This window comes from Magallana gigas, chromosome 5 (genome assembly GCF_963853765.1).
Source record: "Magallana gigas chromosome 5, xbMagGiga1.1, whole genome shotgun sequence".
NCBI classification, from domain to species: domain Eukaryota; kingdom Metazoa; phylum Mollusca; class Bivalvia; order Ostreida; family Ostreidae; genus Magallana; species Magallana gigas.
In genome coordinates, this window is record NC_088857.1 from 40,136 (window position 1) to 290,333 (window position 250,198).

At 34.2% G+C, this 250,198-nt stretch overlaps 11 protein-coding genes and 1 long non-coding RNA gene across 28 annotated transcripts; 5 read left to right on the forward strand and 7 right to left on the reverse strand.

Annotated features, from left to right (window-relative positions):
- Positions 1-46,489: 46,489 nt before the first annotated feature.
- Positions 46,490-55,063, forward strand: LOC105346550 (elongator complex protein 5). Of its 2 annotated transcripts, XM_034456887.2 has the most exons (3): positions 46,516-46,574; positions 52,703-52,810; positions 53,870-55,063. In XM_034456887.2, exon 3 carries the CDS (start codon positions 54,034-54,036, stop codon positions 54,931-54,933), a length of 900 nt encoding a protein of 299 aa, XP_034312778.2. In that variant the 5' UTR covers positions 46,516-46,574; positions 52,703-52,810; positions 53,870-54,033; the 3' UTR covers positions 54,934-55,063. The 2 variants fall into 2 exon arrangements, with proteins under 2 accessions (XP_065940853.1, XP_034312778.2); XM_066084781.1 differs by lacking the exon at positions 52,703-52,810 and having other exon boundaries at positions 46,490-46,574.
- Positions 55,064-82,257: 27,194 nt separating this feature from the next.
- On the reverse strand, positions 82,258-85,042 carry LOC117684472 (uncharacterized). Its single transcript, XR_010714126.1, has 3 exons — positions 84,579-85,042; positions 83,198-83,428; positions 82,258-83,076 (listed from the first exon to the last, which is right to left on the reverse strand). It is a non-coding gene; the product is annotated as an uncharacterized lncRNA (long non-coding RNA).
- A 32,415-nt stretch (positions 85,043-117,457) lies between these two features.
- Positions 117,458-122,920, forward strand: LOC105321195 (uncharacterized). Of its 3 annotated transcripts, none has more exons than XM_011419438.4 (8): positions 117,458-117,539; positions 117,953-118,928; positions 119,092-119,196; positions 119,340-119,459; positions 119,568-119,669; positions 119,863-120,072; positions 120,184-120,298; positions 120,538-122,920. In XM_011419438.4, the coding sequence occupies exons 2-8, from the start codon at positions 117,986-117,988 to the stop codon at positions 120,716-120,718; spliced, it is 1,776 nt and encodes a 591-aa protein (XP_011417740.3). In that variant the 5' UTR covers positions 117,458-117,539; positions 117,953-117,985; the 3' UTR covers positions 120,719-122,920. The 3 variants fall into 3 exon arrangements, with proteins under 3 accessions (XP_011417740.3, XP_019920026.3, XP_065941090.1); XM_020064467.3 differs by having other exon boundaries at positions 117,495-117,539; positions 117,686-118,928; XM_066085018.1 differs by lacking the exon at positions 117,458-117,539 and adding an exon at positions 117,546-117,836.
- Positions 120,892-121,881, reverse strand: LOC105321205 (uncharacterized). The gene has a single exon (XM_011419460.3). It carries the CDS (start codon positions 121,879-121,881, stop codon positions 120,892-120,894), a length of 990 nt encoding a protein of 329 aa, XP_011417762.3.
- On the reverse strand, positions 122,221-134,789 carry LOC105321194 (glycerol-3-phosphate dehydrogenase [NAD(+)], cytoplasmic). Its single transcript, XM_011419437.4, has 8 exons — positions 134,630-134,789; positions 132,188-132,368; positions 131,853-131,993; positions 129,795-130,049; positions 128,267-128,387; positions 127,583-127,692; positions 124,408-124,514; positions 122,221-123,578 (listed from the first exon to the last, which is right to left on the reverse strand). The coding sequence occupies exons 1-8, from the start codon at positions 134,728-134,730 to the stop codon at positions 123,482-123,484; spliced, it is 1,113 nt and encodes a 370-aa protein (XP_011417739.3). The 5' UTR covers positions 134,731-134,789; the 3' UTR covers positions 122,221-123,481.
- A 23-nt stretch (positions 134,790-134,812) lies between these two features.
- LOC105321193 (tax1-binding protein 1 homolog) lies at positions 134,813-147,228 on the forward strand. Of its 3 annotated transcripts, none has more exons than XM_011419435.4 (17): positions 134,813-134,922; positions 135,575-135,861; positions 136,088-136,386; positions 137,204-137,341; positions 137,930-138,073; positions 138,300-138,488; positions 139,581-139,718; positions 140,263-140,391; positions 140,505-140,678; positions 141,420-141,561; positions 141,908-141,994; positions 142,271-142,376; positions 142,849-143,005; positions 143,138-143,212; positions 144,543-144,726; positions 145,065-145,304; positions 145,676-147,228. In XM_011419435.4, exons 2-17 carry the CDS (start codon positions 135,582-135,584, stop codon positions 146,029-146,031), a joined length of 2,838 nt encoding a protein of 945 aa, XP_011417737.3. In that variant the 5' UTR covers positions 134,813-134,922; positions 135,575-135,581; the 3' UTR covers positions 146,032-147,228. The 3 variants fall into 3 exon arrangements, with proteins under 3 accessions (XP_011417737.3, XP_011417738.3, XP_034312840.2); XM_034456949.2 differs by lacking the exon at positions 134,813-134,922 and adding an exon at positions 135,151-135,170; XM_011419436.4 differs by lacking the exon at positions 143,138-143,212 and having other exon boundaries at positions 134,814-134,922.
- A 717-nt stretch (positions 147,229-147,945) lies between these two features.
- LOC105321197 (prefoldin subunit 5) lies at positions 147,946-157,180 on the reverse strand. Its single transcript, XM_011419440.4, has 5 exons — positions 157,036-157,180; positions 153,626-153,760; positions 148,982-149,056; positions 148,673-148,778; positions 147,946-148,240 (listed from the first exon to the last, which is right to left on the reverse strand). The coding sequence occupies exons 1-5, from the start codon at positions 157,117-157,119 to the stop codon at positions 148,164-148,166; spliced, it is 477 nt and encodes a 158-aa protein (XP_011417742.2). The 5' UTR covers positions 157,120-157,180; the 3' UTR covers positions 147,946-148,163.
- Positions 157,181-160,506: 3,326 nt separating this feature from the next.
- On the reverse strand, positions 160,507-181,378 carry LOC105321199 (serine/threonine-protein kinase greatwall). 2 transcript variants are annotated; one of them, XM_020064468.3, is made up of 15 exons: positions 181,244-181,378; positions 173,325-173,633; positions 172,930-172,985; positions 172,426-172,526; positions 172,000-172,091; positions 171,307-171,446; positions 169,577-169,665; positions 167,849-167,958; positions 166,173-167,606; positions 165,811-165,924; positions 164,336-164,582; positions 163,702-163,815; positions 162,561-162,665; positions 162,013-162,123; positions 160,507-161,405 (listed from the first exon to the last, which is right to left on the reverse strand). In XM_020064468.3, the coding sequence occupies exons 2-15, from the start codon at positions 173,367-173,369 to the stop codon at positions 161,359-161,361; spliced, it is 2,805 nt and encodes a 934-aa protein (XP_019920027.3). In that variant the 5' UTR covers positions 173,370-173,633; positions 181,244-181,378; the 3' UTR covers positions 160,507-161,358. The 2 variants fall into 2 exon arrangements, with proteins under 2 accessions (XP_019920027.3, XP_019920029.3); XM_020064470.3 differs by having other exon boundaries at positions 160,509-161,405; positions 167,849-167,955.
- On the forward strand, positions 181,288-203,953 carry LOC105321198 (splicing regulator ARVCF). 11 transcript variants are annotated; one of them, XM_034456998.2, is made up of 24 exons: positions 181,294-181,429; positions 182,599-182,658; positions 185,239-185,387; positions 187,491-187,520; positions 188,835-189,039; positions 189,120-189,382; positions 190,726-191,585; positions 192,252-192,380; positions 192,890-193,069; positions 194,875-195,010; positions 196,184-196,310; positions 196,398-196,514; positions 197,319-197,461; positions 197,564-197,823; positions 197,949-198,027; positions 198,233-198,392; positions 198,614-198,764; positions 198,862-198,994; positions 199,235-199,328; positions 201,258-201,355; positions 201,669-201,859; positions 202,157-202,185; positions 202,417-202,524; positions 202,618-203,953. In XM_034456998.2, the coding sequence occupies exons 1-24, from the start codon at positions 181,313-181,315 to the stop codon at positions 202,771-202,773; spliced, it is 3,975 nt and encodes a 1,324-aa protein (XP_034312889.2). In that variant the 5' UTR covers positions 181,294-181,312; the 3' UTR covers positions 202,774-203,953. The 11 variants fall into 11 exon arrangements, with proteins under 11 accessions (XP_034312913.2, XP_034312889.2, XP_034312898.2 ...); XM_034457007.2 differs by having other exon boundaries at positions 189,120-189,277; XM_011419447.4 differs by lacking the exon at positions 181,294-181,429 and adding an exon at positions 182,298-182,315.
- Positions 203,954-205,975: 2,022 nt separating this feature from the next.
- LOC105321201 (uncharacterized) lies at positions 205,976-216,720 on the reverse strand. Its single transcript, XM_011419455.3, has 6 exons — positions 216,468-216,720; positions 213,738-213,907; positions 212,909-213,050; positions 212,613-212,792; positions 208,359-208,526; positions 205,976-208,280 (listed from the first exon to the last, which is right to left on the reverse strand). Exons 1-6 carry the CDS (start codon positions 216,472-216,474, stop codon positions 207,757-207,759), a joined length of 1,191 nt encoding a protein of 396 aa, XP_011417757.3. The 5' UTR covers positions 216,475-216,720; the 3' UTR covers positions 205,976-207,756.
- A 1,315-nt stretch (positions 216,721-218,035) lies between these two features.
- Positions 218,036-223,584, reverse strand: LOC105321202 (uncharacterized). Its single transcript, XM_011419457.4, has 6 exons — positions 223,505-223,584; positions 222,656-222,730; positions 221,086-221,241; positions 219,969-220,101; positions 219,488-219,832; positions 218,036-219,337 (listed from the first exon to the last, which is right to left on the reverse strand). Exons 3-6 carry the CDS (start codon positions 221,239-221,241, stop codon positions 218,379-218,381), a joined length of 1,593 nt encoding a protein of 530 aa, XP_011417759.3. The 5' UTR covers positions 222,656-222,730; positions 223,505-223,584; the 3' UTR covers positions 218,036-218,378.
- Positions 223,585-227,100: 3,516 nt separating this feature from the next.
- Positions 227,101-240,182, forward strand: LOC105321203 (fibrillin-1). Its single transcript, XM_034457089.2, has 24 exons — positions 227,101-227,259; positions 227,628-227,828; positions 228,610-228,879; positions 229,230-229,337; positions 229,450-229,575; positions 229,995-230,129; positions 230,254-230,412; positions 230,602-230,727; positions 230,838-230,975; positions 231,918-232,052; positions 232,542-232,670; positions 233,149-233,271; positions 233,707-233,835; positions 234,124-234,249; positions 234,993-235,115; positions 235,248-235,379; positions 235,657-235,779; positions 236,262-236,393; positions 236,548-236,670; positions 236,906-237,034; positions 237,365-237,496; positions 237,670-237,795; positions 237,923-238,051; positions 238,807-240,182. Exons 2-24 carry the CDS (start codon positions 227,636-227,638, stop codon positions 240,102-240,104), a joined length of 4,344 nt encoding a protein of 1,447 aa, XP_034312980.2. The 5' UTR covers positions 227,101-227,259; positions 227,628-227,635; the 3' UTR covers positions 240,105-240,182.
- Positions 240,183-250,198: the final 10,016 nt, after the last annotated feature.

Below are 250,198 nucleotides of genomic sequence, written 5' to 3' on the forward strand. Positions count from 1 at the left end.
GTAAAAATGCCTTTACCCTACTTCAATTTAACCGAAACACTTACCCTAAACCTAACCCTAACCCTTAACCTAAACCTAACCCTAACCCCAACCCAACCCTAACCCTAAACCTAACCCCAACCCAACCCTAACCCTAACCCTACACCTGCTTTGATTAATATGTGCACCCTAAATTACCTGTTATTAAATGAATACAAGGGAAAATCAGCATTAATTAAGTGTGAGAAATCATTTTATTCAGAAATTGCAGCCCAAAAAAGAGCTCATAATTTTCAGTTCATACAGAGAAAATTAGTATAGTGAGTCACTAAGAAAAACTCCTAAATCTTTTTGAATTTATCCTGGCACCCTTTTTTAACTTTTATTACATCAATACAAGGAAATAACCAGTAAAATTTAAAAGAAAAGTGCTTTTAACTTGAATTTAAACCTCCATGAAGGAACCCATGGTCTTTGGCTTCGCGTTGAAATGTCAGTACAGTTAATCACACAGGACACCTACTTAGTCTTTTTGTGTAAATATTTGCAGCCTAACTTATCTTTTATAACATCAATACAAAGAAATAAAACAGCATTAGTTAAATGATAAATGCTTTTGTTAAAAAATTCCACCCCAATGACAGAACCCATGATTATCTGTTTCTCATTAAATTATCAGTATGGTTAATCAGCAAGGAAAACTCCTAAATCTTTTGGAATCTATCCTGGCACCTTTTTCTGTATCTTTTCAACATCAATACAAAGAAATAACCAGTAAGATTTCAAAGAAATGTGCTTTTAACTTGAATTTAAACCTCCATTAGGGAACCCATGGTTTTCGGCTTCGCGTTGAAATGTCAGTACAATTTAATCACATAGGAAACCTACTAAGTCTCTTTGTTTTAATATTTGCAGCCTAATCTATCTTTTATTACATCAATACAAAGAAATAGACAGCATAAGTTAAATGATAAATGCTTTTGTTTAAAAGTTCCACCCCAATGAATTAGCCCATGACTTTCTGTTTCTCGTTAAATTATCTGTATGGTCAATCAACAAGGAAACCTTCTAAATGTTTTGGAATATATTGCTTATATTACAGTAATCTTAATCATAGACAATCAGTTGAAATCGAAGAACCTTTTGGTAGCAAGGGACAGTTTCGGGGGGAAAAAGTACCCGTCCAATTTTTTTGGTAAGATTGAGAGTTGCTATACTTGAAGGCTTATAAGTGTTGTTAATATTCATGAAATGATTGTTAATGATTATCATTAGTTAGAGGGGGGACTCTTGTTGAAATTGATTTGCAATATGTAGGCCTAATTGATTTCTGTAAATTTTAATGCAAACCGGAACATTAAATGATTTTTATTTTCGTCTTAAAAGAGCTTCTACTGAAGTATAAGTTCAAAACTTAACCCCCATGCAGGGTTCAACATCAAGTTTATGGTTTCAGGTTTAAAGGTAAGGTAAAATGGCTGCTAAAGAAATTTAACCTAAACAACAATCACTATATATATATCAATCCACCTTTAACTCCGCCCTTCAAAGACCACGTGACAATTCGGTGACATTGACGAGTTGATACAGCAAATGATTTCGTAAAAATGCCTTTACCCTACTTCAATTTAACCGAAACACTTACCCTAAACCTAACCCTAACCCTTAACCTAAACCTAACCCTAACCCCAACCCAACCCTAACCCTAAACCTAACCCCAACCCAACCCTAACCCTAACCCTACACCTGCTTTGATTAATATGTGCACCCTAAATTACCTGTTATTAAATGAATACAAGGGAAAATCAGCATTAATTAAGTGTGAGAAATCATTTTATTCAGAAATTGCAGCCCAAAAAAGAGCTCATAATTTTCAGTTCATACAGAGAAAATTAGTATAGTGAGTCACTAAGAAAAACTCCTAAATCTTTTTGAATTTATCCTGGCACCCTTTTTTGACTTTTATTACATCAATACAAGGAAATAACCAGTAAAATTTAAAAGAAAAGTGCTTTTAACTTGAATTTAAACCTCCATGAAGGAACCCATGGTTTTTGGCTTCGCGTTGAAATGTCAGTACAGTTAATCACACAGGACACCTACTTAGTCTATTTGTGTAAATATTTGCAGCCTAACTTATCTTTTATAACATCAATACAAAGAAATAAAACAGCATTAGTTAAATGATAAATGCTTTTGTTAAAAAATTCCACCCCAATGACAGAACCCATGATTATCTGTTTCTCATTAAATTATCAGTATGGTTAATCAGCAAGGAAAACTCCTAAATCTTTTGGAATCTATCCTGGCACCTTTTTCTGTATCTTTTCGACATCAATACAAAGAAATAACCAGTAAGATTTCAAAGAAATGTGCTTTTAACTTGAATTTAAACCTCCATTAGGGAACCCATGGTTTTCGGCTTCGCGTTGAAATGTCAGTACAATTTAATCACATAGGAAACCTACTAAGTCTCTTTGTTTTAATATTTGCAGCCTAATCTATCTTTTATTACATCAATACAAAGAAATAGACAGCATAAGTTAAATGATAAATGCTTTTGTTTAAAAGTTCCACCCCAATGAATTAGCCCATGACTTTCTGTTTCTCGTTAAATTATCTGTATGGTCAATCAACAAGGAAACCTTCTAAATGTTTTGGAATATATTGCTTATATTACAGTAATCTTAATCATAGACAATCAGTTGAAATCGAAGAACCTTTTGGTAGCAAGGGACAGTTTCGGGGGGAAAAAGTACCCGTCCAATTTTTTTGGTAAGATTGAGAGTTGCTATACTTGAAGGCTTATAAGTGTTGTTAATATTCATGAAATGATTGTTAATGATTATCATTAGTTAGAGGGGGGACTCTTGTTGAAATTGATTTGCAATATGTAGGCCTAATTGATTTCTGTAAATTTTAATGCAAACCGGAACATTAAATGATTTTTATTTTCGTCTTAAAAGAGCTTCTACTGAAGTATAAGTTCAAAACTTAACCCCCATGCAGGGTTCAACATCAAGTTTATGGTTTCAGGTTTAAAGGTAAGGTAAAATGGCTGCTAAAGAAATTTAACCTAAACAACAATCACTATATATATATCAATCCACCTTTAACTCCGCCCTTCAAAGACCACGTGACAATTCGGTGACATTGACGAGTTGATACAGCAAATGATTTCGTAAAAATGCCTTTACCCTACTTCAATTTAACCGAAACACTTACCCTAAACCTAACCCTAACCCTTAACCTAAACCTAACCCTAACCCCAACCCAACCCTAACCCTAAACCTAACCCCAACCCAACCCTAACCCTAACCCTACACCTGCTTTGATTAATATGTGCACCCTAAATTACCTGTTATTAAATGAATACAAGGGAAAATCAGCATTAATTAAGTGTGAGAAATCATTTTATTCAGAAATTGCAGCCCAAAAAAGAGCTCATAATTTTCAGTTCATACAGAGAAAATTAGTATAGTGAGTCACTAAGAAAAACTCCTAAATCTTTTTGAATTTATCCTGGCACCCTTTTTTAACTTTTATTACATCAATACAAGGAAATAACCAGTAAAATTTAAAAGAAAAGTGCTTTTAACTTGAATTTAAACCTCCATGAAGGAACCCATGGTCTTTGGCTTCGCGTTGAAATGTCAGTACAGTTAATCACACAGGACACCTACTTAGTCTTTTTGTGTAAATATTTGCAGCCTAACTTATCTTTTATAACATCAATACAAAGAAATAAAACAGCATTAGTTAAATGATAAATGCTTTTGTTAAAAAATTCCACCCCAATGACAGAACCCATGATTATCTGTTTCTCATTAAATTATCAGTATGGTTAATCAGCAAGGAAAACTCCTAAATCTTTTGGAATCTATCCTGGCACCTTTTTCTGTATCTTTTCAACATCAATACAAAGAAATAACCAGTAAGATTTCAAAGAAATGTGCTTTTAACTTGAATTTAAACCTCCATTAGGGAACCCATGGTTTTCGGCTTCGCGTTGAAATGTCAGTACAATTTAATCACATAGGAAACCTACTAAGTCTCTTTGTTTTAATATTTGCAGCCTAATCTATCTTTTATTACATCAATACAAAGAAATAGACAGCATAAGTTAAATGATAAATGCTTTTGTTTAAAAGTTCCACCCCAATGAATTAGCCCATGACTTTCTGTTTCTCGTTAAATTATCTGTATGGTCAATCAACAAGGAAACCTTCTAAATGTTTTGGAATATATTGCTTATATTACAGTAATCTTAATCATAGACAATCAGTTGAAATCGAAGAACCTTTTGGTAGCAAGGGACAGTTTCGGGGGGAAAAAGTACCCGTCCAATTTTTTTGGTAAGATTGAGAGTTGCTATACTTGAAGGCTTATAAGTGTTGTTAATATTCATGAAATGATTGTTAATGATTATCATTAGTTAGAGGGGGGACTCTTGTTGAAATTGATTTGCAATATGTAGGCCTAATTGATTTCTGTAAATTTTAATGCAAACCGGAACATTAAATGATTTTTATTTTCGTCTTAAAAGAGCTTCTACTGAAGTATAAGTTCAAAACTTAACCCCCATGCAGGGTTCAACATCAAGTTTATGGTTTCAGGTTTAAAGGTAAGGTAAAATGGCTGCTAAAGAAATTTAACCTAAACAACAATCACTATATATAAATCAATCCACCTTTAACTCCGCCCTTCAAAGACCACGTGACAATTCGGTGACATTGACGAGTTGATACAGCAAATGATTTCGTAAAAATGCCTTTACCCTACTTCAATTTAACCGAAACACTTACCCTAAACCTAACCCTAACCCTTAACCTAAACCTAACCCTAACCCCAACCCAACCCTAACCCTAAACCTAACCCCAACCCAACCCTAACCCTAACCCTACACCTGCTTTGATTAATATGTGTACCCTAAATTACCTGTTATTAAATGAATACAAGGGAAAATCAGCATTAATTAAGTGTGAGAAATCATTTTATTCAGAAATTGCAGCCCAAAAAAGAGCTCATAATTTTCAGTTCATACAGAGAAAATTAGTATAGTGAGTCACTAAGAAAAACTCCTAAATCTTTTTGAATTTATCCTGGCACCCTTTTTTAACTTTTATTACATCAATACAAGGAAATAACCAGTAAAATTTAAAAGAAAAGTGCTTTTAACTTGAATTTAAACCTCCATGAAGGAACCCATGGTTTTTGGCTTCGCGTTGAAATGTCAGTACAGTTAATCACACAGGACACCTACTTAGTCTTTTTGTGTAAATATTTGCAGCCTAACTTATCTTTTATAACATCAATACAAAGAAATAAAACAGCATTAGTTAAATGATAAATGCTTTTGTTAAAAAATTCCACCCCAATGACAGAACCCATGATTATCTGTTTCTCATTAAATTATCAGTATGGTTAATCAGCAAGGAAAACTCCTAAATCTTTTGGAATCTATCCTGGCACCTTTTTCTGTATCTTTTCAACATCAATACAAAGAAATAACCAGTAAGATTTCAAAGAAATGTGCTTTTAACTTGAATTTAAACCTCCATTAGGGAACCCATGGTTTTCGGCTTCGCGTTGAAATGTCAGTACAATTTAATCACATAGGAAACCTACTAAGTCTCTTTGTTTTAATATTTGCAGCCTAATCTATCTTTTATTACATCAATACAAAGAAATAGACAGCATAAGTTAAATGATAAATGCTTTTGTTTAAAAGTTCCACCCCAATGAATTAGTCCATGACTTTCTGTTTCTCGTTAAATTATCTGTATGGTCAATCAACAAGGAAACCTTCTAAATGTTTTGGAATATATTGCTTATATTACAGTAATCTTAATCATAGACAATCAGTTGAAATCGAAGAACCTTTTGGTAGCAAGGGACAGTTTCGGGGGGAAAAAGTACCCGTCCAATTTTTTTGGTAAGATTGAGAGTTGCTATACTTGAAGGCTTATAAGTGTTGTTAATATTCATGAAATGATTGTTAATGATTATCATTAGTTAGAGGGGGGACTCTTGTTGAAATTGATTTGCAATATGTAGGCCTAATTGATTTCTGTAAATTTTAATGCAAACCGGAACATTAAATGATTTTTATTTTCGTCTTAAAAGAGCTTCTACTGAAGTATAAGTTCAAAACTTAACCCCCATGCAGGGTTCAACATCAAGTTTATGGTTTCAGGTTTAAAGGTAAGGTAAAATGGCTGCTAAAGAAATTTAACCTAAACAACAATCACTATATATATATCAATCCACCTTTAACTCCGCCCTTCAAAGACCACGTGACAATTCGGTGACATTGACGAGTTGATACAGCAAATGATTTCGTAAAAATGCCTTTACCCTACTTCAATTTAACCGAAACACTTACCCTAAACCTAACCCTAACCCTTAACCTAAACCTAACCCTAACCCCAACCCAACCCTAACCCTAAACCTAACCCCAACCCAACCCTAACCCTAACCCTACACCTGCTTTGATTAATATGTGCACCCTAAATTACCTGTTATTAAATGAATACAAGGGAAAATCAGCATTAATTAAGTGTGAGAAATCATTTTATTCAGAAATTGCAGCCCAAAAAAGAGCTCATAATTTTCAGTTCATACAGAGAAAATTAGTATAGTGAGTCACTAAGAAAAACTCCTAAATCTTTTTGAATTTATCCTGGCACCCTTTTTTAACTTTTATTACATCAATACAAGGAAATAACCAGTAAAATTTAAAAGAAAAGTGCTTTTAACTTGAATTTAAACCTCCATGAAGGAACCCATGGTTTTTGGCTTCGCGTTGAAATGTCAGTACAGTTAATCACACAGGACACCTACTTAGTCTTTTTGTGTAAATATTTGCAGCCTAACTTATCTTTTATAACATCAATACAAAGAAATAAAACAGCATTAGTTAAATGATAAATGCTTTTGTTAAAAAAATTCCACCCCAATGACAGAACCCATGATTATCTGTTTCTCATTAAATTATCAGTATGGTTAATCAGCAAGGAAAACTCCTAAATCTTTTGGAATCTATCCTGGCACCTTTTTCTGTATCTTTTCAACATCAATACAAAGAAATAACCAGTAAGATTTCAAAGAAATGTGCTTTTAACTTGAATTTAAACCTCCATTAGGGAACCCATGGTTTTCGGCTTCGCGTTGAAATGTCAGTACAATTTAATCACATAGGAAACCTACTAAGTCTCTTTGTTTTAATATTTGCAGCCTAATCTATCTTTTATTACATCAATACAAAGAAATAGACAGCATAAGTTAAATGATAAATGCTTTTGTTTAAAAGTTCCACCCCAATGAATTAGTCCATGACTTTCTGTTTCTCGTTAAATTATCTGTATGGTCAATCAACAAGGAAACCTTCTAAATGTTTTGGAATATATTGCTTATATTACAGTAATCTTAATCATAGACAATCAGTTGAAATCGAAGAACCTTTTGGTAGCAAGGGACAGTTTCGGGGGGAAAAAGTACCCGTCCAATTTTTTTGGTAAGATTGAGAGTTGCTATACTTGAAGGCTTATAAGTGTTGTTAATATTCATGAAATGATTGTTAATGATTATCATTAGTTAGAGGGGGGACTCTTGTTGAAATTGATTTGCAATATGTAGGCCTAATTGATTTCTGTAAATTTTAATGCAAACCGGAACATTAAATGATTTTTATTTTCGTCTTAAAAGAGCTTCTACTGAAGTATAAGTTCAAAACTTAACCCCCATGCAGGGTTCAACATCAAGTTTATGGTTTCAGGTTTAAAGGTAAGGTAAAATGGCTGCTAAAGAAATTTAACCTAAACAACAATCACTATATATATATCAATCCACCTTTAACTCCGCCCTTCAAAGACCACGTGACAATTCGGTGACATTGACGAGTTGATACAGCAAATGATTTCGTAAAAATGCCTTTACCCTACTTCAATTTAACCGAAACACTTACCCTAAACCTAACCCTAACCCTTAACCTAAACCTAACCCTAACCCCAACCCAACCCTAACCCTAAACCTAACCCCAACCCAACCCTAACCCTAACCCTACACCTGCTTTGATTAATATGTGCACCCTAAATTACCTGTTATTAAATGAATACAAGGGAAAATCAGCATTAATTAAGTGTGAGAAATCATTTTATTCAGAAATTGCAGCCCAAAAAAGAGCTCATAATTTTCAGTTCATACAGAGAAAATTAGTATAGTGAGTCACTAAGAAAAACTCCTAAATCTTTTTGAATTTATCCTGGCACCCTTTTTTAACTTTTATTACATCAATACAAGGAAATAACCAGTAAAATTTAAAAGAAAAGTGCTTTTAACTTGAATTTAAACCTCCATGAAGGAACCCATGGTCTTTGGCTTCGCGTTGAAATGTCAGTACAGTTAATCACACAGGACACCTACTTAGTCTTTTTGTGTAAATATTTGCAGCCTAACTTATCTTTTATAACATCAATACAAAGAAATAAAACAGCATTAGTTAAATGATAAATGCTTTTGTTAAAAAATTCCACCCCAATGACAGAACCCATGATTATCTGTTTCTCATTAAATTATCAGTATGGTTAATCAGCAAGGAAAACTCCTAAATCTTTTGGAATCTATCCTGGCACCTTTTTCTGTATCTTTTCAACATCAATACAAAGAAATAACCAGTAAGATTTCAAAGAAATGTGCTTTTAACTTGAATTTAAACCTCCATTAGGGAACCCATGGTTTTCGGCTTCGCGTTGAAATGTCAGTACAATTTAATCACATAGGAAACCTACTAAGTCTCTTTGTTTTAATATTTGCAGCCTAATCTATCTTTTATTACATCAATACAAAGAAATAGACAGCATAAGTTAAATGATAAATGCTTTTGTTTAAAAGTTCCACCCCAATGAATTAGCCCATGACTTTCTGTTTCTCGTTAAATTATCTGTATGGTCAATCAACAAGGAAACCTTCTAAATGTTTTGGAATATATTGCTTATATTACAGTAATCTTAATCATAGACAATCAGTTGAAATCGAAGAACCTTTTGGTAGCAAGGGACAGTTTCGGGGGGAAAAAGTACCCGTCCAATTTTTTTGGTAAGATTGAGAGTTGCTATACTTGAAGGCTTATAAGTGTTGTTAATATTCATGAAATGATTGTTAATGATTATCATTAGTTAGAGGGGGGACTCTTGTTGAAATTGATTTGCAATATGTAGGCCTAATTGATTTCTGTAAATTTTAATGCAAACCGGAACATTAAATGATTTTTATTTTCGTCTTAAAAGAGCTTCTACTGAAGTATAAGTTCAAAACTTAACCCCCATGCAGGGTTCAACATCAAGTTTATGGTTTCAGGTTTAAAGGTAAGGTAAAATGGCTGCTAAAGAAATTTAACCTAAACAACAATCACTATATATAAATCAATCCACCTTTAACTCCGCCCTTCAAAGACCACGTGACAATTCGGTGACATTGACGAGTTGATACAGCAAATGATTTCGTAAAAATGCCTTTACCCTACTTCAATTTAACCGAAACACTTACCCTAAACCTAACCCTAACCCTTAACCTAAACCTAACCCTAACCCCAACCCAACCCTAACCCTAAACCTAACCCCAACCCAACCCTAACCCTAACCCTACACCTGCTTTGATTAATATGTGTACCCTAAATTACCTGTTATTAAATGAATACAAGGGAAAATCAGCATTAATTAAGTGTGAGAAATCATTTTATTCAGAAATTGCAGCCCAAAAAAGAGCTCATAATTTTCAGTTCATACAGAGAAAATTAGTATAGTGAGTCACTAAGAAAAACTCCTAAATCTTTTTGAATTTATCCTGGCACCCTTTTTTAACTTTTATTACATCAATACAAGGAAATAACCAGTAAAATTTAAAAGAAAAGTGCTTTTAACTTGAATTTAAACCTCCATGAAGGAACCCATGGTTTTTGGCTTCGCGTTGAAATGTCAGTACAGTTAATCACACAGGACACCTACTTAGTCTTTTTGTGTAAATATTTGCAGCCTAACTTATCTTTTATAACATCAATACAAAGAAATAAAACAGCATTAGTTAAATGATAAATGCTTTTGTTAAAAAATTCCACCCCAATGACAGAACCCATGATTATCTGTTTCTCATTAAATTATCAGTATGGTTAATCAGCAAGGAAAACTCCTAAATCTTTTGGAATCTATCCTGGCACCTTTTTCTGTATCTTTTCAACATCAATACAAAGAAATAACCAGTAAGATTTCAAAGAAATGTGCTTTTAACTTGAATTTAAACCTCCATTAGGGAACCCATGGTTTTCGGCTTCGCGTTGAAATGTCAGTACAATTTAATCACATAGGAAACCTACTAAGTCTCTTTGTTTTAATATTTGCAGCCTAATCTATCTTTTATTACATCAATACAAAGAAATAGACAGCATAAGTTAAATGATAAATGCTTTTGTTTAAAAGTTCCACCCCAATGAATTAGTCCATGACTTTCTGTTTCTCGTTAAATTATCTGTATGGTCAATCAACAAGGAAACCTTCTAAATGTTTTGGAATATATTGCTTATATTACAGTAATCTTAATCATAGACAATCAGTTGAAATCGAAGAACCTTTTGGTAGCAAGGGACAGTTTCGGGGGGAAAAAGTACCCGTCCAATTTTTTTGGTAAGATTGAGAGTTGCTATACTTGAAGGCTTATAAGTGTTGTTAATATTCATGAAATGATTGTTAATGATTATCATTAGTTAGAGGGGGGACTCTTGTTGAAATTGATTTGCAATATGTAGGCCTAATTGATTTCTGTAAATTTTAATGCAAACCGGAACATTAAATGATTTTTATTTTCGTCTTAAAAGAGCTTCTACTGAAGTATAAGTTCAAAACTTAACCCCCATGCAGGGTTCAACATCAAGTTTATGGTTTCAGGTTTAAAGGTAAGGTAAAATGGCTGCTAAAGAAATTTAACCTAAACAACAATCACTATATATATATCAATCCACCTTTAACTCCGCCCTTCAAAGACCACGTGACAATTCGGTGACATTGACGAGTTGATACAGCAAATGATTTCGTAAAAATGCCTTTACCCTACTTCAATTTAACCGAAACACTTACCCTAAACCTAACCCTAACCCTTAACCTAAACCTAACCCTAACCCCAACCCAACCCTAACCCTAAACCTAACCCCAACCCAACCCTAACCCTAACCCTACACCTGCTTTGATTAATATGTGCACCCTAAATTACCTGTTATTAAATGAATACAAGGGAAAATCAGCATTAATTAAGTGTGAGAAATCATTTTATTCAGAAATTGCAGCCCAAAAAAGAGCTCATAATTTTCAGTTCATACAGAGAAAATTAGTATAGTGAGTCACTAAGAAAAACTCCTAAATCTTTTTGAATTTATCCTGGCACCCTTTTTTAACTTTTATTACATCAATACAAGGAAATAACCAGTAAAATTTAAAAGAAAAGTGCTTTTAACTTGAATTTAAACCTCCATGAAGGAACCCATGGTTTTTGGCTTCGCGTTGAAATGTCAGTACAGTTAATCACACAGGACACCTACTTAGTCTTTTTGTGTAAATATTTGCAGCCTAACTTATCTTTTATAACATCAATACAAAGAAATAAAACAGCATTAGTTAAATGATAAATGCTTTTGTTAAAAAAATTCCACCCCAATGACAGAACCCATGATTATCTGTTTCTCATTAAATTATCAGTATGGTTAATCAGCAAGGAAAACTCCTAAATCTTTTGGAATCTATCCTGGCACCTTTTTCTGTATCTTTTCAACATCAATACAAAGAAATAACCAGTAAGATTTCAAAGAAATGTGCTTTTAACTTGAATTTAAACCTCCATTAGGGAACCCATGGTTTTCGGCTTCGCGTTGAAATGTCAGTACAATTTAATCACATAGGAAACCTACTAAGTCTCTTTGTTTTAATATTTGCAGCCTAATCTATCTTTTATTACATCAATACAAAGAAATAGACAGCATAAGTTAAATGATAAATGCTTTTGTTTAAAAGTTCCACCCCAATGAATTAGTCCATGACTTTCTGTTTCTCGTTAAATTATCTGTATGGTCAATCAACAAGGAAACCTTCTAAATGTTTTGGAATATATTGCTTATATTACAGTAATCTTAATCATAGACAATCAGTTGAAATCGAAGAACCTTTTGGTAGCAAGGGACAGTTTCGGGGGGAAAAAGTACCCGTCCAATTTTTTTGGTAAGATTGAGAGTTGCTATACTTGAAGGCTTATAAGTGTTGTTAATATTCATGAAATGATTGTTAATGATTATCATTAGTTAGAGGGGGGACTCTTGTTGAAATTGATTTGCAATATGTAGGCCTAATTGATTTCTGTAAATTTTAATGCAAACCGGAACATTAAATGATTTTTATTTTCGTCTTAAAAGAGCTTCTACTGAAGTATAAGTTCAAAACTTAACCCCCATGCAGGGTTCAACATCAAGTTTATGGTTTCAGGTTTAAAGGTAAGGTAAAATGGCTGCTAAAGAAATTTAACCTAAACAACAATCACTATATATATATCAATCCACCTTTAACTCCGCCCTTCAAAGACCACGTGACAATTCGGTGACATTGACGAGTTGATACAGCAAATGATTTCGTAAAAATGCCTTTACCCTACTTCAATTTAACCGAAACACTTACCCTAAACCTAACCCTAACCCTTAACCTAAACCTAACCCTAACCCCAACCCAACCCTAACCCTAAACCTAACCCCAACCCAACCCTAACCCTAACCCTACACCTGCTTTGATTAATATGTGCACCCTAAATTACCTGTTATTAAATGAATACAAGGGAAAATCAGCATTAATTAAGTGTGAGAAATCATTTTATTCAGAAATTGCAGCCCAAAAAAGAGCTCATAATTTTCAGTTCATACAGAGAAAATTAGTATAGTGAGTCACTAAGAAAAACTCCTAAATCTTTTTGAATTTATCCTGGCACCCTTTTTTAACTTTTATTACATCAATACAAGGAAATAACCAGTAAAATTTAAAAGAAAAGTGCTTTTAACTTGAATTTAAACCTCCATGAAGGAACCCATGGTTTTTGGCTTCGCGTTGAAATGTCAGTACAGTTAATCACACAGGACACCTACTTAGTCTTTTTGTGTAAATATTTGCAGCCTAACTTATCTTTTATAACATCAATACAAAGAAATAAAACAGCATTAGTTAAATGATAAATGCTTTTGTTAAAAAATTCCACCCCAATGACAGAACCCATGATTATCTGTTTCTCATTAAATTATCAGTATGGTTAATCAGCAAGGAAAACTCCTAAATCTTTTGGAATCTATCCTGGCACCTTTTTCTGTATCTTTTCAACATCAATACAAAGAAATAACCAGTAAGATTTCAAAGAAATGTGCTTTTAACTTGAATTTAAACCTCCATTAGGGAACCCATGGTTTTCGGCTTCGCGTTGAAATGTCAGTACAATTTAATCACATAGGAAACCTACTAAGTCTCTTTGTTTTAATATTTGCAGCCTAATCTATCTTTTATTACATCAATACAAAGAAATAGACAGCATAAGTTAAATGATAAATGCTTTTGTTTAAAAGTTCCACCCCAATGAATTAGCCCATGACTTTCTGTTTCTCGTTAAATTATCTGTATGGTCAATCAACAAGGAAACCTTCTAAATGTTTTGGAATATATTGCTTATATTACAGTAATCTTAATCATAGACAATCAGTTGAAATCGAAGAACCTTTTGGTAGCAAGGGACAGTTTCGGGGGGAAAAAGTACCCGTCCAATTTTTTTGGTAAGATTGAGAGTTGCTATACTTGAAGGCTTATAAGTGTTGTTAATATTCATGAAATGATTGTTAATGATTATCATTAGTTAGAGGGGGGACTCTTGTTGAAATTGATTTGCAATATGTAGGCCTAATTGATTTCTGTAAATTTTAATGCAAACCGGAACATTAAATGATTTTTATTTTCGTCTTAAAAGAGCTTCTACTGAAGTATAAGTTCAAAACTTAACCCCCATGCAGGGTTCAACATCAAGTTTATGGTTTCAGGTTTAAAGGTAAGGTAAAATGGCTGCTAAAGAAATTTAACCTAAACAACAATCACTATATATATATCAATCCACCTTTAACTCCGCCCTTCAAAGACCACGTGACAATTCGGTGACATTGACGAGTTGATACAGCAAATGATTTCGTAAAAATGCCTTTACCCTACTTCAATTTAACCGAAACACTTACCCTAAACCTAACCCTAACCCTTAACCTAAACCTAACCCTAACCCCAACCCAACCCTAACCCTAAACCTAACCCCAACCCAACCCTAACCCTAACCCTACACCTGCTTTGATTAATATGTGCACCCTAATTACCTGTTATTAAATGAATACAAGGGAAAATCAGCATTAATTAAGTGTGAAAAATCATTTTATTCAGAAATTGCAGCCCAAAAAAGAGCTCATAATTTTCAGTTCATACAGAGAAAATTAGTATAGTGAGTCACTAAGAAAAACTCCTAAATCTTTTTGAATTTATCCTGGCACCCTTTTTTAACTTTTATTACATCAATACAAGGAAATAACCAGTAAAATTTAAAAGAAAAGTGCTTTTAACTTGAATTTAAACCTCCATGAAGGAACCCATGGTTTTTGGCTTCGCGTTGAAATGTCAGTACAGTATATCACAAAAGACACCTACTTAGTCTTTTTGTGTAAATATTTGCAGCCTAACTTATCTTTTATAACATCAATACAAAGAAATAAAACAGCATTAGTTAAATGATAAATGCTTTTGTTAAAAAATTCCACCCCAATGACAGAACCCATGATTATCTGTTTCTCATTAAATTATCAGTATGGTTAATCAGCAAGGAAAACTCCTAAATCTTTTGGAATCTATCCTGGCACCTTTTTCTGTATCTTTTCAACATCAATACAAAGAAATAACCAGTAAGATTTCAAAGAAATGTGCTTTTAACTTGAATTTAAACCTCCATTAGGGAACCCATGGTTTTCGGCTTCGCGTTGAAATGTCAGTACAATTTAATCACATAGGAAACCTACTAAGTCTCTTTGTTTTAATATTTGCAGCCTAATCTATCTTTTATTACATCAATACAAAGAAATAGACAGCATTAGTTAAATGATAAATGCTTTTGTTTAAAAGTTCCACCCCAATGAATTAGCCCATGACTTTCTGTTTCTCGTTAAATTATCTGTATGGTCAATCAACAAGGAAACCTTCTAAATGTTTTGGAATATATTGCTTATATTACAGTAATCTTAATCATAGACAATCAGTTGAAATCGAAGAACCTTTTGGTAGCAAGGGACAGTTTCGGGGGGAAAAAGTACCCGTCCAATTTTTTTGGTAAGATTGAGAGTTGCTATACTTGAAGGCTTATAAGTGTTGTTAATATTCATGAAATGATTGTTAATGATTATCATTAGTTAGAGGGGGGACTCTTGTTGAAATTGATTTGCAATATGTAGGCCTAATTGATTTCTGTAAATTTTAATGCAAACCGGAACATTAAATGATTTTTATTTTCGTCTTAAAAGAGCTTCTACTGAAGTATAAGTTCAAAACTTAACCCCCATGCAGAATTCAACATCAAGTTTATGGTTTCAGGTTTAAAGGTAAGGTAAAATGGCTGCTAAAGAAATTTAACCTAAACAACAATCACTATATATATATCAATCCACCTTTAACTCCGCCCTTCAAAGACCACGTGACAATTCGGTGACATTGACGAGTTGATACAGCAAATGATTTCGTAAAAATGCCTTTACCCTAACCCTAACCCTAACCCTAACCCCTAACCCTAACCCTAACCCTAACCCTAACCCCTAACCCTAACCCTAACCCTAACCCAACCCAACCCAACCCTAACCCTAACCCTAACCCTAACCCCAACCCTAACCCTAACCCTAACCCTAACCCAACCCTAACCCTAACCCTAACCCTAACCCTAACCCCGAGCTAACCCTGATTTTTAGGGTCATCCCGGGTTTATCATCTAAAATCTAATCCCAGACCTTGATATTCGGGGATAATGTTGTACAGAGGTAGGTCACATGAAATATCCACCAACCCTTCCCCAACCCGGAAGTTTAATGGCTAACCCCGAGCTAACCCTGATTTTTAGGGTCATCCCGGGTTTATCATCTAAAATCTAATCCCAGACCTTGATATTCGGGGATAATGTTGTACAGAGGTAGGTCACATGAAATATCCACCAACCCTTCCCCAACCCGGAAGTTTAAGGGCTAACCCCGAGCTAACCCTGATTTTTAGGGTCATCCCGGGTTTATCATCTAAAATCTAATCCCAGACCTTGATATTCGGGGATAATGTTGTACAGAGGTAGGTCACATGAAATATCCACCAACCCTTCCCCAACCCGGAAGTTTAATGGCTAACCCCGAGCTAACCCTGATTTTTAGGGTCATCCCGGGTTTATCATCTAAAATCTAATCCCAGACCTTGATATTCGGGGATAATGTTGTACAGAGGTAGGTCACATGAAATATCCACCAACCCTTCCCCAACCCGGAAGTTTAAGGGCTAACCCCGAGCTAACCCTGATTTTTAGGGTCATCCCGGGTTTATCATCTAAAATCTAATCCCAGACCTTGATATTCGGGGATAATGTTGTACAGAGGTAGGTCACATGAAATATCCACCAACCCTTCCCCAACCCGGAAGTTTAAGGGCTAACCCCGAGCTAACCCTGATTTTTAGGGTCATCCCGGGTTTATCATCTAAAATCTAATCCCAGACCTTGATATTCGGGGATAATGTTGTACAGAGGTAGGTCACATGAAATATCCACCAACCCTTCCCCAACCCGGAAGTTTAAGGGCTAACCCCGAGCTAACCCTGATTTTTAGGGTCATCCCGGGTTTATCATCTAAAATCTAATCCCAGACCTTGATATTCGGGGATAATGTTGTACAGAGGTAGGTCACATGAAATATCCACCAACCCTTCCCCAACCCGGAAGTTTAAGGGCTAACCCCGAGCTAACCCTGATTTTTAGGGTCATCCCGGGTTTATCATCTAAAATCTAACCCCAGACCTTGATATTCGGGGATAATGTTGTACAGATGTAGGTCACATGAAATATCCACCAACCCTTCCCCAACCCGGAAGTTTAAGGGCTAACCCCAAGCTAACCCTGATTTTTAGGGTCATCCCGGGTTTATCATCTAAAATCTAATCCCAGACCTTGATATTCGGGGATAATGTTGTACAGAGGTAGGTCACATGAAATATCCACCAACCCTTCCCCAACCCGGAAGTTTAAGGGCTAACCCCGAGCTAACCCTGATTTTTAGGGTCATCCCGGGTTTATCAATAAAATCTAATCCCAGACCTTGATATTCGGGGATAATGTTGTACAGAGGTAGGTCACATGAAATATCCACCAACCCTTCCCCAACCCGGAAGTTTAAGGGCTAACCCCGAGCTAACCCTGATTTTTAGGGTCATCCCGGGTTTATCATCTAAAATCTAATCCCAGACCTTGATATTCGGGGATAATGTTGTACAGAGGTAGGTCACATGAAATATCCACCAACCCTTCCCCAACCCGGAAGTTTAAGGGCTAACCCCGAGCTAACCCTGATTTTTAGGGTCATCCTCCGTTTATCATCTAAAAACCAATCCCAGACCTTGATATTCGGGGATAATGTTGTACAGAGGCTGTTGAAATTAAACATACATTAAACTTTCCCAAACTTTGATTTTTAAAGGGATAAAGTTTTATCCACTATGTATAACTGATGTTTCGCTGGGCGGACTGTTGAAAAACTAACCAACAAATTATTTTAAAGATCATTCGTTTATTAGTTTTCATATTCATTGTTAAAACATACTCATTGTTTACTCTTATCAAAAATGACATCAACATAGATTCGATGAAGTTACTTTCCTTACATCAACATAATGTTTGATATAGTATATAGCTTCCTGCTTCTTTTATCTTTCATAACTTTTGCAAATTTCCTTGCACTAACAAAAGGTTTACATAAAGGATAACATAAATGATAAGCAATACTTAGTGAACAGATGCTTTTCTTTTTACACAAACAATAAGCAAATTTCTATTGCAAATCATTCCCAACTAAGTTGTCTAGCTCTTGCTGGAGCTTTGTTCTTTCGTTGATTGCTCTTTTCTTCTTGACTATTTTCTTTACTTTGTCCTGTAAATAGTTGGTGAAATCCCCGCGAACGTCTGGCTTCCATCCTTCGCTCCATATGCGATCCTCCACACCATCTTTTATCAAATTTTGGATATCTACCATTTTTGCTATTTTAACAAAACAACACTTTTTGAGTTCTCATTTTATCTCAAAGCATAAGCATTACGAATAAATGAAACTGGCATTCATTCTTTTATCTTAATTTAACTATAAACGTTTCCCCGTTGCTATACATGGAGTATATTATACTTACTTGGAGAAATGGTTTCCTGCAATCCCAGCCAGTAATGAATGTACGCTAGCTGTAACTTCGAAACTTTTTCCTGTTCTTTGCGGTAGCTCCTTTCGATGCTCTTGAACACTTCTGCGACTTCTTTTCTTATGTTTTCATTTAATTCTTCCACAGCTGTCGCGATCTTAGCTTCTGTTTCCTCTTCTTCAAATTCTTCATTGTCTATCATTTTTCTCTTTTTAGGATTTACTAAAGCCATTTCTAACTCGTCTATTCTCGAGTTCACTTTACTAATTTGGAAGGAAAGTGCGTTTTCAAATTCAGGCTTCACCTCTTTATCAATTTTCTTATGAATCTGGTCCAAATCAGCTTCTAACTTGGCACATTCTGTTCCTGAGTCCAATTTTTTTTCAAGGTTTTCAAGCTTAATACCAACTTCTCTTATTTTACGACTGAACTTCCCGAGAGTCTCAAGGACAAATTCTCTTAAGGCTTCATACTTTGGATCGTTTTCATCTATCAAATATGATTCAAAAACATGCATGTAAAGTTGTAATATGCTTGCTATATTAAACAATGTTTCAATATCTATGTTATAAAATTACCTTCGGATAGCCAGTCATTCTCCATACTGCTATTTAATTCAAGACAAGCGAGGAATCTGTAATGCACAGGAACATCGTATAATAATTAAAATAAACGTATGTGACAAAATATTTTGTTTTATAAGAACAAAACCAATTGTGTTTGATTGAGTCATTTAAATCTTATCTATGGAAGTCTGTACATAATCGAAAATTGTAGCATGTTATATTATTATTTTTTTATTTGAACTTCCTTTAGACAAACAAGAAATTAATTTTGCATTCTAAACATTCTTTATCATTAGGTATACTGATTACTTTCAATTAATGAATTGCTTACCTCTCCTAAGAAAATCATCGTCTGCACTGAAGGAGTGACAAGGAAACAATGACTGTGCTTTCTGTGTTAACGTTAGCAGTCGCTCTGAGTGATGGGAAAGACTAGTTAACACGCCTTGTGTATCATCAATCCCTAAGCTCAACTTTCGTGTGTCGAGTAAGCATTTACAACTGCCGACTATTAGAGTTTACTTTGTCCTGTAATTGCAAGTTATGGTAAAAGATTATCTTGCCGTTTTAAATTATAAAACAGTTCAAAAACAAGTGAAATAGTTCATACATACTTTTTTGTGCGTGATTTATTTAGTATGCTATGTTTGCGGACAAAGATCTGTCTGCGAACTTAAACCATTAATAAATTATTCACTATGATAAAAAAAAATTCAAAACATTTTCAATTTTCTTATTCAACATAAATGGAGACTTTGTGAAATCATGACCTTGAAGAAAAAAACCCTTTCTCAGTATTTAATTGAAGTTCTTAGTTCATTAGGTTGATTCACAAGAAACTTTTAGCCATCTAAACAATTTTTTTATTCTTAAGTACTTCCATTCTCTACACAATACATTATCAAAAAATAGACTCGACGGAAACTATTGAAGAAGTTAAAAAAATGTTCTAAATTTCACAAACTCCCTGATAAATGTTTAATAAAGAAATAAAAGTCAAAGATTACTTTTTTCACATTTACTTCCAAATTAAATACTCAGGCAAAAATAAACTTAGACAAAATTTATTTGCTTTAGTGATTGCCGATGTAGAAATTCCGAAATCAACAATATCCTGCTTATAATCAAACATGAATTATAACTCACATAACTGTTAAATGTAAATGCAATTAAATTATGCTTCTTGCAGCATATATTACTTATTTGAAAGTCTTTGTAGTTTTGTTTCAAAAGCCCGAAATGTGCGGAAAGGAATATTTGATCTTAAACACTGTAATTTAAAGCGTTCGTATTTTTCACGAATGGTAACTTCTGCCAACCTTTGAGCATGCAGGAATTCCAACTCTTGGGCTGACCAGGGAGCTTTCAAGGATGTAGAAATCGGGAAGCAAGTGGAAGTTCTTCGATGTCCGATGTCTTTATCAAAAAGAATAGGGTCATCCTCAGCATTGTCATGATCGACGTATTTTGGGGGGAGTTCTTCGACTTTATTTTCATTGGTAGTAACCTCCTCTGATTGCTTTGTTTCTCCCTTCTTCGTACTTTTCTTTTCTGCTCCTGTCAACATTTCAAGTTTATGTGGGATGGTGAAGTGCAAGCGATTTAACTGCAAATTGCGAAATCTAAAGCTGGCCAATTGCAACTTTGACAATATCTCCAAGGCGATCAGTTTGTTTTTATCTACCGGTAGGTCGATCGTCAGTAAAGCTAACCTGTCATATTCGACATATTGGCCCTGCATCAAAAGTGCAATACAGCTGATATACGTCATTGTTATTACTAATTGTTCCATATCCATATTTTCTTTCTGGAGCCTTCGAAGGCACATTGTTAACCAAGGAAGAATCTTTGGGGTTTTCTTAATCTTACTTGGGTATATTAGCCCCCGTTTTTCCAATTCACCTCTTACTAAATCTGATATTGTGACAAGTGTGTTTTCTGTGATATCTGTAGAACGTTTGTCATATACAACCGTCCAGAATTTATCATTAAATGACCAAGTCAGTGTCATATTCCCATGCCTGTCATATGTTGTAACAGTTGGAAAATGTTTAAGGTCGAGTTCAAGAATACCAGTTTTTATGACTTCTGCCACTGATATATTACTTTTATCCAAGAGCAGGTACAAGCTGGGGAAAACCATTTGGGAATTTGTTCTTCTGTTTGTTGTTAACAGTTTGACCAGCGATCTAATTGTTACAGCACCGACTGTCTTAAATGTTGTCTTGCAAGATTTTATCTCTCGTAAGAAATCTTCAAAAAGAACGTAACTGGCAGCCCTGCCAGTTTCGTGCAGGTCATGTAGTAAGGCAACAACCAAATGTCGACCAATGACTCCATAGCTGCCATCCAAGTGATCGTGCAATCCCACTGACCGTTTTATCATCTTAGATATGACCTCAGATGTTGTCCATATTTCTTGTGGGGGAATGCTATATTCGTTTTGCATACAGGTTGAGTACACTTCTAAAGATAGAAATCCATAGTGGTCAGTTGAACTTCTACTGGGACCAAGAGCTCCTGGTCCTAGATTGATAGAGTAAGATGTACTCCTTCCACAAAGTGGCTTTCCCCACAAAAGTTTTTCGGAGGCTAGTTCCAACTGATAGGATTGCCAGGTGGCACGCACATTTCCTGTTTTTTTATACTCGTTCAATAATTCTTTAAGTTCCTTGCAAATCCATAAACCCAAATGTCGAATGCATGTTAGAATATGCAAAGGAAAAGGCACCAACAGAGGTACAGTTTCTAAAAGTACTTCTAGATTGGTTAAATTAATAAAATCCAGAGCATTTATATGGTCAGCAACTGAATCCTGCGAAACAACAAATTCAATCCTACATGTACTTCTCCTTAGTAATGTCCAGTTGCTTTGCAATGTAGATATATAATGATCGGCGTCGCGTAGGAATGCCTCTGCTGTCGATCGTGGGAAACACATACCTCCAACAATGCAACCCGACACTGGATGATATCGACAATTGGGTTGACGATGTGGAATGTCAGCGTAAAGTTGAACAAACTGCACCTCGTGTGAAAAACGACAAATCGTCCGCAAACAAGTTTTGATATCCATTGGTCTTCCATCTAGATTGCTCTGATAGTTGGCACAGTCTTTGAATGATAAGCATGTACAAAGTGTTCCTCTGTGGCCGATGATTTGTTGCAATCCCGCAGTAGACCAAAGAAGATCAACTTCTTCAGAGTCTGACAGTATGTTTGCAGCAACATGGATAGTTGTACGCAATGTAAATTGGGTATTAAAATCTGACAATGATAATCCACGGGTCATTTTTTCACCAAAGCGGAAGCAAAATATGATGGTCTCAAAAGTCCAGTTTGGGTCAGTTGGTTTAAAGATGCTTGCAAAGCATCGAGTATTGCATAACAATCGTCAGGTAAAATGAACATTTTTCGAACGTCATTTATGTCATTCTTTTCGAGAGTTCTTCTAGCCTCTCCACGCAAAGCAAGAGCCATTAGTGTATATTTTTAAAATTCTCTCTCAGCTGAAGAAATGTGGCGAGGGCTTGTTGTCTCACTTGCTGAATGGATAATGCAACTGAATGCATCTGGTGCATAGGAATTAAAGCTATCCAACATTCCCACCCTCTTTCATAAAATAGCTGGAACCCTAAGCTGTTTGAGAAGGTCATAAGTTCGCTTTTACTGTATTCTGTTAATCTGACGTGCTTTTTCAAAAAGCCTCTAACGTTCCGTAGACTTGCATTATCATTTGGAAACAGTGTGATATGTCTCACGGGCATTCTTATTGCGGCCAAAGATTTAAACTCCACAACGCATCCATCAATGTCAAAGGAATATCTCAACCATACTTCTCTTTCTACTTCATCGACTGTCAGACATCTTCCAAAAATCCGATCATCCCTTCTTAAAAAGAGTTGTGGTGTTTCAGATACAGAATTGTACGCCTTGGCTAGGTTAAAATTCTCCAACACCGTTTCAGAAAAAGTTTGTTCCGTATCTTCCATATCCATCTAAAATTTTTAAAAAATATGACGTGTTTAGACACTCGTAATGAGAAAAGCTTTTTTTTTTTTATAATATCTAATTGTCAACTTAGATGATGATAAGAAATAATTACCCGGCATTATATCTCAATTAATTAATTTTTTAACAAAAATATATATTAAACTCTATTCTCAAAGATCAACCTTGGGTTAAACCCGAGTATAGTCTAGGGTATATTCCGGGGTAAACCTAAATTTAACTCGGCCTTTACCATGGTTTAATCCAGGGTACACACGGGTAAAACCCAGGGTATACGCTGGGTTTAACCAAGAGTATGCCCGGGTTTAACACAGATTAAACGCGGGTTTAACCTAGAGTATACCCAGGTTTAACCCAGGGTATACCCGGGTTTAACCCAGGGTATACCCGGGTTTAACCCAGGGTATACCCGGGGTAAACCCAGGGTATACCCGGGTTAAACCCGGGATAAACTCAGGGTATACCCGGGTACACCAAGGGTATATCCGGGGTAAACCCAGGGTATACCCGGGGTAAACCCAGGGTATACCCGGGGTATACCCAAGGTAAACTCAGGGTATACCCTAGTTGATCCCAGTGTATACACGGTTTCAACACAGAGTAAAACAATGTTAGACCTTAAGTTTAATGAGCCAAAGTTTTTAACGTAATTATCTTAATTAAGTATATCAAAAAGTTTCATTAATATCAATCATTCACTACATTTGATGAATATCTTGCTACAATTGAAATTTAATTGTAAACTATAGATTAATTCAATAGTCTATCAATTACTACCAGGAATAACTACTATGTTTATAAAATTTCATATCTATTGCTACTTAACATTAGAATGCAGGATAATGAGCAATTAAATAATGATATTAAAAAATGCAGTTACCTTTAACAAGTGAAAAACCCATATAATCCAACAAAGTCACAATCAAAAGAATGATAAAACACCAAATCATCAGATATTTATAGGAAGAAATGATTGACAGTCACGTGGATTAATAGGCGGAGTCCCGCATTCCCGCACACGCATCTCGTCAAAGAGCCTATACCCTAACCCTAACCCTAACCCTAACCAACCCAACCCTAACCCTAACCCCTAACCCTAACCCTAACCCACCCTAACCCTAATCCTAACCAACCCAACCCTAACCCTAACCCTAACCCTAACCCAACCTTAACCCTAACCCTAACCCAACCCTAACCCTAACCCTAACCCCCTAACCCTAACCCTAACCCAACCCTAACCCTAACCCCCTAACCCAACCCTAACCCTAACCCTAACCAAACCCTAACCCTAACCCTTACCCTAACCCAACCCTAACCCTAACCCTAACCCTGATAAAAAACCAATCGTAAGATATTTATAGAAAGAAATGATTGACAGTCACGTGGGTTAATAGGCGGAATCCCACATTCCCGCACACGCATCTCGTCAAAGTGCCCATACCCTTACCCTAAACCTAACCCTAACCTAACCCTAACCATAACCTAAATTATACCCAGGTTGAAACAAGGATATTCCCGGGTTTAACCCAGGGTATACCCGGGTTTTACCCAGGGTATACCCAGGTTTTACCCAGGGTATACCCGGGGTAAACCCAGGGTAAACCCGGGGTAAACCCAGGGTATACCCAGGGTAAACCCGGGGTAAACTCAGGGTATACCCGGGATATACCCAGGATATACCTGTGTTTTACCCAGGGTATACCCGGGTTTAACCCAGGGTATACCCGGGGTACACCAAGGGTATACCCCGGGTAAACCCAGGGTATAATTTAGTTGAACCCAGTGTATACACGGGTTTAACTCAGAGTAAAACAATGTTAGACCTTAAGCTTAATGAGCCAAAGTTCTTAACGTAATTATCTTAATTAAGTATATCAAAAAGTTTCATTAATATCAATCATTCACTACATTTGATGAATATATTGTTACAATTGAAATTTGATTGTAAACTATAAATCAATCCAATAGTCTATCAATTACTACCAGCAATAACTACATTTTTTTTTAAATTTCATATCTATTGCTACTTAACATTAGAATGCAGGATAATGAGCAATTAAATAATGATATTAAAAGATGCAATTACCTTAAACAAGTGAAAAATCCATATAATTCAACAGAGTCACAATCAAAAGAATGATAAAAAACCAAATCATCAGATATTTATAGAAAGAAATAATTGACAGTCACGTGGGTTAATAGGCGGAGTCCCACATTCCCGCACACGCTTCTCGTCAAAGTGCCTATACCCTAACCCTAACCCTAACCTAACCCTAAGCCTAACCCTAACCCTGATAAAAAAAACCAAATCATAAGATATTTATAGAAAGAAATGATTGACAGTCAAGTGGGTTAATAGGCGGAATCCTACATTCCCGCAAACGCATCTCGTCAAAGTGCCTATACCCTAACCCTAACCCTAACCTAACCTTAACCTAACCCTAACCCTAACCATAACCTAAAGGATACCCAGGTTTAAACAAGGGTATACCCGGGTTTAACCCAGGGTATACCCGCGCGGGGGTGTTAAGGAAGCATATGGATTCTGAGTTACATGTAATTTCGTGATATCACAAATCTTAGTTATTATGTACATATTCAATTATCTAAGCAACGAAACGTAGACCAAAAGCAAATAAAAATAGCGAAGTCAATTTTTTTTCTTCAGAAATTAGTTTGTATTACGTAGATTTATACATTGATGACGTCATGACTAAAAGTTGAATGTCGTGTGAATTTGATCGGAAAGCATTGTAAACATATTCAAAATATAACTAATCTAAGAACTCTAATAAAATATTGTGGTGTGATTTATTGAGAATGGGACATAAGAATACTAGGAGAGATGTTAGTTTTATCAATCATTCGCTAAAAGGTATGTAAATTTGCTTTTATTTCTTGGTCAGGCTTTCCTCTGTCGTTGTTTACGATATAAAAATCCGACTAGAACAACACTACCCCGCATATATTGAACTTTGATTTTATATGTATCGTTAGTTTGATCAATGCTTAAAATGAAAAGTGCTGCTAGAATCCCATGTTGTGTGTTGTTTTGATGCAACTTGCCGTTTTCCGTGCAAACTTTATAAAAGTTGGGAAGGTTTTACGAGAACTGGATGAATAACTATTGAATTAAGAAAAACATAGGATTTTAGCAGCAGTTTTAATTAACTGAGATGTTTTGCCTTCACTTGGTATGTTTATTTTATTTTGGAAACCGCGGGGTAGTGTTGTTCTATCTCATTTTATGTTTAGGAATATACGTAAGCTATTTATAGTTGTCACGTGATAATGCACCAATGTGGCAGTAATGTATTACCCGATTTTATTGCACTTACATCTATTTCAAAGGATAATTTTAAGTTTTTGATCGTATTCAAAATTGTTATTTAATTTCACAATTTTGAATATACGGTCAAATTAAGACGCTAAATTGCCCATATGCTTCCTTAACACCCCCGCGCGGGTTTAACCCAGGGTATACCCGGGTTTAACCCAGGGTAACCTGGGGTAAACCCAGGGTATACCCAGGGTATACCCGGGGTAAACTCAGGGTATTCCCGGGTTAAACCCAGGATATACCCGTGTTTAACCCAGGGTATACCCGGGGAACACCAAGGGTATACCCCGGGTAAACCCAGGGTATACCTTAGTTGAACCCAGTGTATACACGGGTTAAACTCAGAGTAAAACAATGTTAGACCTTAAGCTTAATGAGCCAAAGTTCTTAACGTAATTATGTTAATTAAGTATATCAAAAAGTTTCATTAATATCAATCATTCACTACATATGATGAATATCTTGCTAGAATTGAAATTTAATTGTAAACTATAAATCAATTCAATAGTCTATCAATTACTACCAGCAATACCTATTATTTTTATAAAATTTCATATCTATTGCTACTTAACATTAGAATGCAGGATAATGAGCAATTAAATAATGATATTAAAAGATGCAATTACCTTTAGTAACTTAAGTCGGCATTCTTTTTTTTTTAATTTGAAAAGGATATAAAATCATATATTATAATATCTCAATCCTTGTTTAGCCATAATGTTTTTATTTCTAAACATACGGTATTTTTAACGTCGCAGTTAACGATCTCTCTCTTATTCATCTCTCTCTTTCTCTCTCATTCATCTTTCTCTCTCTCCTGAGAATCACTGAAAGCTATGTAAGGTCCAGTATGTACCCAATGTTTCAAACATTTCATAAAAATAATCAAAATAGTATAACCAGGAATTGTGTGAATATTAATAGTTTACAATGTTTAAGAAATCGGCGATGCAAGTTTTGAAATGATATCGGTCTTAGAAAGGAAATTAAATTAAAATATTTTGTAACTGTTTTAATAAGAATAATAGTTTTAAATCTTAGTATGTGTTTTCTAATCCGGTATAAAAAAAAATCTAGCAAAATATTGAACTTAACTGGTCAGCGATAATCTCCGTCCGTACCCATCGAAAGACATTAGGTCAATAAGGCGTATATGGAAGTTGCACGCTTATTGCACGGTACGGTACGCTTTTTTATCCGTCTGGAGGCGGGTCTTGCATAAATTATCTTGCACGCTTTTTGCACGGTACGGTTCGTTTTGTGAACGGTACGGTTCGCTTTGTGAACGGTACGTTTCGTTTTGTGAACGGTACGTTTCGTTTTCTGAACGGTACGGTTCGTTTCTTGCACGGAACGGTACGGTTCGTTTTAGAGGTGTAGTAGCACGTTTCATGGTCCGTACTGACGATCAGAGTCTTTTTCCCTCGCTGTCGTATTATTTTTGTTACTAAATAAATTTATAATATATTTATCACTTTAAACAGTCATTTGTTGATTACCGGGTATTTTTCCGTGACCTGTTTACTACAAGGTTGTGTGTAAAAAGATAAATAAAATGTAAACAGGTATGTCAACATCTGTAAATCGTCAGCTAAATCGCATGCATACAGTGAAGAGCGGACACTTGTTCAACAGAATGATAAATATCGCCATTAAATGCTATTGACTTGTGTATATCCAGTTGCGTACATATCGTAAAAAATATGTACATGTATAGTTTAACGGAAAAACAAAAACTAATAGTCATACTTAGACAATACACGCGATCTTAGTTCAGATCAGAGAAGCGATGACGGGTTACATGTACATGTAGGTATGATCTGTGTATACGCACAAGTGTAGAAATCGTAGAATCAATATTTAAATGAATAATAATTCGTGTCATTACTCACAAAACTATAAAACAGTTGATTTCAAGATTTCTTATCTGAAATTCATTGTTTATCTTTTAATTTTACATCGTTTATTCACTAAGGGAATTTGATCGGCAAAATTACCATGTACAGTAGTACGCAATAAAGAATGATCATACGAATTATGAATAAAGAAAAAGAAAGATGCTTGTAAAAAATAACAAATAGCCGAGAATCAAGACAACGATTAAGGAAAATTATGAAATATCGGAATAAAGTCGGGGCAATTTTTATAGCAATTTTAAATGAATTAGAAATATTTAATGACTTCAATTCAAGTACATGTATAGAAATAAAAACTTAGGATGCTTTGTAAAATTATCGACTAATCAAAATAAAAATTACTCCCGCTTCCCGGTTGTCACTGAGTACACGTTTCACGAAACGTATTAAAAACAGGGGAACGGATGGAAGTTCTGATTTTAAATAGATTGAAATACATTTGTAAAATATCATATAAATAAACCCAAAAATTTCATTATAATATGTCATATTTACCACCTTGCCGAAGTAGATCGGGTAAAAACTAAACCAAATTATATCGAGAAAAATCAAAGCGTTCAGGCCACGCCTACCTCATTAAGAAAGCGCACAATCCGTTCACAAAGCGTGCAGCTAATTTTAGCAAAGCGAACCGTGCAAAAAGCGAACCGTTCCGTTCACAAAGCGAACCGTACCGTTCACAAAACGAACCGTACCGTTAAAAAAGCGAACCGTACCGTTCAAAAAGCGTAACGAACCGAACCGTGCAACTGGTGTAGTAGCACGTTTCAGAGTCTGTAGTACAAAACAACAAGAACGATGGAATTAGCACTTCTGTGAGGTATTGAACATAGAAGTACCAGACAACCCTGTTGATGTTGAAGAGACAAATTAGATACGTGAGATCAACTGCGAAGAGCCATCCTTCCTAGATATCAGAAATGCAATTAGCAAAAAAAGTAAAATCACCTGGAATTGACAATATTACTGCAGAACTTTTTAAAGCAGGTGTCAAATCGAGCTCAAACAAAATCAAAGAACTCTCCAGCAACATTTGAAACAACAAGCAAATACCATCAAACTAATAAAAAAGACCCGATGATCAAATTACCAAAGAAAGGAAATCTAAAAGAATGCAAAAATTGGAGACGGATCAATTTACTACAGTAATGAGCAAGCTCCTTGGGAGGATACTGATAGATAGAATAACATAGGATATAGATGATAAACTAAGAAAAGAGAAGGCAGGTTTTAGGTCAGGCAGAGGGACAACAGAACAAATAGTTATCCTACGTAACATCATTGAACAAATGAATGAATAGCAAGCTACTATATTTATCAACATTATTGACAATTTTTTTTACATGGGTTAATCAAAGTAAAATTGATGTTTTATTATTACAAGAAACACATTTTATAGAAAAATTTAAAGAAAAATATGATACTAAATGGAATGGTAAATCGATCCACGCTTTTTCAGACTCCGCTTACAGCAGAGGTGTCTCCATACTTTTTAGAACTGAACTAGATGTTCAAATACTAAATACACATAAATCAGAAGACGTACGAAAAGTTTTAGTATATGTGAAATTAAATGACGAAATATTAAGTTTTGTAAGCATTTATGCACAAAAATAGTGATAATGCCAGAATACCCCTTTTCAATAGACTCAATATGTAATATACCACAAGAAAGTAAAGTATTTTTATGTGGAGATTTCAACTGATGCATGGAAAAGTAAAATGATAAATCTTCGAAACGTTTGTTAGAAATTTTAAATCAGCTTTATTTAAAAGATCTTTGGCATTTTAAAAATCCGCATACAGATGGACGCACGTGGTGTGATTCCGAGAATACCCCCAAAAGCAGAATTGATTATATCTTTGCTAAAAATATTAATCTAAATCAGATAAAAAACTTTTATTGTAAGGCACGTACCGGGAACGCATAATAATAACACAAGAATGAGTGACCTTAGATTTTTAAAAATACTAGTATGTGCAAATTTTAATACATTAGAACGATGCTCAGGCTACTGGAAATAAAAGATTTCTCACTTAGAGAAAGAAGATTATAAAGAAGGTATTAATTCTATCTTCAATCAGTTAGATGATACTCTAGACGCTTCTTCTAAATAGGAACTATTTAAAGTAAAAGTTCGGGATTTCTCTATGATATATGCCAAACAGTCTAAAAACAACTTAACACATAAGATCAAATCAACAGAATAAGAAATAGATAATATTGAAAACTTACCTAGTTCAGAAATAGACATGAACTTAAAAAGAAAATCGGAATCAGATTGAGATGCATTATATAATGAAATAGCTAAGGGAGAACAAGTTCGATCTAGAACAAATTGGATAAGTGAAGGTGAAAAAAAAATACAGATTTTTTTCTAGGACTATTTTTTAAAAATCTGTATCAAACTAGAGAGATTGAAGACGAAAAAATATGTGATTATTTAGAAGATTTAAACTGACCAAAATTAAAGATAAATGAAAAAGATATACTAGATTCTATACGTACACTCGCAGAATGCAAAGAAGCTATAGATAATATGAAAAATAACAAATCTCCTGGGTTAGATAGATTACCAAGTGAGTTATACAAATAATTTTGGAAAATTATCAGACTTTATTTTATGATGTGCTAATGCAAATATTTAAAAGACGAGAACTGTCATTCTCACAACGTTTAGCATTAATTACTGTTCTTTTCAAAAAAGGAGATACGCGGGTATGATAAGGCAACTCTCAGAGTAAAAATTGCTCTGATCGATATGACGTCATAATAAGCAGCATGATGTCATATTTTACTCAGAAATATGTCGATTTTAACTTTATCTCTTGTTTAAATTATAAAAACTACAGGCGTAAAATATCACTAGAAACTCTTCTAACTGAATATATCTTCGATTTCTCTGTATTACGTATAATTATCATTGATGACGTCACAAGCATGTTTAATTGAGAAGATCATGTCGGGAGACAAATCATCGGAATGCAGTGTAAACAATGCCGATATAAGACTTATTTAATACAGATAACAAAGATTTAGATGAGTGACAGTTTGGATATAATCAGGATAATACAGGCATGGGTATTTTGTTTTATCGGCGAGTTTTATAAGGTAAGCAGATCGACATTTATATGGCTTGACCAGCCTTTCCTCGGTCAGTGTGTACAAAAAAAGGCAAAAGTGTAACACTACCCCGGATATTATGAAAGACGACTTCTGTAAATATCAACAGGTTATGACCTAAACTGCTTGAAAAGTGCTGCTAGAATCCTGTGCCTTGTTGTTGTAAATGAAAAATACGTAGTATTTTCAATGCAATTAAAGAAGTTGAGAGGGTTTCCGATAAATAGTGACAATATTTATTTTATGCGATTAACAAAAGGATTCTAGCAGTAATACTAATAAACATGAACTAATTGCCGGTTTTTGATTTTTTGTTAAGGTAATAACATGCTCTATTTTTAACTGTCATGTGATACCATGGCATGGCAGCTTCAATGATCAAGTCCGAAGTAGAAAAATAATATTTTGGTAAACACATTCACTTGGTATTAATATTTAGAACTGTTTTCATAAAAATAAACAGTTTTTAAAATGATTATAATTTTGACGGTCATTAAACTCGGAGTTGCCTTAACCTACCCGCGTACTAAAAATCAAAAAAAAAATTACAGACTTCTTAGTTTGACAAACACTGACTACAAAATTATTGCGTTTTTATTAGCAAGAAGGCCGTAAAAATATTTAATAATTTAATCGGTAATGAAGACTGCATACAACAAAGGTCGTTTTATTGGCGCCAATGCAAGAACTATTTTAGATATTTGCTAGTGCTGTTTGGAGAATGATAAAAACGGATTATTATTGTTTTTAGATGTCGTAAAAGCATTTGATTCGGTAGAATGGAACTTTTTATTTAAAGTGTTTAAAAATTTTGATTTTGGAGATAATTTTAGTTCATGGGTAAAAATATTGTATACTAATCCAATTTTTAGAATAAAGACGTCTGGATTTCAAAAACATGTGACGTGGTTTAAGACAGGGGTGTCATATTTCAGCTTTATTATATTTATTTTTTGTAGAAATTTTAGCTATAAAATTTAAAACTAATGATGATATGAAGGGTATAAAAATTGCTTATATGAGTACAGCAATTAAAAATCTACAACATTCAGATGATGTTACCTTATCACTTAGAGACATGCTTTCCTTAGACAAAAGATTGAAACAGTAAAGTCTTTTTGTGATCACGCTGGACCTAAAGTTAACTTAAACAAAACACAATGTATACCTCTTTGAAAACTAAAAGATAAACATTCTAATATTGGCGAGTTTAATGTTACAGACGATGCTGTAAGATGTCTAGGTTTTTTTATTGGACATGATAAAAAACAATGTTTTGATTTAAATTGAAAAAAATAACATTTATAAGGAAAAACTTGTAATTAAAGTATATTGTCTAGCTTTTTCAAAACTGATTTACGTAGGGTCGATTTTACCTATCCCTAATCAAGATTTTTTGAAAAAGATCAAATGTAGCATTTCTAATTTTATTTGGGATAAAAGAGATAAAAAGAATAAAACGAGATGCAATAATTTGCAAAATTAAGGACAAACGTGTTGGTCTGGTAGATATAGAACTGAAACTTAAGGGTATGAAAGCATCATGGGTAAAAAGACTTAAAGATGAATCTTGCATACTTGATAATATATTTCAAGGGTATATAAAAACACGGAGATATTAATCATTTACTATCAATGCCTAAAAGAAAAGTTGAAAATTTTGGATGTTTTTTTTTAAATCTACCCACTGAGTGTAAAGAAATGCTGTGTTGTTTTATTGAATGTAAAAGGTTTACTTATATATCTGAAGTTTCAAATGTAACATTTGTACAACAACCAATGTGGGTAATACTCTGTTCAAACATGAGGGAAAATCATCATTTTTTCAAAAACTGAGTAATGAGTAAAATTGTGTATGTCAAAGATTTATTCAACACAGATGGTGAACACAAATGGTGAAAAGACTACAAGAGTTTTCAAATGATCTAAAGAAGAAAAATAATTGGTTGTGTGAATACAATATTTTAAAGAAAATAATCAAGAAAAAAGTGATAGTATTGATATGAAGTGTTGTTTTTATACAAACATACTGAAAAGAAATGTTTATAATTTTCATTTTATATTCGATAAGAAATTTTACTAGGTAAACTTGCTTCATAAAAAATTCAAACCATCTTGCTACCAATCTGCATTTAACAAATTATTTAATATTGGCAGAGAAAGTTGGAAAGATATTTATGAAAGAAAGGTAAAGACCATGTATGACAAAAGACCAATTGAATTTAATTATAGGTTGTTAACTAATATTTTGAATTGTAATTACTTTCAATACAAATGTAAATCAATCTCTTCTGTCCATGTGAAAAGGAAGATATTAAGCACCTTCTATTTGATTGTCTATCTGTACACAGATTATGGCAAAAATTGAATAGTATTTTGAATTTCGATGTATGCTGGTAACAAATCATTATAGGCTTCTATTTAGAAAAAAAATATCCAAAAGTGTATTTTTAAATACAATTATATCATATGTATCATTTTTTTTTCATAAATATCAAATGACATTTCGAATTAAAGAAAATTTTCAATCATGTAACACTCTTTTGAATTTTTTCAGAAGGTCTCTCTCTAAAGAAATGGACTTGATGTTGAATTTTTCAAAAACAAAAATAATTATATAGAGGTAAATAAGTATAATTTATTGGATTGTTATAATTTGTTTATTAGTTAACATTTAACTGGTTTTCCTGACCCGGGGCATTCGGATGTTGTAAAGGGTTGCATATTTATGATCGAAATATATCATCAAAGAAAAAAAAAATTGTTGACTTCGAAAAAGCATTCGACTCAATCCACAGAGAAAGTTTATGGAACATTCTTAAAAAGCTATGGAAGCCAACAAAAATAACTACAATATTGAAGCAATTTTTTGACGGATTCATCTGTGCTGTGATAGATATACGTGAAAGATCGGATTGGTTCGAAATAAAGACTGGAGTCAAACAGGGCTGTAACATGTCTGGATTCCTGTTCCTTGTTGCACTAGACTGGGTGATGAGAAAGACAGCAGAAGATGGAGAAAGAGGCATCAGATGGAACTTCACATCAAAGCTTGATGACTTTGATTTAGAATAAGAGCAAACCTCTAATAGAAAACGGTTAAAAATAAATGCCAACAAAAGTAAAATCATGGGAAAAAACTTAAAACAAAACCAACCAATAAAGATAAACAACATAGAATTAGAAGATGTGCACAATTTGTATACCTTGGTGCAGAGATGATAGAAAAGAATGGGAACGTTTTGTTGATGCCTTATGTGCCACAAGGCTCGAAGTGGAAAGGAAACAGGTAACATATAAATATGTAGGGAGCCCCCTGACTAAAATACCTTGGGCTAAATTTAGTTACGTAGGTAGTTACCCTATGGGGAGCCCCTCGTTTACACCATGCCAAAAGTAAACACAGTGAAATGCTCGGGAAAACATCTTATCGAATAAACCTGGTTGTAAGCCCATCTAGTGCTACCAGAGGCCTGGCTTCAGAACAAAATCAGGCAAATAAGCCCATTTTAATGCAAGCATACCTATGTCCTTGACTGGACAACAAAACCAGGTCCCCATTTAAGAGTTCTTCAAATTCAAGTGCGCCGGAACCGGGCTTATACGGATATTGTTTCTCTTATCTTATTTTGTTTTATGAAAAGTTTATTTTGATTTATTTCTTTTTGTTGAATTTTCTGTTTATTTGTGTATTTAAATTTGTTATTATATATTTTGTTAAAATTCATTTTTTGGTCATAATTTACGTTCATCAGAGTATATAACCCACACCCTCACATTGAACAATAAGGCAAATTTAGCGTATCTAATTTATACGAACTTAGCACACATTTTTGTAATGAAACATAAATAAACCAACATTAAATACAGCTATTAATAGACTGATATTTTTTAATAGCTGCTATTTTTACATTATGTATCGTTAGTTCCACTTCAAAATAGAAATGGATTTTTTCTCTAAACATGTATATCTATAATTCTACTACAGTTATTGCAGAGATTAAAGATATGCCGCGGACATTATTCTCCAATATACTACGAACGTCATCAGTAAATTATCAGATCAGAAATACCTATTTGTCTCGCACTGATCGTGAAAGTACAAATTCAAATCGTAAAAAGTTTTAAAACCATGTAAATTTTACGTGTACGTTCCAGTCAAAACGATGTGTATTGCCTCAAATGTTTATTTTTAAGAGATCAATGCGGTTGTTCCTAGGACCTCCCTAGCACATTTTCACTGCGTGTTTTTTCATTAAATATATAACGTGTATTTAGTAGTAATAATCGTATTAAATTGCCCATAAAATTTTAGGAATGTGATTAAAAGATATTTTTTAAATAAGTGAAGAGTATTAAAAATCGAAAGAAAAATTCTGTCGTCTGCATGTGATTCCTTTGATCGATAAACATATAAACATTACTTACAAAATCGTTGGGGTTACACGGAACAGCCGTCGAAATAACCTAGATAGTCTCTCTATAGAAGAAGCGATCTGTAGAAACACCCTGGGCTGTTACTAGAGAAAAAATAAAGTTCTTGTTATCATGAATGTTGCAGGATAACCTCCTCGGTCTCGAAATGTTTTTTTGAAACATAAAATCCTCGGCTAACGCCTCGGCCTTTATATTACAAAACAATATTTCTCGACCTCGAAGGCTTTTTGATAGATTTGATCACGCCGTGACCAAAATTATCACCTTGTAACACTAAAAAATGATTCTTATTACATATATGGATATAAAATTCAACAATTGTACGATTATTATCCGAGTATAACTATAGATATGCAAACCATGTTTTCGTCGCAATTATACATCATTTGAATTTATTGGACTGTAAAATAAAACAATCTGAAGCGTAGTTATCACAGGCAAATACACTGAAAAATGTATAATTTATGTAACCTAACTCTACTCATACATATTTTATTATTTACTATATTTACTATATAAGACCCCATCTTTCTTTCGAATGCAATCAGGTGAATATTGTTTAAGATGTAAGAGTTATCGTTCTTTGACTTTTTGATCTGTGAGATAGCTTTCTCAGGTTTTGAAGTCTTTATACCCGCACTTTCTAAAGAAAGTCCGGGTATATTGTTGTTACCCTGTTCCGTCTGTCCGTCCGTTCGTCCGCCTATCTGTCACGTTTTACTTTCTCAAACTGCTCTTACATCTTTTAAACTAGCAAACTGAACTCTTGGAGTTTGGTTAGGGGTGTCATGTTGTTTTGCAAAAGGTTTCCAAAATTCTCTGGTAGTCCCGGGGGTCAAATAATTGGTAAACAAGATGCCCATGGGCCACATCGCTCACCTCAGCAACAATGGGCATGATAAAATCAGCTTAATGGAGTCATAATACAAAATATCTGGACCATGTAGTATAAAACATGTAGATCCTGTATAAATAAAAATTAAATTGTTCAACTATATATTTAATTTTATAGTAATATCACATGCTGAGCATTGCAGCTTTAAAAAAGATCCTAAACAGTTGTTTATATATGGGATATAAACCTACATCAAACTCTGAACCCCTTGTGAGACCCAATCATCCAGGAATCACCCAGAAGCCAAAATGTAAACAATATTAAATAATCACCTGGCTGATTAGTTTCTGAGAAGAAGATTTTTAAAGATTTAATACACCTATGTAAAAATTCCATCCCCATTGTGGCCCCAATCTAACCCCAGGAATCATGATTTTTACAACTTTGAATCTACACTACCTAATAATGCTTCCAAACAAGTTTCAGGTTTCCTGGCTAATTAGTTTCTGAGAAAAATTTTATAGATTTACTTTATATATTCCTATGTAAAAAGTTGACCCCCCCCCCCCCATTGTGGCCCCACCCTAACCCCAGGGGTCTAGATTTTTTACAAATTTGAATCTTTACTACCTTGGAATGCTTTCACAAAAGTTTCAGCTTTCCTGGCCAAATGGTTTCTTAGAAGAATATTTTTAAAGATTTATTCTATATATTCCTACGTAAAAATTCGACTACCCCCATTGTAGCCCCACTTTACCCTCGGGAGTCATGATTTTCACAAATCTAAATCTACATTACCTTAGGAAGCTTCCACAGAAGTTAAGGCTTTTCTGGCCAAAGAGTTCTTGAGAAGAAGATTTTTAAAGATTTCCTATATATATTCCTATGTTAAAAATAGACCCTCCATTGTGACCTCACCCTATATCCCGAGGGTCATGATTTTCACAACTTTGAATTAACTCTACCTGAGGATACTTCCACATATGTTTAAGCTTTCCTGGCCAAATGGTTATTGAGATTTACTCTATATATTCCTATGTAAAAAGTCGAACCCCCATTGTGGCCACACCCTACCCCTTGCGGTCATGATTTTCACAACTCTGATTCTACACTACCTGAGGATGCTTCCACATAAGTTTCAGCTTTCCTGGATTAATGGCATTTGAGAAGACGATTTTTGAAGATTAACTCGGTATATTCTTATGTAAAAAGTCGACCCCCAATTGTGGCCCTATCCTAATTCAGTGGTCATGGTTTTCAGAATTTTGAATCTACACTATCTGAGGATGTTTCTTAAGAAGTTTCAGCTTTCCTGGCCAAATGGTTCTTGAGAGGAAGATTTTTAAAGATTTCTCGATTTTTTTTTATTAAATCCTAATCATCTCCCTTGTAAGAGGGCTTGCTCCTTAATTTTCACAATTTGAATTCTCTTAGGCTAGGGATGCTTTGTGCCAGGTTTTGTTGAAATAGGCCCATTGGTTCTTGACAAGATGTTGAAAACGTGAAAAGTTTACAGACGGACAGACAGACGGACAACAGACAAAATGTGACCAGAATAGCTGACTTGAGCTTTAATAGCGAACTACGTAGAAGCGTTTAATAGGGGTTACTCCAGAAGAGTTTCTATGTAATGTTAAATTTTGACTGACCATTGACCAGTCAGAGCGTAGCTGGGCAGAGTTAAGACATTGCCGCTCGTGACTTGAATGAGAGAGAGAGAGAGAGAAAGAGAGAGAGATCTTAAAAAATCGTTGTAAAATAGCGTATAATTCATTTAGGTATGTATATAAAAACTACATGTATATCTTATACTGGTATAGATTGTGAAAATGTCTCTGGCCGTCGACAACAGTGTCTTCATACATATACATGTATATATACATATATAAGAATGACATAGCTAACCAGCAAAACCTCCTGGCATGTAATCCGAGAATACCGGCATTAAATATATTGAAATGTGAACGAATGATCACTTATGAATTAAGATGTAGTGAAAAGGAAAGGCAACGCATGCGGATGCTTAGTGGAAAAATAAAACAAAGGCGGACAAATTCGTCTTAAGGTAAATAATGTTTCACACTGAGTAACCATAAAGAAAGTTTTTATACAAAGTAAATTTACAACATATGTTTAATTCGAGGAAGATTCAGCATACTTTGATTATAATACTAACGGTAACACTTGTAATAAAAACAGTTCCTTAAATATCCGTACGGTCTTCGATGTTTGACATTACCTCATCCCATTATCTATATATAGACATCGTTGTTCCCCGGTGCACCAGGTACTACTTCAAAGTAACATAAATTTATAAGATATTCTAGACCTTGATTTGTCACTTTATAACTATTGTTGATATATAATTCGCTCACTGCGTCAACTATAACTTACTCCATTTACTATTCTCTTTTGAGAAGTGGACAGGCATAGCCTACATCCACTTCTCTTCGCAAGCCCTCATATTTTGATTCTGGAAAACGTATAAATGTCGGAACAAAAGACGGTTTACGCTTCGACTCATGTTTCGACTCCAGTTTCCCTGAATTTTCGTAACAGACCTACTATTTCTACATTTTAAACATTATTGCATCCATATATCACCAAAAAAAATCAACACTAACCCTCTGTCAAATCATTTTCGCAACTTCTACATCCCAGGTTTAAATTTTGTGTATCACATTGTTTATCTAGGTCAGTGCAGATTAAATGTTTATGTTTCGGATAAAATTGGAAACCTATTTAAAACAGTAATGTCGAAAACGTAACTGAATCAACTTAATCTTACAATGTGCAAACAAATACTGAGTCAAATAATTACAAAGTGGTATTTCTTCCCTTTTTAACCATCTCTTATGGTAACAAATTTTGTTTTACATCTGTTTTTAACAATAAAACGAACATTGATTAATATAGCATACAAGAAAGATTAAAATAAAAGAGTTTTCATTGTTTTATGTGACAAAGTTACTTGTTTTATCGTATACATTTTGTTAATTTGTCTTAAATTGTAAAACCGTTCTATATAGCTCTGTAAATTTTAAGAAAAATACCTTTAATCTAAAGTGTACAATCGAAACACTATTTTCCGTTTTTTTCCGACTATAAATTTTCTACTTTTTAAACCACCTATAGCGAATGATCTCATAGTTTAAAACCGGAATGTAGAAGTTGAGAAAATGGTTTGAAAGCGGGTTAGTGGTGATTTGTTTGTAATATATTGATGCATTTATGTTTAAAATGTAGAAATAATAGGTCTGTTACGAAAATTCAGGGAAACTGGAGTCGAAACATGGGTCGAAGTGTAAACCGTCTTTGGTTCCGACATTTACACGTTTTCCAGAATCAAAATATGAGGGCTTGCGAAGAGAAGTGGATATAGGCTATGCCTGTCCACTTCTTAAAAGAGAATATCCATTTACCTGTAAACTCACTCTCTCTCTCTCTCTCTCTCTCTCTCTCTCTCTCTCTCTCTCTCTCTCTCTCTCTCTCTCTCAAATTATGAAGTGTGATCAGGTTTCAGAATTGGAGATTGGTGGGCAGCAAAAATGACGTTTTTCTGCAAAAAAAAAGTATGGTTCACAAAACTCCTCTTACATCTTTTAGAGTAGCTACGTCATCTCTTGGGATAAGATAGGGGCTATCCTATAGATGTGCAATAAGGTTTTAAAAATTTAAATTTCATCCAGGGAGTAAAATGATAGCAAAAAATTGACGTTTATCGCTAAAAAAAAATAGATCCCAAAGCTCCTCTTATAATTTAATGAATAGACACATCAAATATTGGGATCTGATAGGGGCTGATCTATAGATGTGCACAAAATATAATATGGGGTCTGAAAAGTTTTAGAAACTTGTAAAAATGTTTTTCTTAAAAAACATCACATTACACGTTGCATAATTGACAAATGATCTATTGAGATATGATCAAAAGTCATATTTCTACCGGGGGATCAATAACTAATATTCATGTTGATATTAATAACAATAATTGATCAAATTAAATGTTTATACTCCACATCACCCCCCCACCCACCCCTCCAAATCAAACGTGGTTGTAAAGATTCAGTCTTTTCACATTTTACATGTGTTCAGTAGCAAATTTTAAATCATTTTTTGATTGCCCTTTTTTCCCAATGCACATTAACATTTTGGAAATTGCTAAATTTAATTTTTAAGATAAACTGTTAAATGCATGTGTTCGCCTATTTGGGGCAATTGTAAAGTCTTCTAAAGAAAATAGGGTCACCATTGGGCTAGGAATTACCCACATGGGTGAAACACTCCTGGCGTGCGACCAGTTCTCGCCAAGTACATTTCTCGCCAGTGCATTGTTACGTCATTTCTCGTATATTATTATGTGTTGAAAAAATGACGTAACAATGCACTTGTTTAAGAGAAATGGTACTCGGCGAGAACTGGTCGCACACCAGTACATATGAATACGAAATAATACTTTATTATTTCCAGTTCTAGAATATCAGGGTGTCTCCAAGGGGACTTTACCTATATACCATTTGATGCACAATGACACAATTCAAAGAGCAAGAAAAAATACGGTTTAGGAATGGGGATCTCAAGAGTTATTAAAATATATAGTGTATCATCACTTCCTATTTCAGAAGGGGGATGGTTTAAAGACAACACCTGGGGGTCATGTACTTTACATCATTTGGTGCATTACAATACATTAAGAAAGAAAGACCCTTTCCTTCCTATTATATCTCATATAAACATGATAAGTCTCTACACTTACTTACATATACAAATTTAATACAAAATTGTCACAGGTTCATTATGGAGTCAACTCAATAGTGTAAGTCTGAGAAATGAAAAAAAAATAACTTTTGCAATTAAAATGACAGAAACTGTACAAATCCAATAGGATAGGTAACGATGATAGGCATGGTCACGATTTTGGTCAAATTTTATTTTTCTGTTTTTAATATCTATAATGCTTTAAAAATGCATTTCTAATGATCGAATGAAATTTGGGTGTCAGTCGATGAATTTTAAGCAAGATACAGGGCTCACAATTCTTCGTCACGTAAACAAGGCTTGTGCCCTGTTTTTGTTTACATAGGTTCAATATACCAGTAAAAAATCTTTTTCAAGCTAATTTGTTTATCTGTCTATCTTCTTATTCATTTTAAGTATAAATAAACAGTTCCGAGCGATTAACACATTCTTAATATGTCTAAAACGAGAATTTTTACTTCAACATTCAAAATGTAAACAAAAGATTTGCAAACATAGCGAAGCATCGAAAGTTTTGTAACTCGCTTATAACTCAACAAATGACACTCAAATTTTGGTTGTCTATTAAAAATGCCTAACTTAAGCATTGTAAACATTAACATAAAAAATGATTTTTTACCAAAATCGTGACCATGCCCCTTTAAATATTTAAAGGTGATGTTACAGTATGCTGGCAAAGGGAGGTCACTTATTTAATCAAAGTACTGAAGTACTGACGGGAGTTGATTTTATCGATTATCATTTATTCAAAATCAACGATATGTGATTTTGCATGGCAAGTAGTATCAGTAATCGAAATATTTCTGAGAAATTGTATGGATCCATGCAAGATTGAACTCTTGTCTTGTTCAACTAAACGCTCGGCTGTCTCCGTTTATCTCCGACAAGCAAAAGAGACTCTGTTTTGTCGGATATTAACGGAGACAGCCAAGCGTCTGGTTGAACGAGACTACATTGAACTCTAGCGTAGGAATACATAAGACTTTAAAAAATATCTAAACTGTTTGTACAATTTAAAATCTTACTATTTTCATAGTATTAATAAATAAGTTTTCGTAAAACAATGCATAGCATCGAATTTATCGATTATTTTCAAGAACTAAGTGTTGTCGGCGGTATTGATTTGTGCTAAGGTCCAAACACTGTTTCACTTTCGCTTTGCCCGGGTAAGTGCATAGGAGAGTTGATTAAAATCAACTCCCAAAAAGTGAAAGAACTACTTATGTACATATCGGTGTCTCATAATATGGTGCTACTATACATGTATTATGCTTACCTTTATAATTGGTCAACATCATAATGATAATCCAGTTAGAGCACAATATGAATCCCTTTAACTGAGCATCACAAAAGAAACGTTTATGCATGTTACCTAATCCTATTCTGAATATGGAAAACACATACTGGTATGTCCACCCGTGAAACGCATCTAACCAAAGAACTGGGTAAAACTGAACCCAATATTCGACCTGAGACATGTACATGTGTTGTGTAAGTTACTTCAGACAATTATCAGTTATTTATAACATGCATGTATTTTTATGACCTATTCTTCAAAACCCCTTGCACTATTTTATTAGGTAAATAACTATGTAAAGCACAAAGTTTAGCTTTAAGATGGTACATGACACCTGCATATTGTGATGTATACTCTCTATTAAAATAATACACTTGCTAATGTTTTCCCTTGAAAAAAACATTTCTGTGCAGTCCGATGTTATTCCTGCATAACACCAGCCTGGGTACAAGAGGTCAAGGTGGTGCAGGAATAATCTCGGTCACTCCTATTTATACGTACTCAAGTCAAAATACTTATCGGTATTTTAATTTACGATTCCCGTAAGATAATGTTTTAGATAGACATCGTAACAAAGTGCTCTTGAAAATTACAATCGCAATTTGTCAAAATAGTTAAATCAGTTATAGTCCATTTCTGACCCTTAATATAACAAGTATCGATCAAAATCGCAGAGTGAAACACGTATATCTTTAGTCCATTTCCCGGTCAAATTTAACCTCTTCTACTTCTCTCAATCCGCTTTGTTCCTTAAAAGAAATCAGATTAGCTTGCCTGTATAATGTCCGAGAAAAATCATTATGCTCTAGATTTTGATTCTGCGATAGAATTTCATCTGTAAATGCCTAAGTAGACTCTAGCTCAGCTTTCAGTTGCTTTGTTTTAAATTTCCAACCACTCTATGACTTCGGGCTTCAAGCTTTATGAAATTTGATCATGTGTTCAATCTGTATTTATTTCCCGATATACATCCGAAAATGATTACTTCTTAAATAATAACGCATTTGGGTTATCATGCAACTGATAATACAATTTAGGTGTTTCGTTTTCTGATGTCTTGTGGATATGATGTGTGAGGGACAGAGCAAAACGACGACCACGTTTCCTCTCGTTTCAACTTGTTGATTTAGAGAGTAAATTCTGTCGGTTTTGGGCAGTAACAAGCCAGTTCAGGAAATGTACAAGATGGCCGCACATCCCCCTTGGTTTGAACATATTTCATTGTACATGTATATATAATATACAAAGGGTTCGAACACAAGTTCTTGCAACTTACTAGGTTCTCACCCAATTACAAGTAATTTGCAATTTTCATAAAACATGGTACATGTATATACACATATATTGAAAAAAAAAATGGTAAAGAACAAAATAGTATACTTATGTAAATCTGCGAGAATTGATTATAAAGTTCTGCACAGCTGTGAAAATTCTAACATTAGTTTTATAATCTAGGTTGTCATTACCCCATAGTAAAGTATGCGAATCTATAATACCTAAATTTTGTATTTGGAATAGTTCATTAAATAAGGTATTCCTTGCATTAGAAAATAGTTTGCAAACAAATAAAAAATGATATACATCTTCTTTCTTTCCACAAATGCAATTTGGAGAATCAACAATATTTCTTCTGTGTCATCATAATTTAGTAAACAATTGTGTCTTAATTTTGTATGAATGATGTTAGCTACTCTTTTACCATGAAGAAAATATTTTGGAACTTTTGAATCACTGATATTATTAGAGATGCTTCTTTGAAACTGGCGGATCGATGTTGATTTTTTAATATCCGAATTTAGTGGGTTCCATTTGCCTATAGCATCTGGAATAAACGATTTTTTATAAGTATCATACTTAACTCTAGGAGGTATATAATTGTCTTCATAACGAGTATTGTAGCGAGAATTATCTTTCCTATAAATGTTAGCAATATCACTAAGATATTGTGGTACAAGATTGTAATGAATTTTGTACATAATCGTAAGTTTAGCTATTTCCCTTCTTTTAGATAGAGAGTCCCAACCCGTTTCGAAATACAATGATTCCCTTGAGGCCAAAGTTGGAAGTCCCGTGACAATTCTTGCAGCGTGTAGCTGTACTTTCTCTAACTTTTCAATTTCTGCGGAAGAACAACCATCCCATACAACAGAAGCATATTCTAATATTGGCCTTACAAAAGTTATATATAATTTTGATAGTTTGTCGTTGCCTAAAGTAAATTCAAGTTTCTTAAGTAGTCCTAATTTCACAGTCCACATCCCCCTTAAGGTGGTATGGGACATCTTTCGATATTAATGTGGATTAAAGTACTGTATAACGTGTTTACATTAACACCGAGTTTTGCGGGATCCCTTAGTTACTAAACTGAGTTTGAGATATTAATAAAGAACTTCATTACAAACTACTATGAAAAGTCTAACTAGTACGCAAACATTATAATTCCGCCTGAATATGTACAAGATCTGCGGCTCTGATCAATTATTTCTTGATTCGTTTGAGTAACAAAAATCAGAAAAAAATCACTTACAATATGAAAACTACAAATTTAAAATTCTAACTCAACTAATGAACTATTGAAATGACTAGAGCAATTTATACTCAACTAATGAGTTTCAATCAGTATTCAACAAATGGTTATATCAGCCACCACCAAGGAATGCGTACTCAACTTATGAGTAAACCATATTCAATGAGTACTTAACAAAACGATGTGAGTGCTCAACAAATGAGTACTCAGTTACTCAATCTCTGTGTAGCTAAGAAAGTGTAGTATGCTCGGCACACCCCGCGAGAGTACGACCTTAACTTCCACGTTCTCTTGTGGGAATTTACCAGGATACTAACCTTATGCAACACGTCTGTTTGCTTCTGAAGTCAGAACCACTCTGATCTTGTGTGTTGGTGATGCGAAGCTTACATATATATACCCTTTTAACGCGGACGTCCGAGAAACGACGGTCCCTTTATCAGAAGCGGGAAATTCAAATAATCAAAACTACTTATTTTAACAGTACATTATAATTGAAATACTTTCACAGGTTTAGAATTTTCAAATTTTACAATATTTAACCAAAAAAATTGATTTCAAAATTATTTGGAGAGGTAAAAATCGTAAAACCCCAGCGGGATTCAAATTTATAACCTACAGATTCGTAGTAAACCCTCTAACCCACTGCGCTACGTACCCTATTAGCTGACATTATCATGATTATGGGGAAAGAAACTACTTAGATAATTACACTTGGTTTTATTGTTTATTTCGATAAACAATAATACGTCACAACATGGAAGTGTCCCATACCACATTAATTTATGATCTTTTATTTTTTAATTTTTATATTTTTTATTAATCTATCTTTATTTAATAATAATAATATTATTATTATAATTATAATTATTTTTATTGTTGTCGTTGTATTATCAAAATTCGTCACCCCTGTTTCTACGCCCTTGAATATTGGAAAGTACGCGATATCAAACTGTTGAAAGAGTTGTCGTTCATTAAGTCGATTAAGCTACAGTGTAATCGCTGTTCGAATAAAGACTTTTGAAAATGGATAAAATTGAATATAACTAATCGTGACCAAAAAAAATCAAATTTCAACACATAAAATGGTCAGTTCTATAGATCCTTGCGTCATTTCGATAAATCGAATCATTTCAGTAATTCAGGGTATCCGTTGTTTTGGGTCCTTTCGGGTAAATCGGTGCGCTCATCCTCACATCGAGGCTACTTTCGTTTCGGGTTTTTTGTTTTTTTTTTTGGCGACTCGTGCAGCTGTGGAAAAAAGACAGACAAGTAAGTTTTCACTGAATGTGTATAATCACAGGCCTCTGAACTTCTATCAATAAGCCGGTAAATGTAGGGGAAGAAAAAGATATATACCCTATCTATATATTTGTTATAAGTATATCTTTTTTATATATTTATTATAAATATATCTTTTTCTTCCCCTACATTTACCGGCTTATTGAATTTCTATCAATAAGCCGGTAAATGTAGGGGAAGAAAAAGATATATACCCTATCTATATATAGGTAGGGTATATATCTTTTTCTTCCCCTACATTTACCGGCTTATTGATAGAAATTCCGAGGCCTGTGGTATAATATTGCTAACCATAACAAATGTTCCATCACCTCCCTGGACAATCATATATATAATCGCTTTAATTTGAGACTAAATAATCCTTCTGATAATCATTACTATCCTCCATGTCCTCCGATATTTAAACATCTTTGTATTTAGCTGCAGGTCTGTAGCTCCCAGTCTGAAAAAATTCGGATGGATGACCTGGGGGCTACAGTGCCACCCACTGAAAAAATTGTGTATTTATTGCTCGCAAAATCAAAACAAATACACTAGCCTAGGATAAGAACTACAGATTTTAAGAAATACATTAGCAGGATGATCTAACAACAGAATTAAAGCAAGTGTGACACACAAATATGACAATTTTAATTATGACAAGTGATTGAAATTGGTCCAGAAATGAATTATATCTCAAGATTCCTTGAAATTATCAGTTGAATTATCAAGTCGAGCCAAATCTCTGCTGAGATTATACTACACCCTATAAACATGTCACGGTCTCATTTAATTAGAAAACTACATAACTTTAATGATGATACCACTGACTATAACGCCTGATGGTCCTTACACGCCATACATTTCATGATCTCAGTACAACAACTTCTTGCATGAACCAAGAATGTATGTTCATTTGCCCTAAAATGTGTGTGCCCTTGACGCTGTTCATCCTAGGTCCGTTATCTCTTGACTCTGCTCTTGACTCTGTTCGCCTAAGGTATGTCCGCCTTGTTTTGATAAAGAAATATTGTATTATTTATATTTTCATATTCTGATTATTTTAAACTTTGGGCCAAAATGAAATAAGTTGAATTGTCTCCCGCCCCATTAAATAAGTGGAATTACCCTGCAGATAAAATTTTATAAGTAAATAATAAATAACTTTTTCTATATATATGAAGAATTTTTATTCTTAACCAATTTTTAGTTAGTTAAACTTCAAGTTTGAAAAAAAAAAAGATTCCCTTCCTCCTTCCTGGGTCTAGAAACTTCCAGGTGGCAATTCCAAACATTTTTTTAGGGATGGCCTTGTATGTGAAGAGATACAGGTGACAATGGATGGCTTTAACTTCGATCTCTCAAAGTTCTTGATCTCTCGAAGTGAAATCATGGTTTCAATTTTTTTCTCTATATAACTAAACAAATTTACTGTTGATCTCCTGAACTCTGATCTCTCGAAATCCTTGATCTCTTGAAGTAAAACCTGGGTCCCGATACACATATTTCATTGTTTTTCACTCTTGATTACTGGAAGTGGTTGCTGTGTACACACGCGACCGATCAAGTGTATAATTATAGCTACGTGTGGACCTTACCTGCATGGTCGAGTGAACACCTGGGGCTAACGTTTTGAATATAAACTTCTGGCTATTTTAAATTTAGAACCAAAATGACCTGATCAAAAATTTCAGGATTTTTTCAAACTTTCAATCTCTTGAACTCTTGATCTCTCACATGGTTTGAGTTAATATATATAATTATACAAAAGAGCACTATTACAGCACCTTTACATAATGCTACATAGAGTTAATACACGTATTTAGATTCTCATCCTGATTTACAAAATTTATGGGGCGAGTGGGTGAATTTCACTTTTTGTTTTTTAAAAATCATCTTTTATTTCATTAATGTTCTAGAAATAACAACTGCTCTACTTTTTAAAATGTTAATGCTAATATGATTTTTAATTCTATTGTATTTCAATGCAACTGTTAATACATTCTTTATGTTAACAAGCATGACTGGAATCAAACGGTAATCCACATGTTAAGCAGCCATTAAAATGTTTTGAATTTTTTGTATACTGAGCCCAATTTATTTTCCCGAAAATTTTTCACCTCACAATTTAAAAAAAAAAAAAAAAAAATAAAGTACATCGAGCCAGGCCACTTTTACAGGGGCAGGAGTGAAAAAGATTCTCAAAGTTCATTGTATGTGGCCTAATAATGACCTGATAACGATACAAAGACTTATTGTGAATCATTTATCTAATAATGGTTGACAGAAGCTTAAATTGATACAGTTTCATGTTTCATGTTCCATCTAAGTATTAATCTCATTTAGAGATCAAAGGATTGTGTTGAACTTGTGCTTGGGTATATAAATTCCACAAAGATAGGATTGGTGCTCATCTGCTGCTCACCTTCTGCATGTTCGAAATGGGTCAATGTCTTAATTTCTTTGATTGTTTAAAGACATCATGTGAATCATTAAACAAAACATCTATAATTTTATGGAATCAAAATCTAACAATTAGACCAGTTACATCTTTTTTTTTTTAATTAAAATCATAAATGGTATGAAAAAGTTATTGAAAGTAAACAAGTTAATACAAAAATATAATTTAATTAATCATTTAAGAAGTTAAGAATTAAAGAAATAAAGAATTTTATCTTGAAATAATGTGAATTTTGGACAAGGTTTAGGTGGAGTGTACAATGTTTAGGGCAACAATAATTAGAGGGAATGGACTCTGGGCAAACGGACTCCGGCAAACGGGTAAATAGGGTGAACAATTCCGATACCATGTACCATGGTCTACTACATGTTATAAAGATGCCATGGTTTGATTTTAACTATTTGATACATGAAACCATGGACAATAACAACCTTTATATATTTACAAATGAACAAATTTATTAAAAAAAGACAATATTTGTGACGTCATCACTACATTATGAAGTCACTGTGGTGATAACCTGTGACATTCTTATTTTCAATATGGTTTCAACTATCTTTAACCTTATTTTTAGAGCTCTTTCAAAATGCCATCAATTTTCCCACTTGTTGACAGTCTTGTTTTTGTCAGCAGCTCGCTAAATCTAGATGCCTGTCGCTTTGCCAGCATCAAAGACAAGCTGCCGAAACATCTATGCAGCACGATTACATTAGAGGCCATGGTGCTTTACTGGTTTCAAAGAAATGCTTCCATTTTAACAATTATTCTGCATGAAGACTGTTAAGTATTTATTCACATAGGTACATGCATGCATATATACATGCGTTTACTGAGAAATGTTGTTTATGTATTGATTTCCTGAACATCGTATTACATGTTTGAATCATCTCTCTCTCTCTCTCTCTCTCTCTCTCTCTCTCTCTTATTCAAGTCATGAGCAGTGAATGTCTTAACTCCGCCCACTGCAATCTGATGATGTTACAGCATAGCTTGTTCGTAGTTCACTGAACTGTATGGGGTTCAGGTGTCAACCAAGAAATATGTCAGTAGTAAATAAGTGCATTCTAATTGCACAATCGCCTTCAACTATATCAACACCAAATATTCAGCATGCTAAAAATTAAAAGAACTGAGGAACCTCACACTCATCTTCATGATCTTATGGTTTTGTGATTGCCATTGTGAAGATGTTGTTAACTTAACCAGCTTTGTTCTCTCTTTTTCTTGACATATTTGAATAAAGTCATTCTGAACATTAAAATAATTTTAGATGTCGGTTAAGAAAAATATTTGTTTTTCAACCAGCAGTACATTATTTTTTAATGCAGCTGCACTGTTCAAGCACATGCATTATTGTGGTGGTGGCTTGTCTTTGATGCTGGCGAAGCGACCAGCCATCTGAGTTTAGCAAGCTGTTGATGTAAACTTTGACTCTCACTGAATGGGAAAATCAATGGTTTTTTGAAACGCACTCTATAGCTCTTTATATAACTTTAATTAGACTTTGACCCGTGCATGCACGGGTTAACATTGCATATTATGTCAGGCATTTGTGAAATAGATACATCAAATTTGCACACCATGTTAACATTCAGAACTCTTGGAATTTTTCATATTAAACGCACTGAGTTAGAGTTATCTCCCATATTTACTTAATCTTTCATGAACAGAATATATACATGTAGCAAATTTTTAATGAAAATTTACACAAATTTGTATTATCATTTTTTAGTTTATCCATGCAAATGTGATATTGTGGAAACATAAAATAAAGAGCATCCCGTGATTTAGAGTGAATGTAATGCGCATGCGCAAGATTGTAAAATCCGAAAAATTCAGACGATTTCCCGATTTTTTAAAGGAATTTTCGTTGATTATTAATTAGCGAAGCATGAGTGAGAAAAAATAAAAAAACAAATTGGTAATCTTTAAATACCAATGATGTTAAAGATATATAAGACAAAAGACAGTACTCTTCTGATTTCTTGGTATTAAAGCTAAGAAATTCAAGTTTATTATTTTAATATAGTAGTATAGATTATGCATAATACCACATGTATTCCTAATTATGGGCATCCAAGTTGCACTTGTAGTAAGTAGGGAATTTGACTGTATTTTGAATAATGCAGATTGTGATCATTTTATTTAAACATCTAAATTGTTAGGATGATATAATAAATTTCTTATAAGCTCAATTCTTTGGTGATTTCAGCATTGTAAAATTTCTAGCATAAGCTGAATCAAATATTCTTGTACCGGTAATTGTTTATTTTTATCAGTATATCATCTGCCCACTTAATGAGGCCGGGTCTAATTTTTTCTGCCCTAGATTTTTGAATGAAATTTTTTACATGAATTTCTACTAATATAATTATTATTTTAAGATAAAAAAATAAGTCATTTACCACATCGTTTGTTTAAGGGGTCATCTCAAAGTTTGTTAATTTTTAACATAGGACCCTATGGGATTTTGATTGAAATGTATCAATTTTGCACATTTTTTACATTTTTTTAAAAATTCTGCCCTAGGGATTTCTTTTTTTGTTCTACACATTAAAGTTATTGCTAAAAGGCATCAAATGGTCAAATAAAAAAACCTTTTACCTCCTGGTTTGTTCCAGGGGTCTTATCAAAGTTGATTTTTGTATGCCCAATTTCCCAGATTTGTCAGATAATGGCTATTTTTTTATTGATAAAGGCGGAAATGGTGATCTTTATAGATTTATTAGAACATTCAGATATATTTAAGTAATAAATAAATATATAACATCACATAATAAGGGTCATTAATATAAAATACATGGTTACTGTCTTGAAATATATGAATTAAGCTATGTTTAGGTGGGTTATGAAAACGTGACAGAGGGCTAGGCTTGCAGAACCCTCTTCACGTTTTCAACCCGAGCCCAGATATAGCTTATACTTCGAGACATTTATGTTTACTCCACAATATAACATTAATTTTACGCATCAAACGAGCTATTTTCAACAAATTTCGCTGAATATCTGCAGTTGAAACTATCACGCCATGGCGTTAACCAAGCAAAAACATGACGTCACAATGCAAATGAAACGCTGCGCGAAAGCGTGCGTACTCGTTCTGTACTCGGCCTCGTTAAACCAAACTGAGACTGCATGTCATGTCATTGCAGTGTTTGTCCAATGAGGTCAAGGTCTCAATGTAATCAATAAGTAATTGATATACTTAGGCCATGTTCTTTGGAGGGGAGGGGGTGACCTTCAAATGATCTCTTGCAAATAAAATGAAAATTGTCCCAAAATAGACACATCCCCTAAAACTATATATGTTTTACCTGCTCACATCAAGATGCATTTAGTGGAAAGTTGAATACAGATGCATTGAGTGGCGGGTTGAACTAAGATGTATTAAGTGGCGAGTTGAACAAAGATGTATTAAGTGGTGGGTTGAACATAGATGCATTGAGTTGTGGGTTGAACAATTAATTACCTTTGGAGTCATTCCCGTCATCCAATTTTTATAATAGGGTAATTATCTTGGACATGGTTGAGATCCTTATCCCTAAATTATATATTTCTTTTCATATGTATTCACCAAATCCTCCTGGTTCAACCAAAACATCAAAAACGTTATTTGTACATTGATTGAAATAAAATTGGTTGTTTTTTCTTATTACAGATCATAACCTCGTCTTTTGATAATGCTTGCAAGTTGCATCATGATTAACTGCTTAACAGAGGTCCATGTTTTTTTCTAACATAAAGTATTCTGTGGAAAACAATACCAGTAAGTTGTTTGTCAATTTAAATTTAATCATTATGATAATATTAGATTTTTTATTTTAATAGAAGATTTATCTGTAATACAAATGCACTAGTAATGACACACTATTCTTTAAAGGTGATGTTTTTCAATTACATTTTGCAACATGATGCTTTAGTGATTAAACTATTAAGCTATGTATTGTCTTTATGTCTTTAATGATTTTTATGCCCCTCTTTGAAGAAGGGAAGGCATATTGATTTGCTGCTATCTGTCGGTCCACCAACAGTTTCCATTCATTTTCTTCGCAGAGGATGAACATAATTATTGAAATGAAATATGGTATACAGGTTTATCATGATAATATCTAGGTCAAGTTCGATATATTGGGTACGATCGAGCAATTTTCGACAGAGTAATGGCCCTTGGATATAGAAAAATTCCAGTTATTTGCAGTTTCCGCTCATTTTCTTCGCAAAGGATGAACATATTAAAATGAAATTTCGTATACAGGTTTATCATGATAATATCTAGGTCAAGTTCGATATTGGGTACGATCTAGCAATTTTTCGACAGAATTATGGCTCTTGGACGTAGAAAAATTCCAGTTATTTGCAGTTTCCGCTCATTTTTTTCACAAAGGATGAACATATTGAAACGAAATTTGATATACAGGTTTATCATGATAATATCTAGGTCAAGTTCGATATTGGGTACGATCGAGCAATTTTGGACAGAGTAATGGCTCTTGGACATAGAAAAAATCCAGTTATTTGCAGTTTCCACTCATTTTCTTCACAGAGGGTTCACATATTGATATGAAATTTGGTATAGAGGTTTATCTAAATAATGTCTAGGTCAAGTTTGGTTTTGGGTATGATAGAGCAATTTTCGACAGAGTTATGCCCCTTGGACTTACAAAAATTCCAAATATTTGCAGTTTAATTTCATTTTCTTTGTGGATGTTTCAAAGGGAGGGGGGCATAAGGGTTTAACAAACATCTCTTGTTATGAATAAAATGAAATAAATAAAGGATTTCTACATTTTATTTCATTCACTGAAGGTTTGAAAATATATTTCAGGTTGCAGTGTTTGGTATGACCTCACCTTGTATCCACAGCTGAGTATTATCAACAGTCAAGTGGATGGTTAATGAACAAGCCATTGCAGACCTATCCATTGAAATAAAAAAAGACTCCTAATCCATTGACTACCTCAATCAATTTTTGGTGGAGTTTGCCATTTGATGATGATTGGAGATATAGTTTCAGGCTCAGAAAATTCAAAAATTGTACTTATTGAGGATTCCATTGATGCAAATGGCCGCAATGTTCTCCTGTCGTACATTGTATCCCTGTCAAAGATTACAGAGGAAGTTCACCTTTTGTTGTTTGATGTCCGAGGCCAAGACACCCAGGAAGCATTAAAATCACTTGGAATTCAGAATGTCAAAGTACACAGAGCGTCTACAGATCTCCTACAGTGGGATCGGTCACAGGGAATAGGTCTACATACTGACATCAAGGCCTACATCAGAGAGAGACTGTCACCAGGAACAAAATCTGTATCAGTGGTCATTGACTCTCTTAGTCCTTTATTGACACATACATCTCCTTCCTTCACATGTAAAACTCTCCATGAACTCGCATATTCTGAAGCTCTAAGGTCACAGGTTCAACAGGTGGTGACTTTACTCCATGGTGATCTCCATGACGACAACAGCCTCTCTTTGACTCATCATACATGTACAACAGTTCACAAGATGGTTCCCATCACAACACCTTATGCAATGTTCTGCTGCAATACTATCCATAAAAAAGTATCTGGAAAAGTTGTAAAAATCAGAGAGAGTTTTAACATTACTGAAGAATATCAAGTTACAGAAGTAACAGAGGTAAAGCAGATGTCACAAAATCTACCTGCTGATCAAAACCAGTTGGACCCAACAGCAAATCTCACCTTCAATTTATCATTGTCTGACAAAGAAAAAGAGGCACGAAGTCAAGTCATTCTCCCCTACACTTACAATAAAGAAAGACAAGAGTGTGTCCTTGCAAAATCTGTCGGTGAGGGAAAGATATTTTATCAACCAGATGAGGCAGATGACTTCGATGAGGAGGACCCTGATGATGACCTTGACATTTGAACAAAGAAGTTAATCCAACTTTAGAAGAACTTAATTTCAAATTGCTTGATCCATATGTACACATTTTGAAGTGTTCAAATTCAATTAAAATCAAAATTAAAAAGATTAAAAAAAAAAAAAGAAGCCAGTTCATAACTATAATGAATATTAAATAACTTATGACTATCAGTTGTATGGTTTATAGCTTTTTACGGAGGACACTTTAAGACAAAAGATAGCTGTTGCACTTTGATCGAAGTTTCAAAGGGTTCATCTTTTAAATGCATCCATCTTCCGGGCAATACTAAATATATGTTTTGTAGGAGCAGTCAAAGCTTGGACTTGAAAATACTGTTTGACGATCTTTATCTTAGGATATATTAAGTGCAATAATTGATTAAATACCGGTACATAAATCTTGTATTTTCTATCAGTCCAAACTAATGTACAGTGTAATTAATCTACAAAGAGAGAGAGACAGACAGAGAGAAAGAGAAAAAATAAGTAAGATTATTTTCAAATGGGTTTTAATATTGGAAGTGATATTGATTTTCATCATGGATGGACAGTGCATTCATTTTGCTTTTAAAGGTGCATGTCTGTCTCCTATTCTATTGGGACATAGCGAAGGGAAGGGGATTGGGGTGTTTAGCACTTCTTATAACAATAGATTGTTTTGATACTTAGATTATCCTGGGGGCATAGTGTGTTGTTGACACATTTCTTATTGAAGTGCAAACTAATTGAAGTAAATTGTTTAAATGATTAAAAACTCTTAATAACAACACTCTTAATCAAAGTACTAAAGAACTGACGGGAGTTGATTTTGTCGATGTTTATTTATTTTAAAATCAATGAAATGTGTTTTGCATGACAAGTACATGTAGTTTTTAATTTGAATTACGCACATTTTTATAATATGAATTTTTGGACTTTTTCGACAAGAATGTCGAGAAACCCCCAAATGAATCATGTTAAATAATATTTAAAGATACAATTAATTCAATCAAACTATGTATTAGTAATAGAAATATTTCTTGAACATTGTATGGATCCAAGCAATATTTAACTCGTAGTCTCGTTCAACCAAACGCTCGGCTGACACCGTAAATCTTCGACAAGGATTTATGGAGACAGCCGAGCGTCGAGTTGAACGAGACTATATTGAACTCTGGCGTAGGAATACATATACGACTACAAAAAATATTTAAATTGTTCGTACCATTTAAAATCTGACTATTTTTAAGGTATTTATAAATAAGTTTCCTTGAAAACAATGCTTTAGCATACACTACATCGAATTTATCAATTATTTTCAACAACTAAGTCTTGTCAGCAGCAATTATTTGTGCTGAGGTCCAAACACTGTTTCACTTTCGGTTTGTCTGAGTAACTGCATAGGAGAGTTGATTAAAATCAACTCCCAAAAATTGATTCTAATACACCAAAAATGTGGAACAAAAGTTAGTATGCAATAAAATAGTTGAATATTTGATCCACTTTAAACCGATTAAAATTATGTTTAACTGGTATTGTTGTACTCGTTCACATTGAAATAATTTTGGTTTAACGTGGTTTTAAAACTTAAAATAAAAAAAAAATCAAATAGTGACTTTTCTAATACCATCATGTATATATATACCCACACATATTACAAAGACATCCCATGAAAGTGTTATGTGCAACTTGTTACTATGAAATGCATATTATTCACTCCATAATTGATGCCCCCTTCAAAACTCAAAACAAAAAGTTCATCACATTTTGTACAACTGGCCTCTGAGAGTTTTGAGGATATAGAAATTATCTATCATATGTATTCATGTTTATTAAAGCATATTTACATTTACGAGGTATTATTTCCTCCATTGAAAAAAAATCAATTCAAAGGTATATAAAACTAACGAGACTGACACAGCGATCAATAGAAATAATAATCGAAATTTAATTAAGGAAATGGAATTTGTGATGTATTATTTATAATAAAAATCTATTTTAACGATTGAAAGTCGTTTCACTCTTTTTCATTGAAGCTTTTTATCATAAGCTTTGGATTCATCAAAAATTCCATATAAGGTTTCTTTTTACCACATTTTTAAAGGTAGATGATGAGTCGACAGTTCTTTTGTAAATGGTTTTTATTTTTCGTAGAGGCGGTGAACCTATGCAAATGCAGGACTTTAACCTATTTGTACAGATGTACGCAGATAATATGCTTATTTTTTGGAATGTGTACATGAAGCCTAGAATCTCATAATTACATATAATTCAACATGACAGTGTTAACATATATTCAAAGTATTTATTCAAAATATTTTCCTCGTTTCACCTGCAACTTGAGCACTCGTACTCAATATATATTTCTAAATAAATATTGTAAATTTAATGTCAGAAGTATTTTTGCTAGATAGTTTATCTGCATTCATTAATACATGGAGTCCTCCAAGATACCGGTTCTCCTGAATATGTTTTAAATAATTTGTAAAAGATGGCTTGCCATTTTGTAATAGGGAGAATATTTTTTCAATATCTTACTCGGTTGATCAATATTAAAGTAAATTTCCAAAAAAAAAACCAAAACAAACAAAAAAAAAAAAACAACAACCAAAAAACGAAAACCCCGTGATACTCAGTAAAGCAGTAAAAGCTTTTCTTTTGACATACCTGTATGGCTACCTTGTAAATTACATAGTTATTAGTTAATATATATTTAGTATTTAATTACAACTTCGTTATGAAAGAAAAGTCAGAAGAAATTATATAGGTTGGACCAATGCAGTAATTCAAAATATTACATTTATTTGATAAAATTTATAGTTAAGAATGTAGTGCAATGACGTAGAAATGATGTAGAAATAATGAAATATAACTAATGAACCCGGTTAAATTGAAATAAAGAAATCAATTAACAATTCCTTTTGAGGTGTTTCCAAACTACAGAAAGGAGCCTCTATAAATATTAAACCAACTTTAAAGTTAAAAATATTGATTTTTCATGTTCATCGTACAATTTTGCTCTCAATATCTGTTTCATTAAACATTTATGTTGAACTTTGTTGACTCATATAAAGATGTCATTTGGATTTTATTCTGCAATTTTCTACTGAATGACACTTAAAGTGTGCATTTTTTTGTTACTGTTAGTATCATTAATTAATTCTGAAACTTACATACTGTCCACATTTATAATAGAACTTCTCCCACTTACATCAAACACTCCAAAAATATAGAATTACGTTTCTGTTTTCTGCCTCAAGCATACCATGATGCAAACTACTAAAACAGCATGCCGTTTGGCTAATATTCGGTTTCCTACTCTGGGTATGGAAATTTTTCTTCGTAAATAAAAAGTTCAACATTGAATGACTTTAAATAAAAGTATGCTCTGTCTTACCGGAAATATCTCGCAAGATCGAACCCGCGAAATATTTGGTAACTCATAGTTTTAAGCTCACCGGAATCGAAGGTGATAGTGAGGTAAGTTGAAATAAAAAGGCAAACTGTTTAAAAATCTACCAAAAAACTATAACGCTGCAATTTGTGAGACTATTATACAAACTATCTCAAATGATGTCGATTCTAATTTTTAACCATGGCCCCCCAGACAAACACAAGTAAAATGATCCATAGAGAGATTCAAACTCCAACATGAATATGTCCAATTGGAGACGGTTATAACGTATTCCAAGTGACCGTTGAATTTATTCGCTATAACCGTAAATCTTTATATCCGTATAACAAATACGTAATTATAAGCATAGCAAATTCGTTATATGCATGTTTTCTTCAAAACGACTACCATCTTCGTGATTGGGACATTAAATTGCTCTTTTTTAAAAATATAGTTTACAATAATCGGGTTTTTTTTTTAATTAAAAATATGTGTGAAAATGAAATCATTCTAACAATGGTGCTAATTAACATTGCTTACTATAAGCACACAAAACAATTCGTTTTAAAACATGCAAATTCCGTTATTTTTTTTTATATCTTTTATATCTCTACGGCACTCATGATCCAAAGTTGTTGAAAATATGACCAAAGGCTAAAATAGAACCCAAAGATGGATTCAACGTACAAATACATGGAGTAAAGGTTAAAAAGATTGCGCCAATGAAAAAATGGTCTTGTGTCATTTCAGACGAAATGGAGAAATACATGTAACGCCACAAACATATGGTGTTATTAATAATGTCGTTCGAAGAGTAGAGGGTATAAAACGCGATATTTTCATAACATATAGTATTTTTTTTATCTGATTGTTATTTATTCAACACGTTATTTGGGGTATCTATTTAAAATATATTGACAAACATATTCAAATTGGTTTATTCTCTCATTTTATTTTATATTTATCGGGATATGCTTGTTCAAATAATGGCTATGTTTTGAATAACTCTTGTGGAAATATTATGTTATTAATTTTAATGTACGTGTATATGTGTATGTATTTCTTTCTTTTACATCATGTCGATATTAACAGCAAAAGCTAAATAATTTAGATTACTTTAAATTGCTTGCAATTGCTTTCAAAATAAGCAAGTCGGGACCTAACACATACATGTATTATCAACCTTTAGCAATGATCGTTGATGTTATTTTTTTTTATCAGTGTACAATGTATAAACTTAAAGTTGCACATACTATACAGTCACTAAATTTTTTTTATTTAATCATTATTAGCTCACCTGAGCTGAAAGCTCAAGTGAGCTATTCTGATCACATTTTGTCAGTCGTCCGTCTGTCTGTCTGTCTGTCTGTCCGTCTGTAAACTTTTTACATTTTGAACTTCTTCTCTAAAACCGCTTATCCAATTTCAACCAAATTTGGCACAAAGCATCTTTATGGGAGGGCGAATATAAATTGCGGAAATAAATGTCCGATCTGTATTCAAAGCAGAGAAAACCTTGAAACTGTAGAAAAAAGGGGGTGCATTTTAAAAAATCTTCTTCTCAAGAACTACTGAGTCCAATTCAACGTAGTTTAGCATAAATTATCCTTATGGGAAGGAAAATATAAATTGCAAAAATTAAGTGATAATTCTGTTTCAAATCTGAGTTATTACGAAAATAATAATAAAGGAAAGGCGTGTTTCAATCAGTTTAATAGCATCGGGTTCGGCATCCGGTAAAATGGGTAGGCAAGACTTGGCCTGGGCAAAACAAAAGATTGGCAGTTATTAATCTGCCAATCTTATTAAAATTTCAGGATATTTATGGACCTGTATATTTGTATTCGATGTAAATATTGCTGCAAAATAATGCGTATTTGGAATTGACGATTGCCGATCTGCCCCGGCTTTTATTTTGCCACGGCCCGGGTTAGCATACCCATTTTACCAAGACTCGTATTCGATACTTCTAAAACGAGGTTCTTTGTTTAAAGCAGCCATGACATTATACGAAAAAGGGTCGATCTGACTATGATGAATTTGCTTGTTGTGCAGCAGTTCGCGTATGAAGGGAAATTTTTGAAACATGCAAAATATATTGGTGCCGATTGTGTGAAGTTAATTGAGGCTAAATATTTCAATGCGTTGACAGTTTTCACACATGACGTTGGTGTTGTTCTGATTTTCGTTTCATTATTTATGCTTTGTAACCTGTGAACTATCGTCTGTATTTCGTGATTTTTACGTATCAAATCAAACAGAGACTTCGGTAAATCAAACAGTTAACTGTTTACCTGCGCAAATGAAGCAAAATCTGATGTATCAAAAAAGTACTAAATACAATTCATTCTATCGGTCATTCGGCATTATCCTTTGCGTAATGGTAGATTAATGCAGTAGGTTTTGTTAAGATGCTCGGCATTTTCTCGAGTTAATTCAGTTTAAATAGAGTTTGATACCGCTGACGGAAATATGTAGGTATATATACATGTATATATATGATTCTCTATTCTTTATTTGTTATAGTGTTTAATTGTTTACAATTTCTATTTACTAACCATATTTGAGTGTTAAGCTTCGAATTATATAAGATACAGAGATTTGCTCACAATTCTATGTTTGTACACAGATCTTATAAACTAAAGATTAACAAATAGAGTCTGTTCTTCCAGAAACCAACTTTAACAACTTATTGTATTGTAAACTTAACATTTTTTCGTCATTATTACTCCTACTGTACATGTGATCCTTGACTGTCTTTGTGTACATTTGTATAAACTAATTTTGAACCTTAAATACATGTACCAGTGAACTGGTCTTGAGTGAATAAAAGAATTGAAAATCTTAGGCCATTCTTTTTTTCATTTTAAATGCTGAATAGGAAATACCAAGTTAAAAATCTTAAGCTGAATGTAATAAACTCATGTGAACAAAATATGACTCGAACCTAGGCGAACTGTGAGCTCTGTATCTTGCTTATAATTCTACGATTGACGCTGAAATTTTGGTTGAACATTAGAAATTCTATATGAATTAGAGTATGTTAAAATACTTGTACAAACAAAATAAAAGAATGATATTCTGTATATACCCCCTCTTTATACAATAAATAATGTGAAATCTACATCAATTTCGATAGTTTTTCAGACACGAGTAAATAAAAACGACATCTTTAAAACAGTTTCCATAGTTCTGACACATTTCTGTTGCGGGGATAAAGTAATTATTGCTATTCCTAAGAAAATATCACAGCGGAAAATTATCCTGGTTTGTATACGAGGTAAATAACAATCAATTAATTTATAATGGAGAAGACAAATTAAATTTTTGAATGTTTTTAATTTGAGGAATTGAGCACATTGAGGTACAATTTTCACATCTATACATGTAGGATGTTTTAAATAAAAAACAATAACTATTATATTTTTTTTGAAAATACAATAACTAATAAGTAGTTGATGAAAAAAATGTACCTATATGCTCTCATATCTTTTGATTGCATTAGAAAGTGGGGGGGGGGGGGCAGAACGAAAATATAGGGAATTGGAAGTTAACAACTTAACGTTGTACCCCTACCAAATGTTTAGTTTTATATCTTGCGTGGGATTTTCTTATTCTGGTAAAAAAAAAATAGTATTTCATGAAGGTACAATGTCAAAGATAACGTGTATGCAAAAATAAGTGTAAAATTCGAATACTTAACAATATTTATTTTTTGTTATTCTACCGAGGGACCATATTGCACAATATCTTTTGAACGTCCATTGTTGCTCAGGTGAGCGATGTGGCCCCATGGGCCTCTTGTCTTATGGATAATTAAACAATACAAGGGATTTAAAAAAGTATTACTCATGTTTCCCATTTATGAAAATAAATAATCTTTAATACAAAATATGTGCTGATTAAAACGCCGTTTGTGTAGAGATGCAATATTTGAAATTTGCTTTATTTTGAAGTTAATTACAGCAATCTCTTAATTTTAGCAGAGTGTATACATGTTGTAATAAATCTTCGCTTCAATATTTTTGCGTACTTATGATCATCGAAGCTGTCAAGGATTAGTAGTTGTAGTTTGAAGGTTTGTTATCTAATAGTTCATTAATCCGAATGTTCTAAAGTTAGTCGGTTCATTAGTTAGGTTTATTCATGTACATGTATAAGTTAAATTTACAACTTCAGAAGTCAGAAAATACAAAAAGTATAAGTTGCTAAACATGAACTTTTGAACGACACCAGTATATACTGACTACAAAGTACCATTTTTCGTTACTGCACAGTACTATATTTAGTCTCATAAACAATAACCAACATAAGAAGGTGCAAATATAGAAACCAATGGTTACACCCTGATTAAGATTTTTAGTTCACCTAATTCAAAGGCTTAAGTGAGATTTTCTGAACAAAATTTTTTTTGTCGTCGTCGTAATCATCTTCATCTTCTCCAGAACCAATTTCAATAGGCACAAAGCATCCTTGTTCAAATGAAGAGCCAATTCCCCTTAGAAGAAATATAATTTGGAAAGAGTGAAAAAAGTTGGGTGTTGTATAAATCTTATTCTCCAGGACCACTGCAGAAAACATTAGATCCATGTAACTTTTTCAAGGGGATATAATTAAAAACAAGTAAAAATACGATGACGAAATTAAATCTTTTTCTCGAGAACTAAAAAGTCATTAATAACCAATGTTACGTGTAAGCTTTCTGATATATGGTAGAATCAAATTTGTTCAAATCATGACCCAAAGGGTTCAGAAAGGGGTCCTTAACGGTTCAAAATACAACAGAAATATGTAAATATCAACATTTAAGTAATTCTTCTAAAGAAGCAATACGTTTTTTTGGGTTAAAATATATTAGAATAAAGATATAATACCTAATTCTAACTTTTTTTGGATCTTAACGAGGCGGTTGGTGTTGGGGGTTGAAATATATAGGGTTTTATATAGAAGAAATTCTTCTGATGCAACAGCTACTGGCTAAGGATGGCAGATTAGATAACACAACTTAAGGTTTTTGTAACATCTTGTGTTTTTAAAGGGAAAGAGGGTCAGATTTGATTTTTTTTATTATGTAAGTAATCCCAAATCTAAAGAAAACATGTTAAATGACAACTCTAGAATTTTTTTTAATTGCAATCTCCAAAAATACAAGAAAGACTGATTACGAGAATTTTATTGCAGTACTAGTCATCTTCATCATCTGTGGTTTATTTTGATTGATTATGATTAACACGAATTGGAACATTTAAATAAATAACTTATCAAGAAAACCCATTTCGTTTTAGTTAATGTTTCGAGAATTCTTTCATGGCTATTTTCTGCATCAATTTTGATTGAATAACTTGGAATGGTACATTATAAATGAATATTTTATGCAGAAAAACAGTTTGTTTCACTTAAAGATTCAGAGAATTCTTTCTTCGTAACTCCTTGCGTCAACTGTAACTGATTTACACGACATAGTACATTTTAAAGGAATATTTAATACAGTTTAATCCAGAAAAAAACATATTTTGTTTTGAGATTTCTTTTATTGGAATTGCCTGCATCAATTCAAATTGATTTTCACGGAATGGTACTCTATGTTATATGTGGGTGCGTCTTTTTCGCCAAATGACACCCCCCCCCCCCTCCTCCCCCACAAAGTTACAGTGACAATTTTTCACATTTAATAATTCATTATTTATATATACATTGTAGTTTATTTTCTAATATTGCTTTGTTTGATACGTTGGGGTTAAGGATAATAAGACTGGTCAGTTGGTGCATCTTCATCTGAAGAATATGATGTCTACAATAGTGGGCCTCTTTTATAGATATTGTGTTCATGTTTTTCAAATCGAGGAACATTAGAAAAGTGAACTTCACTGTAGTGACTGGTACGTTTAATCTAAAAATTAATCCTTTTATATTTGTGAATCGATCCTTATTCGGTTCATTTTATACAAAGGTTTATTTAAGTGTAGCTATTTTGTGTGGTGCATGTTTGAAATATTGAAAAACATGTTGGCATAGGCACAATTTGTAAGCACACCATTAAGAAATATTGGGTTTTGAACCAATGCATAATTGAGCAAGCGTTTCTATTTAAAATAACATCACTCTCGATTGAGGCAGTTTTTAGCACAGTGTCAACATTGTAACATGTATTTCAAATTAAGAGCAAAAATATTTGTTTGTTGTATATGTTTAGCTAGTGAAATCTGCGCTTTGGAGATTGATGATTATAAATACAAACGAGTCGAAGAACTGAACGATAAAATAGCATTGGATGCAGAAATATTTCTATACCGCACATTGTCTGCCATCCATTGTATTTCAAAATGTGCTTTAATTCCAAACTGCGAGTCGGTGTTCTACTTTCAATCATCTTGCAAAGGTTATTCTGTCGTTTATTCGCCGAGTTCTTCAAATTTGACTCTAATATCCGGAGCTCGCTATTATGTTAACGCAGAAGAGCCAACTGAAGAAACAATAACTGAAAGAAACGCTGAAGATAACACGACCGAAAGAGACGCTAAGTATACAACAACCGAAAGAAACACTGAAGATACAATAACCAAAAGAACAATTGATGATACAACAACCGAAAGAAATAGTGATGATACAACAACCGGGAGAAACACCGAAGATACGGCCAACGAAAGAAGCACACGAGATACAACATTCAATTCAGAATTCGATCAGACAACAATCTTAGGCACACAGTTTGCTACTAGTATCTTCACAACTAGAAATGCCATGTTGGGTAAGTTGTTTTTCTGTAAACAGATACTTAACCTAATTCACTTAAATTTAGAATAACTGGGATCCAAGGGTAACCGTACATGATCCGTTGATCTACGATTGTTTGCGTTTCCGAAAATAATTACTGAGTATCGGTAATTATGTGACCCACGGAAAATGAACAAGTCGATCGGTATTCGTTTTACAAGATTTATTAAAACTTAACAAACTTATTACACTATTCCGCGAGGTCAGGAGTCGGTGGAACGAGCGCCTTGACCGTCGCTCTCCAACTGCCGAATAATTGAACATGGTCAGCAATTACATATAGATAGCAAAACATTTCTTACAATAGAGAATAATAGAAAAGTAAATGTACAGAGATATTTCAATTGACGGATTACTTAAGGTGGTATGGGACATTTGTCAATATTAATGTACATTAAAGTACAATATAATTGAAATACTTTCATCGGTTTAGAATTTTCAAATTTTACAATATTTAACAAAAAAAATAGCTTTTAAAAATATTTGGAGAGGTAAAAGTTGTATAACCCCGATCGGGATTCGAACTCATGACTTACGGATTTGTAGTAAACCCTCTAACCCACTGCACTACGCTGTTAGGTGACAATATTGGGAAATAACACACTTATTCAATTACATCTCATTTTATTGTTTATTGCAATAAACAATACGTCACGTCATGGAAGTGTCCCATACCACCTTAGAGTGTCCAGATTAAAGTCACTCAACGCCAGTGACAGGGGAAAAGGTGTCATGTCCAAGGGGAACATTTCACACGGTGATAATTATTTCACATTACATAAATCGTGTAAGTGGTCTCTTCGTCCGAAGTAACAATTTAGATACTGTCCCCTTTCTTACTTTACAGGGATAAACAATCGTGAATAATTTTTCAATATGACTTTAAAGTAGTGAAATTTTGATTAGCGTAAATTTCATTTAGTGTTCTACGTTCTGATTTGCGGGAAAATTTTGACGCAGAAAAAACCTGATTAACAGTAGTTTATAGCAGATTAGCTGAACAAATCATACCTTAAAACTTTCGGTAGATCTGATGGTTAATTTGTTGACCATCCAGCCTGCTTAAGTTTTTTTCATACAAGGTATATTATAATTAAGAAAATATTACGATAAGGCTAATTTTTTTTTCTAGACGCCATATAATTTCATATTACTTTACATTCATGGACTTCATTGTATGTGGTTAAATGGACCTATGTCAAGTGATATTGACCGAAGACATGGAAAGTTATATTGACCGAGCTTGCGAAGTATATGAATAAATGTAGTCACGAACAACTGATCATAATTATATATATAAATAATTCTCATTCATTTGGTGAAAAGCTATTTTATCTATTACCCTCAACTGTCATAAAAAGTTTTGGTTTTGAAAGCAAATTATTGTCTTTGATATTATTAGGACTTAAATTTGAATATACATATAAGTACGTTATCATCTAAACCCGCTTTAACCCTCGCCAAATCATTTATGTATTAACCTCAATTTTGTTAATGCATTTACAATACAATTTTTGTGCTTATTTTCTTTTTAAAAAGTCGCACAATTTCCAATGAAGTGTGCATTACTGACTGCTTATTGATATCGAACCGTCCGGTTTTGAGATCACCTGATTTAGATTCAGAGTCACTACGACGTATTGCAAATGGTTTTCGTCCGCCGTCGTATGGTAACAATCGAACATTTTTAATTTTTTCTGATAAACTACACGACCAGTTCTTTCCAAATTTTTTGGAGGGACTAACAAGCATAAAGTGTTAATTTAATATATAATATGTTAAAGCTAAATATACCGTGTTTAACGCTGTTTTTGCATTGCGGGAAACCCGACTCAAACTATGTCAGTGTGATGATCTACACAAGTAATAATATTTCTGCAGAATGTACAATCGAAATCAAACGCTTTTTAAATAAAGAAAATAATCTTCAGTAACTATGTTTATACTATCGACCCGGGGCCCGTTTAATTACATTTAAAAATACTGAAATTTACATTTGTGATTTACCTTTAATTAATTTGACACCTTTAACCCATCAAATATGAAGTAAAAAGGGGAAAATGAAAGCCAATAAATTCAATTAGTGAGTTTAAAATTTTTAAAAAAAAATTTGCATCATGGAAGTTGGGGGGAAATGAAATGCTACAAAAAATACACGTTTGCACTACATGCACATCGTACAGGCATATTTTTCCGCATTATTATACATTACACAATCTACTAAAAAAAAAACGATAACCAAACAAGAGATTGTTTGTCAAACACTTATGCCCCCTCCCTTGGAAACATCCATATAGGAAATTAACAGAAACTGCAAATAATTGAAATTTTTCTAAGTAAAAGGGGCATAACTCTGTCTAAAATTTCTTAATTGTAACCAAAATATAACTTGACCTATAGACATTATTATAATTAATCTGTATTCCAAATTTCATTTCAATACATGCAACCTCTGCGAAGAAAATGAACGGAAACTGTCGGTGGACCAATCGATCGACCGACAGACGGGCAGCAGCAAAGTTATATGCCCCTCCTTCTTTGAAAGGGGGGGGGGGCTTTATTATTGAATACAAATTATCGAGGAAAACTATCGATTGTTTGTCTAAATATATCGTTTTAGAGGCAGGTGCAAATAAAAATACTGTGTTTAAAGCATGGTAAGAAATTTCTATGCGAGAATTGATACAACCTATCAAACTATATTTCATATGAATTTATTAAAATTTAATAAACAAATTGTACAGTTTAACATAATGGTCAGCAATGATATTCTCTGCAACAGAATTAGCAATCATTTTATATTTAGGCGAAAAGTTATGACTACCCTTGGCTAGATGTAGATTTTGGGCTCAACTTTTGTCGGGCGCAAAGTTACGCCTTTTATGGAAACAGACATTAGTCCATATATTTTATATAGTCCGAATTTACATCAGGTTTAAGATTACGCCGGGCGAACGTCTTTTAGTGAAACAGGGCCCTGATACTGAATAGACTCTACATTAAAAAGGTAAAGTGTTCTACCAAAATTCTAATTTTCATGTCCCCCAAGGCAGGGTTCTGAATCTAAGGCGGGGCAAAAACAGTCGTTTTGTGTATGTCTATGTTTATATTAAAAAATCGCCAACTTTACTTTAACTGGCACTGAAAAAAAATTGACTGCATATTTAGAGAGACTATCAAGCATGATGAAGCTTTCTACTAAGATTGTAAATATCTTGTGGCCAAAATGGTCATTTAGACTAGTGATAATGCATATAATGTTAAAAAATATTTTCCTTTTCTTCTAAAACTGAATTTTAACTGTCTGATTATTTTGATAGACTATAAACACTTTACCAAAAGTGTTACATATAATTTTATGATTCACTCCTTACTGCAAGGTGTGGCTGAAATGGTCATGTAGTGTTAATGTTTAAAATTCTTTTATTTGCTTAAAGACACGAAATAAAATCTGACTTCATAACTAGAAAGACTAGAAACTCCTTTAACAAAATTGTAAATTACATGACCCCCAAAATAGGGGATTTTAAAACGGTGCTATATGTTTAAAATGTTTCCTCTCTTTTACTGATAATAAATACTGAACGCTTATTTAGAAGACAATAACGCTGTCTTTAATGACATCTAAGGCAGGGGTTCTGGCTTAGGGGGGGGGGGGGAGTTAGCATACGTTTAAAGATAGTGTTCGTGTCTTCTGCTGTTAATTGTTATTGACATGATTACATAATAATACGCGCAATTTAAGTGAGAAAATCAGTCAGTCTACCATTTTTTATCCAAATGCCTGTGGGTGGGATTTCTGTGTGGCCCCTGGGAATGTGCGAGTTTAGGTAAAACATTACCAGCCATCTTCAGTTTATTTATAAAAACATATACACCTCAAAGCTAGTGGAAGCTTGACAGCGAACAAAAAATATTGGGAACATTTTTTCCTAACATAAGGGTCTTGCATCTTTCCAAAATCCGGTCATGCACTCTAATTATCTAAAGTTTGTTCACCAGAATTTTAGATTTCATAGTCCTCGTTGCAAACTTTCAAGTAGTGGGGGAGTTATTACATGTGGCATATTTTAGATTTTTTTCACAATGAAGTTACTTCAGGAAGAAACTTCATTAAATACTAATATGAGGTTGCTCGAAAGGTTTGTGAATGGGCTATGGTACTAAGGCGACCGTTAAGGTCTTTGAGACTTTTGTAATTACTATGCAATACTATATTTTGGATATGCTTCCCTCCCACGTGTAATATTAACCCACTGGTTCAATGTCTTTCAGATATATGCACAGCCCTAATTCCTGATGGTTACATTTGGAGTGTGTCACTTGAAATTTGCTATCATCTAAGTACCATAAAGCTTATTGCTGTGGACGCCAAGGCAAAATGTCAGGCAAAGCATCCAAACAGTCGTCTTTTGTTGATAGACTCGGATGAAATTTACAATTTTGCAGTTTCAATAATCGGTAAGAAATTGGTTGAAATGTGAAATTAAATGATAAAATTATAATCGTAATTTCGTTATTTTCATGATATTATTGTTTTCTGGTCTGAGCTGTGCCTGGATATGCGATCGTCAGAATGGTCCGAATAAAGAGAATAACCGTTTTGTAGATACCTTCAACACTGGACCGATATATCTTCAAGGAACTAAGTCAGGCCCAAACTTTGTCGACGATGATGGACAGGTTATTACGTACTTCAACTGGGATTCCGGAGAACCAGGCAATGGGAACTACCTTCGGACCGACACCAATACACGTTTACAAGAGACATCTTATGGAACAAACACTTACAAATCTATATGTCGATTGTATTGAACAGTCAAAATTGCAGTGTTGTCGCCAAGGCACAAATGCTTGTAAATACAAACGCGTCCTACCCAGTTCGTCTCGCGTTAAACCCTCGAGAGGTTTTTTTTTTACTTAGAAATATTTTAGAGTCTGATATATACATTAATTGTCTGAGGACTTTTCCGTTTTTTTCCCGAATACGACAAAGAGCACACGGCGGGTGGGACAGGTCAGCAGAGAGTGCTCACTCCTCCTAGGCACCTGATCTTACCTCTATCTTTTTAGATGTCTGTGTTGCTCTGTTTTGAATTTGTATTTCGTTTTATGGATTTTGGAGATGGTTGACAGTTTGTTATTGTCATTTTTCCATGTAAAATAAATTTGGTTTGCTAACCCAAATGGTTCTTTTTTTATAAGAAATACAGTGATGTCGCCAAACATTTTTATTAAGAATTATTTTAGACTTGTTTATCAATTAGATGCTATAATTATATAATTTAAGACCCATTTCACGTTTAGAAGACTCTTAAAATACGTCTAAATCAGTGAATTTATCACATTTAAAAAATTGATTACTTGTACTTGTAAAGAAGTAAATAATGTATTTTTCAAGTCTTATTTATCATAAAATTTAAGCTATATGCAGAACTATCATAGCAGCAGGTTTTGCAGCAAAATGAAATTCAGAATAATACTGCTCATATTGCTTTAAAAAGGCGATTGTGCCCTGAAAACAGCTGACATATAATTCCAAAACTTCTGTTTGCCCGTCTGTTATTGAAAAAAATAAGGTACGAAAATATTTAATTATTGGGAGTTGATTTTAATCAACTCTCCTATGCACTTACTCGGGCAAGGCGAAAGTGAAACAGTGTTTGGACCTAAGGGCAAATCAATACCGCTGACAACACTTAGTTCTTGAAAATAATCGATAAATTCGAAGCTATGTCTTCTGAAGCATTGTTTTTCAAGAAAACTTATTTATTAATACCATGAAAATAATAAGATTTTAAATTGTACAAACAGTTTAGATATTCTTTAAAGTCGTATGTATTCCTACGCTAGAGTTCAATGTAGTCTCGTTCAACCAGACGCTTGGCTGTCTCCGTTAATATCCGACAAAACAGAGTCTCTTTTGCTTGTCGGAGATAAACGGAGACAGTCGAGCGTTTGGTTGAACAAGACAAGAGTTCAATCTTGCCTGGATCCATACAATTTCTCAGTAATATTTCGATTACTGATACTACTTGCCATGCAAAAACACATATCGTTGATTTTGAATAAATGATAATCGGTAAAATCAACTCCCGTCAGTACTTCAGTACTTTGATTCTTTTTGTTTTAAAACAATTCGCTACTGTAATTATTGTTTGCATTATCCGAAATTAGAAGATTTTTAATGGTTTAGGTCATTAAATGTCACGCTGCGTGCATTGTCCACTGCGGTTCTGGGACAACTAATTTTGCAATTTTGTAAATTTTGTATTTCCTAAAACAACTAGACGTTGACCCATGCGTGCACGGGTTGGCATAATGATTGCATGTGCCATCGGACATTGATGAAATAGATACATGTACATCGACGCACCGTATATTGTTGACATTTGCATAACCAAGCTTTAAGCCTACAATAATGCTATTATTTTTGACTACTGTGTCTCGGTACAGGCCTTCACCACAGTTAAAATGCCTCCCATATACCCGCAATGTAGCAGCTAGAGAATTGCAGAATTGCTCCAAAAAGATTTAGGAGAAAATTAATAAAGTTGCGATGAAAATAACAGTCAAAATGTTCTTAACAATCCACTTTGAGGCTGTAAATTCCTTTCATCGAAAAGTTTAATTCTATTATAGCAGAATTCAACATTTTTTCAACAACATTTTTTACTCGCCTTAAATTTACACAACATGTTGGCATTCGAAACTCTTGGGATTTTTTTATGTCTGCTTGCCTTACCACCACCATCGATATAAAACATAACTCCTCTTTAGAGAATAGAAATGGTCATTTATTGAATGATGCAATATATGACAATGAACAAAAGGCACAATAAAAAACATGTACAAAGTAAAATAAGTTACATGTATGTACATAAATATCAAAAGAAAGGAGACAGATCATAAAAAGTCAAGTTTGTGCCTGAGAGCAACAATAAGTTGTATCGAAAGACTAGAATACAATTTCGGCATAATCGACCTAAAAAATATCTAGCCAAAATTAAATGAGTCTCAAGAATAATGCATATCTGGAGAAAAAGGGGGCGTTAACCCAACTAGAAGGCAACAATAAAACATTTATATGACTAGATACAATATGGAGGAGGGGTGGGTGGTGACAGACAGCAAGTTTTCTCCATGACTGAAGTTCAGGAAAAAGTGCGCACGCGCAGTCACAATGTATGCAAATTGCCAGATAAAAATATCACTAAATGGGGAAAAATCGAAAAATCCCCACATTACCAACTGGCAACATACATAAACCATTTATTGTACATAAATTGTTTATTTATAGTAAATGCACTGTGCCAGACTTATCTCCCGTATTTTTATTGATGAACAGAATATAAATTTCCAATGAAAATTTACACGCATTAATTTTGTATTATTATATTGAGTTTATTCATGCAAATATGATATTATTGCTAACGCTAGCAAATACGTTAGTCTTTGTCACTGGAATACGCATGCTCGACTCCATAGTAGGGGATTCTGGGAATACTGCACTACTGAAGATAAACTGTACCATTTGAATTTCGTTTTATCATTTTCAGATGAAGTTTTGAAATGAAATGTTAAAATGTGACAGTAGGTCTTATTATAAATAATGCAAAGCTATTTTCAATATATAGCTAGCTTTATCTTAACTTTCTTCAAGCCCGGAAAACAACATCGGATATTATTTCCGAGGTTGCCGGAAAGGCCCGATAAGATACGATTGCTACAAAACAGTACTAATGTTTCTTATTTTTAATTAATCGATTCAGAAATATAAACCAATGTTTTAGAAATCTGCTTCTGTGTTTTATGATGGCTACAGCGCTAGCTAACCAATCTTTTTAAAAGATAAGCTTGTGGAAACATAAACTAAAGAGCCTTCCGTGATTGAGCGTGAATGTAATGCGCATGCGCAAGATTGTAAAATCCAAACAAATCAGATGATTTCCGGATTTTTAAAAGGAATTTTCGGTGATTATTAATTAGCGAAGCTTGATTAAGAAAAAATTAAAAAATAAGTTGGTAATCTTCAAGTACCAATGATGTTTAAATTGTATTACTCTTCCGATTTATCGGTATTAAAGCCCACAAAATCGAGTCTATTATTTTAATAAGTAGTATAGATAATGAATATAGCCACATATATTGAAAAGACATTACTTTGACTGTAACTCACTGTACCTTTTACTGACTTCCACTGGACCTCAATGTGTCCTGATGTACATTTCTTTAGACCAGCACTGTACACCATTGACCTTTACTGTACCTTACTGTATAGGGAACTGACTAGCACTGACCACCTGTACATGACACTGAACAGCACTATACCATATACTAGTGTTTGAAAGATAAAATATTTCTTAATATTTTCAAACTAGAAATTCAAACTATAGTTGATATCGAAATAAAATACAAAGTGGGTAAAATACTACTCTTTTTTATCTTCTGTAATTTAGCCAAGTCAATTAGGTATTCGCTGGTAGAAATTTGTGAAAACAATGCACTGTAATGCACAATATTATTTCTTACTGTCCTCAGTACCCCGAATTAAACCAAACAGTTAAACAGCCCGACCCTATTACGAACCCGTAATAAAACAGAAAAAACCTGCCGATTAAATTTACAACACAATACTTGACACAAGTTTACAGAACCTATTTTTTTATAAGAAATGAGAAAAGTAATGATACAAGTAACGCATGATATTATTACTGACCATATACTGGCCTCATTTATTCAGTACACACTGAACTCCATAACGAACCCGAACATTAAATCAAAGTACCGAAGTCCTGCCGGGAGTTATTGATTATTATTGATTATTATTTATTTTGATAATACTGATATGTTATTTTGCTTTTACATATTTTTACATATTTTTCTTAACTCTATTTAAAAAATTAGCACATTTTTTTCTAATTAAATATGAATTCTCGGGATTATTTTCGACAAAAAACGGAAACCTCATATATAAATCTCATAAATTCAAGGATAGAATTAACACTTTCAAACTCTACGATGTTTTATATCTGACAGTAGTCAAAATATTTCTTGAAAGGTGTTTTTTTTGCAAACAATGCTAATAAAGTCTCGTCTACGTCAGTACTCGTTCTATCTTTAGATTGGTGGACTATGCTTGATTCCAAACGCCATAGCAGTAAAGAAACTCTGGCGTAGGAATACCTACGACTACAAAAAATATACAAAATGTTCGTACCATATAAAATCTGACTATTTTTATGGTATTAAAAAATAAATTTCCTTGAAAAACAATAATTCTGAATACAATACATCTAATTTATCGATTATTTTCAAGTACTAGGTTTTGTCAGCGGTGATGATTTGTGCTTAGGTCCAAACACTGTTTTACTTCCTCTTTGCCAGAGTAACTGCATAGGAGAGTTGATTAAAAATCAACTCCCAAAAATGTATGAAATTGTGTTGTTATCTTTAGTAATATAAACAATTCAAAAATGAATTTTAAAAAACCCTTTTTAATTAAACATGTACAATTAAAACATTTTTTTCTCAATTAGAATTATTTCTTTCTTCTTTAAAAATAAATTAAATCAAATTCAATTTCAACTATTAATTTATTCATCACATTTTTTAAAGGGAACATGCATAAATATGCATAGTAATGCCATGTAATGCCAGCATTACACTAGATTTTGGAAAGTAATGCATTACATTAGCATTACTTGTAATGCTAATTTTGAGGCATTACACATTACTAGCATTACTTTGAAAACATGTAATGCATTGCAATGCATTACCATTACATTAAGCATTACCCCAAGCCTGGTAAGAAGAATCTAAATTGTGAAATTTATGGCTCTACCACCCCTGTGGGGTGCCACGGGCGGGGCCAAATATGCAAAAAAAAGCCAAATTTTCAAAAATCTTCTTCTCTACTCCCACGCATGTGAGGAAAAAACTGGTTGCATGGTTATGATGTCCATGAGGCCCTCTACCAAAATTGTGAAATTTATGGCCCCTGGGTCAGGGGTTCTGGCTCTAGGGTGGGGCCTATATGGCCATATAGTAAAAATGTATTACATCTTATAAAATCTTCTTCTCCACTACCATATATATTTTAAGAAAACTAAATGCATGATTATTATGTCAATGAAGCCCTCTACAGAAATTGTGAAATTCATGACCCCTGGGCCAGTGGTTCAGGCTCTAGGGTGGGGCCCATATGGCCAAATAGTAAATATGTATTAAATCTTAGAAAATCTTCTTCTCGACTATCATATATATTTGTTAAAAACTAAATGCATGATAGTGATGTCTATGAAGCCCTCAACCTAAATTGTGAAATTCATGACCCCTCGATCAGGGGTTCAGGCTCTAGGGTGGGGCCAATATGGCCAAATAGTAAAAATGTATTAAATCTTAGAAAATCTTCTTCTCTACTATCGTATATATTTGTTAAAAACTAAATTCATGATAATGATGTCCATGAAGCCCTCAACCTAAATTGTGAAATTCATGACCCCTCGATCAGGGGTTCAGGCTCTAGGGTGGGGCCAATATGGCCATATAGTAAAAATGTATTAAATCTTAGAAATTTTTCTTCTCTACTCTCATAAATATTTGTTAAAAAATAAATGCATGATTATGATTTCCATGAGGCCCTCTATCAAAATTGTAAAATTCATGACCCATGGGTCAGGGGTTCAGGCTATAGGGTGGGGCCAATATGGCCAAATAGTAAAAATGTATTAAATCTTGGAAAATCTTCTGCTCTACTCCTAAATATATTTGTTAACAACTAAATGCATGGTTATGATGTCCATGAGGCCCTCTACTAAAATTGTGAAATTCATGACCCCTTTGATAGGTGTTCAGGCTCTAGGGTGGGGAAAATATGGCCATATAGTAAAAATGTTTTAAATCTTAACAAATCTACTTCTCTACTCTCACACATGTGGGCAAAAAACTGAATACATGGTTATGATATCCACAATCTCCTTTACCTAAATTGTAAAATTCATGGCCCCTGGGTCAGGGGTTCAGGACATGAGGGGGGGGGGGGGGGCAATATGGCAATAAAGTGTTAATGCATATAATGTTTAAAAATCTTCTTCTCTATTCCCACACATATGTATTAAAAAAACTGACTAATAATTATGTTTACCAGGAAGTCCTCTACTGAAATTTTAATTTTCATGTCCCCTGGTGTATGGATTTTGACTCTAGGGCAGGGCCAAAATGGATGTATAGATGTTAATGCATATAATGTTAAAAAATTATCTTCTTTACTCCCACACACCTGAAAGGAAAACTGAGTTCATGATTTTGTAGACCAGATCTTTTAGTTTTTCACCAAAATTATAGTTTTCACAGTTCTTTTTGAATTAAATGTTGTTGTCATTACAAATTTAAAATTTTTCTACTCCAGTATGAAACCTAATTAATTAAATGCATATATGAGACTTCATGACAAGTTTGTGTATGGGATATATGCTACTCAGGTGACCGTTAAGGCCAATTGGCCTCTTGTTTAAGCATGTAGAAGATACGCTACACACTTTATGTCATGTAATCAAATTATTACACAACTGGGTGCTTAGTCAAAGCACTACCTATTAAGAATTAAAGTATTGAGAGTACTGTGGTTTCATTAATATTCAAGATTATCAATTTTCGTAGATGAAGTGAAAATCACAGTTTCAATGATAGGTAAATTCGTGGCCAATGACCCTATCAATACCAAATGTAAATAGAAATTGCACTTCGATGAATATTTAATTTCGTGGATCAACTAAACTACGAAATCCACGAAATTTGGTATTCAACGAATATTGATTAATCCACAGTAATGAAAGCTGGGACTGTTTAATTTATGTTGTCACATTTTTTGAACAAGAATGACAAATTATCTAAACTAATATTGTAAGTTTTTTTATGATGCATCTGGACCTTCATATGGACTTTAAAGATTTGGATGCTGAATCTGGGGCATGAATTTCAGGTGCTGAAGTAGGTTAAGGTTTTTGGAGTGGGTTAAAGTTTTTGGTACAGGTGCCCTTCGATAGCAGTTTCTTAATTACTACCGGTCCTAACTTCACCAAACTTGCATGGATGGTGCATCATGTGATACTGATGCACTTGACAGGCATGAATGCTGAATCCGACCCATGAGTTTGAGATGCTGGAGGAGGTTAAGGTTTTAAGGGTTTTTTGGAGTAAGTGTCCTCTGATTATTATATCTTAGTTATGACTGGCTTTAACTTCACCAAACTTATATGGATGATGCATGTTATGATACTGATGCACCTGACAGGCTTAAATGCTGAATCTGAGCCATAGGTTACATATGTTGGTTTAGGTTTTGTTTTTTTAAGAACGGGTCACATGTTTAATAGGCAATAGTACTATCTGAAACAAGCATAGTGTATTTAACTATAATATAAAATCAATTGCAAAGGTACTTTCAGATGCAGAGCCTGATCTCCATTATCAATGATGCTTAAAAATATATTTTAGTTATAACTGGTCCTAACTTAAACAAATTTGCATGGATTGCATCTTATGATACTGATGCCCCTGACAGGCATGAATGCTGAATCTGACCCATAGGTTTAGGATGCTGATGGAGGTTATATTTTTAAGAGCTGGTTAATTTCAAGTTTTTGGAGCAGGTGCCCTCTGATGATTATATCAAAGTTATTACTGGTCCTAACTTTACCAAACTTGAACGAATGATGCATGCTATGATACTGAGGCACCTGACGGGCTTGAATGCTGAATCTGAGCCATAGGTTTCGGATGCTGGATGAGGTTTAGTTTTTTGGAGCAGGTCACGTGTTTTTTAGATAATAGCTTGCATAGTTGATTTAACTATAATATAAATGAATGGCAGAGGTAGCTTCAGATGCAGAGCCTGATACCCATTATCAAGGATGCTAAAAAAAACTCTGACACTTTAACCTGCTTGATAGACGTGTTTCTTGTTAAATGATATACGTGATTCCCATGATATTGTATTGTAAAGTACAAAGTCTTTTATGATTAGTGTAATATATATAGTACCAGTATCGGTAAGGTCTTGATTACTGGTGTTATCACTGGTGTTATAATATTTTTTTTTAGTTGAGATCAACACAAAATGTAACATTTCAAAATGTTACGAATATGAATCGGGGGATGTATTCTTATCTCTTGGAATCTAAAGCGCTTACATTTACAATATCAAAATTTAAAAATGAAATGGTCGTCATTTTTTCCGGTTCCGGTTCAATCTTTTCCGGCTCGTTATGGTTGGTGTAATTATGTTAAATGTCAATGTTAGGGATGACTAATTAGCACAGCTACGTTTGATAATCTGTAAACATCCTATATATAAAATATCAATTTATAATTTGTTCTAGTTTGTGAAAATTAATCAACATGAACCACAATCGATAAAGGATGATGATTTCAACGAACGAAGTCCATTTCATGTATATCAAAAGAATCGCAATTATTTTTGTTATAAATTTATACCTTTGTACCTTTCCCTGAAAATCATTAAAATTGTTGCAGGAGCTTGCAATTAAAACATATCTGACTTTTAAGTGAAATACAATAATTTTTTAATTAAAATATTTTTTCATAATGTACCATTCCGTGTAAATCAATCAAAATTGGTGTAGGGAATTGCAACAAGAGTTCTTTGAATTTTAAATAAGACAAAAATGTATTTTCTGTATAAAATATTCATTCAAAATGTAAAATTCCACGTAAAGCAATCAAAATTGGTGTAAGGAATTGCACAAGAGTTCTCTGAAGTTTGAGTAAAACACAGTATGGTTTTTCTGTATAAAATATTCATTTATTACGTACCATTCTATGTTGATCAATCAAAATTGATGCAGGAAATTGCAATAAAAAAATTCCCTAAACTCTATGTAAAACGTAAATGTGTTTTTTTAATGAAAAAATTATTTAAATTGTACCAGTCCGTGCAAATCAATAAAGTCATAAATGATGCAGATGGCTGTAATGAAAAAATTCTCGGAATTGTAAATTCAAAAATTAACAATCTTTCCTGTATATTGGAAGACTGTATGCGATTTAGATGAAAAAGATTTCCAGACATTGACAATTTTACATGTTTTCTTTAGATTTTGTGACTCCTTGCATAATTATGAAATTTTGATATTGATGCAATTTAAAAGCAGTGTTGCAGTTTAAAACAGCATTGACTTTACAGTATGAACGAAGTCAAATTCAATAAAGTCAATTTTATACGTCTTGAAATTGTACCAATTACTATTCATTTTCATATGATATAATATTTCAATTACAAACGTACATTTTTATGCTGAATATTCTTAAAACTTCCTAGTCTTTATCTGAATTTGTACATAACATATTACAGCATAACATATTCATAGAAGGCCTATCAACTTTGAGCTCATTGGTAGGCCTAGAAGTTTTAAAATATGTTCTCTGTGAATATGGGCAAATAATCTGAGTTTCCATATCAGGGGTTAGACATAAGCAAAAAAAAAAACAATCCACAGTATGTTCACACAAAACTATATACATGTATAGTACTGTGTAGTTACGGCGAACGATACCGTCTACATGTAGTCAGTATATTTTGGTTCAAGACTTCAGGCGTTTATGCTATAAGGATTTACTGGCTACTGAACCTTTATATATATATATATATATATATATATATATATATATATATATATATATATATATATATATATATATATATATATACCTTCAAACATATGAACCAACAAACTTTTTGATTACTGGACCATCAGGATAATAAACCTTCAGACTATAGCTGTGTATACTGGACCGTGACCGCTTCGATAACCATAATTACGCAAAAATATTAAAACTCAGGGTTATTACACCGTGTATACACACTGCTATAAAATAAATCGATTGGTTTTTAGAGTGGCGGAATTTGAAGGGGGTGCACCCCCCCCCCCTCAACACACAGCACCCTAAAAAAAATAAACAAAAGATAGGTAGGAATAGGAAGAAGAAAATCAACCATACATGTGAGAAATTTCTTAAAAACCTACATGCACATTTTACATCAATACAAAAAATTGCTGTAAATATGTTTGTGCCTCTTTGGTTGTCGATACTCATGGAGTGCGGGAGCACCAATGCAGATCCTAATTTCATGCTTTCGTTTAGACTTATTTAAGGTATCTCCAGCCCTTTGTAATTATGGGTTCAAACTTAAATTTGTCATTATATTTCACAAGTCAAACATGTAAGTGTTTCAAAAATTACCAAAAGTTGCCAGTCTTCCATACATCTGTACCAATTTGAAGATCACCACTTATATATACATATAACCCAAATGCAATTCATTCAAAATTCGAACTAGAGATTTATTACGAATATTTCATGGATAAAATCAAAAACATACGAATGCATGTATCATTTTTAAATGACAAATCATTCACATTAACACAGAAATTAATATTGTTATTATTAAACCAACTAAGATTCATTTATAAGACATTTTTATATATTGCTATGAAAAGCGGCATTAAATTTTACACAATTTTCTCAAAAAAAAGCTCTAATATTTCAAATCCATGGTTTCAATCACAGAAAAAGATTTATAACTGAGTAATGTTGAGTCTTAGGATTTAATAAATAAAAATAAAATGATATCTTTCCATAGAAATAAATTTAGTACAATCATTTTAACAACCCCATCCCCAACCAAAAAATCTCGAAATTTCATCATCTTTATCATTCATTGCATTAGATGGTAAAAAAATGTTTCCATGGTTCAGTAATCCGAATTATATACACAATGTAAATCATTTTTTTAATTCTACACCATAAACAATAAAATGCAGAGGTCAATGAGCCACATTTTTCAGCAGTGAATAAAATATTGATTGGAAAAACGTAAACAGCAAGACATGTACACTTTTATTACATGATAGTATACTAATATACTAGTCAGCCACATAAAACATATCATGCATTTAAATAGCTGGTGTTTCTAGCAGCCCAAAATCCCTCTGAAAAACCCTGCATAAAGAAACCGATTGACCACACCCGCTCGTTAAAGTTCTCTACGTGCCAAGAAGGTGCCAAAGATAGGTACTTGTACCCAGTATCAGTGGTGCAAGTGGATGACAGTCATTGCCCCTTACCCCTGGATGGGACATCAGTTTATCGCAGTTTAACGCTCATCCTAAACTTGTTCCCAATTTTAGTTGGGTGGACTGAGACAATGTACATACAGATAAGTTGCCTTTATTGTTAAAAGTAAAAAATAACAGCTAAAACATTGAATGACCACCGACCTATTTATTAGTGGCCTATAAACTAAATCCTCTTACATATCTTTAAACTGTTTTTGTTCAGGACAATATTAGAGGTTGATTACCAGTTACATATGCAGTAATCACTCATGAATTATTCACCCTGTCTTTGAAATCTTATTTGAGTTAGATAACAAACGTAATGTAAGCTTATATACTAATTATTCACGAATCAAGGCCTTCGTAATACATATCAAAAACGATGCAAAAACATTTTACCCTTAGTCAAATACTTGAAGGATATGCTTTCTCAGAATAATTAAAAAAAATTATTGGTGATAATGAAAAACCATCTTATGTACGTTATAGACCTTATTTGGTTGTAGTGTTATTTTTGAAACTAAAAAAGTAGGTCAATGACCCACTTTTTGAGTTAATGCCTTTGAATATATTTTGAAAAATTTAGAAAAATCCCTTAAAATTTTTAAACTATGATTGGGATTTTCTTAATCGTGAAAAATGTACATATAGTTATTCTTTTTTTCAAAATTGAAATACAGTTTATGATTGTTAGTGTTGTTAGTGGTACTAAGTAAAAACAGAAGATTAAGTTTTCAGTTACTCTTTTAGAAAAAAAAATATTCCGGTTCGAACTTCCTCAGTCTATAGGTTTTCAAATCCCTACCCAATTCCAATTCAATTAAACAAAAAATTGAGTGATGAAGTACAAAAAACATATATTCAATTAAATTACCAATATTGATATTATTTTGCTGGCATAAAATTTGTATGAGGTCAATGATAAAAATTATCATATATGATTTCTTTATCGTTAAAGAGCATTTTAAATATTTATTTTTTTGCATTGCGTGTCATATAGTTGTCTTAATGATTAAGTGAATAAATACCAACAAAAATAATGCAAAATTATATTGAATACATTTTTAAAGCTTATCTTTTAATAGTAAATTACTGTCAAAATGTTTAGGCAGAAGACAAAATCTGCAAAAATTTAGTCCAAATGTCCTCTCTTTTGTTATAAGTCCATTTTTGTTTGAGCCTATTCCATGATAATGTAAAAAAAAATATCGAATGGTGTGTCAAGATTAATTCATTTCTTATGGTGTTTAAAACAAATTTCATTCATGACCATTGATCTTTATAACAAATCAAATTTGACAAATGGAACCCAGAGTGAATAACATCTTTTACAGTAGCATAATTACTCAAATTATGTAGAACATTTTAGAGTTAAAATACTTTAAAATATTCAATATATGCGTACATGTATTTTCAGTAAGACCCTTGAGTTTATAAACGGAGATGATCATATCACAATATTTTATGAGTGATAGTGGTATACCACTCGTAGATGACACTGAAAATTTCGGTGTTACTGAAAATTACTCTGGTGCTAGGTTGGGTCTGATCGGTACTATAAACCCCAGTGGCATTAGAAGAGCGATCGAAACTAATATGGCGACCAAATGCTTTTATGCATTCATGTCAGCTTTAAAAAATTCACAGTTAGTTACGCAGAGAATATTTCGAGTTCGGCAATATTCAGGGAATTATCAGATCCTTGGGTCACTCTGAGTCTGACGTATTGACCAACATCCGGAGAACCGCAACAGATTTCTACCACTTGTCCACTGACGGCGGGTTCTCTAAAGAATCCAAACTGCTCGTATGTGCTAGTGTTGTTTGATATTTCGTATATGATGTCATGAAATCTCTCACCTGAATGATGAAAAACAATTTGATCAAACTTAAAAAAAAAAAAGCCTTTATGATTTATAGTTTGCTCGCTCTTGTGCGTATTAAAATAGATAATAGCTTATGCAGACATAAAATATATTACCTAATTTATCTATTCTCACGAACACACGAACAAACGATATCTTTGACATGTTCACCAAATCAACCATAATCCAGGGAGTAGGTTCCCAATGGGAATGAAATATTTGTACATCCTGTATACTGATAACTCCATCTGTTGCAAAGTCTGGACTCCAGTTTGAAGTGTTGTTGTTATACACTGATGACACTAGAGGGCGTTTGTTTAAGGCTGCGTTAGTTTTCCATTCCATCTCTACAAAAAATATAACATTTGATAATAATCTTTATATAATAAAAAAGAAACAATTCTTTATTTATATTTCAGGTGCTGCAACGAACGAAAGCCCATTGAGTCCAGATAAAAAAAATGATAATCCCAATATTTTCATTGCTTTTTAACGCAGTAGTTATTGAGATTTAACACAACCTTTTGCGATTAAACGTAGTCACGTCTCCGATTAAGGAAGGAGTCTTCTCGTTATCAAACATACTTCTTATAAAAAGAAATTCATGAAATTTTGACACAGTCAAACGGATCATATTCCGAATGATTCTATCAGTTTAATTAAATTTCACCTTTTTTGTTTTCGCAGAAAGGTCAAGTCAACGTCACTACCTTTTCCCTCAATGTAACGGATGATAAAAATAAGTGTAGCTCTTTGTTGTTCTGTAGACATTTGTTTAAGATTTGAAGATTCTATTCTTCAATGAAATGATAATATATCAAAATGTCTATCAGCTTATACACTGCTTCCAATAATAAAATAATTCTGATTTTTACGTATTATGAAGACTTTATATAATTATAAAGATATAAATTGACAGAAAAGCTAATATATTGACCGTTTCATACGAGATAAAAACTGATTTTAGTGATTTTTTCACAAAAATTAATGTATAGAATGGAAACTTTAAAAAGCTAATAAAAAAAAGTATTTGATAGGCAAATCACATTTTTGAAAACATATTCTGAAACCCAAGTACAATATTATTAGTTCACATAAGCAAATAAATCCAACATTAATGTTATTGTTTTTAAAATGCTATAACAGACTCATTAAACTGCAGTAATTCTGAATTGCAAAACGTGATATTTTCCTATGCCAATATTACGCCAAAAATATAGTCCTTGTTAGATTCAAAACATTGATTATTTTTTCTATGCCAAGTTGTATGACAGTAAAAAAAGAAAGAAAAATATACCATTTTAATGTCCTTTCATCTTGATTTAATGTACATATAATCAAATTTACGTTTGACAAGTCGAAAACCAGAAAAGACTCCTTCCTTAAATGCAAATAACATCCCGATTAAACGCAATGAAAGTATTTCGTAACAAAACGCAAGCCATGAATCTTTCTGCGACCAATTAAGCAATGTTATAAAAATATGAATTCTCAAACCGTAACACTGCCACCCTGGAATCACGGCGTCCATGTTGTACTGAAACACACAATTCAAACGACACTGCTTCTTCTGATTGTCAAAGAAAAACGTAACGTCCTTTGATTCTCGGCTCAGTGCTGTACAGTGAAGTAAACTGGACACACGCGTTTCTGTACAATTGATGATGGAGATATTCGACTTCGTGACTTGCCTATACCTTTGTGTTGTAGCACTGTTTATAAATCGAACAGACAGAAAGATAAGTAATTTTAAGAACTTCATATTTTCAATGTTGAACTCAGAATCGGGACTTGCTTATCTCCAAACAATTTGTGGTTGGTGTTGGTAACCGAACACGGGATTCATTCTGATGTAGAAAACATAATTTTACGGAACCAGTTTTGCACAATTACTGCACTCTTTAAATCCAAAGGACGAATATTAAAATTTACTGCCACCCGGTAAATTCCACATGACATTACACCGTGCCGGATAGTTCTGTCATTGCCAATGTTTATTCACCAATCAATGGCCCTCAGGGGGCATATATACATCAAATAACATCAACTGTCATAAACTGACTCTTTTAGAGCGTTGCTGAAACTGGTAGTTTGAATACAATGATGTAAATATTCAATAAACCCATTTATTTGCGAAATCGATGGGACGGAATTTGTTCGAAAACTCGTTTTTCATCTTATTTTGATCTGTTATTTTATTTAATATTGTAAATCTCGCATGAAAGCAGCACAGTAGCCGTTATAGTAATACGTTGAGTGAAAACACTATTCGATGTAACAGTTTAAGGTGGCTCTATACACCACTTTTTGATGACGCAGTACGCAAAAAATTAAATCTGGAAGCATGCAATTCCGGTACTGGCTGATTTGAACTGAGGCGTATTGTATGGGAACTGCTCTTTTGAAAAATTTGTTAAAGAATAGATTTAATTTGATAATTGGAAAATTCATTACTTACAAGTAATGTGGTATGTGACACCTTCACATTGTGTGGTATTATTTATCGAAATAAAAAATAAAATCAAGTATAATTTTTAAAGAGTTTCTTTACCATCATTGATATGTTGCACCGCATCGCAGTGGGTTAGTGGGTTCACTACAAACCAGTAGGTCATGAGTTCGATTCCCATTGAGAACAATAATTTTTTTTACTTTCCAAAAATTTTAAAACGTATTTTTTGATTTAATACCGTGAAAGAAAATTCTAAACCGGTGAAAATATTTTAATACACATTAATATCGGCACCTAACGGGGATGAGAGGGTTGCTTTGAATTTCTCTCAGGTTGGGATACATAAATCCTATTAGCCTTGTCAATGTTCCCCTTTATTTATTTGACTTATTTTTGCATTAAAGCGAATATATTCACTTATACAGGGCAAAGTCTATAATGAAATATGTATGTATTTAACATTCCAACATTATATTTATGAAATTTTCTTCAACTCAGAAATGAAAAGTCCCCAAGGTGTTTGGGCCTTGGGACTTAGAAACGATAACCCTTACCTGAGGATCTTTCATACCAAATAAAATTTAAAATATTTTTTGTGTTTATTTGCAATGGTTTTCATTCAATTTTTTACGTCACATTTATTAAAATACATTTTCTTATAACATCAACATTTATTAGATGATTTGTCAACAGAGTAAGAAAATATGAACAATTATGTTTTGGGGAAATACTAAAAAAAAGTTGCAATAACATTTTTAACATAACAATGTAAAGAAGTGTAATAATTTTTTTTTATGTTTCCGAAGGAAATATCCATCATATGACAAACAAATTTCTCTCAATAATACCTGTCTTTTTAAAAAATATTTTACAAAACACGATAAAACATTAAAAAAAAATTCTTTAAAAATACCTATAGTATCCCTATCATCATTTTAATATTTGATAAGTATATGTTTTGTGGTCTTCTATTGAGATTTGGAATAAACTGTGGGTGTATAGAGCCACCTTAAGAGGCCGAATCACAGGTAGCAGTTTATAACTAAAAGAAGTGTTTTAAATGGCCGATTTGGTACCCGCCCACTCTGACGCGGAATTTGTTATCTTCAGCTGTCAGGACAATTACATGTTTTGTGACGTTGAACTCTGTATTGGGGACTTAAAAAACTAAATCATTGTAAATTAAATAACTCTACGGATAAGAGTTCCTTATTGAAATTTTAGCACAATTAAATTTTGTTGATAGATGGAAGGATAAGCATAATGATACAGACGGTTTTACATGGTGCGATGCTACTGACACACCAAAAAGTAGAATTAATTTCATTTTTCTAAGCAAGCATTTATATTTAAAAAAAAGCAAAAAATACCTCAGTTCGAAAAAATCACCGGTACACATACTAACGAGACGAGAATGTCAGATCATACGGCTATACGATTTAATGTTAAATTACACGAAAATGAAAGAGGAACAGGTTATTGGAAACTTGATACATTTCTACTTGAAAAATCGGATTATAAGGAAAATATATATGACATTATTCAAAATATCAGCATATCACGCGATGCTTTTATGCAAAAACGAGAACACCTGAAACAGGAGGATAAACGATTTTCTATTCATTATTCAATAAAAAGTCAAAAGAGTTACAAAGATCAAATAAAAAAAACATAGAAAAAGAAATAATCGAGATATAATAGTTACCTTATTTAGAAATTAATATGAATAAAAAGCAAACTCTTGAAAGACAACGAAGCGAATTATACGATAGAAGAGAAAAGGTGCATAAATTAGATCTTGCGCAAAATGGATAAATGTAGGGGAGAAACACACAAAATTCTTTTTAGGTTTGGAAAAAAGCACCAAACACAGAAGACTATTTATGAACTGAAAAATTAAAATAATGAAAGCCTTACTACAGATGATGACATATTAGGTGAAATGTGTAGCTTTTATGAAGAACTCTACCGTAGTAAAAATATAAGTAGTTCTGATATTGAAAACTACATACAAAATAGTAATATCATGCGTTTATAAATCTGAAAATGCATGTGATCAATTTCCAAACTTAGAAGAGTGAGGAGATACCGTAATGAACATGAAACATAATAAATCACCAGGTTTAGACGGATTACCAGTAGAATTCTATCAATGTTTCTGATAAAATATCAATACTCTTTCATAATATGCTTAAAGAAATATTCAGTTTAGACGAAATGACATTTTCACAACGACTTGCCGTATTATCTTTAATTCACAAAAAAGGAGAACGGACACTGCTTACAAACTATAGACCAATTAGTCTCACTAATACTGATTGCAAAATAATAATAATTATTGCCTCTCAATTTGCTCGCCGTCTTCAGAAAGTTATTGATAACTAAATATATAGGAAATGAACAAATAGCAGATATAAAAGGAAGATATAGTGGAAGCAACGCAAGGCTTATACTTGGCATTTTCGAATATTGTGAAAATAATAATCAAAACGGTATATTACTATTTCTAGACTTTGAAAAAGCTTTAGACTCAGTTGAATGGAATTTTCTTTTTAAAACTTTTGAACCAGATTTTATAAAATGGATAAATATCCTTTATAAAAACCCCGCTTCCGTTTAAAAAACAATGGATAATGAACATGTGCAATGAATAGAGGTATAAGACAAGGGTGTCCGATTTCTGCTATATTATATTTATTTGTTGCGGAAATTTTATCAAGTAAAATAAAAGAAAATAATTTAATACATGGATTTACCTCTAAAAATGTACAAGATGAAATAAAAAACGTACAGCTTGCGGACGATATGACGGTTACATTAGGAAATATAGAATCAATGGAACATGCTATTAACACCATAGATAAATTTTGCAAATTTGCTGGATTAAAGATAAACCTATCAAAAACTAAATACATATTGTTAGGAAATTTAACAGACCGGTTCGAAAATCTAGTGGGTATTAAAGTAGCCAAACAGGCTGTAAAATGCTTAGGTATTTTTGTAGGGCACGATAAAATCGAGTGTTATTATAAAAACTGGATGAAGATTTACCACGACATTGAAATTTTGTTTGAATCATGGAAAAGAGAAAATTAACATTATTCGGTAAAATTACTGTAGTTAATTCTCTTGCCTTACCTAAACTTTTATATGTTTCCAGTATTTTAGAACTTCCCGACAAAAATTATGTAAATGATATAAATAGATTATTATACAATTTCATATCGAATAAAACAGACAGAATCTAACGAAACACGATGATAGGTGATATTATGGATGGGGGTATAGGCATTACCGACATAGACTCTAAATTAAAGGCTATAGAGGCAACGTGGATTGCCCGCCTACTTACAACCAATCATGTTGTAAAAAAAATATATAGATAGTCTCTGTAAAGCGCTGAACATCAATATAAACTATTGAATGAGCACAACTGAAATATCGACTGAAAATTATGGCATACTAAAAAACTTTCCAACATTTTATAAGCAATTTTTTACCTGCTTTAATCTTTGTAAAGATTTTAAGCAAAATAATGACAGGTCAATAAATACCGAATCGTTTTCATTACAACCAAATTGGTCGATACTTCTTTCACTTTTAAAGGTAAAACGTTACGCTTTGATGAATGGATTAAAAGCGGAATACTGTATGTTAAAGACATATGTAAAGAAAACGGTTAATTAAAAAGTGCAAGAGATATAGTAGATAGGTTAAACAAAAAAAGCAATTGGAACTGCGAATATAAAATAATACAAAAAGTGTTTAAGAAATTTGAATTCATGTATGATTTTTCTAAAATCCCCTATATCAAAACGCAACAGAGAGATAAAGAATACAAAACGAAATGTTTTTTTTTCGAAGCTTGTAAAGCTCAAATTGCATAGTCCAGTTTCACAAGGAAAGCTTAGTAGGGATTTCCAAATCTCAGATAAGGAAGTTTGGAAATCAATATATTCCAGCAAAATTAAAAATGTCAAAGATAAAAATATTTTTATAATTTAATTATAAACTTCTAAACAATTTACTAAGTAATAATCTGTTAAATAGTAATTGGAATAAAGTGGTAAATAATAAATGCAAAACCTGTAGAACCGAGATAAAAAATGCACAGCATCTAATTTTTGATTGTGTAAATGTAAAACATGTTTGGCATATGGCAAGTCAATGTTTAGATTTTACTTTTGTTTGGGAAAATGTCATTGTTGGGTTTTTGTTGATGACAACGAAACAACAAAGCTTTATAATATCTTCCTCTCATTTATTGCATTCAGAATTCACAAATATAAAATGTTTTGTAGAGTTGAAAATTTAGGAGAAACAAGTCAATCGTTGAGAATGTCTATTAAAGAGAATACTTTATAATATTGTTCAGTTCTATTTTTTTTTTTACACCAAATGAAAATAAAAACTGTTCCTAAATTTTGCATTTATGCTATGAATATGTATTTATGCTTATAACTAATGTGTATATATATATACACACTCCCACCCTCCGAGGGAGACAGTCCCTCAGTTATATACCAAGTATTTCTAACATGGACACAGACTTTGTAGTGAAACACTTTGATATGTGTGGGTAAAAAAATCACATGAATTATATTTTTTTTGTGTCTACGATGATGTACTGTAAATTATCAATGTAAGGATTTTTTTCACTTTTTCTGATAAACACATACATGTATATATGTACGTACAGTGTACATGTTGCATCATAATTTCATAAAAACTTGATATAATTCGTAAATATAAATCTTTTTTTCAATATATGTTGATTTTTTTTCTTTTTTTTATATACTCATATACATCTACATATACAGTGTACAGAATGATAATATTTGATACAGTAATATCATTAACATTTTAAGTAGCTTTTTGAGGTGTGGTTTATTGCTCTATGAACTAGTCTGTCTCCGTGATTTTTACGTCCGACACGTATAAATTTTCTGTTTTCATTCTACAACTGTATTATCTCTTATACCTAATAAACATGTGCATTACACAAAAAAGAATCAAGCCTTCGTGATGCTCAAACTCGACTACAAATATATATTTGGATTCTAGAGAGAGAAAAAAAATAAATCAGAGCAATTGCTTGCAAAGACTTTTCTCAATAATCACTCTTCTTGTTTTGTTTTGTTTTTGTTCTTGTTTTTGTGTGTGTGAGTTTTTGTTTTGTTTGTTGTTGTTTTTTTGTTTTTTTTTATTGTGCAAACCACACTTGTCCATAGATTCTACGGCACAACCTTAAAACATACATGTAATTCAGGTTACCATTAAATTTCATATTTTCTCAAAGTACTTAATCGATAAATTTAACCAATTTTAACACATGAGCTATATTTGAAGCAGCAATTTTTTAATTTGTTTAGTTATTTTATTACAAATAAACCATAGCGGATACTAAAGACAGTTTATATTATAAAAATTGCATTTTATTGAATTTCTGTCGGTCAGCACATAACATACACAGAATTTGCAATTTAGGGCCCAAAAACTCTCCAATTTTAGATTAATTAACCTCTAACACATTCAGTTTGTTAAAAAAAGCATTAAATGGAATCCGAGATGCCGATCGCGTCAAAAAAATTGAAACATTAAATACCTTAAAATTCATTAGACAATTAACTACTGATGTCGCGTTTTTTACCGCAGACTTTTTATCAAACACGCTAACCAACCTTCACGTGCAGATCGAGTCGCCATTTTACAGGTACACAAACCACACATTTGGTGATGGTGTTTCAAAGATTTTCAGAGTAACAGCGTTACCGCACACTTGCCCCAACAACGCAAACCTGACGCACGAGAATGCTGTACACTCGCGACAGAAAGGCCAGAACACCAGCAAGAAAAACCACACACTATAGCTAGTGCTCCGCCGCAATCACCACCTATACAAGCTAGGATGACCCAACACCAGTATTGATTCGACACTGAGCAGGGATGACCATACGTGTACTGATTCGACACTGAGCTGGGATGACCCCACACCTGTATTGATTCGACACTGAGCAGGGATGACCCAACACCTGTATTGATTCGACACTGAGCAGGGATGACCGCACACCTGTATTGATTAGACACTATGCAGGGATGACCGCACACCTTTATTGGTTCGACACTGAGCAGGGATTACCGCACACCTGAATTGATGCCACACCTGTAATAATTTGACACTGAGCAGAGATGACCACACACCTGTATTGATTAGACAGTGAGCAGGGATGACCCCACACCTTTATTGATAAGACACGGAGCAGGGATGACCCCACATCTGTATTGATTCAACACTGAGCAGGGATGACCCCACACATATATTGATTAGACACTGAGCAGGGATGACCGCACACCTGTATTGATTAGACACTGAGCAAGGATGATCCCACACCTGTATTGATTAGACACTGAGCAGGGATGACCCCACACCTGTATTGATTTGACACTGAGCAGGGATGACCGCACACCTTTATTAATTAGACACTGAGCAGGGATGACCGCACACCTAAATTTGTTCGACACTGAGCAAAGATGACCGCACACCTGTATTGGTTCAACACTGAGCAGAAATGACCCCACACATTTATTGATTAGACACTGAGCAGGGATGACCCCACACCTGTATTGATTAGACACGGAGCAGGGATGACCCCACACATTCATTGATTAGACACTGAGCAGGGATGACCCAACAACTGTATTGATTAGACACGGAGCAGGGATGACCCCACACACCTTTATTGATTAGACACTGAGCAGGGATGACCCCACACCTGTTTTGATTCAACACTGAGCAGGGATGACCCCACACCTTTATTGATTAGACACTGAACAGGGATGACCCAACACCTGTATTGATTCATCACTGAAATGGGATGACCCAACACATTTATTGATAAGACACGGAGCAGGGATAATCCCACATCTGTATTGATTAGACACTGAACAGGAATGACGCCACATCTGTATTGATGCCACACCTGTATTGATTTTACACTGAGCAGAGATGACCGCACACCTGTATTGATTAGACACTGAGCAGGGATGACCACACACCTTTATTGATTAGACACTTAACAGGATTGACCCCACACCTGTATTGATCCCACAACTGTATTGATTAGACACGGAGCAGGGATGACCCCACAACTTTATTGATAAGACACTGAGCAGGGATGACCCCACACCTATATTGATTCAACACTGAGCAGGGGTGACCCCACACATTTATTGATTAGACACTGAGCAGGGATGACCCCACACCTGTATTGGTCCCACACCTGTATTGATTAAGACACGGAGCAGGGATGACCCCATACCTGTAATGATTAAACACAGAGCAGGGATGATCCCACACCTGTATTGATTAGACACTAAGCAGGGATGACTGCACACCTGTATTGATTAGACACTGAGCAGGGATGACCCCATACCTGTATTGATTCGACACGGAGCAGGGATGATCCCACACCTGTATTGATTAGACACTGAGCAGGGATGACCGCATACCTGTATTGATTAGACACTGAACAAGGATGATCCCACACCTGTATTGATTCGACACTGAGCTGGGATGACCCCACACCTGTATTGATTAGACACTGAGCAGGGATGCCCCAACACCTGTATTGATTTAACTCTTAGCAGGGATGACCCAACACCTTTATTAATTAGACACTGAGCAGGGATGACCCCACAACTGTATTGATTAGACACGGAGCAGGGATGACTCCACAACTTTATTGATTAGACACTGAGCAGGGATGACCCCACACCTGTATTGATTCAACACTGAGCAGGGATGACCCCACACCTTTATTGATTAGACACTGAGCAGGGATGACCCCCACACCTGTATTGGTTCGACACTGAGCAGGGATGACCCCACACCTGTATTGATCCCACACCTGTCTTGATTAGACTCTGAGCAGGGGTGATCCAACACATTTATTGATCAGACACTGAGCAGGGATGATCGCACACCTGTATTGATCCCACGCCTGTATTGATTAGACACTGAACAGGAATGACCCCACACCTGTATTGATACAACACGGAGTAGGGATGACCCAACACCTTTATTTATTCGACAATGAACAGGGATGACTGCACACCTTTATTAATTACACACTGAGCAGGAATAACCGCACACCTGTATTGATTCAACACTTAGCAGGGATGACCGCACACCTGTATTGATTAGACACTGAGCAGGGATGACCGCACTTTTTGTGGTTAACACACAGACATTAGACAGGGCCGGAATGAACACACTATATAAAACCGTATATTACTTCTCAGAGTTTTACCCAAACAATCGCTCCTCAAGCAATATCAACACTACCCCTATGTATAAAGATGCCGGTGTGTTATTAATTACATAGTTTTTTACAGTGGCGGTTCTAGGATTTCTCGAAAGTGTGAGGTTTGAAGCGGCCGTTGGTCTGGTGGCCGCCTCGAGGCTCCCACTAGGTCCAAGTGGGGCCCGAGCGGTGGCCCATTTGGCGAAACTCACGGGAGGTCCCGAGCTTTTAAAGTGTTTAAAGACATATGAATGAGCTATTCTAATTAAACTTGACATATCATAAGAATGATAAATAACAACAACAATTGGTTTGACATTCTTTTTCCAGAGATCTTACATATATTTTCAAAATTTTGATCGAGAGAGAGAGAGAGAGAGAGAGAGAGAGAGAGAGAGAGAGAGAGAGAGAGAGAGCTGGGTACGGAACGAAGAGATTATATTTTGTTATATATCTTTTAATAAACAAGTGACGTAACAAAGCATCCCGTCAACCTGACATGTGACAAATTAACTAACAATATTCATTATTCATTTGTTTAACATCGACCAAAATTAACATGTTCTATACAAAAGGAAAATGATTTGTTTGTACTTACAAGTAAAATGATTCGAAATGCCAAATGACAATTTTCGTGGAAAATAAAGAGTATTATCTAGCAACCCTTATTGACGAGATTGAATCCACAATCATATACGCAAGAAAAGGGGTTTTCTGTGGATATTTCTTTGCATCCGTAGCTTGTAATGCCAGTATTGAAGAAGTGTTTTTCATTTTTAAGATGTTTAAGCTTGTATCCCATACTTTTGGAGTTTTTTAAACAACTGTGGCTCTATTCTATAATAGAGTACAATAAGTGTCCACAATAAAAGAATCATCTCCGACTCTTCTTTAATATAAACACCCTAAAAAAAATTCGATTTCTATAAAATTTTTGTGTACTCTAACATTACATGCAGACCTGTTATTGAAAATGACTAAGTAAAAAATTTTGCTACATTGGTAGAAAACAATATTCATTCATTAACAAAAACGTTGCCCTTTTGTTTTCCTACAATTGTGTTATGTTTTTCTTTTATTTCAAAGTAAGAACATCCATGGTAGACTGGTTGGATTATTATCCCACCTATTATTTCACCAAGAACACTGTGAAATAATTTATTAAAGAAGGGAGAAAAATAATCCTGAAATTGTATAAATCCTTCCATGTTATCCCTTTTTCAAAGTAAAAATGTTATTTATCAATAAAATTTATTCATGACGTATTGGAATAATAATAGAGTACCACCAAAAAATTCTATAATTTTCGTTGATTTGTCTTTTTTATTATGTTTATTCAATTTCATTTGAATTACTATCGCATTGTACGATTGATTGTACGAAAGCAAAACTGCTCTTAAATATAAAAAGTCATCAAAAAAGTTCAACACTGAACATGCTAAATCAGCATGTTTACGCTAGATACCTTAAGTTTATTTGGAATATGTTGACTGAAACGTAAAGTATTAACTAAAAGAAGCAACTGATTCTTCTCTTTCACACAAGATGGATTTTTTCAGCATTTAAAAGTCAAGAACTATATGGCAAATTTAGTTCTTATTTTTTATTCTTTGATCCGATGGTCCCCGATTTTGTAATTATGTTGTACATCGTATGCATACACAACATCATCATCTACATCATACTTTGCATTGTACCATTTTGGGAAAATTAATTTTTGTATCGTAAGTTTCACTTCTTGAAAACTGATACCCATTAATGTTTTACCGACTAGTAATGACATCTATGTTCCAAATGCGTTTTCATACAATTGATTTGATTTAGTTACCATCTTTTGCTTGTTCATATTGACAAGTAATTTATTTTAAAAAAATATAATTGAGAACTGATTAAAAGAGTTATAGAAGTATTTTTATTAATCGAACTAAACAACATAAAAGTTCTTGTAATTGTTTCTAAATAGTCAAATAGACATGTAAATAGTAAAAGTATGAATAGCTGGTTTAAGGTGGCATTGGAAACATTCATGTTGTGACGTACTGTTTATCGAAATAAACGCTGATGTGTGGTATAATGCTTTTTTGGTTTAAGGTAAGATGCTGTCACATTTATGGTTGTCTATAAATTCCTGCAAGAAAGATATGAGGAGTTTATGCGACGTATTTCTTTTGAACAGTGAAAAAGACTACTTTGTTTATCTATTAGAATCTGACAGTAATGGATGCTGTAAGGTGCTTAAAATAGATGACATTCTGGGCTGGGTTTTACAACAGAACTTACGACTTACGACCAAATTAATGATTGCTAATTAAAAACAAACTAATCAGTGTTACATTCTCGTGGCAATAAAATATCATCATGGACATCAGAGTAGTTGTATAAATATGGTTCTGTCTGAGTGTTCTCTAAATATTGCATGAGACTGACAATATTTGCGACTCTGTCGTAAGTGTAACACTGATTAGTTTGTTTTTAATTAGCATTCATTAATTTTGTCGTAAGTCGTAAGATGTCAGATGAAAATTTCCTGAGTGCAACCTTGCTGCGAAACAAATCTTTCAGAAATGTTGCAGATGACAGTAAACAAAATCAACCCCAGCCTATCATTAAGAAGCACAAGCATTTTTATTAAAGAACATCTCTTTGTTTGCAGACAATGATTTTGACTTAGACAGGACAGGTGTTGTCAACCACAACATCAATACTGGTGACAGTCGTCCTATCAAACATCAAAAGAGGGTACCTGATGAAAGACGGCTCAGACAAAACATAGATGACATGCTAGTGAGAGTTGCTATCAAACCATCCAATAGCCCTTGGTCCTTACCCATTATCAGGGTTAAAAAGGTAGATGGTATCGTATAGGTTTTGTATCGACTATAGCCGCCTCAATAGCTGCAGTGTTCAAGTTGCATATTCTTTCCCGAGGATCGATGAATCAAATATATCAGTTGTCTGGGTCAACTCGGTTCTTAACATTGACTTTTTTTCAGGATACTGACAAGTAGAAATAAAAAGTGTAGGAAAACCCAAAACGGCATTTGCAACAAAGCCATCTCTGTATAAGATCAATGTTGTGCTTTTTTGCCTGAATTGTGTTCCAACAAAATTTGAACGCCTCATGAAAAACGTGTTTGCAGATTTACAGTGAGACATATGTTTAGTCTTCTTGAACGTCATTATTGCCACTGGCAACACATTTGCGAATATGTTGCAAAACCTAATTGGAAACGCTCTCGAAAGACTAACAAAAGCCAAATTGAAATTAAAGGCCAAAACGTGTAACTTGTTTGCAGAAAACGTTATTTTATTGGACATGTTATTTCTTAACAAGATGTCGCCACAGATCCAAGCCAAATAGCTGCAGTGAAATAGTGGCCATTGTCATCAAATGACGCTGTGATAAGGCTTTTTTGGTTTGCCCACCATTGTACTTTAACGAAATGTCATATCTTTTCTCCCTGATTGAGAAAGGAAAGATCATTTGCGTGGACAAAGAGTTATCAAGAAGCATTTGAAACGTTGAAAATTCACTTGATAAACTCGCCTCAATAGGCTTATTCAGATTTCAATGTTCCAATTATGCTAAATACAAATGCAAGTAACCAAGCAATAGGGGTGGTTTTGTATCAAAACCTAGATGGAAAAAAAATGCGTCATAGCCTATTAGTATACAAGTAGAACACTGACCGAATGTAAGCGTAGATATTGTGTCACTCGTAAAGAGCTTTAGGCAGTAGTTCAATTCAGAAAACATTACGAGTACTATTTGTGTGGAAAAGATTTTTTGGTTCGCAGTTACCACCGTTCTTTGATAAGGCTGTTTAACTTCATAAAACCGAGCGTCAGCTTGTTAGATGGCTCAAGATAATAAATGCCCTTGTTTTTAATATTTGAGCCCCCTCCATCATCCACTCTGACAAGTAGCACAAGTATGACGGCGAGCTATTCTCTGAGGTGTGTGTTACACATAAAGAAGACAAGTTCCATCTCCTACCAAACACAAAGTGATAGAATGGTGGGATATTTTAATAAGACACTCGTGACAATGCATAGTGCCTATGTGAATGGTCACTTTTCTGACTAGAATAGGTTTTATCTTATGTCTTTATGGCATATAGATAATCTCTGTATAAGACCACATTAATCACACCAAACCCCATGATGCTGGGTAGAGGTAGAGAGATAATGGAGGAGGCTCAGAAATTATAAACACAGCTAGGCGAGACAGAAAAAATACCACGACTAGAAAATATCATGACAAACTTTCAAGCTTTATAATTATACCCGCACTTTCTAAAGAAAGTTCGGGTATATTGTTGTTACCCTGTTCCGTTCGTCCGTTCGTCCGTCCGTCCGTCCGTCTGTCACGTTTTACTTTCTCAAACTGCTCTTACATCTTATAAACCAGCAAACTGAACTCTTGGAGTTTGATTTGGGGTATCATGTTGTTTGTAAAAAGATTTCAAAAATTCTCTGTTAGTCCTGGGGGTCAAATAATTGGTAAAAAATGACGTTTTTTCTCAAAAAACCTTCTTCCTCGAACTCCTCCTACATTTTCAACAGTAGACAAATCATCTTTTGGAATATGTTTTAGGGTATCCTATAGATGCGCAATAAGGTTTCGGAATTTTCAATTTTGTCCTGGGGGTCATTTAATGGCTGAAAAATGACGTTTTTTTTACAAAAAAAACTGGTTTCAAAAACGTCATTTTTTTTTGGCAGTAGCCAAATGATCTTCTAGAATATGATTGGGGGTGTCATATTGAGGCGTGATCAGGTTCCAGAATTTTTTTTTATTAAGGGGATCAGTGGGCAACAAAAAATGACGTTTTTTTTGCAAAAAAAATATGGTTCCCAGAACTCCTCTTACAACTTTTGGAGTAGCTACGTCATCTCTTGGGATATAATTGGGGCTGTCCTATAGATGTGCAATAAGGTTTTAAAAACTTAAATTTCATCCAGAGAGTCAAATAGTAGCAGAAAATTGACGTTTATCACTAAAAAAAAACATTGATCCAAGAGCTCCTCTTATGATTTAATGGATAGACAATCATATCCTGGGATATGATAGGGACTGTTCTATAGATGTGCAGTAAGGTTTTAAAAATTTAAATTTCATCCAGGGAGTCAAAAAGTAGCAGATAATTGACGTTAATCACTTTAAAAAAAACATAGATCCTATAACTCCTTTTATGATTTAATGGATAGACACATCATATCTTAGGATATGATAGGAACTGTTCCAAAGATGTACATTACGGTTTTGAAAAATTAAATTTAACCCTGAGGCCCATTACCTACCGGTACATACCTTTTGATGCCCTTTAAGGATCAAGAATATATATGATTAAGGGGTGGGGATCTCAACCGTTTTCAAGATATTCGTGCACTTCCTGTTCAAGGGGGGTCATGACCACCCCCGGGGCCCATGACCTACATACCGTTTGATGCCCCTTGACACAAGGAACAAGAATATATATGGTTTAAGGGTGGGGATCTCAACTGTTTTGAAGATATTAAGGGACTTACTGTTTGAGGGGGTCAGGACCACCCACAGGGCCCATGACCTACATAACATTTGATGCCCCTTGACATCAGAAACATGAATATATATGGTTTAGGGGTCATGATTATAACAGTTTCTGAGATATATGGTAATTTCAAATTCCTGGGGGGTGGGGATGACCCCAGGGGTCAGATCTAATAAACCCTATATATTTCCAGTAACAGCCAATATATGATTATGAAAACCCTATATTATTATCTTTGTCCGTTTTCAAGTTACCATTTACAATACAGTCTACGATTCTTCCTACAATGTTCAATGTTAGACCCCACACCCTTTTGACACCCCCCTCCCCCCCCTCCCCCGAAAAGTGGTTGTCTAACCCAAAATGAGAAAAATCAAACCAGGGTGCACAACTAGATATGCAGGCCTATCATATCTTAGAGTTTTGTACAATTCTGTTCAGCCATCTCTGAGAAACAAGTTCATGCAGAGCAGGAAAGAATTAGAAAAAGAAGATGAAGAATAATAAAACATGAATTAATAACCGTACAAAAACAATAAGTCTCCAAATTTCATTCGGGAGACTTAATAATAAAGATTAAATAGAGATAGGATCATCAAACATCAATAATTTAAAGATAATTGAAAATTTCTGATTCTAAGGGGGTCAGGATGACCCCTTAGGGTCATGACTTACATGCCATAATGATCTGATGCGCCTGCATGACCTAAGGAGGAATGATATCTTTGGATTAAGGTGGGGATCTCAATGGTTTTTATGATATTTAATAATTTCAGGAAGAGCACTTGGGATCATGACCTACATACCATCTGAAATGCCTTGAACAAAGAAACAATAATGTAATATGTACATGATATGTGATTCAATTTAAGAACCCAGATATAGATCATCTGTTTTGTAATACTTCCTATGTATATATACATGTACATGTATTAGTTTGTGTTTTGTTCTATACTATTCATGTTCATGACTGTAGTATGGCTTATAAGTCTTATTTTAAATGACAAATGATCTATTGAGATATGATCAGAGGTCATATTTCTACCTTGGGATCAATAAGTGGTATTCATTGACAAGTTAAAATTAATAACAATAAATGATTCAAATTATAAATGTTTATACTCCACATTCACCCCCCCTACCCCCCCCCCCCCCCCCCCCCAATTTAACCTGGTTATAAAGATACAGTCTTCTTAATACATTCTTACATGTTTACAGTAGCAAATTTTAAATCATTTCTTGATTGCTTTTTCTCTCGTGATTCACATTAACATTTTGGAAATTGCTTAATTCAATTTTTAAGATTTATATCAACAAAATGTTATATGCATCACTTCCATGTGTATTCGCCTATTTTGGGAAATTTTAAAGTCTCCTTAACAAAGCACTGACATCAATAGGCTAGGAATTACCCACATGGACCAAACACTACTGTATAACATATGAATAAGATAAAATACATTATTATTTCTAGTTCTAAAATGTCAGGGTTTCTCCAAGCGGACATAATCTATATACAATTTTACGCGCAATGACACAAAGAGCAAAAATAAATTATATGGTTTAGGGATGAGGATCTCAGATCTCAGAAGTTAACAAAATATACAGTGTATCATATCATTTCCTATTTCATAAAGGTGGGGGGGGGGGGCGGTTAAAGACAACACCTGGGGGTCATTAATGTACTTTACACCATTTGATGCATCATAATGACATTAGAAGATATTCTGTATTTTCCTGTTTCGTGGGGTCAGAACAGTCCCATAAGGTCATGACCTACATTGTATTTGATGCATAATATAATACATTAAGAAAGAAATACTCCTTCCTTCCTATTATAACTCATATAAAAATGATAAGTGTCTACACCTACTTACATGTAATACACACATTTAATAAGAAATTGTTTATACAGGGTCAATATGGGGACAACTCAATAGTGCATGCAGTCTGACAAATGAAAAAAATAACTTTTGCAACTAAAATGACAGAAACTTTACAAATGCGATAGGATAGGTAACGATGATAAACTTATTTAAATATTAAAAGATGATGATACAGTATGCTGTCAAAGGCCTAGGGAGATCACATTTAGAAAGTGAAAGTAGAACTTATATATGTATGCTGGCATCTCATTATATTGTGCTACTGCTACTACATGTATTATGCTTACCTAAATTGGTCAATATCATAATGATAATCCAATTAAAACACAATAATGAATTCCTTTAGCTGATCTTAACAAATCCTTTCATGCATACGGAAAACACAGACATGTATGTATGGGTGTTGCTAAAACGCGGAACGGAAAACGGAACGGAATGGAAAATATCATCACGTTTATCGCTTAAAAAGGGTATAGACTGGCCAGAAACGATTTACTTTGTATCTTTTATTTATATCTAATGAATGATTATCAACATGTTGTTATCTTATTAATATTCATAAGTATGAATATCTATCAATTATAGCATTGTATTCATTCGGCTTTAGTTGAGTACGAAACGGACAAATCAAATGTATTCGAATTGTAAAACATTAACATGACTTTAAACGAGCAAATTAGCTATAACTTTTTACTTATTTTTCTTATATGGTATTGCTGGCATATCAGCGTAACGTATGCAGTTAGTGAAAGCGTTTTTTGTGTGTTTTGAGTAATTTTATATTTCAAATACTAGTATGATGTACATGTATATACTTACATCAAAATTGAATTTTCGGTGTTCTAGACGATCTTTTATCCTACAGACGATACAGTATCATTGAGATGGAAGAGAAAAACCCGTAGGACTGACGACATTAAAAATTAAAATACAGTAAACATTAAAATACCCGGTAATTTGTGAAACTAGTATTTTTAGCAATGCAATTTTGTTTACGTTTGCATTACTAAGCAGTTGTTTATTCCAGCATCTATATACATATGATCCGAATAGAAAGCTCTAGACGTTGCCTGGTTTGATTTTCCGATTATATATTGGGACTATAGTCTGTCGATCCCAAAATATTCATGCAGCACATTTGGACGATTTATAATGGAAAATGTTGACATCTTTTCTTCATTTGGAAGTCACTCAGAAGACCTTGCACAATTTTTCAACACTATCATCCGGGTCTGTTGAAATGCAAAACCCCGTAGACTTCTTTATTTTTAGCCGTGTATTTATGCCAGCTGATAAGCTAGAGGGGACGTTTTAAAGAAAGAATAATGAGAATGTTAAATGCTTCTAAGAGAGAATCGCTTGAACCCTGAGGTATATATAAATATACAGCAAAAAGTGAATCGAGGATATTTTGGGACAGAATATAGTGGTCAATGCATGTACTGTTAATTTTTAGGAAATAAATATTCTTACATAAATAATCTAATATTGCTAATCTTTCAAGAAAAATTAAAAAGGTACATAAAGTATATCGTTTTAGCATGATTAACAAATCTATGAGGTAAATAACATTAGATAAGATTTTATGTTTTCCCTTCCGTTCCGCTTTCCGTTCCGTTTTCCGTTCCGCAATTTATCAACAACCATGTATGTATACACGTGAACCCATCTAATCGAAGAGCTGGGTAAAAGTAGTACCCGCTAATGAGACATGCAGACCTGTGTTGTGTACGTAACTTCAGACAAAGATCATTCATTTGTAACATGCATGTATTTTTATGACCTATTCTTCAAATCCACTTGCACTATTTTATTAGGTAAACAACAGCTTTAAGGTGGTGCAGGACACCTGCATATTGTGATGTACATGTATACTTTCTATTGAGATAAACAATAAAGTATATCAAATATTGATTAAATATTTACCCCCCCCCCCCCAAATAATGTTACCTAACATTGAAGCGCAATGGGTTAGAGCGTTTACATGTCTGTAAGAGCATTAGGGTCCAAGGTGTATTTTTGGTAATTTTACAATTGATATAAATGAATTTTCATGGGGGGGGGGGGGTCCGGACCCCTCACTCCCACCCCTTCTCTAAATCTGTGCACACGATGATGTTCATGTAGGCACACAGAAGCAAATCTAAATCCGGCAACCACCACGGGGAGGGGGCATATAATTTAATTTTTAATTTTGTTTGTAATAATTATATAGACCATTATACTTTCTATGACATAAAATGTTAAGATTATTGATTAACTGAAATTTCACTGCAAACAGTTCTACCCCAAATTGCACATAAAGTGCTGCTCATGTCACGATGTGTATTATCATATGGGAAGGGATCTCATCCTTCAGTTATGAAAATTATGAATTTTAATTGTATTACCGGAGCTTGCATATAGCCTTCATTTTAATTAAACTGGTACAAAACAGTGTTATTTAGGGGCAAACACATGGTGCGGGTATTACTGTCTAATGACAGCATCTAGTTAAATCTACATTTACTTCCCCATAAGGAAAGCTGAAATATTCCCGACATTCGTCTGTTACTGGCAAAGTCAATTTACGGTCCTCATTAAATTTACAGACATAATCTACAAGGTTGATTATGGACAACGTGACAAGCCTCAGGTTATAAATGTTGACAGGTTACGACTAGAGCGCGTCCAGGTGCTACGGGAAAGGTTGTTTAGAGACTAAATTTCAGGTAGAGACAAACAAAGCTTCTACATCAACATCAAGAATGATGTTCAGAGTTTGAAAAGTCTTAAACGGATGAGAATAACAATGGCATTGATTTGGGTACTACGGGTGGTTCTAGAATTAGAAGATAACCTAAATGGTTGCAAAATTATGTTCAGTGGTAATCGGTTTTAACAATAAGATTTTTCTGTTGAAGGGAAATGGCAAAAACGAAGCTTGCCAGTGTAGAACAGTTGAAGAAATGTCTATACTGTCCCTTTAAAAGTAAAAGCCAAACGAAATGGAAGGACAATATATCCGAGTGTTATGACACTGGATACCTTTGTAGAAGATGTGATTATTCGACAGAACAGACAAGAAAGTCAATTATTAACGACATTTAAGAAGAATTCTTCCAGACCAAATAATAAAAGGTCGAGGCAACCCCGAATCTGAAAATATGTGAGATAACATATCTAGATGGAGACTCTTCAGATCAAGGGGAGTGGATGTGGAGTGGAAATTGACATTACTATTGTGATATAACGCGAAACTTTTGCGAATAAACGCGTAAAATTCGCGAATAAACTCGAAACTTTTGCAAATAAACACAAAACTTTCGCGAATAAACACGTGACTTTCGCGATATAAAGATACTTTCACGAATATACGCGAAACCTTCGCGAAAAAACGCGTTACTTTTGCGAATAAACGCAAAACTTTAATATTAAATAAATATTGTCATTTGATACATGTACAAGAACCCCACTGAAGAATAATGACTGCAAACAAACATATTAATTTTTGATAAAACAAAATAATCTTAATTTATAAAGATGTAAATGAATCAGATTAAACCATATACAGATTTATATAAATTCAAACGTAGAGAATCATTAAAATCGTAGTACTGATTTTCAAAGGACATAATGCATCGCACTTTTCACATTCTAATGGGCGCTGTATTATAGAAAATGAGGCATCAACATATTTTGATTAACAATTTTAATTCGAATTATAAGTTAAATTAAGCATCATTTTAGAATTGAAATGATATTATTGTTTTAAACGTTATAATATATGTTATATCGCCGCGACATAAATAAATGTCTAGTTTAATATCGGATAATTAAGATAGGTCCAGCTGTGAATTCAAATTTTAAATCTATTATTCAAATCTAGATGACGTTAATGAAAATCAGTCAGATTTTAAAGGTTTGCAACGATTGAATTTTATTCATTTTATAAGAAAAAAGATAATCAATAAATGCCTCTCGAACACATTGTCGGCGAACAAATGAAAAATTATGCTCTAACTTATTATCTACTTGGAACATATAACATCTAAAATTGTTAAGAAGTTTTATCAGATTTATTAATATATATATGTAAAAAAGATAACTTAATTTGTCTTCATAAATCAACGTAAGACAGATAATATAATAATAATAGATAACAAGTATTTCATGATTTAAAACTAAAATGTGTTTGTTTTCAATCATTTTTCTTCATGTGGGTTCTTGTACGAAATGACAATATTTATATAATGGTTTCGCGTTAATTCGCGAAGTTACGCGTTATATCGCGAAAGTTTCGCGTTTATTCGCGATTTTTTTGTTTACCTACGAAAATGACTCAATGTGCTTTCGTATTAAAACGCTGATATGTGGCAAAATGATTCTTGGAATATGCCAGATATCGCAATTCTAGTTTTGTAATAAAACCTGTAGATAAGATACGGAACTACGGTTTATGCGAAGTATTCCCTAGCGTAAGTGCTGAAGGAAGCATTGTTAAGCTATTAGAATATCACATTAGTCAATGCTGTTAGTGTCGGTTTTTATTAGATATTTAGTTTGTAGAAATCTAGTATTGAGGTACAATAATGAGTGTGACAAGTTGCATGCAAGTAGTCAAGTGCCTGCAATGCGTGAAAACACCACTGTTTGGGGTTAAACTTGGATAGATGCGGCTAGATTGAGTGTGAGGACATCCTTGTTCCATTTCATCTTCGTCTGATCTAACCTAAGATACTGAATGTGCGGTCATCCCTCTCTGCGTAACGTACGTTTAGAATTCCTACATAGGTGCATGCGCAGTGATTGAAGGGTTTTTTTCTTCTACAAAACAGGGGCCCGGGCTCACCCTTTTTGATCAAAATTTTAAAAATATGTGTAAGATCTATGGAAAAAGAATGACAAATCAGTTTTATTGTAATTTATCGTTCTTCTTATATGTCAAGTCTAATTAGAATATTTCATAATTGTGTCTTAAAACACCTTAAAACCTCGGAAGCTCCTTAGACTTCGCCCCCTGGGCCACCACCTGGACCCACTGGGGACATCGAGGCTGTCACAAGACCCTCGGCCGCTTCAACCCCTCCCTCACACTTTCAAAAAATCCTTGAACCGCCACTTTAAGAAACTATGTAATTAATAATTAAGCAGAATAATACATAGTGGAAGTGTTGATAATGCTCGCGGAACGATTGTTGGGGTGGAACTTTGAGAGGTTATGTACGGTTTCATAGAGTGTGTTCATCCCAGCTCTGTCTAATCTTTGTTGTTAACTAACAAAACTGAATGTGTGGTCATCCCTGCTCAGTGTCGAATCAATACAGGTGTGCGGTCATCCCTGCTTGTATTGGTGGTGGTTGAGGTAAAGCACTAGTGTGCAGTCTTCCCTGTTTGCGTTGACGTTGGTACCTATTAAGTTTCGCAGGTGTGCGGTCATACCTGTTTGCGTTACGTAGAGTCCCTATATAGGTGCAGGCACGGTGATTGTAGTCTTCACTTTTAATTATTGAAAGCAATCAAGGCTATCTGTTCTATCTCGGGCACGTGGCCGCGGGGGAACACAGGCACCCCACTTTCACGTTACAGGACATGGTCTGGAGTTTGGCTTATTTTTGTCCGTTTGTAATGTTTACAATGCTACAATTTGTGAGATTACTATGCAAGCAACCTATAAGATTCTAGATATTCAAAACTGTGATCTAGGCCAATACTTAGGCGCCAAAAGGAGTTACAATTTACCTTAGAAACATGCTTTTTGAAATAATTTATTAAGAAAAAGGTGCCTACATTTTTGGACATCATCTACATGTATACTACTATATCAAAACAATAGACTTAAATTTTTGGGCTTGAATACCGAGAAATCGGAAGAGTACTGTCTTTTGGTTTATATATTTTAAACATCATTGGTTACTTGAAGATTACCAATTTGTTTTTATTTTTTCTCAATCAACTTTCGCTAATTAATAATCGACGAAAATTCCTTTAAAAATCCGGAAATCATCTTGATTCTTTGGATATTACAATCTTACGCATGCGTATTACATTCACGCTAAATCACGGGAGGCTCTTTAGTTTATGTTTCCACAATATCGCATTTGCATGGATAAACTCAGAAACGATATGACAAATACTAAGTACGTGTAAATTTTCATTGAAAATTTGTCATATTATGTTCAGCAAAGTAATACGGGAGATAACTCTAACTCAGTGCATATAAAATGAAAAATCCCTAGAGTTTCGAATATCAACATGGTATGTTAATTCGAAAGAAGTAAAAACTGTTTGTGAAAAAGTGTTAAATTCTTCATTAATATGAACTAAATTTTTAGATGAAAGGTATTTAAAGCTTCAAAATGGTTTGTTCTGAATAATTTGACTGTCATTTACAATGCTGCTTTATTAATTTTCTCAAATTTGACTCCGATATCACATGCAATGTCAACCCGTGCACACACGGGTCAAAGTCTAGTATATCCTAAGATGTAAGATGCATCAACTGACTAATCTCATTATCCTCGTCCTAAACGTATTTAAGATAATTCAATACAAACAAAATATAAATAATTCATTAAAGCGAAAGGCGGTCTCTTTTACCTTAATACAAGGATAAGAAGATATAAAAACGAGAGGCGTTCAATAAATAATGTCATCGTTGCTACAAAAATAACACAATAAGATATTTTTGTTGCCTTTTTAAAGGTTATCTTTAAAATACTCTTTTTAACAGAAACACATAATTTCAACCGTTTTATCCAAGCTTTGAATGCATTCGTAAAAAGTGTTTTGGTATTGGTTTTCATGTACTGATAAATGGCAGAACCCAAAGTATTACTTAAAGCAGAGTTTCTTTCTGACAAGTGTTTTTTCAATTAAGAAAAAAGTCACAAGGAGAAAATTGGGTTGCATAGGAAGGAAGGCGCAAAACATGGAACTTTTTCTTTCCTTCCAAAAATGATCTCACAATCTGGGATTTATGTGCTGGTCGTAGTAATGAAGAAATCAAATGTTACAAATTCCAGACGTCGGTCTCTCCCTTTCGTAATTTATCTTACTTTTCTTCAGCACATAATTTTTGTATACATGTCCGGTGATTGATCGGCTTTTGGAACAAAGAATTGAACTACAGGGTCTTCACTATTAAAGAAAATTGTGTATAATACTTTCTTTGAACTTTAGGATCGTTTTGCTATTACAGGGCGTTTTGCCTTTTTACTTAATCACATCTTGTTATCAATTTCCTCTGAGGTTCACAAAAATGTATCCATATTTCATCACCTGTAACAATTTCTGATAAACGTCGTCCATTGCAATTTTTGTATATTTTAAGTAGTTTTATACACATTTCATCCCGCGATCGGTTTTGTTATTCTGTTAATAGACGAGGTATCCATCTTGCGCTAACCTTTCGGATGCCAAGCTGTTTCTACAGTCCCCGATGAAATGCCTTCTAAGTTTGCTATTTGTTTAATGGTTAATCGACCATCATTAGTAATGACATCGGTGATTTTTGTTTATCCTTTCGGTTTTGCCATTTTTGAATTTCCTACCAACCTATCAACTTGTCTCAATGAGATACACTTGTTTCCATACACATCACAGTTGTTTGAAAATTTCTTTCGAGTTTTTACCTAGTCTGCTTTTATGTAGCTTCTAATTTCAGCCTTATTTGATAATGACTTACTGGTCATATTTTTGTACAGTTTCTCGAGAAGGGGAAATTCAAAGGTCAATTGAATCCAGTATTTTATGGAATCTGATTAGTGACATTATTTATTGAACGCCCCTCGTATGATTGCATAGTAAAGGAACTAAACGTAGCATTGTAGTTCTTGAAAAGAAAAAAAAAATTAACATTTTTTTTATATCCTATTTTGAACTTTAATCTTACTAGACTTTGACCCGTGCGTGCACGGGTTGACATTGCATATCGGACATTTACGAAATAGGTACATCGACACACCTTATTATTGACATTTACATAACAAAGTTATTAGCCTACAATAATGCTATTAATTTCACTACACTTTCCTTAGTTAGAATAATCTAACTGTGTCTCGGGAAAGGTCCTCACCACAGATAGAATGCCTCCCTTATACCCGTAATGTAGCAGAAAATTGCAGAATCGCTCCGAAACGATTTTGGAGAAAGTTAATGAAGTTGCCTTGAAAGTAACAGTCAAATTTATCACAACAAACCTTTTTGAGACTGCAAATATCTTTTAACTTAAAATTTTAATCCATAGAATGGAAGAATTCAACATCTTTTCACCAACGTACACATATTTTCTTTGTAAAGCTGAGTCCGTAGGACATTATTCATTTTTACGATAAAATATATTCTATCTTCACTCTCCTAACAAATATAATGTAACTTTTTTGCATGTACATGTAATCAAATATTTGTTGTCATCACGAAGACAAAAGTAAGTACTTAGTTGAAATGTATATTTGTTATTTCATACTTTCTCTCATAAGAATCATTAATATTTATGAACAGAATTTATAGCAAAAGTCCAATGAAAATTTACCCGTATTTGTATTATCATTTATGAGTTTATTCATGCAGATATGATATTGTAGAAACATAAACTAAAGATCCCGTTAGCGTGAATGTATTGCGCAAGTGCAAGATAGTAAAATCCAAAAAATCAAGTGATTACCTGGATTTTTTGAGGAATTTTCGTTGATTATTAATTAGCGAAGCTTAACTGAGAAAAAATAAAACAAATTGGTAATCTTCAAGTAAATATATTTAAAACAAAAGACAGTATTCTTCCGATTTTTTGGTATTAAAGACCAAAAAGTCGAGTCTATTATTTTAATATAGTAGTAAAGATAGATATTAGTGCCTTCTTACCTTATCTTATCTTCTTATCATAATCACGTTGGGGGTGGTTTCGTGGTTGTGAACATCGTTTTTCTGCTTTAAAAAATGACACGTTTTGTGTGTATTAGATTTCATTTTATATATAATAAATATATTGTTAATTTTAACAACAGCAATTTACCAATTTTTTACAATTTTTGGATAACAATTAACAAATTTTGGAAATGGTTTTTGAATTGTAAAAAATTATCTGAAAAGAAATACTCAATACATCAAATGAATTATGGGTGTTTTGAGCCACTTCATATGCATGTCACAAAAAACCATTCCGTTTAAACAAATTAATAATTGGTTATCAAAAATAGCAATGATTATATTTTACCTTTGTTGAAATGTATTGTATTATATATAAGTTCAGAGCAAATGAATAGAACACAGTTTCTCAAAACTATTGCCGTGAATAATGTGATAAAACTTGCTTCAAATCTCAACCAGTCATTAAGTGTTAATATGCAGAATTTCAGATTTATGGCTGAAGTAATTTTACATCGATTCGATAATGCAGGGTATAGGCTATTCGGTCACAGACAGACTATTTCATGACCATCGAGGGACTACTTAATAATCCTGATAAATATTTGATGTCTTTTTAAAGGGTTTGTCCAGTAAATTTTCTCATTAAGTCTCAGAAATCAAATTAATTATGCCCCCTCACTTCGAAAAAGTTCGTAAATAGTAGGCCTTGTGCCAGAGTCACTAACCTGTAGTGAACAAACTATTCTTTTTTAAAATCTATTCTGCTACTCACTATCAGAAATGCTATTTTTACCAAGACTATGAATGTAATACTAGTTGAAACAATCAAACTAGTAAACTATATTCATCATCTCCCGTAAACATTAACAAAAAGTCGATCTATCATCAAAAAGTAATTTTTAAACGATACGATTTAGTACGTCTTTGTAGTCGAAAGATCTGGCCTCAGGATCACGAAGGAATTTCCGACTTAAGTCAAAATTTCAGTCAGCCATAAAATTATTGTTTATCATAAAATTACGATTAAATTTGTAATTAATAAATTTATATCAAGCCAATTTTAGTAGCATTTCAATTTTGTCAGTGTTTTCAATCTAGAGACATTAAGAGAGTGTACAATGTTTTACTTAGGTCTAAGATTGCTTCATGATACACTTTTTCCACATAAATAAATTTAACAATTGGATGGAAATAAATATTTTTTTTCGGATTCATTTTTAATACGTTTTCTTGTTATGTCACAAATGAGATAATTTTATTATTATGCCCCAAAAATGCTTAATCACGCCGAAAACAGTTATATTGTAAATAGCTCGGACAGCTTCTGCTGTTCAGAAGAACTTACTTTTATTGTTTAATTTGAAAAATTATCTACTTATTGAGAGCACCGATCGACAGTTTACAAAACATTGATTTGTAAGATATGAATATGCATTAATAGCTAAAATACACTTGTTTAATGGGGTCAATATGTTTTAAAACTTATTTTGATTTTTTTAATGCTATATAACATACATGTATTACATCTCTCCCCGAGCGTCAATACCAGAATATTTGTACCTCAATGACTGGAAAGTCCTGAATTGTTATGTCACCGAGGGGCAAATATGCTGGTATGTCGCCCTCGAAGCTATGCAATATATATATTGTATTGTATTAATGTAGAATTTCAACACATGATTAATTATTTTCAAGAGATTTTTTAATATATATCTCCAATATTGAGATTTAACATTGTGAATGTGAGACACCTCCAACGGGATGCAGTAACAGTAAAAGTTTTTTTTTTCAAAGCATCACAGATTGGCTATCGATCAAATACAAATTATTTTTTACCTCATCCTAAATCAAAAGAGAAATCTCTTCATTGAACATTAGAATTTTTAAAAAAAATGATACATGATTGCTCTACTCATGACGTGGTAATAAAGCTAAATCTGAATGTTTTTTTATTTATTTTTTTTGTTCGATTTCACAATCATATATGATTTCATAAACAAGGTAATACATAAGGATTATATAAGGATGTTTTGGCATTCTCACTTTCACATTCTTTCTCTCCCTTTCACACTACATTCTCTTCATAGCAAACAAAAAGGATAAAAATATAAACAAATACATAGATAAATAAATAAATAAATTAATTAATATATGAATAAATAAATCTGAAATTTAAAATTCTCAAAACTGTCAGAGCTGATTAACTTTTTGTTGAAAGCAAAAATCTTTATATTTTTTACCACATATAAAGAAATGCCATGTTTTCTGATATTTATCTCACATAGATGCCTAAAAAGTTGCATAGCTTCGCAGTTCTAAGAGCGTCGCAAATTTAACAAAAGACGTTAAGAGTTTTTCCCATATTTTTCGATGTCAAAAATCCCCTTAGCAATTCCACTCAAGCTATTGCAAAGAAAGTGTACAACTGTAGTAACATTAATTAATGTATATTCCGCCCACAAACTAAAAGATGGAGAGATAGACCTGCCTTGATCCAATGATTCTTCTGGCTACCAAGTGAGCTAAAATTTAATTAGCTTTATAAATGTCGTTGCTAGACCAACATCTCCATTTTGCCTCGGAGGAATAAGGGACAAGAATCAGGTAAGTAAGTGGCCACTGTTGTATTAACCAGACTTAGCTTGAATCTTTGTCAGCATCTTCATTTTTCGTGTTTATTTATGTAGGACTCGACCAAACAGGAAATGTTAAAACTTCTATGGATTTTGGGGCTAGTGGTTGCGTTTACAACAGACGAGGTACATTCTCTATGTACGTGTGACAAGATGTACCTGGACTGTAGGGTACACTGTTTTTCTGTGAACCAAATGTTTTATGCCAAATGCTCCAGGAGGTGTGGCAATGCTTACTTGTACTGTTTCAAAGATTGTATATAGTGCATCACTATCAAAATGAACGGAACATTAAAGTGATTTCTATATCTAATGAAATACTTGTATCATGATCACTAATGGAAGATTTTGATCGATGTTTTGAATATATAAAGTTACTGCAATGTTTTGGAAGTTGTTTTAGTTAATTAATTCTAAAATGTAAAAACTCATATCGTGCCTTAACTATATTCCCATATTGCATATTCGTTTACAGTAAGTATGAGGTGTTATTAAACCGTATAAAACCGGGTTTTCTTTTCAAGTTACTTGTGTGAAGTGTTAAGATTTTTAGAAATAATTTTATATACATTTCCATAATATGAAAAAAAAATTACTTTTATTGTAGAAAACATTTGATTTAACTGAGTAATCAAAAATATAACATATTATGCAACAAAAAAATCTTTTTTTTTTTTAAGTAGTTTACTTATATGCATACGGTATTTCATATGGTTCTAACCTTATCTCGGATATACTGTCTTTTCGAACTTTGATATTGATGAATTTCAACTTGTCACAATCCTATTGGTCATGCAATTGGTTGATTTTCATTGTGATCGGAGAGACAAGATTTACGAGGTAAATAGAAATTTAATTATTTTCAAATTTTTAAATGAAGATACACGTCGATATAAAGTGCTTCGTTTATGGTGGTTAACAATGCAAACGGACCCCACTCTACAGATTCTAAAAATGTGTAACTGATATATTGAGAGAATGAAAGAGACGTTCGTTGTTAAAAAGAACCTTACCAAATGTATTTAAAATTGTGCATTAGACTATATTTATGAGCAAAAAATAGATATGGTATGTAAACATTTATAATCATTGAATTTTAAGACCTTTGATTAGACCTTGTACTAAGCGATATCGTAATTCAAATTCGGCAAATTTTTTATAATGATAATTTCATTAAACAAGAATGTGCAATATATATCACACAGGAAATAATATCAAACATTCAAACTCAGATAATAATCAAACCGTCATGCAAACTCTTCTAAATGTAAATTTTATATATTAATCTCTATAATCCCGTTTTAATCATAGCGTACACTGTATCAACATCTATTGTGTTATTTTAAAAACAACACACAATTGAATTATTTATCCTCATGATTTATTTATAACAAAATTGAAATTTAAATTGTTACAAAATCATTATCATAAAAAATATCTTTGTTTAAAAGCTAAACAAAGATATTTTTTATGATAATATCTTTGTTTAAAAGCTAAAAAAAAAAGTATTGTTAGTAGTTTACTATGTTTCATAGAATTGTATAATCAAGATTTAAAAATAACCAAAAAAAAAAACCCCCCAAAAAAGGCTTCATTACAATGTTGCAGCAAATCAAGATACAATAAATGCAGACCTGCTGTTAATTCGAGATGACGACTGTAGAACCAGTTTTGTACATACAGCAAGTCTCGAAAAATCAACCCGACGGTCGACAGTCGACATCTCATCGGTAACGAACTCTAATCTATGGTGTCCGGATAGGGCCATTTGCGTTAGCGCGACATCGCATTCAGGTAAACGAGACATCGCGCTAACACACAACACGCCGTCGCGCTAACGCAACTTTGCATAACACGCCGTCGCGCTAACACACAACACGCCGTCGCGCTAACGCAACTTTGCACAACACGCCGTCGCGCTAACACACAACACGCCGTCGCGCTAACACAACTTTGCACAACACGCCGTCGCGCTAACGCAACTTTGCAAGTTTCACAGTCTAGTAAGAAGTCGTGTCCGGAAATATCAGACTGCGCATGCCTAAATATGTAGGCATGCACGCAAGCATGGATGAAAAATAAATAAAATGTACTTTGAAATATATATATTATTTTCATTTATTATCAATGCATATGAATAAAAATATAGTTACTAGTGTGTCACTGTATAAGGATATGAATTATTATAAAATCTACCAATTGATACATTTACCTTAAATATTTAATAAAATTCATTAAATCAGCAATAATATATTCATGACACATAGGCGTCAGAACCGGTGGGGGGGGGGGCCCTCTTTTTTTTTTTTTATAAGTTATACCTAACCATTAGGAACATAGCAGAATATAGGGTTCAGCCCCCCCCCCCCCCCCCCCACTTTTTATCGCAGGAAACATAATTGTTCCGTAACGTACGTTTGAAATATTTAGAAGTTGGAGTAAAAGGCATAACCCCCCCCCCCCCCCCCCCACCCCCACGGATTAGGATTTTCATGATTTTGGGAATTAGGTTTTTCTCTCTCAATATTTCTGAGGATCAGTCTAGCCCCCCACTTTCAATTTGCTTCCGACGCCAGTGTGACATGTTATATACCTGTAATTTTACATTTTAAAATTTCTTTGCTTTGGTAATATACAGAGCACCTAATATGAATTTGTGACATGTACATGTTATAAATATATCATTGCTAAATTAATTAATTACATCAAATATTTAAGCTAAATTTATCAATTGGTAGATTTATTAATAATTTATATGCACTCTAGCATATACTTATACAGTGACATACTAGTAACTATATTTTTATTCATATGTATTGATAATAATTGAAAATAATATATGTGCATATGTATTTCAAAGTACATTTTATTTATTTTTCATCCATCCTTGCGTGCATGCCTATATATTTAAGCATGCGCAGTCTGATATTTCCGGACACGACTTCCTACTAGACTGTGAAACTTGCAAAGTTGCGTTAGCGCGACGGCGTGTTGTGCAAAGTTGTGTTAGCGCGACGGCGTGTTGTGTGTTACCGCGACGGCGTGTTATGCAAAGATGTGTTAGCGCGACGGCGTGTTGTGTGTTAGCGCGACGGCGTGTTGTGTGTTAGCGCGACGGCGTGTTGTGCAAAGTTGCGTTAGCGCGACGGCGTGTTGTGCAAAGTTGCGTTAGCGCGACGGCGTGTTGTGCAAAGTTGTGTTAGCGCGACGGCGTGTTGTGTGTTAGCGCGACGGCGTGTTGTGCAAAGTTGCGTTAGCGCGACGGCGTGTTGTGTGTTAGCGCGACGGCGTGTTGTGCAAAGTTGCGTTAGCGCGACGGCGTGTTGTGCAAAGTTGTGTTAGCGCGACGGCGTGTTGTGTGTTAGCGCGACGGCGTGTTGTGTGTTAGCGCGACGGCGTGTTGTGCAAAGTTGCGTTAGCGCGACGGCGTGTTATGCAAAGTTGCGTTAGCGCGACGGCGTGTTGTGTGTTAGCGCGACGGCGTGTTGTGTGTTAGCGCGACGGCGTGTTGTGCAAAGTTGCGTTAGCGCGACGGCGTGTTGTGCAAAGTTGCGTTAGCGCGACGGCGTGTTGTGTGTTAGCGCGACGGCGTGTTATGCAAAGTTGCGTTAGCGCGACGGCGTGTTGTGTGTTAGCGCGATGTCTCGTTTACCTGAACGCGATGTCGCGCTAACGCAAATGGCCCTATCCGGACACCATACTAATCCACGTTATGGCGCAAACTAAAGGACATCGTCCAAAGATTGTTTGGCATCAAATATTCACAAGATGTTTTAGAATATCAGAAAGTATAATTTCAAATTAATCTTTCTCATCTTGTTGTCTACGAATATCAAGTATGATCTTTTTTTAAATAAGTCAACCTGTGAAGGCGTGTAGTGTTAGTACTTCTCTTTAGCGGGGACCACCTTGCCATTCATTATGTGTATCATGGTCAAGTAATGGAGGGAGCGTGGAACGTATGAGCTTGCTCACTTTTTATTGTATATCAAAAACAGCGCAGTCAGAGGATATAACCTAGCTGTGCTCCCATACATCTGTCTTTACATATACAGTATCAGGGAGGTGGTGTTTACAACAGAAGTCAGCCACACAGGCATGAACTTAGATTTGTTTCTACAGACAATTAAATTAAGTCGGACAAGGAACTTGGTTGTGCCCCAATATAATTCACCGCATAGACAGAGTATAGACAGAGTAAGACAGATTTACTTTGCTGTGTTGTTATTTGTTTACCTACAAAGACATAGACTTTTATAAATTAACTTTAAAAATACGTGTCCATACGTAAACTGATTCAGACAAGTTAAACTTAGTTTACTTCTATATAGTTACCCACACCAACAATAAGGTAAGAAAAGCTATTCTGGGTGTGCTCTCAAATACACGCATTCATACAGACGCAAAATGTACTTAATGTAAGGAAAAAGGTAATCTCACTGTACTCTTTTTATGTATTCAAGCAAAAACTAAATTAGATTAGGTAACTTGGCTGTAGTTTCATATAGTTATCCAAGTTAACATGACTGTGCTCCAATATGTAAATATCCTTACAGACATAATACCACGGCTGCAAAAAAATAAAAGCCAGAATTTTTTTTAAATTGATAGTAAAAATAAATATCCACAAAAATCCTAACGAAACTAGTATTCGCTTTACCTTCAAATATGAATCGAAAAGTACAAAGTTCGCAATAAGAAAATTTAGTTTTTTCGGAAACGAGGAAACACAGCACCGACTTTGAATTTAGAGCTGACAAGAAAACCGATCGATAGAAGGATGCTGTGTGTAACGCTGGACAGGTAGGATTTCTGCAATGTGTGCGAGTGTGTGTCTGTCGGTATTCTCATGTCCGATGCTGTATTAATTATTCGCTTAATTAATAACACATAGTGTGTGTTGAATTCCACTTTCCAGTATATCTTTTTTGGGGGGGTTATTTATAAAGGAATCAATACTACGCTGCAGTATGCGATAAACATGTGTCGGACCGTTCTGGAGCGTTCAACAGCGACAGTAGTTCCTACAGCATATTAGATTGGTCCGGGTCTCCATTTCTCTGTTGTGCCCATACATTCAACACTTACCTTTACGGCTGTGTAAATCATTTCTTTAAAGCGGGTTAAATGTAAAAAAAAAATTGAGATTGAGATCGCAAGACATCATTATGCAGCATTTTTATAGTTGCACAAAGATCCATATTTCTTCTGTGCAGGTAGTATGATCGATTGAATTCCATCGCATTCAAATGGATGAAATCGCTGACGAGTTGTCCCCTGATAATGAATTGCACAAGAGAATCAATCAGGAAATGTTGGCTATCCAATGCTCAGACATATTGGTCGACGCTGTTGAAAACCACATTGAATGCATATGGAAGACGATTGAAAAATTAAAGAGGCAAAAAAAGAGGCCTACGGTTATCGTCGATACGCTAGTAGATGATAACATAAAGAACCTTACAGAAAATGTACTGTGTTTGCTGTTCAAACATAAAGAAAAACTAGTAACCTTGGCTGGACCTTCATCACAAAACGTCCGGAATTTCCTGTCCATTGTGTGGGTGGGGACTGACTCATCTGCTCGGCTCTGTCACCAGTTTGTCTGCTCGTCAATCTTTGTTCAGAATACATCCCAGCTTCTAGACTTTCTGAATAATACTACCACGAGTGATGTCGTACAGTTTGTGATTAAGTTCATTCTGGGCTGTTGGCATAACTGTCTTAGACACGTGACCTCAGCTGCTGTAATTCACTTCAAGGAATTCAAACTAGCAGACATTATCCAAAATACAATTGAAAAGTTCAATGAACAACAAATGATTTTAGCCAAAGGCATCATTGTACTGTCGTATTTGCTCACAGACGATCAAAAGAATGACAAAATTCTGGAGAACAAGGTTGTTGGGTTCATAGTTCAAATCTTGAAGCAGGCCTCGATATCAGAGGACGGTTTGTCTCGTAGACATGGAATGAGTGTCCTTGAGGTTCTCCGTGGAATCCACAACCTGTCCATCAACGACAACAATAAGGAGCAAATAGTCACATCCGGGGCTCTGCCGATCTTAGTGGAAATAATGAAAAAGAGGCGAGAGACGGGAGAAGTATTAGAAACACTCATGATTATCTGGAGACTTTCTTTCCTGAATCAAATATTTTCCAAAATCATATCCGAGCCTGACTTAATAAATGGTAAGCATTTCTTGTTATTGTTTGATATCTTCCATCTTTAAAAGGTTTTTTCCCAACAATTTTGATGCAGCTTTGTCTATGAATAAACTCATTTGAAAAATATTTTGCTTTACTACTATGCAAAAGTTTGAGTATGTGTTTCAGTAATGATTTTAATCCTTAGCTATAGAAAGCCTCAAATTCGACACTGATGAAAGAATCCGACACTCGGCTACTGGTGCATTATGGGAAATAAAACAGCGCAATTCTAAGATGCCAATTCCTTTTGGTAATGCTCTTTAATGAGATTAAGTTGAAATAAATTTCCCATTTGCTGAATTAGTTTCGCGTTTTAAAGAACAAGAAAACTACTGAAAAACAAATAGTGTACCGGTTTATGTTAAACATATACATGTATGTATAATTTAAAAGGAGACTGCCAACCCCATGTGATGATAAGTTACCAATGGGATTCCCAGTCAACGATGCTAAAGGTCAAGGAATCCTTGAAAGAGGCGGGCTTTAAAGTATGGATGGACGTCGAAAACATAAGTCAGTGATCACATTTCACGGCTGGTTATGAAAACGATTTGATATATTTTTCACTTTGAGTTAAAAATTTCAAACTGCGTGATAACAATGTATTCCTTGTGTTTCTAGGTGGTTCCACGTTAGAAGCTATGTCCTTGGCCATTGAGAATGCGGCAGTGGTGCTGATTGGTATGTCCAAGAAATACAAGGAAAGTCCAAACTGTAGATCAGGTAATGGCCGCATCTTACGTTGTTTCCTCAGATATCAAAGTCGTTTAATTAATTTTCAAGATTCTAAATTATGTAAAAAAAAAAAAAAAAAGCACTCTGTGTCAACTCTCTGATTAGCTAATTATTTCTACTAATGCACCCGTTTAATCTAATGTAAATGAAACCAACACGTACCTACACTGAACCCTTTTAGAGGCAGAGTACGCCTACAAGTTGAGGAAGAGCGTAGTGCCCCTCCGTCTGGAACCTCGCTACGTGCCGGACGGTTGGCTGGGGATCATTGTCGGCACCCGCCTCTACTTCGACTTCACCTCGCCACGTGATTACGACCACGTGATGACAAACCTTCTCCGGGAGCTTGGCTCACGGGGCAGACTGTGTGACACAGTCGATAGCAGCAGAGGTAGGGTAACACGAGACGCGCTGTATTCTGGCGCTATTTCACGTCTTTTGAATCATCTCTATTGCCTCTCTTTGTACGTTGTACTTACTTAATAACATTCTTCCTCATTAGGTACAGTAAGACAAGTTACTTCCAACAAAAAAAGCGTCGACTTGGATAAGCAGTGGACGACAGAGCAGTTAAGAACTTGGTTGGACAGTTGTCACTTCACCGCAGCCAATGAAAGGCACGTATTCATCTTATCATAATATGACTATGCACGAAGCAGATTGAAGTTTTCATTTGGTATACACGTTATCAGTGTACTGAAGTTTTACTGTATGCACTGTATCATATAACATCGACATTACAACAACAACAACAGAGTTATACATTAGAAGTTCTTAGTTTTAGATAACATTAACAGCAATTCTTTGAGTGTTCTACATTTCGTAAACTTCCTGATAACCTGTCCATGTTTTGCAGTTTGTATGCACTGGACTCGGATCTTTTATCTGAACTACGCCTTCTGCAGTCAACCTCGCCGGATGCATTCTTCTCTATACTCAGATCTGACCTTCTTTTGAGAGGAATTGACATACTCAAGTTTTCAAATGCACTGCGAAAACTTAAAGATAATTTCAAAACTACCAGTCATTTTTCATAAATAAAAGTTGCATGTAAACAAGATGAACAGATTTAATGAACAGTATTACGAAACGTTTTCATTTGTCTAAATCTCAAATTATTCTAATATTGACTACGTGTATGCAATACAAATGTAATATCTGCATGTGTTGTCTGTGCAAGCAGTAGAGTTATTTTTTTAATGATATGAATTTAAAACTTGGGAAGGTTTTTAAATTCGAAAAATCCCTTTTCTTCCATTCGTTTTAAAACCCAAGGACCATATTTAACAATTGTTCCAGAATGTTCATCCTTGGATTCATTCAATACATTCACACTTATATCGGCATCAAAGCGAGGTTCCAAGAAAAACGGCACAGAAAACCTGTCCACTCCAATGTCAAGGACTCTGTGTTGAGTGGCAACAAACCGACCTCCAACCATTCGGCTTAGAACGTCACCAACATTCATAACGAGACCGTCAGCGATTGGTTGAACAGGCAGCCACGTGCCCTCTGGCGTCAGAACTTCCAGTCCGTGATATTGAAATGTTGCTAGGAGAGTCAGAAAGCAGGAATCGGTGTGTACCGGGGTTGTGACCGCCTTACCTTCGTCTAGGACAGCGTTGTCTGGCGGACTTCCTTCCCAGGGAGGATAATGTAGCAGTCTGAATGTCGAGCAAGGCTTGTCCCTAAACAGATACTCAAAACAATTTTCTTTGAACCCCAATCCTATAGAAGCTAGCTTCAAAATGTCCATGGCTATCTGATGCAGTTGGTCATAAGCCTCCAACATGGTTGCCTTGAATTTGAAGTCTCCATTTTCTGGAGGCCAGATGGACTTTTCATAAAACCAGTTTCCACTGATCATGTCGGGATCATCTGCTGGGATATCGGCGCCAATCTCGAAGCCTTCTTTTCTACTCGGTGAATTCTCCAGGACTGGAAAATATCCTCGATACACATTCCGGCTTTTACTGTTAAAAGATTTCTTCATGAGAGAAGATTTAACTTCCCAGGACTGACTGAAAAACCACTGACAACATTGTCTGAGTTTGTCCACATTAAATCCGGGGATATTGACAAGGCCCATGAACCCCGCCCCCTGCAGAGCGCTCACAACACTCTCTCCTCCGGGGCCTGGGTTCCTGAGGGCCTCCTCAAAATCAAGTACTGGTATATCAAAATATTCTAGCGATGACATTTCAAACGTTTTCCTTTGATCGAGCTCTGTGTGTGTTAGACTATATGAATAACTGATAAACTTTGTGCCGAACAGTCTGGGTCTGTATTGATAAAGCAGATCTCAAGTCATGGAGTTGTTTGGACAACGTAAACAAGACATGACAATACGATAAGATGAAGAGTTCGCTATATTACATAGAAACTTTTGGTCACTTAGATATAAGAAAAGCCTGCACACTGGAATATGTGAATAAAACTGGAAGTTCTGGGTTTTCAATAAAACATCTTGGAAATGCTGACTGACAACAATGGCGCTACATGTAATCTGGAACGTACACACTAAAACACAAAAACTGAGTTAAAAATACAATCGTTTAATAAACTTGTTCTGTGGTAAGTTGCTAACAATGATTACTTACACAACAAAAACAGAAAAAAACAACAATCCATGATAAAATATATATAGTAAAATAATAAAGACTCAAGAAATAGGATTTCAAAATGAAAAAAAAAAAATACACTGTATTTATGTAGAGCTATAAACATATTTGAAGACTATATCGAAATACATTAAAAAAAATTCTTTTTAGAATAAAACAATCACTCAAAACCATGATATATTTTGAATTTGTCTTCAAACATCAGAAGAAGGGTATAACATTTCAAACTGTTTCAAAATCAAAAGCAATCAACAGGGAAAATGATTTCTCTGCTTGACTTTCTGAGAAAAATGAATAACTGAAATTGGTGTATGGAATACCAATTAATACTTTGTTTCATACATGGTATTTTCTTTAATACACACAATGTATAAGATAATGACATTTTCAATTAGGCCACCTTTTAAAAAAAGTTTGTTAGCACTTTTTCATTTGAATAATTGAAAAATTACCAAACTCATGTTTTATGAATATTCTAGGCATCAACTTTGTTACAAAAATTAGTTTGCTGTTCCATTATTGTTATTTAGTTAGAGATGTTTGAAGACAACTGTACACTGTAAAAAGATCTGTTTACCTGACTACCCCGAGTTTACACACAGTGTCAGGGAAGACAAACATTTTTTTGGTGGCTTTTTATTAGGATATAAACAGTAAATCAGAGATCTCTTTAATTTTTCATATTATGGACAATTTATGGCAAGAAAAGTTGGGGTCTACCATTAATCAATAAAAAAACTCCCCCTTTTGTCATACATCTGCAGATAACTGTTCTTTGGATGCCCTGGTGGTTGCATGTCAGCTGATCCCAGAAATCTGCATCAGGACAACCAATCCACAAAGTTGACATCATTGATGTACAGTTTCACTTTTTCAAATTAAGATTTTTAAATCTCTTTTACATTTAACTACTTTCATGTTACAATAATCTACTTTCACTTTTATTTGCACTTCATAAGAATGCTGTAGTTGCGTTCTATGTTTTTACCTTAAAGTATATAAATTAATATGCAAAACAAATTAACAAAATATTTAAAAGATAAGCAGTAAAATGTATATAGTCATGATGTATATATATCATATCATTCTTTCAATGAATGATATTATAAAACCTTGATAAAACTAGACATCCAATATTATCACAGAGCTGTGTTTAATATATCAAGGAAGACCAGAGTACTATAGATGTTCTGGGTGGTTTCTTAGACAAGATATAAACTCTTTGGGATCCATCTCTCGTATGCAGATCTTGTGAATGGCAGTAAAGAGTGGAAATCTACAACAAGAGCAGTAATCTTCATTAGACATCAGTGTGATAAAGAGAAAAATATGGCCCCAACTGCCTTCTAGGTACAATGGAATCTTACAAAATTACAAGCAACCTTAATTTTTTATCATAGACATTATGACACAAAAAAATCATTATGCTTATGGTAATGGAGCACATTGCTCACCAGACCAATTTGAAATCTGTACAAAGCCAGTTCGTAATTAGATTTACTTTTTAAGGAATAAGGAATTATTCTGATGAGTTTTATTGGGGCATGTTAAAATCCAGCAAAAGTCTAAAGGGCTTCATGATAGATTTGATCATGCTCTGACTGAGATGATCACCTCATAAAATTCAAAGAATGATTCTTTATTACTTATTTCTATATAATTTTTAGAAATTGTGCAACTAAATATAAAAAATATTGCCATGTGATTTTCATTTCTTTCAGTTATGCAAACCTTGTAGCTTAAGCCCCGACAATACATCATTTGAATTTATTGGACGGAACAATACAAAATTGATTGTAGTGTTATCACAGACAAAGACACTGAAAAATGTAAATACCGAAATCAAATAGTATACAGTATTATAAGCCTGTATATTGACTTTGAGGACAAAACTTTCTCAAGACATAGCAACTGCTTCCTGGGTTGCATTCGTAGTCGATTTTAACAGTCAGTATGTTTCTTAAAATTTCACCATTTTGTGGCTTGAAATTATAAACTGGGACAAAATAAAGAATTAATTAATTCTGTGTCTTTACTTTACAATGTTTTCTGAGCACTAGGACTATGAAGGAGATGGTTTAAGATGAAGGAGAGAAAATGCTTACTTATCGGTCATGTTCTTCTTTTCTAACATGGTATAGATCTCCCGCGCAATCAGAGGTCCCTGGAAACTCTGGCCCTTCATCAGCTCTTTTTCTAATTGCTTGATTGTCTGAAATAAGAATTCAATACTTCACATAACATCAAACTACAAACAGATCATGCAGATGGAGAGTTTTTAAAAGGGTTTGAATCTATGGAACTTATCTATAATACACTGTATTACAGGTGTACCTTGTATTTTAAGGAATCTACATGACCTAATGACTAAATCTATTGTTATCCTATTTGAAGAAATATTCTGTAATAAGTATAACATTTTTGAATAAGTTTTTTTTTACGTAACAAATAAGATAATTTTATTACTATGCCTTGGAAACTGCTCAATCATGCCAGAAACAGTTATATTGCCCTCTTAAAAAAACAGATATATTGCCCTCTTAGAAACAGTTATATTGCCCTCTCAGAACCAGTTATATTGCCCTCTTAGAAACAGATATATTGCCCTCTTAGAAACAGTTATATTGCCCTCTTAGAAACAGATATATCGCCCTCTTAGAAACAGTTATATTGCCCTCTTAGAAACAGATATATTGCCCTCTTAGAAACAGTTATATTGCCCTCTTAGAAACAGATATATTTCAGATTTTATGACAGAATCAAGACTCATACTTTATCACATTTTATGACAGAATCGACTCATTCTGTATCACATTTAGTGACGGATTCTACACTCTTACTTTATCAGATTTAATCACCGATTCTAGACTCATACTTTATCACATTTAATCACCGATTCTAGACTCTTACTTTATAAGATTTAATCACAGATTCTAGACTCTTACTTTATCACATTTTATGACAGAATCAAGACTCATGCTTTATAACATTTTATGACAGAATCCACTCATTCTGTATCAGGCGAAAAAAAAAAATATGTGTGTTTCCGGTATCCCGACCGACCCTAATTTTACGCGCCGACCCTAGCACTTTTTATTGCAAATCCGGATTACGTACCATAATTCGTTCTAAAACTACAGTCTTCAAAACAGGCGCAGTTAAAAAGACGCTTGTAACAAATGAATAAAAAAACGTCTTTTCAAGCGTTTAAAAGATTTCACATGTGTAGATACTCGACAACATGGCGGGTATCGCAACCCCAAGTCCACCACATGTTGTCATGGGGTTTAAGTTAAAAAATGTCTGCATTCACCCGAAATTAATGCAATAAATAGTTTCCTGGGCACTGGACTGTGGGGAATTTATACGGAGAAATTCATAATTTTGAAGCAAGCAAAGCCAAAGGATCGACGTTTGAGGCATTAAATGAGTTCTATTGAGATGACGGTTCATTTCCCATCTATTATAAAATGGTTTGTTACACACAGGGCACACATGTTGGGGCTCACTATCATGTTTCTTCATATATCTCTTGAGGGAGGAGAAGAGCTTATAAGAGTTTCAGACCTCTCGATTCTCTTTAATTGGGGCCGATATTCGGCCCAATTCCCAAAGTAAAAAAGACATCTTTTTCCCAAAATTGAGTGTGTTTTTCCCAATTTGAGAATGACCAAAATAAATAATGTAACTAAAAGAAAACCATATTTATTCTAAATTTATATAACGTATATTCAGCAGTCATAAAAACACTGTGAAGATGTGCAACACTACCGCATTGTAAACTGTTTCTTGTGATCGGTAACTTATTAAATTAGGCAGAATTTCCTCAGACAGAGACAGTTTAATTAAAAAACGATGTTTATTACTTTTAATCCTGATATAACATTTGGTTGGTAAGCTGTTAATAGTTTATAATTCTGCAATAAATGTTAAAATTATTATAAAAATGTTTGTCTAAACAGATCCTCTACAAAACGGTAGTAAGTGGGTCAGAGGGTTGGACTAATACTCCAAATACACAGACTAGTACAGACTGATTTTATAAATATTGTCATTCAGCTTACACAATCAAAAAACATTTATTTGTAAAAGGTATAAATACAAAAATAAATTAAATTTTACATTAATACAAATAAGACAACTTTTTTAAAAATTCTGATAAATTTTCATTTTTTTCTTTGCCATTTGACATACATGTATATAGTAATTACACAAAGACCTTTTGGGAAATTTTACATCTTCATTAAGAAACTTGTATCAAACTCGATGAATAAACTTTTTTATCTTTTCAATGTTTTACGCACATGTCCCCAGTTTTGAAAACAATTTAAAAAAAAAATATTAATTTCTCAAAAAATCATATTAGTATATCGATATCCTAGTTTTCTGTCCAGGGGACTGTACGTGTAAAGTAAGAAAAAAAATTCCCAGTTTTTATCAAAACGTTGCATTTTTCCCAATCCATTGGCTCCGGCCCCAGTACCAAAAATGGGTGTGAGGGGCCTGCACTTTTCACATTCAGTTTACTTAAAAAAAACAGTTAAATATAATGTGAAGTTAAAATAAAAAGTTAAGTTAAAAAAAAAGTAATTGCCTACCTACCTACCCTAATTTTGGGGAACATGTTACCGGAAACACACATATTTTTTTTTTTGGCCTCACATTGAATGACAGATTCTAGACTTTTACCTTATCACATTTAATGACAGAATCGACTCATTCTGTATCAGATTTAATAGTGGATACAAGACTAATACTTTATCAGATCTGATAATGGATTCTAGACTCGCATTTTATCAGATTTAATCACCGATTCTAGACTCATACTTTATCAGATTTAATCACCGATTCTAGACTCATACTTTATCAGATTTAATCACCAATTCTAGACTCGTACTTTATCAGTTAATCACCGATTCTAGACTCGTACTTCATCAGACTTAATCACCGATTCTAGACTCATACTTTATCAGACTTAATCACCGATTCTAGACTCATACTTTATCAGACTTAATCACCGATTCTAGACTCATACTTTATCAGACTTAATCACCGATTCTAGACTCGCACTGTATCAGATTTAATCACAGATTCTAGACTCATACTTTATCAGATTTAATCACCGATTCTAGACTCGTACTTTATCAGATTTAATCACAGATTCTAGACTCATACTTTATCAGATTTAATCACAGATTCTAGACTCATACTTTATCAGATTTAATCACCGATTCTAGACTCATACTTTATCAGATTTAATCACAGATTCTAGACTCATACTTTATCAGACTTGATGACGGATTCTCCCAGCAGTCTGTTGCGTCCTCCATGGCAGGTCGTCACTAAATCAGCTATACCACAACTCTCAAAGAATGTGGTCACCTTCATTTCTAAAAATCAAAGCAAACAAGATCAGAATATCGTAAAGATAGCAGATTTGTATGTATTGAAAACATCCTTTTCAATTATGTTAAGCATTTTTTTCTTGTCCAATCATGATATGAAAAAAAAAAGAAGGAATTATTAGATTGCTTACAGATCATCAAAATCTTAAAACTATCAGTTAAATCAATTTCAGATAAAGTGAGCCTGTAAAGTCTTTGAAATTGAGATGGATACATTTATTAAAACAAGAGTTGTTTGTAAAACACTTATGCCCCCCCCCCCCTTGGAAATATCTGAAAACAAAATGAGTGGAAACTGCAAATAACTGGAATTTTTCTACATTCAAGGGTCATAACTCTGTCGAAAATTGTTCGATCGTACCCAATATCGAACTTGACCTAGACATTATCATGCTAAACCTGTATACCAAATTTCATTTCAATATGTACATCCTCTGCAAGAAAATGAACAGAAACTCTTGGTGGACCAACCGACCGACAGAAAGCAGCAAAGCAATATGCCCTCCCTTCTTCAAAGGCGGGCATAAAAATCAGTGAAAAATTTAATCTATCCTTGTACCTGGAATAAACATTTCTGTGGCCTTGATCATCTCCATAAGTCCGAGTCGTATGACGGCTGCTTTAGTGTTGTCACCATAACCCAAACCATCAACAATGCCTGCACCAATACCTACAATATTCTGTCAACAGAACAATGATATCAGTACAATCAATACATCCAACAATTTGTGAATAGAACAGTGAAAACCTGCAGTGTAATGATACCATTTGCAACAAACTGTCAGAATACTGTGACTAGTGATGCATTGTCTGGATACTGTGTCTAGTGATGCATTGTCTGGATACTTTTTATAGTGATGCATTGTCTGGATACTGTGTCAAGTGATGCATTGTCTGGATACTATGTCTAGTGATGCATTGTCTGGATACTGTGTCAAGTGATGCATTGTCTGGATACTATGTCTAGTGATGCATTGTCTGGATACTGTGTCTAGTAATGCATTGTCTGGATACTGTGTCTTGTAATGCATTGTCTGGATACTTTTTATAGTGATGCATTGTCTGGATATTTCTAATGATAGATTGACTGGATACTGTTTTAAGGACGTTGTTTACTCAGGGTTTGAGTTCTCAAATCTGGATTGTTAAAAAGTTCAATTTCATGAGTAAAATTTGTTTTAAATACAAAAAGTATTTATGAAATGAATTATTATTAATATAACAATCGATATATTTACTAAATTATGGAATTAGGCTCGGACAAAGTTTGACCTTTAGCAAAACAGAGGAAATTCGGACTAAATTTTTCAGATTTTGTTTTCCACTTAAATATTTTTGGTAGTACTATGATCTTTAAAGTTAATATTTTATTTGTTAGTCAACATAATTTTGCATATTTTCTGTTGGTTTTATCTTGCTTTTTCGTTTAGATAATCGTATGGCACACACTACAAAAATATTGAAAAATGCTTAAAAATGATGAAAGACACCATATCTCAAAATTTTGATCATTGACCTCATATAAATTTTATACCAGCAGAGAAAGGTCAATATACTTAGTTTAATACTATAAATGTTTCAGCATTATCATCATTCAATTTTTTGTTATATTGAATCAAAAAATGGGTAGTAATTTGAAAACTGATAGAGGAAATTCGGACTAGAATATATATAAAAATTGTGAATGAAAACTTAATGCTTTGTATCTATTTAATGTCACTACCATTTATAAACTGTATTTCATTTGTTAAAGAGTTAAGCAATTTGTATTATTTTCACAATTTAAAAAATCTGAATCATAGTGTAAAATTTTTATGGATTTTTCTTGAATTTCCCAAAAATATTCAATGGTCATTAACTCAAAAGTAGGTCATTGACCTACTTTTTTGATAGTGAAGAATAACACTACCATGTAAGGTCTATAACACAAAATAGTTGGTTTTTCATTATCATCAGTGGAATTTTTTTTTCATTCTGAGTAAACGTCATCCTTAAGTGATAGATTGACTGGATACTGTTTTAAGTGATAGATTGTCTGGATACTGTTTTAAGTGATAGATTGTCAAAGTGATACTGGTTCTTTTTACCTTTAGTGCACCACATGCTTCCACTGTCTGCCTGTCAGAGACCACTGCCACCCTGAAGTAAGGTGTCTCAAATAGCTCCTTCAGTAACTGTCCCATCTGGTCATCCTCACAGCCTATTGTGGATTCACAGAACTGCTCCTGAGCTACTTCTGTGGCAAGATTGGCTCCACTCAGGGCTGCACAGGGAATCCCTAGATCCTCACCAATTACCTTGGACATTGGAATTACTACTCCATCTTCATGAATCGAAAAACCCTGTAACAACAACAAAATAAAACACATCATTTCACAAATTGTTTTATCATTTCACAAATTGTTTTATCGCAAATCTAACTTGGGTGTACACACTGCAACCGATAGACTGATGCATTGAGTGATGACACTATTGGTTGTAATAGATGAACAATTTGAATCTGAGTTGCAGTTTATGAAACAAGCATTTTCATTGGCCCTCTGAGTAACTGCCCACTCTTACCTGCTTTTGTGGTATGTATTGATAATTATGCATCAACTGCCACTTGTGATGTTTAACTCTGTATTAGGCTGCAAAAACTAAACCACTGCAATAGTTGACCAAGAGTTCTCACAATGATCACTTCTTGTTTTTGTGGTGCAAACAATTATCAAAAACACAGTGTTTAAACAGGTTCCCCATTTCATTTTTCAGCATAATGCTTCATCCATAATTTGGATCATTTTTAACTCATCAATTTAAGTTGAAGCAGTATTTATTTTGTTGTAGCTTATTCCAAAGAATTCACAGAGATACTAACAATTAATATAACATAAATTGCAATTCTATTGAACTTCAACTAATCAATGACACACTTCTACAAATGTGCTCCCATGTGTTATCAAACGTACACCAAACTAAATATTTTTGGTACAAACGTGTTCAATTTTGGACTGTTCTGTGATTAACCTTATTTTGTAACTCACTCAGTCTATAAAAACATTAATTTTATTACATGTTCCTCAATATTCATCAGACAATATTTACTACTAATGTTGACGCTTTACTTGCCGCCAACTTTCTCTCAAACATGTTAATCGACCCGGATTGTAAAATTCATGCGCTGATGGAGTCACCGTTTTAGAGTTTTACATGTACATATAAACAAATCACACTTCTTCATATTACGGATCTGGCGACAATGTTTCGAAGATTTTCAGTACAGATTTATTGTAAGCAAATACCGGTAAGTGAGGACATGCTGTAAAACGTCTAATGGATTTCATGACCTCTTCACCTGAATTTTCCAGAAATTCTACATTTGGCAGCAAGCTTTTTGTGAGGAAAAACAATCTGTTCAACTCATGCAATTGCACTAAACAGTTTCTGACAAATTTTTTCACAATAAACTGAATAACATTATTCTATGAGCGAAGTACAGTCTGTGACTTTAATTTATATGCGCCAATTCGTACTTTTACCTTTTCTCTGGGTTTTTTTCACTAACATTATTTACTCATGTACCTAAACATCACCCCATTTGTTCTCAAATAACTCTGTATGTAATTTTAACTTGTGAATACAACTTTTTTACAGTTTGGTTTTCTTTCTCCAATATTTGTTTCCAAGTGTAAGCATCATGTTCTCAACATGCATTTGATAAATTTGATAAATACACCAATCAGAATCTTTGTTGCAAATAGCAATTGAAATACACACCAATTAGTAAGTGTCATCAATTAATGCAATGCTACATAAGCTGTAGCATGTACTTTCATGCTAGATTTGTGATAAAAGGAGGTTTACTCCGACAATGAAATTGCTGTGAACTAAAAATGTCAAAAAGTCAAAATCACTCTGCTTAGATTATAATGATTCACAAGTCCGCTTTTTGGGTTTCAGCACTATACATAAAAGTTTAAACTGTAAAGCATTTCATTTTATGGGGCTGAATTGAATTTTTCTTGATTTTTATTATTACTGATTCAATAGGGCCTTGTTTCAAGGATTTCATTGTTTAAGTACTAAATGAGTAATAAATACAGATTCATAAATGTGTGTCATTTTTCTTTGAGGATTTGATTTTTAAAATATTTTTTTTTTACCTTGATCAAAGAAACTGCCACTGTGCCCTGTTTGATGTTATTTTTCAGAGTACTGCAGATCTTGTGGACATATTGGTGAGGTAGAACAAAAACCAAGATATCTGCCTCTCTTGTGGCCTCTAGAAGGTCTGGAACTGCTAACTGTAATCAGGGGAGGAAAGTCAGAACAAAAAAAGTATGCCTCTCTTGTAGCCAGAATGAGAAGGGCTGATCAAACATACAAACATCAAACTCACATTTCGAATGTTATTGCTTGGATCAAATATACAGATATCAACCTCACACACTGTTTATGTCAAACATGCCGTAACAACTCCACATATTGTTCAACAAACCACATTTTCTGGGAGTTTGATGCCTGGCAGGTACTTGACGTTTTCATGCTCAGTGTTGACGATCTCCGTCAGCTTCCTGCCGTCAATCATCTCCTCGTACATGTACATCTTAACTTCTGGGTTAAATTTTTCCTTCCTCTCCACCACATTTTTTCCAAGAATTTTGGCAATCGCAGACCCCCTGACAAAAAAATTCCCTTTAACAGAATATTTTAATTTATGTAGAAAATACACATCAAACTTTAGCTTGGAGCATGTATCTCACCATCTGTTTTGTTTTACTTCACAGAAAAACAATAATAGTTGCTGACGTCTCAATTCATTACATCCTAAAATTGTATTAAAATGGTTTCTTTTGCACTTAAAAAACCCAAAGGTTTGTCTCCAGTAAATCAAAAGGTTTTCCTTTTACATGTTTTAGTTCATATGTGTTCATGTATTCTCATGTAATTTCAGTTCACATTTAAGGGTCCTTAACACCCAATGATTTATATTTATAATGACAATACACTCCAACATTTAAATTGAATTGGGAAATTGTTTATACATGTATCAACAACACTGACTAACTTTAGAGTGCAGCGGATATGGTATCAGACTACTAACCTGCAGATACAGAGTCTGAATACAGCCAAGACTTTTGTTAATTTGTATGTTAGCAATATTTATACTTTGTCCCAAGATATCCTTGGTTCCCATTTTGCTTAATTTTTCGATAATCACAAATACCTCAGGGTTCAAACAACGTGAACATTGTTGCCGTTTTTAACTATGGGATGCACTGTAGCTCTCAGGTCGTCCATTCAATTTTTTTTGTTTTGCCTCGGACTAGAATGTCGCGACGTCATTGGATGAAACGCGTCACGTGGCTGCCTTACAAATTTCTTTAAAAGGCAAGCGTCAAAATTTATAGCGCAACATGGCGGACGTAACGTTATTTGAACTGATTTTCTACACAAACGTTTGTTTACTTATCAAACTTTAGGTCCTCGACAAAACAAAACACTTATTAGGTTTGTTACTGACTGTTTAAAGAAATTTGTGGGGTCGGTAAAGTCCATAGAAGGCTCGGCTCCGCCTCGCCTTCTATGGACTTTACCGACCCCACAAATTTCTTTAAACAGTCAGTAACAAACCTAATAAGTAATATTCAGACTGGGAGCTACAGACCTGCAGCTATACACTGCTAAACATAAAAGAGTCTACAAGGTTTTGGCATTGAATAGTACCTAGATGATAAAGCTTAAAACTTGTGTGAGGTATTCTGAGTGACTTCAAATGGAGAAAATATGTCATAACATTTCACATTAATAATCTCTGTATGAAATTTGTTTTTGGTTCCTGTGATTTTTTCCAAGTGAAAAATGATAATGTAACAATGAAGATATTTGATCTTTTCCAATTTATCTATTTCAATTGTACTTTTATGTAAAATACCTATTTTAGGTCATTTTCAAATCCTCTACACATACAAGCTATTAAAGTGATACTTGACATCATAACGAAAACTGGTTGTACTTCCCCACAATAAATGGATCAGGTGGACTTGTAAGTATATCACGCAGTAAAAAATTGTGCGACATGTACCTCATATTTAACGGATAAATACTTGTACCTATCAGGTCCTGCACAATCTCCTGATTTAACTATATAGCTTTTTTTAAGCTATAAAGCTTAAAAAAGCTATTCAGAATAAATTGATTTAGCTATTTTGTCATACAATTTTCTTAAATGTGTATTTTTTTCAGCATGTTAACAAAATTGCACTTTAGTGCAGTTATAGTTTTCAACTTTAAAATGTTCTGTAAATAATGCATGCAAAGATTACTCATCAATTTCTGTCTCTTTTAGAGACTTTGCATTTTCAAGTTCTACAAGATTTGGGGCAATTGATTCATGACTTCACAGTTACTTCTTGAATGAAATGTAAAGAAGGTCAGTTATGGTACACAAGATAATTGATTTGTAATAATTCAGCACAATGAAAAGAACTCATACTTATCCACGCCTCAGTGCACATAACGTGGTGGACAGTTACCCAAACAATGGAAATATATTTTTTGCTTAAAAGTGTTCTATTAAGCTATATAGCTTTTCCAAGCTATATAGCTAAATCAGGAGGTTGTGCTGCATGAACCTGCCTATACCTTGGCTAATTTTTTTTAATTGCATAGTGAAATCGTTTGGACTGGAGTGTCAAAACCGATGATGGACATTTACATGCTATACACAACTGAACATTTTTGGAATGGTTCTTCTTTATTTGTTTAATTATCTCGTTAAAGGGTATTCCAGGAAAAGCTGGCTCATGAAATTTTGACAATTTTTTTTTGTTTCCTGAAATGCAAACTGTAAAAAAAAAAATGAAGAATACTCGAAGCACAGTGTCATCTAAAAGAAAACATGAAACAGACAAATGAAATGTCGTTCTGTTTCTCTCACCAATTTCCTGAACCTACGATGCTGACAGTTTTCCTCTCCATGTCCGTTTCGAGGTCGCTGTAACATCCGTGTGTATTTGGCGCTTTGAAATTTTCGGACATACTCTTGTGGAAGGCAATCGTAACCTCTCGGAAATGTTTCCCAAGACTCCCGGAAAGGCCCGAGAAGTTGCGATTGGATGATAAGGGAATTATTCAAGGTGTGCCGAACGAAGGATGTCGATTATTTTAACGCATGCGCAGATAACAACTAGACGTCACAACAAAAATAAACGTCGTCATAAGACGGGGAAGGTAAATTTTGTAAATATAGCTGATTTTTTATGTATTCGCCAAATGTTAGAAGATGACATTAATGTTTTTGATATTTTATCGTATTTGGCTAACGAATTCATCATTTAAAAGAGAGAGAGATTTTCTACTTTCGATATATTGGTAACAAAAGTAATGTAACGCAAAGTTTATTTTTAGAATTGATAAATGCACTTTGCTAATATTTTCCAAGGCATTACAAATTATTTCGTCAGAAGATTATTATTAGGGTAGGTGGCATTAATTCAGAACAGTGATTAAGTTTGTTGAGGTCTCTTATGAGAAGAATTATTTATTTTATAGAAGATAATATGCGAAGTCTGTTTACACTGATTATACAGACCATTAAACCCAATATAAAATGTTCCACAAGATGAAATGTTAACTAAATCAATCCAACCACTAAGTATTTGAAAAATAGAACATGTAACTTGTAAGTAATCTGGAGCTTTTTAATACAGCCGTCAAGTTTACCAGGTACAAGCAGCAAGGGTTCTGTCTTAAATCATTTGATTATTTCATCAAAACTAAGATAATTAATGTAATTCAAACCTTTCCATTTTTCCCCATTGCACTGGACTGACAACTTCTTAATATGATATAATTATAAGTCTGGGTCTCTTTGATGTTTTAGATAATAAATGGAGGAAGAAACAAAAAAAGAAATGGAAAACATTCCACAGAAGCGTCCAGAGTTTGCAGCCGTTGTCTTTCAGCGTATTCCTGAGACCTATCCAGCAGATGCTCACATTGAATGCCGATACACAATCACTCCAGATCTAATTCCAACTTCACGGGACTGGGTGGGACTCTATAAGGTCGGCTGGATGACCACCAGGGACTATTACTACTACGAGTGGGCACAAACACCAACAGGTTATGAAGCTGGAAAGGAAATTGATACAAGCATTCTTTTCCCAGGTAAATGTTATATGTATATTAAACTTTGATATATCTAAACATGAAAGAAAAAAAAAGATTTTCTCTGATTTGTTTCATTGTTAGCAGGGAAGTACATATGTATATATACATTAAAACCTAACTAAAATTTAGAGCATCCTAATGCTTACACTTGTTGTTATCTTGATAATTTAGAAAGTTCTCCATTCAGTATATGGCTACTGTATAAACTGTCACTGTATTACAGCTCATAAGCTTCCTGGGGAGGATGGGGAGTTCTACCAGTTCTGTTACGTGACGAGTGCAGGACAGATCCGCGGAGCCAGCACGCCATTCCAGTTCAAGAATCCCAGTGCCGATGATTTTGTGGAGCTTGATGATGAGGAGACAAACATGCTTGTGATTCGGTCCAAGACAATAGTCCTGGAGGAAAACATTGAGAAACTCAAGTCAGAGCAGGAAGCCCTGGTGCTTGGGAAACAGGAGCTGGAGTGTGAAAGAGACGGGCTGCTCACCCGCCTGTCAGAGACGGAGAAAGAACTGCAGGTAGGTAGATCCCATGCTAAGAGTAGAACATACAAACAGGAACAACAGTAATACAGGTACAACAGACACACATGTACAACAGTCAAACAGGTACAACAGTCAAACAGGTACAACAGACAAACAGGTACAACAGTCATATAGGTACAACAGACATACAGGTACAACTGACATACAGATACAACAGACACATACAGGTACAATAGTCATACAGGTACAACATACATACAGGTACAACAGACATACAGTAACAACAGACATACAGTAACAACAGACATACAGTAACAACAGACATACAGGTACAACATACATACAGGTACAACAGACATGCAGTAACAACAGACATACAGTAACAACAGACATACAGGTACAACAGACATACAGGTACAACAGACATGCAGTAACAACAGACATACAGTAACAACAGACATACAGGTACAACAGACATACAGGTACAACATACAAACAGGTACAACAGACAAACAGGTACAACAGACAAACAGGTACAACAGACAAACAGGTACAACAGACATACAGGTACAACAGACATACAGTAACAACAGACATACAGGAACCACAGATATTCAGGTACAACTGACATACAGGTACAATAGTCATACAGGTACATAAGTCATACAGGTACAACAGACATACAGATATACCAGTCATACAGACATACAGGTACACAGATATGCAGTAACAACAGATGTACAGGTGTAACAGACATAAAGTAAACTCTGTGATAAAGCATTCAGCTGTGTCAGTTTCTGATCAAGGGATTTTTTGGATGAGTTTAAATGTGACCATACTCTGGTTACAGAGTCTGATGGATGACAACAAGAGACTGGAGGATCAAGTGCGAGCGGGAGAGAACTACATCAAACAGCTGAACCAGGAGGCCAGGGACATGATGGTGGCCTCGGAGGCCCTACAGACCAAGCAGGAGACACTGTTCAGTGTGAGTAGTAATGCTTCACTGATCCCTCTTCATTGTTGTCCTTACAGTCGTAACCAATTTATGTCAGTTTGATGTGCACTCAACAAGATCAGATTTACTGTGGTTTTATTAATATATGTATGCATTAATTTTCATGAATTTAATGAAATTTATAGTTTCAGAGATACGTGAATTTAATCTACAAAAATTGATAATCAATGAATATTGATGAAACAGCAGTATGTTAGTTCATAAACTCTTTACAATTAGAAGTTTATGTCAGTCTTATAACATACACTATACAATTTGATGTTTACATTGGGTTTTTAAATGCTTTAAAGTTAGAATTCAACTAGAAATCAATGTCATAATCACCTTTAAGTTTAAAGAAGTCTTCATCAGCATTAAAAACAGTTAACATTTTTTCCATTAAGGATAAAGATTAATGTTTTACATGTTAATTTAAGAATGAAATATTAAGCAATTTCTTCAGATGAATGTTTGACATGTGTTTCTCAGACACCTTTTAATGTATAGATTTGGTGCCAGTGGTAATTAAGAAATAAATATATTTTATAGTACAATAAATTTGTGTTCCTTTTGATACAGGAAAAAAGTGATGTTGAAGCCAAACTGACAGAAAAAGATGAGGCTCTGAAAGGTTTGCAGGTCATTTTGATGAAAATGACAGGTGAAAAGGATGAGCTAGCAGGAGAGAACAGAACTTTGAAAGAACAAATGGAACTGTACAAGGTATGTTTCTCTGGTACATGTATCAATGGTTTAAGTTCTAAGAAAAATCAATGTTTTTAAGAAGGAATGCTTTAAAAAGATTAAATGAAATGTTCACTTTTTAACTCAATAAAAAAATAAGTAATCATCAGCACTGCCATTTGGCCTTCCACTGTTTTGGAATTTGATAATTGCATTTTAAGCATCAAGTATTTAATGACGCTGCCTGTGTGTTTGATTGATTTAGAATCACTTCACGACATCTGAGAGCTCGGCCCAGGAGTACGGTCGCCAGATTGAAGAGATGAGAGTGGAGGTCGCTAAACACGAGAGTATGGAAATGGAACTGAAGCGACAAATCCAGGAGAAGAAGGACCAGCTAGAGGAGGTCAGAAAGAGGCTGGAGAGACAGCAGGTCATGTCCAAAGAGGACAAGGTGTGTAACCTTATTTACACATACACACATTTCATGTATATATAGCTCATTTACTTGATTGTGTAGCTCAGTGTAATGTCATTTAGATGTACATGTAGCTCAGTGTAATATCATTTAGATGTACATGTAGCTCAGTGTTATGTCATTTAGATGTACATGTAGCTCAGTGTTATGTCATTTACATGTATGGGTAGCTCAGTGAAACATCAATTGCATATACAGGCAGTGTTTTTTTTTTGGGCCTGATTTGGGGCCGAAATTCGGCCCCAGTCCCAATCGAAAATTTCCAAATATTTTCCCAATTTCAGACCAAAAATTCCCAATTGTAATTTAAAAAAAATCTTTGTACGAGTTGTCAAAATTTTACATACGTCTTATCTAGCGTGTTCCGGTTACGGTAATGAATACTGGATGAACAATAGAAAAAGAAGCATTGTGCTTTAATTTGTATTTCATTTTGAATAAATTATAGTCATAGAAACCATTAAATTTCATTATTATCAATGAAAATGAATTTTCCCAATTTTCCTGTTTTGTCGCTATTTTTCCCAATTGAAAGGGCCCCAGCCCCCAGTCCCAAATTGGTGAAAAAAAACACTGACAGGTACATGTATTTCAGTGTAACATCATTTACAAGTATATGTTGCTCAGTGTAACAACATTTTACAAGTATATGTATCTCAGTGTAACGTCATTAACAAGTACATGTGGCTCAGTGTAATGTCATGATATCTGTATTAGTTATCATCACTGACTTTTGCTCAGTAATATCATGTCAAACAGCAACTGTTCATGTCGGAAGATCGTGGGATCAACCCCCTTATTTGCCGACCAAATGTTTTATAAAAATCTTTCCTTCTCCTCTATTATCCACTAAACTTAACAAGACATAGTCATGCTTTAATTCGTAAACTGTGTTGATACCATGATATTGAACTCAATTTCATACATGTACTGTTATATATAATGTGTGAAGTGCATTGATATCTAAAGGATGATAAAAGTACTGTTGAATTTAGCAGATTGATGAATGGAGAACCTCATTCATTTTTCTACAGATTTATTTGATTTTGTTGCGCTTTTCTTTTGTAGAATCAGATTGAGTCTTTGACTGAAAAGTTACGTAACACAGAAGATAAACTTGATGCTGCTGAAAAGGTCAAGTTCATTCTTCAGGAAGAAATTAAATCATACGAAGAGATCAACGGAAAAATATCTCAAGATCTTGAGGTAAGTCGGCTGACCTTTTCCTGGAAATCAGATTCATCTACAGTTGTGATCATGCTAGAAATGTATATATGCTTGTGTGATTTTTAGAAATTAATTGTGTACACATATTTTTTGCTTTAAATAAAGGTTAAATCTTTGTTTATGATATTTATATAAAACTGAGTTATATATAATGACATATCTGGTCTCATACTGTTCACCTTGCAATGATGTATGAAATGTTTACATGTAACTTAAGTGTCAAAATTTGTACACCATATACTGTAAACATATTATTTTTGGGGTGTACGATATTTTTTCGGAAATTAGTTTTTGAACAAGTTGGCGTGGATTTGAATTAGCGCATTCTTGAATGTGACTATTCTTATATATATGCATGGAATAATATATATGCATGGAATAAGTGACATACTTGATTTAGCCGCATTCTGCCATAAGCGCTAAACAGAATACTCAGCCTAATGTAGTACATTTACAGTATAGATAGCAGCATAAAAAAATGTCTAGTTGTGATGTTTTCTTTAATTCTTCTTCGTTTTTACAGAGGTCAGAAGGTCAAAATCATGCCCTGAAACAGCAGATGGCTCAGATTGAGGACCAGATGGTCAGTGAGACAGAACTATTGAGGACCGAGGTGATTTGCTCACAGAGGGACCTCAGCCAGGCTCTACAGGTAAGAGACAGAGTTATTGAGGTCTCTCTTCTGTTCTTGACATTGTCATCCAAAGTCACCCTAAATTGGCGTCTGTTTTGTGAGGTTGTGTTGAATAAGAAATGTGTTTTCAGGAGAAAAGCAAGCTACAAGAGGAGGTGGAGGAGCTGAGCAGCCAGAGTCGGGGGGATATGTCCTCGCTGTCCTCCCTCCACTGTCTGCAGCTGGCCCAGGCCAGTCTCAAGGAGCGCTACGCCAAGATGGTCCAGACCCACACAGAGCTACAGGCCGACTTCTCCAAGACCAAGGTATGATTGTGTCCCCTTCTGTGTCACCTCTTGATAATAGGCTGACAAAGCATTGTAAGGGGGGGGGGGGGGGGGGGTCACACTAAGTCTTTTCTCTCCAGCTGATAACAGGTTGACAAAGCATTGTAGGTGTGGTCCATGATTCTTAACTAAGACTGACTTCATATCCTGAACTAGAAATCCGGGAAGTTATGTTGCTGTTACAAAAGTTTGAAGAGTTAAATTTGAATTGAGTTGCTACTTCATGTACAGGTATAAACCTTTCTTAGTATTTAAGATAGAGGCATCAAAGAATTTAAAAAACTAGTGGATATTCTAAAATTCATTTAAAAAAAAAAACAAGAGATACTTGTTTGAAAACACATGCCATTGGATTTTTGGCAAGGAAGTAATAACATTATGCCTAGTTTCCTTCCTATTCCACAACAGATTCGGATTTTAAGACGTGTTGACATGTTATTGGAAATTTTAGTTTAGTGGTTGTTGTTTCCTTGATCCCTTTATAGTACATGTATCAGAATCAGCTTGGGTATTTGCCTTCTGCTGTTGTTAAAAAAAACTATTTACCGGGTATCCAACAGATGGTTCTCAAATTAGAGGGTTGTATGTAGATATATTGGTTTATATCAAACTTGTTTTAATGACATAGAAAACTCATGATTATTATTAGTGATACATGTTCTGATTTCTGTCCTTTTTGTCCTCTATCTCAGCAAAGTAAGGTGTGTTGTATGCTTGTAGAAGGAGAATTCCCAATATGTGAGGGAACTCAAGAGAGAAATTGAGGATTTGAAAGAGAGACTCAACATGGCTGCTGAGGAATATAAAGCTTTGTATGTTGAGAAAAAGAAGTATCAGAAAGCAGCGGAAAAGCTACAGAGAAGTAAGTTTTGCAGACACTTTGGAAATGTAGGAAAAGGTTCTATCTAATAGAGGAAGTAAATTTAAAGTGTTTCTAAACAAGTACTGCAGACATTGTATAACTAGGACCAAAGTCATCAAATATGTATTAATATATTTCATATCCATATTACCTACTTCCGTTTTCGTTGAAAGTAACAGAAAACAATAGGCCCACAGATCTTTATACTTTTGTATTGTACACTTGTAAGTCATCTGCCAAGTTAATACATGTAAATCTGTATGTTTCATACATTAAGAAGTGGAGTAACATGTCGGTTTACATGAACTGATTCAGTAAGTACATGGTGTACCTTGTCTTGTTCTAGGATTGGGATCAGGACCCTCCAAAACTTCTTCATACGGATCCTTGTCAGAAGTGACCAGTGTCAGTCTGAAGACTGAGCAGAATACAGGTATTATAGGCATAAAATCTCAGCATTCTTAAGACAAACTGTTGTGAGAGTTTAACCAGCCATACATGTACCGGTACTCTATGGATGTTACGTTGTTTCACCATCTGTTGAAAGAAAACATTGTCCCTATTACTCTGTAGACTCTCTGTATGTATCTGCAGAGAGAGTTTATTAACAAACATTGTTTTATAGTTGTATATATACTTTGTAAACTATGTGTGTCAGCAGAGAAAGTTTAAACATTGTTTCATCGTTGTATATGATTGTACTCTGTAGACTCTCCCTCTGGGACAGAGTTGAAGGAGGACTCTGTGTCCAAGCTTCAGACTGAACTAGATGATGTGTCCACAGAGCTTCAGAAGAGGAACGAGAAGAAAGACAAGTAAGATATCTCTCTCTGTCGTGGAGAGCTCTGTTGACCAGGCCGTACTGTCACCAAAATGTAAACATTATTCAACTCATCTCTCAACTCAAATTATTTGAAGACAAGTGCACAAGTTGTGATAAAATCCCAGGATTTAGATAAGAAAACGCAGTGAAGGCAGGGCTAGGTGGACTATCGTATTACTGTTATTGATAAAATTGTTGTATATAAAATGTAATTGCTCAATATCAAAAACCCTAATTTAGATGTGTAGCATTGTAATATCTTACAACTTAAGTAATTTAATTTACATTCAGTCATGTAACAGTGTAAACATGTAAATGTATCTCTTTCTACAAAGTTCTTTAAATTGTAATTTAGGGAAAATCTGTTATGATAAAAGCCAGGAAAGTGTGCATTAGATACTGCTGGGACTTTGGGCCTGTATGGTCAGGTGCTTACTTCTTAAGAATTCATTTTATTTAATTAGGTACAAGAAAATGTACAAAGAAGAGAAGGAGAGAATGGAAGTCCTTCGGAGACATTTTCATGATGAGCTGCGAAAGAAAGATGAGGAAATTGATCGGCTCAGGAAACGTGTACAGGAGGTCTCCATGGAAACCGATATCAAGGTCCGCTCCCTGGAGGTAACTCAATACAAACTCTCTCAAATAGACATCTGTCTAAAGCTTTTTGTTTCTACAGACTCTCCTAATGTGGCTAATGTTGGAGGGTATTATTTGATGTGACTCTCGAGACTTTTGTTCCAATACTTGCAGAACTATTTGGTGAACAAAGACAACACTATAGAGGAACTGAATCGTAAATTACGAGACAATGTAAAACTGCATGATGTAAGTTTGATATATTGAGTCATAACAGAGAAAGCTTCATTTTGATAATGTAGTTATGTGAATAAACTAGAGAGCAGTGTTCTAAATAATGGACACATCTAGTAATGCTGTTTAAACAAGAAGCCAATGCTTTTTGTCTTACCACAAAGCTACTATATGTACACAAGGCTGTCAAAGTGAATCAGTTATATTTAACTACTTTACATATCTTAATACTAAGTTTGAAACATAACTGTAAAATGAGAAAATTTGCTGCATACATATTTGAGCACAAACTCGAAGTGTCCATACGTTGGCCAGATTAATTCTAGTGCTCACACCTTCACTTCAGCCAAATTTTTCAAACTTTATTCTATGTTCACGTCAGCACTCAAAGCAATAGCTTTCATTTTTTTCACACAGTCACTTTTCTAATGATTTAGGACATGAATGCTTTTCATCAAGACAAACCACATTGAAACAATCGGAATGTGAAAGGGGATAAAGAGAATTGACATGAAGAGATTGATTGGCACTAACAATAATACAATTAAATTAATCAGCCCATGATTATTTGGCAGAGCATTCTTGATAACCCATACTCTTTACTTTTATGAATGTGTACAAAAAAATCTACATCATCCAACTAAAATTATGCCAAAATAATGGTTCCAGTGCTATAGGGGCGTTATCACTATTTTGGTCAAAAATTATTTTTTTGATTTGAGTATTTAAAATGCTTCAGTAAGGCATTTTTAATAAGCAACCAAAATTTGACTGTCATTCATTGAGGTATAAGCAAGTTACAGAGCTTACAATTCTCTGCTATGTAAAGCTTTAATTTACATTTTGAATGTTGATGTGAAAATTCCAGTTTTAGACCTAAATTGAATGTGTTAATGTAAGAAACTGTTTATCGATGATTAAACTGAATAAGAGGATAGACAAATCAGCTTTAGAAGCTTAAAAAAGGTTCGTACATTGAACATAATTATGTAAACAAAACCAAGGCACGAGCCTTGTTTACATGACAAAGAATTGTGAGCCATAATCTTGCTTATAACTCCACAACTGACTCTTAAATTTTATTGGTCAGTAGAAATGCATTCCTTAAGCACTTTAAATAATAAAAACAGAAAAATTGAATTTGACCAAAATCGAGACCATGCCCCTTTAAGAAAAAGAGACTGAAAGTGATTGTTTTAACACATACATCTACAGTACTACAAAATCTTTAAATGTCAAAAAATTAAAAGCCTATCTCATTTTGATTTTGCTTTCAGTCATACATGAATTGATAATGTTTGTAGCATGTAACACAAGAGATGTGATTGGATATTTTGTTCTTCAGAGTCCAAAAGAAAGCCATCAGAACACGGCTGTGAAGCCTCCTCATTCCGGGATCCCTTACCCACTGTACATGTACGGCAACCCCTACCACGGACCAGTCCTCTACCCTGCCCCCATAGTGTACCCCCCAATGTCCCCATGTCAGGGACCGGACGGCAAACCACTGCCCCCACTCCGATATCCAGGTACATGTATATCTCACCTGTTGTATGCATGCTGCGCTACATGTACATATAAAGTCAAACATGTATATTACATATACAGTACATGTAATATAATGTGATCAAGTCAAACATATGTTATAGGTACATGTAATACAATGTTATCAAGCAAAACGTGTACTTTGTTACATGTACATTTCATACATTGTAGTTAACTACATTGTGTATTAATTATCAATACTTTTGTGATTTTGACATGAATACATGTAATTGTCTTTTAGGTTTCACCAAGTTAATGTAACATGTATTGTCTTACATGAAGTCAAATTCTAATTTTCCTCTGGTATTTTTTGTTCACCCAGACAATGGGGGTCACTCAGCAACTGCACCCCAAACAATTAAGCCAATTGTGTACCCCGACCAAGTCATTATCAGACAGCCGCGACCAGTGAAGTCGGTCAACCCTGACCATCTGTCCGACGACCAGCAGAGTCTGACCAATGACCAGAAAGAACCCCTGAAACCACTCCCCCCACCCCTGGTTCCCGAGAGGCTGCCATCTGCCAGGCTCTCTGCTCTGAAGTCCTTTCTCATGGAGGGAGGTAATTCCTTAAATTGTATTGAATCTTCAATTCATTAGTCTGAAACCATCACAACCATATTTTGCAGAATATAAAATACACTGGTGTATAATACACAACCTCACTTTGGGCCTGAACATTTTTGAACAAGCTGTTGACTTCTAAAATCATGGTTAGGCAGGGGAAGTCTAAAATGAAACTTTAATGCGCACAAAAAATTGCACATCTTTAATTCACAAATGTGAAACCATCACTAATTCAAGGTCTAAAGACTAAATTAATCAAATTAATGTTATATTGAATAAATTTATGTGAAAAAAATTGCTTTATTGTAGCATTTGAAGAATAAATTTTTGTGAAATATAGAAATACAATAAGCTTTTTTTTTCCAGACGTCCAGGTAGGAGAGATCAGTGTGAACTACGGCAGTAATCACTTCAAGGTGGGAGATGATGAGGTGGATGCCCCCCTCCCCACAGCTCCCCTTGCCCAAGGAGAGGACACTGCCCCCCACGGCTACTATGGTCAGGGAGAGGACCGCTTCGAGGACGCCATTGGAGAGTCCATGAAGATCTGCCCGGTGTGTGGTGAGAGCTTCTCTGCGGACATTGATCAGGTTAATTTTGACGCCCACATTCTGAGTCACGTACAGAAAATCTGTCCCATCTGCCACAACCTTATAGAGGAAGTGGACGATAATGGCTTCCAGTTCCACGTCAATCAGCACCTGGACAAGGACCAGGACTAAACACACAGACAGACAATGTCAAACACAGAGCAACACAATGGATCCTGCTTGTTGGATCTTTCCTTTCTTGAATTTATTTTGATCCATGCAATTAATAACTGTAAAACTTCATTGGTGGTACTTGTATTGATTACTATATCTCAGACTTTCAGTATAAGCATGAATATATAGATTATAGATTTTTTTTTGTCATTTTCTTTCAGTGCTGTAAAGAGTCAGCTATAATTTATTTACAGCTAGTGTTTACACAGTAGTGCTGTGTTGTTTGTGATGTTTGTATAGTAACTATTTTGATTGTAATTTTACTATCTAACATTAGTTGTATATACGGTAGTGCTCCATTTGTATTGTATTGATCAAAATTCTTTGAGATAACAATCATGTTACTAAATGAGTTATAAGAACACTCTGTTCCCATGGTTTAAGGGTTAATTATTTCTTGCTTAGTGTGACTAACTAACATCACTAGTCCTGACTATTATGGCCTGTTGTTTAACTTAAAGATTTTTTATTATTTTGTGTGTGCAATGCTGACAGCTGAATCCTACATGTATCAAATTGTATATGGTGGATACTGATGACACGTATCATGATAGATGGACATATAAATCTGAGAGTGATCAGTAGAAATTTCATGTGGAATGCGGTCGAAAATCCCAGTATTTTCTTTACGAGGTCTTATCATTTGATATCAGCTTGTAATGGTGTTTAAAAGCATTGGATTTTTGTTATATTTGCTATATATTCCCATTTTTTCTTAAAACAGATTGGCTGTCTTTCATCACCTTGTACGATTGTATTGTTTTGTTGTTTTACCCGAGTGGTTTGCATATTTATTTTTATTTTATGCAATTTTTTTTTTTTTTGCCTTTACCAGAGAAAGTTAGTTTTGAAACGTGTGGTCTTCACTCTATGATGAAGTGCTTACAGAAAACTGTACAAGTTATGAATGGTTTAAAAGAGAATGGGTCAGATACCGAGAATTACACCGGTGTATCCAGACATAACGCACAACAGTCTATGTTGTCAGCTGTGTGGAAAAAGGGGTGGAGCTGCAATTAGTTTTCATTTGTAACCGCAATTTGTGAATGAATCAAGTTTCAAGTACTGTCGTTTTTCAATACAATATGTTTTTTGTATAATGTAAAAGCCTTGATTTGTGATAAGAAGATGTGATTAAAGTTTATGTATACATTACGAAGCTTGTTGTTTTAACTGAATTCTTTAAATTTTCTTGGTAATGAATTTGATTTGCCAATTTGAAAAAAAAATTATAGGACTGGGCCCTTGTAATATGTAATCGGGTTTTCCAACGGAAAAATCCGGTTATTAAAATGGTGAAAATGGCGGGTGGGCGGGCGGCTTCCAAAGGGTACCCTCATTGTACAGATAACCCCTTCTACAGTTTTCAAGATAGGAAGTTGTTCTTTTGCAGATCAATTGTACATATAATTTTATCAGAGGTGTGCATATTGCTAGAATTTTTGATTTCTGACAATTCATGAAAAAAATACCAGCTTTTGAACTTAGTCATTTTCAGGCAAAATATTGCATATGGGTATTCCATTTCACTGGATACGGTAGGTAGTGTTTATCAAGTCAGGGTTGACATGGATTATGGATACAGTTCACATAAAAGAAAACCCGGTTTGCTGTCACATTGACAGCTTTTCACTGGCTTTATTTTTAACTTAATACGTCATTTGTAACCATTGTATCTTGGTCTTCTTTCAGACAGGAGGTACATGTACCGTTATATAAACCTCCCGTTTCTATGGAGTTTGACGTGTAGGGGGAATAATCTAAAGAAACTAATGTTTACTTTAAAAATCTTCTCTACATTCTAAAGTTTATTACAAGAGCATTTCTAGACTCCAGAACTCTTGTAGTGCTGTATCTATTCATTAGGCAGAATATGAGAAGTTGATCAAGTTTTAATTGTATAATACATTAATTTGATGAGATTATGCTACAGAACATTACAGAGGTATGAACACTAATCACATGGCTCCATAGACAGTCAATAGAATTACTCCAGGCAGTGTAAAGACAAAGTTCTAGATTTCAGTGGACACCTGGCCTGCTCTACAAAGGATGCCTAGTGACTGTGTCTTGCACCCAGCTTCTGTGTCTCATGCTTTTGCTGGACCTGCCGACTGTTGAGCCTGCATCTGATTCTGAATCTTAAGTTGTAAAATCTCCACGGTAACTGAAACAAGAAATGCAGATACACGGTTAACTGTAAAGAGTACATATTGTAGATGTGGAAAACATTACAGTCATGGGGGTATTCATTCCATTATGTTCTCGATGAGACAATTTTCTGTGAACATAAAACCATCATGAAGATAATGCATTAATATTAAAAATCATTTCTCCATAGCTATACAGGGATTTAGACATTTACTTTAAAATATTCTTAACTTAAAAGAATTTTTGATTAAAAAAAATAAAGTGATCATTATTAATATGGTATTAATTGACACAATCATTGGACTATTTGATAACAGAAAAAAATGAATCTCTGTGAAATTAAAACCACCTTGAAAGATATCAACACAGCAAACCGTGAAATTTTAGGCACATGGAACATAAAAGCCCCCCACACCTCCTCCAGACAGAGTTAGTGAGGAAATCTTACCTTGTTTCATTTTGTACTTCTCAGCCAAGACTGGTTGAACCTTCTCCATTTGTTTTGTGACAAAATCAATCTTCCTTTTAAAATACTCCTTTCCTTTGGATACTTCCTGATTTAACGAACAAAAAATAAAAATTTTACAAGAGGAAACTTAGTGAAAGAGTAATTCTGCTTGTGAGAGAAATTTTACTATAAGAGAAAGTGTTATAATACAATTTCAGAGTCCAAAGACATGGCTCTAGGTTGTTGAAGAGAGGTAAATAATGGTTCTGTCTGGTCTCCATGCCTTTAACAATTAGACCTCTTTCTTACCATTTCTACATAGTAGCCGGTCCCTACATCGACTAGCACTGTGGAGACATCACTCAACTGTCCCGGCACATACATCTGTTACTGTTAAGGAGCAGTTGATACAAGTCATGCTATCAGACTACACATACAATGTAAGTGTGGATTACACATGTATTACACTCTCACGTGTTCATATATACTGGTACAATACATGTATTTACATTGATATGATCTTCTCACATCCACCCAACATGTCATATAATAAATTCTTTTAAATGTGGTATTGGAAATCTGTTGATATTAATGTGGATTAAAGTACATTAAAATTAGAATACTTTCACCGGTTTAGAATTTTCAAATTTTACACTATAACCAAAACATAGGTAATCACAGATTACAAAGCTCACGGAGACGAGACATCACCCTTATGAGACTTCACCTTTATGAGACCACCTTTATCATATTAAATGAAAATCATACTTTATGATCTTGGATATTCATGGATTCTGTTTTGACACAATATCGTATATCATCTGTTAAAAAATTGTATGATAATCGTATGTTCATATGTTAATCAATACAATAATATAAAATTAAATATTGCATCCTTTCATATTTACAACATATATACTATACATGTAATACAATAAAATACCATAATAAACAATGATGAGATATGATATTGTAACGTATGGTATGACATTGTATTGTGTTATATGTTATTGTATTTGATCACATAATACAATATCATAATATATAAAACAATATAGTATTATATTACAATATCATATTACATAATACATAATAACATTGAAACATATGATATTATATTGTATAATATTTTACAATATCATACAATACAATTTCATGTGATGTGATAATATATCATATTATAAACCAATATCATATTATACAATATCGTATGATACGATATTATATAATATTACAGTATCATATTATACAATTTCATGTGATATAATTCTATTTTACAGAAACTTATATCATATTATACATTGTTATACTTTCATGTTAAATACTGAAATCTGATTGGTTAAGACGCAGTTAATAATATTTACTATTACCCTCAGCGTTAGCAACGCACTTGTCAACGGGTAACATTAAAAAATGTTACATGCGCGAAAATTGTGCGCGTACGGTTCGCTGTAGAATTCACGTTATTCCTATATAAAAGCAGTAAAATTTTCTTAAAAATTTTAAAAAAGACATTCAGTATAACAAAATAAATAGTGCCTGTTTGGGAGGATAACAGTTTAAATTGACACCCCTCGAAAACCATTGTCAACCTCCGCTTCGCGTCGGTTGACAATGGTTTTCTCGGGGTGTCAATTTCAACTGTTACCCTCCCAAACAGGCACTATTTATATAATATCGTATGATACAATATTATAGAATATACAAAATTGTATCATAGGATACAATATTATATTTTGCAATATCCTATGTAATAGTATCATGTGATAAAATAGTAAATTAATAATACAATATAATATTATATAAATAGTGCCTGTTTGGGAGGGTAACAGTTGAAATTGACACCCCGAGAAAACCATTGTCAACCGACGTGAAGCGGAGGTTGACAATGGTTTTCGAGGGGTGTCAATTTCAACTGTTATCCTCCCAAACAGGCACTATTTATTTTGTTATACTGAATGTCTTTTTTAAAATTTTTAAGAAAATTTTACTGCTTTTATATAGGAATAACGTGAATTCTACAGCGAACCGTACGCGCATAATTTTCGCGCATGTAACATTTTTTAATGTTACCCGTTGCCAAGTGCGTTGCTAACGCTGAGGGTAATAGTAAATATTATTAACTGCGTCTTAACCAATCAGATTTCAGTATTTAACATGAAAGTATAACAATATACAATATTGTATCATAATACAATACTATACATAACGATATCATGTTACAATATCATAACATAAAATATAAAAAAATTGATTCAATATCATATCGTATCATATCACTTTTTATAATATTACATATGATATTATATTGTATCATATTAAACAATATTGTTTCATACCATACAATACTATATCATAGGAATCATGTTAATATATCATTTATCATCAAACACATCTATCTATCGAGCAGGTTTGAGTGAGGTGGGAGATTTCTTTAGCATCCTTGATAATGGAGATCAGGCTCTGCATCTGAAGCAACCTCTGCGTTTCATTTATAATATAGTTAAATCAACTATGCAAGCTATCATCTATAAAACATGTGACCTGTTCCAAAAAAACTAAACCTCATCCAGCATCCGAAACCTATGGCTCAGATTCAGCATTCAAGCCTGTCAGGTGCATCAGTATACATAAGACGCATCTCCATGCAAGTTTGGTGAAGTTCAGACCAGTAATAACTAAGATATTATCATCAGAGGGCACTAGCAATTAAAACCTCTACCTGCTCCAGCATCCGCAACCTATGGTTCAGATTCAACATCCATGCCTGTCAGGTGCATCTGTATCATAAGACACACCATTCATTCAAGTTTGGTGAAGTTAGGACCTGTATTAACTAAGATATACTTTTTAGCATCCTTGATAATGGAGATCAAGCTCTGCATCTGAAGCTTCCTCTGTGATTCATTCATATTACAGTTAAATCAACTATGCAAGTTTGAAATAGTACTATTATCTATTAAACATGTGACCTGTTCCAAAAAACTTAACCATATCCAGCATCTGAAACCTATGGCTCAGACTCAGCATTCAAGCCTGTCAAGTGCATCAGTATCATAAGACGCACCATCCATGGAAGTCTGGTGAAGTTAGGACAAGTAATAACTAAGATATAATCATCAGAGGGCACCTGTTTCAAAAACTTTAACCAGCTCTAAAAACCTTAACCTCCTCCAGCATCCGAAACCTATGGCTCAGATTCAGCATTCAAGCCTGTCTGGTGCATCAGTATCATAAGACACACCATCCATGGAAGTCTGGTGAAGTTAGGACAAGTAGTAACTAAGATATAATCATCAGAGGGCACCTGCAACAAAAACTTTAACCAGCTCTAAAAACCTTAACCTCCTTCAGCATCTGTAACCTGTAGCTCAGATTCAGCACCCAAGCCTGCCTGGTGCATCAGTATCATAAGACACACCAACTATGCAAGTTTGGTGAAGTATGGACCAGCAGTAACTTAGATATTGCTATCAAAGGGCACCTGCAACAAAAACTTTAACCTGCTCCAAAAACCTTAACCTCCTCCAGCATCCGAAACCTACAGCTCAGATTCAGCACTCAAGCCTGTCTGGTGCATTAGTATCATAAGACACACCATCCATGCAAGTTTGGTGAAGTACGGACCTGCAGTAACTTAGATATTGCTATTAAAGGGCACCTGCATCAAAAACTTTAACCTGGTCCAACAACCTTAACTTCCTCCAGCATCTGAAATTCAGGTCTCAGATTCAGCATCCAAGTCTTTCAAGTCCATAAGTAGGTCCAGATGCATCATCCATGCAAGTTTGGTGAAGATAGGACATGTAATAGCTTAGATACAGGACCTGCAACAAAAACTTTAACCAGGTCTGGACGCCGACGCCGACGCCGAGGGTATAGCATAAGCTCCCCCTGACTTCGTCTCGGTGAGTTAAAAATAGCTAAATTGAAAATTTTTGGAGAGGTGAAAAATGTAAAACCCCCAGCGGGATTTACATGACTTACAGATTCATAGTAAACCCTCTAACCTATTGCGCTGTTAGGTGACTATACTGAGAAAGAAATACTTATAATATGATTACACTTCATTTTATTGTTTATTTTGATAAACAACATGAACAGTATGTCACAACATGGAGGTATCCCATACCACCTTAACAAGTTTAAATGTTTCCCAATCCCTTTGCCCTAAAACCTGACACAAATTCTCCAACTGTGTGTACAAGGCTCTCCTGTCCCTAGCTGCAGGTCTGTAAAAATTCGGATGGACGACCTGGGAGCTACAGTGCCTCCCATAGTAAAAAACTGCAATTTACGGCGCACAAAAAATTGCGCTAGTTTTGAACTGATTAATCTCATTTCCGAACATATTCTGTACAAATACTTGCTTCCAAAAAATTTCTCGGACAATTCACTACAGATATCGTCACTTCACTTGCCTCTGATATTCTTTTAAACACGATCACCAGCCCTGTAAAGTGAAGTGGTGCAGTTTGTTTACATGTAAAAATGGCGACTCTCGATCTCGAAGTGAATTAATATACTTTATTTTCCGAGATCGGTTAGCATGTTTCAAAGAAAGTCTGAGGCAAGTAAAATAATAATATCAGTAGTAAATTGTCTGAAGAATTTAATGGTACTAATTGTTTTCACAGAATTAGTGTGAAAATAAGGTTAATCAGTCCAAAACTAGCGCAATTTTTTGTGTGCCGTAAATTGCAGTTTTTTACTATGGGAGGCACTGTAGCTCCCAGGTCATCCATCCGAATTTTTTCAGACCGGGAGCTACAGACCTGCAGCTATCCTGTCCCCACATGCAGATATTCTGGTATGTCCCCTAAGAAAGCCTGGTTATATATGTATGATTTTCATAATCTAATTTTTAGGGCTAAACTGAAATAAATTAGTCAGTGGTGTAGTTACATGTATTACTGCTGAGCCTATAGAGGCTTGGTGTTAAAACAAGGATACAGAGCTGGTCAAAGGAACTAAGATGTCCTTGCTGTTGTTTTCAGGACTAACTTTATTCAAACATTCTTGGGATTCCAAAAATTTCTGTTGAGCAAGTTTTAATTGGTTAAGTGATGATGTGAATACCTCAATTTCCTGGAAAGAAAAAAAACGACAAATTATTTTAAATTTTATAGCGAGCGCAGCTCGCCGGCGCACAGCGCCGGCACGAAGCGAGCTCTACCGGCAAGGCGTGTGTGAATAGAAAATTCGGATTATTTGCACATTCATTCAACGGATTTTTTTGGTGTCAGTAAATCGGACCAGTAATGCCTTGTTTTAATCGTCCCAGTAGTTCCCTGTAATTATGGTTTCCCATTTCACACTCTCACGAGAACAAGATAAAAGACTATGTACATGCATTGTAAATATACTGCCGACACAACGCAAATTCCATTACATAAGACTAACAGAGTTATCGTCCTTTCGAGTGACGTTACAATGGATTTCTTACACATTGATCCGACAGAATTTTTCGGAGTCAGTAAATTTCGACCCACAATGCAATTCCTCAATGTCGGACGATCTCACTAGACTGGATACCATCTCGCGAGAATCAAAGTAAAACTTTTGAGAAACAGATAAATTATGTAATTTCAAGAACATAATGCTTTTAAGTAAACAAAACAGTATATTTCGCGGAGTTATTTTTTTTTTTAGGATGTTTTCAAAGAGACAGACGACACTTGACCGACGTGAACTTTGACGTCACAATAAGGGGAAATTACTCTAAGTAGTTATTGTAAAACTGCTAAAATATAAATACCAAAATCTTCTCAAAATCTTGCAGAGCTAACGAATAGGGACATTTCTTCAAAGATAGGAAACAACTATAACTTGCTCTCATTTGGATGAATGCTCACATTTATTTTATTCACTATATTTACGGTTATTTCCAGGAATGTTTTTTTAAAAGGGGGCGTGGCAACATCATTCAAAAATTCTTCACAAACAAAAAGAAAAAAATTCTCAAATTCAGGAAAATTCTAATCCGGGTGAAGAATTGGGAGTGCGTAGTATGCCTTTAGCTCTTTAGCTGCTCAATACTCAGACAATGGTATCTTTATTTTCACTTCCATTTATTACATGCTCCCGGGGGATCCATTTTCATTATATGATCAGCAAGTTTTTTTATACGTAAATTTGATTTTTTTTTTAAACGGGGGAGAGGGGGGGGGGCCTCTGTGATAAGTCAATTTTTCATGTAAGTTTAAGAAAAATGTCTGCTGCAAGAAAAGAGGAAATAAACTGTAATGTACATTATGTTAAAATCTTTATTATTCAACAACATTTAAATTTATCCAAGATAAATTCTATATATAAATAGATAACACAATCTTATGAATTATGAATGATGAAAATTTACTGGAAAAAATAGGCATGCTTATTTTATTCTGCATTCAAATTCATTTACTTTACGTCGCTACTTTTATTTTTATTGTTTTATCATAATTAATTATTTTATCACATGCTGCGCTCGCCCCAACGGTCGCACCGTAAGACATATTATAGCGAGCGCAGCTCGCCGGCGCACAGCGCCGGCGCGAAGCGAGCTCTACCGGCAAGGCGTGTGTGAATAGAAAATTCGGACTAGTTACACATTCATTCAACGGATTTTTTTGGCGTCAGTAAATCGGACCAGTAATGCATCGTTTTAATCGTCCCAGTAGTTCCCTGTAATCATGGCAATTTTTATCACTTCACACTCTCACGAGAATCAGCAAGACAAATTTAGACAGTAAAAACAATAACGATGTAAGCGACATACAGTCAATGTTACCTCTAAAGTTCACCTCAGTACACTTTCAATCAAAAATAATCGTGTGACGTCACAAACGTTTACACATTGATCCGATATATTTTTTCGGAGTCAGTAAATTTTGACCCACAATTCATAGTACCAATGGTTTCCAACCTCACGTTCCAACATCACGTTCTCCCGAGAATCAAAGTAAAACCTTTGAAAAGCTTATAAGATGTGTAATTTTAAGAACATCATGCTTTTTAAGTAAATAAAACAGTATCCTTCGCATACTTTTATTTCTCAGGGGAGTTTTAAAGAGTAAGACGACACTTAACCAACGTCAGCTTTGACGTCACAATAAGCACTGATAAGGGGAAATTACTCTAATTGAAGTTATTGTAAATCTGCTGAAATGACCAATAAAATCTTGCAAAGGCTAAGATAAAGAACAGCTGACGAATAAGGACATTTCTTCAGATACAGGAAACAGTTGTAAATTGCACTAATTTGGATGAATGCTCACAAATATTTTATTCACTATAATTATGGTAATTTCCTGAAACGTAACGTTATACGTAGCAGCGCCCTTTTTTAAAGGGGGTGGGTGGGTGGATGGCAGCCTCATCCAAAAAATCTTTGCAAGCAAAAAGAAAAATAAATCATGAAAATTCTAATCCTTCAGCTCTTTAGCAGTTCAATGGTTTCTTTATTTTCACTTCCATTTATTACATGCGGGGGGGGGGGGGGGGGGGGGGGGGGGGGGGGGGGGGGGCATTATTTTTTTTTAAGTGGAGGGGCAAATCCATGGTAAGTCGATTTTCTATGTATAAATTGACAAAAATGAAAAAAATTTTAGCATGGGGGAGCTCTATGATGAGTCAAGTTTTATATGTCAGTTTAAGAAAAAATGTCTACTGCAAAAAAAAAAAGGGGGAAATCAATCAATCAATCATAATCACAATCACTTTAAAAGAGGAGATGCAGTGCAATGAATATTTATATATTAAAATCTTTATTATTTAACAACATTGTATCTGAGATTAAACTATTGTTCTACATATAAATAAATAAATTATAACAAATCTTATAAACTATGAATAATGAAAATTTACTGAAAAATAGGTATGTTTTATTTTTTGGCATTCAAATTTTACGTTGTTAATTTTATTTTATTAATTTATTATAATTCATTGTTTGATCACATGCTGTGCTCGCCCCAACGGTCGCACCGTAAAACATATTAGTTATTATCTACTGTACACTACAAATCGTTTTTTCCCTTAAAAGAAAACAACTGCAGAGATGATTCTAAGAGATCTTTTATCATCAAAACATCAGTAGATCCAAAATGTTATTGTTTGCTATTATAACCAAGTGTTGCTGCGATAGGTCCCGACCTATTTAAGTTTGTGTTTTCTCATCCCATGTCATATAAATTGATGTTCAATGTGTCTCTCTGGTTCAATAATTAACGTTTCTTAAAAAATGAGCAGATTTTGGAAAGATTTGTTTATACAAAAAATAATCAAAAATCTTCAAGTAAACAAAATTAATTCGATTTACTGTTGACCTTATGACAGAATTTAGCTTCTTATCTTTGAATGAAGAACAAACATGGTGATTTTACCTGCTCCAGTTGTTGAACCAGTTGATTCAGCTGAGGTATCGGTAACTGACCGATGTCAACTTGGCCTGCTTGTTTGGAAGCCATGCTTGCTGTCAAGAGAATTCCTTCAAGGGAGAAAACCGTGTTCAATTATTTATAAAAGCAGAAACCATTATTGACAGATTTCAAAATCCCGGTTAAAGTATAATGTGTTGATGGCATCTAAATTATTTTAAAAAGTTTTAATCATTCTATTCATTAAAAAGGTGCGTTTCATTAATTTATTACATGAATAATTGTATTAAGTTATGCATTATGTTGAAAGTAAACCAATAAATGAGTCTCTGATATGGGGGTAAACTTTACAGATTACAGATGCTTGCGGCATTATATAAGCACAGTTTCTTTATATAGTGGTTGATATTGCAGAAAAAAAAATGTACAGGATAGGAATGTAGGTACGCTCCAGGCAAAGAATCAATGATTAATCAGCGAATCACGAGTCTGGCTCTACTACACAACTGCTCAGTGGCTGATGGACCATTGTACACTATGTACTAAGACCATGTTTTACTATTGAACAACCATTATATATTCACATGAATCTTCTTATAAAGCAGAGTGACTAAAAAAAAAAAGACACTTTGTTGTTCTAGCTGTTTTTATTACTCACCAAGATACATGCTACATGTATGCACATCGATCTATAGGCTGATAGAAAAGCCTGTAGAGTTTGATAGACTCAGATTTTAATCATTGCTATTTCATGAACTGAACAGACTGCATACTGTCATGTTAACCAGTATTAATAATATCTCCAAAAAAATAAATACATGTACATATGAATAAATACTAGTATATGAAGATAGTGTACAATTTGTCATGTAGATAAATACATGCACTTATGCTATAATATCATATTTTAATCAACTGTACTACATGAATAAACTCTAAAGAGCATTACATTGTGTAACGACGAGACTGAATCAGTCCTCTACAGCAACAGACTACCCATAATTACATCTTGTAATAACGAGACACTGAATCAGTCCTCTACAGCAACAGACTACCCATAATTACATTGTGTAATAACGAGAAACTGAATCAGTCCTCTACAGCAACAGACTACCCATAATTACATTGTGTAATAACGAGACACTGAATCAGTCCACTACAGCAACAGACTACCCATAATTACATTATGTAATAACGAGAAACTGAATCAGTCCTCTACAGCAACAGACTACCCATAATTACATTATGTAATAACGAGAAACTGAATCAGTCCTCTACAACAACAGACTACCCATAATTACATTGTGTAATAACGAGACACTGAATCAGTCCATTACAGCAACAGACTACCCATAATTACATTGTGTAATAACGAGAAACTGAATCAGTCTCTACAGCAACAGACTAGCCATAATTACATTGTGTAATAACGAGAAACTGCATCAGTCCTCTACAGCAACAGACTAGCCATAATTACATTGTGTAATAACGAGACACTGAATCAGTCCATTACAGCAACAGACTACCCATAATTACATTGTGTAATAACGAGACACTGAATTAGTCCTCTACAGCAACAGACTACCCATAATTACATTGTGTAATAACGAGACACTGAATCAGTCCTCTACAGCAACAGACTACCCAAAATTACATTGTGTAATAACGAGACACTGAATCAGTCCTCTACAGCAACAGACTACCCATAATTACATTGTGTAATAACGAGAAACTGAATTAGTCCATTACAGCAACAGACTAGCCATAATTACATTGTGTAATAACGAGAAACTGAATCAGTCCTCTACAGCAACAGACTAGCCATAATTACATTGTGTAAGTACGAGAAACTGAATCAGTCCTCTACAGCAACAGACTACCCATAATTACATTGTGTAATAACGAGACACTGAATCAGTCCTCTACAGCAACAGACTACCCAAAATTACATTGTGTAATAACGAGACACTGAATCAGTCCTCTACAGCAACAGACTACCCATAATTACATTGTGTAATAACGAGAAACTGAATTAGTCCATTACAGCAACAGACTAGCCATAATTACATTGTGTAATAACGAGAAACTGAATCAGTCCTCTACAGCAACAGACTACCCATAATTACATTGTGTAAGTACGAGAAACTGAATCAGTCCTCTACAGCAACAGACTAGCCATAATTACATTGTGTAATAACGAGACACTGAATCAGTCCTCTACAGCAACAGACTACCCAAAATTACATTGTGTAATAACGAGACACTGAATCAGTCCTCTACAGCAACAGACTACCCATAATTACATTGTGTAATAACGAGAAACTGAATTAGTCCATTACAGCAACAGACTAGCCATAATTACATTGTGTAATAACGAGAAACTGAATCAGTCCTCTACAGCAACAGACTACCCATAATTACATTGTGTAAGTACGAGAAACTGAATCAGTCCTCTACAGCAACAGACTAGCCATAATTACATTGTGTAATAACGAGACACTGAATCAGTCCTCTACAGCAACAGACTAGCCATAATTACATTGTGTAATAACGAGAAACTGAATCAGTCCTCTACAGCAACAGACTAGCCATAATTACATTGTGTAATAACGAGAAACTGAATCAGTCCACTACAGCAACAGACTAGCCATACTGTGAAATCATTAAATTTCGTGGGGGCCAGTTTTCGTGGATTGCTTAAATTTTACAGGTTCATGGGGACGTAATTTCGTGTATTCACTGAAACCTACAAAGGAAATATGACTTTTTGTATCCTAATATATTAATTCGTTGAGGATGTTAATTCGTGGTTGAGAGGTACCCACGAATTCCACGAAAATTGAGCCACCACAAAATCTAATGATTCCACAGTAATTACATTGTGTAATAACGAGACACTGAATCAGTCCTCTACAGCAACAGACTAGCCATAATTACATTGTGTAATTATAACGAGACTGAATCAGTCCTCTACAGCAACAGACTAGCCTTAATTACATTGTGTAATAACGAGATACTGAATTAGTCCTCTACAGCAACAGACTACCCATAATTACATTGTGTAATAACGAGAAACTGAATCAGTCCTCTACAGCAACAGACTACCCATAATTACATTGTGTAATAACGAGACACTGAATCAGTCCTCTACAGCAACAGACTACCCATAATTACATTGTGTAATAACGAGAAACTGAATCAGTCCTCTACAGCAACAGACTAGCCATAATTACATTGTGTAATAACGAGACACTGAATCAGTCCTCTACAGCAACAGACTACCCATAATTACATTGTGTAATAACGAGAAACTGAATCAGTCCTCTACAGCAACAGACTACCCATAATTACATTGTGTAATAACGAGAAACTGAATCAGTCCTCTACAGCAACAGACTACCCATAATTACATTGTGTAATAACGAGAAACTGAATCAGTCCTCTACAGCAACAGACTACCCATAATTACATTGTGTAATAACGAGAAACTGAATCAGTCCTCTACAGCAACAGACTAGCCATAATTACATTGTGTAATAACGAGACACTGAATCAGTCCATTACAGCAACAGACTACCCATAATTACATTGTGTAATAACGAGACACTGAATCAGTCCATTACAGCAACAGACTAGCCATATATCCTGATTATCACCCCTAGCAGAACCCGGTCACAAAACACCATATTAAATCCTACAAAAACGAAATAGCTTTTTTGAATGTACTAAATAAATGATGCTTCTATGGAACCCTTACCCTCTCTATCCCAGTATGTTGTCTGCCATATGTAAGTCTGGTATTCAATGTATTCATATATACTCAAATAAAATTCATAGACTAAGTATTAATTAATGTAAGAATGGTACAATTTGCTGATTATAGACATTATTGATGTTGGCTGTATACACTGTACACGGGAACACAAAGAAAGAAGTTGAAATTCAGACACAAAAAAATAAGAATGGACATTCTTAATTGGCACAGGTATTAAATTCCATGAAGCTTTTCAGTTTAATACTACAATGCAAGATAAAAATGTGTATTCCATCACAAAATCACAAAGGTACATCAACTTTTTTTATAGTAGATATATAATTTTGTGACCATTTTTAAAACTTTTCCGAAAAATACGTAATATACAAATTGTAATAAAAGCTTCCAGATTAAGACAAGTTGAATATCATATCTAACAAAGCAAACATGTAATCCATACATGACACAATGACTTTTAATCTTCTAACGTATACACATGCTTTTATTAACAATCTAATATCTAATAAAATCTAATATCTTTTTTCTTTTGGATGGGGAGATTTCCCTTTGAGATCCTAGAAATCTATTCCTGACACCATCAGCTGCTGTTGGGAATTCCGGGCTGCAGAAAAAATTGCATACTTAGAAAAAGTCAAAATTGCTGATTCAACTTGCATACAGTACTGGTAAACTAACATTTACATGCTGCGACAAATACACAAAGCACCAATGACAAACGGGGTTTCGACAACTTATTGTTGTTATCAAATATCAGATACCTAGGAGTACTAGATCACAGCAGAAAGAAATATTTTGGACTATGATGTTCTTGCATAAAATGTGATATCTTACCACATTCTTAAGGATTACGTTTACTCGGGGTTTGAGATTTCAAAAAATATTTTTACAAAGTCCAATACCTGAAGTCAAAAAATGTTTTAAAAAATAAAAATAACAATTTTATTGACAAAAATCAATATTGATATCCGTGTTTTGTTTATTTGAGGAAGCTATGCTTCGATAAAGGTAGATAAATAATGAAACAGAGGAAAAAAGTAGATCATTGACCTAGTTATTTGAAAGTGAAAAACAGCACCACAGTAGTAGGGTTATAATGTAGAATAAAAAGTTTTTTGTTCCTATTTAATAGTAGAATTTTTTTCGCCCCTGAGTAAACGTAATCCTTAATAAAGTTGGTGCAAAGTCATCTGAGATGAAGAGTTCTTTACCTTCAAAGTAAGTTGTGTCAGCATCATCGTCTGGTTGTGGGACAAATGGAGGCTCCACCTCAAGAAGGTGGTCCCAGTCCACACCACTAAAGAAGCTCAGCTTCCTCACATCTGTAACAGAACATAGGGTAAAAAACACAGGGAAAATAAACTGAGTACAGATCTCAGTTATTCATTAAATGTTAAAAAACGGTGTATTGGTGGGGGTAAAAAGAAATTGATATTTAGTTTCTTTGGCCAAAATTTTTTATATAAGCAATAGACATGTATTTTGTTAAGATCAACCACCTTGGCAGCAATTGACATAATGCAGCAAGGCCTGAGAAACTATAGTAATCAATACTTTTTTTTGGACTAGTTCTCAAACATCTCTGATCCATAGCATACTAAATCACACCTAACGATACTACGGTATAGGAGCTGACTTTGCATAGATTTGCTACTACAATATCTAATCAACTTTGTGGGCCTACGTCTATAGATATTTCTTCAAACCTTGACTTTAATCCTGAACAAGAGCCTGTATGGCCTCACAATGACCTACTGACCTCGTTCTTTAGGTCTGTGTTGGGGCTCCATGGTCAGTAGTGCATCAATGGCTGACTTGGCAGCATCTGACAGAGGCTCCTCTTCTTCCCCTGGCCAAGGGATATCTACAAACCAGTCAAAAACTAGTAAGTCAGCAAGTCTACAACAAGTCAATACCAGATCTCTAGAGTGTGAGTTATCTATAAGTCAGTCAGGAATTAGTAAGTCAGCAAGTCTACAACAAGTCAATACCAGATCTCTAGAGTGTGAGTTATCTATAAGTCAGTCAGGGATTAGTAAGTCAGCAAGTCTACAACAAGTCAATACATGATCTCTAGAGTGTGAGTTATCTATAAGTCAGTCAGGGATTAGTAAGTCAGCAAGTCTACAACAAGTCAATACATGATCTCTAGAGTGTGAGTTATCTATAAGTCAGTCAGAACTAGTAAGTCAGCAAGTCTACAACAAGTCAATACATGATCTCTAGAGTGTGAGTTATCTATATTTCAGTCAAGAACTAGTATTAAGTCAGCAAGTCCATAACAAGTCAATACCAGGCCCCGGGGCCATAAAACTTAGACGAGCTCACTTTTGATCTCAGTCTCACTTTTCCACCATATGTTCCTTTTGTAAAAGTGAGACTTAGATCCAAAGTAAGCTCATCTAAGTTTTATGGCCCCGGGGCCAGATCTCTAGAGTGTGAGCTATCTATAATTATTAGTTCTCTCTGTTCTAAGGAGGTATTAATAGACACCTCCATATTATCATGTATTTCCAATCAAAATAAACAACAAAATCTGATATAATTTTATTCTTTTCCAAAAATTGTTATGAATTCAAATCTCCCTGGAGCTTTTAAAATCTTTACCTTTCAAAATTAATAAAACATATTTTTTGCACAAACAGTGTAAAATTTGAGAAATTCTAAACAGGTGAGAGTAATTCAGTAATAATGAACTTTCATCTGCATTACCGGTAATATCGACAGATGTCTCATACCACCTTAAGTTATCTGTTTGCCAGTATATCAATTTACTACAGATCCTTTAAATATTACAAGAAGTGCTTTATAAACCAGCTATCTGTTTAATGAATTACAAAAACTATGAATTGACTGTTTATTGGAATATATATGTAATCAGACAGATGATATCTACACACCTCTGTTGAGAATGTTTTGGAACACAAGTTCTGGGGTTTGGTCATTAAACGGTGGAACTCCTGTCAGGAACTCAAAAAGACAAACTCCGAGAGCCCACCAGTCTACACCTTCATCTGTCAACAAAAACACAGGCCACTCATCAGTCAAACCTCCATTGTGTATCTACATGTACATGACTTTTTTGTGTGTGTGTATTCGCAGACATTAGTCTACATAACAAAGATTTATCTTTTGTTACATTTATACATTCCTGATTTATGTGACTTCACCCCTGGAAACCACTTTTTGATTAATCACAAACATAAAATTATAACAAGTCAGCTGTAAGTTTTTGTCTCCTGTTTGGTTTATGCACATTAACTTTAACTGATAACTGAGAGAATATGCATAAAAAATCTCACAAATAAAATAGTTAAAAGAGAGAGTGTAATCAGAGGCTTTGGGGTATTTTTCAAATTATGGAATTTTGTGTTTTGAAAAAAAATGCCCAGTAGTTGTTCTACAAGAAAGTAGAATTGTAAAAGTTGGTTGTACAATGTAACTATTTTCTACCATTAATTCCAGAGACTAGAGGTAAAAGATCTTAAATATAGTCATATACATTAAGTGTTTGATGAAAAAGTTCTAGTTTACCATGACTTTTACGGAGCAATATTTCAGGGGCCAGATAATCTGGAGTTCCAAGAATCCTCTCCTCCTCATCGACCGGAGGCCGGCCCCGCCTCACACTCCGCGGTGTCTTAAATGGGGTTTTCCTGGTGGCGGGTGTTCTGTGACTGACCGGGGTCCCCATCATCTGTCCAGCAGGCGTCTTGGGGATAAAAGGTGTCCCAATTTTTCGAGCAGAGAGAGGGGTGCAGGGGGTCTGAAATCCTGCCCTCTAACAAAGAAATCACAGTTTGACATTACACATTTAATTTGCTCATTCATAGGGAGATCAAAGAAGATACGGTAATTCAAATCAAAGTACCGAAGAACTGACTGGAGTTGATTTTATCGATGGTAATTTATTTTAAAATCAATGATATGTTATTTTACATGACAAGTACAGGTAGTTTCTAATCTGTATTTGACTTACGCACATTTTTATAATATGAATTTTCAGACTTTTTCGACACAAGAATGTTGATAAAACCCCATATGAATCATGTTAAGTATTATTTAAAGATATGATATATTAAATCAAACTATGTATCAGTGATAGAAATATTTCTTGAAAATTTAAGGATCCAAGCAATATTGAACTCTCGTCTCGTTCAACCAAACGCTCGGCTTTCGCCGTTAATCTCCGACAAGTAAGAGAGACTCTCTGCCTGTCAGAGATTTACGGAGACAGCCGAGCGTCGAGTTGAACGAGAGTATATTGAACTCTGGCGTAAGAATACATACAACTACAAAAAATATCTAAATTGTTCGTACCATTTAAAATCTGACTATTTTCAAGGTATTTATATATATGTTTCCTTGAAAAACAATGCTTTAGCATACATTATTTCGGATTTATCAATTATTCTCAAGAACTAATTTTTGTCAACGGCGATGATTTGTGCTTTGGTCCAAACACTGTTTCACTTTCGGTTTGTCAGAGTAACTGCATAGGAGAGTTGATTAAAATCAACTCCCAAAAAGGGAAATCTGATAACTGTATGGTAGCTATACTAATTTTTCTGTTGAAATATTTTAATTACAGATATATATTGAACATGAGCATTTCCATCAGATAAAGGAAACAATACCCAAGCTCATTAAAATGAGACTTAAGCTGTGACATCAAGACAACATTAAGCTGATGAATTGTCACTTAGCTGTGATGTTAAGCTATGAGATAAAGCTATGACATCATGATACAACATTAAGCTGTGACGTTAGGCTATGGGGTTAAGCTGTGACATAAGCTATGACATTAAGCTTTGACATTATGATGTTAAGCTGTGAAATGGGCTGTGAAGTAAAGCTGTGACAGTTTACTATAACATTAAGATATGATGTTAAGATGTGACATTAAGCTTTGTATTTTACGTTGACATTACACTGTGACTTTAGACTATAACTTAAAGCTTTAACATTCAGGATTGAGACTAAGCTATAACATTAAGTGTTGTCTAAACCTTGAGTCTGCTTGGTTCTGGTGTGGCCAGTACAGAAGCCAGGGGTGAGGACGGGCAGTCCCCTGACCCGTGAGACACAAACCGCACATGTGTCTCTCTGGTGATAACCTTCTCCTAAAAAGTACAATACTCTGTATATGACAAAAAAAGTGGTTGTCTAGATTTTGATAGGTGATGAATCTGATTTAGTGACTATTAATGTCTTGTTAAAAGCTTTGAATTAAAGTAAAAATAAGAATTAAAGATTTATGATTCCATTTACCATTCACAGTATATTGTTACACATGAAAACAATATTTCAACTAGATTAATACACAGACTTAGTAAGTGACTAGTTTACACGGATCACATGACCTACTGACCTTTTGGACCTCCACTTTGACCTCTCTGCTGTCAGGAGAGCTGTCACTGTTGTCACTGATGCTGATGTTGTCTATCCCTGACATCATCAACACGGACTCCTCCTCTGTCTGGTCCTCCCCCTTATCCTGTCCGGGGAAGGGTACCAGATTACAAGGGGAAACAACTCCATTGTCAGGGGAGGCCACCTGTTCCTCTTCACAATGAAACGTAAGGACTTTAGCTTTAAGTCTTTCTTTGTTGCGGTTCTTTAGTATGCCAGGTTCTTTCATTGAAAAATTGCTTTGACTCTCAGAAATCTGAGTAGTCATTTGGTTTCCATGGTTACTATCAACATCTGCCTCCATGTTGCTGTCTTTGGCGACTCCTATCTGTTTTCGTTTGTGTCGATGCTCATCTCCAAACAAACCAAGAACCTGAATCTCCTGAGTCAGTCCAGAGTTAGAAGGATAGATCTGCTTAAGGGCAGGGCTCTTATCTATCCCACAGAACTTTCTCTTCCTGACACAGTTCTTTGTAACTGTGTCAAGGTCAGCCTCCTCTTCATCAGAGTGGTAGCTGAAAGAATTACTTGTTACATTCGCTCTACTTCTTTGGACTTCCAAAGCTTTTTCTTTCTTAGTTAAGCTTTTACAGCCCTCATTATTGACAAGCTGCTTTTCTTTACTCAGCTTTCTTGCACTAGAGGAGTTTCCTAGTTCCAGTTTATTTTTATAGACTACGTTTTCTTGGTCATCACTGTCCTCCGAATAGGATCCATAACGCATTGAGCGAAGATTACGTGCTGCGTAAGAATTCCACACAGATTCGTCTGTCCGATGCATTTGAGGTGTATCATCCAAAATGCTCTCTTGCCGTGATGGTGCCTTCAGATGGCTGTTACAGCAGTTCCCATGACAACCATGGTGTTCTGTTTCACACTGGTTACTATCACAGCTTCGGTCTCCTGACTTACATTGGTCAAACACGGAATCACAGCTTTTCTTTGAAATGGAAATGGAAAACTCCACACTTGAACTTGAGCTAAATACACTTTCATCAAAGGAGATAGTTGACAGTCCTTTATTTTCTTCAATAGCTGACAGTTTAAGCATTGGCAATGATTGGCTTTGACTTTGGAGGCTTGACAGTTGAGTAGACTCAATCTGAACATGACTAGACTCAACAGACAGCCGAGTGGACTCGATCTGATTGGTCTCACTGACATAGGACTGACTCCAGTTGAGTGAGTCCTGGAGGGTGGGGGTAAGGCTTTTGACTGGAGGGGTGAGTCTGGCCACCGTGCTCTGGCTTACCACCCTGTCCCTCAGGGAAAGAGGTTTGGCTGACGACTGACACAGGGGCGAGTTCAGGGACCGAATGGAGCCGAATGACTTCTGGGATCCACTCTCCTCCAGCAGGGAGCTTAGCTTGTGCTTCCTTATGGACTGGAGATTCTACAAGTTTATACAGAATCACATTACAATGTTTAGACTGGAGGTTTTACAAGTTTATAAAAAATCACATTTCAATCATGTTTAGACTGGAGATTATACAAGTCAGAGCAATGAACTACTGAAGAATTTTTTTCACACAGAGTCAATGATTTGGAGTTTTATAGATTCACGAAGAGACAAAAAGTATATAATCTATCCTCTTATCCAATAGATAGTAACAAGCTCTGTGTTGTAAAACTTACAAATCCAAGGTTGCTCTTCAAGGACAGGATTTGGCCCGGGGTCCTGGTGTTGACAGACATCTTACTGTAGGGGAGGGGGGTCCTGTGTACTTCTCCTGACCCCTGACCTGCTTGAAAAGATTGACCAATTACAATTGCAACCAACATAGTACACACCATACTTACAATATAAACATTCTGGAAAGAGACTAACATTAGACTTAGGGAGCCATATTTCTTTCAGTTTGAGGTGTCCTTACTAAAACATAGAGGCAAAAATCAGTCAGTTTTAGCTTTCAGGTCTATTTTTTTCCAACACCCAGGTTAAAGGAAGTGAACATGAAAAAAATAATTGTTGCTTGATAAATTTTAAAAGCCTTTTGAAACTTAAAAATGAGGTCTGTTACCTTTTTGTTTATTTCTATCAAGAGATTTTATCAATTTAACACTCTCAGTGAAAGGTTTATGGAGGTAATCCATTATTCCCCAGCATGCATCTGTTCTCTGACGTATATAAGCCACATTGCTGCTGGTGACTGGGTCAATGTTGGAACTAGGCCAGTGTTTATGTACAGAGTTGATAAAAGTTACGAAGAAAAAATATGCCTTGATGTGAAGAAAAATTTTGTGTACTGTCATGAGAAGACAAGGTTTTAGTACATTTCTATAAATGAACCTCAGATAACTATTTATGATTTGTACAAAAAATGAATACCGGTAGATAAATTAATTTGTAAAATCTAAGACCATCACATTCCAGGTGTTTGTAAGGAGATGTGGCAGTCAGTGTTTACATAAATAAAATGCTGTTTTTAGATTTCAATTTGAATTAATATAAAAATTGTAATTTCATTTTCTTTGTGGGATTTCTTACCGTTACTTTTTATTTAAATGCCCTGGAAATTTTTCTGATTTGTTTTTTTTTTTATACATAAGATCTTGATGATATGTACGCCGGTTCTGTTTATGCTGTCAGAAGAATAACAGGACTAAGACACTTTTTAAAAGTCAGGATGCTGTGCAATGCACCTTGTGTGCTCATTTATGTAGCACACATAATGTTCAAACTCATAAACAAGAAATTCCCGAGTGCAAGAAAAAATAGGTCACAATAACACTGATCCACGGACATTCCATTCTAGTTACATGTCACATTAACTGCTGGTGGGAATGCATCATTCTGAGATCCAAAATCTTCCTCCATAAACACCGTTTAAAATGACAACTCTTTACATTCCTTTCAAGTCTCCATTCACATTTTGTATGGCATTTTATCTCTGTTACTAAAAGTGTGTAAAAATGCAATGTGTCCCACTGACGGCAGCATCTGTGCTGCCCTCTCTTAGATGCTTAGAGATAACCCAGCAGGGAGGTAATGATTTTAACAATATGGCAGCGCTCATGGATTGCAAGAATAAGTTATTCTAAGTGGTATATCTTTTTACTGAGGAAAGCTCTGTCTAAACGGTTTTCAGATATCATTATACACATCAAACAAACAAATTTGAGCCCTTGATAATTTTTTCATGTTCACTTCCTTTAATCATTGAAAGTCTAAAGTCTGTCATATGAAGTTGCCAATAACAATACTCAAATCAATCAAAGAAAGTCCAAAGTCCACCAGTTACACTTGTTTTCTTACTCTCAATTACCACTTACCAATGCTCTCTATGGAAAAATCAGTGATTTTACCATGGAGCGTTGCGTTACCAGTTAGGTAATCTTAGATTCAGTGTCCGGTTGCCTTACCCACATTCAAGTTGATCTTGGAGAGCCCAAAGTCTGTGAGTTTGAGATGGCCTTCATTGGTTACCAGCATGTTGTCTGGTTTCAGGTCCCTACACACCACAGATAGTTTATTTAACAGGATATCAATGTTTACATGAAGCATGCATCTAAGAATGGTTAAACAGGATATCAATGTTTACATGAAGCATGCAGCTAAGAATGGTAAAACAGGAGATCAATGTTTACATGAAGCATGCAGCTAATAATGGTTAAACAGGAGATCAATGTTTATATGAAGCATGCAGCTAAGAATGGTTAAACAGGAGATCAATGTTTATATGAAGCATGCAGCTAAGAATGGTTAAACAGGAGATCAATGTTTACATGAAGCATGCATCTAAGAATGGTTAAACAGGATATCAATGTTTACATGAAGCATGCATCTAAGAATGGTTAAACAGGATATCAATGTTTACATGAAGCATGCATCTAAGAATGGTTAAACAGGATATCAATGTTTACATGAAGCATGCAGTTAGAATGGTTAAACAGGATATCAATGTTTACATGAAGCATGCAGCTAAGAATGGTTAAACAGGATATCAATGTTTACATGAAGCATGCATCTAAGAATGGTTAAACAGGAGATCAATGTTTACATGAAGCATGCATCTAAGAATGGTTAAACAGGATATCAATGTTTACATGATGCATGCATCTAAGAATGGTCAAACAGGATATCAATGTTTACATGAAGCATGCAGCTAAGAATGGTCAAACAGGATATCAATGTTTACATGAAGCATGCAGCTAAGAATGGTTAAACAGGATATCAATGTTTACATGAAGCATGCAGCTAAGAATGGTTAAACAGGATATCAATATTTACATGAAGCATGCATCTAAGAATGGTTAAACAGGATATCAATGTTTACATGAAGCATGCATCTAAGAATGGTAAAACAGGAGATCAATGTTTACATGAAGCATGCAGCTAAGAATGGTCAAACAGGATATCAATGTTTACATGAAGCATGCAGCTAAGAATGGTTAAACAGGAGATCAATGTTTACATGAAGCATGCATCTAAGAATGGTCAAACAGGATATCAATGTTTACATGAAGCATGCAGCTAAGAATGGTCAAACAGGATATCAATGTTTACATAAAGCATGCAGCTAAGAATGGTTAAACAGGATATCAATGTTTACATGAAGCATGCAGCTAAGAATGGTTAAACAGGATATCAATATTTACATGAAGCATGCATCTAAGAATGGTTAAACAGGATATCAATGTTTACATGAAGCATGCATCTAAGAATGGTTAAACAGGATATCAATGTTTACATGAAGCATGCAGCTAAGAATGGTTAAACAGGATATCAATGTTTACATGAAGCATGCAGCTAAGAATGGTTAAACAGGAGATCAATGTTTACATGAAGCATGCATCTAAGAATGGTTAAACAGGAGATCAATGTTTACATGAAGCATGCATCTAAGAATGGTTAAACAGGAGATCAATGTTTACATGAAGCATGCATCTAAGAATGGTCCAGTTTTGTGTATAAAGCATGATAATTCAGACTAAGAGAGTGCATGATTTCACAGATCTATGGAGGATTCTCGGATCATCAATTATTTCACCTGTAAATCACTTTGTGACACGAACAAATCAGTCTATTTATAATGAGTTTACCAGTGAAATAAACTTGAATTTAAAAATCTGTCAAATTACATAGATATTACCTATGAATGATGCCATGGGAATGTAAGTACTGGAGAGCTAGGGTGACCTCAGCAGCGTAGATGCGCGACATGTCTTCATCAAAATAACCATATATGGCCAACAGACTTTTTACATCACCACCAATCAAATACTCCATTATCTATTGAAACAGAACATTCATTTCTTCTATTTAAACAAAGCATCATAGTCTTTAATGCTTCAATTTTTTGGTTTGCATTTCAGTAATAAACACTATTCTTCAGTGATGTTAATTTAGGTTAATCTGCAAAGAACTATATTTGATATGGTCTAAAATAATGGTTTAAAGCTCTCTATAAAACTTCAGTTTTGGAGGCTAGAAATGCATAATACCATATATAGTCTTTATGTCTTTGTCAAATAACAATTCCTTCATAAAATGGCCTCATCATTTAAGAAATTAATAATATTTGGATGAAGCTCTTAGTTTGAGGTCTAAGTAAAAAGGATTTTTACAAGAATTAAACTACATAAAATACACTGTTCATTACCTGCTAGAGAATACAGTATTTGTTATTTATCTCAAAGATTACCTAACTCCTTCTCTATTAAAGAATAAAGAATCCTTTCTCTTCCAGAGAATATACAATCCATCGTTTACCATAGAATACAATTTTTACCAGAGATTACACAATTTGTTACCTTTTCCACAGAATACACATTTCATTATTTACCAGAAAGATGTTGTTCTGGGACTGCAGGGAGTAGTATAAGTGCACAATGAAGGGGCTGTTGGACAACGCCAGGGCATCTCGTTCTGCCAACACTGGAAGAAAAATTCCAATAACTGATGCATCTTTATCCCTCAAACATTGTTGAATTATAACAAATTAATCTGCGGTATAAGTTTCTTGAAGTTCACAAATCAATTTTCAGTTAAATAGAATTAAGACTTCATAAATTTGAAAGCAATGCAGAGAACAAATGGATTCACATAGACTCCTTATTCTGGAAATGTTCATAAAAAATGATAAGAAAGTTTTAACCCTGTTAGAAAATCTTGCAATTTTTAACTGATCCTACATTTATCATCTTATCACTACTTGAGTTTTCTCTCTAACATAACTTTGTGTATATTATGTTACTTGAAGTTTCTTTACCTTGGTTCACCATATTTTTGTTGACCATGTCCGACTTCTTCATCACTTTAATAGCATACTTCTTGTTTTCTTGGTTTTTCTTATGACCCAGAAATACTTTCCTTATCAAGTGAAACAAAATGATACACATGAATATAAAACTCACCATGTCGTGATGTGTACTGGCTAATCAGAAGTTTTATTTGACATACAAGAATACCTGAATGGCGAATAATTCAGGAATTCTATACATACAGCTCACAATGTTTAAAAATGGATTCCTTTAATAAAAATGCATTCTAATGCAACGAACTTAAAAAATGGTGTAATTAACGATTTCAGAAACATGCATTATTTATGATAGTAAACTTTCGCCCATTGTGAATGGCAAGGTTCACCATGACGTGATAGTTTGTTGTTTTTTTTTGTAAGTGACAACTGTTAGTAATGTACTTAAACAGAATCATGGACAAATTTATCTACATTCATATGTAAATTACACATAGAAAACATCGTTTTACAAACCCAAAGGCCCCTCTGCTGATAGGCTTCATAAACACAAAATCTTCTATTGATGTGGGCTGAAAAAGATAACAAAACACAATTAGCATCAACATTAAATGAAACAAATATTACTGTACGGTTTATCTACATCGAAGCTTTTTCAACATTTTATCTGACTCTTGAATAACTGTATTGACATTATTTGATTGACATGGGCAAATATTTTAGCTAATACCCATCCCTTTCAAAAGTGTTATATTTTTTTTTCCATTAACTTTGTGTTAATCTGCCTTTGTTCTATCATTGGCAGAGTAAACGCGATACCGTTCAAACGGATGACAACATTATGAATCATTGTTATTGGCACTGCATCCGCACTGCGCTTGGGTTGGCGGCTTCGTATAAAACTAACTTACTCTCTCAGGAAGATCGACACATCTTGACATTCCAACGTCTGCCATATTTACTGTTGAATCTATTGCTTGTTGTCTACATCTACATAATTATCTGTTTATGTACATCGGATCCTTTCATTTGCGGTGGGTTTTGAGTCAATGAGTGTTTTCGTATTTGGTGGCACATCTACACACAATGCGCCTCCTAAATGTAAAGAGCACTTCAACCGGTGTTGATTTTTTCGCATCCCCTGAATTTCAGTCTTTTTAGCAGCAGGGTAAAACACACAGCGTATTTTCCCTCCGAAAATAGGCCATCGTTCAAAACACCTAATACAATAAAAAAAAATCTAAAATTAAAAAAAAATCGACTGTTTGCATGATCAGTGAGATAACATATCCATATAGGTCTACCTAATATTGTGCGCGTGTGACGCCATGAAAAAAAAAACCCTCAAAAGGGTGATAATGTATACATATTGTAGAAGTAAATTATTTGAAATTTTCACATAGAGAAATATACATAACACATTTCTATTCCCTATAACTTTTTGTACGAATTCTTAATCTAAATATTTTTTTGGGAGTGCTATAAAATGAAATGACGGATACTTTTGTGATTTTAAGAAGACCCCTTCTGAAAACAGACCAATATTTTTCTTGCAAATGACGTACATTGCGGCTCCTTACATTTGAATCTTGTAATTTCATGTATATATAGTTCTTTGTGTAAACAATTATTGATTTATTCATTTTGTAAGTACCTCCAAAAAAAAAAATAAACAAGTCGATAGACCATGAAACACTATACACGTGTACACTATTAAGATATGTCAATGTGGGTAACAAATAGTATAATTAAAGATAAATGTTTTACGCCAAAAAGGGAAGTCGGACTCCTTTAGAACATTCGGCAAACCTCGACAGATTCTGTAAACTACTACACCAACTTAGAAATAGATTTAATTTCCCATTAGTCACTAGATTGTACGCATTTACCATAACCTAATAGCTGTGACTCCAAGTAAACTATCAAATTTCAAATTTTGAATTAAACTTTCAACATATACTGTAAGATCTCAATACACGAAATAAAAAGTAGTCACATAACTTAATATTGCGAAGACCCGATAATAAATGTATACTGCCGGGTATATATACTTAAGAAATAAACAACGTTATTTAGTGAACATGGCGTTATGAATAGCATTTGCTCTGTTGGCATATTCCATGATGCGCGCTAGCGCATCATGGAAAATATGCCAGCAGAGCAGTTGCTATTCATAACGCCATGTTTACTACATAATCGTTGTTTATTACTAATATTTGCATTTTACCACTAGCAAATACCCTGTATTAGCCTAGACCTTGACATTTAGCTATTACATCAAAAGTAAACATTCAGACTGTAATGTATCTTTTTAATTCACATAGATTTGTTAACAGAATCAATGATATGTTATATAACAGTAATTCCTTTAAAATGTTATCAAAAACATGTTTTAATATTACATGTAAATACGTCAATTTTAATGGAGTTGGAGAAAACACATGATGTATCGTATAGTGGTTTAAATCTATAACGTCATGGAAAAGTTTATATAACGTTACACCTTTATGACGTCATAGTATACTGACAGAGCAATTGCGATTATAGAGAAATAATTGCAGCTCCTCCGTATGGGCTTACAGTGGGAAAGAACAATGGAAATGCAAATATATACATGTAGGAACTCATACATCCCCCACCATCCTTAAATCGATACAAATGAATTTATTATACTTTCATGTTTAATACTGAAATCTGATTGGTTAAGACACAGTTGACAATCCCTTCTATTACCCTCAGCCTTAGCAACACACTTAGCAACGGGTAACACAACGAATTGTTACATGCGCGTATATTATGCGCGTACGGTTCGGCGTAGAATTCTAAATAAAAGCAGTAAAAAACACTCTAATATTAAGGTCGGTAGCGGGTTTAAAATTTTGCGCCCTCTGCGCAGGGTTTTGCGCATTACTGTCGTAAAACGCAAATGTAAAGTAAAATGTTCAAATATACAGGTTAGCATGTAACGTTTTATGTTAAAAAAAATGACTTATCAAAAAATTATATTTAGTGTATAGAATCGTTAGAATAATGTCAGAAGTATTTTAATCATCTCGCCGCTTCTTCAAAATCGACGTTATTGTCGTCGGAATCAACGTCTTACGATGACGTCAGTTGATACTCTGACGTAACAATTGACAAAAATAAACGTCGTGCACTTTCTATTGCAGCGTCAATAATTAAAATCAAAACTATTATTTGCAAAATAAAAACATATACGCGACCCTTCTACGTTCTGTGTGAGTGGAAATGTATTTTTTCTTCTAATACAAATAAAATTAAATTTGATTCGTAAACATCCTTTTGTTTTATACAATTCTATAAGGTAAAATGGCTGGCACGGCACGTTTATAAGATCAAGCTATGAGGGCGGATAGCCTAAAAACCATCCGGTCAACTTCGTTTTAATTTGGCGAAAAGTTTACTTATAAATTAACCTTCCATCGCTGAAAATTTAAAGAAAATCGTATGTTTGTAATTTTTTAAATATGAAATTGAAAATGAAAACCCTCATTTTCCAGTATAATCCTATATAAAATGTCGGTGATGAATCGGACATACGACCAAAATTTGAGCGCGACAAACAGATAAACTATCCGGTCAATTTACTTTATATTTTGCACATAGTTTACTCATAAGCTGACATTTCACTGTAAAAAATTTAAAGGAAATCGTATGTTTGAAACATTCTCCCCCGAGACTCCTTAAGACATTCAGTATAATAAAATAAATAGTGCCTGTTTGGGAGGATAACAGTTGAAATTGACACCCCTCGAAAACCTTTGTCAACCTCCGCTTCGCGTCGGTCGACAATGGTTTCCTCGGGGTGTCAATTTCAACTGTTATCCTCCCAAACAGGCACTATTTATATACTAGTAAATGACAAATGTTATGGCTCGCGAATTAGAACAACTACAATCCATGCAATCACGTACCAGAAAAGGAGTACAACAGAAAACAATCAACAATATCATGGGGTAAGTTACTTGTACCATAATTTACGATTATTTATTATATCTAATATCGGGAGTGCACTTGCCTCTAAACAATACGGTGCCAATGCGTTGGTTTTTATATATGTATATTGTACTTCGTGAATTTCCAAAATGACTTTCTATCCCCGACAAAGATTAATTATTCTTAATTCAAAAAAAAATTTAAAAAAATCATAGCCCTAATGAATAGATCGTCTTCTCATTGTTATATTCTTATTTCATATTCATTCATTTTCCGACTTATAGTATCGATATTTGCTTCAAAGAATTAAACTTATTAACACAATTTCATATTTCCGAACCCTAAATTGTGCAATGTTTCTGTTTAAACAATTGAAATCAAATTTAAATTAATGAAAGTAATTAGTTTTTTAAAATCTTATTTGATACTCTATATCAATGTATGTTTTATAAAAGTGGCTGAAAAAAACCATGTACATATATATTTTGAACAAAATCAATCAATGAGCAAAAAAAAAAAATATTTGAGAAATGCATGTCGCGAAACCGTGAATGTCCAATTCGATTGGCTACCGCTATTCACTCTGTCCACAAAACAAGTTTTCTATTCAAACGCTTTCTTATCACGTGATTGACATTTTATAAAAACTTTAAACACGATACCCCTATTTTATTTAACATGACGATCTCTACTTGGCCGAAAACATGGAGAGGAATATTAAAATAGAGTCTTTCTGACAAAGCCTTTTGTTTCGAGCTAAAAATGAGATTTATTCGACGAACTAGGTTAGTCGAGTCATTTATCCGTGTTGAGTTTTGGCAATTTTGATCTGGAGGAAACTCTTACCGTGGAGTATTATGAACGCGCTAAACAACAAATTTGTTGATGTTGTTTTTACTCGAGATAGTGGGCGGATTAAAAAAAATTGTAGGGTATGTAGTAGTTACCCCATATAATATTGATGGTTATGTGCAGATACCCTATGGGCGTGGTCATAAGGACACTCGGGAGCGTAGTCGTTATGACCACACCCATCGGGTATCTGCACTTATAAAATGTGAAGATTTTTTCCCTCAAAACATGGATATATTGTGCGTACATGTAATTACCGATAATTTACAATATATGAACTTTTCTAAATGAATACACTTATAAATAACCTAAATATAGATTAGAGCTAAAGAGATTAACAACTCAAAAGGGGGAAATTATTAAACAACTCTAATGATAGGCAAACAACATTTCTTTCTTACAAATAAATTATCGCTTCTATCATGGTTTTGTGGAAAATGATTCATTTTTTATTTTTAAAAAATCACAGACTGAAATGAAAAATAATATAGAAATCTAGACAGGCCAACATCAACGAAATGAAAAAAATTGCCCAGAGAGACGGATGAAATGTCACATACCGTAATTTATTTATATCAAACTGCCATAAAGTCGTATTCAATCATGCCCGGATCCATGCCTTTTTTTCTTCAAAGGGTGGGGGGGGCGAGAGGTTTTTTTGTTTGTTTGTTGGGGGGGGGGGGGGGTCCGAGGCAAATATTTTAATATGTTAATGCAAATATAACAATTACAAGTCGATATGCATTGGCGGATCCAGAGGGGGGGGGGGGTCGGACCCCCCCCCCTTTCTCTTGGGCATGTGAATTTTTTTTTAAGACTTTTAATGCCTATTTAAAGGCAATTTTCCCCATTTATAATATAAATACTGTAGTTATCTCTGATAAATGCTTTTAAAATTGCTTATTTAAAGAATTTAGTACAACGTATCGTAATTTTGTTCTTATATGAAAAACCCTATCGAATTTTTATCGAAATAAAGTACAGCAGTATTGCTAAAAAAAAACAAATTTACAATAACAGCTCCAATGTATTTAATTTTCTACTCTATTTCTTTAAAAAATCGATTATAGTTCATACAGTTACAGTTTTGAACCGACAAGCCATCGAGTAAAACGACGTTCAAGTACGAGTACTCGCATTCATTTTACTTTTTAAAGCCGCGCTTTCAAATGTATTGTTTAGTTTATTAACTTAAATTGACAAGTAATGAATTTTGCACGTATTGATTTTCATCAGTTGGAACCAAAACCCCCACCCCCCCCCCCCCCCCTGCCTTTTCCAAATCGCTGGATCCGCCTCTGATATGGCTGTGTAAAGCAAAAACGTCAAATCAAATATCAATTATTTTATACCTAATAATTAATCATGTGTTTTTTTTCATTCATCATAATACTGTGTTAAAATCAACATATGACTCTACACTTTCTTCGTGCTGTTGATATTATATGCGTATATCAGTGACAACTATAAATAAATAAACTATACTACTAGCGCTATAAAGCGCGATGTTTCATTCGATGAAGATATAAATACCCTACTTGAAATATATCGAGATTTACGAAAAAGATATTTCGTATTAAATATTTCATAAAATTTATGGAATAACTAGAACTGTTATTGTAATAACAAGATACATGTAGCTAAAAAGCCTGTTAAGTTTTATTGGTGCCCAATTGTCACAAGACAATGGACTATGCAGCTATATAGTCTATATGCATCGAAAGAGTTGAACTTGATGCAGGTCTCAAAAGAATATTCACAGATTGTATTGGCAAAACTTACAGTTTGACATTTATAAGTTGTTGATTTCCACATATATGAGCCAGTTAGATTGCCAAAGTACGTGCCCATTTTTAAATCGTGAACTAAAGGGGCTTAATTAACAATAAAAGAGACATAATACAAGTTAGTCAAAAATTTGACAATACTTAAAAAACGGACACTCAATCAGAAAATAAAAAAAGTTAAAAAGAACAAGTTACTCAATTTGAAAAAAAGAAACATGAGAAGTATATTTCAAACGTTGCTATATTTTTTTCCCAATGCATGCAGTTTTTTTTGAAATATTATTTTTTTTAAAAATTATCATTATTAATCTATTCCAGTTTTTTTCACTTGTATAAATAGCATTTTTCATCAAATAATATATAGTAGTTATATTTCAGAAGATTTTTTCCTAAATAATAATACATTGTATATTGAAAGTTATAAAAGTACGAACGACAACTCTGGATACAAGTCTTTTCAGAGGGCGTGATCTTTTTTATTGGAATAGCCAATCAAAATCTTGATGTTGTATGGAAATATAGACACGATTTTTTCATCGTACACGTTGAATTTAAACACAAGCAGATGTAAGTAACTGTATTTTTCATTGAACAATTTAAATTTTTATATTTCTTCTGTAACCATTCCCTTAATCTGCGGTACCAAAAACCAAGATGTAAGTTTACTGTCGACCGACTACCGAAAAGTTTGAATACCTGTGATTATGTTTTGTTTGAAATGTACCGACACGGTATTATAAAGTACGACAAAGAGCAATCAGGGAAGAGTATATACTGGTCACGAACTTTAAAATGAAATGTAACAAGCCATGCCTTCATTAATGTTGAATTTCCATACCACTCCTTTGAAAAAACTTTCTGTGTTGAATGTTTACAGTTTACACCTGTGTGGACGCCATGTTGAATCATGGCGTCCGGAAAAGTGAGATAGAGAAAAAATAGGGTTTAGAATAAAACAGATGCGTAAAACATATTTATGAAGTATTACACTGATTCCGCATACACATGTTGATAAATCAAGCCTCTTGGGGCCTACATTGTAATTTATTTGGCCTCAAAACTCCAGAATGATAAAAGCAATATTGTGCTGCTCAGGTGAAGAATTGACATTCCTGTTGGGGCCTTCAAGGGGCACTATGATAATTTTTTTTTTTAACTGTCAAGAATTTACTTTTTCTAATTTAATAAAGTAAATAATTCAAAAGTAGATATGTTTATAGTATGTAATCTGTAGATCTTCTGGTCTTATTGCAAACTATAGTGAAATTATATAAAGGCATATTTATAAAAAAAAAGAAGAAGTAAATATAGGATTTAGATACAGTGCATGAAGACACATGGCCATGCATTCAAATAAAGATGTGAACCATAAACCTTGTTTTTTTTTAATGAAAAAATTCAGTCCAAGAAAAATATTGGGAGATTAGAGGAAACGACAGTATTTGTTGGATTATCTGAGATTATATAGATCATATAAAACCCCAGACTGTCTCAGAATCATGTAGACAGTATATATTATGCTCTAATATTTACTTTTAATATTTTAATATTTCCAGTGACTTTGTGAAAACAATACAAATTGATTTTGTAATGTATAGTCCAATACATTTCATCAAAGGCTACTTTAAAAATTTACCCATACAATTGCTGAAAATTATATAAATAAAAGTGAAAAGGAATCATTCTTTAAATAATATTAGGTGATCAAAAACGGTCGGGAGTGATCTATCGTAGCCCTTTGGGCTTTATTGGACTTTAATCATTCCCTCCCCTACCATATTTGATCATATCATTATACTAAAAGAATGATTCCTTATTATTATTATTATTATTATTATTCCTTATTATAGAAAAGTATTTGTTTATTGCATGACTTTAATTTTCACCATGAATATATAATTTAGTGTATCACTATGTGCAGATTACTGAAAAATGCACAATGTTGCACATTTTAAAAAATTTCACTGAGTGCTGGTCATGCTTGTTTGGCCAAAGTTTGTGTGTATTTTTGGGTACTTGAATAAATGAAAATGAAAAACTGCAGATTGAAGGAGAAAGGTGCTAAATTAATATGATAACATCTAAATTATTAGTTTTTAGTGTTTTTCTTTTTACACTCAGTTTTGCAACTTCTCTCAGATATCTTTTATAAATTGGGAATTAAAAATTTAATATTGTTATTGACCTTGCTCATAATAAGTACAGGTCCATGTTCCAATATTACATGTATATACCTTATCTGCTTCCTTGTTTACAGAGATTTAGGTCCGTCTGACGGTTGAGACCCATGTTTTGATTCCGAGATGCCGGTGGGTCCATATGACCAAGACAGTTTTTATCTGAACACCCCAATCCATACCCCAGAGAGAACCCTTGGAAATGAATCCAGCTCCAGCTTGTTGAAGTCTGTGAAGGCACAGGTATGCAGCATTCCGCTTAGTTTGGTCAAATCATTCTGTGTCTTGTACCATATCAGTATTTGTAAGATACAATAATTATTTGATTTTTAAGACTGCTTTGCCTTAATCCATATGCATATATAACATGTATGTGCTAGAATATGGTATGTAAGTTAATGTCTTGTGGGGAAGTTTGAACAGGATCATTTTATCATGTTTATGGTGCTGGTAAATATGCTGCTCTGTCATAAGGCAGAAGTAACGCCTCCGACTGTTCACAGTTCTATGAAGTAACTTCAATCTCTGACAAAACTTCCCTTCTGAATTTTTACGCAAGCAAGATATTTCATTATCATTAAGAGTGCCCAAAATTAGAATTTTTGACATTTGTAAAATATAGGTGACATCATGGTCTTACTGGAATTTTAAATAATAGTTTTAATAGTTTTATTCAAAAGACTAAAGTCATGATTATGCAACATGTGTCTATTTCCTGTTCCTGTTGTAAAAAAAAAAGTATGTGGGTTTTATATAGCCTGTCTTGTGTCATAAACTGTATAATGACTCAGTGAGCTCTGTGGTTTCCTTACCTGTCTCAAACTTCCACCATGTAACTGGGTATAAATCAGGTAACAATGGAGACCAGTAACAGGAATTATACGAAATGTTGTGAAAACAATCTCCCCATTGCATGCCTATTGTGGAAAATGAAATATGTGAACTTATCTTTATTCACATTGTGTTTGGTTATTGAACTGAGTGCCCCTTTGGGTGGCCCCCGTGTTATGACAAGGTATCAGCCTACTCTAATGGCTTATAAATGCACCTACCTAACATACCTGGTCAATGAATGATTTACACAAATATCTAATCAGACGAAACATCTCACCTTCAAGATGTGACACAGGTGAAGTCAGTTTGGACAAAAAAACTTCATTTAATAATATGGATAACTTGTGTATAATTGGAAAATAATAGTTTCATTTTATAGATGGATTTATATAGCTTGGATGTACCACAGAACACTGTGCCATTGTGTTGTTACAAGTGAAGGGGGCAGCATTTTTATGGAGTGAATCACTGAATTAAAGTTGCCTAATTTAATTAGTTTGACAACAAGCATGTTTGGAGATTGTGTCTGATATATACTAGCTGCATGATTCAGTGGTGTAAATTTTTGTTTTATGCAGGAAGACCAATTTAAACGAATAACTCGGGAATTACAAACTGAGAGAAGAAACCACAAGCAGGTAAGAGTTTTCTTTGTAAGTGGCCTTAGACAAGGTGGTACATGTATTATGCAGATTGAGTCCTTTGTTCCTGTGTAGGTAGTACACAGATCTAAAACAGCAGTAAGTAGTACACAAATCTAAGACAGCAGAGATTGTGTCGTGGATAGATCTACATGCCTCGAGCTGTCAGTGGATATTGTATGAAGATTATGTATTATCTCTGGTGTGTGTCAACAAGACAGACAGATTTCCTGTTACCCAGTGGTGGGACTAGATTCCTCCCCGAGTGGACTAGTCTCGGATGTAAACTTTGAATTCTGAGGATACCCTACATTCTTGGAGTACGTGTGTAGGACATGTCTGGAGTGTTAAGTAAGAAACTGTTGACATACGGTGACCAGGAATAACTTCCCTTCCTCTGCTAGGTAATACCTGTCTCACCTGGGCCAGGTAAAAACATGCATACCTGCAATCTTTAAATCTGTACACACCACAGTTGGCTGACCTTTTTGTGCAATTTTCTCTTTCAAATTGGTTGATTTATTGAACAAGCCTTTAAGAAATGTGACGCACTCAGAAAGTGCTTTGCCTTCCCTGGGGAATTCTTATCCCAATTTATTGAAACTTTTGAAAGGCTTGTGTGAAAGAAGTTTTCATGAGTGAGTGTATGCAGCACATTTTGCTTCCGATATCAATGTTTTTGTTATTTTCTCACTGTATGCCAGTTTTGTTTGCTGTGTTGAAATTTGATTGTGAATACATGTATCTGTGTAATGTAACACAGAGATGATTTAATTCCTGCCTATTTATAAAAGGGAAAGACTATTAGAATCCCTAGTAAGTTTGGTCTGTAGGTAGCACTAGGTTATTTTGTATCAATGAAGTGTACTCTCCATCAATATTCTGTGTGTAGCCAGTGAGGGCATCGTCTTCATGCACAGCTCCATTTCAATCCCTTGTTCCCCCTTCACACACATCAAGGTACATATACAGGTAGGCTAGGAAATATGACATCTTATTCTGTATTGGTGTTATATTGTGTATCTGAGGTCTTTCGTGACAGATCTGACTATTTACTAGTACAGACTCATTGACTGTGAGACAGATTGTTATGTATGATTGAACATGAAGTATGTATCCTCAAGCTCCACAGAAAACAAAAAATCCCAGAGTGTGGGTGAAATATCATTGATTGAAGAAACTAACACAGACCTACAAATTGTAGGAGTAGGCCGGTCTGTTGAGTTTTAAAAAGGCTCCAATATTGACAGGATTGATTGAGCTTATAGAGGTAGATCACAATGTAAATATGATCAGGACAGATACAAATTAGCAGATACTGGCGGTTAGCGGGCACTGACCCAATTCTCTACATGGAGTCTAGGTCCCATAAAAGCCTTGTCGCAGTCTTCTATCCATACTTTCTTCCCAGAAATCCACTTTCAGAAACTTGGAGAACTAGCATGTTAGGAGATGACAGCCCTGAGGATAAAAAATAACATCTGGCCAAACTCCATGGGTTTTATTCTCTAACAGCTGGAGGATTTATTATCTCCGGATAAAACTTTTAGCACTGTTGTGTATTTCAGTGCCTGAATTGAGTGAGAGTTAAATATTCCATATGTTTTCATTTAAAACTCATTATCTTTAAAATGAAGCTTGAAAATTCTCATTTTCCCAACGGACTGTTAAAGCCTTTCATTTATTGTTTGATTTATGTAATATGTAAGCTGTTTAATGTATAATTGAGTTCATGTGAGGCTTTAAATTGTGTGTAATGTAGCATGCTTTTTATAATTAGATGCAGGCAATTATAGCTAATGAAACTCCGTATGAGAAATATACATCCATTTTAAATATGCTGTATTCTTAGAGTAATCAGTTGGAATAGTTTTCTGAAAGTTGAATTAATGTCATCATTATTTTGTCTGTATGGTGTCACAAACAGTATGTTGTCACTTTGTACATGTATTGTTTCTAAACAGTATGTTGTCAATATGGTGTTACAGACAGTATATTGTCAATATGTTTTTAGTATGTTGTTAATATGTTGTCAGTATGTTGTTACATACAGTATGTTGTCAGTTGTCGGCCTGCCCCTGTGAAGGTCTCGCTTTGTTGTGCATCAAAGTGTGGATGGCTTCTGTCCTGGGTGAGGCCGTCTCTCTTGTTTGCATTACATATTGGCTGTTCCATCTTCTGTCACTTCACTTCCATATCATCTCATCATGTCATCCTCACTAAAGCCTAGTTGTAATGACTGAAAACTGTCATTTTAATTTTATATTTACAAGTCCTTGACTCCATGGATGTATTGTAATGACTAAAAATTTATAATTTTTAAATCATTGAAAATCTGTTTCCATGTGATTTGGAAAACCCCTAGGCAAAAGATGCTGGAATTGATATGTTCATTCTCACGTATTGGTGGTGGTTTCAATGATAAATGATTGATTTACTGACAACAAAATGAGGGGTTGGGTGGGTGGGGGTTGAAGTTTCTGGCCAATCTTAGAGATGACATCGAGTACGTGCAGAGATGGAGGGGCTAGCTCCCTGAGATCAGGAGTCCTGATTGTTGGTGATTTATATTTCCAGTACAAAGCTTCCCCAGGTATTATGACTAGTTTTAACACCACAGAAGACTCCCTCCCCTGGCGGAGTCCCCACTCCCTAGCCAATTCTAGAATAGAGGACGACAGTTTTGTCTCGCCAAAAATGAACTCCCACCTCTTGGATTCTTGTATGTAAGTATGCATAGACAATTAGAACCGGAATCCCACTCCCAATGGAAGAGAGTAACAGATTCAGTACCTAACATGTTGAGTTCTATAGATCCCAGTGTTATAGAGTTCTGTTCATTAATCTGTTGCATGGACCATCACTATATAATCCTGTGTTCTGCATGTATCATGTACCCCAAGGCATGTGTTGTGTCAGCTCATCTCTGTTTTAGACCTCGGGTGGCCAACGACACAACATCTCTATTTCAGACTATAAGGGTGGTCAGTATGTTGACTCGGATTATATGAACGTGTAGCATGGATAAGTCCTAGAATTTGTTTGTTATGTAGTCTGATAAATTCATCTGTGTGTATATAAGTACAAAGTGTTGACTACAATCTATGTACATCGTAAAAGCTGCATATTGAACACAAACCATCACATCGTTAAGGACTGCAATAGAAGTATTTATACTGACAAATATTTCACAGAGATCCCATGAAATAATTAGTGATTTAAGCTTTCAAACACTGAAGTGTTAAACAGTCAGATTATCAAGAAATATCGCTCAATTTCAGAGGTGATATGACGTCACAGAGATAAATTTAGTCCTGTTAAGTTTCTAAGAAAATCTATAACATCCTCACATTTTACATTGGACTTTTGGTGGATTTTGAATTCATTTTTGCTCAATATGTTGCACTGAGCTAGTTTCCTGAAGAAATGCCTAGCATAGCCACATTTCTATAGAGGGCTATTACAGCTAATGCCTCCCTCTCTGTTTATCAACTTGCTGCAAACAATGCCTAAAAGAATGTGTAAGAAATAGCTGTTCTTAATGTTGACATAAGAACATACCAGGGCTGTTTAATTGAATCGTCTGGCACTCGGGTCATAGATCTATGTTTGGTGTCTTATACACGGACAGGAACCTCAGTATACTCTATTCTACCATATTGATTTTATAGCGTAATATAAGACCCTCTCTCCTAGCCCCAAGCATGAAGCAAGCATGATGATAAAATGCACTTTTCATAAGTTAATTATGCAGGTTTTGGTAAAGAATTCAAGGAATTCAAATTGTAGACGAGCTTTTTCTGTCGCCTCCTGTAGACCGACAGACCTGTGTACTCGTGTCATTACTGTGTAACACAGTGGTTGCTATATGATAGGAGGGAGTTCATAAAACAGTGTTAGGTAAAAAAAAACCCATTAAAACCACAAGGAACTTGGCCTTCACAGAGGAATAAAGAATTGCAGCTATTGGAATGTTGTATTGTCTTTTCACTATTGATTGGGATAGTATACATACAATGTTTGACATTTTTTGTGATCAGTCATGTGGAAATGTCTTTAGAGGTGACAGTGGGTTTTAATGGTGCATTTTTGTGAATGCATGAGTGACTACTTTAAGAAGAACACTTTGAGACTCTATTTTTACATTCGATGATCTCCACACCTCCACAGTTTGTTTACGAGTCGGGCCCTGATCCGTGGTGTGTGAGAGTGTATTGGGATTTACTCCGCCTGCCAATAATTGGTTCCCAGACATTTAATGGTCACTCAACTCAAACCATGTCCATGTCCTAGTTCAAAGGAATGAAAACAAGTTTTTAAAATATCTGCCAGGGAATTAAGGTTATGGCGTAGTGACAAATTGTTGTAACAGTAAGTGTATTCTGTACCTGGGGACTATTATTGGACCGTCATGTAATGGGTGTTGATGATGTGCAGGTCCCCACCTGTTTCTGTGGGGGAGTCTGTGTACCAATAGTATTTCCCTGATTCTGTGGAGGATCTCCCTGATTTAGAGGGACCTCTTAGATTAAAGTGAAAACTCTGTTTACTGTAGGAATCTATTTACTATTTGACTGTGATCTGTAGGTAAGGATCGGTACTGGGGTGAGAGTGTTTGCACTGACACAAGAGTATTGGGGTTGGGCCAATGTAAAGTATCTGTACAATATTTTTCTAGGTGGAAAAGAACTATTACTACTGTAACAGCTGAAAATTAATATTATTATTGATCAATGTGATTAAACATAGATATGCTTATTGGGTATAATTGGATCATAGATTATGAACAAGTAGGAAATTCTCTCTACATCTTGCCTTTCTTATTGTAGGAGGGAGTTAGAAGATAGAGGCACATTTGGGTAGGTAAACATACCACATCATAAAGCATTGGGAATAAGACTTGGCACATGATACAGTGACATTGGTATAAAGGGGATCTATATCATATATATCATACAATTTTATGATATGATGAAGTGACAATCTCAGTCGGGATCTGTTCCTCTCTGAGAATTGATTACCCTCACAGTTCCTAGATTCTACAACTCTGCATTCTGCTGTCTATGTGGTTTGAAGAGTTTCTTGTTTGACCTGAAGTTTATGACAGAAGTGAATGACAGAAATAAAAGCCAAATCAAATAGTTTGATTGAGTTTTATCAGAGATACAGGACAGAACTCCACAGATTATAGCCATCACAGCAGATTTAGCTCACACTCCTAGGTGTGCTATTATCTCACCTGTGACAGAATACACCTGTAATTAGCTCTCTATTAGCAATAGGTCACAGGAGTCTGTAGGTCTATTTATTGTGGTGAGGTAAACATGGTAAACCATTAATAGAATTCTATTCATGCTGTATAAAAAAATGACTTCTTATAAAAATAAACAACTCCTAATTTAGACTTCCAATGACCTAATACAGACTTCATTTGCCCTAACAAAGATGATGAAATGCATGTACGTTTTTTTTTTTAAATATCTAATATAATGATAATAATAATATAATGAAAATTTTGTGTGAAAGCTATAAAAAGGTTGGCAGTGTAATACATTTAATACCAAATATTCTTTGATCATCACCATTGTTTCTGTAAATGGGTAGAAATTGAATACAATATCTCATTGGGTGTATATACATGTGTATGTATGATAGCAGAATGCTAAAGTGCTTGAAGCAACAACAAACCTGACTCTGCATAATACTGGGAACATGCATTTACAACACATCATAAAATATACATGTCTTGATTTTTTTTTTTTTTTTTTTTTTTTTTAAAGAATTGAAAGAAAGGTTATTTTAGAAATTTTTATAGGTAATCTTAAAATAGAATTTAAACAACTTTGTGATATAAAGACAGGCAGTCTATTTAAAATTGTTTTTATCCATGCTGCATGAAATTGAGAGAATACTGAGATTTTGTGATAGAAATTGGAGATAAGTGGAGTGCATCACATACAGAATTTGTTTAGAATACATTCGTAAACAGACCCCCACCTGGTTGATACACACATGCCTGCATCTAGTCAGTGTGCTGTACATGAATTTGTTGAATGCCTCAATGCCATGAATGAGCACAGCTAGATGACTAGATGACAGACATGCCTTAACTTCAGTCTTGTTGTTTTTGTTGTTCATACCTCTGTACATTTATCATTGTTTATTGATTACAGAACGGACAACATGGATTTTGACAATTATGCCCATGAGAGTTCATATGGGGGTCATGACCCTGGGATGTACAGCAGTGACCCCTATGGACAGAGTTACTCCCCTCACCTCCCTAACGGTGGTCAGTATTACCAGGACGAGCGGTCCCCTCATGGATCACGAGTCTCCCTCCACAGTGGCGGTAGTAACAGAAACCTGTCCAGAATGGTAAGAAATTTGCCCACAGTGATTAAACATTTTGTTGCGTCTCCAAATTTCCTTGATGATTGTAACTTGACCTTTTTTAGGATAACAAGCTGATGGGCCAGGGGTCGATGGGATCCCTACACAGAGTGGAGCCCTCCCAGCCCCATGACAACTACGCCTCCTACTCCTCGCTGTCTCGCCCCCAGTATGATGACGGTCCACCCCAGGGCTCACCACACAGCCCGGGCACCCCCACAAGGTTAAATGGCTATCAGGATCGGCCATATGGTGGCGGGGGGCGCTACAGTATGGCGTCCAATGATAGCATACACAGAGATGATCCTTACAGTGGTTATGATCCTAGGTAGCTAGCATGCTTATATATATATACATATCCCATGATGCAAATCTCTCTGACTGTCAGTAAAATGCAGTAGTTAATATTCTACCTTTTGTTGATGAAATATTGTGATATTTTTGCATGGCTGTAAATATTTTTGTTCAAACAAAAATTGATGCCTCGAAGCATTCTGTAATTTTGACAGATCAAATTGATGCTCTGTTAGATTTTGTTTGATATGAAAAAGATACCACCTGAAAAGATTTTAAGTGATTCCTAGCAATGCATTGTGGGATACCTGGGTATGCTGGAATACCTTGGTATGTAGTGTAATTGATGTTCTGATGCATGTTGGGTTTGGCACTCAATATTAACCTTGTATTGCATTCATTTCAATCAATGGTTACGCTTTTGTTAATTGTACGCTAAATAAGGTCGTTGCAAGTACATAAAGTGAGAATTATTACCAAAACATGGATAGAATGATACTTAAAGTATAAAATGTGTTTTTTTTGAATTACTTTTTATCTGAGAAAAGCAAGGTACATGTATCATAAAGACTATTTTACCATAAAAAACAAAAAACTGAGCATGAGGTGTACTTTTGCAAATAGAAAATTATCTACTGTTACAGCACAAGACGAATTAATGGTTAAATGATACAAATATTCATTCAGTAGGACTATTAAAATATAACTGTTTCTTAAGGGGTTTTTTCTTTCAAAGTGAACTAATTCAACGTGTGCTGTATCAGTAGAGATTATTGCTTGAATACTGATACATATAGTGTAGACTGATGACTTTATTTTCCTCATGCATTCATCTTTGTATATATGCACTCATTGTATATCGAGGACTTGTAGGACTAGGGCATTATACTGTAGATTCCTTATTTTATACGATATGTTAATTCAGCTATTTGACCATTTTGTATTATTTCACAACAGTAACAAAAAGAATAGTGAGATTATTAATCTTTGTGCAGTGCTACTGCCAGGTAGCATTCAAGTGGATATTAATTTCTGGGGTATAATTAGGAATCTACAGTACTCATTTTGTCTGTGTGTTAATGTGTATAAAGTGTTGGTGTTATGTGCCTAATTCAACCTCAAAACTATTTTTTTTAAAATTCTTTGAATGATATTTTATCTTAATATCCTTAAGATTCATATAAATTTTTAAAGATTTTCTCCAGAAGTCTTCCATTGTTAATTGAGTAAAAAGATATGAAATTTTAGACCAAATGATGAGTGAAATTTAAGATTGAAAAGGGAGCATGACCATGATGACAGTGTACAAACGATAATTTAACAATTAGACACAGACTCTACTTATAGAGAGTGTTAATAATCTGTTTGTGTTGTCAGGGATGGCCCTCCACGGAGCAGAGGCAGCTACGACCAGTCTCCCCCCTACAGCAGTAACCAGCACCTGACCCAGGACCCTCACTACCCAGGATACCCCACGGATGACCGCTACGGGGATCCCCAAGGTCACGACCCCTATGGCGATCACATGGGAAACGATCGCCATGGTGATCCCCACAATGACTCTCATGTCAGTGACTCCTTCTATAGAGATTCCCCTGACAGAAATAACATGTATCCAAGGAATGGGCCTCACCATGACAACTATGCAGACTACCCACCAGAAGACATTCATGACCCATCTTACACTGACGACAGATACAGAGGACATCCTGACGATTCAGGCAATTACAGGGAATCTCCTCTTCCTAGGGACCCTGGGAGTTACAGGGAATCCCCATTGCCAAGGGATCATGGGAATTACAGGGAATCCCCATTGCCAAGGGATAATGGAAATTACAGGGAATCTCCATTACCAAGGGATCCTGGAAATTACAGGGAATCTCCATTACCAAGGGATCCTGGAAATTACCAGGAATCCCCTCTCCCCAGAGAACAAGGATATGGAGATCCTCCAGAGGATAGGTTCCACAACATGTCCCTGATTGATCCCCAGGGGAACTATCCCCCGGACGACAGTTACCCTGGTAACCCACAGAACCCCGGCTATGACCAGCGTGGACCAGATGACAGGTATGGAGATGAGCCACAGACATTCGGTGATTACGACGATCAGCCGTACAGGAAACACGAGGGACTTCCTCCTGTTCACAGTGACCCATTCGCGGATGATCCATTCCAGCAGCAGCAGATGATGATGCAGAGAAGTCGCACTCCCACCTCTCTTCATGATCAATATGGTAAGTTCAGCTTCTTTATGACACCCTATCGATGAAAGCAAACTAAAAGGTATAATTTGATGGAACTTATTTTTGAAACCATTTTATCAATAAGGACAGTAAAACACAGTTACATAGAACAAGCTTATAACAAATTATCCCTTTAAACAAGGTCTCATTACTCATAGCCTTTAACAGAAACTTATCAGATATGAGGAATTATGCTTATATTATATTTGTGTTCAGGTTGTCTTCCCCTGGCATTTCTCTGTTATTGTGTTTTACTCTAAACGTATCAATTGGATATTCACTTTGAACATTACCATTTTGTAGTTGCTTAGACTTTTTCTCTGTTTCTTTTTATTCTCCCAAACTGTTGTGTTCACTGTTACTTTGATATATTTGTTAGTCTTGTTCTTTGCCTTTCTTATATTTTGTGGATTCTCTTCTTATTTCTTTATTTCTCTCTGGTGTCCCCACTTTCTCTATCGAAAAGTGTTTTTGTACAGTGCTTTCCACTTTGTTCTGTATTAACCTAACACTGATTTGCTGTCTCTGGCTGAGGAATATTCTGATTATAAAGACTGTTGATGTGTCTACAATTAAATCTCCTCTGCAATAACCCTACTCCTATCCTTAGTCCCTCGCTGCGAGATGAAGGTTTTGTGTATGGATGTTTATTTGCAGATTCTAACCCTGATTTACGGTATATGCCCCAGGATGACTTTGACCCCTATGATGGTCGTCATGGTGACTATGCGCCAATGATGGCCCCAAATATGGAATCCCACCCTGAGTTTGATCAGTCAAATATGAGTGAGTATTGTCCCAGATAGTCAGCTAACCTGTATGATAGTCCGCTACTCTGTACAATGGTCAGTTAACCTGTAAGATGGTCAGCTAACCTGTAAGATGGTCAGCTAACCTGTAAGATGGTCAGCTAACCTGTAAGGTAGTCAGCTAACCTGTAAGATGGTCAGCTAACCTGTAAGATGGTCAGTTAACCTGTAAGATGGTCAGCTAACCTGTACAATGTTCAGCTAACCTGTAAGATGGTCAGCTAACCTGTAAGATGGTCAGCTAACATGGCTGTGATCAATTATTTGAAGTATCAGTGATGATGTATGATAGTCTGCTGGTGTGTTAGTCTTTGATCCATTAAGAGTAACAGTGATGATGCAAGATTCTTATTTTGTACAGCGCCCTCTGTTGGTAGGATTGGTTTAGGCTATCGTGTTTGTCCTTTGTGGATTATGTTACAGTGATTGATGTGTCAGGAAGGGGACTTGTTCATCCTATATAAAACTTTGTGTTTGATCTTACAGGTGGATATAACGATCATCCGCCAGGGCAGTATGATGATCGCTACAGTAACGACGGGAGGGGGACGCCCCAGAGAGGGCCGTACGATGAGGATATCCCACGGTCAGTCGCGGCCCTGGTCAACAATCCGCCCAGAGATCAATACTCAGATGGGCGGCAGACACCCTCAGTTCACGGAGAAGGTAAGGTAGCTTTGTGTAAAATATCCCCGTCTATAAAGTTGTTGTTTATAATTACCTTGAACAACTGAGCACATCTTTACAGAAAATGACATGACAGATACATGTAGCTCCTGACTGATGAGCCCTATTACATATTTCATTGTTCTCTTGCTGACGGAGTGGACTGTGTTACATTATTCAGATGTTGGATACATTTGTATTTGTTTGGGCACATACAGCTCACACAGTGGCACTCGTCGACTAGTATACATTGTGGAGTTAAAACATTATCAGGACCGGTAAATAATGACTTGAATGGTAACTAGCTGTGCTCTACAATTCAGCCAGTGTGGGCTCTTTGTCAAAAAAAAGAGCTGATAAGAAGAGGTAGAGAATACTAATTACAGAGCATTCTCTGTGATTTAACATTCCATCGCCTCAAAAGGAGAGCACCAAACACATGGAGTGATGATAATTATCTCATTAGAAAGGCTTTAATTGATTGGATTTATGAGTCCTGTTAACTTGACCTTGATCTGATGGAATTTCAGTTAACTGACATACGAGGTAGGTTATTAAATCGACATTTATTGCCTGTCTCACACTCCGTGATTGACACTTTGCCAATTAATTGTTGATTTGGAAAACTTAATTTGATTGTAAATTTAATGTAGAATCATTCAAAATTAAAATGATCTGACTTTGAAATGAGAGGTTGACACTGGTGTAGGTTGTTTGGGGTGTATGAGATGTGGAGATAAGGCCCTGCTCTACACTCAGGGGCTGTACCTTCCACTGTACACAGGACAGCTCTATTGAACAGTGATTTAAATCTTCCCAGCTGTGGGACAATTATTGATTTCTTGACCCAGTAAACACCTGAGTAGCTCCACTATGTCTCTGCCCTCCTCAAGATCCTGTACTGGGGCTCACTGATGTTTGTTCTGGGTTTTGTTGAGTTTTACAAATCCTGTGTATTCCAATGAACACAAAGCGTTACATCTGGGCATTCAGGGTTCTAGAGGGGACATTTCTTTTTTTCTTTACATCAAATGAACATCATTTTAAATACAAAAGCTAGAAATACTTGTGTATATTTTACACAGGCTAAAGGTGTAATTCACAGTGTGCTCTCTGCCTGCTTATTTGGAATTAAATGCAAACAAGTCAGACTAGACTTGTTATGCTTCCTTGAGTTTTACAATTATTTGTCAAGAGGGTTGAAATTACTTTCTATTGAAATATGTGTAATTAAGTCAGGTAATTGACCAGGGAACTTGAAGATTGTATCCATCAAAGAAAAAATTTTGCCAAAAATTTCCTCTTCTCTCTCTCTCTCTCCTCTCTCTCTCCTCTCTCTCTCTCTCTCTCTCTCTCTCTCTCTCTCTCTCTCTCTCTCTCTCTCTCTCTCTCTCTCTCTCATGGACACAACTTCTTTTTAATTTGCTGACCTAGCCATGCCCTCAGACACGATTATTGATTTTGTTTCATCTCATTTCTGTCTTGGCACCAGAATTTTCATTAGTGGTCTTTGTCTGTTCTTGCATTAACAGCTAGAACCAAATTTTTAGCATCCAAATTCACTGTGGGAAAAATTGTCATGTTTGAGATTATTGCCATTGATTAAGTGCAGGCAGTTCAACCTAAGAGTAACCCTGGAATCCCAGACTGAGATCAGAGACTAGTGACGATGTTTGGTGCGGATTCCTCTGACAATGCTTGTTTATAATAGAACATGTAGATTCTCTGATTATTTATATTTTGTTTGGCTTCCTGTGCATATTATTTTCTTACCTTTACACATTGTTGTATCAACTCTTCCACAGGTAACAGCTGGCGACCCCCTGACCTACAGGAAGTGATTGATTACCTGAGCCACCCTAACAACCAGGTCAAGGCCAATGCTGCAGCGTACCTACAACATCTCTGTTTCACTGACCAAGATATCAAGGTCAAGACCAGGTAAGTCAAATCAAAAAAAAAAAAAGGTCAAGGTCAGATGCTATTGCTGAACAGGTCATAGTTTTGTTGATTGATTTAACATTCATATCTTTCTGAGGAAGAGGCTTCATTTGATAATGTTATTGATGGACATCAGAGAATTAAGACCTCCAGAAGGTGTATCTGCTATTAGTATCCAAAAATACTGTAGCAAGTGTTTGACCACCAGTATACAGTTATTTTGAGTTTGTGTCATAATGATATGAGGATAAGCAGAGTGCAGAATTTCCTCTCAGTGCTGAGACTCTACAGTTATCCACAGGGTACGCTATTAAAATGAATTTGAATGAGGTGAAATTTGATGCATGATTTCACTTCAGTCCTTGGGCAAATGTAGGTCACCTTGAGTCTTGTGAAATAAATGAAATGATGTTAATTGAACAAAGCTATGGGGGAGGGTAAATATGGTGATGGAATATCACATTCCTTGGAATATTGAGGTGGCCAGACCGATTCCACGCTACTCCTACAAAGTCTACGACTGGTAGGTCCTCACTTCTAGTATAATGTCTAGGTTTGTTATTGTATCTGCCATGGCTGTTTAAATGACTGGCATTTCAGGCTTTATTTGTATACAATCTTAATTTTTTGAAGTTTCATTTGTTTGTTTACATCCAACTAGAGTCTATGTCTCCTCTCCAGGTTTAATATTTTTAAATCACCAGCTTCTGTAATTAGCGATTATTTTTTGTTAGATGTATAGAATTCAGTTACATGTTTTTTTTATTGTAACATGCAGAAAATACAGATAACTGTCTATCTTGAACAGTGTGTACTGGTTTTACAGTGAGGTGTAACGTGGAAGGTTGATAGAGGGTTGATTAGGTGTGGATGTTAGACATTATTCCTCTACTTCTAAAAAGGGATTATTTCATGTCTAAAACTATTTTCCAAAAAAAAAAATATAGAAAATTAATGCAGATTTTTTTTCATTAGCTTCTGATAAACGCTGAATAAAATATGGAAAAAAAGATGTATTTCTTTTCAATAAGATGTAATTGTTGACCATTTATACACTGTACGTATATTATCTAACATTAACACTTTCCATGAATATTGACAGGGGTCTAGATGTGTTAACATTAACAATTTCAATGAATTATTACCATTAATGATTTTCTTGGATATTGTCAGGGGTCTAGATGGAATTCCTCCTCTGGTAGAACTCCTCCACAGTGACTACCCAGAGGTCCAGAAGAACGCGTGTGGGGCGCTGAAGAATCTGTCGTACGGACGGGGACCAGCAGGGACCGATAACAAGGTACTCACAGGGCAGTGCTCACAATAACCCCTCCCCCTGAGTCAATAAATTGGAAAGTTTAATTTAGTTTAATTTGTTGTCTTACAGAAAGCAATTGCTAATGCTGGAGGAATCACCCAGTTGATTCGAGTTTTACGTAAAGCTCGAGAGGAGGAGATCAAAGAACTTGTAACGGGGATCCTATGGAATCTCTCGTCTTGTGAGGTGAGTACTTGTAATAAGGGATCCTATGGAATCTCTCGTCTTGTGAGGTGAGTACTTGTAATAAGAGATCCTATGGAATCTCTCATCTTGTGAGGTGAGTATGTTATGGGGATCCTGTGGAATCTCTTGTCTTGTGAGGTAAGAATATGTACTTCAAATCAAACCAGGGTGCTTGATTACTGTGGAATCATTTGAATTTGTGGGGGTCAATTTTCGTGGATTGTGGGATTTTTGCTTATTCGTGGGGATATAATTTGTCGGTTTTTGGTATCAGTAAGATAACTTGCTCTTTCAAAATTTGATTTTGTTAAGGATGTAAATTTGTGGGGGAGGGCTTCCCATTAATACCATGAAATTGAGTCATTACAAATTTTAATGATTCCACAGTATTAGATTAATGTTGAAACTCAAACTAAAGCAGTATTTCCTCCTATATTACAAGTTTAGGCATACTGATGATGGGCTATTTGACGTAGTTAACGGTTAAGCATTTAGATCAGGCTCTGGGGCCATAAAAGTTAGACTAGCTCACTTTTGATCTAAGTCTCACTTTTCCACTATATATTCCTTTTGTAAAAGTGAGACTGATATCAAAAGTGAGCTCGTCTAACTTTTAAGGCCCCGGGGCCTGGCCTGGGGGCCATAAAAGTTAGATGAGCTCACTTTTGATCTAAGTCTCACTTTTATCAAAGGAAGATATAGTGGAAAAGTGAGACTGAGATCGAAAGTGAGCTCGTCTAACTTTTATGGCCCCCAGGCCTGATGATTCTTAGCTTAACCTGATTGGGTTATCATTTATAACAGGATCTAAAGCCCAGTATCATTGCTGAGGGTCTACCTGACATAGTGAGTCAAGTGATTGTACCGTACTCCAACTGGAACCAGCGGAAGATGATGACCTATGAACCCTGGACCACAGTGTACAAGAACGCGACGGGCATCATCAGGTAATGAAGCGGTCCCTGCTCAATCTACCAGCCAGATAAAGATAGCATTGAGATTGGGTTCTTATCGACATTTAATGCTGATTATAAATGTTTGTGTTGCAGGAATTTAAGCTCTGCCAATAAAGACAATGAACAAAAGGGCTATGACACGAGGAACAAGTTAAGGGAGAGCACACACCTTGTGAAGTGTCTGATCTACACCCTCAAAATATCCCGCGAAAACAATGACCGTGAAAATAAAATCGTGGAAAACTGCATGTGTGCTTTACGGAATCTCTCATTCAGAATTCAGGAAGTGACGGAACAAGACTTTTATAAGAAACGCACAGTGACCTTAAAACAGAGACAGCATCCAGATAAAGGTAACACGTGATAACACAGTTTTATCTGGTTTGAATAATTTTGGAAATAAATCATATTTCTACTATCATCTAGGGTATGTTAGTTATACACAAACATGTTTGCTGAAGAATTGTTGATTTGATAGAGACCACTGGGTGCTTTGGTGGAGGTCAAAAGAAGAAAGGAACAACTGCCAAGAAAGGAAAACCTGACCTCAATCAGAAGTAGGTCATATAACATTACAAGAAGTTCTGATTTGATCGTTTGTTTGGATAAAGTTTATAGATCTGACATATTTTAATATAGATCTTACATATTAACTTGTGATTATTTTGAAATTTGGACATTGAATTTGAATACAAAAAATGATCTTGTGACTTTTGTGGTTTCCTGTTTGTGTGGTTGACCTCTGACCTTACATGATTGCAGTGCTGAGATACAGCTGCCTCCTGGGGCCCAGGAGTTTATGGGGCTGTGGCAGAATGAGACAGTGACACTGTACCTGGACATCTTGAAGGAGAGCTCTAATCCAGTCACAGTGGAGGCGGCGGTGGGGGCCATACAGAATCTTACTGCCTGCTACTGGAAGGTGAGCATACGTACAGCACTATAACTAACTCCCTATGACAAAAGAACTCCCTTAATGGTAGATATTACACACAGGTATTGTAACTTAGGGTTATTCCTCTTGATTCATAGTAAACTAAGACCATTAACTTTGTCAATATTCTGTTCAATATTTACCAATAATTAACAAACTTGTTTGTCAGTTCTTTTATAATTTACAAACTTTGTTATTTTGACTGTCAGTTTGCTGATGATGCCAGAGCACTGATTCGCAGAGAGAAAGCTCTGCCCTCATTGGTGGATTTACTGGGCCAGGACCGGGACGATATCGTCTGTCATTCAGCCCTCGCTCTACGCAATCTGGCCATTGACGACAATAACAAGGCTTTGATAGGTAAGTGGACTAGTACCATGCCATCAGTGTATGTTTGCATAGAAACAATGAACAATATTTAGGGATTAATTATCATACTTTTATTTTCTTTATCCAGGTAAATACGCTCTGAAGCCCATTATCAATACCTTACCTCTGGAGAAGCAGAAGGAGAACGTCCCAGACAAAACGATATGTGCTGCTGTAGCGCTGCTACAGGAAGTGCTGAAAAACAGCATGGACTTCGCTCAGTATGTGATCGTTCTTGGTCATCAATAAATTATGTAATCGTTCTTGGTCATCAATAAATTATGTGATCGTTCTTGGTCATCAATAAATTGCATTTTCAACACAATATTCACTGGCACATTTCCTATCATGATTATTTATTTGAATTTCATAATAAAAATGTGATCAGTGGAGGGTTTTGTCAGCCCTTCAACGAATTCGTGATGAATGTCCTTTACATTATTGTCATTTTTAATTTTAAGGATTTTTGTGAAAGAAAATGGCATTCCAAGATTGAAGTTTGTCAAATTTGCACAAGGAAAATTTTTGAAAAAAACCAAGGATCATACTCAGAGAGTAAGTTAACAACTGTAAAGAGTTGGAGGTGGTCAGCATTGACATGTTGGGTGTTTATGTATGATACATTAATGTGTTTCTATCCTCATTGACATGTTGGGTGTTTATGTATCATACATTAATGTGTTTCTATCCTCATTGACATGTTGGGTGTTTATGTATGATACATTAATGTGTTTCTATCCTCATTGACATGTTGGGTGTTTATGTATGATACATTAATGTGTTTCTATCCTCATTGACATGTTAAGTGTTTGTGTATGATACATTAATGTGTTTCTATCCTCATTGACATGTTGGGAGTTTATGTATGATACATTAATGTGTTTCTATCCTCATTGACATGTTGGGTGTTTATGTATGATACATTAATGTGTTTCTATCCTCATTGACATGTTAAGTGTTTGTGTATGATACATTAATGTGTTTCTATCCTCATTGACATGTTGGGAGTTTATGTATGATACATTAATGTGTTTCTATCCTCATTGACATGTTGGGTGTTTATGTATGATACATTAATGTGTTTCTATCCTCATTGACATGTTAAGTGTTTGTGTATGATACATTAATGTGTTTCTATCCTCATTGACATGTTGGGTGTTTATGTATCATACATTAATGTGTTTCTATCCTCAATGTTTCGGAGTTGGTCAGCATTGACATGTTGGGTGTTTATGTATCATACATTAATGTGTTTCTATCCTCATTGACATGTTGGGTGTTTATGTATCATACATTAATGTGTTTCTATCCTCATTGACATGTTGGGTGTTTATGTATGATACATTAATGTGTTTCTATCCTCATTGACATGTTGGGTGTTTATGTATGATACATTAATGTGTTTCTATCCTCATTGACATGTTAAGTGTTTGTGTATGATACATTAATGTGTTTCTATCCTCATTGACATGTTGGGAGTTTATGTATGATACATTAATGTGTTTCTATCCTCATTGACATGTTGGGTGTTTATGTATCATACATTAATGTGTTTCTATCCTCAGTGTTTCGGAGTTGGTCAGCATTGACATGTTGGGTGTTTATGTATCATACATTAATGTGTTTCTATCCTCAATGTTTCGGAGTTGGTCAGCATTGACATGTTGGGTGTTTATGTATGATACATTAATGTGTTTCTATCCTCATTGACATGTTGGGTGTTTATGTATCATACATTAATGTGTTTCTATCCTCATTGACATGTTGGGTGTTTATGTATGATACATTAATGTGTTTCTATCCTCATTGACATGTTGGGTGTTTATGTATCATACATTAATGTGTTTCTATCCTCATTGACATGTTGGGTGTTTATGTATGATACATTAATGTGTTTCTATCCTCATTGACATGTTGGGTGTTTATGTATGATACATTAATGTGTTTCTATCCTCATTGACATGTTGGGTGTTTATGTATAATACATTAATGTGTTTCTATCCTCATTGACATGTTGGGTGTTTATGTATGATACATTAATGTGTTTCTATCCTCATTGACATGTTGGGTGTTTATGTATGATACATTAATGTGTTTCTATCCTCATTGACATGTTGGGTGTTTATGTATGATACATTAATGTGTTTCTATCCTCATTGACATGTTGGGTGTTTATGTATGATACATTAATGTGTTTCTATCCTCATTGACATGTTGGGTGTTTATGTATGATACATTGACATGTTGGGTGTTTATGTATCATACATTGACATGTTGGGTGTTTATGTATCATACATTGACATGTTGGGTGTTTATGTATGATACATTGACATGTTGGGTGTTTATGTATCATACATTGACATGTTGGGTGTTTATGTATCATACATTGACATGTTGGGTGTTTATGTATCATACATTGACATGTTGGGTGTTTATGTATCATACATTAATGTGTTTCTATCCTCAATGTTTCTGTTATGACAGCTCCTGGAGACTCTTTGGGAATTCAAATCCCTCCATCAAGAAATTGTGATCAGTGGTTTGTCAGAGCAAGATGTCAAGGCCCCTCCAGCGGCCAGCAGGTATGTCACCCTATGTTAAGAGTCACCTCCCTCCACCCAACTCTAAATTCAGAGGGTTGTTTAAGACATTATTTTAGAAGTCTGTACCCCTTTCAGCAATTAAAAAAAAAATCATGTCTGCATCCATCGGGCAGGTATTATTAATTTATGAAGTTCTTTGATTATCCTCCAGTGTTATCAACATGAATTAATGAGAGGCACAGATTTGATCAAAATCATGAATGAATGGTCACTCTGCACGTCCTTCACTATAACCAGCTGTATTGCGGCAAAGTACATGATGATAGAGTTAATGTTTGTGGTTGTACTTTAGACCCCCTGACACCGGACTCGCCACGGCAACCAACACTCCATACAGTACCATGAGTCGCGGCATGGAGAGCCACGGATACGACGACGCCACGCTGTCTCCAGGTCGACCAATGAACAAGCCCTATCACGCCTCTAATGGGGGCTATCACGGCATGGTTCAAGGTCACAGTAATCCAGCCATGAACGTGGAGGGTAAATATATATTAAATCTTTCATTAAGGACTTTCTAACAATCGTAAACTTGTATGCCCTCACTAAATTTTAAAATAAATTATCTTTTCTTAAATAATCTTTTAATAATATATCAATCCATTATCACTAGAAAAATGTTGTTCTTAAACTTGAAAAAAGGTGAAAGGGCACAAAACCCAGGGTTTTAATATTTTTATTGATCAATGTATTGATCTGTGCATCAATACACATATTCACAATATACAACAGAAATTTTTCATTTTGACCAAACTTTGATTCTTTGCATTATTTTTACAGAGCCCTATTCTTATGATGACAGGAGAAGGGTAAGTCATTGAATGAGAAAACTTTTCACTTGAATGTTAACAAGTTTTTTTTAATGCAGTTACTACAGTTAAAACAGTTATTATTCTTTTGATCACAAGTCTGTTCACAATCAGAAAATTTGTTGATGTATTCGGGTTATTATTTAACTTTGTTTAAATGTAGATGAGTAAGCAGTGTATATTGATTGTCTGTATTAAAAAGAAAATTCTGACTAAACATGATTGTTTTAGGGAGAAGAAGTTCCAATGCGAGACATGGGTTACGCCCCTTTGGAGGATGATCGACGGGAGAGGAAGACCCCTGTCGGAGGAGTCCCCCTCTTTCCAGGGCTGCAGCCTGTAAGTGACTTTAATCCAGGTTATTTTTCAAATCAGTTCCTTAATGACTTCCTTCAAGTTACTATCAATTGAATCAACTTATTTTCAATTTAGCAACAGCAAGCTCAGCCACAGTCCATGTCACACGGAGGGGAACCTTTGTATGCTCAAGTCAACAAAAACAAACGCAGGGACGACCTCGGGCCCGGGTACCAGGTGAATCTGAGTGATCCAGCCAGCCCGCCAGGGGGCGCTGACTCCTGGGTGTAGTGACCAGTGACTAGAAGTGCTAGGACAAATTTATGATGAAGTAAAGAGTACATTAGTAAATGATGGATTTACACAGAGGTTGTGAAATGTTCTGATGTTGTGATTCTTGGAAGGTTGTACACACCATGGACAAAAGGTTGTGACCAGACAAGGCGTGATCTCTGATCCCTGGAGAGAGATTCCACACAATGAAGCTTCTCTCCAAAACTTAATCCATTCAGAAAATTGATGGTGTTCTGGCCTTAAAGAGTGGGAAGGCTGCAGTGAATATCCACACCTCCAGATCATAAGAACTAAGACTACTTTTATGAAATCAGATGTCAATAGAGACTTTTATCTGTATAAAGACTGTGACAGGAGATGTGTGTTTGGACAAGTGTGATCCATGCCGCCAATACTGTATTCCTTAAGTGAGGGCCACTCCACGCTGGCCACCCCGGATATCGGACAGGCTAGCTGCCATCATCTTATTTATTAGAACAACATTCCTTTTTATGTATACTGACAATTATATCATAGTATGGCTAGTGATGTTTTTCCCCAAAGATTTTTATATATTTACTATGGTTTATAGAAGGATTATTTTGTGTTTTAACAGGCTCCATGTCTGGGCGACTTTTCTGCATTTTTTGTAGTTGATCAACAACAATGTACAAACCAGAAACCATTGCTTGTCATATTGAATATTATTATCACCTCACTCCATATTGACCTCATCCTACTATGCACACGCAGGCTTCATTCAGTATGTATGAACAATGATGTACAGCATTCCACTCAGTGGTCTGACAACTCACAGCAATAGGGGAGGAGTGTGCCAAGCACGCACCTTATTTTTGTACTCGAGTTGTTGTCTGCCTCACTCCCCTCTACATCTTCTCATCAGGTGGGCATTATTTGACCTGTGGGATATTGAGAGGCTGACCGCCGGCATTATATCACCCCCTCCACAAAACAGTCAGCCGATGTGATGTTATTAAGAAAGACCGACTTCTGTGCATATTTCACAATAACTATGGCTGATGTATGTTCATCCTCATGTAATAGCAGGCACGTAGATAACCATGTATATGTGTTAATTCCAGGTTGTCATCTCATCTTATCTAAAATCAAAGCAGAATCAATGTATCACGGCGTATCATTTTTTACAATATACAAAAATAAAAATTTTATATGACAACATGTAGTTTGACTTCTTGTCTGTTTCTGCAATTGTGGAAGTTTTTATTTAGAGAGAATGTATATTTTTATAGAGAGTTAAATTCTTTTTTTGTTGTTTCATGCAAGCTATAAGGTACATGTATTGGTCATTGCAGAAAAAATTACAAAACCTATGTCAGCAGGTAATGTATTTTTGCCGCAATATGCTAGCTACCTTCATACACACATGAAACACCAAATAATCGTTTTATTGTTTAAATATTTACATACATCTTCATTCAATCATTATTTAATTAGTGAGTAAACGTTAATTATCATTGTTGTCGATCAGCATCTCGCACGGAATAGCATCAGGTTACAGTCGTTTGATTTACGACCGAAGAATTCAGGTTACACGGACTTCTATACCTCTAACTCCCAGTTGGCTTGTAAATTAGTATTCACTCCATATGTAATAAAACTAGGTATGTCTTTTGGCAAGAGTTTTCAAAATATGCGCAGTATCTTGCGCAGAAAGGGTTGCCTTACTTTTTGTACATGTACACATAGAACACGCGAGTCATTTCCAAAGAGTGCATCATATTGCAGACCCTTGTACTATACCCAACATAAGGAATCATCCTTTGAATATTATGAGGTGATCAAATACGACTGAGGATGATTGAATACAATAAAGCACAAATTGCTTTATGATAAACTAAATCACGGCCGAACGTATTTGATCACCTCAGAGTATTAAACCATGATTCCTTATTACTTTTATTAATCAATTTTCTACCAATATTAAATTTTTGACTTTACTTCGTATGATTATGCAAACCCCGCCTGTGCCCCACAGTACGTCATTTGTGTCATTGACGATACGTTACATTTGATTCATAGTCTTATCAAGAAAAAGGCATCCCTTTTTTAAAACTATTCTACATTAGTTATAAAAGATAAACATTAGGTTGCTTGGTAAAACCATAGCTATATTTTATGCTTTTGATATGCAATCCAATGCTTTTAAAACATGAATATGTGCACCTTGTATAACAACTTGATATGTATAGTGCCAAATTCAAGCGACATTTTGCATAAAAATAGTAAAGATGGTTTCATTAGGGCCCGCCCTGTGGGCGCTCTATTGTGTTGTGTCCGTCCGTATAGAATTACTCGTTCAGGGCATTTTTTCTTTCCCTTTGATACAGTCTGGTTCATATTTCACCCATAGAGTTTATTTCGGTAAAGGGTGTGCAGTGACCTAGAAACAAGTTTCTTGGGGACGGGAGTCATACTCCTATTGTACACTCGGAAGGTAAAGTCTACGCAGGTTGGAATTGGGAACAGATATTAAACCGAGTGGGAAAAAGAGAAAACCTATTTCTTAATATGCACATCAAACCAATGGACGATGTCCTTTAGCTACGCAATGAACTAAAACTTAATGTTCAATCTACTGACCCAGTTGATTGTTGCCATTTGATATATAGTGTCATTGCCCAACTCTGATTAAAACTCAGTTTAATGTTTGCTTCATTAAAAGAAAAATTAATCACTATATAAGTCTAAAGCCCATGAAGATAAAGAACGGTTAAAGGTTAGTAGTCAGTATCACCAAGCAGGGGTTCCAACCGTTAATTTCCTCTTTAGTCGCATTTTTAAGTCTGTTAATATATAGAATATAAAAACTTTCTTGAATAGATTTTCCTTTCCTAATTTGTTTTTGTCTGTTGTTTGCATTTGTCACCATTTTGTAATAGATGCTTATTAGTTCCAATGCAGGTGTGACAAATCTTTAATCAATTATTTGTGAGATCATAAAATTGAATTGAGTTGCATTGTAAGTGACTGGGTATGTTTAGGCCATGCAAGGAAATTTGTCTGAAACTGTGTCTGTTGTGTGCAGAATGAACAGGGCGAGGAAATGTTAGATAACGGGTGCGATGTGTCAGGGTGCTACGCAATGTAACCTTAAGGAAAAAACAAGGATACACCTTAGCTGAGTGTGCCGTATTCTCGAAAGTCCACTTAAATGCAATTAGAGAGAAATAAAGCTAAGTGATGAAGAATTCCGTATTTATTGGACAAGTCTCAGCAACATTTTACGTGATTCAACAAAGAACATCTTACAAGCAGGTCGGATAAGGCTGAGATATACCTCCGAGCTCAGACTCTGGGTGAGTGGCTGAGGCTGGCTTACGTACTACGAACAAAAATCGACAATTATGCTTGTCCATAGAAGATTCAAAACATTGGGCAAAAATTACAGGTGATTACATATAGTAACCGATTGAAATTGTCACAGGCATAGAATAATAAACTCAATGACTCTTTGGTGTCCTGGTGATGAAAAAAAGATGATAGTACGATCAGGGTAACCCTGACTCTGACAATGTTCTTTTATGTGAGACACAATACACTGTCTCTTTCGTAATTACAAATTAAACGTAGTGTCAGCAAAATGTCATTCGCCTATTGAACAGATGAATTGGTGAACATTAAAATGTGAGAAAATATACGAAACATTTATATGTTGAATCTAAATAAATCCAAAACTAGTAATTGTAGAAAAGTTTGTATTTTACTGTGATATAAGCCCCGAACAAACATGACTTTTACAGATAATCAACAATAGGAAACCCTCCAAGAAAATATCATTTTGAATAGATATCTAGTTAACGCAGTAATGTATAAGTAGTTGCTACAATAAAATGATTACGGAAAATGTTTTTTGAGACATCACACAAAAACAACAAGTCATCAAAATGGCTAAAAAAAGAGTTTGCAATTTTGAATGTGCGAAAGTATTAAAGTACACCAGCAATAGCCTTAAAACTTATCAGATTTACAATGAATTGGGGAGGGGGGGGGGGGGGGGGAGTCTGGGGGCTTAATTATGTTTTGGTTCCAGGTTCTTGTATATTCATTTTTACTCATTAATATTTTGTGATTACTGTTCTGAAGAACCACAGATGGTACGGATATGCCAGATACAAGGTCTGTCCATTGCTTTGTGATACATATCTGGAAAGTGCGCACAATAACTTTCCAGTTATCTTTAAATATATGCCTATCTCAACTTGACTTAATAGAAAAAGTTTATGAAAAGTAAAGATGCTGAATACAAGTATCGGAATTAGTTTTCGCGTAAAATCAAATGGAAAGTTTAGGAACTGTTTCATTTTCTGCATAATTCCATATAGCCGGAAAGTACGGGAAACGAATATACAAAATCCTATATGTAACGGATCAAGCAATAAAAACACTCTTTAATTATTCAAATATACTAGATTCTGACATTGCATTAATGTTAACGTTAGGGTCAAGCTTTACCAAAAATGCACGCAAAAGATTTATTCGTTCAGCGTAAGATGAAAAAGAATGCGTCGATTAATTTAAGAGGGCAAACCTGTAGCAGCTAGACCACAATCGTACATCTGCGAGTAATATACGAAAACTATCAAATTAAAAAGATTGAAGGACAGCGACTGAACAGTGTGAAATTTCAATCTTCATGCATAGATTAAGAATTATTGATCCAGTCAGCTCTCCATACTGGATTATTCAAATATGCAAATTTTATCACAATAAATGTTGCATATTATGAGTATATCTACAACACGGTAGCAGTCAGTCAGACACATGTATTATTATATAGTGAACTTACTAGGAAATATCTAAATATCCAGACAAAGTTATCTTTGAAATTGAACACACAAAGAGCAAGAATATCTAAAGTACAAAATATTTGACATCAAGTACATAACCCCATTTCATTTGGTCACTTGATCTCTATAACATTTTGAACAGAAGTTGTTGGGTTTTGTTGTTGTTGTTGTTTTAGGCTGGGACATGTCCTGACGCAATGAACTTTTCTAGTCTGATGGCTTCTATGTGGGAGAAATTGAATTCGTTGATGAGGATATTCCGTGTAAGGTCTGTCAGGATTTCCCCGTCAATCATTTCAGATTTGAACCTCTTGACAAACTTGCCGAGTTTGAGTTTCTTCAGGATGTCGCCAACGTCCTTGACAGACAGATTGGCGTGATTGAACCTTATCAGCGCCGCGCTGTTCGAACTCTGGGGTGAGGAATCGGAGGCAGACGACATGTTCTGAAGTTCTTCCATTTTTGTGTACTGATCATTCTTTGTTCGATGAACATCTTTGATTTTCACGTAATGTTCATATAGATCATCTTCATTGCCAGCAGTTTCCTCCTTTTTCCTCAGAGATTTCCCGCGTGCAGGAACAGGCGGAGGCGGAAGTCGATCGCCCGTGTCTCCATAGATACCGGTAGCAAAAATGGCGTCGCTCCGAACAACTTCTTTTATTTCAGGGTCAAGAATGTTATATTTCTTTATTCCTGTAAATCAAGAAAGTATAATTAGATGGGAAAACAATAAAGTAAACTGCATTTACAAAAAATTACAAAGAATTTTACTTAGATCACAGTTCCTCTCTGGGTATGTACAATTTTTGGCCACGAAGTCGTCCAGATCTTTGAGGTATGTATCGAATTCTTCCTGTGGTTTGTCAACAAAACCGGAGACAGGGGTGACTGTGATCATTGGACTCAGTGAGACTGCAGCGGTATCCTTGGACATTTTGCCTGAAATATGCATGGCATCTTTTCAATAACTATACATCATAAAGTACGGCTCATTTTTGTGGTATGCTTATAAATGTGATTTGAACATGGACATTTTCTGCACACACATCAATGTTAACTTCCAGAATAACTTATGTATGTTGTTTGAGTATGAGCGTACCATTACATTTCAGTAAGACGCTTTGCAATCTTTGTGTAGACGGCTGTACAGTATACAGTGGCTACCCCATCTATTGGTCATTTAAAATACGCCATGAGTTTATTTGAAATGATATTTTACAAAAGATAAGTGTCAAGTTTCAGAAAAAAGGTCATGAAATTGCAATTAATTTATGTATGATATGTCTAATTACTTTCCGTACACTTTTAAGTAGGATACTTTGTATGGTATACCAAAGATAATTTTTGTATCTGTCTTTTCCATATACAGTAGATATTTAAGAGCAATATTCTTATATGTTAATATAGATTGCTTAATATCATTCTATGTATTATATACCGTTCGTAGTTTAGTATTATACTATGCTAGTATTATTGTTAGTTTGATTAAATAATTCATAAGGTATATTGATTATCAAAATACCATGTTATAGTCAGATTTGGTTTGGTTTATTACAGGGCTTTTAGAACTTGACAATTTACAATAATGAAATTGTAAATAATATTTTAAATCATGATGTAATAGTTACTTGGTTGAGGGCCTACGTAAGTATTGCCCAATATTGAATGGATGACAGAATAATATTAAATTAGAAAACCACATTCATGAGGGATAGCATTTCCTTTCAATCTCATTTTCTGAAGTAATCAAATCAGGAAGAAATCACATCCTTTGAGGAACTTTTGACAAGGTTTGGTAGGTTTTGGAGGATAGGATAATGTTGTTGCTGTTCTCTAGACATCGCGTTATGTATTTAACAATGGCTCGTTATCATCGTTTAAACAAACGCTTAATATATACATTACAACAAAAGTGTATAATACTGTGGCAAATTTCGCAAATTACTTTTTGTAGGTAACATTGGCCCATTTATATAGGCTGAATAAAATATAAATTGTTGCACTGACTCAAAAACAGACTATACAGCTATAAGATTGAAACAATTTAAGACAGAAACACTTGACAAAGCCATCTTGCTCCCAAAACATGGAAAATTTATTCACATTGTAACAGTTTGAAAGTGACTTATAGGTCCGTTGGGCCGGGTGTATTGATGTTATATTTGTAAAATGAATTTTGTTATCATGCTATATACACATGTCACTATAATACATTATTCACTTACTTACTTAGGTAAGTACAATCTCTGGATTGTCTGCCTTGGATCCATACCTCGAATATAACTTACTATTTTCATATGGATAAGAATTATATTCCTTACATATTATATAAGGAAACAGGAATTATTCTTCGAGTATTATGAGGTGATAATTTCGGTCGGGGCGTGATCAAATCCAATAAAGCCCGAAGGGTTTTATGATAGATTTGATCACGCCCCGACCGAAATTATCACCTCATAATATTCAAAGAATGATTCCTTATTACTTATATTTATATATTTTTAAGCAATCTTACGATAAGTATTTAAATATGAATAAGGAAACCCCGCTGGCGCCTCAATTTGGCGTCATTTGTATTATGGGTTATATAGTACAAAATCGATACGTAGTGTTATCACAGGCAAAGACACTGGAAAATGTAAATATAAATATATACCATTGATAGTTTTGCATAATATCCAGTATGATACTTCATCGGTAGTTTAGTATAATAAGCAGAATAGAACATGCCATGGTATAGTTAAGTTGTGATATTGTGTTTGTCACATATGACATGCTTTGGATAGTTTAGTATTATATATTTTATTTTTATGATCTGGATAGATTAGTTTTTTTCTTTTGTTGACTACGATACATAAATATGATAATCAAAGGAAAAGAAAACAATAACCAGGACAGTGTTACCGATGTAAAATTATGAAAGGGATATTCATTTTAGAAACACCAGGGGTGGGGGGGGGGGGGGGGGTTAATGTAGAAATATATGGGGCTGAAATACTTTAGATAAGGGGCTGATTTATGCTTCGCTCTATGTGTACTTTTTATAAGGACATCAAACACTTCTTTTTGATGATTTTATTCTGAGGTTTTAGACAAGCCATAAAGGATTTCTTCCAAATTCTTATGTTCAACCCTGTTATATCCTGAAAAGTTCACGTTCAACCCTGTTATATCCTGAAAAGTTCATGGACACTTTACTGTGGACACTTGTTTCAATGAAGTAAAAAAGTTGTCGCCATTTTGTAGAATTTGTTTTTGGCTTTTGAGTAAAACCAATTTTTAACTTATATGATGTGAAAATAAATGTGTAATTAAAAAGGCTAAATATATTTAAACTGTGCTAAAATGTTAAATTGAACAAAGTAATTAGACTAGGTTACCTTTAAGATAAAGATATGAAACAGTTGTTCACTACCCAGCGCCTTTTTTTTTATATATAAAATCTTTTAGTTTAATGTCATATGTTGTTGATAGATTGAATTGATCAGAAATATCAATATGTTGCCGTATTATACCATAGCAAGTTTCAGTACAATATGTAACATGAATGATACAATTGTACATAACATATCTGAATAGGTACCGTATATTATCTATATGATACATTTGTACAATACGTAATCTATATAATACAAGTGTACATAACGTGTCACAAGTAAGTACAGTATGTTATTTGTATGATACATTTGTACGTAACATTTTAAGAGTATGTACAGTATGTTATCTGTATGATACAATTAAGCAAATATGATATGTAATCTGTATGATACATTTGTACATAACGTGTCAGTGTAAGCACAATATGTAATCTGTAGAATACATTTGTACATAGTGTCAATATTAAGTACAGCATGTTACCTGTATGATACATTTGTACGTAACATGTTAAGAGTACGTATAATATGTAACCTGTGTGATGCAGATGTACGTGTACGTAACATGTCAATACATTTGTAGTAAGTGTAGTATGTAATGTGTACGATACATAACAGGTGAAGAATAATTTCATTTTATCAAATAAAATATACAACATGAGTTGTCATGTTGTATATTTTATTTGATGAAATGAAATATATCGGAAAGGACAGTAAGTATAAATGTAATCTGTATGATACATGTGTAGGTGTACGTAACATGTTATTAGTTAGTTTAGTAAATAATTTGTACGATACATATGTACGTAATATATCAATAGTAAGTATAATATGTTATCTTTATGATACATATGTAAGTGTACATAATATGTCAAAAGTAAGTACAGCATGTTGTTTGCATGATACATTTGTACGTAACATGTTCAGAGTAAGTATGACATGTTATCTGTATGATACATATGTACGGTACATGTTAAGAGTAAGTACAGTGTTACCTGTATGATACATATGTACGTAATATGTCATTAGTAAGTACAGCGTTACCTGTATGATACATATGTACGTAATATATCATTAGTAAGTACAGTATGTAATCTGTATGATACATATGTACGTAACATGTTAAGAGTACGTATAACATGTTATCTGTATGATACATATGTACGGTACATGTTAAGAGTAAGTACAGCGTTACCTGTATGATACATATGTACGTAATATATCATTAGTAAGTACAGCATGTTGTTTGCATGATACATTTGCACGTAACATGTTAAGAGTAAGTATGATATGTTATCTATATGATACATATGTACGGTGCATGTACGTGATATGTCAAAAGTAAGTACAGCATGATCAATGTTACGTAAGATGTCAGGAGTTTGTACAGTATCTTATCTGTGTGATACATTTGTACATTAGGTGTCGGAGTAAGCACAATATGTAATCTGTAGAATACATTTGTACATAAAATGTCAATAGTAAGTACAGTACCGGGTATGTTATCTGTAATGTATATTGTTACGTAAAATGTCAATAGTAAGTACAATATATTATCTGTATGATACATTTGTATGTAACATGTCAATAGAAAGTACACTAGTAAGTTCAGTATGTTATCTGTATGACCAAACTTGTTAAGAGTGAGTACCATTCAGTAAGTAGTTGCCTTGGATAAAATCTTCTTCATATGTTGCTATAATCAGGAAGGAAGCCTGGCTTCCATCTCTGTTTTTGCCTTCGTCAGGTACTATCTTGTCGGTTGAGAACTGAATCAACACGGGAAGCTCTCTCTTCTCTAAAATCTCACTCATCGTCATTGGCTCACTCTCTGGAAAATTATTAACAAGGAATTGAAAATAAGAACTACTTAACGTTTTGACAGAAAATTAGAGGGTGTAAATCAGCACAAAGCTTTTGATTGGTGGGTAAATTTAAAACGCTTACTTTGTGTCCTGGTTTTGACCAGCTGATACAAGTAGTCGCCGTTTACAGGTATACTCAGGTAGTCCAGTTTGATATCACTAGCCTCTGTCGGTTCCCGCGCCAAAACTCGGCGAACTGAATGGCAGCAGTGGAACCTCATGACCTGAATCAAGGAATTTAGCAATTGATATCACTAATGACAAAAATGACTTACAATCAATTAACAGACATCTTTAGAAATATTGCCAGAAACTCAACGTAAAAAGTGTAAATAAAACGTGACGTAAACCTGAATAAAATGCATAGATGGAAGTCATTTGAATTTACATATACGAATTTGAAATTTGAAATTAAAAAAACCAAACAAACACAAACTGCCCTCATATATCAGTCTAGAAGTGAAGGACAATCCCATTTGTTCGCATTAAAAACTGATTGAACGATACCGACAATGGCTTGTCGATCAATTTAACAGAGAGCCTTAAAACTCGCTAAAAATATCTATTACAATACATACATCATATGTTTTTAAATAGAAATAATTATTTACTATCCATTACTAACTATATGCAAGATTATATTGACGCCAATGATTAAATAATCCATAGTCCAACAATGTATCACAATAATACATAAGTAAAAAAAGTGACCTATGTTCTTATCCATTGTTTTATGAATGGAAACAATATCAGAGTGACCATGCCTGGCATACATGTCCAGATAACATAAAATCTGATTTCTCTCTCACACAGACTTCTCATACAATAGCCTGCTCACACACTCATGCCACGGTATGCAACATGGTGTATTCTGAATTTAGATACTTTCTCAATGTCTTTCCTTTACACACCTGGTCTGTGGACATGTCATCATACTTTGTCTGACCGTAATAACCCCCACTGACCACTATCAGCATTGGTAGGTTATTCTTGTGCTGATTGTAGAACTCTGGCAGGACCAACTCCTGGGAAATGTCAAACTTGTACCGCTGCTGTACCTCTATCTCCTCCATCTCTTCTTCTACAAGGTCAAACAGGCATTGTAAGCTAAATTAGATATAACTTTATATTTGATTTCCGTCAAATGAAACAGTTCATGCGATGGAAATGGTAAATGGATTGAAGATAATCTTGTGCATGCTTTGATCCATATTTATTTCCCAGGGAGGTCTGAAGACCTGAAGAATATTTGTGCTTTCCAGGCAGTAGGTGGGTCAAAGGCTTTTTATAGGTTACTTTAGTATGTAAATTGTATAAGTTTGAATTTTCAGGGGAGGGGGGACCCGCCAAACCCCCATCTAGATCAGAGCATGTTGTCTCTTACACATAATGGTATTCTATGTTTTTAATAAACATGTGCTGTTTAGTTATTTAAGATTTTGCCACCCCTACCCACCCAAGTTCTTATGATTTTAAAGTATTTGTTTTCGTTATTCAGCGCGGGATATGGTTGATTTTTGGGAGTTTTAAACAGTGTCTGCTGTAACAAACCAAACTAAAACTATATATGATTGTTTGTATATCATATATTTAAGTTAAATAAAAAAAACTCATTCAGTTTTCTACTCTTACCTTTCAAATGATTTATATTAAATATATATGCAAATGTGCATTTGGTTGAAAAACTCCACAATATATTCAAATGAGTTGAATGTAAGTAACAAAATAAGGTAATTATACTAATGCAAATTTAATGCTTAACATAACGTTTATCATGGATTTATTTGCTTAGAGTAGGATTTCTACCACATATATATTTATAATTCTCTATGTCAACAGCCTTAATACCGAGGATATTGAATTTCTTCCTTACTCGCATCTCTGCATTTCTTCTTAATTATACTTATAATCTGTGCAATCACAAGATGTGCCAAATACTCTGTACAATCACTAGATGTGTCATATACCCTGTACAATCACTAGATGTGTCACATACTCTATACAATCACTAGATATGTCATATACTCTGTACAATCACTAAATGTGTCACATACCCTGTACAATCACTAGATGTGTCACATACTCTGTACAATCACTAGATGTATCAGATACACTGTACAATCACTAGATGTGTAATATACTCTGTACAATCACTAGATGTGTTATATACACTGTACAATCACTTGATGTGTCACATACTCTGTACAATCACTAGATGTCATATACTCTGTACAATCACTAAATTTGTCATATACGCTGTACTAGATGTGTCACATACTCTGCACAATCACTAAATATGTCATATACTCTGTACAAACACTAGATGTGTCATATACTCTGCACAATAAGTAGATGTGTCATATACTCTGTACAATCACTGGATGTGTCATATACTCTGTATGATCACTAAATGTGTCATATACTCTGTACAATCACTAGATGTGTCAAATACACTGTACAATTACTAGTTGTGTCATATACTTTGTACTAGATGTGTCATATACTCTGTACTAGATGTGTCATATACTCTGTACAATCACTATATGTGTCATATATTCTGTACAATCACTAGATTTGTCATATACTCTTTACGATCACTAGATGTATCATGCTCGGTACTAGATGTGTCATATACTCTGTACAATCAATAGATGTGTAAAATACTCTGTACTAGATGTGTCATATACGCTGTACTAGATGTGTCAAATACACTGTACAATTACTAGTTGTGTCATATACTTTGTACTAGATATGTTATATACTCTGTACAATTACTAGATATGTCATATACTTTGTACATTCACTAGATGTGTCATATACACTGTACAATCACTGAAGTGTCGAATACTCTGTAAAATCACTTGATGTGTCGCATACTCTGTACAATCACTAGATGTGTCATGCACTGTGTACAATCACTAGATGTGTCGTATGCTCTGTACAATCACTAGATGTGTCAAATACACTGTACAATAACTAGATGTGTAATATACTCTGTACAATCACTAGATGTGTCAAATACACTGTACAATCACTATATGTGTCACATACTCTGCACAATAAGTAGATGTGTCATATACTCTGTACAATCACTCGATGTGTCATATATTCTGTATTAGATATGTCATATACTCTCTACAATAACTAGATGTCATTAGTTGGGTTATGTACTCTGCTGCACCATCACTAGATATGCCATATACTCTGAAAAATCTTTTTATTGCATACAAGTGGTCAGAGTTATGGATGGAATTGTTATTTATTCTGTAAAATTACTAGGGGTCTCAAAAAGTCTGTTTAAATACTTCATAACTTTCAAACTCTTTGTAATGACAACATGTTGACTAACTTATCTTAATTTTTTGCACAAAATTACATGCATCCATTTGGCACCAAAAATGTTGTTATGGTAAAAAAAAAAATAATAAAATAAAAGTTGTATTTGTAGAACTTTGTTCTCTAGTAATAGCTTATAACATCCCTACCTGGGAAGTTTATTTTCCTTTAAATGCGCATATTTCTATACAAACGAGCAAACATGAAGGTCAAACTGAAACAATTTTATTATTCAAACTTTGTAAAAAAGTGAGATAACATTCATTATCAAATATTTACATAAGTAAGAAGGTTGGCACACATACCTGCCATCACTGGACTCTATGTGTAGCGCTGCATTTATCTGTGTTCTGTTTTATCGTGACCAGGAAGTAAATAATCATTGGATCTCCTAAATTCACCTCGGTGCAGTAAAGTGCAGCAAACAAATTAAAACCAAATCACTCCACAGTTATGGTTCTTACGTTTCCTAATTACCATTGCTTTTAAATCTATTTACGATTAAAAAGACTCCACCCTTAGATGGTTTTTCATAATATGCAAATCAGTTTCTGTCACACTTAAATCAAGGTTGATAAATTGTTATGTAACTCTGTATTTAGTTACGTCTCAAGTAAAGGACGAATAGACGAAGAGAGCATGACGTGCACCATTCTTCTGTTGTTGGCAATGAGTCACGGCTTTGGTTTATCTGAATACAAGACAAACAACAACCACGAATGATTCTTATTATAAAAGGAGTCAGTAAGTCTTTATTGGTGTAAAATAAATCATGTTTCGCAAAGATAGAAACACTGCACATCTTTCAGTTCTCAAGTAGCGCGAGAGGGAATATTAATGATTTCATACTAATCATGATAATCTGTTTTCCGGATTGTTAAACTGTCTTTTTTACAAATACTCATATATCTTTGATATCATTCTTATTTTATTGATTACACTACCTAAATATGACCCATATGCCTGGAGATGGGGTGAAAGTAAGGGTAAGAAAGAAGGAGGAAATATCAATGATCCGAGCAGATTAATATTCACATGTAAACGTGAAAAAATTTAATGCATTAAACTATAATTTTGTATTTTTGGTATAATTGTAATCATTAAAGATGAAATAAATTCAGTTTCTATTTGTACATCAAACGTTATGATCCTAAACAATCATAACTCATGCTTGGGTTTAAGGAACAAGTTTTATTGAACCGAGTCTCTCTATTATAGAAGAAAAGTGAAAAAATGGGACTGAAGAAAAAAAAGAGTTTGTGTAAGGTTTAAAGCCCTGTGGCACGTTCCTTCCCCCTTTTCAGGACCTTAATTGAACACACACACAACAACAAGTTTTTCTATTACAGAAGGAACTAGTAAACAAATAGGACTGAAGTTAAAAAAAATTAGATTTTGTAAGGTTTAAAGCCTCTTGGCATGTTCCTTCTCCTTTTTCAGGACCTTAATGAGGACACAAGCAACAACAACAACAACAACAACAACAGCAGCAGCAACAACAACAACAGCAACAACAACAACAACAGCAACAACAACAACAACAACAACAACAGCATCAGCAGCTGTGAAGGTTGATAAGTAAAGGTATTTACATCAGTAATAGAGAACATCTTGTGTCTTTACTACTGATTTGATGATGAACAGTTTAATATTTTGAAATATTAATTCAATACAAAAACTGATTTAACTTTGTTTGCTGAGCTGATAAACAGAAACGCATTAGAATTGCTGTGTCTATCGATATACATAAATGAATTTCTACGGGTCAGTACGAATACATTAGATGAACTCCAACGAATGACATTTTTCTTATACCATTGCCGAGCTGATATCCATGGTAGGACAAGTTTGTCTTTTTTGTAATTTTTATTCATCGTGAAAGTATGTATGCAAAAACTATACACATAATCTAAAGATTACATCATAAGACAATTCATCAACACTTATCATTACTTATATATTCCGTGGTTAGATGAATTTAAGTTTGAAAATTTTATGTACATTATTCAAACATAAAAAAAAGTTTATGATTTGTAATAATATATATTTAATTAGCAATTTATTTTCCGTTCAGGAAGCGCCAAGATTATTCATAGCATCAATAGATCATTTGGATGTTTTTGCGAAAAAAGACTTCGCTTTTATGGACTCAAATGTCTAATGTTAAAATAAAGATGGATCAAGACTGAACTGAAAAATCACCATCAGCTCACAGTCTAAGAAGGAATATGTCCCTGTTCGATGTATTTCCTTAGCCGAATGGCCTCCGTTTTCGTGAACTTATAATCTTCTTTTAAATCATCAACAGTCAGATCAGTAATAATTTCGCCGTCAATAAGGTCCTCGGCAAACCGCTGGACGTGTTTTTCTAACCTCAGTTTCACTAGGATCTCTCCAAGCTCTTGGATATTCTTTCCAGCCACAAAATTTTGTTTGGAGACCGTTTCCGGGATAGCAGCAACGTCACCTTTAATATCAGTTTTCTGTGTAACATTTTCGTCAAGTATTGAATATTCATCATCAAAATCAACACTAGTATCCTTTTTGTGATATTCAGAGTTTTCAAAGTTTCGTATTTTACTAGGTTCTATTGGTACTGAGTATACATCTTCAGGTGTTGGTGAACTGTTCTTTTTGGACTCCACATTTCCGTTTGTTCCTGTCTTGTTCTGTTCAGGGAAACTTGGAATTGGTTTTTCTTCGATCGCTTCGTACTCATCACTTTCGTCCGATTCGTTACCAGGTTTTGCTTCAGAGAACGGCTTAACCTGACACAAAATGTCGTTTACGTAACCAACAGGCTTTTGATCTAAGACTGGTTTCGATTTCTTTTCCTCAACAATTTCTTCATAATCACCGCCATAATAAATTTCATCATCGTCATCCTCTTCCGTTGGTTTTTCTTGTGTTGGAGAAGGTTTTGGTACTGGGGGTAATTTGTCGACTTTTCCAGCCCCTTTGACATTGTTTGGTTGTTTAGGCGGACTTTTCCGATCTAGGAGACGGGGAATTAGTCCTTTGTTGGCACCACGTGGTTTACCACTTTCTGGTTTTGTAGCAGCAGGGCTTGGTTTACTTCTTTGTGGAATTATTGGCGCGGGACCTCTGTCGACGTCATCTTCTTTATGGAAAATATGGGCTATCAGTGGATCGGTTGCTTCTAGTACTTTTACACCTGTGATATATCAATTTTAGTTTACGTTAAAAATGAATTACAAATATGTCCTTTTCCAAACCAAAAGTGTTATTTAAAATAGCATTGATTTAAAGGTTTTTGGGGGGACTTTGTAATATTTTCACAATATATCTTCAAACAAGGTTTAACCTGGATTACACGAATCCTCAGAGAAAGTTGTCTTATTCTTGACAAATGTGGTCATGCGCGCCAGGTACTGTTGATATTCCTCCTCCGTCTTGCCCTTAATTCCATGTACAGGTGCCATGGAGATGTGGGGACACAGGGTCACCGAGGCGCTGTCCTTGGCTATAAGACCGTGGAGGTAAAAGTTTCCCTGGAGATAAATGTCCTCGTGGTGGTACTCTATCAGAAAACTTGTTAAACCGTCCGCACTTTTCGCTTCTCTTGGGAGCTCTCCTCTAGCAGAAAACTGGACCAGTATTGGTAAAGGGTGCTCCTTTAATATCTCCGCCATAGTATAGTCCCTGCTCTCTGAAATACGCCGTACATGTGTAACCTATCATCTTATATCTTGTTAGATATACGTCATTCATATTTTTTTTAAATGTCTTGTGCTTTGCTTTGTAAAAGTATTGTTCTAAAGTTTATTTAGTTCTGCTAATCTTACTCTCTTTGATGGACTTGACAATGTTGAAAAGGAACTTTCCATTAACAGGAATGCTGATGTAGCGCTCCCTGTAATACACGGGGTCTCTGGCAAGGACCCTTGGTTGTGCAAATTCCCTGTCAACTCTCATTACCTAGAGAACATACAAATATTATCATCAGGTAACAGAATTATCACCTAGATATGTCAATATACCAACATTATCATCAGGTAACAGAATTCTTACTTAGACATAAGCCAACTACCACTGACTGATATGCAAAATCTCAAAATCATCTATAAATGTTTACTAACAAAATAATATGTCAACTGCCAACGCTTAGGGTAAACAAAACACACAGACACATTGCTAGAATGATATTTTTTTTTAAAAAATATCAAAACACAATGCATAAAAATGTAAATATATAAAAAAATCATCTATGTAAACATAACTAATTAAAAATCAAATAAAAAATAAAAAAGTAAAGATATACATGCAAATATGCCAGCAACCACTTTATAGTGAACAACTTTCAGATACCCAATAAGTTAAACACTGCTGCCTTGATTAAAAAACATATCAGGTAGCAAATGTAATAGCCCCCCCCCCCCCCCCCCCCCGAAAAAAATAAAAACAAACAAAAGTCCCCCCAAAAATATGTTTTTTTTATTATCCCCACTAAAAGATATATTATATGGTACAATTGATTCAATCTCTTTTTTGCGATCATGCCCCATGCAGTTTAAGATAGTCCAGAGTAATCATTACAAAATCATTGAAACGTGGAGTAATTTAATGGGGGAAAAATACAACAAATAGAATTTCTAACAGACATTAGCGAAAAGCAAGTTGATCGATAAACACTACATTTCTTCCTTAACATACATTTAATAACTCAATAATTTACACAGGTTAAGATACTGCATTACAACTGGTTGAAAATTACAGATCGGGTGAGACCCTTTTATCATTTTTCCTAAATGTACCTATAGAGAAGATTTTCCTAAACAAAAAACCCGACATTGTTGTAACTCCAATCAACACTAACCCTGGAAGAAAGTCAGAAATTTTACACATGCTTTTTAATTATTTATTTTTCTTGTTTTATAAAAAAAAAACCAAATTAATATTTACAAGGTCACTGGGGAGGTCGTCCCACTTGGTTTGTCCATAATGCCCTCCAACAACAATGGTTGTTATTGGAAACTGGTCTCGATACTTCTTGTGAAACTCTGGAAGTGATAACTCCTCATCTTCGTTGTATATGCAGGTGTTGATGTCCATAGTCATCTACAAATACCACAGAAGATGTTCATAACCTTTCAAAGTTTATTCATACGTATGAAACTATATATACTTTTGAAAATTGGTTCAATCAACATGTGCTTTGTTGTTATTAATTCAAAGATTTATAATTGATGATTTATTATTTTGTTAATTACAGCATACATGTAAAGTAAAATTACATAAAACAGGTTTATCAGAGAAGGTTTAAACTCAGTGGTGACGGAATAAGGAAACTATGTTTATATAAGGGGTTTTCATTCACAGTACGTCCTCAAACCTAAGATCAGATAAGATAGTTTAACCACATTTTTGTGAAATGAAATGCTTAAGTAAACATGTATAGGCTGCAAAGTAACTACATAACATAAAAAGGAAAATGCGTCTGTAGTGTTAAAGGAGATATAAGGAGTAAATAATAAAACACTATAGGCTTGTCAAGATATTATAGCATATACCCCTCAATAACTAACCAGCTGCTTTATAAGCCTATCTAAACAGATATCAAAGTTCGTTATTGCAAAAACTTTATCAACAGTCGGTGGTGTTTTCTTTAAGATGATGTGTTCAAGATAATTGTGCGCGGTTTTTTTAACATATTGAGCATCTCCCATCAGTAGCATAACCTTACTTTCTTGTAACACGCCAATATACTTAATATTGGAAACGTATTATTAAAGGTATTCACCTTAACGCGTTGAATATAATCTCTATCACGGATAACCCATGTCAATGCAAGTCAAACTGAATGGATATTGTATGAATTCGACTTAAAATAGGACACACGTCATAATCAATGGACGAAAACTTTATTAGGTAATAAACCAAGTGCAGATATCACAACGATATTAGGATCATCATTCCTGATGTAATGAACAAACGATATATAATCTAAAAACGTGTGGTAAATGATAACGTGTTGGGTATAAACTATCTAAAAATAGACCTGTTAACAAATGCATGTGATTCAAGCATGCTATTGCCTCCATTCAAGAAACCGGTGCTTTAATATTCTTAAAGTTAAACTTCTAGAACTCTCGTTGGCAATTTCAACCGGTACAGATACTCACAAAAGCAAAAAACAGTGTTAAACAGCAACGGACTTGCCAATGTATATATAAATAACCAAAGATAAAGGTAGCCCAAGACTATTTATAGTGCAACATTTTTTTATTGTGTTTGCTTTTTTATTAGTAAACGATCATCTGTGGAGTTATATGCAGCCTTTTAGTTTAAGTCAGGACATTTTACTCTCATATTTCTGACACAAACTGTTCTAGGTCTCTGTCAATGGAGGTAATGAAGAATATTACACAATGGGGGATCTGTATGGTGGTATCATCCGTCGGAAACTTTGAATCTTGATAATCCTTAAGACCTCGTTTAAAAATGGGACAGACAAATTAACAAAGAGACTTACCAAGCTTTGTATCCCGAAGCGTCCTCCTCGTCATTTGTATCCAGGAAGAGAAATAAGAGTTTGCTCTATCTTTTCCTTGACATTAAAACAGGAAGTAAAAAACGATGTTTAAATGTCCTAAGTACAGGTGCTCCAAAAAAGAATATAATCGTAACAAGATTTAACTAAAGCTTCAAATAAGCGTTAACAAACACCGAGTTCTATGTACTAGAAAACATAAGATAATTGGTTTAGCCAGTTATTATATAACCAGAACATCATCCTAATTGGAGGACAGGAAGTATGCTCTATAATAATTTTCGACGTTAAAAATTTCCCTGTTTTTTTCTATATTAAACAAAGAGATTTAAATGGATGTTGTTAATTTGGAAATGTTTGTTGATTTGACAGTTGTCTAAACATTTTATATAATGTTTATTTCTTTTAGCTTCTAAAGATATCGATGGAGTTATGTAAACATTAACATGTAAATATTATAGATGACTATTGCATATTTAAAAAACAAACAAAAAACATGCCGATTGAACAAAATATGCCTGATTTTTATTTATGATGTATTTACAAACAAAATTCTTTAATGAATGATAAACTCCAAAAAGTCTTTATTCTATGTTTTAAACTAGTTGTTCAAATATAAAGATTATTTTCACATTTTATTATGCCTTTAAGTTATGTTTAAATGCTTTTGATATGCATGTATTTGAAATTTTTAAAGCACCAACTGTATTCTGCTGTATTTCATGAATGTAATATTAGTTGATTTTGTTACAATATTAATAACTGCCACTCTTTGGAAAAATACAACAATTTATCTTGTTATGACAGTCTTAATGTTTTAACTACACTCACCATTATATATTCAATGCATCTGTGTTGACATACAAGATACACCAACTGCACCAGCGATGTATGTGTACAATTTTATGACAGACTTGAATATGTAGTCCATTGTAGAAATATATATCTCAACTTCCTGATTGATTATTCATAACGTATCTATAGATAAGTTTATTGTTCCAGTGCCAAGCCCTTGACGTTGTTTGTTTAAGGTTAAAGGGGTCGGTAAGTCAGTGTATAATTCACTTGATGTATGCAAAGATTTCCTGCTACACATGCTTGGAATATCTTGGCTTGTGATGGTATAACAGTTTTATCCAACAAGTTGTAGAGTTTCTTTTCTCTGTTAACGAAGTTAAGAAAAAGGCCCATTTGATATGAATCCTATAACATCTCAAACCAGGGATGATTTCAGGAAATTTTTTTCAATTGTTCATCACAACAGAATTAATTAATCTGTTTTGATAGGAATTTGAAAGGAAAAGATTCCAATTACATGTTGATGGTCAAAATAATCAAAATTCAGAAGACATTTTCATAATGTATTACCATCAATTTTATTTCACGGAAGCTAACAAACAAACGTTAAAGGAAAGGTAAGTTTTGTTTAATTTCATATTATTAACTTCCAAAACATACTCTTCTATACAGCTTAATGAAAAAAAGGGAAAACGTACATTGATCACAAAAGTCATTAGTTTTGTTTGCAAATTACTGTGATATATGGAAACTCATTGTCAATACAGCTAAAACAAAGATCTTCATATTTTTCAAAAGGTGCAATGTCAAAGCGTATATTTTTGTATAAAGGAGTAACTATTGAAAACGTAAAATCATTTAGCTATTTAGATATTGTTTTATCAAGAAGAGGAAAATTTAATAATGCTAAAAAGCATTTAGTAGAACAAGCGACAAAGGCATTATATGGTGTTTTACGAAAATGCGTTATTTTAAGGACGTTGTTCACTCAGGGTTTGAGTTCTCAAATTCGGATTGCTCAATGTCATGAGTAAAATTTGTTCTGAACAATAAAAGTATCTATGAACTTGATTATTATTGACAAACCATTCGATATTTTAACTATATTATGGAATTAGGCTCAAACAGATTTGGACTTTTAGCAAAACAGAGGAAACTCGGACTAAAATTTTCGGATTTTGTTTTTCACTGAAATATTTTTGGTAGTACTGTAATATTCAAAGTTATGATTTCATTTGTTAGAGAACATAATTTTGCATATTTTCTGTTGGTTTTATGTCACTTTTTGATTTATATATTCGAATGACACACACTATAGAAATATTGAATATTGTTTTTTTTTTTTGGTAAAAATTGAATCAAAAAGGGTAGGAATTTAAAAACTGATAGAGGAAATTCGGATTGGAATATTTATAAAAATTGTGGATGAAAACTTAATGCTTTGTGTTTATTTAGTGCCACTGCCATTCATAATCTATATTTCATTTTTAAAAGAGTTTAGCAATTTGTATTATTTTCACAATTAAGAAAATTTCAATCATAGTGTAAAATTTTTAGGGACTTTTCTTAAATTTTCAAAAAATATTCAGTTGCCATTATCTTAAAAGTAGGTCTTTGACCTACTTATTTGAAAGTGGAAAATAGCACTGCAATGATAGGTTTTTAACACACAATAGATGGTTTTTCATTTTCATCAGTGGATTTGTTTTTCATTCTGAGTAAACGTATACCTTAACCTACCAATTGATTGTCAATTAGACCTATTTGACAAGGTTATTAATCCAATTTTACTTTACTCGTGTGAAGTATGGGGTTACGAAAACATAGATTTTATCGAAAAGGTACATATGAAATTTTTTATATTATTCTTAATCTGAAATCTAGTACTCCAAATTGTATGGTATATGGAGAAACAGGAAGGTATCCATTGTCACTCTCTCTCTTAAAAGTAAAATGATAATGTATTGGGCAAAAGTTTTGACAGCCAAAGATTTTAAACTCACTAATGTAAACTATTGTTATTTTCATAGATGTTACAAAAATTGATCTTTTATACATCCATTGATTAAATGTGTACATGATATACTCAACTCGTGTAGGTTGTCTTATACATGTATATGGGAAAATCAAACAATATGTAGTTATAACTGGCTTAAGTCAAAGAAATATTACAATATTAATTTATACAAGATTGGAAAAGTATAGTAAATAATTCACCAAAATGTATAAATTATAGAATTTTTAAAACAAATTTCAATTTAGAAAGTACTTTTTGATTTTACGTTTACAAAATTACGAACGTGTAACCTTCGATTCCCAATAGAAACAGACAGATGGTAAACTATTATAAAAATGTAAAAAAATGTACAAGGTGGGACTCTAATAGTTTTGGGGATGAATTTCATATTTTAGAATGCACACATTATGTAAATGATAGAAAAATGTTTTTGTCCAAGAGACATTATGAAAACCCAAATATTATAAAATTTAACGAGCTCATGAATACTTTTAAAGTAGAAAAAATAAAAAACTTGTCAAGATTTATTAAGAAAATTTTCAAAGTCTGTTCATCTAGAAACCAACTTTAACAACCTACTGTATTGTAAACTATACCTTTTTTTAAAATCATTATTACTTCTACTGTACATGTGATCCTTGACTGTTTTTGTGTACATTTGTGGATACTTATATTATATTTGGACCTCAAATACCAGTGAACTGGTCTTCAGTGAATAAAAAATTGAATTAATCACGGAAACGGTTCCTGAAATAATTGATTTTGAATTTAATATAAATAATCATTGAGACAAACTCTATTTATCCACCACATCCTTTTTCTTTAGCAAGGACAACCAACAAAAAACTTCATAAAAAAACGCTTTGCCATTTAGAAAGTCATAGGCAGGTAATAGTCTACATGGGTTGATCAATTAATTCTACACATTGAACAAGGACTTCATTATAACACAGTTTATAAAACAAAAGAAAGGTCAGGGGATTTTAAAGAGCTGTTACATTGTATATAACTCTGATTTCTTTATTGCCCACGGTTTGTTATTGTCATGTTTTCAATCTAATAAGAGTTTATTTACCCGATATAGTGATTATCGGTAATCTTCTAATAAGTACAATAAATCACATCTAATTGTTTAAGACAAATTATATAGATTACCCAACATTCAAATCATCCATTCTTACTCATGTTTCTGCTGGAATAATTTTGTTTTGTGTTGCGACCTATATTTTTCATTTCATTCATTTCTAGTAAAATACAAATAGACGATAAAATCATTTATTCACGATTACTAATAATTCATTGTTTAGTAAGAATAAATAGTACAAACGAATCCATCTAAATGATAATTTCTTTAAAGGAATGTTTCGTCAAAATATAAATACTCTACGTATGTAACAATATCTTTAAAGATATATAAATTTTCTTAATACCTTTTCTACAATAAATAATTTTTTCACAAAATTACTTAATCTTATGCGTGAATATCTAAGGAAACTAGAAGACATTTCTGTTGTCACAAATACAGAAATATTATTTAATCTTTATTTTTCATGGAACTAACTCGATACATGTACCGCCAGATGTAGCCCGCCTCCGTGTTTGAGAGATCTGAATACACTACTCATCACGGTACACCCCCCCCCTCCCCGTAGGACCGCGTTAATGACTGTGTCGCGTGAGTAACCCGGCCCGGTGTGGGGACGACAGGTGGCGAGCCGTCACGAGACCTTACCCGCTTCAGACGTCTCACTACTGGCGGACCCTGGTAGCGGTATGTACTAGCTTTTCTTCTATACTGGTTTGTTTCTCGTTACTCCCAAGTAATAATCCCCATTCACATGATTGATAAATTATAAGTGAATGCATTAATTAATTGAATGATATTTTCTTAAAACTCTTAAATCAAATTTTTTAAAAAATATTTAAAAAATAAACCACAAAGAGTGAGATTTAATATTGAGAATTATTTCAAAAATGTACAAATTAATTCAATAGATAAAGTAAATACCAATTTTATTTTTTCACTGATTCCAGGTATACTTTTTTCGGTTTACAAAGTGAATAATACTGTGCAATGAACTGCACCGTTTTATTAAATGATTTCTTTTCACATAAATTCACCTTTTAACCCTATCACAGTTCCTGTGATGAAACTAGCTGACAACACTATGTGGAGTTTGCTGATGGGCCTAGCTTTAGTGTGGGTTTCTGGCACTGACTCTCAGTCCTTTACTGAGCGCCAACTTACGCCAGAAAGCGCAGCGCTGGTCCAGTCGTTCAGGACATACTTGTCTAGTGTCGAGAGGGACAAGCGAAATGAACTGGAAAGAATAGGAAGGGGTAAGGCCAAAACCAAACAAATAAGATAAACAACACTAACACTAAAAAAAAGCAAAAACAAAAACAAAAGGAAAAAAAACCCCACTGTTCTGTTTATTGGTCCTTCAATATGTATAATTAGAAAAATTAATTGGTCATAAAATGCAGTTTTGAAATGGAAGGAAAGAAAACAAGAGTAACAGAACGTGATCATTTTGTTATTCTGTAAACTACTGTGACATATATCTCAATCAAAGCTACTAAATTTTCATATAAACGTATATTTTGTTTTATCTATCAAACATTGAAGAAAACACACATCATTTGATAATGAAGTCGTATTGTTGCCTAATGGCTAATCATGTCTACAATCCCCACAGAAAATTCCTTTAGTTGAGCGCTTATAGGCTTCTGTGAGCAATATTTCGTGGAATGGATCAGTAAAGTTACCGTAAAAAATGTGTCCATATTTAATCGTATCCTAGAATTATTAATATAAAAAAGTCATGAAAAAACATTTTTTCATAAAAATATAAATGGGCCTTGTCAATGAGCTTTTTTGACGTTACAAAAAATCCTTTTTCTTACTTTATCAAAATACAACAACCTCTGAAAACATATCGGAAACATGATTTTTTAGTAAGAAGTAAATTTGCTATTTGTTTCCAGAGCTAAAAATGCCATTTTATTATAAATTATTTGTACAATTTTTAAAGCAAGAATACAGGAAAAAGAGTTTGATAATTAGATACAATGTCATGGAATGTATTTTCACCATAATTCAATAAATATCAATTAACAGCATCATCTAACGCGAGCGATCCGACGTGTAGCCTCCTCTGTACGGACAGGAAAGATTGCGGAAACATCATTCAAAACTTTGGTCTCTATCTGGATCCAAAGTCAGCAGTGCGGATGTGTAAGTCGGGAGCCAAAAATATCCTGGTCCAGAGCAATTACGACACCTCGCCATATTGCCAGTACCTGCAGTCTCATTTCAACATCTGTGAAAACAAGACTGCGGTGATGGAGATTGGGTGCCAGTTTACCTGCGAAAAGTGCAAAGTCTGCGGTAAGAGTAAAATCTTGTATTTTTAATGGCTTTTTTTTTTTTTTTTTATACATCTTGTTACTTCTCTAAAAGTAACTATTTGAAGACATATTTTAACATTATGAAAAGTTCCGTCTAGAAATGATGTTTACTTTCAATTTAATTCCCCTTAAACTGTTTAAACATTGAATTTGAATGCATGTTACAGACCAAATGAGACATTTATTAAGATGTTTCTTGAAAATGATAATGATTTTTATGTGAATATATATAAAAAACTATTTCTTTTGCCATGTGTAAAAAAACAAAAAGGTATATCGACATGTAACAGAAGCGTGTATTATATGATGAGGCTATTGTTTGTTTTGTAGATGACGACGAGTGTAAATGCAGTAAAAACTCGATCGGTGGTTACGTGGACGGGCGCTATGTCTGTAAATGTAACAAAGGGTTCCGAGGGGACGGCTTCACCTGCATAAGTAATCATTTTAATACAGTATTGCGACCATCCTGAAAATTGTTTAACATGTATATCATACCCACTATATAACAATGCTCCCTGTGAAGTAGCTTTAACTCTGTTATGTTTAGATATCAATGAATGTAAAGAGAACACCCATGACTGCCACAAAACAAGAGCCAACTGTACCGACCTGACGCCCTTCTGGAAGTGTGCCTGTAAGGAAGGGTACAGCGGGGACGGCAAGGAGTGTGAAGGTGGGTAGAACAGTTGAACTGTAAAGGTGTGAAATCATAAAACAAATTAAGGTAAGACAGGTATGTCTGTGAACAGACACTAAGTCGACCTACTTTGTATATATGTATGTTTCTTTCATTATAACTTCAGAAATGGACATTTAATGTTAAAAATCAAGTTTTATTTCCTTTTTAAAAAATCGATTAAAATAAAAATTATTTAATGGAGTATGATATGAATTAAACGTACAAATAACTGATTTTGATTTCATTTTGTTAATAATATGAAACATTATGGCTTGTAAAACAAACGAAAAAAGCTTACCAGTCTTAAAAGTAGAAAAAAAATCTATCAAACCTGGTTAGTGCATTATAATTGTGTAAAGTGTAGTATTTTTGTGATAAATTGTTGAAAAGGGATAAAATTGTTGAAATTGTAGATGTGAATGAGTGTACGACAAAGGCGTTTCCACCCGGCAAAGCCTGTGACACATATGCGACATGCACCAACACCATTGGGAGCTATTATTGCACTTGTAACCAGGGATTTACTGGAAATGGTTATTTTTGTGAAGGTGTGGTAAAATTCAGGCTTAATTCGCAATGCTTTTAAAAAAAAAACCTTTGCGATTAATGTCAATGGTTGATATCAAACGATACTACTTTATTAAATATAATACCTCTCTGGTCAAATTTTAGACATACCTGAATGTGACAGAGGAACGGACAAGTGTGCTCGTGCGTCTGATGGCGTCACACGGATAGCCAGCTGTACTAACACGTTTGGGTCATACAGATGCAACTGTAGTGAGGGTTATAGAGATGTTAACAACCCAAAAGACGGAAAGAATTGCGAAGGTACGGCTAGGAAACAATTTTTAGAGAGTCTTTGAAAGAACCAAAAAAAATAACAAAGAAAATGTCAATGTAACCATATTACCTTAATCCTCATTTAACCAAGAAAATAAGGGATGAAGCATTTTATTAAGATTTACATTCTTTTTAAATTTTTAAAACGTATCTGAAAAACGTATCTGATATGACTAGATATTGATGAATGTAAGGAGGGAACCCACAATTGTGATAGAAGGAAAGGAAATTGTACAAACACTATTGGATCATTCAAATGTCACTGTAATGAAGATTATGAAGGCGATGGAGTTCGGTGTTTCTGTAAGTATTCTCAAAAAAATCTATAAAGTGTCGATTTCTTGAACAATAGTAAAAGAACGCATTTATAAAATATTTCACATACATGTACTAGACTAAAATTTTCTTGATAGGGAAAAATCCGTGTACCCGTGGAACACATGACTGTTCAGAGAACGCTAGATGTCTCGCAAAGTCTGATGAAACATACGATTGTGAGTGTTTGGTTGGCTACAAGGATTACGCGGCTGAAAAGGGGAGAGACTGCAGAAGTAAGGATTCTGAATAATTCTACTGTAATCCGGCTTGTTAAACCAAATTTTATGAGCATAGAGAAACTCAAAACAAAGATAAAGAAAACTTCTATCATTTTACAAATAACTTCAACCAAGAAAACATTCAATTGAATTGAATTGAACATATTTTATTGAATAAATCAAAAGGATAAGACACAAGTTCTAAAACTTAGATAGTCCTCTCCTAGTAATGAAATTTTATAAATATTGCCATACATTGAATATATTGAAATATTGAATATATTGAATACACATAAATATACATGAATAAACAATCTACTGCATATATAATATCACCTTATAAATTCAAACATTTTTTGAAAAACGACCACATTCACTCAAAAAAATTTGTACTGTCTTGAAAATTTCAGTGTTTTGTATATTTGTCAACGAGTCATCCCCCCATAATAATAAATGTGCATCTATAATGTGTACGTAACTTAATGTCAATAGCTTATTCATTAGAGAATTCCGAGCTCTTGTATACTTCTTACAGACAAAAAACAAATGGTATGCATCTTCTGATAAGCCACACGAACAGTTTGGACTGGCTATTAAGTTACAGCGGAATAAGTCAGAATTTAAAATACAGTTGTGTCTCAAACGTGTATGTGTTATGTTTAAAAATCTTTTTCCAAATGAAAGATGTTTCTGGGGCTTTACCGTATCATTGTATAAACATTTTTTGAATATTTTAATAGAGGTTGCCTCCCTTGTATTAAGACTTAGGGCATTCCATCTTCTGACAGTATCAGGAATAAATGATTTATTAAATAGTTCTAATCTAAATTTTGGAACAGAATAATCAAGAGAGTTTCTAGTTGTGTACCTTGAAACACTGCCTCTTGTATATGGTACAATATTTATATGTATATAACATTCAATTAATATGGTTGTTCATAAACCTTTGGTTCACAGACAGAGATGAGTGTAGGGATGGTTCACATGGCTGTGACAGGAACACGACCAGAGCGACGTGCACGGACGTGGTAGGCAGCTACAAGTGTTCCTGTAACAAGGGATGGGAAGGCAATGGGTTCCCCAACTGTAGAGGTAACCAATAGAATGACTTATTGCAACATACCTCTAAACTCTAATTCTCTAACCACAAACATTGATCAATAATTCATTTACATACATATAAAAACATATATCAAAATTGGTACAAGTACAATTTAGATGTAAGAAGTTTGATATTTTAATAAAGCATATACAACTATGGAGGGTTTGAATATTTTTATAGCATCTGTACTTTTTTAAACATTTAGTTCTAAATGTATCTACTACAGTGTCGACAAAAGGAACTCATGAATACACACTTAAAATAGAAATGACCCCTACAATGATAGTGTCCACATATCAATAATCAATATTCTAAATACACACCACAGTAACATCGATAAAAATCGCAGATATGAAAATTAACGATAATAAATAAGTTTTATAGAAAATTATTAACAGAATTATGAAATCATAATTAAATCAATAAATTTAAGATCAATAATTCTCTAAATAAATAGCATTCTTTTGTTTTATATACAGATAGAAACGAATGCATTGATGGTTCACATTTGTGTCGAGGAAAGGCATCTTGTGTTAACACACTTGGATCTTACGAATGCGCATGCCCCGTCGGTTACAGACTGACTGAGGACGGGAGAAGTTGTGTGGGTAGGTGTTCAGAAAAATAGATATTATTTACATGAAATTGTAAAATGTTATGAAAGTATATTGTATAAAGACATCCAAATGCCATGTTCTCCTTCCTGACACTGCTTGTACAATTCTGAGAAAAGGTGATTATATTCATTATTAGAATACAATGAAAACTTTTTTCTATTATGAAAACGATAAAGTAACAAATTGGAATAATTAGAAAAGATGAGAAACGTTGGCAAATAATTTTTGATAAATGTCATCTCATATATATTAGAGAGCTGCTCTTCATTACTTATTCCAAATCCAATTTAAAATTACCTAGAAAACATTCCTTCTTTCGTTTTTAGTAATAGTAATTTAATTTAGTATTTCCATGGATTTGTTTTCGATACAACTGACAAAATCGATAAATATTTATGTCTGGAAAACTTATGAAATACTAATAAACAGAAATAATTATGAATATGATGAACATCTATTTACTTCTTAGACATCAATGAATGCCACGAGGAAAGCGACAATTGCCACTCATATGCCACTTGCACAAATACGCAGGGATCTTTCCTCTGTTCTTGCAATACTGGGTTCGAGGGTTCTGGAGTACTCTGTAAAGGTACTATTGCATAAAGATCTTTTGATTCAAGTGCGACTATTGGGTGTGAAACTTTTGATATATTCGACTAACTCTTTGAAATGCTATTGTCATATATCTTTGGTCAATTGTATATTGTATATGATCGTTCATATTGACGTTTCTACATTATAATACCTACGCAATGGTTATTAAACGTATCTGATCAAATTAGATGTTTGATATTATGATATTTTTGATATATAATTTGCATACCTATTCTTCATGTGATCCACGATAATATGTTTATAAATGTCGTGTCAACATGATAAAGCATATACTATTAGCACAAAGTTTCAACTCCCAAATATAGAATGAAAAAGATGTATTTTTTTCTTTTTTTGAAAAATGATATTTTGAAAGATAGTTCTTATATAGAAACGTACAATGTTATGTTTTTTACTTCATTCCATTAAGATATTGACGAATGCTACAAGAGAACAGCAAATTGTGATGCACGTGAATTCTGCACCAACACAATCGGCTCTTATACATGTTCATGTAAAACAGTATTTGAAAGAAACGAAGAGACCGGGAAATGTGACGGTAATTCATAAACAACATATCAACGGCTTAAGCATAAAAACAATTCCTTTAAATAAAACGTTAATTTGCTCTGTATATAATGATTGTTTTTTATTTGTCATGTGCTTTGTAAAATAATTTGCCTAGGTTTACATTTGTTATTCGGTTTAATCTGTTTATTTTGCTTTAAATGATATAATCAATATTAAATGATATAGTTAAAACTACTAAATCTTTGAGCGAAAAATGATTCTGTTGTTGAATGGCATTTCTGACATCCATCATCAGACATAATGAATATATCTTCAGATATCAACGAATGTGAAAGGCGAACCGATAACTGCAACAAAACCTACACCTATTGCAAAAACACTATTGGATCATACTCCTGCTTATGTAAGACCGGCTTCGAACCGTGGAGCAACGATTGTAGAGGTGAGCATATTCATTTTTGGGAATTGATTTTAATCAACTCTTCTATGCAGTTACTCAGACAAACCGAAAGTGAAACAGTGTTTGGACCTCAGCACAAATCATCACCGCTAACAAGATTTAGTTCTTGAAAATAATTGATGAAATTGATGTAAATTCGATGTAATATATGCTAAAGCATTGTTTTTTTCAAAAAAACTTATTTATACATGTAAATACTTTGAAAATAGTCAGATTTTAAATGGTACGAATAATTTAAATAATTTTTGTAGTCATATGTATTCCTATGTCAGAGTTCAATATAGTCTCGTTCAACTCGACGCTCGGCTGTCTCCGTAAATCCTTGTCGGAGATTTAAGGTGTCAGCCGAGCTTTTGGTTGAACAAGACTAGAGTTCAATATTGCTTGGATCCATACAATTTTCGAGAAATATTTCTATCACTGATACATAGTTTGATTGAATTAATTTTATCTTTAAATATTATCTAACATGATTCATATGGGGGTTTCTCGACATTCTTGTCGAAAAAGTCCAAAAATTCATATTATAAAAATGTGCGTAATTCAAATTAGAAACTACATGTACTTGTCATGCAAAATGACATATCATTGATTTTTATATAAATAAACATAGACAAAATAAACTCCCGTCAGTTCTTCAGTACTTTGATTTAAGTATATCCTTGATTTGAAGTCCAACATATTATTCTTTCAACATTTTGAGTTGCTGAGATGTGGTTTTTCAGATATCAACGAATGTCGCAGAAATACTCACGAATGTTCTGCACACGCCTCATGCACAAACACTTGGGGTTCATACACCTGCTCGTGTAGGCTTGGCTTTGAAGGAAATGGTAGAATTTGCAATGGTATGACTTACTGTTCTACGTCCATATTACTAAAAAGAACTGGATAAAATAGCAAATATTTCTAGTTGTTTAGTACCTTATGTTACAATTTACTGAAAAGCTGTGTGAACATTTTCTTAATATTTTCATAAGATACTGACGAATGCACAATGGGGACAGATAACTGCCCAAAACCTCGACTTCCTGGAATTTGTACCAACACTATTGGCTCTTTTCGGTGTTCTTGTTACAAAGGCTACAAATACCAAAACAACCAATGCATAGGTAAATGATTATCAATTACATATTTATTAACAAATCCAAAAATGATGTTAAATCAGCAAAAATAAAATGTGCATTGATATGAATGTTAGCCCAGGTGATAACCGGACAAATTAAATTTATGAGATAAGTTAATGACGTGAGTGCATTACATAACTAAGAAATAATTCAATCAATTAGTCATTGCAGAATACGTTTTTCATTGTAAAAATTTAAAATTAACCAGAGAAATATTAATCATCAAAGCTCTGAAATAAATAACGTTGTTTTCTTAAATTAGACAAAGATGAATGTTTACTTGGAACGCACACATGTGGGGGTTCGTCCTACTGCTTCAACACTAAGGGATCCTACGAATGTCGCTGTAGCAAAGGATTTGAGATGAAAAACAACAGATGCGTTGGTAGGTGTTCAGCCTGTAAACATTATAAACATGCATGAACATAATAAGCAATACCAAATTCTCTAAACTCGTGAAAGCATGAGCGGAATGCATAGACAAACGTAAAATTAAAACATTAAATTCACTTAATGTTTTAGCCACAATAAGAAAAATGTTATGGTCTGGGGACAATTGTTTTTTACTTTTAAAAAACCTTATTAATTATCTTTACTCTGGTTTTGAGTTCTCCAAAAAATGTTTGGCGAAGTTTAATATCTGAAGTAAAAAATGGCTCTAAAACTCAAGATAACAATGTTAAAAAACAGATAATGATTTTGATATTCATGTTCTTTTCCAGGAAGATATCAAATGACATAGGTTATTAAGATGGGAGCAGAATATTTTATTCATTTCTCTGTTTTCGCTTAAAATTTATTTACATTTCATGACCTTTCATTTGTGCCATGGTTATAATTATTTTCATGAATTATTATTTATTCTAGATATAAACGAATGCGTGAGAGGGACCCACTCGTGTGACAAACGACCAGGTGCTTCAACTTGCACAAACACCATTGGATCATATACCTGTAAATGTAACACTGGATATGAAGGAAACGGTCACATCTGCAAAGGTACATGTATTGAGTTTAGAAAATTTCTAAATGCATTATTTACAATATTTATTTCAATAAATGATTTTTTAACATTTCGACACGATGGGTTTCAAATTCAACGACTGTGATAAATCGCAAATACAGCATGTTACATATGTTGTAACTTTTCTAGATATCAACGAATGCGAGAGAGGCACTCATAATTGCCATAGCCAGGCAACTTGTACAAACACCATTGCCTCCTTTAAATGCACATGTAATGTGGGATTTGAGGGAAGTGGAGTTGTATGCAAAGGTAATTATTTTCAATATTGTGTAGAACACTGTCAAGATTATCAAAAGTAAGCGCACATATTGTGTTTGATATTGTATTTGCTATGTTATGGAACACATTCTGTAAAATATATTCAAGTTTATAATGTCATGCATATAGGATAATTCATGATTTTTTTTTAGAGTAATGCTCTATACCATAGCAATAATTGATTTGAAACAAAACAAATATATTTGGTTTAAATGTTGTCCTGTAGATATCAATGAATGCAAAAGGAGAACTCATAACTGCCATAAGGACTACGGGCTCTGCAATAACACATACGGAAGTTTTAAATGTTGTTGTAAGAAACCTGGATTTGAAGGCAATGGAGTCATCTGTAAAGGTAAACACTTCCAAAACAAACAAAACAAAGGCTCATAAACTCAAGTTTGACAGTTATAAGCCTGCTCCATTAAATATTAAACTTTATTGCATCAAGTGCACATTAATTATCATTATGAAAGTGTTGAATTGTTTATCCTCGCAAACGTAGTATTAGCACAGCAATAATATGTAGTTAAGAGAATTAAAATAAGACGAAACAGGAGGAGAACAAATTCATGTGTAACTTGTTTTATTGCATATTTATATACAATATTTATTTTTATATATTATTTATATTGCTATTTATGTTATGTTTTCATCATTTAAACTGTTTCTGTACATATTTTAGACATAAACGAATGCGTCCGTAACACACACGATTGTCATCGCCCCCACGCACAGTGTACTAACACTATAGGAAGCTTCACGTGTAGCTGTAAGACAGGCTTTGAGGAGAGAAACGATGGTCGTGTATGCATAGGTTAGTATTTTCATTTTAGCATCAGAACAAGATTTAATGCAATTGTTTCATAAAAATGCATTATTTTAGATCTACTTGCACATCACTCAATAGATTAAAAACCAGTTATGTATATTTCCATGTATTATATTTAAAGATTTGTTTTCAATTTAAATTGTTTTGCTATTTTCCAGACATCGACGAATGTAAGAGAAACACTCACAATTGTCACCGACCCCACGCGATGTGCGACAATACGATTGGTTCCTATAAATGTAGGTGTAAGGACGGTTACCGAGGGGACGGATACACATGTACACGTACGTAGTTCTCGATTTATCCTCTTAATTCAGTGCTTGAGATAGAGAAATCTTCGTAGTCACGTTCACTTAAGATTTTTTAAATTTAATATGCTTATTAAAAGTCAATAAAACTCAATATTTGCAGCTGTGAAACCATGCAGTGAAGGTTCGGATGATTGCAGCCAGTACTCGACATGTACTGACCTGACTCAAGGAGGAGAGTATAAATGTGACTGCTACTTTGGTTTCTTTGGAAACGGAAAACAATGCACAGGTTAGTTCTACTGTTTTTGTAAATATTCTTGCACCTTCAGATAAAAAAATGTATTTATATTAGTGGCTTGTATAAAGAACCTGTAGCATTGTAAAAATCTTGATCCATACTCCACATGCCCTCTTTTGTTTTCAAATAGAGCAGTTATTATCTGTTCTTAGAGCGTAAATTAAAAAAAAACACTCATCACTTGTTAATTTTGAATGATATTTATCATGTAAGACCGATTGATTTTGATTGGTAGTCTTTTTTTCTCGGTGAAATCATAAAGAATAGATTTCAATACTTAATGGACAATCTCTGATAGTTGTGAAATGCTTAGGCACCAAGTGTGAGTTTCTTTTGCATCAGTGAACAGAGTGTTATCTATAGATGACATCAAATTATCACTACATCAGTCAGCGTCGCTTGGATCATAAAACACTCCCCCAACCCTCAACCAACTAAGTGTTTTAGTTGTAATGCAACGTAAATACAGTTAAATTTTAGAAGTGTGTCACACTGAAGTAACCGTAAGAATTAGGATAAAGGCTTGTCCGTTGATATATTTTAAAAGGGGATAATTATTGCATCATTTCATAAACTTACATATCTTACTTGTAATATGTTTTATAATTAAATTAATTGATTTTGAAAATAGAGAAAGTCGAAATATAAAATTGTTTCCAAGAAAAATCGTTTTTGTAAGAAAATATTACATACTACAACAATAAAAAATGTGTTTACATTTAAATTGAAATAAATTAATGTTGCAGGAAGCAGAGGGAAAAGATTTCTCGTACTCTTCATGAAGAATATAGAAGATCCGACAGAAACCAGTCCTCGACCACGCCATGCTCAAATATACATTGCCTCGCTCAATAAAACAGACGTGAAAATCACAACATCTGACTCGTTAGCAAAGTCATTGAAGTCCAAAATAGACCAAACGGTATCGATGAACTCAAACTCTGAGAAGATCGTCAGTATATCCCAAAATGTCCGCGTGAATGATGCAGTGGTGGAAAACAAAGCCGTGATGCTAGAGACGTCAGAGGTGACGTCAGTGTTTGCTCTGAACCATGATGGCTACACGTCAGACAGCACACTGGTTCTACCCATAGACAGACTGGGGCTAAAGTACGTGATACCCTCTACAGAACCCCATAACAAGCAGCACTCGGATTATAACAGTCAGCTCGCTTTTGGAGCGGTTCAAGATCAAACACGCGTGAAGATTACACTGAAACTTAACAGTGGGCAATATATCAAATACGGAGGGAAAAAAAATCGGGATGGAGATAAAATCATTGTGACCCTGAACAAATACCAGACATTCCAACTCTCACATAACGGCGATCTAACGGGTACCTTAATCATCTCCTCCAAACCAGTAGCTGTATTCTCGGGAAATCGATGTAACAAACTTAACAGCTTTGGCTTCTGTAGTCATTTGGTAGAACAAATTCCCCCCATGGACAGTCTTGACACGACTTATATCGTTCCTCCACATTTTGAGAGAAGTGGCACTATGGTCAGAGTGGTCTCCGCCCACACTGGATCCACCACTTTCTCTTATACCATAGACAAGTCCACAAGTACAAAGACTATCGGAACTTTTGGCAACTTCGACATCACCGTCTCTGGTAAACAAGCGGTTGTGGTGGACTCCAAACGGCAGGTCCTAGTCCTGAGTTTTGGTCTTGCTGCCCGCAGACAAAAAAATGGCGACCCTTACATGACCATGGTTCCCGGGGTCAATCAGTATGTCCACCAGTACCACGTGTCTGTGCCTCAAGGATTTGAAAAGAATTATTTTGCAATTATGGTGAAGAAAGGCTCCAAATCATCATTGCTGTTAGACAACGACAGCATCAGTTCGAAAAACACCGTATCGGAAGCTTCAGTGACCGTCAAGGGACTAGACTACGTTGTTCTGACCGTGATGGTGAACCAAGGGGTGCACCGAGTGGAAACCAAGGACAGGTCAAGGTTCGGTCTGATGATCTATGGTCACGGCCACGATGACGGATATGGATTTGCCGCCAACATCCTGGGACCTGGAAAACTGTAAAACGTCAATGAACTTTAAATTCATCTGTAACTGCTTCTTTGTAATTTCCAGGAAGGTTCAATAAATAGCTTTAAAGGATTAGTTGTCATTTATTGTCTTCATCGGAACTGGAATATTAAATGCTCTGCTTTCGAAGTAATTGTTGTGATAACTTAAAAAAACAACATTATAGGCAATTTTCTGTAGATTCATTACTCATCTAACACAGATATAAATTTTTAAGAAACATTTATCATTACATATGCAATGTATATGTCGACAATAACTATTGGTGGTATCGAACCAACACCCAAAAAGCCATGTTCTTTAAGAGTATGTAATATCTGGTACTCAAACCATTGAGCCATTTCAGCCAGAACAAAGTGCGTGGTTTAAATTCTATTGTGGTTTCATCAATATTCGTTGAATACTAATTTTCATGGATTTTGTTAAGTTCATTCATGAAATTACATGTTGTTTAAGGTGCAATTTCTTCTAACAATGTGTCTTGATAGGGTCATTAACCACGAATTTACGTATGCTTTAAACTGTGATTTTAACTTTGTCCAGGAAAATTGATACCCTTGAATATTAATGAAACCAGAGTATATGCGAATTGGGCACGACTTGACGGACCTTTTTTTTAAAACGTTCAATTGTTGGGATACAAAATGGTATTTTCAATATACAATTGGCCATCCTTCCACGATTTTGTTGACTGAACTCGTTTTGTTTTTCGTTAAATGTTTTAGTCTGTGGCAAAATTATGGAGCACAAACCCACTCTTCAAAAGAAAAGGCATTGACGTTTAAGAAAATAACACTATCTGGAGGTTTTGATACTTATACTTCAGTTTAAATCAATATATTGCAAATATCAAACATATCTAAGGGTTACAAATCGATGTTATGATAATTAGAAATTGTTTTTAATATTTTTTTTTTAATTTGTTGATAATTAACTTTCACAGTAGCTTCTCCGTCTTATTCATGGCATATTCCACGCCGCATTCACCCATCTTCTTAAAATATGAAATGTAATTGGAAATGACTAATCCTGTCTAAAAACTCCACTTCAAAAAATTATGTTTTAAAATTCGAAGTGACTAATTTTGAAGAGGACAATATTGTTTACAGGAAAACGCTGTCTTAGTCCAAGGAAAAAATATCCTACTGTAAGATTTTAAAACATTTTTTTATACATTGACTTTTGATTCCAAAATTTAGTCAATGTTTCTGTACATTATTGTATGAATATTGAGCACAACAAGGCCTAGGAGGAGAAAAAACCTGTGTAATCTTGACAAATAAAATCAAACGGAAAGACGGACGAATGAAAGTACACAATTTTCAATGCAAGACTCTCAAAGAGCGGACCACTGTACTCGATTGTCTGAGAACAATAAGGAGACATTAGCCGTGTTTATTTTTTTGTAGTCCAGGTCGGTAGAGAAATTATAACTGACACAGTCGTACAGGGTGACTATACTTTTAATATTCTCAAATAATAAATATACGAAAAACCTACAATAAATTTATAAATATTACTAACATTAACAGTTAAACTTTATATATATATATATATATATATATATATATATATATATATATATATATATATATATATATATATATAAAAACGAATAAGTCCTTGGTATAGGTAACGATATAGAAAAATGTTTTCAGTAGACGATAACACAATAATCCATTTCTTTCAAATTTAATCCAGAGCGCTTTCGCCTAATCGGCTCTTCAGTGGATTTCAAATTATAACAGAAATAACAAACGTTGACGTCGTTATTATGACGTCATAAAGTAGACAACGTCATGAACAGTGTAAACAATATTTGGAGATGGCGGCAAATATTTTTTACAAACACATGTAAACATAATAAAATATGTACAAATGATATTGTTTTAAAATAAGAGGTTATTGAAATGAAAGCTAAATAAAGTCAATGCAGAATAAATAATGGAATTATCGATTAAGTTTAGGTTTAAATTTTTTTATGAAATATTGTTCTTTTGCAAGTCGCAGCTGATCACTTTCCTCGCGGACTTTGTAAAATGGAAAAATTTCAAACCGGCCTCTCCCGCACATATCAAAATGTTCACTACACGGAGTGTTACGAACAGAAGGATCCCTTATCTGCTGCTTATGTACCCTCACACGGTCGGCTAGTTTGGTCCCTGTTTGGCCAATGTAATTTTCTCTGCATCCATTACAGGTCATGCAATAAATGATGTTTTTAGATTTGCAGTTCATATTAGAATTGACTTTGAAAACTGTACCGTTTTTAAATGAAATTGTTTGTCCTGTCTGAATATAGGCGCAAGTCCCACATCGAGAATCCTCGCATTTTGAAACCCGAAAAATTTCTTTAGTCGAAGTAAATTTGGCTCTTGTAAGAAGTTTTTTAAGGTTAGGGGGTTGTCGTCTGCTGTAGATAAGATTTTTTTCCCTTATAATATCCTTTAGAATTTTTGACTGATGTAAAATCGGTAAACAATGCCTCGTGGTATCGAAAATATTATGATTTCTAGGATTGTAGGTTACGACAAACGGGATCTCTGTGGAACTGTTTCCGGGTGTTTTCTCCCTGTTGAATTTTCGTAGTTCAGAAATAGGTACTTGTTTTGCATTTCGTATGGCTTCAGCCACAAGACCGTCGGGGTATTTTTGTCTACAAAGAAATGTTTTGAGTTCCTCCAATCTTTTGTTCCTTCTTTCTTCATTTGAAACTATTGTGCATATCGTTCTGGCCATATTAAATGGAATGTTGCGTTTCGTATGAGCAGGATGACATGAATTAAAAAGAAGGTACTGGTGACTGTCTGTTTTCTTGTAAAATAAATCGGTAGAAATATTGGTATTTTCCTTAATTATTAATACGTCCAAGAAGGGGAGCTCTTTCTCATTGGTTTCGATCGTGAATTGAATGTTTTCATGCAGATCATTGAGTAACTTGTGAAAATTTAATAAATCGTCGCGTGATCTGTTCCAAAAAATAAAACAGTCGTCCAGGTAACGCTTCCATTGATTTTTTATGTAATTTGCAAAATCATCTCCAAATATTTCATGGGTTTCAGCATACATTTTTTCCTCAAGAAAGCCTAATACCAAGGTTGCATATGTTGGTGCAACTTTAGTGCCCATTGCCGTTCCTTTGATTTGTAAATAGTATTTATCGTCAAAAAAGAAATGATTGTTTTCAAGAATGAGTTGTAATCCTTCCAATATAAACTCTTTTGGAAATCTTTGGTCAATTTGGTGACCTTGCTTGTCCATCCAGAAAGAAATTGCTTCTAGCCCTAAGTTATGCGGAATGTTCGTATAGAGACTAGTGACATCAAAGCTTACTAAAGTGGTGTTGTTTTCCACGGTATTTGAATACTATTTACAAATCAAAGGAACGGCAATGGGCACTAAAGTTGCACCAACATATGCAACCTTGGTATTAGGCTTTCTTGAGGAAAAAATGTATGCTGAAACCCATGAAATATTTGGAGATGATTTTGCAAATTACATAAAAAATCAATGGAAGCGTTACCTGGACGACTGTTTTATTTTTTGGAACAGATCACGCGACGATTTATTAAATTTTCACAAGTTACTCAATGATCTGCATGAAAACATTCAATTCACGATCGAAACCAATGAGAAAGAGCTCCCCTTCTTGGACGTATTAATAATTAAGGAAAATACCAATATTTCTACCGATTTATTTTACAAGAAAACAGACAGTCACCAGTACCTTCTTTTTAATTCATGTCATCCTGCTCATACGAAACGCAACATTCCATTTAATATGGCCAGAAGGATATGCACAATAGTTTCAAATGAAGAAAGAAGGAACAAAAGATTGGAGGAACTCAAAACATTTCTTTGTAGACAAAAATACCCCGACGGTCTTGTGGCTGAAGCCATACGAAATGCAAAACAAGTACCTATTTCTGAACTACGAAAATTCAACAGGGAGAAAACACCCGGAAACAGTTCCACAGAGATCCCGTTTGTCGTAACCTACAATCCTAGAAATCATAATATTTTCGATACCACGAGGCATTGTTTACCGATTTTACATCAGTCAAAAATTCTAAAGGATATTATAAGGGAAAAAAATCTTATCTACAGCAGACGACAACCCCCTAACCTTAAAAAACTTCTTACAAGAGCCAAATTTACTTCGACTAAAGAAATTTTTCGGGTTTCAAAATGCGAGGATTCTCGATGTGGGACTTGCGCCTATATTCAGACAGGACAAACAATTTCATTTAAAAACGGTACAGTTTTCAAAGTCAATTCTAATATGAACTGCAAATCTAAAAACATCATTTATTGCATGACCTGTAATGGATGCGGAGAAAATTACATTGGCCAAACAGGGACCAAACTAGCCGACCGTGTGAGGGTACATAAGCAGCAGATAAGGGATCCTTCTGTTCGTAACACTCCGTGTAGTGAACATTTTGATATGTGCGGGAGAGGCCGGTTTGAAATTTTTCCATTTTACAAAGTCCGCGAGGAAAGTGATCAGCTGCGACTTGCAAAAGAACAATATTTCATAAAAAAATTTAAACCTAAACTTAATCGATAATTCCATTATTTATTCTGCATTGACTTTATTTAGCTTTCATTTCAATAACCTCTTATTTTAAAACAATATCATTTGTACATATTTTATTATGTTTACATGTGTTTGTAAAAAATATTTGCCGCCATCTCCAAATATTGTTTACACTGTTCATGACGTTGTCTACTTTATGACGTCATAATAACGACGTCAACGTTTGTTATTTCTGTTATAATGTGAAATCCACTGAAGAGCCGATCAGGCGAAAGCGCTCTGGATTAAATTTGAAAGAAATGGATTATTGTGTTATCGTCTACTGAAAACATTTTTCTATATATATATATATATATATATATATATATATATATATATATATATATATATATATATATATATATATATATATATATATATATATATATATAAACACACATTGTAACAGAATATATGCATTAAAAAAATTATAGTTACCAAGCACTGCCGAGTATTTATCACATAGAGTAGATATCATATACTTCACTAGTAGGCTAATTGATCTCGAACAATTAGAGGTCTTTCCACCTTAAGATTTTTAATGAATTGCTAGATTGCTCAATAACGTCTACAAAAATTATCATACCTTTAATACATGTTGAACTATAAAATGGGAAAACCACAAAGCCATAAAATGATAAATGATTTTTAAAGAGATTTTATTTTTTTCAAGCCATTTCTTTAAAAATTCCATGTAGTATATATCGTAAACATTTAATGAATTACTTTTCTGAATTTTTTCTCCAAGTACTACGAACAAAACTGAGCCAATTGAATATTTTTTACACAATCATATAAACAGTAAACCTAACAATAGAAGAGAGTGTTCTAGAGGCTAGCTGTCTTTAACAAAATGAATGGGTTGACTGTAAAAACAAGTTCCACTTGAGTAACCACAGGACTTAATGTGATACCTGGCTGACCCTAGTGAATACCTTATTGCGCATTCCAGCAAGCTATTGAAATCCTTACTATAATTCTGTATATCAAATGATATGAAAATTCATTAATTAACAGACTTCCAAATGACCTTAACCTTTCACCTTTATGTCATATTGTTTGGCCAAAGTAGACGCTTCTATTCCAAGTGGTCCGACTCTCTATGATAGATAGTAAAAAAGTTGGAAGTGATTTTGTAGAAATGTAAATACTTTCAGGGGCAATAATTGCTAGAAGGGGGCCTCAGATTCTTTCGGTATGAACAGATTGAAGAACCCTCTAAGTGTACTGAAGACAATGGTAAAAGTTCAATATCTCTATCTCTTATGGTTTCAGAGGAGTAGCGATAAAAAGCATTTTGTACAATAGGGGCTATAACTCTGTAATTATTCAGAGGTATGAGCCAAGGGGCTATATTTTAAAATGTCTTAAGATGTCCTACTACATCCATAAAAAGTTTTCCTCTACCACCTTAAATAAAAGAGGTATAAAAACTCAATAATTAACAGCTTCTCAAATGACCTTGACCTTTGAACTTTATGTCATTTTGTTCGGCTAAGGTAGACGCTTCCATCCCAAGTGATCCGAAGTCTCTATAATAAATAATAAAAAAGTTGGAAGTGATTTTATGGAAATTTAAATACTTTCAGGGGCAATAACTACTACAAGGGGGCCTCAGATCCTTTTGGTATGAATAGATTGAAGAACCCTCTAAGTGTAAAAGTTCCAAATCTCTATCTCTTATGGTTTCAGAGGAGTAGCGATAACAAGCATTTCCTTCTCAAAGAGCAATAACTCTATAAGTTCTGGGAGTTCTTTGACACAGGGTCAATTAGTACCATAACTTTTAATGAGCAATTACATAAAGTTTAAATTGTTTAGATAACTCTAATAATAAAAAAGCCACCCCGAGCTAAATAGAAGAAGAAGAAGAAGAAGAAGAAGAAGAAGAAGAAGAAGAAGAAGAAGAAGAAGAAGAAGAAGAAATAAAGAAAACAAGAGGTCTTTCACCTGAAAGGTGGAAAGACCTAAGTATGTTCCCTTTCAGGGAATAAGAAGAGGAATTAAAAACATAAAGAAAACAAGAGGTCTTTCACCTGAAAGGTGGAAAGTCCTAAGTATGTTCCCTTTCAGGGTGTAGCGGGTAATAATGGTTTTAGCGAAAAGGTTAGTATGTGGTTAGAAAAATAGAAAACATCTACAGGTAAACTGGTCTAACAGGTATTTGGTTCGTCACGTCACACCATGTAAACATAAACAAACGCACGTGGATATTCACACATGGACAGGACACCGTACGATATGGAAACGAACACATATGAACAACTAATTATAAACACTGAAACAATGTATAAATAGTGCCTGGTTTTCGAGGGGTGTCAATTTCAACTGTTATCCTCCCAAACAGGCACTATTTATTTTATTATACTGAATGTCTTAATTTTAGAGACTTTTTACTGCTTTTATACAAAAATGACGTGAATTCCACGGCGAACAGTACGCGCATCATTTACGCGCATGTAACACTTCGTTGTGTTACCCGTTGCTAAGTGTGTTGCTAACGCTGAGGGTAATAGAATGGATTATCAACTGCGTCTAAACCAATCAGATTTCAGTATTTAACATGAAAGTATAATAATAACATTCATTACTTACACTGGGTACATTTTGGTGACTTTTTTGCTCTGTAATGATATGTTATATTCATGCTCCTCTCCCTAGCTTCCTTGTTATAGATTCCACTGATCTGAAAACTGTATGTGTTGAATATTTTTGTACATTTTTAAAACAAAAATCAAATTTTAACACAATTATTTTTCTGTACAAGATATTGGTTAAACGGTCACTTCATTGATATTTGACAAAAAATTTACTATATTTATCAAATTTAAAATGATTGGTTTATTGATATGAAATTGATAAAACTTAAATTTCTTAAGCTAGTTTTAGTATTCACTTATCGCTATTAATGTGTCCATTTACTGGATTTCCTACTGTAAAATTTACAAAATTACAATAAAATCATTCATATTATCAAATAACTAATGGCGTTGCTGTTCTGCGTAAATATTAATTAATTCTAAGCATTTTATCCAAAATGGTTTATCTTAACATTAACCTCATATTGTTCATCAACTTTAATGTTTTTTAAGATAAAATTTTCCATTTTAACATATCACCGTGTAGAACTATGTGCAATATTAATACGATTTAAACAAATTAATATCAGCCATCTTTAAACGTAATACCATTATGTACAATAACCATCCCTTGACTAACAAAAGTCCCATGATCGAAGCTTCCGTCTAATTACTATATTGCGTGTCTGTCCAAGCCAGGTATGAAAATGACAGGTGGCGGTCTGTCACGACATCCTACTAACGTTGCCCTAATAGAGGACCTTGATGACGGTAAGTAATAGTTTATGTACGTATCCCTTGATCTCCTTTAAACCTGGGAAATAAAATACCATCTTTATATTTATTCGTTGATGCATGTATCTATTTTACTTTCTTAGATTTTTGGTTGATATTTGGAAAATCCATTATTCAAAATGTAACTGTTTGATACATTCTTTTAGAAGGATTTCTAAAAACCTCTCTAAAACGTTCTTATTCATAATTTTAGAACATTATTATACTCTATCAATTCATTTCCAAAATATTCACTGTTTTTTGTTCAAAATAATTGACATTCTAAAACATATTGCAATTTATGAAATACATAAAATTAAAAAAAATGAATTATGATACGCCGGTGTTATATAGTGCCTTTTCCCCCTAGCCATCTTTCCCCGGAAAAATGGCTATATAGCAGTTTTCCCCCACGGAAAGCTGACTATATAGTGGGCTTTCCCCCTTTTTATAGCCAGATTACCCCCATGGAAAATCTATTATATAGTGGATTTTCCCCCATTTTTACTTTCCAGCCATGTTTATTGCGGACGATTCGTGACAATAATTTGCAATAATTGATATGATATTATTTTCTCACAAAAAAAGATAATTATGGCATTTTTAAATACATAGAATAAAATACATGGTTTTTCAACCCCAAATATGAACTAAGGCATGCGCCTTCATAACATGCATGTGTCATCATCGTTTATTTCACCTGTTATCACCCCTTTTTGGAACACCTTTTACACGGATTTCGGAATACCTCGAATCTTTTTCATCTAATCTATGCTTATCTACAGTTTTGACTTCGACGTTATGAACACGAGTGAAAATACGCCGGTTTGGAAATTTAATTTTTTCAATGTATTACCATCAATGTATAAGCTCTCCCATGGAACTAACTGACCAATTTTGACTTAATTTTGTAGAGGAATGGAAAAAAAGTGGAAATGTATTACTCCCTTCGTCCAAAAGCCTATCAATTTTAAATTAATACCGTTAGAATTGGCGATCTTAATTTTCTTTATATATTTCTTCTTCTAAATATCAAACGTGAGACAGGATGCAATGATATGATGAGAAACTGAAATGTTTTAGTTTTACTTTGATTGATGGGGTTCTAATTCATGGTTAAGGGGTATTATATCTAATTATGTATTAAAAGCATGTGTAAAGTTAGTGTTTACCATTTCGTTACGCATATTCATATTTTAAGCACATTTCTACGAAACACGAGATATTATGATGTAAACATTTTAAAAAAACAATGAAATGTCTTCACAACCAGAACAATGTCGGTATCTTTGCTGGTTACTTTGGAAAATGTGAAATGGAGCCTGAACTAACTTTATGTTTATATTGTCACTCACTATTTGCTAATTTTTTCACTTTTAAGTTTGCAACGTGATTTATAAACATACAATTTTGAATACGATGCTATATAAATCAAGATATACGATTCAATTACCTAAAAAATTAATACTATTTGTTTCATATTTTTGCAATAAAGATTTACTTGTGTACCATATTATTTCTTCGAACAATTAAACAAGGGTAATTAAAAAAACAAAACAAAAGCAAAAAACAACCAACACATATATTGTGGTGAGCTGACTTTTTAAAAATATAAGCTTGTTCTTCTAATCAACTAACAAGTAAAAAAAAGTCGTATATGCGCTTAGGTTGGTTATTTATTTTTGATTTTCGGTTTCTCCGTTTATGAATAAAAGTTCATTGATTTATTTATCTAATTATTTATTATATAATTAGTCATCTTATGAATTGATTAAATGTTTTGAAGATTAATGAATTTTACCCGCGTACCTTTTTAAAAAATTTTGTTCGTAAATTTAAAAAAAAGCAGCAGAATAAAACGTAATTTTCAATCATTTTGATAAAGAAAAATATGAGTGATTGTGTATTTTTAAATGATGTTTTTACTTTTAAATAACTGTAAAAATATGTTGTGGTCATCTATAGTTTTTGAGATATGGGGCCCTAAAAAATACATATTCTTTATACATGTATTGGATTTCAAACATCGGGCTCGAAAACAACAAAGGCTCCTACCCTGCATGGGGGCTTAAATTTTCGGTGTCATCTACTGGTGGTATACCACTATCACTGTGAAAATAGGGTTAATTGGTCATCTCTAGAATTTGAGATTCGGG

What these genes read in the sequence shown, in the direction of transcription:
- LOC105346550 (XM_066084781.1), top strand. Translation starts at nt 54,034, where the DNA reads ATGATGATTGGAGATATAGTTTCAGGCTCAGAAAATTCAAAAATTGTA.
- LOC105321195 (XM_011419438.4), top strand. Translation starts at nt 117,986, where the DNA reads ATGGATGAAATCGCTGACGAGTTGTCCCCTGATAATGAATTGCACAAG. An exon ending in AAGTCCAAACTGTAGATCAG is followed by an intron (nt 119,670 to 119,862) that starts GTAATGGCCGCA and finishes GAACCCTTTTAG; the next exon opens with AGGCAGAGTACGCCTACAAG. An exon ending in CACAGTCGATAGCAGCAGAG is followed by an intron (nt 120,073 to 120,183) that starts GTAGGGTAACAC and finishes CTTCCTCATTAG; the next exon opens with GTACAGTAAGACAAGTTACT.
- LOC105321205 (XM_011419460.3), bottom strand. Translation starts at nt 121,881, where the DNA reads ATGTCATCGCTAGAATATTTTGATATACCAGTACTTGATTTTGAGGAG.
- LOC105321194 (XM_011419437.4), bottom strand. Translation starts at nt 134,730, where the DNA reads ATGTCCGAAAATTTCAAAGCGCCAAATACACACGGATGTTACAGCGAC. An exon ending in CACAGAAATGTTTATTCCAG is followed by an intron (nt 127,693 to 128,266) that starts GTACAAGGATAG and finishes TTTGATTTTTAG; the next exon opens with AAATGAAGGTGACCACATTC. An exon ending in CCGTCATCAAGTCTGATAAA is followed by an intron (nt 124,515 to 127,582) that starts GTATGAGTCTAG and finishes TTCTTATTTCAG; the next exon opens with ACAATCAAGCAATTAGAAAA.
- LOC105321193 (XM_011419435.4), top strand. Translation starts at nt 135,582, where the DNA reads ATGGAGGAAGAAACAAAAAAAGAAATGGAAAACATTCCACAGAAGCGT. An exon ending in AGACGGAGAAAGAACTGCAG is followed by an intron (nt 136,387 to 137,203) that starts GTAGGTAGATCC and finishes CTCTGGTTACAG; the next exon opens with AGTCTGATGGATGACAACAA. An exon ending in CCGACTTCTCCAAGACCAAG is followed by an intron (nt 140,679 to 141,419) that starts GTATGATTGTGT and finishes GTATGCTTGTAG; the next exon opens with AAGGAGAATTCCCAATATGT.
- LOC105321197 (XM_011419440.4), bottom strand. Translation starts at nt 157,119, where the DNA reads ATGGCTTCCAAACAAGCAGGCCAAGTTGACATCGGTCAGTTACCGATA. An exon ending in TGGTTCAACAACTGGAGCAG is followed by an intron (nt 153,761 to 157,035) that starts GTAAAATCACCA and finishes TTTTCTTTCCAG; the next exon opens with GAAATTGAGGTATTCACATC. An exon ending in CCGGCTACTATGTAGAAATG is followed by an intron (nt 148,779 to 148,981) that starts GTAAGAAAGAGG and finishes TCGTTAAATCAG; the next exon opens with GAAGTATCCAAAGGAAAGGA.
- LOC105321199 (XM_020064468.3), bottom strand. Translation starts at nt 173,369, where the DNA reads ATGGCAGACGTTGGAATGTCAAGATGTGTCGATCTTCCTGAGAGA. An exon ending in CAAAAATATGGTGAACCAAG is followed by an intron (nt 172,092 to 172,425) that starts GTAAAGAAACTT and finishes TTTTTCTTCCAG; the next exon opens with TGTTGGCAGAACGAGATGCC. An exon ending in CCCAGAACAACATCTTTCTG is followed by an intron (nt 171,447 to 171,999) that starts GTAAATAATGAA and finishes CTGTTTCAATAG; the next exon opens with ATAATGGAGTATTTGATTGG.
- LOC105321198 (XM_034456998.2), top strand. Translation starts at nt 181,313, where the DNA reads ATGCCGGTGGGTCCATATGACCAAGACAGTTTTTATCTGAACACCCCA. An exon ending in CACCTCTTGGATTCTTGTAT is followed by an intron (nt 185,388 to 187,490) that starts GTAAGTATGCAT and finishes TTCTTATTGTAG; the next exon opens with GAGGGAGTTAGAAGATAGAG. An exon ending in ACCCTCAGTTCACGGAGAAG is followed by an intron (nt 193,070 to 194,874) that starts GTAAGGTAGCTT and finishes ACTCTTCCACAG; the next exon opens with GTAACAGCTGGCGACCCCCT.
- LOC105321201 (XM_011419455.3), bottom strand. An exon ending in ATGACATGTCCACAGACCAG is followed by an intron (nt 213,051 to 213,737) that starts GTGTGTAAAGGA and finishes TCCTTGATTCAG; the next exon opens with GTCATGAGGTTCCACTGCTG. An exon ending in AGGCAACTACTTACTGAATG is followed by an intron (nt 208,527 to 212,612) that starts GTACTCACTCTT and finishes TGCATATTTCAG; the next exon opens with GCAAAATGTCCAAGGATACC.
- LOC105321202 (XM_011419457.4), bottom strand. Translation starts at nt 221,241, where the DNA reads ATGACTATGGACATCAACACCTGCATATACAACGAAGATGAGGAGTTA. An exon ending in ACGACCTCCCCAGTGACCTT is followed by an intron (nt 220,102 to 221,085) that starts GTAAATATTAAT and finishes TATGTTCTCTAG; the next exon opens with GTAATGAGAGTTGACAGGGA. An exon ending in TGAGGATTCGTGTAATCCAG is followed by an intron (nt 219,338 to 219,487) that starts GTTAAACCTTGT and finishes GATATATCACAG; the next exon opens with GTGTAAAAGTACTAGAAGCA.
- LOC105321203 (XM_034457089.2), top strand. Translation starts at nt 227,636, where the DNA reads ATGAAACTAGCTGACAACACTATGTGGAGTTTGCTGATGGGCCTAGCT. An exon ending in ACTGGAAAGAATAGGAAGGG is followed by an intron (nt 227,829 to 228,609) that starts GTAAGGCCAAAA and finishes ATCAATTAACAG; the next exon opens with CATCATCTAACGCGAGCGAT. An exon ending in AGACGGAAAGAATTGCGAAG is followed by an intron (nt 230,413 to 230,601) that starts GTACGGCTAGGA and finishes TGATATGACTAG; the next exon opens with ATATTGATGAATGTAAGGAG.